The sequence below is a fragment of the Gouania willdenowi genome, chromosome 5 (genome assembly GCF_900634775.1).
Source record: "Gouania willdenowi chromosome 5, fGouWil2.1, whole genome shotgun sequence".
NCBI classification, from domain to species: Eukaryota; Metazoa; Chordata; class Actinopteri; order Blenniiformes; family Gobiesocidae; genus Gouania; species Gouania willdenowi.
In genome coordinates, this window is record NC_041048.1 from 7,991,533 (window position 1) to 8,243,051 (window position 251,519).

Below are 251,519 nucleotides of genomic sequence, written 5' to 3' on the forward strand. Positions count from 1 at the left end.
TAATGGATCACAAGTACTCCCATTACTGTAATTGAGTTGCTTTAATGGGTACTTGTACTTTTTTGAGTACATTTATAATCAGTCATTTTACTTGTACTTGTACTGATGATTTACACAGCCCAGCTACGTCAAGAACGTAAATATCTTCCCCGTCTGGAAGTTCTACCAACGGCTTGTTCAGATCATAGAGGTTAGTACAAAACCATGATATATTTCAACTCAAATATCAAGTTAAATGGCATCTCAGCTTTCCTTCACAACGTAACTGCTATTCACAAAGAGAGCTACGCAAGATCCGCAGCTGTCAATCACCGTTATACAGTATATAACGTAAAATTTCATTTTTCAACCTCAAATGACTTGTTTAAAACAAACTTTACAGAAAAATTAGCACTTGAACATATTGTAGGGTGATAATAACTAATGATCACAGCAGACTTTAGGTTTGGAAAAAAATTATGTGACAAGTATTTTAACTTTACAGTTTGACCCATATCCCTTATGTTATCATTGAGGAGGCGGGGTTTATGAACTATACTGCAGCCAGTCAGCAGGGGGAGTTCTAAAAATAAAAGCTTCACTCTCCAGGGAGCTCGTCCCATCCATTGTTTTTACAGTCTATGCTGCAAACCTAAGAAAAGCATATCCAAGGTGGACTGAACATGTGGAGTGGTGTGGGTCTGCTCTGACCTGCAGCTGGGATCACTGCGGCCACATGTGATATCCCAGTTTATTTATGCAAATCTGATTTTTATTTACAGCTTTGTGCTAGTTGTTTTTATGTAATTACAATTTAAAATACTTACTCTACGGGCAAAAAAAATCAATTAACACAGGTTTAAAAGAAGCTTCATTATGACAGAAATGAATGTGCTTTATTTTGCCAATTTACAACTAAAAATAACAATAAACTAGTTTAGATCTGGCTAATGTTTGTTAAACATTTGATATATAATAGAACTAAAATGAAATAGTATATGGTTACATTTTATTCAGTAGTGTATTCTACAAATTATTATAATGTAATTACATAGTAATAAGAATAAAAGCACACGTGTTAGCTATACCTGCAAGACAGTATATTAAAGACACTCTGTTTTTAATAAACCGTTAACATGATATGTTCATGTCAGAGCTAAAACAAACAAACAAAAAAAAGTGGGTTCAAGCTTTAATGGCCCCAGTATGTCTCTATTGTTCACTATTGATCTATTGTTCTCTTCTCTTCAAGTGTGTGTGTGTTTTTTTCTTCTTCAGAGAACATCAATTTCCTCTCACAGTGGAAAAAACCACAAGCATGTTGTTTAGGTTAATAGAAATCGGTAACATGTTCGCCTTGAGATGTATTGGAGTGTTTCTGCTGTGGTAAGGATAGCTGGGTAAAAGAAGATAATAGCTGAAGTTGGTTAAGTAACAGGGGGTATCCATGGAGCCAAAACTGTGTTTAATAATGTCTGTTTAAAATGGAAACATCTGTGTATATTGTGACATATGTACAATATAATGGGAACAAAAGGAAGTCGCTGCAAAAGCAAAACCTATGTCGTGTTTTTGAATGAAACCAGAGGCAACTGTTGGAACCTATAACTCAGACAGTATTGGGGGGGGGTTCAGTCACACAGACATTATTAGGTTTGGGTTATGTAATGAGATTTTATAATTCACCACTCTAAGATTTTCCCTTGTGAGAACTTTGGACTTCGCAATTTATTCAAGAATACTTTCTGCCGCAACCTTAATACACTTCTGGGAGTTTATTTCATTAAAAAGTGCGTAGTATCAGTGTAAATAATCTGATAAACAGCATAGTAGTAGTAGTAGTATAGCGTAGTAGTGAAAACAACTGAGTGTTTACAGAAATGTTGCACATATTAAAGGGAAATGAAAAATCCAGATGCAGTGCTTATCTGTGTTTGCCCAACTTAATCTTTCATTACATTTGTCCCTGCAGACGTCATACAGGCAAAAGCCGTTCGTTTCATTTAATTCATTTATTGGCAGCAGTAACCTTTTAAGCACCCTAATTTTATGCAGGTAAATATACGCAATAATACCTAAATTAGCAGGAGATTGTGTTATTTTGCTCAGGGCTTGAATAAATTGCTTGGATTCACACCTGAATTTCTAATTTTCTAAGCGGCTCCAAGCATGGGTCTTTTTCTCTTTTCTTAGAAAAGGGACTGAATTTAAATGTACTTCATGTAACTATCATTTGTAAGCAGTAAACACTTTTATTTATTTATTTTTTTAAATAACAAAACACTCTCTTTAGAACTAAAGACAACAATAAAAAAAATAAAATAAATCAGAGCTCACTAAAGTCAACTATCTTACATAAAATAAATTGTTCTTAATAAATCTAATAAAAACTCTCTGAATCAATACAATAATAATAGAAATATTTCCTCCTAGGATTTGAACCTGTAACAAACACACAACGAAGGGTTACTGGACAGATAAGTAAATTAATACAAAAAACAAATACTTTTTGAATAAGCTATGAAGACAACACCTTTTATTCATTCCAAAACCCAGTACTTATCTTTATTCTTTTAGATCATGTAAGAATAATACAATAGTAGCCTCAGAGTTTTTTTCTGTGTTTTTATTTGTCCAAATGATCAATACATCTTCATTTCACTTGCATATTTTATTACATGCTAAAACAAGATAATTCACCGTATCGCCTCATAACAGGAGCTGGCATTGTTTGTATTCTGGGATCCTCTTTGTGCCTGTATGGAATTTCACTGTCCTTATTTTGCTGCAGAATTGTAAGACTGTACATTTCTGTGTGTCTCTGTGACATTTATTGATTACACTTACTGTGTAAATAAAGCAAGTGTAAATGATGGGGGAAATTGTAGTAATTGGTTTGGTGAATAATAGAACATCCATGACAGTGAACACTTTTCAATTCATCTGCTTTTAAGTCGTAAACAAGTGGTTTCACAGGGCAAAACAAGATAGAATGTAAACAGTTTGTGTGCAATACTGTTTATAGCTCATCCATCCATCCATCCATCCATAATTCATCGATCATAAGTGACTGGCAATGTACCAATATCAGTTTGAGGTGAGAGTCCAAAATTGTTGCAATACTTTAAATAGAATAAAATCTTATTTGGTCTGTTTTTGTATGTGTTTGATTACTCCCTTATTATCCTCCGCCACAGATGTGGAAGGGGGATACAGGTTTGAGCTCCGTCTGTCTATCTGTCCGTCCGTGCGTCTGTCCGAGTTAAAGGGGACAGCTTTTCTCAAAAACTGTTTAGGCTAGGAAAACAAATTTGGTGTGTGGCTTCAGGGTATCAATACCTTGATGGAGTTCGAAAATGAGAAGTGCGCAATTATTACTTCCGGAGTTATTAACCTTGTTTTGTTTTTTTTTGTTTTGTTTTTTTTTAACTCTGTTCAAGGTATTTTGAAAGGGGACAGCTTTTCTTAGAAATTGTTTGAGATAGAATAACCAAATTTGGTGTGTGGCTTCAGGGTATCAATACCTTGATGGAGTTTGAAAATGAGAAGTGCGCAATTATTTCTTCCGGAGTTATTGCTCTTGTTTCGTTTTGTATTTATTTATTTTATTTACTCTGTTTGAGGCATCTTTAAAGGGGACAACTTTTCTCAGAAACTGTTTAAGATAGTAATTTTATGTCTGATGTGATAATATTTTATTATGTATAAATCTAAGTTAGATTAAGGACATTTAGGAAAAGGTTGTGATTTATAATGAGAACCAATCTGGCGGGGGATGTTGATGACTAAATCTTCTTGTTATTATCATTATCATTGATAATTTTATTATCAATATTCTTATCTTTTACTATGATCTTATTATTAGGGTGGTCTTTTTAGATTCTCTAGATTAGAACCTTGCATTTGGTTCCATATCTGGCCAAATTATTTGGTAATTTCTTTATTGGAATGAATTAATATTTAGCGGTTGCACAAGACACTTGAAAATTACTCCATACTATATGTGCCAAATAAAAAAGGCATATTGGAATAATTGGTGGTTTTGTTCTGCACAAACAAACTGAAAATGCATACTTATGTTCCTTAGAAAATTCAACAAACTGCTGTGGCTTTGTTGACACCTGCTGGAGGAATTTAAAATGTTTTATTGTGGCAGATCCAGAGTTTTGAAGAGACCCATCCTGCCGGTATTGACAAAATCAGTCATCTGCTTTCGTTATTAACTTGCTTGCATCACAACACTTTGGTGGAATCTCTGAATCTTAAGTTTCCATAATGTTATATATGTATAATGTATATAGGTTAAAACTGATTAGACAGTTTCCAGGAAACTTTGAGCAGCTTTGCAACCTCTAAAACATCTCAAATTTCTTACTAAATCATCTTCTTGATGCCAAAACCTAATACAGGGTTTTAATCAAGGTCATTTGAAATTATTTTTACCATGCATTGATTGACCACCCTACTCATTATCCATAATGAGGGTGCTACTTGCTGTGTTATATTAAGTTTTTGTACAAAAACAAAAAAAAAAAAAAACAGGGTTGGTTTAGTTAATCTGAGTCTTTATTGACGTACAGGGAGTCAGTTGTAAAAGGAGCAAAAGCAAAAAGAGCCCTACTTATAGGATATACTATACGCTCGTAATCATCAAATTACTTGAACTCCTGTTTATTGTTATAAAACTATAAAATAGATTACCTGCTAACACTTATGCATCTTTTCACATATAAAGTTGTGTCTACTTATCTGCAGTAGCCTCTAATAAAAAGGTGGATATCAGAAATAATCAGCAAAAACTTTAATAAAAAACTATCAAAGTCAATTTTTTGGCGACCTAACCAACTACAGTACATTGTGAATTATTTCTCTTATGTCACCATGGAAATAGAAAGGTCTGTGAGCATGCTGCCTGACTTCTACGGTCTCTGTGACTGAGATTTTCAATTTTTGCTTGAATTATCATATTTAAACTCTTTCTGCTCCACAGCTAATGGAAAAAGTCAATTGGGGAGTATTTCCCATGCGGTGGGACAGTTCCAACTTTACAGCGTGACATGTTATCCTCTCAGCAGAGCGTCCAATGAGACCGTGTCCCATCGCACTGCAGAAGCGTGCAAATTAATAACTGAACCTCTGCAGATTCAGTTTGTTATGCACTTGGGCTAACTACACAAAAGGAGAGCGGTTTGAAGAGTTGACAAATGGGAATAGAAGCTGAAGCCTTGCAGAGAAGTGAAAGGACATAAAACGCTCGTTACAGTGATGTGCACAAGTTAACTCTTTGGGAATTTTTATGTGGTTCCAGAGTGAGTGTGCCCAGTCTCGTTGAGTGGCTAAAAGTTTCTCTTGCACAGGGTAGGTCGATGAATTTTCAGTGACTCAGCTGCCACAGTCGCCCAAAGAGACCTGACACTCACCTCGCCATTGATCTCCACCTCCTTCTCCCCAGTCACTTTCCCTTGATGTGGTGTAGTGAGCCCAGCACTCCACGTGTGAGCCAGCTTGATTGTGAGAGGCTCTGCACACCATTTCACCATGTGATGGCAAAGGTAGAAAGAGCTGCTGCTGATATAAGGCTGAACTATTGCCATGTTGCCTTAATTGCTCTAAGACTGGGGTGAACAATTTATTTTAGTTCAGGGACCAAATAAGGACCAGTTTGATCTTGAGTGTATGGGGCGTCGATTGTAAAGTTGCGCATGCTAAAATAACAGCAACTTTGTGTGATTTTGTGTGAGTATTTGTGAATACTTGTGAAATTTGTGATACTTTTTTTTCTTGTGAAAATGTTTAATCTAAATGTGATATCTAAATCTAAATGTTAAATCTAAACGTCACAGGTAAAACTAAATATTTTAATATAGACAATATGCAAATTTACTGGAATCAGCTTTTATTTTGATACTTCCGGTGAATTTGCATACTAGCTAAATTTTTAGTTTCTCCCGTGACATTTAGTTTTAACATTTAGATTTAGATTTAACTTTTAAAGTTAACATTGTTGAGGACCCCCTCGAAAACGAGATGTTCCATCTCAAGGGGCATATCCTCCAATAAATAAATTTGAAATTTGAAATACATTTTATATTTAGATTTAACATGTATATTTAGATTTAACATTTAAATTTATATTTTATATTTAACATTTAGATTTGGATTTAACATTCATATTTAGATTTGATATTTAACATTTAGATTTAGATTTAAAATTGACGTTATATTTTTATGAAAAATAAATATCACAAATATTGCTGTAAATCCGGTCAGAAGTAACATAAAAAATCATACATGTTTTAAAACTTAATTTGTTGCTAAATGTTGCAAAAAGTTGCTGTTTATTTTAGCATGCGCAACTTTACAATCGGTGCTCCATGCAATTGGTCTGCAGATTTTAACATTCATTTCCTTTGTTTAATTTGGAGAAATTTTGTGGAATAATATGAAATAAATTTAGATTTTTTTCAATAATTTGTGATTTAAATGGACTTTGATCATGTGATATAACCATAGAACCCATGGAACTGTTAGCCCTGCAAATATTGCATAGTTTATTGACTTTGTGTATGCAACTGGAGGGACTGAGATATCTACATCTGAATTAGTTGGTAATTTGCTCAATGATTCATGTTTTCTCTCTCATAATGTCAAAATAAATACATGCTGTTGTTAAATGTTCAGATACAGATGTGATGTGTGTTTTACACATTTTTAGTTTTGAATATTAATATTTCAAAAGTCAGTTGTTGCTTATTGAGTTACGAACGGTAACAATGCAAAAAACATTCAGGCAAATTCAGAGCTTCTATGTGGACAAGTAAGGAACCTGAAATGGAACTGATTATCATATGGAACAATATCTCCGTCTAAGCAACAGAGGTGTGGACTCAAGTTACATGACTTGGACTTTAGTCACAAATATGATGACTTTAAACTTAGACACCCAGCTACTGTACGCGTTTTATTTCATTACTTTCAACATCCCCACATTGGACATTCACTCAATGTGCTGCTGTGTCTTTTGATGTGTCACCAGCTCCTCAAAACATAACTTTGATTGACAGGTCTGGTCCACCTTTAAACAAACTGACAGCCAATCTGGAAGCAGCTGAAAACACTAGCAGAGAAAATTATTCTAAAAGTGATATTCTATGAATTTAAAGATTACTGTATATTGTGATTAGTAACTCATTTGGAAAACTTATACCTCGTTCTACTTCCCAGTATGATTATGGTTTGTTTAGTTAACAAAGGTTCTGTGAAAGTTTTAAAATCTAAATAAGATGCTGGATTGATTTGTTTATAAAAGCGTTATATCAGGTTATAGCACTGTTATTTGACAAATATCTACTCTGTTGAAGTAATTCATTGTTTATATCAGTTGAATAAACTGTGAAATGGCACTAGCTGTGGTACATTATGTACTCATGACTTGTTAAGACTTGTAAATTAAAGCTGAGGACTTTTGACTTGACTTGGACTTCAGTGGCTTGACTCAGGATTTTAGTGACATCACTTGAGACTTACCTGAAACTTGAGAAGCCGCGACTTGTTCCCACCTCTACCATAGCAACATTAGTTTGGTACAATCATAAACATTAAATGCATTGAGCCAGTGAGACTAAAATCCACGTATTAGTCCAATGTAGCAAAAATAAATGCGGAAAAGTGCAAAGAAGAAATCCCACAGAACTAAGTGTAGTGACAGCGATGATGAGGGCAAGGCTTAGTTTATTGAAACGTTTCCATGCCACAGCTGAAAAGAAACAAAAAAAAACAAAGTACTATATGATGGATTAACAGAAGTAATGCTGCTAATAATAATATTGCACGCTCTCTTTCACACAGAAGGGATAAAGTAAATGGTTACTGAAGCAGCTGCACAAGGCTATAGCTTCCTCAAAGCTTAGTTTAGTCTGTTTGTTCTTCCTCAATGACAGATCACGCCATAAACAGCAGCTGATGGTTTAAAAAGGAATGACCTTTCTATCGCACACTGCATTGATGTTGTCACTTGAGTGTATCCCACCATACGATGATAGCAATTTAATGTAGAAGCAGGGATTGAGGAGTGGCAAAGTGGACCAAATAAGAAGTCATTCAGCCGCCTTAACAGCATTCAAGATTAAAAGAGCATTTTTAGTCCCTAGTCCATTAAAGTGACTTTTTGTCATATATGCTAAAGTTGTTACTATGCAAGGACAGCTTTACATGAAACTAGTAGTTTGTGTGAAAAAACAGACAGAATGCACCGCGACTGAGCAAAAAGAACCAATCAGAGCCAGGATGGTGTTTGATGTACTGTCTGACAGCTGTTGCTCACAGTCCCCGCCCCTTTCCCAATGCTGGAGCGCCTTCTTTTTTTTTTTTTTTTTACAGTGTATGTTCTGGAGGAGTAGAAGATGAAATGAGCAACTTTTCTGCTTGAAAGGTAATTACTGCTGCTTGATTTACATTATGTTTGATTTAGAATTGTGACATTAGAACTCGGTAGTGCACGTGTTGTTAATTTGCGCGCAGCTATGGAGCTTGTAACAAAAGTATTTGTGTGTGCATAATACAATCCGTGTGTCTGTACATTGGTTTGTGTATGTACAATTATGATTTGTAAACTAAGTTGTCTGTGCGTAATCCAATCTGTGTGTCTGTACCCTGATCTGTGTGTGTGTGTGTTTCAACCCGTGTGTAGAATTATGATTTGTAAACTAAGTTGTCTGTGTGTAATCCATTCTGTCCATCTGTATTAACATCGATATGCGTGTGTCTCCAAACCGGGACATTCTATTGGCTGTCTCTGTGCACGTGACTTTTGGAACACATTTGGCGAATAAGATCTGTAACTTTTTAACACTTGTATCTCATGCAATACCACTAGAAACTCAAACATTCCACTATGTTCACGTTTCCCATCTTTATGTTTTCCTATTTTATTAAGTGTCTTGTTTAACCCAGTGTGTCCAATCCTTAACTGTGTCAATATAGTTTCTTCCTTCCTAGCCTTTTAAACCTCCCCAACCTGTTTCTGTATTGCAAACAGGTCTCTACCTGTCTCTTGAAACTCCCAATATTCTTGCCACCTTTTTCTGATATGTTTCTTAACTAGTGTTCTCCCCTCAGCTTTGCTCAACCTATTATTTGCTAAAATGTCCTATTTCTCAAAGCTTCAATTCCAACATGAGCTGGAACCCAGACAAAACTCACATTCTGACCTGTTTTATGAATTTTATACATTAAAATGTGTATTTTAAAAATCAACTCCTGCTTGCAAGATTTTATTGATAATATAGTTGTGAGTGCTGCCCAGTCACCTGATCCTATCACTGCCTTCCTCACAATTCTAAATTGTTGTATACTGCACTGCCAGTATTATTGCTATTAACTCCACTGCATGCACTGACAGATGGTCTGTACATATTTTCTTAATGTGTACTTCCCTAGCAGGAATATACACTTCTGCTCCACAGTGACCTATATCAGGGTCTTTTGAACAATCGGTAAAAACCAATGTATTACTATTGTGTTTGTCATTTAGATATTTTAGAGATACATATCCCACTTCATGATGTTTCTTTATTCTCTTCAGTTGATTTTTCATCTCAAAATCTACCACTGGCATTGCAAATAACCAGGAAGGGATACTTGACAGTGGGACTATGCTACTAAAAATAATCTGCGTCACTCCTGCCTGTTCACCGATCACATCACCAATACACTCAAAACTATTTACATATATGTGTTCATGCTCCCAACAATCTTTTAATATATTCTTGATGGGATGCGATATTCCATGTCCCCTGATATTTATCCACTACGTTAGTAAGATTTTCAACCTCCTTAGTCTCAGTGGTTGTTCATTCATCTTGACTTGTACTGCTGCAACTGGGGAAGTTTTAAACGCTCCACTACATATTCTTAGTCCTTGACCTTGTTGTACATCTAATTTTTTAAGATGAGTTTCTGCTGCTGACATATAGGCTATACATCTATAGTCTATTGCTGCTGTCATAATAGCCTGATAGATAGTAAAAAGTCATGCTCTTGATGCTCCCCAATCTCTTCCTGAAAGACATCTCAATAGATTATTTACTTTTTTTGCATTTGTCTATCATTTTCCTCTTCCTCTTCTTCTATGTTTTTGGAGGTGGTTTGTTTGGCAAACAACATTTTCTGAATGTGTGTCTCATTAATAAGTTAAAGTTATTTAACATAGTTATATAAAGTATAACCTATAACTTAATTGACTTATAAGTTAAAAAAAAAGTGTCGTATGAAGTTGGCGATTGATTGGACTGGGTCTGTCACTTAGTACCAGCGACCACTGCTGGTTTCTAGCGGTATTGCACGAGATACAATTCTTGAAAAGTTACAGATTGTATTTGTCAAATGTGTTCCAAAAGTCACATGCACAGAGACAGCCAATAGAATATCCCGGTTTGATGACACACGCATATGGATGTTAATACATTACACGCAAACAACTTTGTTTACAAATCCTAATTCTACACACGGATAGAAACACACACACACTTATCAAGGTACAGACACACAGATTGTGTTGCGCACAATAATAGCTCCATACGCAGCAGCCTCCGTGTGGGCTGCTGTAAGTGACACTGTGTTGTTGCTGCTGCTGCTAGATTAATGTGTGCACATTGAGAGAGAGAAGTGCTGCAGGATAATGTTTTTAACAGAGCATGTTATATTACTGTGATGTTGCTGTCGGGCTAACGTTAGCTTGTTAGCTCCTCTGAGGGAGGGACTTTGGAAAGTTTGGGGGCAGGGTAAGAGGGCAACGGGGAGGGAGAGTGAGAGAGGGACTTCAGAGTTGCAGACTGCACCTTTAAGTAAGTATTTCTCAAGTGCTCTGACTTTGTAACCCACCATCAACGCCGAATAACGACAACCCGTCTCCTAAATCGTGGGAAATGTTGTATGTTTTGTATTCCTATATCTGAAAAGATTAAGAGGTTTGTTCTTATGCATTTCTGAACATCACCTTCATAGTCCATTAGGTTTGAATTGTGTTTGTTATAAATCTGAATTTTCTCTTCATTATGTTGGGGTAGATTCTTCTTGAATACAAATACTCATATGAAGCTGATATGTTTGGGTTGTTGAACTGTTGTAGTGATGGTTATCAGCCAACCAGGTTATTTTATGGAATATAACAGTTTCATTCAAAATCGACAGATCAGAATATTAAATAGGGCCATAATCAGCTCGTCACAGCATCCATGCAGCAATAACTTGCACAGAATAACAGTGAAAGGAAATACAAAGAATAATTAGTATAAAACCATTCTATTCCATGCCGAATGTTGAATCCAGCATAGGGATGTGGACCACATTCTGCAATGATCCGGAACTTTTGGCATTCTTCTGGCCCATACAGAATAGATGTGAGTCTGACATATGATGCTGCAAATGTAGGCTAGTTTTCTTGAAACATATTTGGGGCGGTTTTGGCTGAATTATGGCAGGTTAGCATCGACTAATCTGAATGTGAGCCAAAAGTGGTCCCAACTCCATATACTGTACAGTGTATCCTTTCTATTTGGTCTGTTCTTGGCTGACATCTAGCATTGTGATGGCTTGGTTGTGAACAGGTTTTGGCTCAAATGCCATCATTCTATGCCGTATGTGGGCCGGATGAACATGCCAGATATGGACCAGAAGAATTTTGTTATCTGGTGTTCAATTAGGTCGGTGGTATTAAAACTTTTCCTGTTCCGCCCACCTTTGGATGGTGTCATATTTTCACCAACCACCTCCCTCTCCTTTGAAATCTTTAAAAACTGTTTCACTATTCTTCTTCAAAACTCATGAAAATAGTATAGAATGTGCATTCGTATATTTTAGTACATAAAAAAAGTTTTTCCTGCGGTCCCTGTTATGATGTCAAACACAGTTTGAGAACCACTGAATTAGTTATTTGCTCTTGAGATGATTCTCCATGCTTTGTAAGCAAGATTTTACATATAGAGTAAAATCAGGGTGTCATCGTTGGCCGATAGTAGTACTGTTACTTGATTGAAATTGTACAAGTACAGATAAGTCGTACATAAAATACTCAAGTACAAGTAAAAAGTAGCTTAATTAGATAGTACTCAAAGTAAAAGTTACTATAGTAACTTTCACCCCCATGCTTATTTTTGGTAATAAGTCTTGCCACAGTTACTTGCATACAGTAAACATCTCATGTATGAAAAAAGGAAGAGACCAAACCTTGCACAACTGGAACTTTATTTATTTTCCATAAAGGTATCTGTAGAAAATGAAATGTTTGTCAAAATGTAGAATTATTTTAAAAATAAAATAAAACAAATAAATTCAATTGAAAATTTGAAAAAATATATCAGTCTCTGACATATAGCTAAATTTATTAACTCTAAAACTGTGAAAATGACAGGCCTTTAATGCTGTTTTGGTGCGGTTTATTTATTTATTTTTCGTAGTTTCACAATGTCCATTGGGTACTTCAAAACAAAACTAAATATAATTTACTCAGTAATGGTTGGGTGCAGAAATATAACAAATTACTTTATCATAGACAATCAAAGCGCTTTACAGAATGAAGGCATTATTCTTTCACTCCACACTTAATGGCGGTAAGCTACAATTTTGGCCACGGAAGCGAGGCTGCCATACTTTACTTCTTTTAAAACGTACTTACAAGTAAAATGACTGATTCTGAAATTAACTCAAAAAAGTAATAAAAGCAACTAAATTACAGTATCGTGAGTACTTGTAATCAGTTACTTTCACCTCTGTGTACTGTATAGCCCACTTGAAAAGAACATGGGCCAAATATGACCCATTATTTAACTTGAATATGTTACAGCCCGGGTTTAAAACTTTTCTTTTTTCTTCTGCAGTATGAGATTGGACAATTAGGACACACGCACCCACTCACCTATACACGCACGCCCACACGTTACATATTGGATTTTTCCCATTCACTGGTTGATCTTAATGAGTTTGTCACAGCACCTTAAACACTTGCGCACGTACACAGCAGCTCTCGGAAACGCGTGCGTCCACCCAGACGCGTCATATCAGAAACGTTACTGTAACACCACCTCCTCTGTTGTCAGCCTGAATAAGGATCAGGCGATTGGATGCTATATTTATGATGTATTTCACCGTCACATGAAAGTTGGCAAAGGCGCAGCGTGTTTATCCTGCACCAGCTGCTCCAAATTGTTTGACACGCTTTATAAACTCAATCATTCACCGGAACATTTGGATGATTTTTTTTCCCCCATTTTTAGATTAGGAGGAGACGGAGTGTTTTTTTTTTGCTTTTCACAGGTGGAAAATCTCCCCGACACTGAAGTCTGGAGCGGGAAAAGAAAAAAAAAGAAAACTGACGTCAAACAATCGAGAAATGCATGGTTTCAGCCGCAGCGCAGCGCACTATGACTGCTGTGTGCTGCCTTCTTCACAGCCTCTAATCTGCTGCCCACACCTTTCCCTCCAGTTCACTGGCGGTGTATCTCTCCCCTGATAAAGACGCTGCGCTGCGACGTGTTTAACATCAATCACACGCATGCGGGCAACGCGCACGGGGCGCACAGTCCAGTCCGGTCCTCTCCGTCTATCTAAGCTTTCTCGCCTCCGGGCGTGGGAAACGCGCGTCTCCATGCACGCTGGTATCCTGCAATAATATGATCCAATCTTTCATTTACTGAGTGATTCTAAGGGACGTTTGTTGTTTTTTTTTTTGTTTTTTTTGACCCGCGTTACACGCAGTCTAAAGTTGGGACTCCAGACTTTCAGAACCACTTTTCTGTAGACAGCGCTCGCAATGGGTTTTTGGAGAGAAGGCGGCAGAGGATGCACGTAAAAAAAAAAAAAAAAAAAAGCTTCCAGGATTCTCACCACCACAAACTGCATTTAGATTTTTTTTTTGTTTTTGTTTTCTTTGCAAAAGGAATCTTCAACTTAATGCAAATAGATGCACACAAGAAGATATAGGATATCTGCCTCCGACATGGCTCACATCCTCCTTTATTAAGAGGATTGTTGGAAGAGAGGAGATTCAGGTAAGTTAAAAAATGCGAGATGGATCTTTTGAGCAACAGCAACAATGTAAATGTATAATAGTATGCACCTATCAAGTAAAGCATATCAAGGGTGTTTTTTTTTAAAAAAAAAAACAAATTTTAACACTGACTTTTCCTAGTAATTGTTTGAATTGGCTTTAAAAAGCGTACAACGCCCTGGATGATGGGGAGCGCATTGATTGTTTTTACGCGCAGAGCTTTTATTGTTCGGTTCGCTGCGCTGCAGTGGAGCTCCAAGTCTCAGCAACACACACACACACACACACACACACACACACACACACACACACACACACACACACACACACACACACACACACACACACACACACACACACACACACACACACACACACACACACACAGAGAGAGAGAGAGAGAAAAGCAAAGAAAGACTCCATGTTGAAAGTGCTGGAGCTGCAGGCTTGTATGACACTGACAGACATGCATGATGAGGACAAAAAAGCAGAAAATCAATACTTGAACGTGATTTCAGGTTTTTGTTCTTAAAGACATCAGTAAAATAAAAGATGAGGAGAAAGAGAGCAGCTCGTTATCATGCCCACCCCCATCCCCACCTCCAGCATCGTGTCTCCCCCTCTCATTCTCCAAAACAAGTTGAGTCATGCAGGGAGGGGAGCACCCTGGTTGGGTGCTACTGTTTGGTGTGTGTGCATGTGTGTGTTTCATCGATTGTCACACACTGCTGTGCAGATGTGTAACCCAGTGGCAGCAGAAGAGAGATCTGAGACAGTGTTAATTTTGCTGTTGTGAGACAAACACTATGTGCTGTGCTGTGTGCACCCCAGAGGAAACTTTAAAAGGTTCCTTAGTCATGCACGGCTGTAGTGTAGGGCTTGTTGTGCGCTTGACAGGACTGTAGTGTATATAATATTATATTGTTATAGGAGCATAGAGCAGGATTTGAGAAAAAAATAAACATTCATTTTAAGTCTTTTAATGCTAATGAGTGATGAGGCGTTCAAAATCAAAAAGAATGAGCCCACACACATTTCCACATATTGCTTTGAACAGACTGTGTGATGCAATTCCCCACGTAGTTCTGTGGACGTGACGTCAAATGATGCTGATGCGCGTTCTCGACGGCTTGGAGAGGCAAGAAGAAGAAGAAGAAGAAGAAGAAGGCGGCGTTTTGGTGATTGAAAACTGAACTTTTTAAAAACTAACTTCAGAGTGGAAGTTATTGAAAACGCTTCACCCTCCGTCTCCGTGTAAACAGGGAAACCAACACTTTCTGTGTCACGGGCATGCGCACTGCTTCAGAGCCTCAGAGGCTAGCTTTAATCAGACCTACAAAGTTAGACTTGACCTGGCTCGTAGCTGTCAGACAACGGCCTGAACCCAAATAAAGCTGATCCCTCTTTAAGCCTGATGTAAACAGTGGTCGTTATGAAAACATTGCTGTGAGAATGCGGAATTTTTTGGAAACAAACACGGAAACGGAAGCAAAACTTTGTCGTGTAAACAGGGGCGGACCGAACTTATATTGTTTGCTTCTACAGAGGTCTTGCAGTTAGAGTGCGGATCGAGCCGTATTTTTTTGTCCAAGTTCAACTCAAACCCGACAGAGCAAAACCGAACCGGGCCGGCATTTATTCAGATATTCATATCCGAGCCCGACCCAAAACTGACAGTTAAAACCTTTTTCAATCCTAATGCAAATGACATATGTCTGTTCGTTTGCGCTGATGCGCATGGCGTAACAAGCGAATGTAATAGTGCAATAATAATAATAATAATAATAATGCATTTTAACTGGAACAGTGCCTTTTAGGTCACCCAAGGCCACTTTATAAAGCATTGTATAAAAACCACAATAAAAGTTAAGCTAAAACAATATAGAAACCTAAATAAAAGTTAAGCTATTGGTAGTGCGCGCAAGAGACCCACTGGATCTATTTACATAATCCACGTATCAAAACTAAGGATTTTTCATGGTGACTTAAGTTGTTTCTTCCCCCGTGGAAGATGTTAAAATCAAATCCTACAGAATGAGTAACTGTGTCTCATCCTGCTCATCTTTAGGAAGGTAAACTTACTGTCCCATTTTCCAAGGTATTTACACAAGTTCTTTTTTTTTTTTGGAGAAACGCCGTCTTATCTTCATCATCTCTGTTCTTAGTGGTTTCCGGGTTTGTTCCTGTTGTCGGCACTAATCTTGCGAGAACTGCCACCCAGGCCACTGCATGTGGCAGTTCTCGCGAGGCTAATGACAGCGTTCAGTTTAGAGAGGCAGAGTAATGTTTTTATTTATTTATCTTTTTATTATTATTACATTAAAATACAGGGTATTTATGGGCGAATACTAATATGGGAGGATGGCAGGAAAGAGGGTAAAATACAGCCAAAATGGGAGAATTGACGGATATGTGTCAGCTGCTTTGCCGTGAAGAGTTGACGCGCGCTCCCGTGACGGCTTGTCTGAGCTCTCCAGTTATCGTAATGGCTGTCGTGTCACTAGAGTCTTATTTATTCATCCTGACCTATGCTCCTTTAATTGGCACAAACACACAAAAACCCCTCAATGTTTCAGCAAAGCTTCATAATAGACGCTCGTTGAAAGTATGGTTTTAAAAAATGGCTTTTATTTGTAGGTTGCTCCCCCAGGTACATTTGTGTGGGACTGGTAATTAGCTGTGTGCTTCCTTACTCCCAAAGCTTTTATACACGTGGGGAGGTGCAGATATGATTACAGCTGACCATACAAACCCATTATGTGCATTACTCCTGAACTTGCAGCCAAGGATGGGGAAATGGTCTTAATATCAGTGGCTAATTATTTCCAGAGTGTGACTCAGCAAAAGGAAGATTTTAATTTGCTCCTAGCTATGGCTCCATGTTGGGTCTCATGTTGGATTACTCCTGTTGGCGTGTGTGTGTGTGTGTTGCTGCAGTGAATGACTGCTTACCTGCTGGTTTTAACGAGAGAGCTTCCTCGAACAACCCTGGAGGAAGATTGGGAGGAATATTGGGTTGAGATTGTAGCTGGTAAAGTTGTGAGGATTATTCAAACTGAGTCAGATTTAGCTTTTCTTTCTGAGCAAGTGCTGACTGCAGTAGATTACTGCTTTGCCTGCTGCTAAGATCTCTTTAATATTTGATGGGCTGCAGTGTTTGACAGCTACACCTGACTGAGTTTTAGTCATAGTTTTTTGACTAAAATGTCATCAGGTGTCTAGTTTTAGTCAACTAAATGAAATTAAGATTTTAGTCGACTAAGGCTATGTTCACACTGCCGGTCAATTCCGATTTTTTATTTTTTTTTGTTGCCCATATCTGATTTTTTCATGTCTATGTGAACAGTACAATTGCAAATTTTTCAAATCTGACCCAGGCCGCATCCATATGTGGATATAAATCTAATACTTTTCCTGATATTTTGCAATGCAACTGCTCACTGAACGGCCAGGTCGCATTCTATCTAAAATGCGATAGCGTCGTAATTCTGTATCCCAGACGGAGCGGCAGGTAGGGGGGAATCCCCTGTGGAGGATGTTAGAATAAAAGTAGACAATGGAAGAAGAGTGTGTTCTTAAAATTAATACATATTTATCATATTATACATAGAAGACACATTTAATGTGTAAATATTAACAAGCACACAAAAAAAAATCAGATTTTTCAAAAATATCCAAATTGAGCATTAAAACCTCGTGTGAACGTTGCCTAATATGTAGCATAATAATTTATGCATTTTTTAATGATCAAATTACCATTGATCAAAGTGATATTTGATGGTATTAATGTTTGTAAATACACACAGAGATTGATGTGATCAATTATTAAGAACACATGAGCTGTCTTACATCAGCAAACACAATCAGCTTACTTCCTATTGGATCAATTACTGGCTTGTCCCACCTTTCACACAACAAATGTAGTTTGGATTCAATACCTTTCAACAAAGAAACTGAGTGTATCAATATGGGCCACATTTTTATTAGGAGCACATTTGGGGAAAATATGTCAGGCCCTGATACTTTTTAACATATTCTTTTCAGGAAAAAATGTATCCTCTGAAATTTCAAGTGTGTATTGCTTAATAAAGCAGAAAAATTTTAGCTTTCTAGTTCTGCTAGTTTTTGTTGTTGTAATGCAGGTTCGATTGATGATTTTCGACACTTTTCATTTTCACTCCGTTATCATCAACCGTATCCATGGAAACCCGAGAAGAACTTTTTGATGACATTTTTGAAAAAAGCAATTAAGGACATTTGGTATTACGACTGGAACCATTGAGTTGTACCTCACTAAGTGATGGCTATGACTTAAGAAAAAATCGGTTCGGCAATATGTCCCCGCACGATTATCGTATCAATCCAAAACATTTCCAAATCAATTTTTTAATCATGTTTCTTTATGAAAAAATGTAATCATGCAAACATATGCATAGCATGTAAACACCTGGGCACTAGGTGTCAGTAAAACACATAAGCCGTTGTTAAACAACCTCATTCCTCAATAAATTTTAGCTCAGAAGTTGATTGCACTTTATTAACATACCGTGCACTTTTATAGATGTATACTTTTCTGTAAAAAAAAAAGAGAGAAAATTAAGGAACCTAACAGAATCCGAATCTGTTGTGGAAGTTAAAGTTAAACTTTTGTAATTTGACACTTTAAAGGTCTCATGTCATGCTTTTTTTCACCCATCTCCATTTGTTCTAAAAACTCGCCTGTTTTCCAGAGTTTTAGCCTCTGAAAAGTCACTTTCTGAGCAACTCTACACAAACAGGCTGATTTGCGGCCTACTTCTGCATATTCATGAGTGGGCGTGTCTATAGACGGGACACTAACTTCCTCCTCCCCGCACAGTGACGTAGGGCCAGAGGGCGGCCCGCCCTCCTCCCACCCACTCTGTACCTGAGCTCATGCTGCTGTATAAACACGAGACAGCGCGTGGGGGTGGGGCGTTCGCCGGTACATACATAGGTAGACTGTAGAAATACATACATAGCACTGCGCGAAGGACGCTGACATACTCACCTTCGTGGGCGTGTGTCTGTTTACATGTCAATCATGGCAGAGAGCTTCCTGGAGGCGTGGCTTCTCCAGCTCAGTGCCGCGTCAAATTCGTCATCAAAGTGGGAACGGGTCATCAAATTGGAGCGAGGTGTTTGGTCTCACCCTGCAGTAAGAAAGGAGCAAATCACCCTCTAACTAACGATTGAGGGAATCAATGAAATAAACATTCTGGGCTTGTGTATGACGCACAAATAGCACTTTTATGATATTTAAAGCACAGAAAAGTCGATTTTGCTTAACATTGGCCCTTTAAACTACCTCACTTCTCAATAAATTTTAGCTTCGAAGTTGATTGCACTTTATTTTCATAAAACATACTGGGCACTTTTACCTTTCTGTGGTAACGGCGTGGAAATACCATCATCATTCATCACCATGTGAAATAAAAATGAGGAAGATTCCAGGACTGCTGCTATGCTGGTCATACGGCACAGCTAACATGGAACATTTTGCCCAAATATTTTGATATAGTTTTCATTCAAATGCATTTTTCTTCATTATTCATAGTGTTATTGTTGCTTGATAAAATGTAGTTTTTCTGTTAGTTAACAAAATGAACAGTGATGGGCTGGGGTCTAAGTGATAAAAAAAGATATGTAGCATTGTTTCATGCTCTGCTTTATAGTGCTTTAGTGCCCACCAGCAAACTGCAGATTAGCCTAGCTGTTTAAAAGCAATACAAATAGGTCTTGACATTTAATAATGCTGACATTAGGGCCTATATCGATAAACGATACACATTATTTCGAAGGAAAACAGAAAGAATCAGAGCGATAGAGGGACAGCCATCGTGGCCACTCCCAGGTATTCTCTGCTTCTACTGTAGCTGCGACACAGATCCCTGCAGAAATGCACAAACCTGTGCATTCCTTCCCAAAAACAACCTATTGGTCAAATTCCCATGAGATTTCCCTCCTTCCATTTGCCTTTTTTTGTTGAAACACTTGAGCTTGGATTGCTAGGGATATGTTCCAGCTTCACTTTCCTTCCAGCAGACGCCATCTGCTCACTGAGGAGCTTTCCCCAAACAGTTCCATGATAAAGGCAGGGGAAATGTAAAACATGGCCACACTACAAACACAGGATTTATATATATAAAAAATAAATACCAGGTAGCCAAAAGTGAAAATGAAAAAGTGAACGTTTACCATGAATCCTTGAGAATTTGATGCCCTTATGATATATTTTGAGAACATAATACAGAATATTCAGGAGATAAAACCATTAAAAAAAAACAGAAAAGAAAATACAGTAACAGTTTTGTCTCAAATTATACAAATTGGATTCAAACATGCTTTTCAAATTTTGAGTAATTCATTTTCTAATAGGAGACTTTTGTTGGCTAGTGTCAGTTCTGTTACTTGGATTCAGACATATGATTAAGTCTTGCACTCTGCTTCACACTTACTATCCATACACAAAAACAATGACAAAAAGATGCAGAAGAATATTGTGTACTTCCGCACTCATCACACACACTCATTCCTCACAGGAAGGCATTGTGTGAAATGAAGTGTGAAATGAGTGCACTTATCATCCGCGCAGTCCGTTACGCACATTATCTTACACCAGGGTTCGAGAGCATCTCCGATTTTTAAGTGTCAATTTTTTACGGTGTTAAATTTACCTTTTCCCCGAGTCTATCGATGCCCCCTGCAATGTTTGAGTCTATTAGTTCACATGATGCATGCTGAGATGTCAGCAATGGGTGAAATTGTTTCTCATTCATGCTTTTAGACAGTGGTGGTTCTGACACCAATTACTCCCTGGGCGGGCAACCTCAATACTTTCACAATAGAACTGAGCCAAAATGAAATGCAATTATTTATTACAAGTAATGTAACGTAAGCTTTGTAAACTGTGCATAGCTTAGTAGACTGTTATACACATTTAACATTTTCAACTGTTAACATTCAAGAAAACCATATACAAAACAATAGTATTTTACAAAGTAGTGCAATTTAAAGCTTCTGAATTCTGTATGGCTTAGTGTACTGTCATAAAAGGTTAAATAAAACATAATAATACAAATTATTATGGGAATAAAAAGTATTCTTATAAGGGTAAGATTAAAAAAAAAAAAAATTACAAAAACTAAAAGGTGTTTTGTACACAACTACACAATATAACTACAAATCAACCCAAAAACACACCCGAAATTGGGTTACACTTTTTTTTAGTGCTTTGTTGAAACTAAAAACATACTTGTCTTGCCTTGCTATGGGCACAGTCACATTGGCTGTACATCTTATACAGCTTTTTTTTTTTGTTACCATCTGCACCTGAAATGCATCAAATGGTAGAAAGACACCTCTGACCCCTTGCAAACTATCCTGGTGGAAATTTTCCATAAGGCTGCAGAATTTATTGGTGTTAATTGAAAAGCCACTTTTAAGCTGTTGTTGTCATTTGTTGTCTATTTACTATTTATTTATTTATTTTTTTTGGGTGGGGGGTAGGGATGGGGGGGTTGTTTTTTAAAAAGCAAAAAAAAAAAAAAAAAAAAAGGAAAAACATCAGTTCATTTCAAATATAAGATAACAACAATAAACAGTATTAACAGGGGATCCATGCACTTTCAGTAATGGCTGTTCTCATTGCAGCTTTACAATTTGTGTTTTCCTTTTGAATGCTTAAAGCTTTTTTTTTTATATATATATTCAAACAATGTGGTTTCCACGCTGGTTTTGCATCATTAATAATGCAAGTGGATGTATTTGGAATTAGCCATTTGAAAATCTCACAAAATAAAGTAAAGCCCCTGATATTTGCCGTTGAACCTACATATTCAGATCACACAGCTTGTCTACCACTGTGCTCACCTGGGAATAAGAAAAGCCTCAAACCAATGTATATGCAGACAGCACCTGTGTGAAATGCAATAACGGGAAGCAGCTAAAAATATTCTGTTCTCAGCAGGAAATTATAGCTGTCATATATAAGGGAGCTGCAGAGGTTTGTGTTTTTGGTATACACTGAGGGCAGAGATGAGAACTGTTGACTGTTATTTTTAATCATGATCACCTGTGATTTCTCCTCTTATTATTCTCAGGTATTGAGCAACATGTGCTGATTTCAGTGATTCTCCTGTATTGCATCAGCCTGTTGAACATTTGGAACATATAATAGTCATTAACCCTCTCATATCCTTGGGGTCAATTTGACCCCACTCAATGTTTATCATTCAAAAACCAATATGAGACATTAGAACAGGAAACATTGAGTTGTACCTCAGTACAACTAGTGATAGCTATGACTAAAAGTGTAGGAAAAAATGATTTCGGCAATATATCACAATATTTCACCACATGATTATCGTATCGATCCAAAAAAAAGTCAAAATAGAAATTTTAAATCATGTTTTTTAATTGCGCTAACATGTGCATATTAATATTCTCAGAACTTTCCCACACCATAGGCATGGATGTGTATGTGTGTGTATTCATACTGTACTTTTATGGGCTTTAATGTTGTTAATACATTTGAGAAGATCTGGATGAAAACTATTCATGATAAATTATTTCTAAGTTTGGCCTGATGGTGGCGCTAGAGAACAGGTCAAAGTTTCATTATCAAGGGGTTATTTTTGTATTTAACAAATAACCAAAGTGCCTGACACTAAAATTTGGTCAGCAGTTTTCTGAAAATCATTTTCTGGAGGCAGATATCCTTGGGGTCAGATTTTGATCTATAAAAAATATTGTAAAAAATGTACACAGTAACACTTAAGGGGATCATTCTTACCACTTCTTAAGGGTTGGGGAGGTGACGATGAGAAAAATCCACTAGTATTCATTACACCGGTCGTAGTGAAAATGACAAGTGTATCATTGTGTGGAATTCAATTACTCTACGTCTGGAAAACAGCAGCCCGTAGAGTGTTGAAATGAGTCTTTCTTTCACTGTCTACCCAAACAGTTCATGGCTGCACATTTTTCTCTGTCTGTTATCTGACCAAGAGTGACAGGCAGCTTCACGTAATGGTTTATTTATTTAAACTGCTTGCTTTATTGTTATTATTTATCATACATCATATAGGAGGGCCAAATAATCACACAAATAGCATGATTATCATACACCTCACCATGCTGTCGATGATTATGCTGCACACAAGATGGACCCTGTTTGTGCTCCACTGAACTTATACTGTAACCATCTCTAACATTACATATGACACTCATTTAAATTAAGTGTTGACATGGTTTTTTCCCCCATTGTGAATAAATACCATCATTTCTTATTTAAAATGTATGTTTTGTTACCTTCCAGCTTGGTTTTAAGCCCGACTTTTGTAATCATATAGGCAATTAACTCATTCACTGCCAGCCATTTTCAGAGCAGCCAACCCCATACTGCCAGGCATTTTAGATGATTTTCACTGATTTTTTTAAGACCCACAGAATATGTTGTACTATGACAAACTGAAAGATTACTCTCTACTTTCATCAGAAAAAATAATTTTGTTTCTAGCTTGTTTTGTTCTTCCGTAATCAGCAGTTGAATAGAGTGAATTTAGTGACACCTCAACATTAGTTTCCTACTATAAAACAACAGACCAGGCTTTTGATGGCAAAATTATTATTATTATTTTGCTATCTATGTCAGAATTGAATGGATTTCTTACTGTATTTTGGCATTCCTCCAAGTCTCTCCCCCCGTCAGTCTCCCAACACGCAACTTCCTCATCCTCCCGGACATGTGTCACCGCTTGCCTCATTTTTTGATCTTTTTCCCTCACCATCGCGACACTCTTAACAGTCCACTTAGTTTCACACATTCTGTGGTTGAGTGTGAGCTAGTGGGAACTTAAGCATCAACTCTGTAGCGCCATTTTCTGTCTTGCAAACTCCTTTCCTCTCCCTCTGAGCTTTGCCCATCACAGGTGATTGCTCATACAAAGGAGCGCTGCTGCCACCTACATGTCACTAGTTGGTCATTACATCATTGTATAAACTCGATATTCACAGGAGAGCTTCGTCACACTGTCTTCTAGTAGCAACCCCAGCCGAAAAAACATTTTGGCAGTCAACGTTACTAAACCAAAATACGTCGTTAGACGTCTTTGGCAGTCAATGAGTTAATTCTCATTATTGCACTATGATGTTGTTATAAATTACAAAAATATAGTGTTATATTCGTGGCACAATCCTATGTGGGCAAAACAAATTATGTATGCTAGATCAGATTCTGTAGCATAGAGCGAAAGAATAATGCAATGCAAAGGGCTTTGAGTGTCGAAAGGCGCTATACAAAATCAGTTATTATTATTATTATTATTATTAGTCATCAGCTCACACTCAATACTGCAGATCTAAACAACTATCTCACAATTATCTAACCAATCAAAACACTGGAAAAACAAAAAATGGCACCGGTAATATTCAGTCGGCCTTGATTTCTTTTTGGCTTTATTATTAAAGCAACACCGTGTAACTTTTGGCCATTAGGGGCGCTAGACCTGTAACTTTCATGTCAAGCGCCCCTAGTGGCCAGAGGCACCACAGCACTGTCGCAAAAATCAACAGTCAGTCAGTCGGGCCAGCCTTTCTTGTCTTTTGATTGTGTATGCAGACAGTAATTGACCTGTTGGTTGGAATGGATGAATTGAACTTTGTTGGACTTTGCTGCTCTGCAAAAGCTGTGAACACCACCTGCTTTCAGCTATAAATATACTCTATAGACGCTCCTGCTTTCTTTATATTAAAGCAACGAGGGATGATACCTTTCAAAACAAGCTTCTGAGTGACAATTCCAACCTTTTACATCTTTTTTTTTATAGAAAATTATCTTCAAATTATTGATCTTAAAGGCCTACCCTGTGCATTCATCTGACAAAAATGAGCAGCTTTAATTAAAAACTGTTCAGCACTGTGAGCTTTTAACATTATGAGATCTTCCATTGCTCGACCTCTGATTGGAGGCTTCTTTGTCAATCAAATTTTGTTCCAGTGTTCTGATTGGTTCATAGTTGTAAAGATGTGCAGTCATGGAAAAAAACAAAAACAACGCTTGTGTTCGAAATGTCATACTCCGTACTATACTACAAACTCAATGAGTATATGTTGTCTACTATATACCATAAGTATGATTAAGATTATGACCAATGATGACTGTTCCTACTGAAGTATATTTCATTTTAAGCAAGAAAGTGACCAAGTAGAATATCAACATGTGGTCATTTGATCTATAAAACTCATGTATACACATTTCATTTTGACATTTTGCAGAGACCCGTCATTGTGCTACTGAGAAAACTTCCAGTTAACTTCAAAACAAAAGCCCTATTCACAAAAGTGTAAAAAAACTAATGGAAGACAAGAACATATGCTTTTGTTTTCAAAAGGGAATTTTTGACTTTTAGCTTGAAGCTGGTCTCAGGACCATTTTACATTTTGCTCTCAGAGGTGTCCAGAAAAAAAAGTAGTAGGTTTAAAAAAAAAAAGAAGTAGAAAGCTAAAACTTGTGGTGAGTTGACGCTACTGCTGCGCGCCGATGACGCGCAACACTTATGGGGCTTTTGGTACATTATATCCGATTGATTGTGGCTTTTCTTCTGTTCATTTTGTAGCACTTTTCTGAGCATGATGTATTTTCTCACCTAGTTTTTATTTGCATGATGCATTTAGTTGAAATCTGGATGACATAGAATTGAGCTAATAGAAAAACCTGACTTTTACAGATATTCACGTATTATTACAGATATTCTTTCAGTGCTAAAGAGGTAAGGAATCCTTTATAAACATGTTTAAAGCTTTAAATCTTTGAGCATATTGTCATCAAAGTGTTCTGAGTGGACAGTGAAGCTATTCTACTTCTCGTGGTTCTGTAAAATTACATTTATAAATCCATGAGCGTGACGCTGGACTTCAGCCAATCAGAGATCTTTCTATGAACACTTGTGCGGGGCCGTGTTGCTCCGGACAGTAACTAGAGTGATACGTGCATTCATGTTAAAGTCTCTAAAAAACCAGAAAATCTCCAATAACACAAGATAAAGTCCATACATTTGTCACTGGTCTATATTGTGAAAAAAGTTTCTATGAGCGTTTCGAAAATATACCGGTATGGGAGAGAGGATTATACGAACAGCAGCTTTAAGAGTAGAAGGCGGCCAGAAAGACAGTAGTATGTGATTTTTGCCCACCGCTCACGCTTCTGGAAATCCCTGCGCTCTCACTGCATCATGGGGCGGTTGAGTATGACTAGTATGCGCTCTGTGCATACTTCAAAATTGTCCCGATACAGAACACATCTGGGTATTTCTTGTGTATTCAATCTTTTCAAACTACATACAACTGAGCGCACTACGTACTAGTTTTGACGTCAAACTGAGTAGGAGTAGTATGTTAGTATGCAATTTCGAACACAGCCAAGAACTTGCGAGCAGGCAGTAACCAACGAGCTTTTGGACTTGAGAGATTCCAAAATGGAAGCATTTATGTTGGCAGTCTTTGAGTGTTCAAACCTACTTGTTCTCATGACATTTTAAACTGCTTGCACAGATTTTTGTAATTGTGGCAACAACAAATAAAATGCAATGCAAACACACTCATGCTGCCTATTTATGTTTGACAAAAACCAGTGAAAATGGGCGGTACTTTGCACTTTTAGCTTGAAGCAGGTCCCAGATGACGACCAGCATCATTAATTTGTAATTTGTCATCTTGCATTAACCCCATGTTTTTCAATTTATTCTCCAAACTGTGTAATCCTCCTATTAAACTGTGGAAAAGTATGTGAACACACCAAAAAGGGACAATAATGGCTTAGATATTGAACTCTTTATATTTGATAAAAACCTGTGAAAAGGGGTAAGTAATAAACCAGCACATGCACTGGCTCGACCCTTTGCACTGACACTGATGCATGATCACTGCTGCACTAATCAACAACCCTCCAGGGATTCATTGTTCTGTTTTAGGCCAGGGTAACCTCCTAAATATCTGCCTACAGTCCCTTATATCCTTCTGTTAATAACAGGCACACTACAGTAATTTGGAGCAAAATACAGTATTTGAGAGACAGATGCTGCTGAAATATTAGCCAAAACGCAACAAGCCCTGTGAACTATAAGTCTCTGCAGTGAAAGATTTATGAGGAGCACTAAAGCCATATATGTCACTGGTCTTAAACACCTACACTATGTACGGCCCTGTTTCCCGGACACAACACATAACACTACATTGCTCGGTGATCGTGCAATTACTTGTTTTGGCATCCACGCCTTGTTGAAGAAAACACAATTATCTGCAATTGCCGTTTGCGTTGTTCCCTCAGATATTGTGTCTTTTTAGACCACACTTAACAGAGCAAAATGCAGTGTTTACTCACTTGAGTAGTGCATCCAGGGATTCCTTAATGTATTCACGGATGGATTTCATCGGAAGCTTGAAAATGTATGATGCTAGAAATTATTCATCCTCTCCAGTAAGTGGAAAAAATTCCAGTAAAACAAAGCATGAGTTTGGACACACGGATGCAGTGATACTCAAATTATGCCCATTATGCATGTGTCCATTATATGTACAGACTCCCACAAAAATGCTTTGCAAGAGTTAGGGAAAGCTTTGCTAAAAAAAAAAAAAAAATGTTTCTCACAGTAATATTTGGTAGATGAGTAAAATAAGTGAAACCTACAGCACAGATGAAACACTACTTCAATATCTGAAGCAGGTTATGGCATAAATTGAGTTCACGTGAGCTTATAAAATCAGAATGTTGGACTAGTTATATCACGGTAAAATTTAGGTAGTTTTTATAGCACATAAAAATGTGTTGTGTAAATAGAATTTGTTCTAACCCCCAGTTTCCACTGGATGCGGCTCCGCTGCGTTACGTCACCACCGTGTCACCGGAGCTGATAGGTTTCCACTTTAGTCTATGTGTTAATTTCCACCGGGTTCGCTGCGGTGCGTGTCTGCTCCTTCCCAGATGCGGTAGTCCGGTGCCCTCCGCCAGATATACGCAGGGCTTGTATTTCTGGCGGACACCGGAGCACGACGCATCAATCAGCACAGAGCAAATGAAGCTAAACAGGAAATTAAGCACGTACTCTGCAATAAAATATCGGGTTACTTTTCAAAATAAAACACTTCAGATTATATTTCAAGTAAATGCATCACCAAAACCTCATAATGTGTAAAAACAAATTCACATCCACTATATTGTTTCCTCTCATACTGCAAACTGCAGAAACTTTGATTTAGTTCATGTTTTACTGGTGCAGTTTTATCTCTTCTTTGTTGGCTGTTACTAAAAATTGTGACAATGACAAAACAGATTGGGATGAAATTTTCAGGAAATGTTGATAATGGGACAAGGAACAGGTGATTCAGTTTTGGTGATGATCTGGATTACCAAAAATGAGAAAATACCAAAAGTTGAATGTAGGAGCTGTGAACGAGCCTGCTCCTTTAAGTTCGGTGGCTTATGGGTAATGTGTAGTGGCTTATGGGTGATGTAGTAGTGGTAGGGAAGTGCATTGTGTGTATGTCCTGCCCGGTACTCGTGCTGTACTTGGCAGAGGCCTGCGCTCTCCGAGTGCTCTAGTTTTAGAAATAGAATCTACTGGTCCAACTTATCCAGTATCGGAGGTGTGGGACCTCAAGGGAGGATCAGTGGCCTTTCTTTAGTGTTTGACGTCAGTGCATCATATCAGAAATAGCTACTGTATGTGGAATGGTGACAGTAATTAGATAATTATTTATCTGGTAAATAGAATTATATACGTTTTTATTAATTACACGACGAGATGTGCCATATGTTTGATCAAGCTTCATAAACAATGATTAACATTCACTCAAAACAATACATCTGGGTATCTAATGTAATTGTGATTTCCATATCAAATAAAGGGAACCTAATCTAATGAGTTTCTCAGAAATTAGTTTTTAGGAAGCTGTTCTGCTTTTCTGTAATTTTCCTACTTATCTAAGGGTGCTTTCACAATGGGCGGAGTATAGATGCTATTTTTATCACCTGGGTTTGGCTCTGTTTGGCTCTCGACTTTGATTGGAAACAGCAGAAAGAATCGCTCTAGAATTTGCCTGTTTGATCCGCTCTAGACTTTCTTTGAGTGTTCACACCGCCAACTCGAGGTGGACTATGTGAGCAAACAAATCCTAGAGTGATTAAAATGCTCTAGGATTTGTTTGCTCAGATAGAAATCGAGAGCGATTAGATACGCTGTGAACGCAACCGTGCTCCGCGTGGCCTAAAAAGAGGAAGTATCTGAGATGATGTGGAGTGCATGGCATTGTGAGTCAGGAGAACCAGCAATGGCACAAAACAGGGCATTGAAGCAACCAAAAGCATGGTAACTTGTTGCTGCTCCATTGTTGAATGTTTTGAAAGAACAAATGGAGAAGGAAGAAGTTTCTGCGCACTCTTAAGCGCTTGCTTTGATTCATAGACGAGAGACTCTTCTTCAGGTTTGGTTTTTTTTACAGAGAGATCTCTACTCCAGAGGCTTTTTGTAGCAGATCAGAAGTTGCACTCTGAACCAAACCAAGGTTATCAGCTGTCCTCCACCTATTCGGATCGAGTCCGGGACTAAACCGGTGTGAAAGCACCCTATGTATTCTTTTTTAGGAGTCGGGGACACAGTTTTTCTGAAGTTATTCCTTTGCATATACAGTATTTGCAGATCTTTAGTACCCAAAAGGCTAATAACCTTTTCCTTCTGATTAAAAAAAACAACTCAATTACAAAAGTCATTTTATGACTATATCAGAGATGAAACCTATAATTAGTGCCTCAACATTTATTTACTGTCCTCATTAGTTCCTAATTAGATTATTAGTCAAAGACAAATAGTTCATATAGCATGATTGTTTTTTCCAACCTTTAAAACTATTAAATTCATCCCAAAACGTGAACTGAAAAACTATGAGCTCACACTGGCTTTTACCAGTTTGTAACTAGGAGTGTGACGATATCTCGATATATAGCGATATTTTTCCGCACGATCGATTATCGATATGCTCCCGCTAAGTATCGATTTGCTTTTTTTTCTCCAAAACCTTTTCTGCTTTTTCACTAAAATGTGCAGGTACATCTTCACAGAAATTTAGTTTCTGTTTGTTGAAGGAACCAATATATTGTTTACTGGAATGTTGCACTATAATGGTGTCACTGGTAAGAAACACCCTATTTTTTTATTTACAGAAAGCACTATTGGAGATACTTATTCATTTATGTTGGTATGTTGACACTTATTTACAGAAATGTTGCACTAAAATAGTGTCACTGTTCATAGGACACTTTTTCAATGTATTGTCTTTCAGAGATGTAAAATAAAAATTGTATTTTTTCATTTAATCTTTTTTTTCTTGTTATGTCATAGATTATCGCAGATTGATTTCTGACTAATGTATCAATAATCGCAGTATTGTCATATCATGTGATAATTGTTATCGTGAGCTTTGTATCGCATATTTGTAAATGTTAAAAGCCAACACTATCTTTTGTTTTGGTAAATTGCATGATTAATAGTCACAACCTGAGAGCAGCGAGTGCCTTTACAAAGCCATGAAGCATTACGTAACGCTTCACTTGATGTGAGTGTGCATTGTCGTCAAGACAAAATGAAGGTTGTCACCGAACATTTGGCTGATCTCATCAGTGTGGACATGTTGCAGCTTGGCAGATGTGTTCATTTACAATGTGTCTCCTCAGTGTGACTAGAACTTCTCACTCAGTGCACAAGAGCACAGAAATATCACAGTGATGTGTAGGATATGATGGTTGTAGACGTCGGCAGAGCCATGAGAATTAAAGATTAAAGTACTTATATTCTGGCCATTCCTGGTTTTTTTTAGTTTAGGAAAGGATTCATCCATTAAAGCAGTGGTTCTCAAACGTTTTTGGCCCAAGTGCCCCCTTTGTCTTGTTTCTGAATCCAAGTACCCTCTTTTTCCAACTACAACATTTTGCTTGGAAAACTATTTAAAAAACAACTAGCTAAACGATGGAATGAACAAGTGATAACACACATTTGAAAGAATCTCATTTTGTAAATAAGTGGAAAGAAACAGTATTTAGTGCAGTGGTTTTAAACTTTTTTTGGATCGTGACCCCATTTTGATTTCAAGAATTTCTGGCGACCCCAAAGACATTTTTTTTCTTTTTTTAAATGTGAAAATCTATTTTAATTTTTCTAAAATTTCAGCCGACCCCACATGGGGTATCAACCCCAAGGTTGAAAAACACTGATTTAGTGGCATCTGAATAGATTTATTTCTATAGTTTTTATAATATCCGGTCATCTCATGCCTGGGGTGGGACCAAGACTGACCCTTTATTTGTACATTTTTCACTCTCAAGTACCCCCTGTAGTGCCATCACGTACCCTTAAAGGTACACTTACCCCCATTTGAGAAACACTGCAGTAGAGAATAATCCCCCCAGCATTCAGGGTTGGAGGGACCCAGTGCACACGAGGATGTCAGCATGAAAATGTCGCCCCAAATGTTTCAATCTGAGTCATAAATCCAGCTTACTTTTCAGTTCTGCTTGAATTTGCTCATTCACCACACAACTGGTGACTTTCTCACTGAGTGAAATTCAGCTCAGGTGGTTACTGCTGCACCTTCAATTTAAGTCTTGCAGTTGCACGAATGTGCCATCGTGCTGACTCACTTTCCTATTTAGACAGATGAATGAGAATAATTTTTAAAGGCAGTGGATGCAGGTTTCGTTTCTGTCGGCAATTAGCGACGATATTTCCATTCAGACGTCACTTATCAACACAGGTGGTAAAGGGGCTTTCATTACTGGCTCAGATATCGATGATACAAATGAATGCACCTGCTTGTTACCGTGGGACAGCTGTGTTTCTCACAGTCACACTCCACTGACTACAAGTAAGGCGGTTGATTCAGAAAATAGCTTGCCACGACAGCATATGAAAGAGGCTTTAAATCGTCTATATGACTAATCTATGGTTTATGGGCACCTAAATTATGCCCGCATTCTAGAGTGTCTTACAGTAATTAATTTAAATGTGCAATGGCGGAACAAACTGTCAATGATATTCCTATTACAAAGCAAGCTAGGACGATAGATCGACAGTGAAACATTTAATTTTCCGTCTACAGTAGAGACAGAAATCTGTCTGATGAAATACAACAATCTTAAAACAAAAGACAGATTCAGTAATAAGGTTATAAAGGTTAATGTACACCAGATGTTGATTACTTTAATACTTATTTGTCTTGCTTTTTATACAAATAAGCTATAATATATAAATATATGTGTATATGAAGCATGTGCTTATTTAATATACTTACAGTTTATATACAAGTCAACATGTTGCATATTTACTGTTAATTTCACGTTGTTTGTCTTTAAGTTGGACATTTACATTTTATTTTATTACATATTTTCTTTTAAATTCTCATGCTCACTCATGTGGCTCTCTGGTTATCACTAATGACTTATTAAAGACATTTGTTGCAGACTTTACATCGTACGACTTCCGCTGTGGGAGATGCTAAAACCTCAGTTACTAATCTAACAGAACGTGTAACTGCTCTTCTTTAGGAAGGTAAACTCTCTGTCCCATTTTCCAAGGTATTTACACGAGTTTTTTTTGTTTTTTTCCGCCGGAACGTCTTCATTCATCCATCACTCTTCTGAGTTGTCTCTGGGAATGGTACCACCGTTGTCACTAATCTCGCGAGAACTGCCACTCAGGCCACTTCAGATCTTTTAACTATTATTACATTAAAATACGGGATATTTACGGGAAAATGCTAATACGGGACAATGGCGGGAAAAAGGGGTAAAATACGGGAGTTTCCCGGCCAAAACGGGAATGGACGGGCATGCTCCAAACACCTCTTCATGTACGAGGGATTGATCCACTCTACTCTGAGTCCATATCCACTCGAGGATCAAACAACCTCATTGAAGTCTATACTTAGTCTTGTAATTCTGTTATGTCACAATAAAATAACAATTCTATACTTTTGATGCCCTTTGATAGAAAATCTGTGGTGGGACAGAATAGTTATATGTGTAGTGTATTGTTTTGTTTTTAACACACCCACACACACACACACACTGATTATTTTATCTTCATGTGTGGAGTCTGTAACAGATAAAACATCTTCAGATTTAGAACGTCCTTAAGTATGTACCCCGCTTAAGACCCTTTAAACACCCAATATATATATATATATATTTTCCCTATATATATATATATATATATATATATATATACACACACATATATATATGACTAAATGTGGGATGATATATTGTGCAAAAAGATATCACAATATTAAAATTTCACAAGATATTTTTATAAGGTTGTGGTATCACGAGAGGGGAACAGATAAAAAAAAAAATCTACACAATCTACAACACACCACATTATTATGGCTTGTTCTTATTTTTTATATTGTTATTGAGCTTAAAAGGTCATACTCAGAGTAGGTTTGAAAATATGTCCAGATTTAAAGCATAATTATTTTTTTACAACTGCAATTGTTTTAGTTTTTTTTAACTTTCCAAGAAATATTGTATGGTATCGTTCTCGAGAGCCCATTATCGTCTAACGTATCTTATTGTCAACTTAGTGTTTCGCCCAATCCTTAATACTGACCTATAATTAGTGTTGACCTTAACTATCTCAAAAAAGCAGATAAGCAAGCTTCTATAGTGAAGAATATTGATATTAAAAAAGCACAAAATTGAGAACAGTTACAAAAGAAAGGTGCATTTCAGTTCAGGGTATTGGAATCTAAATGATGACATCAATTATTAAGCTCCCTTAAATACACAGACAACTTGACTCAAAGAAATTCACAAAATGACAACAAAAACACACAAAATGGCTCCAAAAACTCACAAAAATAACAACAAATACAGTGAAAATAACTCCAAAAACCCATGAAAAATAAGGAAATACCAAATACACAGAAAATGACTCCAAAAACACACAAAATAACAACAAAAAACACACAATAACTCCAAAAACATATAAAAATACGGAAATACCAAATACACAGAAAATGACTCCAAAAACACATAAAAGTAAGGAAATACCACATAAACAGACCAAATGACTCAAGATTACAAGAAAATTCAAAGCAAAACATACTGTATATAATACATATTAACACATTTTTAACCAAATTAATGTTTGCCTTAACTACGTCAAAAAAGCAGGTAAGTTAGCTGTTTACACTAATCATTAATACAAATTTACAGTAGGGAAAAAACTATTTATGGAACTACATAAACACATATTGTATATACACATACATATGACAGTGTACTGTATAAACATTGCCAATCAATGCAGTTATTGACTACAAATTATCGACAATCCCAGTTATGTCACTAGGAATCAATGGATTTGAATGGCTCACCACTAACTTCCGGAACAAAATTCAGTCTTCCATGAGTCACGTGACGGTCAAGCATTTTGGTCTTCCGTTGTTGCAACTCTCTCTCTATACGGCTCTGCTGTTTCCTTATCAGACAGTGCAGGTTTATGGCGGTAAGTGACAAATAACAGTCTTGGTTTCCTTTCTGCCAAGTGTTTTACTTCTTAAAAAACAGGCCTGAGTATGAAGAGCTTATTTTCCAACCCCGAGCAAACAAAACGTGCAATTTCTCTGTCAACACTTTGCATTCTTGATTTCTAATGTGTTTTCTTGCTCCCAATGCTTAGCAACAAGCTTTTTGACTTCCATTCACCAGAAGGAGTCATGCATTAGATACGGGGGCTGTTCAATCAGCCACTCATGGGACAGATTGCATTGATTTAGGAAAATAAAATATGTGTTTGCGCCCAAAGCAGTGTGAATATTTAAAAGGTTGTTTGTTCTTTGCTGAGCTAATAGATAATAACAGCCACGCACACACGCACACGCACACACACACACACACACACAGACTAAAACTTATGCTGGTAAAAAGTGAAGACTTTAATGCTTGCTGATCCGTGTTCCAGTGAACATTCTGATGATGAGTCTTCTCTGTTATTTCGCCATGCTAATGCAATGCTAGCTGAGCTAAAATAAGAAAAATCCACCATTACACCTATTAGTATTTCTGTTTTAAACATTAGAGTATTGGTATCTGTATGCTTAGGCTTCCTGAAACAGAATGTAAACCCTCTATCTCCTCTGACCAACTGCTTTGCATTAGGATGCATGAAAGGCAGAATGTGATTTAGGCTCTTCAAAAATCTGATTTAAGCACATCCACCTACACATGTGCGCGTGGAGCACAAAGGCTCCATACACGGTGGTGCATCCAGAAAAATGCCGCATATTCTGGCAGAAAGTAATCCTCACATATGACACATTGATACAGCTTCAACATGCAAATGACGAATGCACACACAATTAGTGGGCGGATGCAAAGTAAATGAGTTCATGAGCTGCACAAGCAGAGTTTTTGTCTTTCCCTCGTTCCTCGGTGCTCGTTGCTATACGCGGCTGAAGGATTAATGAAAGCTCCATCACAGTTACAAAATGAACATTTTCACAATCCATTAAACATCATGCATTCCAAAGGCTGGCGTTAGGTACTGTTGACATCTGAATTCCCACAGCGATGTTTTCCTTTATGCATTCGCAGCCACTGCTGTGTGATCCTCTGTGTGTACGGTGACCCCTCTAGGCTTGTCCATCGCGTTGCTCTCATTTGTCATGTTCACGCTCAGGAACTCATTTTTTTCTGCATCAAGATGAAATCTTGCCCACAGCAGGAAATTGAGAGCGAGAGAGAGAGAGAGAGAGAGAGATTTCTTGAAGAAATTAGAAGTATAAAACGTCCCATGTCTTTTGTGGGAGGTTTGAATGAAGCCCTTTTTTTCCCCTCCTTTAATGGAAACTGAAGATTAAATGGTGGTATTGCCCAATTTCCTGAAATCTTTAGAGGTGTAATGTAATACTTTGTAAGCTTGCTGAGAGTGGAGTGTGGAGTCTGGTCTGGAAATTGTGAAGCAGGATTTTTCTATCTTAGTGGCTTAGCCGACCCAGAGTAAAGTATATGAGAAAGCTATAGAGCAGTGTTAGGCAACTTTTATCACAGCGGGGCCACAAAAATGTGTTTGTTTGATCGGAGGGCCACATTATCAACATTCATGTCAGCATTTAGAATAATGAGTGATCTGGGCATGAATACAGGAAAAAGCAAAGTTTTTATAGTTATTTTGTGTTTTTTTGTCATTCTGTGTATGTTTGTTGTTGTTTTGGTGATTGTGATTCTGTAGTCCTTCTGTGTATTTTATCTGTTTAATATATGTTTTTTGTAGTCATATTGTGTATTTGTCCTGTCATTTTGCAATTGTTTGAGTGATTTTTGTGTATTTCTATTGTTGTTTTGCTTTCTGTTAGTAATGAGTTTGCAGAAGTAATTGTGTTTTTCTTGTATTTTTGTGTACTTTTACTCTCATTTTTTGTAATTTTGGATATTTTCTGAGTAATTTTGTGTGTTTTTGTTGTAGTTTTGCATTTTTGTTAGTACTGTGGGATTTTGGAGCAATTGTTTGTGTTTTTCTTGTATTTTTGTCTACTTTTGTTGTCATTTTCTGTCATTTTATATGTCATATATTCATTTTGTGTATTACTGTTGTCGTTCATTTTTGGAGTAGTTGTGTGTGTTTTTGGAATATTTTCTGTGTTTTTCTCTTGTCATTTTGTACATTTATTTTGGGGGCCGCATAAAATTCGATTGAGGGCCGCCAGTTGTCTGCTGTAGAGGATCGGTTCACTCGATGAGTGCTGGATATTATTTCATCAGGTTTTTTTTCTTCTTTCTGATAAATAATTGAGTGAAAATTGGTGTAATTACACAGCGACTACAGTAAAGGCGACGGGGCTGTGGTGTGCTTCAATCATTGATCTCAGGACAGTGTAAGACATCGGAAAGCATTCCAGGAAGTGCCGCTCACTCTGTCCTTCCTCCTTTTTAAAAACCTCTCTCACCTTGGCTCGGTCAGCAATTTAGCTCCCCATGAACGGCTGGCGTCAGGCCGGCTTTCTTGAAGCTTTTAAAAGGCTGCTAAAGGTCCTTGTTAGACACGGCCCCTATCCCTGCACGCCTCCCACATCATTTGCCCTGCCCGTCCAAAAATCCCTCCAAGCAATTGCAACTTCCCAAGATGTCAGTTAGCATTATCTTCACCCACATACGCAGTCGATCGGCCATTGTCCAGCCAAGGGAACTGGAGCAAAACCAAGGTGCTTGCCCACAGAAGCTCAGGGAGACATTGGTCAGCCTCTCTGACCTTTGTGGTTTTTTTTCCACAATTTGTAATGTGATGGCGTGGGTGATGAGTGATGGTTAAAGTAATGCAGTGATTCACTTGTAGGTGGAAACACAGACCGACAAGCAAAGCAGAAAAAACACACAGTGATGGGCAGAATAAATAAGACACAAATGTCACCCAATCACTTTTGTCTGAAGCGAAGACAACTGGAGGGCCCATTACAGATGTGGCCCTGTTTCCCCACTTCGTCCTGTTCACTTCATCTGTAAAGGTAAAATGGCAGGCTGAAAAATTCCGCTCGACAGCACAAGCTTCCTTCAGGGAGACTAAGTGGTGTCAACCTGTCAAAGTCACACACTGTTGCTGACAAGGTGATGATGAACACCTTTCATTAAAAAGAAGAAACTCTGCTTTTCTTCTAAGGGACCTTGTTCTACTCCTAATGTCAAAAGCAGAGGACCAGAGCTTAAACTGGAAGTCTTGGGTCCCAAGTCTGGTATGGTTGTTGTTACCAAAATCTCCTTTTTTAACACTAAGGAACACTAATCCGAAGCAGTATAAACTTGTTTGGACAACAAAAAACAATGTTTAAAGTAGGGATACAACTTTTTCACTTCCGATACGATACAGATATTGCAGCCTTGGCTATTGGCCGATACCAATATCAATCCGATCCGATATCAGCATGAATAATTCATACTTTTATGACTTATTTTGTAGTGTGCAATGTTAGAAAAGGCTTGATCATGTGATGTCACTCAAACAGAGAACAATAGTCAGCAACAGTAGGTATGAGAAAAACTGACACATTTATTATTAACCAATTGGTTACATACATTTTAATCTTCAAGATAATATCTACAGTATTCTACAATTGACTAATTATAATATAATATATATCGGATATTTTAGATGCAGTCCGATAAAATCCAATATTTGTTTTCTCTCTCGTACCACCAGAGTTGTCCTTTAATTTCATTGTACATTGTGTATGATGACAATAAAAGCCTTCTATGCTATGCTATGCTATGCTATGCTATGCTATGCTATGCTATGCTATGCTATATCAATATTGGATTGGGACACCCCTAGTTTAAAGGACAAAACTATAGGATTAATCACTGGCATTTTCTGTTGAGACCAGCCCGCTACATTATCAGTGACACTACGTAGAAGCCGTTATTAAGTCAGTGATTCTCAACATGTAGCTTTTTATGTCTTAATTTTAATTATTATTCCCCAGAAAACTTTAAAAGGAGGAAACATTTGCTACCTTTTGCCATTAAGTATTCCTTTTTTCCTTTTTTCATGTTTTTTTTGTCAGTCTTTGCACATTCTATTTGACACTTTTTTCCAATTTTTGTCCTTTCTTTAATTTTTTTGACCACTTTTTATCCAAATAAGCTAACTTTTGCCCAATGAATACCACTTGTTTCCTTTTTTCCCCTACATTTTGCCTCTTTTTGTTGCACATTTTTGCCCTTTTTAGCTATTGTTCGCCACATTTTGCCCATTTTCATTATTGATTGTCACATTTTGCTCATTATAGCTACCCTTTGCCATTACTTACCACCTGATTTCTCTTTATTTTCCCATTTTTTGGCCACTCTTGACTGCTTTTGGACCATTTTAGTCACTTAACACTCTTTTCTTGCCACGTTTTTGCCACTTTTGGACAATTTTTATCCACCTGTTAAATCAGAATCAGAATCAGAATCAGAAATGTTTTATTTGCCATGTACAGTTTTGAGGACAGTACAAGGAATTTGACTTGGTGGTTGGTGCACAAAACAAGCAACAAAAAGAAATAAAAGAAATAAAAACAACACAACAAAGAACAACCCAGCAACAATAATAATAATAATAATGATAAATATAAAGGATGAGGGATAAATAAAGGATAGATAGAGAATAAAGGATAAATAGGATAAATATAAATATAAATATATATATACAGTGCAGCAGGTATCAAGCTGGTGGAGGTGGTGATCGGGTGGGAGGGGGGGGGGGGGTTCAGTGGGTGACTTGGGGTGTGTTCATGTGGATGGTGGCAGAGGGAAAGAAGCTGTTTTTGTGTCTGGAGGTTCTGGTCCTGATGGACCGAAACCTCCTACCAGAAGGGAGAGATTGAAACAGTTTATGACCGGGGTGGGAGGGGTCGGCCACAATCTTTCCTGCACGCCTCAAAATCCTGGAGGCGTACAGGTCCTGGAGGGAGGGCAGATTGCAGCCGATGACCTTCTCTGCAGAGTGGATGATACGCTGCAGTCTGGCCTTGTCCTTGGCCGTAGCTGCAGCGTACCAGATGGTGATGGAGGAGCAGAGGATGGACTGGATGATGGAGCTGTAGAAGTTCACCATCATCTTTGTTGGCAGACTGAACTTCCTCAGCTGCCGCAGAAAGTACATCCTCTAAAATGTCTGCCTCCACTCATAAAAAAAAAACATAGTGAACCGGACCGACCCACTTTGAGTCGACGGCCCACTGGGACAGTGCCCGGTATGCCAGATGGTCAGTCCACTCCTGATAGGGGGCAAGCAGGTGGAGTAATACTACAAATTTCAGTCAGGTTTTCGTTCTCATCACAGCACAGAAACTGCTCTTATCAAAGTGATCAATGACATAAGGTTGAACACTGATTCAGGAAAAGTATCTGTTCTCATTCTATTGGATCTAAGTGCTGCATTTGACACTGTAGATCATACAATTTTGTTGCACAGATTGCAAACATGGGTTGGACTAAATGGAAAAGTAATGCAATGGTTTAAGTCATACTTGGAGGAGCGAAGTTATTTTGTAAGCATTGGAAACTTTTAATCTGACAGATTACCAATGTCCTGTGGGGTTCCTCAGGGATCTGTTCTTGGACCTCTTCTGTTTAGCCTTTATATGGTTCCTTTAGGACAAATTTTACAGAACTGTAAGGTTGATTATCAGAGCTACGCAGATGACACACAACTATATCTATCACTGAACCCAGATGACCATGGTCTCATAGAGGTGTTGTGTGACTGCTTAGAAAAAGTAAACTGCTGGATGAGTGAAAACTTCCTTCAACTAAACCATGACAAGATGGAGGTGATTGTCTTTGGTAACAAGGAAAAGAGGACTGCTATCAGCAATTATTTTGAGTCTCGATCTTTAAAAGCTAAAGACTAAGTCAAAAACCTTGGTGTTCTGATTGACTCAGATCTTACATTCAGCAGTCAGATCAAATCTATCACAAAAACAGCCTTCTACCACCTAAAGAACATCTCCAGAGTGAAAGGTTTAATGACTCAGAAAGATCAGGAGAAACTGGTCCATGCTTTTATCTCCAGCAGACTGGACTATTGTAATGGTCTTCTAACAGGAATCCCGCAAAAGATCATCAAACAGCTACAGCTGGTTCAGAACGCTGCAGCTCGGGTCTTAACCAGAACAAAGAGGTCAGAGCACATTAGTCCAGTTTTAAAGTCTTTACACTGGCTCCCAGTCAGCCTCAGAATAGACTTTAAAGTTCTGCTGCTGGTGTATAATTGTGTGAATGGGTTTGGTCCAGAATACATCAGTGACATGTTAGTCAGGTATGAACCCAGCAGGTCTCTCAGATCTATGGACACAGGTCAGATAGTGGAGCCCAGAGCTCACAGCAAACATGGTGATGCTGTGTTTAGTTGTTATGCTGCAAAGAAGTGGAACAAACTGCAGCAGAGCTGAAGTCATCATCACATGTGAACATTTTTAAATCAAAGTAAAGGCACTTTTTTTCTCTACTGAGTATGATTGATTTTTGGTCATGTTGTTGATGTCATGTGTTTTAGATGTTTTTACTGATGATTTTAAATGTTTTTACTGATGATTTTAAATGTTTTTACTGATGATTTTAAATGTTCTTATTGATTTTAAGCTGTTGAATGTTTTCTGTTGCACTTTTTGATCATGTAAAGCACATTGAGTTGCCTTGTGTATGAAATGTGCTATACAAATAAATTTGGCTTGCCTTGCATTGCCTTACATTCAAAGCAACTTGGAACTCTGGATTTTCCGGGCTCCTGCTTGAAGAACTGCATTAGAAGGCCAAGAGTCACACAGACCTTTATATCTTTCTTGGTCAGCCATGTTTTGGGGATATTTTCAAGTCAAGACAAAGACTAGAATTTTTAACTAAAAAATTCTGCTTTCCAGTTCTATGGTACTCCACATTAGCCGTACTTTCATGTGGATTTCCGAGGGGGTGCAAATTGCACCTCTAGGTGGCGCAAATCTAGTCAAAATTCTTTGTAGCGCACTCATTAATTCAGATGCCTCTAAGGCAGATTCCTTAAATTTGGTCAAATACATACTGAGTACTGTATGTATTTGACCTAATTTAAAGATTCTATCCATAGACACACAAACAAGTAATACATGTTAAAATTAAATTAAAATAAACTGTATATACTGAGTCACAAACACATTGACTGTATAAACTTCATTACACATACACAGGCCAATTAAGTGTCATCAAACTCCAGGTAATTTAAATGGAGTTTCCCCATATTCCTATCTATGGTGTATTTTATATTGTTCAGTTTAACCTACATACTGGACGCTTTTTTCTTTCCACTGCTGATGCTTTTCACAGATAATGTGTATTTGTTATGTATACGTGCATTTTCTACAGCTGTTACATTCTGTTCCAGCTGCCATAAGTGTTCAATTATGTCCAAAGCAGACCAATTAGAGGTAGGATGATAACCTGACTAAATATGACTTGTGATAGTCAAACACCCATGAATACAATTATGAATGTTCGCAGGAAGACAAATAAAGAGTGAAACCTACATTTCCATTGATTCTTCTGCTAAAGAAAGGGGAGAAATATAGTGCGTCGGATCCATTAGGTTCCACTTACTGAATATAAATCATGACATTTAGAGCAATCAGATATCGCATATATCTCAGTAAACACTACTGTTTAAAGAATCCTGTATGCCATGTATTCTTCAGCCTCCAATCACCCACTAGTCGTTATGAGCCTAATAAACATAAACATCAAATGTTGACTTCACAACCTACTGCTGTCCCCATGACAACAAGGAAAAAGATGAATAAGATAATTGACATTTACTTGGTACACGTTTCATACAATGAAACTTTTTATCTGCGCTTCAGACTTTGAAATTTGTTCAGTTTCCGCTGGCTCTCATAAGTGCAGGATAAAGCTCCTTCTGCCCGTTTCAACATGGGAAAATTGGATCTGTAATCGTCATCTTGATCTAACAGGATTCCATTAAATTGATATTTATTTCATTTTCCCTGCTGTCCAGCTGGATAACAGCGGAATTGCTGATTTATTTTTTTTATTTGCCAGGGACAGTGTACACATTAACGCAGCATTTCTGCAAATGTACCCCAGTTACCCGAAAGGCTAGTTTACATCTGCAGTCCCTTTTTGACCAAGACGGTACACACTAGCATGCATACACAAACTATTATACACATGAGTATTTAGTACATTGGTCAAGTAATGGTAAAATACAACAAAAACAAATGTTTAGTTCGGCAAGACTTTTAAAACATTTGTAGTGACAGAGGAAAGTGCATATATTCAAGGCTATAATCAGTGGAAATGTACAGTATATGACATAAATTATGTTTAATGTATTCCCAATAAATAAAAAAAAACTATACATTTGTTTAAAAATATATATTTAAAGTTATTTTTTGCATGATTTTATGTCATACAATCCAATCCATGGGAAGTCGTTGATTCCGGTACAGTGCTTACATTGGTGCCAGTATGATTTCTGTGATTTACGTCTTTTATTTAGGTTTTATTTTAGCAATTTCCTCCACATTTTCTTTAATATTGCTTTATTTATTACCACGGACAACACAAGGATGATGTCGGTTCCCGTTATAGAAGGCATGCTTTACAAAGTAGTACTATATTGTTTAAAGATGGTAGAAATGAAGATGAAAATAAAGTGGGAATGTTGGTTGGAATATTTTACAAGAAGAGATAGAGATCTATAAGATCATTAAATCTGTATCAAATCTGGTAAATCTTGGTTTCCCGACAAGTGGAAACAGCTTCATTCTGTATGCGGCACAGATAGCTGTTTTTTTATTTCCCTCACGAATACATAAACCAAGCAGAGTCCCAGATCTCATTGTATTTAATAGACTTTTCAAGTTGCATTTGCTGTATGTGTTATAACAGTTGTTTATTTGGTGACCATTTTAACTGGTGAACAAACCAACATTCATCCACCAACAGGTGACATGTTTGTTAAGATAATGCTGCATCTAAATATGTTAACATGACATTATGTTTTTTTCTAAATTCAGTTAGTTTGGGAAAATCTTGAACAATCGTATATTTTTTATACGATTTGCGTAAATAACTAAACTGTGGTGAACTAAAAATCATGGGTTTGGTTGAGTGGTTAGGGTTAGGGTTACATTCACTGAAACTGAGCTGGCTTGCCTTCTATGAAACAGAAATGTGTAAATTTAGCCTTTTTTTTGTAGTTTCTAAATTGCTTCCATCTAGTTCTCTGCATGTGCCTCTGTAATGGAGAGAGTGTTGCTGGAATAAGCTTCAACGCCTCATGATAGAGGGGCCTTTTCTCTCCCAGGTCATTTTCGCGCTGAAGGAATTAGCCGATAGTCAAGTACAGTAAGTTGATTAGTGACTGATCACTGGTCATTTCTTTGGTGAAATGAGCCAGTTTGTACACTGTGAAAGCATAAATAATACAAAAAATAAAAAAAATATTGGTAGATTTGGTTTCAGCAAATATATTAAAAAAAAGGTGATTTTGCAACATCTTAAGCACAATAATCAATCTTAACTAGCAACAACATATCACCCTCAGAGCAGTGTTTCCCCCCAAGGCTTATTATACAGCTGGTTATATAAAAAAAAACATCTCATTCGCATTTAGGCATTGGCAGTGACATCTTTCTCCTCTGCCTCCATAGACTTGTTATGGTATTCATGATAACTCGTGAAAACACGGCTGTGTAAACCTCTCTTTTAATCAGACTATTTCTATATTTTTGGGGGAGATACTTTGTTTTTATTTATTATAATAACCCAATTTAAGATTCCATTGTTGTGCTGTCTTGAAAAATGTCTCCTGGCACAAAAAGACTTGGAAATGCCTACGACAGGCTCTTTGGTTTCAAAAGCAGCACTTTTTTCCCTCCCATTTGTTTTTTGAATGTCACTGGAAATTTGAGCTATTTGATTTCATGACCTAGCTTTTCTCTTCTTTAAAAGAAAACACAGAGGGATATCTTTAGCCGGTCTCTACATATTGATAACAGGATCATGTCCAGTGCACAAATTAGAAGACAAAACAACGTGTAATAGGCTCCTAGTGCACATTCGGTGAGCCACGACACATGGGATAACACAGTGAGAAAGGATCAGACTCCCAACTTTCAGATCATTTTATTCAGTCACTTAAAGATAACACGACCAAATACAAAATGCAATCTTGAGAATATTTGTTTGTTATCTGGGGGAACAAAAAAAAAACTCCTTCAAACTTCTACCTTCTGTGTATGAACCTGATATCTTGTAAAACTATACCTATGATGAATCCAAACAGAAAAATCATGCATTAGGGATGACTGGAAATGAGTCTCTTGTATTACTGAGGAGGGATTTTGATACGCTGTTCATTGCATTGCTGTTCAATAGCTGAAAAAAAAACCGACAACAACAAAAACAAACAAAAAAATCATCCTTTCTTTCTTAGAGATGTTATCTCTTATATGGATCTTGCCAGACTTTTGCAACCTAGCGGTTTTGTGCGAGTTTGTTGGTTTTGATTTTAATTTTCTTCATCAAATATTGACACTTGTGTTTGGGTTTAGGAAAAAATGCTGACGCATGTGTTTCTGTTGGTTTTTGCAGGATCATTGTGTATCTCAGTGGTGCAACACAAAGTGCTGCATGCAGAGGTGAAAGTAACGGATTACAAACTACTCATGTTACTGTAATTGAGTTTCTTTTATGGGTACTTGTAGTTTTTTGAATACATTCATAGATTAGTAATTTTACTTGAACTTAAGTACGTTTTAAAAGACAATACATTTCTTCACCCAACCGTTACTGAGTAAATTATTAGTTTTTATTTTAAAATGATTAATGGACATTGTGAAATTACATAAAATGAAAAGACTAGACAACAATCAAATGCATCACATCATAGCCGAGCAATCAGATTAAACGTAATGTAAAACAGCATTGAATGCTGGTTATTTTCTCTGCATTACAGTTCACGAATTTAGCTGTACGAAGAGCCTGAGAATTTATTTCTATATTGAATTGAATTTATTGGTGTTATTTTATTTAAAAAAATAATCCTGACAAACCTTTTATTTAAAACAGATGCCTGAACATAAATTAGGTTCCAATTGTGCAAGACTTGGTCTCTTTCTTTTTAAGTTTTTACATGAGATGTTTACTGCATGCAAGGAAACCATGGCAAGATTTATTACCAAAAATTAACGTGGGGGGTGAAAGTAACAAGTAACTTTTTTTTTGAGTACTACTTTTTGGATTGAATTGGATATAATTCAACTATTTTTTACTTGTACTTGAGTATTTTATGTAGAACTTACTTGTACTTGTACTTGAGTACAATTTCAATCACGTAACAGTAATTCTACTTGAGTAGGATACATCAGTACTCTTTACACCTCTGGCTGCATGTATCCGACTTTTTTCTTTCTCAGCCTGTGTTAAATCTGAGTTGAGTCTCTGTAGTCTAAAGCAGATTCTTCCCACCTTTGAATTAACATGTATTCCTGCTTATTGCCTTTATTTAGTAGCCTTTATTGAATATTTTTCATTAGGTCCTGCTTTATGTGTGCTTTATAGCGCAAATAGATTCCTTTCTGACTCACTTGTCCTTTGCATCATAATGTTGTTTTGCAGGAACTGTCTGCTTGCTTTAAAAAAACAAAAAAGAAAGAAGCGTAAGCTGATCTAGGCTAATCAAAGGCGTCCTAGCTTACCACCTAACCAATTGTGGAAACCTCTTCCCAGCAGCTATCAGAGAGTTCCTTTCAAAGTTCTAAAAGGCCCTTGGGCTGTGTTTCCCTTTGATCCATATGGAGCTTTTCCGCTAGGTAGAAGTGCACTACCTGCTCTTAGAAAGGCATACTTTGAGATATGGTCTTCAATAACAAAAGACTCAGAAAACTATTCCTACTCTCAGGGAAAGTTGTTGAGAAGTTTGAATTAGAGACTAAATAAAATATACTCTAATGGATGTTTATTGGAATATTTCATTTAATTATGCATGAGGGAAAAACCCTGACCTTTTGTTTGAGCTAATGATATAGCAGTGTTGCCTTAAAGTGCAGAGAAAACATAGGTTTAAGCCTATATAGCACCATTTTCTCATGTCTTCATACATGTTTTTCTCTGAGTGTTATTATTTCCCTGGACTTCATGAAAAATAAATGTTTGGTGAGATAGATAGTTAGGTTTGGCCACGTCACAGACTGGTGTACTGTAGGCTGCATAGCATCTTAAGATATGAGTCATCTGTAGGTGTGGAATCAATAGAGAATCAAAGGTCAGTTCTACATGGAGTAGAGCTGAGTTGATAAGTGTGATGTGTTGGTCTTGCAACCGACTGGCATCCTTTATAAATGGGATTTAGAACTACATTTTATTTTTAGAAACGGTCCAGTACCGCTGATACAGATCCAATGCCAAAACCAATACTTTTTAATAGTAAAGGTGATACGTCATTAAATTGCACAGTTGAATGGATTTTCATGACCTTTCAGTATTTTTGTGATTTTTTTTCTTCAGATTAACAATGAGTTGAAATATAGGACAAATCTACCTTTATTATGGTACTTAAAGAAAAACAAAAAAACTTTTGGTTCAGAAACACAAAAGCACTCAAAGACAGAGCAAATATCCAGATATTGGCAGTTATTCTGGATCAGTGATCCCAATCATGGGGTCATGATCATTCCCTCTTTAAAGGTTTCTAAGAAACATACATAGCCATTAATAACAATACAGTTGGTCTAAATGTATGGGCACTCCATTTTTTTTTTTTTTTTTTTTTTTTTAACGTGCAATTAAATTCACAATAACTCTGAAACTCAGTGGAGTAATTGAGAAATTAACCCTACATAACTTAATCAAATTTCATAAAGATCAGTCAATTATGAAACAGGATATGAGTTTTTCAAAACGTTTCCAATAATGAGAGATATGTATTTTTTTTTTTTTTAAACAGAACTCCTCCACATTTTATTGGGATCTTATATGGCATCGGATTTATATTTGGTTAACGTTTTGACAAAATCCATTAAGTACTGTTGATGTAATTCTGATCAAAAACAAACAAACACTGGTGAAAATATTACCTCTTTGATTGAAGTAATAACAATTTTTTCCTCATTACTTTGTCAGCTCTGGATGTCTTAATACACAATCCGTCACATGAATGCACTTTAAATGATAGGTCTAAAACTGAATAATGAATCATTGTTACTAATTTGTGTAAGAAATGTCTTTGGAGTCATTTATGTTATAGTCTCAAATACACGTGATATCCTTTAATATAAGGGCGTTGCCGTTTTGGAGATTTCAGTCAGTTTCAGTGTTTGTGTATCATGTGGTCGACATGTAGTCAAGACGACTCTTTGTTTTTCCCACTCCCATTGAGAGTCTATTGAAATATAGCATTTCAATTGAACATTTTAACTATGTGTTCCTTTGATGAAAGACGTTATTCCTCGGAAAACCAAGAACATTATGGTTAATTTTGACATTTCACTAATCAGGAAACAAAAAATATGACTTTGAAAATGTTAGTTAGCCTTATATTTTCCTTTATGGATTTCTATACACTTTGTTTTGTTACCACTGTATTTCACTGGATTTTTATCAATCAATCAGCTCACCATTGCTTCATTTTTGGCATGAAAACCAAACCCAATGGTGCTCTTCTGTTTCATCATCTCTATGTGTGTGTATGTGTGTGTGTGTGTGTGTGTGCATGCATATTGAATAGACAAAGACTGAACGACGGGAAATAATCATCCCCCCCGTCTAATCTCTATGTCCGTCACAAACATTTGCCCTTCTTGCATCTGTTCTATCAGACAGAGGAATTGACATAATAAAAGACACTACCTGTTGCTTTTATTTGCCATATCTCTCGTCATCTGTCGTCACGTCTTGAAATGCCAGAGCTGCATACACGCTATATATTCTTTGTTCACAGTGCAGATGTCATAACACACAAACGCAAAGCTGTGAGTGTCAATCTCTGTTCCGACGCCCCTGCTGCCACCCCGGAGCACAGTGCTCGGTGTAATTATGTGCCGTAGCCACAAGCGAACAGCTTTTAGAGCTAATCGAGGGGGATTTTTGTTGTGTAATTGGAGCCTTTTATGAACTAAAGCAGATATAATAACACTTTCCATCGCTCGTTCGAACCTGTGTGGATACTTGTCAATCCAACCTTGTGTCTCTCTTACCTTGGTTGTGTCATTTTTTCATAAGAGCCCGGCTCTCTGACCCATTGTCATGAACACAAGTTAATATCTATGGCTGAAATGGGAGATTAGTGTCCAATGGTGCATCTACATTTTTATATTGATGTTATGGCTGTCCGTCAATGTTGGCATTGCTTCAAAAAAGGTTGTACAGCACATATATACATCAGTTTTTCTACATGCAAATTGATGCATGAATAATTCAGGAACTATTGAATTATCTATGACCTATTATGTTGAATAGCCCTCCTGTGAAAAATGTGCCTTACCTTACATCTGATTGGAGCTAGAGGAAAGGCATGAGTACATGCCTGAAATTTTACAGAACAGGTTTAAAAGATGAACTGAAAAATGTGTTTCTAATGGCTTTTATGATCTTAATTCTCATCTGATCGAGTGATGGTCCAACTTGTGATCAGTTTAGAAAGTAATCATAACTAAGACGTCTTACGTTATTAAAGTGTAAGGACACCCTAAAACCAATTTTTTCTGCTGAATACATATATGATTAGGTATGAAGTAATGTAGTTTATTGATTCTAGTCCCAATCTTCACATTTTAGTCAAAATTAAATTAAATTTAGCGATTTTAATTGTAAAGTGTCAGAATGATTCCCCTCTATGGGTTGAACGCTGGTTGTTACAATTGGATTTTGTTAGTGGCTTAGATTAAATTAGATCAGTGACCTCTTTTTGGCCCCGCCCCTCTTATAAAAGATGGGAGGAGGGACTAGGTTTCCTCCTCTCACAGCTCTCAGTGAGCATTGCTTGACAGCTCCATACAGAACTATGCAGCCCTGTGGGGGCGGGGCTGCTGTGACTGGGCGTGTCTTAACTACTCCAGGAGCAATCAAGTCATTTTTTGAATTTCTCCCCATTGGCAGGTCAGCAACAACCTGGAAATGTACTTACACTTTAATATAACTCATGCATTTTTTTAGAAATGTTGCTGAAAATGAAAAAAAAGCTAAGAAACATAGCCAGACACAATTGAGCAGCGCATACTGTATGCAGCACACCACACTTGTAATTGTATTCAGATGTGAAAACTTGAGCTTGCGTTATGTTTGTTGCAATGTATATTATCAGGATTATTCAACAAAGGGTGATGAGGTGGTCTGCATTATAGTCTTGTAGCATTAGCTCACTGATATTCAAAATTATGCTAAAGCTAAGATAGGTTGACCCATACGCTGAGTTTGCGGGGTCAGGGGGAGCATTTTTCATTATAGTTTTCCGAAAGTCATTCGAAAATGTTTTTATTATAATGTACATAATATACAAACATCTTAAGTGCCATAAAACAGTATGTATTACTGTTAGTTTCATGTTACAGATGTTACTTCTAAGTCAGGTGTGTAGTATACGTTTTCAGTGAAATGATCCCAAACTTTTGCAACTTTAGGTTGGTTCTTCTTTTGTGCAATTCTTCTTCCCAATGTAAATGCTGATGCGACACTGCACCCAGCAGTTCATCTATGGTACTGCAGCAAAAATGAAGCCTGGCCTGATTTTATCATGAATTTACAACATTAAACAACGTATTGACACAAATGTTTGCAGTCAGCATTATCAATTATGTTCCAATTTTTTTTACATTATATACGTTAAACACATTGTGGTTGGCGCAAATCTCAAGACAGTCTATATATTAAATTCTATTTTTTCTTTTGTACCTGCTACCAAGAATCTCAAACTCTGCCTAAAGACTGACCATATTTTGATTTCCAAAAAAAGACGACACTTGTCTCGACCTCATACTTCTGCGCATACCGGATGCTCAAACATTCCTCCATTACCTCAATATGTAATATGTGGTCGGTATAAAACCAGGGCATTTCCATAGATGTGTTAAAAAAAAACCTTAAAAAAACCCCAAAACAAACCAGATGAAAGGACATGAAAAAGCAAAAATAAGAAAGTTATGGTGGCCTGTTGGAGACAAGCAGCATTAAATCTATCATCCTTAAATTACCTTTTAGGAGCAAAAAATGATTTGAAAATGATGGTATCATGAATATTTCAACAATGATCTAAATTGTTGGAGGAAGAATTCCTGCTTTTGAAAAGCGACTAAATGGAAATCCATGTACAATGTCACGTATCTGCCCTCAAACACACCAAAGTTGAAAAGTTGCATTTTAAAGTGCTCAGAACAGCTTCACTTGTTTTATGCTCCCCTTAACTTTTACTATTTATGCACGATTCCAAGCCTTGGAGTCAGTGTTTTGAATGTAATTACCTAACCAGACCTATCCACGTCGTTTCTGAGTCAGACTCACACAGAAAGGTTTCTTTGAAAGTGGTGCAGATAAAACAGTTGTGTTCAGGAAGGCCTTCAGAACCGAGATTTACTCCCCTGAGTTCCTGAACCTTATGCATTTTGCATTAGCTGCAGGAGATTAAATGTTTTTACACAGTCGTGGAGCTGATGCGGGCGTTGACCTTAAACTCAAATCGTTTGCCAACGTCATCAATTTTTTTTTCTTCCTAATTTCACATTTTCTGTCATGGAGATCAGTGGTTCTCAAACTTTTTTGGCTCTATAACTTTTTAATCCAAGTACGGTACCTCCTTTCTGGTGTCCTGGTGCAGCCAGAACAACCTGGAGCTCAACGCTTTAAAGACAGTGGAGATGATAGCAGACTTCAGGAAGAACCCAGCCCCCCTCACCCCCCTCACCCTGGGAGACTCTACAGTGAGCTCTGTGGAGTACTTCTGCTTCCTGGGGACCATCATCACTCAGGACCTCAAGTGGGAGCTGAACATCAGCTCCCTTATCAAAAAAGCTCAGCAGAGGATGTACTTCCTGCGGCAGCTGAAGAAGTTCAGTCTGCCAACAAAGATGATGGTGAACTTCTACAGCTCCATCATCCAGTCCATCCTCTGCTCCTCCATCACCATCTGGTACGCTGCAGCTACGGCCAAGGACAAGGCCAGACTGCAGCGTATCATCCACTCAGCAGAGAAGGTCATCGGCTGCAATCTGCCCTCCCTCCAGGACCTGTACGCCTCCAGGATTTTGAGGCGTGCAGGAAAGATTGTGGCTGACCCCTCCCACCCCGGTCATAAACTGTTTCAATCTCTCCATCAGGATCAGAACCTCCAGACACAAAAACAGCTTCTTTCCCTCTGCCACCATCCACATGAACACACCCCAAGTCACCCACTGAACCCCCCCCCCCACCACCCGATCACCACCTCCATGATGACATTATCTGCTGCACTGTATATATATATATTTATCCTTTATTTTCTATCTATCCTTTATTTATCCCTCATCCTTTATATTTATCATTATTATTATTATTGTTGCTGGGTTGTTTCTTGTTCTTTGTTTTTCTTTGTTTTTTGTTTCGTGCACCGACTACCAAGACAAATTCCTTGTACTGTCCTAAAAACTGTACTTGGCCATTAAAACATTTCTGATTCTGATTCTGATTGTCCGACTAACACGTTTCGCTCAAAATTCTGTAAAAAAACAACTATAGGGCATAATGATTGAATTAATGAGGGATAGCACACATTTTAAAGTACATTTTGTAAATAAGTCAATGAAACAGTATTTATTGCCTCCTGAATAGATTTGTTTCTATAGTTTTTAATCATTTCCGGTCATCTCCCTCCTGATGTATAGTACCAACATCATTTCTATCCTCATTTTGTGTGTTTTTGGAGTCATTGAGTGTGTTTTTGGAGTCATTTGTATTTTGTTGTTGTTTGTCTGTTATTTTTATTATTCACTATATTTTTCTCTTATTTTATGTGTTTGTTTGTCTGTGTTTTTGGTGTCGTGTGGTTGTTTTTTGTGTCGTTTTGTATGTTTCTCTGTTATTTTTGTGTATTTTGCAGTGAAATTGTGTATTTTTCTCTCATTTAGTGTAGGGCTGGGCGATTTTGCCTAAAAAGAAATAAATTCGATTTTTTTTTTAATGCACTTAAAAATCACTGCAGACATGAGATATATTGTCAAAAAAGCAACTTTATTGCTGTGATTGTCCTCAAAAGTTAAAATGCATAGAACAATCCCCAAAATAAAAAGTAAATGAGGCTCTGTCAATCAACAATTTCAAGCTTTAACCCAGGTTTAAGCAAAAGTGTAACCAAATCAGATAACTACATATTCTATAACATATAACATTATAATGAACATGCCTGTGGCATACATATAGCCTACTCAAAGGGTAAACAAATGTAAACAAAGAGGGAGGTTGCTCACATCGGAACGCAAAAAAGTCCATATATATATATATATATATTTTAAAACACGAATTTGCAAAATAAAAATCGTTTTTATCTAAAAATTTGATTAATCTATTTTTTTGCCCAGTCCTAATTTAATAATTTAGTGTGTCATAGTGTGTGTCGTTTTGTGTGTTGCTGGTGATTAGTATTTTTACCTCTTGGTGTGTGTGTTTTTTGTGTGTTTTTGTTGTCGTTTTTGTGTGTTGTTGGTATTATTTAAACTATTTTCTCTCGTTGTGTGTGTTTTTGGTGTCGTTTGGTTGTTTCTTATGTCATTTTGTATGTTTCTTTGTTATTGTTTTTGGATTTGGCAGTGATCTTGTGCATTTTTCTTTCATTTAGTATCTTTGTTGTTGTTGTTGTTGTTGTTTGTTGTTGTTGGTGCTGGTAATGGTAAGTATTTTTCTGTCTTGGTGCATGTGTTTTTTCCTGTCATTTCGTGTATTTTGTTGTTGTTTGTCTGTCCTTGTTGCATCTTGAGGTGTGGGTGGTGATGACAAAAAAGGTGGTGTAGAAAATGTGTTCGGGACAAACTGAGTTGTAAATAATAGGCAGTTTATGAATACAATCAGAGTCTTATACAGGTTAATAAAAAGAGGGACCTGTGAGAGTATGCTGGCTGGATCATTGCAAGCTCTGGTCCGAGGAAGGCAAAACATATATATCTGTCAGGGGTATGTCTTTAACATTAGCTCATCACCATATACAGTACTTACTTCTGGGCCCTAGTATGGAGAAAACCGTCTATTAATCAAATAGAAACTTGGACTGGAATACAAGTCTGTCTGGTACCGACAGACACGGTGCATATAAACGTAAAGAATTCAAGTTATACATCTGGTATCTTTTTTACAGAATCCTCTCCACACTAAAAATCTTCCACATCTGTTTCACGACGCAGATCGAGTAACAAGCTAAATAAACATTCTCTTTCCTCAAGAGAGCGACACATCCTGTTATTGTCAACTTTTACATATCCAGAGCCTTCTGATTTATTGCACAAAGATGGAATTTATAGACTCAGAGTCTGAAGATAATGTTGTTCCAACACTATTAAAACACTCCCATATTCTTGTGGAAAACCCCATGGTATTATTGATTAAATCAGGGCCTCTTGTTAATACCTACAATGTCACTCATATGCATTTTTGCTAGAGTCAGAGCTTTTTTCTAAAAGAGTATAAACCTTTTATTATCAAATGGTAAAAACTTTAATACACTTCATTCTTTTTACTATTCAGTATATTTTTGTGTGTTTTTGTTGTCGTTTTGGGAGTTGCTGGTAATATTTAGTATGACTAACATTTTTACCTAAAAATAAACATTATAAAACCCAATATTTTAATGCTTTTATATGTTAATCCCCCCCCCCCATTTGAGAAACACTGGTGTAAATATGAAAGAATTAATAGAGGATCTCATCTTGCATCCACTCAGTTTGTGTTGCACGGTGCATCGACTTGTTGCCATTAACTTGACAACTGTTCCCAACCCTTACTCACACACAAACAACCACATACCTGCAAACCATTCATTCTTGCTGATATGTCCCAGGTTTTCCCGTACCTTTTGCGGCTTCTGAGGATGCTGTTGGAATACACGTCTGTCAGGAGCACAGGTTTGATAAGACATAATTATTTAATCCTGACAGGCAGTCAGGTGTAGCTCAACAGATACAGTAAATCAATCGGTGTGTCTGAGAAGTAGCAGGCCTTTTTATCGACTGGCACCACCCCCTACCCCGCCACCCCCCACCCCCATCTGCACCAACTCTGCTTCCCTTTATATACCCTACAGCCAGACTTTTATGGGTACTTGTACTTTTTTGAGTATAATTCTAAGTACATTTGATAAAAAGCTCAGCAATTTGTTACATTTTTAGACCCAACAGTTACTATTAAATTACTTTTTTTGTTTTGTTTTAAAATGATCAACGGACATTGTGAAACTAAAAAAAATGAAATGACCAGACAACAATCAAATGCATAATATCATAGCCGACCAACCAGATTAAACGCAATGCACCGCACCAAAACAGCATTAAATGGAAGTTATTTTCTCAGTTTTAGAGTTCATAAATGTAGCCTGATCATTTTTATAAATGAAGCTTTTATTATCCTCCACCACAAAGTGAAAGGGGTATATAGGTTTGAGGTCCGTCCGAGTTAAAGGGGACAGCTTTTCTCAGAAACTGTTTAAGATAGGATAACCAAATTCAAGTGTGTGGCTTCAGGGTATCAATACCTTGATGGAGTTCGAAAATGAGAAGCGCGCAGTTATTTTTTCCGGAGTTATTGCCTTTGTTCCATTTTTTTTTTAATTTTTACGCTGTTCGAGGTATCTTCAAAGGGGGCAGCTTTTATTAGAAACAGTTTAGGATAGGATAACCAAATTTGGTGTGTGGCTTCAGGATATCAATGCATTGATGGAGTTTGAAAATGAGAAGCGCTCAATTATTTTTTCCGGAGTTATTGCCCTTTTTCTGTTTTTTTTTACTCTGTTCGAGGTATATTCAAAGGGGACAGCTTTTCTTAGAAACCGTTTAAGATAGTTAGTAATGTATAATATTGTGATGTGATAATATTTTCTTATGTATACATCTAAGTTCTTACATTTAGGACATTTAGGAAAAGGTTGTAATGACAACCAATGTGGCGGGGGATGTTAATGACTATGTCTTCTTGTTTTGAATTAAATGTATTGTTTTCAGACAATATTACCTGTAGCACCTTTATTTATGTATATATTTATCATTTACTGTATTTATCCTTTATATTTATCATTATTATCATTACTGTTTTTGGTTTGTTTTTTTGTTCTTTTGCTGTTCTTCGCACCAACTACCAAGTTAAATTCATTGTACTGTTGGTGCGCTGCCACGTCACACATACACAAACTGTAAATTGCGCAGAATAAGACAGCACAATGTCTACTGTGTTGTCCATATCAAACCAGTATAAATCAAATGCAAAACTGTCTTTTATGGTTGAAGGTAAAGAAGGGACTCATCGCCTCATTACTTGTTTTTATTAGGAAAATTCTGCAACTCAACAGCCAAGGGTTTTATTTAAACGATTGTCTTTCAGTTCTGATGAACAGGCATATAAAACAAGGCATGCTACAGAAGGTAAATTCACTCTCCATGAAGCAAAAACTAATAAGATGAAAAGTATTGTGATGTACCGGGCCATGGTGACATGGAATGCTCTTCCAGGACAAATTATTCAAGAAAATAACAAATTTGATTTATAAAACTACTGAAAGAATTTTTTTTTTAACTAAACAGCTCCCGGTGCCTATTGAATACAAATAATCAGGGTAAGTTTGTATAGTTTTATGTGATCTATAAATGTATATTTATAGTGATCAATAACTGTAAATGTATATTTCTAAATAACCAATCATCTGATTGTTTATTGGAACGAGGTCTGACTGTATGAATGTTGTTTTTGTTTTGTTTTGTAAATCGTTTTAATTATTGTTCGTGTTGCTTTGTTGTGTGAAGTGTTATACAGTATGTAATTGTGTGCTGTACTAAGGAGTCAATTGTTGTTGGTGTGGCAAATAAAAACCATTCTAGATATGATTCTGGGTTATTTTATTTTTAAAAAGAATGATAGATTTTGAAATACCTTTTATTTTATACCTTTGTGGAAAATATATTAAGTTCCAATTGTAAAAAAAAAAATGGTGTCTCATTTTTTAAGATTATACATGATATGTTTACTGTATGCAAGGGAACTGTGGCAAGATTTATGACCAAAAATAAACATGGGGGGTGAAACTAGGAACTTTTACTTTGAGTACTATTTATTTGAGCTACTTTTTACTTGAGTACAATTTCAATCATGTGACAGTACTTTTACCTGGATAAATCAGACAGCACTCCGCTTTTCAAGTTATTTGGTGGGTTTCTAGAAAATATAAAACACAATATGAAATTGTGGTGTTTATAGCTTACACTGTGCACGAAAGGTCTCCATTTGTTTCTTATCTTTAGATTTACAAGAACGCTTGACTTTGTTGCTTGCTAACTTTTACTTTGTGTACTACTTTTCACTTGTACTTGAGTGTTTTATGTACGACTTACTTGTACTTGTACTAGAGTACAATTTCATTCATGCCACAGTACTTCTAAGTTGACTAGGATATATCAGTACTCTTTACACCTCTGCCTACAGCTCGCTACACAGCAAGAGTAAATACCGTAATAATTTTGCTGTTGAAAATTACAAGCCTGAGCTTTTTTTAAACATCCTCAACATTAGGTGTGTTACGCACCATTAAAATGTACTGCTCAGAAACAACTGGAGGATGGAGATGGTTCACCTCATGCCATCTTTATACCACGTCATTAGCCAGGCTCACACAGAGCTGCATTCATTCAGTGCTTGAGGCCGAGAGAACGAAATGTTTGGATATATTCTAACCACTTAATCCTGCCCTACAAGACCCGGGGTGTCCACATGGTGATGATGAGTAGGAATTTATACTATAGGGTGGAAATGTTTCCAACACTGATGAATAGTGAATGTAGTGCAGTGGATGCTTCTCATTCACACAAATCTATAGGAGGCTTTTGTGAATAAAGGATAAGTTTCTGCAGAAGAAGAAGAGAGGGAATGCAGGATGTGTTTTTCATTAAATCCGTCACAAACAACACATAAAGGTTTTTAAGGAGCTTTTCTGACTGTGTGACTATATCATAATTATGTTGTATTTTTCCAGGGTGTGAGGTTTAGGGTTTGTTTTTAGCTTTTCAGTTCATTGATCTCACTGGTGTTATTCAGTGAGTTTTGCCGTCCATTAGCCTGCACTACAAGATATTGCAATGCATAAATAAATAAACAAATAAATAAAAAATAGGAAAGCCCTTCACTTAAAAAAATATTTAAAAATGGACGATATTGTCTGCCCACCGATATTATCGACCATTGCCATGAATTGCAATATCAATGGGAAAAAAATTATGTGCCGCTCTGTCTCAAGCATTTTGTTTTTCACTTTGTTTTTATTTGCAATTTATAACATACAAACAACATATTAATGAAAGAAAGTTCAAATTTTTAAAAAAGATAAATAAGAAAAATAAAAACAGAACACAAAACCAACAATTAAAAAAAGGGTAACAATTTCGGAAGCATTGTACATCTTAGTCATTTTCAATTGATCCAGTTAATTGTTGTTAGCGTCGCTTCTTTATAAACAATTCACTTCTGCAAGTTCTTTTCATGGGTGTGTCCTTTAAGCTTTAGTTGGTTAGTCAACTTTTCCATCATATACAGTAGATCTCAAACCAGTGCTCTTTCTTTGTACCAGTTTCTGCTTTTTTTGCTTGTTATCAATAAGATTTTAATCATATAACTGTCTTTTATTTGTACAGCATGTTCAATCTTTCCCAGGTACATTACAACACAGTTTTATGGAAAAGCATAACCCATTATTTTATTTATGGTTGTGTTCGCGATCTTCCAGAAAGGTTTGAGCTTAGCAGAGCTCCAAAGAATATGGTTACTGTCTTGGTCATCCCACTGCCTCCAACATGGACTCAAGCATGAATTTACGTTATTTAGGGTGAAACAATGCCGTCTAGTAGTGGAAAAGAATTGAGCTTGACCTTTAAATACGGGTCATTTCCTGTCAAAACCGGAAGTACCTGAATGTGCTGAAGTGACGCGGTCGTACCGACGAGGGCTGCATTTGAAATGTCATACTAACGTACTACTCATACTAAGTCTGACGTTAAAATGAGTATGTCGTGCGTTCACATTAAATATTATGGAAAGATTGAATATGCAAAAAATACCCGGATGTATACTAGATCGGGACATTTTTTAACTATGTCACTCATTTTACACGTTATTGTTCCCTGTTTTGTATCTTTAATTAGCTCATGGGCTAACCGCTAAGCTAACTCACTAGCTATTTCAATTGATCCGCTCTTCATCTACAGACCAAAGAAAAAAATGCTGGATGTAACATTTTTGTTGCACAATATTACAATGATTTTTATTCTGTACTGTAACAGTTTCACAGTAAACATCATCAAAGACAGACTGAGTGCTCAAACTGCTTAGATAATTCATTTGGACAAATACTAAGACTGAGACAGCTGTTGTTTGAAACAACATATTAAAAATGAATATGGCATTTTTTTTCCCCCATTAGTGAAGTTGATTAAGTATTCTTATTTTGCAATAAGAAAACAGATGATGTTTATTTGTGGAATGCATCCCGTGTGGGATCACTTTAAATTGGACTTAATGTGTTATTTCCATGGAGAGTCAAAGTCAAGTTATATAATGTGACATAAAAAGAGGTTGGGGGGAGGGGGTTTATGTATGTATCATTATTTGTTAATATTGGAAATTTAGTGTTGGACAATATTGGCAGAGGTATAAAGAGTACTGATATATACTACTCAAGTAGAAGTATTCTTACTTGATTGACATTGTACTCAAGTACAAATACAAGTAAGTGTACATAAAATATTCAAATAGTCAAAAATATCTCAATTAAATAGTACTCAAAGTAAAAGTTTCACCCCCTAAGTTTATTTTTGGCAATAAATCTTGCCATGATTCCCTTAATCCCTCAATAAGTAAATATCAGAAACCTAAAAAGACATCTGTATAAAATAAAAGTTTTTTTTTTTTTTTTAATAAAAGTACACCAATTAATTACATTCTAAATAAATAAAAATGATCAGGCTACATTTATGAACTCTAAAACGGAGAAAATAACCTCCATTCAATGCTGTTTTGGCGCCGTGCATTACGTTTAATCTGATTGATGTGATACATTTAATTGTTGTCTCTGGTCATTTCATTTTTTTTTGTAGTTTCACAATGTCCGTTCATCATTTTTTAAAAACAAAAACAAAAAATACTCAGTACCAGTTGAGTGTAGAAATGTTACATACAGTATTACTTTTACTTTTATTAAAATGTGCTTAAAGCTGATATCCGGACTTTCTGAGAAACGTCTCGATGTCCCGCCCTAAACCGCTCCACTTCCTCCCACTGCCTCTGCCAATCTACCAGAAGCCACGCCTCTACTTTTCTGCACGCGCATCGCGTAACATAACGAGGTCACATCAGGTGAGGAAGTTGAAGCCTATTGGCTGGGCGCACTCGACAATCATTTCTATTTGTATAGGAGTCGATAGGACGAAGGAGGGGCTTATATACATGTGTGTGTATATATATATATATATATATATACATGTATATGAATGACCACTGGCAGTAGACCACAGTAAAAGACTAGTTAGGTATTTTTTTTGCATTTCAAAACAATCATACATAAACATAGATTTCTCAGAAACTCCAAATATCAGCTTTAAGAATGCATAAAATTACGGATTTAAAAATATACTTAAAATAGTACAAGTACCCATAAAAGCAACTCAATTACAGTAACATGAGTACTTGTAATCTGTTACTTTCACCTCTAAATATTGGCATATCCGATATCTGCAAATCTAAAAAATTATTAGTATTATTATTAAGAAGTGGCTCTCATGAAGTTGATATTTCAAGAAATAAACTACATTGTTGTGTTCTCAGGGCTCACAATGAAGTAAAACTCAAACTGCCTCCTTCTGCTTTTTGCATAATATCATGTCTTGGTATTTACTTACCAGGTCTCGTCAGGTCCTACACATGTCACGGCTGTTTCCTGTAATTAAAACATTCAGATCCCCAAGCAGCAGTCGTTCCATTTTACATCTAATGGTTAACCACCACTTTATTATTACAGGAGTACAAAACTTGAATCAATTTACTTTTTGATTAAAATGTGTTTTTCTACCAGAGCCAATCAGCAGTCAGGAACTAAAACCACTCATATTGAATCAGATCAGATCAGATTATTCCATCTATCTATCTATCCATCCATCCATCCATCCATCCATCCATCCATCTATCCATCTATCTATCTATCTATCTATCTATCTATCTATCTATCTATCTATCTATCTATCTATCTATCTATCTATCTATCTATCTATCTATCTATCTATCTATCTATCTATTCATCCATCCATCCATCCATCCGAAAGAGAACCACAACATCCCATTTCTTGTTTTCTTAGAATGTTTATGAAATTGTCGGACTCAATATAATATATTATAAATAATATTTTCCTTGATAAGAAGTGGCTTCACACCACAATATAATCTAAAGATTATGTGTTTTTATGATTCAGACATCTTGAATGTATTTGCGTTTAATACTTTAATTCATACAAATGTCAAGTTTATAATTGATGTTATGTTAGGCACTCGACAGGCGTTTATTGCACATTAATATCACAGATATTTCGTAATGATACGTATAATAAGAATAGGGGGAAAAAACAGATCACTTTATGTAAAGTCATTTGACGTACTTTAAAATACTCCCCATCTTTAAACCAGTCACATAAATTTAGTAAAATGTTAAGAAAAACATACTTGTTTAGCCATATTTTTACCCAGTTACTCGTAACAGCCAGTGCTTATCTTGTTCACGTGGAAACTGTGGATTCCTATCAGTGATGTTAATCACTTTTGCAAGATAAAACTTTAGTCATGGCAAACTTTAGAAGTTTACTCTAAATTTTGTATAAAAAAGGTTAATGGTATAAATTGAAAAGCAAGAGATAAGAATATTGAAAAATAAAACAATAAAATCAGATTCATACCTCATAATTTAGCTGTTATTAGCAAAGGTAAATAGGTCATGGATTTGTGAACTCTAATAACTTTCTAAATGTATCAAAACTTACAATATCATGAATATTTTCTTTTGCTAAACTCATGTGCATGGAAATGGAAGATTTTTTTATTTCTTCATCCCATCATTTAGTTTTCCACTGCTTAGCAGCAAATTGTATAGGTCTTAATTTAGAGAGTTCTACAGTCTCATAAAAAAGATAAAAATAAAATAAAAATCTCTTTTCATCATGGCAGTTTCCATGGTTGCTATAGGCAGTAGAATGAAGATTATATTATCGTATCCTAGTGATGACAACGCAGTGTTAAGTATATGTTCGTACTTTTTGCAATTTTGTCAAAAGAAAATCGCAAATTGTTCCTTATTTACTTCATAAAACGTATAGTTTTAACTTCAAGCAGCCTGAAATGTTTGTTTTTTTTAAGTTCCACCTTACCAACAGCCTGTTAAAAGCTTTTTGTTGTTTTCAGCCACACCTTCGTCTCTTTCCATTTACTTTCCTTAGAGCTGCATTAACATTCTGGAGTGTCAATTAAAGCCCAACTGTCCATGTGTCAGAGGAGAGAAACAGCACATCTAGAAGTTTCCATTACGTGCTCTGCCATTAAGCAGCTGCTTAAAGCATCTGAAAAGACATTTGAAAAAGTAAGAAACTGATCATACTGTATATACATCAGTATAGGGTGGAAAAGGCTCAAACAACATTATCATTTGGGAGTTTCTTTATCTTTGGATTTACAGTAAAAGAGAATGTGGATATTTTACAAGCTATTTGATGCAATCTTGATTAGAGGACTTCTGTGTGTAGTGTGACCATGACAGAAACCATTGTGTGGTTTGTTATTTTGCTGTACTGGACATTATACATGTATATCCTATAGACTGTATAGTACAGACATGGATAGCTATAGGTTCAGGGGCCACATGTGCACAAAATGACTCCAAAAACACACAAAATATACCCGAGATTACTACAACAATACACAAAAATATTAAAAAAAATATCCAAATCGACAAGAAAGAGAAAAAAATATATTAAATATTAAAAAATACATTAAACATTAAAAATACTGAAAATGACTGTAAACACACAAAATGACAGAAAAATACACAAGATGACTACAACAGTACACAAAAAAATAACAAGATATACTAAATAAAATGAACATAAAAAACGACAACCTAAACACACAAACTGAGAGGGAATCAGTAACAAAATCAGTCACTAAATGTCAACCAAAATAAATGACAATATTACTATTATTATTTATATTAATATATGTATATTCTACATCTATCTAAATGTGTCCCTCAACTCAAGACAATCACATTTTTGTGGCCCCCACAAAAATAAGGGACAGCCTTAAAACCGGTAGTATCCATGCATGCAGATACATATATGGATTGCTATGAATGGCTATCAAAAAACTCTATCCAATAGGCAAACTAAACATTTGCACCATTTTTTTTTTTTAAACAACGTTTTATTTGTACTTATTTAATTTCTATTTCAGAACAAATCCAACACACAAAACTGGAGTCTGCAACACTGAACTCAACACACCCCACGTGAGCAAACAAAGCACACGCACAACCAGCGACACTTACACATGTACACAACTCTCACCAGTGTCTCTGAAGGCTCGCCATTAAAGGAGAGCGTGGGCGAGCGAGAGAGAGAGAGAGAGGTAGAGAGGGCGTGAGAGAGAGGCAACAGGTCTGGGTGCTGAAATCGTAACAACGGAGAGTTTGTTATTGGATAATTAGGTTTCTTTCAGAGCATTTCTCACTTTTACAGCTGCGTTGACTGCCTCTTGAGCTGGGTCACTCAAAGGTTGCCATTTAAAAGGAAATTAGACTTGTCACCAGCTTTCAACAACCTTATTGTGGACATAGCGGTCTGAAAGCTGAATGATGTATTATTAAGTATTGATAGAGAAGTCCTTGGTTATGGAATTAATTTAATTAACCTCCTCCTTTTGGGAGCAGTTGCGTACATCGTTGGTGATGCTAACAGAGAAACTGAAGCTCTCAAACATCCATCAAATAATAATAAAAAAGTGCAGCCAGGGAAAGGGTTTTGATGGCTGACAGAGAGACGCTGATGGGACCGACACTTAAAAAGGCCTTTCATTTATCGTATACTTCAGGGTTCTTTCCCTCAATGAGGAAAGATAATTAAATGAATATAAATCTCACATGTTTTAATCACATCTGTGTTTTGATCTCTGGGTGTATTTTATATATCATTGTCATTAAAGACTGAGTTATTTTGTCTCTAACAAGCACCTCCTGCTCTTCTGTATTCATAATAAATGCGTGGAGCATGTCCTTGATTTACCATAATTTCCTATTCACTATTACAGTAAGAAAATAATCCCAGTTTTCTTATATGTATCAGTGGAGCTTTATTGTTTTCAGTGATAATTTCAACAGTCAACATGCTGCGTTCATTATTCTGCCTATAAAACCAAACTATGGCCTCAAAGGACAAAATGTACTTAAAACCTACAATATCACATATTCAATAACACCTTTTATTACAGTGTTTAATAGTTTATTCTCAAGTGGGCTGCAAATTTTAGGCAAATGTAACAATATTGATTCCCAGTTTGCACTTCCAAGTATGAATGATTATGCAAAGTATGTAAAGCACTGACAATATCCAAGCAACAAGTGACAGATGGGTTTTCTGTTAGCTTCAGTTTATTTTTTTGTTTCAGTCCAACAAATAACATTCAAAAATAAATTTAAAAATATATACAGGCAGAAGCAAAAATACTTATATGCCCAACATACACACAAGTTACCATTTTCAATAATACACACAAACATTCAACAAGTACATTTGCATTTGAGTTGCTTTTTTTTTTTTTTTCAAATAATTCAATTTTTTTTTCAAATTATATATATATATATATATATATAATTGTACAACATTTAACAAAGAAAATAAACACATTTTTTCTGCTTCACATAACTCTAAAATATATTGTGACATTTTATTTTAGAAATCAAATAATGTGTCACCCATTTTTATTTTTTTTATCATCAGTATTTTTATTTTGATAACCCATTAGTTAATTTATTGCAAATTTAGTGAAATAATTTGAGGTAAATTGCAGGTTTTTAATAACATTTTTTAATTTCAGCAATTTGCAATTAAAATGAACTGCCATCATTCAGTATAAGTGTTGGAAAACGGGGAGCCCTGGCAAATACTGTGGAGTTTTATTACAACTGAATTGGTTGGTTCATTTAAACACAATGAGTGATGTTTTCTCTGTCATTTTCATTTGTTCCTGCTGGCCCATTTGGTTGTTCTAAAGGGCTGGATTTGAGTTTGACACATTTACAACATTAAGCCACCCAAAATAAAATACAAAAAAATAACATTAGTCATTGTACACAATAAGAAATACAACAAAATATACAAACACTAAAAATAATACAATAAAATGACAAATCCCTTCAGACTTTGAAGAATCATGATGGTAGGAAGTTCTCACTGGGTGCTTGTTATCTCACTTCCACACGTTTTTCAGAATAAAGTATTTGGAACACTTGTGGAAATTAAATGTATTTCTTTTTCATAAAAATGTATTCTTTCTTTTCGACCCGGTACCAAATGTTCCACGGACGAGTATCAATCTGTTAAAGTTGTGTTTCACTCTTCGAGCTTCTGATTTCCTGATTTAGACATTCACATAAACAAAAAAACAAAAAACAAAATTAACAATACACAGAAAATGAATGAATGCATTTTTTCACAACTTTAACATGCAGAAGATTTGGAAAGCTTAAAATCCCCGTAGACTTGTTTTTTTGCTGGCTCTCCAGACCATTTAAAATACCAACTTTTTGCCTGAAGGCTATTAGGGTGTAGCGTACTGTGGCCTTTTGAAACAAACGTGTGTTTTCTGATATAGTTTTACCTGAGGAAAGGTTGTCGCCCTGATATGAATCCTGAATCAGTGGCAATTCCTGCAGCTATATTTGACATTTTGTAGCATGGATATAATTTGTGTATTTTGTTGCTAATGTTGATTAAAATCAACCGATAGGATCATTTTTTAATTATAAATGCTTTATTGAGTTGCGTAGTGTCTCTGCTGTGAAGCTGAACAAATACAGATAAGTGACAAAAGAAACACCTTGAAAAACCTTTTTTATCAGAGTTTTTCTTATCTTGACAGCTTAATAACATAGAACTGCTGACTTTAATCTAGTTTGGTGTTTTCTTCATGCTTTGGTGACATTTCTACATAGTATAGTGTTGGGGAGTCAAACCACATATTGATCTCATGTGGGCCCGACCAGAAAATTCTATGTTTTTGTGACGGGAAAAAAGGAAATAATCCAAATTTTGGTGTCCAGTTTGCACGTTTACATGTCAGAAATAGTGAGTCATTTGCATTATTCAGAATAAATCTGTATGTATTGGGTCCAAAACTGTTTATTCTCTATATTCACGAGTTATGTTAAGTGTCTACATTATTGAAAATGACTCTGTTTGCTGACACAATTCTTTTTTGCTCCGGCTCTGATCTCCAAAAATGAATAAGTGATTTTACAAATGAATTCAGGAAAATAAGAACCTATCAACAAACTATCCTTTAATATGGACAAAACTAAAATTATGTATTTTGGAAACGGGCCAAATAATGTTGAAATTAGGGTTTCTCTTGATGGCAATGACATTAAACAAGTAAACGAAACTACATGTCTTGGCGTTATACTAGACAACCAATTTAGTTGGCAACCGTATATTCAATATGTTCAAAAAGATAGCGCTTTTGTTGTCATTTCCATCCATCCATCCATCCATCCATCCATCTTCTTCCGCTTTATCCAGGGCAGGGTCGCGGAGGCACCAGTCTCAGCAGAGATGCCCAGACCTCCCGATCCACGCACACCTCCTCCAGCCGTTCTGGGGGGACCCCGAGGCGATACCAGGCCAGCTCAGGGACATAGTCCCTCCAACGTGTCCTGGGCCTTCCACGAGGCCTCTTCCCAATAGGACATGCCTGAAACACCTCCCGAGGGAGGCGACCAGGAGGCATCCGAAAACGGATGCATTGTTATAATTTGCGCAATATAAAGAAAGTTCAATTGAATTGAGTTGAAAAAAAGATTTCTAAAAGTATAGCTGTACTCAAAAGAGAAAGACATGTTTTGAGTTATGGGGCACGCCACACACTTTACTGTTCAATGGTATGACCATATCTCACATACTGTGTAGCTGTTTGGGGAAATAACTACAAAACAAGGTTTCACTTCAAAAACTAGCAATACATTATGTTCATGATACAGGATATTTGGACCACACCGAGCCATTATTCAATAAATCAAAATTACTTTACATAAGCAGAAATTGTAGCTTTTCAAACAAGTAAAATAACATTTAAAGCACAACAAAAACTTCTCCCTAAAAATATTTAGAAACCATTTATTGAAAAAGCTGAGACTTATAACTCAATAGACAAAATCGACTTTCGGTCACTGCACACAGAGACAACAAAAAAGGCAAATTTAGTCCCAAAAAGTATTGAAATAGTACATTTTGAAGTATATCGCTAGTATATTGGGTAAGTGTACTTGGTACCTATAAGTGTACTGAGCTAAATATACTTAAACTATGCTTACTGTAAGTATACTTAGTATGATGCACTTTCTTTTCACACTTCTTTTGTACAAACAGGTCTTGTAAAAGAAGATCTTGCCCTTTTCTATTATTTCATTTGATCGGCTTAGTGTGCAGCAGTGTTTTTAATGTTTGCTTTATCTAACCAAGGCTATCTTGGCAGCGGGAGTATTGAATGCCCTTTGCTGTTATCAGCAACATCCCCAAATGGAAACCAAATCTTACATGTGAGTTGGATGGTTTTATACTTGTCATGTGCTCTGCAGCAGCTTATAAGGTGGGCCTGAAGTAAATCAGCTCTGAAAAATTACTCCGAACCCAGTATGAGATAGTTGGGTGTATCCAAGGGACTTTGTCACTTCCAATATGCTCTCAATGAATCTCAGGGTCTCAACCGACTCGCTAGGAAAACAGCGGTGTAGCTACAGCCCTATTGTGTCAGGGTGCAGGGGAATAGTTTCCTTGGATCGTCTTACAGCTTCAGGAATGAACAGGGTATAGACATAATGGCGTAATGGCTTTGTTTGTGAGTAAAATGTGCATAACACGATGATGCTCGGAAACTGAAAATCCACTTTGAATTTACGCTACGTACCTGACGAGCGTGTTTATGACACTCAAATCTGCTAGGAACCTCCCTCTATTAATCCTCACTGCAGGGAAAAGGTAAACAATCTGCTTGCAGCCCCAACATTAACACAGAAAACAAGATTTTTAAAGACTCTAAGCTCTGTTACCATAAGAGATCAGCACATATAAATTATGCATGTCCCTTTACGACTTGGTTTACAGGCAACAGTAGGAGTTCTTAGCCTCTGCAATAATGATTTCTGCAGGGGGAAGGGTATTTCTTCCTTTACCTTGAAAGCCTGTGCTTCCACTGTGACTAAGGTACATATCCTTGCTAAATTTTTAACAGGTTGCATTAATTAAATATGTTAAAAAATACAAAAAAGATGCAAACATACCAGGATTTCTTTTGTTCAACAACTGCTGCATGTTCTTTAAGCAATTAGTATAAATATAAGAAAGAAAAGAAATCTAAGCTATAACACTATTAACCACTAACTACCACCATCATCCCTTCATCAAGGCACCTGAATATCGATAATTTGAATTTTGATGCTTCATTAAGGTTGCGTTCGATGTGAAAATTATAATTTATTTTTGTGTAAATTACATGCATTTAAAGGCTACAGACATGGGCTACTGGCAGCCTGGGGGCCACATACGGCCCTTGGTCTAATTTTATGCAGCCCCCAAAGTAAACATACAAAATGACTGAAAAATACACAAAACAAAAGCAAGAATACATAAAAAAAAATACAAAGAAGTACAACATTACTGGAAAATACAGTAAAAGACAAGAAAAACTCCAAAAATACTCCAACAACACACAAAACTACCACAAAAATACACAAAATGACTCAAAAAAAATAACATACAAAATTACAGAAAACGACAACAAAGCAGCACAAGCAAGACAACAACAAACATACACAGAATGACAGAAAAAACATACATTACTATAAAAACTGTTTTTTTCCTGTGTCAATGCTCTGATTGCTGTTGATATGTTGATAATGTGGCCCTTCGATCAAACAAACACATTTTTGTGGCCCCCGCTGTGATAGAAGTTGCCCACCTCTGCTGTAGAAAATGTTTTCAAAGGAATCACACATGGTGGAGCAAACTGCAAGGGCCACCTCGTTTTCACTGCGTTCTCAACAACTTGATTCCATGTTTTACTAATGAGTCATTAGCTGAACTCTAATAACATTTACGATATTCTTTTTATTACAGTAAATCAAAGATCTCACAAATATCTATATTTGTACTTAAGATTAAGGTATTATTAGTTTGAGCAAGCTCAAAACTCATCTCTACTCACAATATATGCAACAAATACCAGGCTGGTGGTGGTGAGCCCTTAAAGCTGCTTTACACAACATTTTTTTTCTTTATCAGATAAATCCATAGTGTAAGCCTTATAAATAAATAAATGAATCGAAGATCATTTGCTCAAAAAAAAGAGAAGATTTAAAAGGTTAAAAATAAATAAATACAAGGTTAACATTGCCGCTTGAAAGTTTGTTTTTATCTCCTCTGTAAACACTTTGACAATGCATTGTGGGATGTAGAGTCCCATTAATGGAAACGTGTTTTTCACTGCATTTTACCTGTGATTTCTTTGTGCTTGAGCCCAACCGGTAACTTTGAATCTGACAGATTACCAATGTCCTGTGGGGTTCCTCAGGGCTCTGTTCTTGGACCCCTTCTGTTTAACATTTATATGCTTCCTCAAGGACAAATTTTACAGAACTGTAAGGTTTATTATCAGAGCTACACAGATGACACACAACTATATCTATCACTGAACCCAGATGACTATGGTCCCATAGAGGTGTTGTGTGACTGCTTAGAAGAAATAAACTGCTGGATGAGTGAAAACTTCCATCAACTAAACCATGACAAGATGGAGGTGTTTGTCTTTGGTAACAAGGAAAAGAGGACTGCTATTAGCGAGTATCTTGAGTCTCAATCTTTAAAAGCTAAAGACCAAGTCAAAAACCTTGGTGTTCTGATTGACACAGATCTGACATTCAGCAGTCAGATCAAATCTATCACACAAACAGCTTCTACCACCTAAAGAACATCTCCAGAGTGAAAGGTTTAATGACTCAGAAAGATCAGGAGAAACTGGTCCATGCTTTTATCTCCAGCAGACTGGACTAATGTAGCAATAGCTATAATCTCTATATGCATCACATCAGTTGCAAGCTTGTACTATGTTTGTAAATAAATATATAAGATAAAATAAAGTAAAAACACTTCTACGCGTCCGTCTCCGTGATCAAGAGGTTGAGGGTTGGATGCCAGCGCTATACTTGTCTATGTGTTGAAGTGTCCTCGGGCAAGACACTGAACTCTTGTTCTAAATGGTCGACGAGCGCCTTGCATGGCAGCTCAGTCCCATTGGTGTGTGAATGGGTGAATGAGCTGATAATGAGAAGCAATTTGAGAGCACTTTGGGGTTATAAAGCACTGTTTAAATCAGTTCCATTTCACAAATCAATTCTCTTTCCTACAATAGAATATGTATTCTTTAATTCAGCATGTACATTCATGTCACATTCCTCTATGGTTTGACCTCTGACTGCAACATGGAAACAGCCAAAACACCAAAATCTCATGGGCAGCGTTGTATTGCATTAAACCACGTATTTCACAAATATTCTACAAATTATGATTTCCTAGAAAAGCCTGACAGTCTTAGAGGTTTCATATCATTTATCAATAACAATGGCGCATTCAGCATGAATTTTTTATGTGTATAATATATCAAACATGAGACATAATGTTTGAGAAGGTCACACGATTGAGATACCAAGCATGAGCGCCTGCTAAAAGGGCTCACATTTAAAAACTGCAGCAGATGGGATCTGACACAACTCCCTAAACCCTGAGAGTCTGTGGCAACCTTTTGACTTGTGAAAAATGCATGTTCACAGTTTTTATAAGTTTAAGAATTTAGTTTAGGAGCAAATGTGTCTCTTCAGCTCGTGTAACACTTCAGTAAATGGTTAGGCATGCACAGGCATCCTCTCACCAGTGGGGGATGCGACACCCGCATTTTCATAAAAACAAAAATTCACCCGCGTCACTTTTTACAGAGAGATTCTTTGTTGAAAATGTATTAGTCCAGTTAGGTTGATTGAACGGTGATCAAGCCAATAACAGCCAGCCATTTGATGAAGCCGCCGTTTGAAGAAGGTAAACAAAAAGTTAACAACAATGAGTAAAGTGTAAGTAAAGTGACAAAAAAATTAGTAACAAGTGGCAAAAAATGGTCTGAAAGTGGCAAAAACATGGCAAGAAAGAATGAAAAGTGACTAAAATGGGCCAAAAGCAGTACTAGAGTGGCAAAAAAAAAGACAAAAAACAGAAACCAGGTTGTACGTAATAGCAAAAGGTCGCTTAAATTATCATAATGTGGCAAACAGTAGTGAAAAAGTGCAAAAAATGTAATGAAAATAGGGAACAAGTGTTACTTATTGGGCAAAAGGTAGCTTATTTGGATGAAAAGTGGCAAAAAATAATGGTTAAAGAATTGCCAAAAATTGGATAAAAGTGTTAAATATGAACTTGCAAAAATTGACAAAAATTAGAAAAAAGGGATATTTATTGACAAAAGGAAGCTAAAATCTGAAAAAAAACAGAAAGCAGAAAACATGGAACAAATGAAGTTACAAAGTGACTTAATAACAGCTTTATCATAGTGAATTATTTTAATAAACTAAATTGGGAGTTGATGGTTGCGCTACCCTTAGAACACCCTCACTTTTAGAATCGCTGCTCCACCCCTGGGCATGCATACAAAAGTTATCAAGGTCCCATACTTACAATAATCCCTGTCTCTTCTTTTACTTATCTCTTTTTTGTGAGTGTGCACTGTCTCACTTCTTTTCTTCTTTTCATCTTTCAGGAATCCACTCCAAAGCCTGTGGATCCAAGCAGGCCAGAGGGATCAAGACATTTTTCCAAGTCTTTGTGCAGGAGAATTCAAGAGATTCTAATTTTCTAAATCAACGGGAGTAAATAAACTGTAAAAAAAGGTGGGAGGGACAAAGTTTCATCTTATTATTATTCACCTTTTTATTGGTTCTAATGATCGAAGTGAAGAATCTTTAAAGGCAAAGTCTGTGTATAACAGCAGGCATCCCAACCAACGATTCCTCCACAGTCCTCAGAAGACGGAGTGAAAGAGGAGAAGAGAACAGGATCACATCCTGTGGAGGAACCCAGCTCAAGTTCTGCATTAATTGAATGTCTGGGAGAGTGAAGAGACATGAGAGGAAGCTTTTCCTGTGCCAACAGCTTCAAAAGATTTCACAATTAACCCTCTGGCCATCAGAGATATTACCTGGCTTTTGTTGTTTTTCTGACTGCTGGGTTCAGTTGTGCGCTAAGGACGTGTGTTTGGGCCGTGGCCATGTTTCAGCCCCTGGCATGGAGGCCGGATTCAACCGGCTGTCGGAGAAAAAGCTTGATTTTTCCTTCTCTGCTGTTGCTTCTGCTCAGCTCCCTGAAGGCCACGCAGGCTGCCAAACCCAAAGGGCCCGGACACACACATTTGAACTCTATCCGCATTGATGGAGATATCTCCTTGGGTGGGCTCTTCCCAGTACACGCCAGGGGCCATGAGGGCAAGGCATGTGGGGAGCTGAAGAAGGAGAAGGGCATACACAGACTGGAGGCCATGCTCTTCGCCCTTGATCGCATCAATAATGACAATAATCTGCTGCCCAATATCACGCTGGGGGCCAGGATCCTGGACACCTGTTCCAGGGACACTCACGCCTTGGAGCAGTCGCTCACCTTCGTGCAGGCACTCATCGAGAAAGACGGGACGGATGTAAAGTGTCTTGGCGGAGGTTTGCCCATCATCACCAAACCTGAGCGGGTGGTGGGGGTCATTGGAGCCTCCTCCAGCTCAGTTTCTATCATGGTGGCCAACATACTTCGCCTGTTTAAGGTATGATTGACTCATTTGTTTGTTCACTTGTTGAATACAAAGAACAGAGAAGCATCTTAGATACTGAAAACACTATCTGTGGTGCTTTTGCTTTATCAATCCTCCTGTTTCTAATAATAATTTATTTATTATGTAAAATCATAGTCTATGCCTCATAAATCAATGGATTCAACATCATTTACTCCAAAAAGAAAGAGAAAGGATGTAAATTGCAGTTGGCTTAGTTTGTTGACATTTTTGTGTATTGCAGAAGTGTTTTTCCTTCATTCTTGCCAATACTTCTTGATTCTTCTCCAGACAAGGAGGATAATGAATCTTTTGATGCCATTTTTTTTCTAGTTTGTTTCCAGTATTCCCAGTGTAATCAGAATTAAGTTTCTCCACTGTGACGTTCCAAAAAACCTTGTTTTATCTGTAAATGGAAGCGTTATATGTTGTCACTGTATATTTTATTTTATATTTCCTGTAATTTGTGTAATTGGTATTCAGGTGACTATTGAACATTCTGTCCAGGAACTGCAGATCAATTTTTATTTTTTGGCTAATTTTGGTATATTTTCAGTATTGATATTAAAGGGGACATATGCTAAATCCACTTTTTTAGCCCTTAAATGCATTTTGTTGTATATTTAGAGTTGTATGTTGTATGTTTAGAAGTACAGAAAAGTTCAAATTAGTCTCTTCAGGTGCTCCGTTGATATCTTCATATTCTGTTTTGGTCATATTTTTCAATCTGTTTCGATTTTTCGATTCTCTATTACGTTTTTTGAACAATAACGTCACAGTATTTGCAGCGGAACTGCCAAATTAGGACATCGACTCCAGGTTCAACACTTCGAGCAATCCGCCATTTTTATTTCTCGCTTTTATTTTGTAGTCCAAGCTCAAGGATGCCGAAGTTACGAGAGGATAAGTCAAAATGTTTGGTTGTTGGATGTAGTAACCCACACGCTTCATTACACCGTCTCCCAGCATCAGAACCTTTTCAAAGTGCCTGGTTGAGTTTTATTTTTTACAGAAATGTATCCACATCTGTGGGTAAGGTCATTTACTTTGTCTGATTGAGGGTTCAATTCCTTCTATCTTTGGAGACGACGAACAGAGCACTTCGGTAAGCTGTAAATAACGCTAAAAAGTGTGATGATAAGACGTCCCTGTCATTGTTTTGTTAGCATTAGCAGTTGCACCGTCTTCATATATTAGCGCTGTGTGCTTGTTTTAGATCCTTGATGATATGGCCTACGTGATTTAATTTAAGTCTAAATTTTTCATTAGTCATTTCATTTTGCCGTTTTGCCAAAAAGACTGTATTAAAATGCATTTTGTGACGTTAGCTTGGCTCTAGCGTTAGCTCGGTGCTTGGGTTAGCTCACTTGTTAGGGTTCTGCAGGTTCATCTTCATCTTCATCTCGCTCCGCTGGGTCAGACTCTGGCTCAAACATATAAGGCTGGATGGACAAGTCTTCCTTTGTTGACATTTTGTAAATAACATGTGAATAAACATTTTCAGCGCCGCTAAACAATCGTATCTCTTCTATCAAACTACAAAAATGGCCGAACAGGGTGGAGTTGAACCGAGTGTCACCTCTGCAACCTGGAGAGGGGGCGGGGTATGAAGTGTCTCATTTGCATTTAAAGAGACCGCACCAAAACGAGTTGCTCTCAGAAGCACATCAGAAAAGGGGTAGAAAAGGGGTGGAGCTATAATAATGAGGAATTCAGACCCAAGCATTGCAGTTCCGCTTTATATAGACCACAACTGTATGATTTATATGTAAAAAGGAAGGATTTAAATGCATATGTCTCCTTTAATGTACACTGTCCCTGTTGAATACATAAATTAAAAACAGAGCTATGCATTATTTTAAGGAACTCCAAATCCCACAATGCATTGCTCGAAAAATACCATCTGATTGTGTACGTTGGAGATGAAATAAACTTTTGAGCAGCAGTTTCGAGTTTTGCATTTGGAGTAAATTATGTTTGATTTGTTGATCTATGGGGCATACATTAGGATTTTATTTAATTTCAAAAAAATCATTGAGGAGAGCAGCTTTAAATACTGCTTGCCAGCCAATCAGCTTTACAGAACTATATGGGTCATCTGCTCCCACACAATGGACACTTTTATTAGAAAGACTCTTCTGGGCTATTGGTGAAGTTAGTTGCTAAGCAGGAAGCAATAGAAGATGTCACTCTCCGTGTGTTTGAAAGCGATGCTTCCTGATTTACTGGGACTGGGACAAAAATTCCGCCCTGGCATGTTCTGTCTACATCAGCCCACGACATTATCAGTGGATACCACGTAGAAGATGTTATTAAGTCAGCTCAACATGTGGCTCTTTGTCTAAATTTCAATTATTATTCCCCCAGAAAACCTTAAAGGGGGGAAACTTTATAACCCCTTTTTACCTATTTCCTTTGTTCCTTTTTCCCCCTTTTTCAAAAGGTTCTGACACTTTATTCAGATTTTACCTACTTTTTGCAAATAAATATCCCTTTTTCCTATTTTTTAGGTTCTTTTTGACACTTTTATAAAATTTTTGTCCTTGCGTGCCACTTTTCATTCAAATAAGCTAACTTTTGCCAAATAAATACCACTTGTTTCCTTTTTCCCCTACAATTTTCTTTCCCATTTTTGCCCTTTTAACACTAATATTTGCCACATTTTGCCCAATTAAGCTACCCTTTGCCATTACATACCACCTGGTTCCTCTTTATTTGCCCATTTTTTGGCCACTCTTTACTGCTTTTGGCCATTTTAGTCACTTTTCACTCTTTTCTTGCCACGTTTTTGCCACTTTTGGCCAACGGTATAGTAAGATGAAGTTGAAACCAGAAGTTGAGCAGGGATCTTTAATCTTTAAAGCCTTACACTATATACTGATGCTCATCTCTCATCTCTGCTGTAAAGCTAACCATCTATCTCTAACGCTTCCTCTCAGCGTGAGACATGAACTTGTTCCTCCACCGTGACGTTCCTGCTCTGTTGTTTCCTTAGTGACCTTCAGCTGTAATGCCACAGAAAGCAGCGGAGGTAACGCTGCTTTAAAAAGATGATGAAAAACGTTATTAATAAAATAAATGAAAAAGTCTAGATAAGAAAACACATAACAGCCTTTTTAACCCTATTTTAATTTAATTCCAGAACACAAATGTGGATTTCGTTTAGTCTGATAAAGATCATTTTCTTTCTTTCCCCCTCCATTATTTATGAATTAGTTATTCTAATCTCCTCAGTAAACACCTGGAGTCAGTGTAATGTTTTGTAAGCTCCCTGATATCACAGTGTTACAAACCACATGAGATGTATCCTCATGGTGGAGGCTCCCGGCGATACGTGTAAGCCTACTGCAGTAGATATGTAGTAAATATTGTATTTTTTATTTTTATTTGACTTATTTACAATTGTGTTTTTATGTGTGATCTTGGCTTGAAATGTTCAATATCAGCTTTTTGACGATGAACAACATTGTCTAACACTTAAAGCTGCTACCCATAATATTTTTTAATTTAGATAAATCCATAGTGTAGGGCTCATTATCAATAAATCCAAGATCATTTGCTCAAAAATAAACATGTAAAAGTTTGAAATTCCTATCGTGATTCTCCTGACACCATTTTTGTTCCAGTTTGTCCCTGATATTCTTCGTGCTATTAGAACGAGGTAAAAACTCTTCTATGCAACCATCTCCAGGACTCAACATCCCACAATGCAATGCACAAAAATGTCAACAAACGGGCTGTGTTTGAAATAAATGGCCCACTAACATACTATACAGTACAAATTTAATGAGTATATACTATCTAGTCTACTATAGACTATTAAAGTATGATAAGGATGATGACCGATGATGATCGTTCCTTCTGAAGTATACTTCCAAGTTTCCCAAGATGCATTATACTGTAAACCTAGGCAGTCATTATTATTTTTAGTTTTAGTCTCCATACTGTTGAAATAATATCACACGAAAATGAGGTCATTTTTGCCATCTAGTTTGTTGCTGTTATTCCCCGTAGTATCACCTCACTTAATGAGGCATTACATTCTGCCAGGGTTTGGAACTTTCTGATTATATGTAAGCCCCCAAAAAATGGAATTTTCAGTTCGTGAAAACACCAGAAATGCTTGTGGGAATCACTTTGGGAGAGTTTTTGAGGGCAAACACATGAAATCACACAAGAATGAAATAGAAACACTTCTATGCATCCGTTGATAGGACTCGACATCCCACAATGCAATGCCCTAAACTATATATTACAAACTCAGTGAGTATATACTGTGTAATATATACTATTAGTATGTTTAGGATTATGACCATTCCCACAGAAGTGTACTTCCAAGTTTGCCAAGAGGCATTTCGAACCGACAACGACAAAAACCTGAAGCAAACAGAGGCTGAATATCTCTGATTCTCTGCCTTTGAAAGTATTTTAAGTGAGAAAGTGACCAAGCAGAATATCAACATGTGGTCATTTAATCAATAAAACTCATGTATACACATTTTATTCCAACATTTCTGACATTCCGAAGATTCCATATTGTGCGACTGCCGAAACTTACGGTTAACCTTGTTTGATTTATAGCTTGTGGCCGGTCAAAGAACGATTTTACATTCCTCATGCACTGCATCATGGGTAAGTTGAGTATACCTAGTGTGCTCACTTGAAAAATGTCCCAATATAGTATACATTTGGGTAATTCTTGCATACTCAATCACTACATACTAGTTTTGACGTCAGGCATAGTATGGGTAGAACGTTAGTATGCCAGTTCAAACACAGCCAGGGTGTGATAGTAGATTAATTGATCCATGAGGCCTATGCTATAGATTTATAAAAAAAAAAAATAGTATTGGGTAGCAGCTTTATTTTGGATTTTCAATACCAGACGACACAATACGTACCTAGGCCCCCTTCCCCCACATTTTATGTCACATATAGATATCTCCATTTATCAATGACAAATGCACATGGGGGAATATGTACGTTTATATAATATACATACTTAATGTATGTGGTCCTCTGTTTGCAGTTTCTTAGGCAGCTCTCATTGATTAGCATCTCCTTCTGTCCAGTTCTTGATCTCACTCACATAAAAGCATGAAATCCCCCATCATTAGTCCTTTCTACACCTACTTCATCCATACTTCTAAGCTTTGCCCTGATAACCTCTTTTTCTCTGATATCGTTTCTCTTGATAGGCTGTTTGCACTCCCTTCGTCTGCCTTTTAACTCACAGACTGGAGCAACAGGCGAGGTAGAGCCTCACAGTGGGAGTTTAAAGCTGATATCCAGAGTTTCTGAGAAATCTTTGTTTTTGTAGGATTCTTTTGAAATGCAGAAAAAAAATACCTAACTCGTCTTTTACTATGGTCTACTGCCGGTGGTCATTCATTTACATCAATGTATATACTGTAAGTCCCTCCTTCGTCTTAAAGACTCCTATACAAATGAAAACGATCCGCGAGTGTGCCCAGCCAATAGGCTTCGACTTCCTGTTTTTGAGACTGTCAATCAAAGTGAATGTAGAACTGTGCACGGGAACAACGCCGCGCATCACAACAGCATATCTATAGATATAGACCTATATCAATGTAACTCAAAGTGACCTTGGTATGTTCCGTGATGCGCGTGCAGAAAAGTAGAGGCGTGGCTTCTGGTAGATTGGCAGAGGCAGGGAGAGGAAGTGGAGCTGTTCAGGGCGGGACATTTCAATTGTCTTTCAGAGATATAAAATAAAAATTGTATTTTTTCACTTAATCCTTTTCTTTCTTGTTATGTCATAGATTATCGTAGATTGATTTCTGAACAAAATATCGATAATCGCAGTATCGTCATATTGTGAGATAATTGTTATTGTGAGATTTGTATCGCGCATTGTAACGTATCGTGAGGTACCCAGAGGTTCCCACCCCTAATATGCAGTGGACTGTGACTAGCAAAAATATAAATTGGGCCTGTAACCTAAATTCAACATGAAGTCTGCAATTTTGAATTCAGCGGGCCAAATTTGGCACTTTTTCTCAATTTTTGGCCAAACGGCATCATCTTTAATTTGATCTTTTTTTTTTAAAAAGTGTGAAATTGAAGGGTATACTGACAGAAAACAGGCTGAGGTGCCCACACCAAAGACATTAATACCAATATATTTATGAATAAGGAAGCCTAACAAGGTAACTAAGACATGATAAACTCATGAGATGATTATATTTTTAGTGTGTTTTACAGCTGATTTAAGACATGAGTGAAAACTGACCCGTTATCATTAGCAATGCTAAAAGAAAGCTAACAGAAGAGGAAGGTTATGTTTTATGGAGTTATTTTTTAAAGGCTTAGCAATTGTGATGAATTGAATTTGAACTTTAGTAATTGAGAACATAATTGTAATTGGCTTTCAATGGAAAAATTATAATTGTAATTGTTGGGAATCCACCAATAAAGTGAACCAGTAAGTCTGTGGTCCCTCAGATATAGGGTCCTTAGTTATTATTCCTCCTCAGGGATCCACAGATCAACAGATCCCTGCAGGTTTGATGGAGCTGCAGATGTCTTATCAAGGCTTCCTCATAAGGATGTAACGATTCACTCAACTCCCGATACGATTCGATTCACGATACTGGGTTCACGATACGATTCTCTCGCGATTTTTTCATTTACAAAATGGGACTGTAGACAAATACTGTATTATTTTCCTTTTATTTTTCATTGTCAAAAGAATTCCTTGATAAACTATTCAAAACAATGCAATTTAACTAAAAATAAATCTTGAATTAAATAAATAAAGGAATATTACAAATGAAAATGAAGCCTATTAATTTAAATTATGGTTCTATAATAAACAATGCAAAACTGCATAATAGTTCTTTTTCTTTTAAAAGTGCAACTGAAAATGTATTTTGTGCCTTAACAATTGGACTTTTAAAAAAAAAAAAAAACCCATCATTGCACTGATTTACATCATATTTGTTTAGACCAGCAGAGGGCGCTGGTAACACAGTGGTCGGTTGGCATGCAGATATCTTGCAGTGAAGAAGAGATGCTATGCTAGCAGACAGAGCTAATAGAAAAACGTGACTTTTACAGATATTCAAGTAATATTACAGATATTCTTTCAGTGCTAAAGGGGTAATGAATCATTTATTAACATGTTTAAGAGTAGAAGGCGGCCAGAAAGAAAGTATTAGCAGACTCCGCCCGCCGCCAACACTTCCGGATAGATTCAATTGTCAGAAAATCGATATCAGCCGTGATACCTATGAATCAATTTTTAACTGCCTTACGATTAATCGTTACATCCCTACTTCCTCATATTATGCCCTGCACAGGCAAAAAGGAGCCCAATACAAGCATGCTCCAGCATGCGTCTGAGAGCTTGTGTTTGCTCCTTTGAGTGCACGCTCATGAATACCAACTGGCCATACTAATGAAGAAGAGCCCAGTGATAGACGTGTCGACACGCGTGTACGCTCAAACTGACTGCAACACTAAGCACTAATGCTCGCCTGGAATGGAACACATTAGCAATCAAACCCATTTGCAAACACACACATACACGCGCGCGCGCTCACACACCTCTTTCAGGCCAACATGAGCCGCACTGGCGCAGACAAGAGAATGCTGTGTTTCCTCAGCACTCAGCTGCATACAGTGGTCGTCCACAACAGTATGATGAATATTTTACTCCAGCCTTATGCAACCAACACACAGGCACCCAATGATGCACCTCAACAACATATAGGGAGAGTTCACTGAGGCAGGTGTGTTGTATTCTGCATTTTTGATGAAAAATGACCATTCATAATTGCAGACAAGCTACGTCGTATGATTATGTTATTCATTAGCCTAACAGATGCGCTCACAGTGTTGACACACTACTTTTACAACCTCTTATTACATTATATACATAATCCTCAAGGTCTACCCTTGAGGATTATGTAGTCAGCATTTTTTCAAGGGTTGGCGGGTGGGTATGTATTCACAATGATTAGTAAAATAAAAAACAAAACAAAACTATTCTTCTTGTTTGATCTAATTGTGGGACTAGATTTATTTTTATTTTTTTATTAATTAGTAATTGTAATTTATTACACAATCTTGATTAATCTAAATTAATCATATAGTATTTGACATGAGAAGCAACGTTTTTTGAATTTAAATGGATTTTGGTATATGACTGAATCAATGAATACGAACAATGAGCTTAAGCAATAAAAGTGTGTATTATTTTATTCACTGAGTGCTAACATAATGTGCAATATGAATCAATATTAAAAAAACATTATTATTGCATCGTTCACAAAGCACATACTTTAATTAAGCTATATTCATGCTTTTTAAGATTTTTTGTAAACTTTCTAAAACAAATGTTTTTTTTTGTGTATTATAACAAAACAAAAAAAAAAAAAAAAACTACACTTAGTCCAGAACATGAACTAAACAGAGCAACTGATGAAGCTGATGCATTTTCTTTGAAATAGTCTTTATACATAGCAGGTCATAAGTTGGGTCAGACGATGCTATCTGTAGCACCGCTTCTAGCCCCGCCCACATCCTCTACCACCGAGAGTGGTCGACTGTCCACTACAATCATTTATCACTCTTGGATTTATTCATTTTGGTTCTGAACCCTGTTATCTTGCCCAGTGTGGATTGGATACACTGCTTGCTTGGAGCATGTTGCAGCTAGCACTGTCCGAGTGTCCGCCCTAGCTGTCGGTGCTAGCCGCAACATGTTTAGCATTAAGGTGGTAACGGAGACTGCAACAGCTCCAGTGATCTACAAACTCTTTCTTGCACGATTTGCACATAACTGGGCTTTTATTCCGAAGTGTGTATAGTTCTGGACCCGGACCTCAGACAAACCTGACTCTAGTTCCGTCACTGCCAGATCTTTTCTACATAAGCATAATGTGCTGGTTTACTGAGTGGTCTAATGCGCTAGACTCAAGGATTTTTCCTTCCGCTGATGTGGGTTTGAATCCCACTTCTGATGTTTTTTTTTTCTTTTTTTTTCATTTTAACATATTTAACACGGTAAATTCCACCTTTAAAAATACATATATGAAAAAAAAAAACATTTTAGGGTATTTCCTCGGTTAGGGCTAAAGTAAAAGTGAAGGAACTATAGCTACAGGGACATGGGTCCGGCAGTGACGGAACTACCGGTATTCAGCTTACTACGCATGCGCACAGGAAGTGCCGTAACTATAGTCCGTGTTATTATATTCTAAATGAACGCCCACGTAACACAGCAACGACTTCTGCTCAGGTTCTTCTGTTTCTTATATGAGATCAGTGCATCAGTGTTATGGGTATACCAGGAACTTATGATAAGACAAAGGTTCCACTCTGTTTGGAATGCAAAAAAAAAAAAAAAAGCGATAAACTGCGTTATTTTTTTTTTTAGTGCGTTGTTTTTCTGTAATTAATGAATCATAATTAATGCGTCAATGTCCCAGCCCTAGTTTGTTCAGCTCTGCCATATTTAAATAGCACAGTTGCGATTTACTGAACCAGATTTGTATTTATTGAGCAGTAAAACAATTTTATATATAAAGTCCAACTAGATTTCTGTACTTTATTGTGATATCTTCATTTTTAATGTGTATCTTAGTAAACACTATGCGCAGAGAGAGAGCTTATCTTTAATAGCTGTTTCATGACAATAAGCTTTAGAAAAATATGTTAATTAAACTCTGCATTGATTGGAACAACATATTTAACATTTAAATCAGTGTTTATCTTTGAAAAGTAGTTTTATTCTATAACGCTCAGTGTATTTTTTTCTGCACTGTTGCATCACTGTTTTAATTAATTATTCACACTTTTTCCATTTCTCAAAACCTTTAAAACATTTTTTTGGGGGAGAAAAATGACTGCTAGAATATATAATGCTCTAAATAGAAATCAGTTAATTTTATTGCATCCACATAGGGGTTTGTTACAGTAATAGGCGACAAGCCATTTGATGTTGTTTGTTTCACTGTTAACTGTCCATCTTTATACTCCCTTAGAAAGCAAATCGGCTTCTTTTTCTGGCCTTTCAATGGTTACGTTTGGATTATTCATTTGAAAGGACAACGGCTCCTCTCTGACTGCATTATGCAAAGTGTTCCAAAAAAAATACTCAACACATCCAACATTGTAATGTGAAATGTCCTTGAACGATGGATCTTGGAAAAGTTTAATTTGCAAGTGTGTCCGTGCAATAAAGTTTCAGAATTTATACGCTTCCATTTTTGTCTACAGTCCTTTAAAAATCCAATATGCATAATTTTTTAATCTTTAACCTTAAATCAATGCACGGTATGTAAAAATGTGGCTTTGGGGTGTCAATCTGATTTTCACCTTCGTTGTTGTCGCCCCCCCCCCCCCCCGTGACACAATGGAGTGACGGCCCTCTGCCAGTATTGATTTAGCAGCTCATTTGTGAGAATGACAGCTAAATCAAGATTAACCAGTATCAGCCCATCGATGCATCTCGCTGCAGCTAAACCCACTCATTCACTGAGCCAGTGACAACATGATTGTTTACACCCAGTGCCTCAGAATGAAGCTTGAAATCCCCTTTTCTCCTGTTACATAAACACGTGTTTATTGCATCACTTACACATCTGATTATTTAATGTGTATATCTTTCTCCACTTGGCACACAATCATTCCATTAATACAATGATAAACGTTCCATTGTGTAACTCAGTGGTTCTCAAACAGAATTACTATAGAGCCTAATGATGGCATGAATGAGTGACAACACACATTTTAAATAATCTAATTTTGTAAATAAGTAGAATGAAACAGTAATTAATTATTATATATATATTATTTATTTATTTTTTTTACTGTCACCTCCTGCCTGATGTGGGACCAGGACTTGTGTATTTTCAGTTGATGTTCTAATCAAGATCATTTTGTGTATTTTGTTGTTGTTTGCCTGTTATTTTTATTATTCAATATATTTTTCTCTTTTTTTGTGTTTTATTTAACTTATTCTCTCCCAGTGTGTGTTTTCCGTGTCGTTTGGTTGTTTCTTATGTCGTTTTGTATATTTCCCTGTTATTTTTGTGTATTTCGCAGTGATCTTGTGTATTTGTCTCTCATTTAATGTGTGTTTGTTGTCATTTTGTGTGTTTGCTGGAAATAGTAAGTATTTTTCTCTCTCAGTGCATGTGTTTTTAATGTCATTTTGTTGTTGTCTGTCCTTTCTTTTTACTATTCAGTATATTTTTCTGTTATTTTGTGTGTTTTTATTGTCGTTTTGTGAGCTGCTGGTAAAATGCAGTGTGATTATCTTTTTTTTTAACTAAAAATAAACATTATAAAACCCCATATTTTTAATGCTTTCATCTGTTCATTTTCATCTCTCGCAAGTACCCCCTGTAGTGCCATCGCGTACCCCAAGGTGTATACATACCCCTTTTGAGAAACACAGGTGTAACTATAAAGCAACTGCTTTATTAATTTTGTTACATTTATTTCAACACATAAAGATGCTACAGTTGTTTTTGTGTCGGACTTTTTCATTCTCATCAGCCCCAGTTGTAAACTGTGGCCCTTTGATTCTTCAGCGCCACGCCGTGTCATTTCATTCTGCTCATGCCGTTGCTGCCTGCACAGCACAGTGTGAAGCTCTGTCTGACTCAACACATAACAGGAGCATTTTTAAAAAATTGCTTTTTTGCCTTGATTTGGTCCAACCAAAATGTGACCCCCCAAAGAATGACCTGGATTTCATAGATGTGCCACAAAGCCATTTTTCAACTGGTCTTGGAGACAGTATAGAGGAAGTCTAAATTATAGTTTTTTTTATTTTATTTTGTTCAAATGAAAGCACCAAAGGCAAAAATAAAATACATAAATTAATAAAGTATATATATACAATTCAAGCCCATTTTTGCTTATTTTTACTCTTTTTCTGCAACTACACCAAACTTGCCATATTTTAACCCATTTTCATCACTTTTTCTTACCATGTTTTTGGTCCTTTTTATGCTTTTTTGCCACATTACTTCCATTTCTGCCACTTCTCTATCAAATTCCAATGCCTTTTTATGCAGATTTTGTCCACTTTCAAGACATTTTCTGCACTTATAAACCCTTTTCCACCAATTTTCCCACATAATGTTGCATATGTTGACCCATTATTGTCACTTTTAACCTTTTTTCACCATATTTCATACTTATTTTTGACATTTAACCACATTCACAATTTGTCATTCCCAATATTTGCCAGTTTAAACTAATTGTTACTACATTACATAAATTTAGTCTGAAGTGAAGATTGTTGAGATTTCAAAACCAATTTTTCTTCATTTTTCATAGGTTTTGAAATCACATATTTGATTTGAAATTCAAGATACACGTTTATATTTGCAGGGATGGAGAAACTGTCCAAGACATCAACATTTTATACCAACAGCACAACGAATATGGCTTTGCTCTCGTCCTTCTTTTTAATGTCCTCCCAAACTCCTTTTCCCTTGTATCTCCACCCCCTAACTCAGGCATAACACTGCCCTATCTTTTTATATCTTCCCCCTTAATCAAGTTCAGCTTACCCTTAGAGAAGGATGGTTACTCTCACAGTTACGCACACAATAAAATGTATCATTTTATTTTATTGCAAGCAAAAAACATCCATAGCTGAAGTAAAAAAGTAATTCTATGATGACAGATGTGGGCAAGAGACAAAAAAGTACCTGTTGCTTAAAAAGCAAAATGTCATGTTCACACTTCCCTCTGTTCTTCTTTACGTTCAGATGCAGAAAACATGTTTCTTTTCTTTGGACTTAATTTGAGAACCAAGCAGCTACATTAGGTGCTTCCCTGATGACCACACCAAAAAAGAAGATATGCACCCCAGATAATAAGCTCTATTCATCTGCCATATAGATATATAAAGAAATCCACAAACTTTTTTTTTTTAGGTTTGGTTTAGATTAGATCAGGGTTCCCCTGAGCTTATTTTTGATGTTTCCATGCTTTAACACACCTGAATGTGAAGCGTAGCTCATTACCAGGCCTTCAGTAAATCTGGCTGGCTGATAGTAAATACATTTTACTCACACAAGTCTCTAAAGATCCTATGTTGGCAGTCTGCCTTCTTTTTGTGGTGCTCCTGTGTTATAAAAAGGTGAAACCCACTGTTTATCCTCATTATGTGGCTGTACTTTTTCCAACCTAATAGATTTGTAAGTATTATTTGCAAAGAGAAAATATTAAATTGACATTTGTGTGAGACAAAGTCTTATTTAAAGGGGTCAAGTGGTTGGTTAGTGGATGACTGAAGACTGAGGTGCGATCGATGCGTCCAACGGGCTTTATAGGAACAGAGCGATGAGCGGTGTGTGCAGATGCAGATGCCCTTTAGAGTGGGAGTGCAGTCTTGTCCCATTGCATTTTATCTGTTCAATGCACTAACAAAGCTATGGGGAGTCATTGTGTTAGCGGGAGCTGCTACATTACGCAAGGAAAGCAGTTTTGATTTGAAAAAATAATGAGTTCAATAATGTAAGTTTAAAAAAAACAACAATAAGAAATGTACAGAGACCCTAAAACTGGGGTCGCCAACCATTCTGAAACTGTGCGCTACTTCATAGGTACTGCAGTTAGAAAAGCACTTCAATGTTCATAGTTTCACTTTAATGAGAGGGTAAAATAATAAGGAAAGCTAGCACTAACTTAAAAAGATAGGAAATGTTTAAGTTTCAACATGCAACACTTTGTTTCTCCTAATTTATGCATTTCTGTCATTTTCATTACATTTCATAGAAATGTATCATCTTTCTATTTTACAAGCTTCTAACAAACAACTTTTAACTGATCGTATAACATGTAACATTTGTAAATATTTTATGAAAATCCACCTTGCGTTTTTAAAAATATATTTTACAGTATATCATACCACACACAATACAAGACACCTATACACCAAATCTAGGGCACTTAAAAACATTAAGAAAGTTATTTGGCAGCCCATTGCGCCAATAAGATAAAAAGGATAAATATGCCGTTCAATATTGTCTTCATACTTAGAGGAGGAGCCTCCACTCCATTCATTGTTTAAAACTACATTAATATTTCTATATTGATTGTATGAAGAGTTAACAGCCATTCATGGTGACTAATTTTTCTGAGGTGCAATAAAAAAGTGAAACACACAAGACGGATGCTTTGGATTAACACCCTCGTGTGAGGTGAGGGGAATTATCTTTTTTTTTTTTTCACGAGATTCCCATGCTGTTTTATACAACTCATTTCACGCAGTTGTTGGCTTTCGCTGTCGGAATTCTTTGAGCGCTTTTTTGTTCTGTATTTCTGCATGATTACAATCTCTGCTCATCATTGATAATTATCATTACACAAACCACTGACTCATCATACAAATGTAACATAACAACACCCGATGGTTGATAACATCAGTCCAGAATGGAGATTGAGACTTTCAACCATCTGTCAGTATATTTCTCTTATGGGAGCCATTGTTGTTAGTCTGTGGGTGGCTGTGTTTTACAAGCACACAAATAATAAGCACCCCGACCATACACTTAGTTACAACATTCTCCTTTTTAATGGTTGCATGTTGACGGAAACATGAAGCAATAAGAACGAAGATGACTGTAACTACTTGCAAATGGTTCATAACTCAAAGCGGGTTGTAACACCTTATCACCCACAATGATATCGACAGCTCAGTGGTGCATGTTATTGTTTGAACACGTCTTTGTTTAGAACACAATAAAAAGAAACATTTTGCATTTCCTTTGATTTTCAACGTCCTATCAACTTGCAAATGTATATTTTAGTGTTAGCGGTGCAAATAAAACCATTACGTTTGCACAAGCTATTCGTTTTATGTACCTGTAGAAAATTCAGTTGCAGACATAAATTGCTGCTGAATTCTGTTTTTGACCTCGTGGGCTGTTTTTTATGCAGCAGGCATTCAGAATCAGCCTTGGAACGTTCGTCAGGAGTTTTATACAGACTTTCATAAAGAATAACACGCATTGTCAAGAAACCAGTGTGATATAACGACAGCTGAATGGTATTGGATGAGCAAGATTTAACCTTATAATAATGAAAATAATTGTAATATTAGCTGTTATTGTTATTGTAGCACCATATGGTGCCTCTGTTTCAAGAAGAACTGCACACAGCAGCGACTTTATTCTACAGTGGCATTCTTCGATTTCTGTTTTTCTGGTCATTTTCTTTTGACCTTGGCTTTATAACAGTTTTGGCCTCTTGAGAACTGTATTTCTGTGGATGTTTTTTATCCTTTTGAAATGTTTTCTATATGTTTTTTCTCTGTAAAACTTTTAGCAGATCCGTTTCTGAAATACTAAAAGAAAGATGAGCCCCAGTCTGGCAAACTGTCTATTGTCTTTCCAAAGTGGATATAATATCATTCATATTGCCAATTCTTGTTTTAGAGGCTCATCATTGTAAACAGTATTTCGTGTGCACAAATTAGTGTTTTTTTTTAACATGTCATGTCTGAGGCTCCGTAGAGAAGAAAGAGAAAGGCGAGGAGAAGGCACTGACTGGAGAAAAACATGAGACATTATTATCAAGTCTTGGTCTTGGGTCTCACTCCCAGTGGCCTAGTCAACACTTCTTTATAAAGGTGTTAAATCTCTTCCCGTTTACTGGTAAGCTAACAGCGACTCCAAGGTCTGTAAATGCGAGTGAATATATACTGTCTAGTATATACTATTAGTAGGACTAGGAGGATTAGGATGATGAGCGTTCCTATTGAAGTATGCTTGAAAGTTTCCCAAGATGCATTTCAAACCTACAACTAAATATCTCCATTGATTTGCCACCTTTGAAAATTCTGAAAATATTTTAAGTGAGAAAGTGACCAAGTAGAATATCAACATGTGGTCATTTGATAAAACCCATAAAAATCACGGAAACACATTTCATGCAGACATTTCGGAGGTTTTCGGAGACCCGCCCGTTGTGCTACTGACAAAACTTCAAACTTCAAAACAAGAGCCCTATTTACAAAAGCGTTAAAAGAAAACTAATGGAAGACAAGAAGAGATGCTTTTATTTTGAAAAGGGAATGTTTGATTTTTAACTTGAAGCCGGTCGATTTTACATTCCGCTCGTAATGCATCATGGGGCGGTTGAGTATGACGACTATGCCCATCGTGCATAGTTAAAAAATGTCCCGATGCAGTATACATCTGGGTATTTCTCGTGTAATCAATCTTTTCATACTATTTAATGTGAACGCACTACATACTCATTTTGACATCACACACACTTAGTATGAGTAGTACGTTAGTATACTCTTGAACACAGCCAGTGTTAAAGCTAGCATCATATATTGCTGTATATTGTGAAAGTAATCATTTTTGAAAAATGTGTACGTCTGCATGCTGTCTGTGCCTTATAATTCATTATTTTAGTTAATAAGACAAAATCTTGGTGGTCACCCCCTCAAGCTCCAATCACAAGATTTAAAGAAAGGAGGGGTGAGCAGAGCCCACGGAGGAGCCTCCTCATTGGCTGCTGCCATATATGGTGAAGCTCTTGCATGGTGCTAACACGTACCCGTGACATTGACATTTATTTTCGGTAACAAAATATGAACTAGGAGATGCTTGGATGCAACTTCAGACTGTCAACCTATGCGTGTGCACGTTCAGCGCTCGTGCGTGACTTCCAGAGGAGGAGACTGGGAGGGATTATCAGAGTGAGGGGCGGGATTTAGCCATGCCCCCTCTGTCATGGTTCAAGATTCAGGTAGTGCAGCTTTAAAACTCAAATTTGAGCAGCAATTTTAACCTTTTCGAGCAAATGATCTTCAAATTATTGATCTATGATGCCTACTCAATGTCTTTATCTGATTAAAAAAAGTATCCAGCAGCTTTAAGAACAAAAAAACAATATGAATTTGATTTCAAGCTGCTGCGTCACACGTCTATGGATTCTATGGATGTTCAATATAGGAACGTGCTGATTTAGTCCATCTACTGTTTCCAGATGCTCCATGTCACACCCTTCCACAATAAAAGCGTTGACAGCCATTAGGCCAGTGTAGTTGTTGGACAAATAACTCATTGATCTTTGATGGTGTGGGCTTTTCTCTCTCTTTTTTTTTTACCCTTTTCCATTTATATGCAGGTGATTGCAATTGCTTAGTGATGAGTGCTGTAATAGACAGGCAGCCTGTGCCTACAAAACCTAATCAGGTATCTATGGGAAGTCTGAGCACTTCTTATCAAGCAGCTTGACTGAGCTGCACCGATCGATAACTGGGATGGTGTAATGTTAGACTGACCACCGAGAACAGAGAAGTCAATTCCACCCATTGCATGTTTCATCCTTGCACATTTGAAAATGGTTGAATTGGTTGGGCAGTAATCTCTCGCCATATAGTCCTCTATGTGTCTGAGTGAGGCAGTGTGTGTGTGTGTGTGTGTGTGCGTGGATGAGTGAGTAATTATTTAGACAAACAAGCTTTCAACACACCTCGGACAACAGGCAATTTGATTGACTTATAGTGATTGTCTGTCTGACATTGAAGTCGACAAATGCCAAACAGCACGGAAAGAGGCGCAAACAAACTGTCCGTTCTATAATTTGTGCACGTGCACGTGCATTTGCAGGATGAAGCCATGTACGCTGGAGTGTGTTTGTGGTCGAATTTGCTAACCTATGCATGCAGCCTCGGTGCATTTGAAAAGGTTATGGGACCAGTTGGGGATTATCAGGGAGCTCTTGTCAGGCTTTCCATAGTTTAAATCACTATGTATAGTTCTCAGGGGTTAAATGTGCGGTTGATTATAGGGGACACACACATATGCTCTCTCTGATGAAAACATTCCGGGTAAAGCCTCTGGCTGCTGTTGCTGTTGTTCCTATAAAATGTTCCCATCAACTCTCTTAAAGTGCCTCTGACATTCCAAGGTGGAAAATAACAAAGCAGTGAAATATTAGGGGTGGATAAAATGCATTTCCAGATTCAATTTGATTCTGATAATTGACAATTTTCAATTATTAATCACTATCAATTTTGGTTTTTTTTTGTTTTTTTTTATTATTGCTGATCATTGATCTTCCATTTACCATTTATTTATATTATGTATTTGTTTGTTTTGAGTGGGACAGTGTGTATTAATTTTACAGTAAATACATCGGTGCAGGGGGAAGAAGCAGATACACAACTCAATACGACACAGTAGACATAACCAGACAACACATGATAAAATACCATCATCCTATTTCAATGCTCGATTAAAATGTCTAAGCTTGTTCACTTTAACAAGATTCACTTATACATGCACGCACGCACACACACGCACACACACGCACACACACACACACACACCTGTTCATACTAGTGCGTAAAGAAAAACATATAAGAATATGCATATTTAGTGAGCTCAGTAACATAATTTAGCTGCTGAATTATTTACTTCTATTTTGAGTAACACCTCACACCTTCAGTATTGTATAGTGCTATTAACATATCTAAATTATGATGGTTGTATCACATTGTGCTGTCAAGAGAATAAAAAAAATAGTGTGATTAATTCATTATGCTTTGTGATTAATTAATCTCTTTTTAAATCTCACCTTCAAACTGTTGATAAACACCCACAACTGTATGAGGTATTTTCATTTAAATTACATTACTGTGGCAGATCGAAACATTTATGTATAACAAAGTGGCTTTATAAAGTCATTTATTGTTTTTAACAGACTTGAACCATTTAGATTTCACTGTATGTGAGACTATAAAGGGCTGCTGACAGCTTTAGTTTAGACCATCAGGGGAATATTGATGGGTACTTTAGTCAATCTACAGATAATAGAAAATACAAATATGAAATGAAACATCAGGTTTATACAGTATGAAGTGCTAAAAGTTAGCACATCAAAAACAGTGAGAACAATTGTATCATCAATGCAATTATCGAACACTAAACTTGTTGCTTTTTCTCTCCTTCAGATCATAAAAAATAAATAAAACTGACCCATCCATCACAGTGCTGTATATTAGCACATCACAAAATAACATTGTTCATCACAAAATAAAGTACTGTAATAACATCAAGTAATCACTTAGTAGTAGCAGCCCCGCCCACATCCTATATTACCGATAGTGGTATCCATTGACTGTACATTTGTCACTCATGGACATATTACTTTTGTCATCTTGTAGAGTGTGGGTTGTATGGGCCACTCGGTCTAGTGTAGCATTCGAATAGAAGAATAGAAGGACCGCTGTCTGTGCTAGCTGCTACATAGTTAGCATTGAGGTGCTAGCTGCTACATAGTTAGCATTGAGGTGGTAGAGCTCCGCTGGAAGGCTGGATGAGGCTGGATGAAGGCTGAACTACAAACTCTTTCTTGCACAACACAACACAAAGACTTCTCCTCAGCGTCTACCATTGTAGCTGGTGCATCAGTATTATGGGTATACCGGAAACGCGTGCAATAAGAAAGGTTCCGCACTAGTAGTTCCTGTAAATAATTAATTGCAATTAACGTATTAAAGTGGCAGTCCAAGTAATATAGTTAAAACAATTTGGTGGGGGGGGGTTCGATTTAAGCATTTTTAAAGTTCTGCTGCTGGTGAATAAATCTATGCATTTGGGTCCAGAATACATCAGTGAGATGTTAGTCAGGTATGAACCCAGCAGGTCTCTCAGATCTATGGACACAGGTCAGATAGTGGAGCCCAGAGCTCACAGTAAACATGGTGATGCTGCTTTTAGTTGTTATGCTGCAAAGAAGTCAGCATCGCATGTGAACATTTTTAAATCCAAGTTAAAAGCCCTCTTTTTCTCTACTGCTTATTTATTGTTGATGTATTGTTTTTTACTGACTATTTTAAATGTTTTTACTGCTGATTTTAATGTTGTTATTTTGAATCTATTAAATGGTTTCCGTTGCACTTTTTAATGATGTAAAGCACATTGAATCGCATTGTGTATGAAATGCGCTATACAAATACATTTCCCTTGCCTTGCCTTGACAAGTATATTCGTCAATAATAAAATTGTGATTAATTGATTATAATTTTTTTTCCACCACCCCTACAAAAATATTACTACAGTTATTTTGATGAATCTCTATCAAGTGCAAATATTACCTTTAGCATTTAGATGCTTTCTGTCTCTATTGTTTTGCTTCAGTCAACCTGTAGGGCTTAGTTTTGTGTTAGCATAGCACAGTCCCTGCTTGTTTTAATGTAACAGTTGGTTTAGGTTTGCCTTAATACTGTTTTTCTGGTTGAAGCCTTAGTTTAATCAATATAGTCAACTATTAGGCATATATTTAATTACCTCACAATGAGGGTGATTGCTAAATATTAATTTGGTGTTTGGTTTAATTCAAATGTTTTGACAGTGTAAGCAAAAGCTGAATGTGAGTCAGTTTTAATTTGTTGTTAAATTCCTGTATATTCACAAAGTCTACTGACTGACACACTGGCTTCTATCCTGCAGGATGCAAAACCCTCATTGAAGTTTTTACCGAGTTTGTTACTCCTCAGGAATGTTAAGTAGTCGTATGCATCTTTCTGATCAATTCCAGCCAATGTCTTGTCATGCTGCGCCAGGAGAAAGCTGAGGATGGGAATCTTGGAAGTTTCTCACAAAAAAAGGTTGTAATTCTGCAGTCTTTGCTTTCCTCAATGATCTTTTTTTTTCTTAAGCCATTGTTTGATCTTGATGTCATTGATTGAAGGTTAGAATACCGATTACTGAAAGCAGTTAAAAAAATATGCAATATATATATATATATATATTCCATCATTCATTCACTTTATATATAAGCATTCATCCATGATCTAGGTCAGTGGATTCCAGCTCACACAGGGCACAGCAGTGTGTATACTCATGGTCACGGGTTAAACAAAAGGCTAATGCCCAGAGGGACACACACATACACACACACACACACACACACGCACACACGCACGCAAGCAAGGCTGTATGCACACACATTTTATTTAGTTTTTGGTAAAAAAACAAAACAAAAAACAGCAAAAAAAAAACAAACTTTCATTAAAACTCTGGGAAGTTTTAATTTAATTTTAATTTTTATCCCATTTCAGTCAATTACATTTTACTGTACGCTGTGTATTCTTGAATTGTTGTATTTCAATTAATATCTCAGGGTTGTCTAATTTTTCTCACAGAAAATACATCAACATGCACATGAGTAAGAATGAAGTAAAAAAAAACAAAAAAAAAACACTTCTATGCATCTGCCCCACAATGCAATGCACAATATATATATATTATGCATTTTAAATATAATTAGAACTACATTTATATTTGATATAAATAGTAATTATATTATTTTTTGTGAATTAATAGACATTCCAGGTGACCCCAAGATTGAAAAACACTGAACTAAATAAACTGCTGTAGTGTCTGTACCTTAAAAAGTGGACAACATCCATCCCGTGGATCAGGCTGTCTGTCCAAGATGGATGATTGTGCAGACAGGCGGCTCAGACGTGGCAACGGCAACCTTCAAACAAGGGCAACGCTGAGATTTAAGGTCTCACTGCTCTGTGGCTTTAAAATCCTCTTTAGAGTGTGGAGTAAAGATCCAGACTTCAAGGTATTCTAAAAACATTGTCTGACCTCTGACTGTTCAGGAAACCACTTAGTATACTGGCCTTTGCTGTGAGATGCAGTTTAGAACTCAACAATACAATGAAACTTTGCAGGTCTACCTGTCTCTCAATGCCAAGGTATGGAGTGTTTACCGGTAGCTATTTAGAAGCCTTTTCTATTTATTTTAAACTGTTTTTACAAGTAGAACTTTTTATTTCTTTGTAAATTAATGTCATTCAAACTAAAATTAGGAAAATGTGTCTTTGTGAAGGATAGTTTTCTATGATTTTTGTTTATTTTTTATTTTTTTAAGAGAGGTGTTCATCATTAGCTAATACACATTATTTGGTTTGACATTGATTGTTATGTTTTCTGTAAAAAAAAAAAAAAAAAAAAACATTGTGTGACGATTAGTTTTACCCTACTGATGATGTGTTGTTGCAATTGTAATATTTATATATATATATATATGTATGAAATTTGCCATAACCATTACTACAGTACTACAGCACAGTGTAAACATCTTTTATTATTATTATTATTATTATTATTATTATTATTATTATTATTATTATTATTATTATTATTATTATTATTATTATTATTATCGATTAAGAATGATTTGCTTTAGAATGTTTTAGAATGTAAAATGTTTAAAAGCAAAAGAAACACTCTAAAAAAATTGTAAATTATGTAAAATTCGTTCGTTTGTTCCCCCACTTCTTTTTTTTATTATTGTTTATTGTTTATTTATTGTTGATTATTGTTATTATTATTTTTGAATTGAACAAGTTTAACATGAATGACTCATTCTTTTGTTTTGCTTTTTGCTTTCAGGAATATAATATAATTTAGAATGTTTTTGTGTTCTGATGACATCAAAATAATGTACTTATTCAAACTTTTTTTTTCTAATTTTTTGGACCTGTAAACCCAGGGATTGTACATTTTCTATGTACATGCCAGGCACAATAATAATAATAATAATAATAATAATAATAATAATAATAATAATAATAATAATAATGATAATATTTTTTCTGAAATGTAACACAGAAAAGGACTAAAGTAAACAAATTAAATGAAAACACCAAAGGGAATAAAATGTATTCTTTAAAAACATGAAAGAAATAAGGATTTTTCAAAGACACGCCACGCCATCCATTATCATCAGAATAATAGAAATGATTGTAATAGTTTGCTAATTTCAAACAAACACACCCTGATATTCACACACATTCATTTTCCATTTGTGTTGAGTTTGAAACGCCTGTTGTTTCAACTCATCAAGGCTACAGTCGGAGATTGTGGAGTGTGATTAAAAACGCCTTTTTTTTTAGATTGAAGAGGGTCGTTTCTAACAGAAAGAGCTTCTACACATGAGAAGAGGTTTGTTTTTTTTTCTATTTATTTGAATTAACATGCATCCATTCATCCATCCATTTGAAAGGAATTTCCCTCTGACTGTTCACAACATATCCAAAATATATTTATATTTATTTAATCCACATATCCAATAATACCAAATGTAGCAATATTAGGCTAAGATGTTCACTTCTGGAAGAAAGCATGAACATGTGTACATGTTGTACACATGTTGTTAAAATGCATGAACAAAGTTTAAAACAGATTATTCATTGATGGTCTTCCTATGGAATATTATAACAACTAAAACTAGTTTTTATGTATACCAAAAGCTTTGTGTCAGTACAGAAACCCATCATTATTCAACGAGGCATGCAGTTAGTGGTTGTTTTATTTTACCCAAAGTAAGAACGTCATTAGTACAGCACTCAGTAACATACAGAGCTATGCATGAATGGATTTCAGTAGCAAACAACATTAAACAACATATTTATAATTTTAAAAAATCCCTAAAGATATGTTATTCATTAAGAAACTTTAGTGACAAACACTAATTGTAATACTTCAGAGTATTTGTGTCAGTTGTTTGAGTTGTAGTTGTTGAAATGTCTGTTTTGTTGGTGTAATGTGATTATTATTTTCATGTTATAAATTGTATTGTCATTGTGTAATCTGTGGACCCCAGGAAGAATAGCTGATAGCGTTTGCTTAAGCTAATGGGGATCCAACAAACAAACATGTTTTTTTTTTTTTAGTATAGTGAATCAATTTTTAATGGGATCTACGCTGACAAACCAACAGTTCTCACTCAAAATCAAGAAGTCCAAGATGGCCGCCATCCCTATTGCCATTTTTGATGTTTTGTAATATCATTGGTTGTATAGAAGCATGTTCTTTGTAGTGAATGATAGGTTTTCAGGGTCAAGGAATTCAATAGTATACCTTAAAATACTGTAAACTGTGCTCAGAGCAAGATCCAAGATGGATGGATTGACATATCTGCCAGGTTAAATAGAAATTTGTGAATTGATTATCCTGGGATGGATGTGACATTGTGACATTGTTCTGTCTTTTGCTTCCGTGGTTTTATAACCACAGCCATTCTGCTTACAGTGTAAGGAATAGAAATTGCTTTATCTTTTAAAACTGTGTTAAGGGTTCCTTTATTTGATTTACATTTTATTTTTTGCTTTAAAACCTGGTGGTTGTTTGATATTGTTTTAGACATACTACACTTCCCACATATAGTAAAGGCACTGTTAAACATTTTGCATTGATGCTGACAATATTGTTAACCAAAATTAAAAAATAGAATGAGAAGTGTAATAAAAAGGTGATGAAACAGCTTAATCAGGTTTTTTATTTTTTTCACCACCTTCTTCTGAAGTGTTAATTGGCCGATTGTCTATATTTGCTTCTTCATTATTAAGTCTTAGCACTTATGTCTGCGAACACACACACACACATGCCCACACACACACACATAGGCCATACCTGTCAAGTTATGGAAATGAAAATATGGAAATTTTTCTGGCGCCCGCTACAAGCCGTCCCATCACCCCAACCAAGATCCTGTACCTCTTATATTTGAAGACAAGTGTACAGGAAATCTAAAATAACCACTTACTAAACACAATTAGGTGATTAGAATCTGGTAGTCCTACCTTTGTAGACATTAAAAAGCTGTGAACATTCCTACTAGGGCTGGGCAATATGGACCAAAACTCATATCTCAATATTTTTTTCTCAAAATGATGATATACCATATAAATCTGGATAATTTTATTTCAAATGAAGTCTGACTAGAAGGACAATTTTGGGTTAAATTTGCTGATGCAAAATGCCACACAGGCTCATTTATTAACAAACAGCTGCACAATATGTGCCACTTTGGGCTTTTTAACCTATAAGGGACAGCATGTGTGAGTGAGTTCTGTTATGGGGAAGGTCTAACTGAGCGTAACATGCTGTTCAGAGAATTTGAAGTAGCGACTCCTAAAATGATCATTTTGATACAAAATTATAATTATATTATATATATATATATATATATATATATATATATATATATATATATATATATATATTTACAGCAATATTTAAGACATTTGGGATGTTTTTTCTTGTAAAAAATACAATATCCATGGTAAATCGAAATGTTGAATTGAAATTCAAATTTTAAATCTGAATTTTAAATCTAAACATTAAATGTCAAATCTATTTATAAAAGTTAAATCTAAATGTGAAACATCAAATCTAATTCTAAATGTTAAATCTAAATGTTAAGTCTAAATGTTAAACGTCAAATCTAATTCTAAATGTTAAATCTAAATGTTAAGTCTAAATGTGAATATATACTGTATATATAAAATTACATATATATATATATATATATAAAAATTACAAAGACAAAAATATTTTTCAGTAGAATGTTTATATATAATTGTCACATAAAAAAAGAAAAAAAAAATATATATATACATTTTTTTTTTTTTTATGTGACAATTATATATAAACATTCTACTGAAAAATCTTTTTGTCTTTGTAATTTTGTTTTTGTTCATCTAAACCAAAGATGTCAGAATTGGAGCAGTGAAGACAACCAGTCATTTTCTGAGGATTTATCCATTAACCTGTGAGAAAAGCGAGCAAAATGCGAAGCTGCTCTATCAAATGACGTGGTTTGATTTGGATTGAAAAGGGCAACTAGTGGAGTGATGTCTGAAAAATGCTCAATGCTAAACATTGCATGTGTCCAGTAAATCCCCATGGGCAATTTATTTGAAGCATGTGTAGTGTGTCGATCTTATCAGTTCTGGAGGAAAAGGTAATTAACTGCTGTTCTTGTGTGTGTGTGTGTGTGTGTGTGTGTGTGTTTTCATTGGCTTGGCTGCTGGAAATGGCATAGTTCAATAAAATACATATTTTATTCACACAGGAATTCACCAGTATGTGGGCGGCCTGAGTTTGTCTGCTAAACCAAGCCTTAGAATAGAAATCTAGGCATTAACTTTGACAAAGTAATGTCCTGAGAGCATCACTCAGAACTGCTATCAAGGAATTGTTTTTACCAACTGAGGAAAATCTCTAAAAATCGAACAAATGTGTCCAGAGATGGTCTTTAAATGATTATCCACGCCTTTGTGTCTTCTTGTTTAGACTACTTTAACAGTTTATTTTCTTGTCTAAACAAAAAGGAGCTCTCGTCTTCAGTAGGTACAAAACTCTGCGGCGAGGTTACTGACTCGCACAAACAGAAGGGCTCATATTACTCCCATTCTAAAAGCCCTTCATTGGCTCCCAGTCACTTTACGTTTCAATTTGAAAATCCTGGTGCTGACCTTCAGAGCCTTGCATGGTCAGGCTCCCTCCTACATTAGAGACTTGTCGTGTCCATTTACCCCCTCTCGGAGGATGAGGTCTCTGGATCAGAACCTGCTCATAGTCCCTCGTACTCATTTCAGGACCAAAGGTGTTCCCTCCTTCCAAGCAGTGGCGGCTGGCCAATAGAGGGCGCTAGGGCGCCGCCCCACCTCTCAGTACGTTAGTTTGCGTAAGACATGGAAAATAATAAGATATAATAATGAATTAAAAATACTATGAAACAAAGTTATACTGTATCTGTATTTAGATAACCAGAATAAATATTACATAGATAATGATGATGTGTAAAGTTGTTTCGTTCATCTGTGTCTGATTGGTGACGTGTTTCCTCCTTCGGGCGCAAAAATCTTTACCGTCCACTCTCGTTCAAAGTTGTACGTGCGCAGTGACTCCTCTTCAATAAAAGTCAATGGACTGACTCTGGGCGCAGCTTACCAGCGCCGAGAGTCACTCTGCGGCTGTGCAGAGTTGAATGCTGCCGGATCATTTACACTCCCACCATGGGAGGGGCTGACGTCACAGTCGTCCGTCATAAAGTGGCTTTGACAGGGGAAACTGTGGGACGTTAGAAGAAGAAGCAAAATTGAGAAAGAGAAATGAAATAATTGTGCTTTCCCTGCCTACCTGCCAACCCAGCATGGATAAAGACAGGTAGGACCCATTTAAAGCACATTTCAGAATAGGCAAAGAAACATGAACAAACTAGGAACAAACTACGTTTGATGATTTCATTAAATAATCTCATATTGGCATTTATCTAGATCAGGGATCCTGATCATGGTACAGTGATTATTAACACTTTAAAGGCTTGGAAGAAATTCCTATCCCCATTAATAAGCATACGTTAACTCCAAATGTATGGGGCACCCCCTTTTTTTGTGATGAAATGCATAATCCAGAGCCGATTCAGATAAAAGTCAGTGGAGTAATTGAGGAACCACCGCGACATAACTGAGTAAAATTTCATGAAGCTCAGTCTATTACGAACCAAGATATGAATGCGAAATTTTGTCAACGATGACAGATAGAGATTTTTTGATTCATAAAACTGATCCAGAATCAGTATATTTGATCCGGACCCCCTTCCAAAATTGATGGAATCTTCTATGGCGTAAGATAAATCTTTTGTTAAAATGTTGTGAAAACGAAATGCTGCTAACAGTCAATCAAACAAACAAACAAACAAACAGGTGAATATACAGTATTACCTCCTTGGTGGAGGTAGAAGTCCAAATGTCATTAAACAGCTTCATTTTTGTGAAATGCTTCAGTGGACTCCAGCACCCTATTGAAGTCAGAACAATCTTTTTTTCTTTCTTTGTTGCAAAACCAGAAGAAACTTTGATGTCTGTCTTTTTTATTTGAAACAAGGTCTTCTGTACTCTAACTAATTATAGTGAATATTATGAATAATCTTGCCAATTATTTTATTGCAAGGAAATTGTCTGAAAAAATGAAACAAAAAAACAGCTTCACTGTGGCATGGCTGGATGATGCGGTGCACCCTGTACATGTGCATTATCAGCTCCAGTTCACAGCGAGGTGGCTTTTTGATCCGTGGATGTCAGCGCTTCCTATCACTGTAAAGCAGGAAGTGTTGCATGTTCAACCTCTGCTATAGGGAACGTGAGCTGGGTTCAGAAGAATTTTGGCAGGTTAGATTTACCTACCGAGGATGTGGCGTTGGAATAGAAATGGCAGTCCTTTATAATGTTCTACTCCTCTAAATCCTACATTTTAAATCACTTTTGGAAAAACGTGTATAAGTTTATTTGTCGTGGCCACCAAAAAAAAAAATGATCTAAGAGTGAAAAAAGCTATCTCAATCTCACAGCTCCCAAAGCCTGTGTGCTTTCAATCACTGCACTCCACTTTAGTTTAAAAGTCAGAACATTTTTCAGATCTTTTTCTGACACATACAACGCCCTCAGGAATCACATTTGGCTTCTTTTCAGGCTATATATATGACATTCAACCATTGAAAATGTCCAGCGTGTGAAATTAAATTTTTATGTTTGATGATAATTGAATTGTCAGGAATAAGTGTAGCATATAATTGTGTTTTTGACATTTTGCAAGGGAGAGGTTTTTTTTTTTTTCCTTTGAATTGAGCTCAGAGGTGAACATGATGAAGTTAATTAAGTACTCCTTCTTTAGGGCTTATATCTTAACTGATAAAGGATGAGAAAATCAACTTTTGAACATTATAAACCCTCTTCACTTTCTGTGGCACTATTGTCTAATTCGTTTTTGCTTTCTTTTATCACAGACATAGGCAATTGGCGGCCCGGGGGCCACATGTGGCCTTCGGTCTAATTTTGTGCGGCCCCAAAAAAAAATCCCCAAAAATTGTAATTCAAGAAGATGCAAGGAATATAAAGCCCAACATAATACCCAAAATAACTCCCAAAACACACAAATCGACAGCAAAAATCCTAAAATACACAAAATGACAGACACAACCACTTAAATAAACAAAATGACTACGAAAAGACCAACAACATCAACAACGCATTACAGAACAGCTTCAAAGACACACAAACTGTCAACAAAATTGCACAAAATGACATGAAAAGACAGAAAACAACAAAAATACAGAAAACAGCAACAGAAATACATAAAACAACAACAAAAATGCAGAAATTGACCCCAAAAAAGCACAAATTGACAACATAAATGCAGAAAATTACAGAAAAATACACATTACAACAAAAGCACAAAAAAAAGACTAAAAAACACAAAAGCACAAAAAAAATACTAAAAAACACAAAAACAAAAAAAAAGACAGAACCCTCCCACCCCTGTTGTAAATCTCAGATTGGTCATTATTCTGATTGCTGACATACAGTAAATGTTGATAATGTGGCCCTCCGATCAGATACAATCACATTTTTGTGGCCCTCGTTGTGATAGTGTTGCCCATCCCTGCTCTATCATTTTTGGAGCCATAATTACTTTCTTTATTGCTGTTAAGTAAACATATATTTGTTTTTAGTGCATTTTTAATTTATTTTTTTTTAATCATTATTTTTAACATGTAGTGAAATGAGCTTTGATCCTCTATGTGTTTTATGCTGATCGTACACACTGCCAGTATTTGTTGAACCTGAGTTTTAGACGTAAAGTGAAGTATTTCTACATCAGCATCAGGGAGACGACGTAAGGGTTACATTTATAGAGAGGATGAATCTTCAAATATCATTTCTTCTCATTTCAGCTAAGATTGAGGACTTAGCCATTGTTAATATCTCGTTAATCTGACCTTGTTTGAAAAGCTCGTCTTTTGTTCAGGTGAAATAATCTCCTCTCGCCTTTATCAGGTGCCAATGCAATTTTCCCACATCTCGTCGGCAGTGAAACCGTGCTTTGATGACGACTATAGAACGTCTTCTTTCAAAAGGAATCCACTGGTGATTCATGAATTATGCATGAGTGCCAATGGGCGCTTCCTCAAACTGAGGCTTCTGAAAATATGACAGTGACAAATAATGGTCTGATATGTCAGCGTTACTGTAAAGAAGATGAATTTCTAAAAGAATGTGGGGGTGTGTTACATGCTTAAGTGATTTCATGCTGTGCCTACACTCCCTTAGGCTCTAAGGTATTTCCCTGCTAACGTTAGCCTCAAATGTGTACAAGAACAATGGCTACGATTACATGATGTTTTTTAATTCATAATTAACTATTCCAAATGAAATTATTCTGCTTTGTGTTTACATGGAAACATGTTTATTTGCCTCTACATTTGCACTTTAGGTCTGGGGGTTGGGAAAAACATGACATATTCACATCTATCTGGGAAAAAACACACAAAAATGTTCTTTTTTTCCAATTACAATTAAAATTCCAATTGTTATTTACCCTCTGAAAGTCAATTACAATTACGTTCTCAATGACTGAAGTTCACTTGCAATTAATCACAATCACTGAGCCTGAAATAAATAATCCCATGAAACAGTTTTGACGTATGTCTTACGTCAGATTATCTAAAATTATCTGAAATATTGGTATTAACATTTTTGGTGGGGTTTCTGAGCCTTTTTTTCTGTCTCTATTCCCCTAAATTTAATTTTTTTTTTTTTAATTATTATTTTTTTTTTTTAATTGTAAAATAGATAAACCACCGGTAAACTAGATCTGAAACATATTTTATTGAAGGTAACTAACATATGTGTAAGCCATAGAACTAAAACATATTAAATCTAAATGTTAAGTCTAAATGTGAAATGTCAAATCTGATTCTAAATCCTAAATCTAATAGTTAAATCTACATCAAATGTTAAATGTTAAATCTATATGTCACAGGTGAAACTAAATATTTCGCTAATAAGAAAATTCCCCAAAAATGCCAAAACAAAAGCTCAAAATGTAACATTCAGATTTAACATTGACATTACTTTTTTTACAAGATTTTTTCTTCCCCACAAATATTGCTGTAAATCTGGTCAAAAGTAACATTAAATATACATATATGTTTTTTAAACCTGGTTTATTGCTAAATGCTGCTGTTTATTTTAGCATCAGCAACTCTACATTTGCATTTAATTACATTTTAATTGAGTTTTTGTATAGTGTGTAATTTATCTGTGTGTCCGTGAATGTCCGCAGGTTTCTGTTTCCGTCCATCCACTCTTTTCATTATATCCACGTCTTCTAAGGCTCTTATTAAATAAATATTCTCAGTTTGCTTCGGGCATCCATCTTGGATTATGCCGTCACCAATGCGTCATCGCGACAGGACGAGCATGCACAGAATGACCAGGATTAATTTAGAGCAGAATTAAACATTTACAAGAAGGAGAAATAACTCCATTTGGAATTAAAATCATAATAAACCAGCCATTTACGTCGGATTAAGATTAAATTCAGAATTGCCCTTTTCATTCGGAATTAGGTGTTTACAAGGTGATTCTTTTTTTTTTTTACTTTTTAAAGAGGATTTAACTTTTGTTCTGAATTAAAGGGGAATTACAATCTCAAGTAAACGTAGCCAATTACTTGTTGTGATTCTCTGTATTTTTTTTGAACAAGTTGTACAAATCATCACTGTAAACTCAAATTAAAGACCTTTAAATGTGATGATAATAATTGATAAATTGATGCACAATTTGATCTGGAGCAAGGTGCTGAATACAGTAGGAATAACATATTAAAAGTGGAATATAAATGATAATCCCAGCAGCTGAATTATTTGCTTATATTTGAAATCATTATATTGTATTTAAGTTGCTGTATACTAACTACATTTGTAGAGAAAGGCTGTATAAATCATATCTATCTGTTTTATTTACATGAACAGTAAATACTATTTTTCCCTTCATATATTTTCCCATGAAGTCATAATGTTTGAAATGCAAAACAAATCCAGTGGGTGGTTTTCCTGTTTGATCTGCTGTCAGTTACAGGATGACAGCGTTTGCACTGATTTAAATCCTTCATTCTAAACAGCGTGTGGTGCTGTGTTTCCTGCGGTGAAGCTTAGCTGATTACAACTACCACCACCACTTCAATACAATTATAAAGTAATCACATTTCCCCCATTCTGGGACTAATAAAGTGTAATCTTATCTCAACTCATCTGAATACAACTCACCAGTCTTGAACCTTTGGCCTATAACTAAAACTTCTTCGTTTTAGGTAATTGATGAATAAAGAAAACTATAAAATATTGCGTCTTAAAGGGGACATATCATGGTTTTAAATCCTTCCTTTTTACATATAAATCATACAGTTGTGGTCTATATAAAGCGGAACTGCACTGCTTGGGTCTGAATTCCTCATTATTATAGCTCCACAGGCCCTTTTCTGATGTGATTCAGAGAGCAACTCGTTTTGGTGCTGTCTCTTTAAATGCAAATGAGACACTCCATACCCCGCCCCCTCTTCAGGTGACGCTTGGTTCAACTCCACCCTGCTCGGCCATTTTTGTAGTTTGATAGAAGAGATACGGCTATGTACAGCGCATAAACTTTTTATTCAGAGGTTATTTACAAAATGTCAACAATGGAAGACTTGTCCATCCAGCCTTACATGTTCCAGCCAGAGTCTGACCCAGCGGAGTGAGATGAAAATGAAGATGATGAACCTGCAGAACCCTAACAAGTGAGCTAACACAAGCACCGAGCTAACGCTAGCGCCGAGCTAACGTCACGAAATGCATTTTAATACAGTCTTTTCGGAGACAAAAACGGCAAAATGAAATGACTAATGAAAACTTTAGACTTAAATTAAATCACGTAGGCCATATCATCAAGGATCTAAAACGAGCACACAGCGCTAACATATGAAGACGGTGCAACTGCTAATGCTAACAAAACAATGACAGGGACGTCTTATCATCACACTTTTTAGCGTTATTTACAGCTTACCGAAGTGCTCTGTTCGTCGTCTCCAAAGATAGAAGGAATTGAACCCTCAATCAGACAAAGTCTTTTGGCAAATCCTTCTTTATACTGGTGGAGGTTGCTGAAGCAGTCATCCTTGAAGTGCTTCGCGCACACAAAAATGACCTTATCCACAGATGTGGGTACATTTCCATGAAAAATAAAACTCAACCAGGCACTTTGAAAAGGTTCTGATGCTGGGAGACGTTGTAATGAAGCGTGTGGGTTACTACATCCAACAACCGAACATTTTGACTTATCCTCTCGTAACTTCGGCATCCTTGAGCTTGGACTACAAAATAAAAGCGAGAAATAAAAATGGCGGATTGCTCGAAGTGTTGGACCTGGAGTTGATGTACTAATTTGGCAGTTCCGCTGCAAATACTGTGATGTAATAGTTAAAAAAACGTAATAGAGAATAGAAAAATCGAAACAAATTGAAAAATCTGAGCAAAACAGAATATAAAGATATCTACGGAGCACCTGAAGAGACTAATTAGATTTTTTCTGTACTTCTAAACACTCTAAATATACAACAAAATGCATTTAAGGGCTAAAAAAGTGGATTTAGCATGATATGTCCCCTTTAATGTGCAGAAAACCTTTTTCTTTTTTCCCCCCCGTTTACATTCGGTGCGTATTCATTACATGGGGGAATGTGGTGTGGGAAACGGAGAAGCTGGAGTCATGCTTACATGAGAGACACGAAAAAGCCAACAGGGTGAAGTTAATCGTGTTTCCTTTTATCGCTGATAAGCATGATCGAAGTCAACCAGACTGTGCTAAGCTGGTAAATGCACTGTTACATCTGTAGGCGTACAATGAACGAGGCAGAGGTGAGAAAGCTGGATTTCAGAAGCTTCGAGTAGGTAATGCATAACACGAAGAACAGGGATCCAAAATGCCCATGTAGATTATCTACAAATATAGAAATGTAAAAGAAAAATACATATAAAAGTGACTTTACTGCAGCATATTTTACAGTGTTTTACTTTGAAACCAGTGGCGTACAATCCTAACCCTCGGAGCATCTTTGTGACCAAAAGTGACATTTTGGGTGTTTTAATTTGTTTGCCTCTCAATATCCCGGTTATTTTTAACACTAGTTGTATGTAATTCTGACGCTATTGTATTTTCATTTTTATTTGTTTAATTTCAAAGTTCTGTGTATTAGAAGTGTATAGAAAAGGAGGTACTATACACTGTATTAAGTATCATACTGACACTTAGTAACTTTGTGACCAATATTGCCCCATTGACTCCCATTGTATCCACATATTTTTCGTATACTGTAATCATAATATATCATAGTGCTTTTTCAATTAATACCTATTATATCAAAGCCTCTACTTTCAAAATAAACGGAAAATATGTTTTAGGTGTAATGACCCGCTACCAACCAGAGATCACTGCATAAAGTTTTAGGGAAATTTCAGTGAAAGCCTGGATTTCTTATCTTGCAAAATACACAAAGTGTACATGTGTATTTTTTTTCTTTAAAACTGTCTTTGTGCCACAAATAATAATAATGCATTAAAATCAGTTCTGCTATCAATTAATGACACAGTCACGGCTCTAATATTTTCATCAAAAATATTTCACTTTGACCATCATTTTTTAAAAGTACTGCATATTAAGTGTTTTTCCTGCTGAAACAATTAGAGGCTCTCGTGATTGAAAATCCATACATACATAAAAAGGGTTTGAAAATGACAATACATTTTATATTTATGGATAAGTCTGAAGTAGTTGAAAAGATCTGATGCGGTGGAAGTAAAAATGAAATTCATAGAGTACATTTTTATTACACTTTTATGAGACGGACCGTTTATGTACACAAGGTGTCTAAGTGTGTGTACATTTAAAGGCGTGCACAAGGGTTAACTCAAAAGTCCCAGAATGCTGTGGAATTTTATAGTATTCAGTTTTATAGTTTTTTTTATATGTATATACATATATTTTTTTGTTATTCATTCTTCTTACCATGGTTTGAAGGAGATAAAGATTTCTGTCAAAAATATTTTTTTTTTGTCTATATTCAAGGCTGATATTTTAAAAGACTATTTACAAGACTTGAATGATTTACCATGCACAGTGCTCACTAAAGATGGCTTCATTCTGTTCCTTCATTTTAAACCTGCTTCAGTGTGATGAAGGATGATGTGAGTGGAGATAAAACTGTATTATAAAATGACTAAGTAGCAACTTACCAATTTTGTACACATTGTTACCGATAACTATAGATATGATGGCATAATAAATTATTGTTAAAACAATGTTGAAATTGTTGTTAACTGATGAAGAAAAAACGTACCTTTGATTGGTTATGTAGTTCATTTTTAATTTTTTTTACATATATATATTATTTTGTAATACAAATGAAAATGTCTCATAACAAACAGACTGTCGGACTTTTTGCCTTATGCACATTAACTTGCACAACATTGTACAGCCACTGTCAGGTCTAATGGCTCAGAGGTGGATGTGTCAAATATAAATGCAAAACCCTTTGCTATTAAACGTCTCTTTTTCATTCAAACAACTTTGGTAATAATGAGAAATGAACTACTCTATTAGCAAAAGTAAAAACCTGCGGTTATGAAAAGCAGCGACAAAATCAGTATTCAGCACATTGTCTGAAAGTTCTCAAGGTCCTGGTACAACACTAGACTGCTCTATAAAGCAATGCCATTGCAAATGTTAAAATAAGCTCAACCAGTGATATAAGATTTGAGTAATACTGTATGTTACATAAAACTCACACCAGACATGAATCCATAATTAATCAAACATGGAAAATAACTATTAATGTGAACATTTCAAAGCCTAGAGCCAGCATGCAATGATAGCAGAAGAGATAAAAACTGACATTATTTTTTTTGTTTTGTTTGTTTTTTTTGTGTGTGATGAAAAGCATAAAACAAACATCTGCCATTTTTTGCAAGGCAAGGCCAATTTATTTATAAAGTGCGTTTTATAGACAAGGCAAGTCAATGTGCTTTATATGAGTTTGTAAAAAATAAAAAAATAAAGCTGTAGTCAACAATGTGTTGGTACTAAAATTGAATGAAATGTTTTGTTTTCATTGTCAATAATTCAACCCAAATGTTTGTGGGATTAATCGTGACTGTATGTTGCACCTTCAGAAAAAAGCCCGAAGCCTCCTCGGTTATGGAATTGAAGCTTTCCTTTTTGGGTGAGTCATCAGTTTCATGAAAGGAAAAGATTTTCATCTGCACAGCTTGAAATTCCCACTCTAATGCAGAAGATTTTAAACAGACAAATATGAATAATCACAAATAAAAAACCTTGAAATTACTGAGCAAAAAAAAAAAAAGAATGACACTGTTCTGCTTTTCTTTCTCCCTGTTTCTCAGTCTGCTTATTCTTGGGAGGCAGATGATTTCATGTTACACATTCTTAAAGGAACATTGCTTTCAAAACATCTAACATGGAGGAAATGGACAGGGCAGCTGGAAGTGGGGGTGCTGCAGCACCCCCTAGTGGCGAGAGTTCGAGAGGTACTTGATTAAGACGGTGGCATTTGTCTTTGTTTCCTCTCATCCCACCCGTATCTGTCCTAGCTGCTGTTTTTGTTTTGTCTGGTCTTGTGAATCTAATAGGAGCCTCTCTTTGCATCTCATTTAAAAAACTGGAATTATGGAATTGATCAGTTGGTCTCTCAATGCAATCGTTCAAATTTTATCGACAAAAAGATCAGGCAGGGGTGAGCTTGCGTGTCCAAGCGGGACGTTTGCGGCTGGATACGCACTGGACCCCTGGAATAAGTGGCGAGTTGTATGTTTGTCGATACTTGGAAGACATGAAATTTTGGTAGTAGGCATGCTGCTGATTGGAGCTGGCAGCTTTCTGACTTATCGCAAAGTTTGTATTACGTTAACTGTTTGGGAAGGCTGCCAGTGATTTCTGAAGGTTGGGGCAGGGCTCTCAACACTCAGACTCATGTGATGAATGAACTCAAAAGCAAGCAGGAGCTGCTTTTGGATCGTTTACGCGGAATTGAAACCAACTTGGAGAAGTTGAATGCCCGGCTTGCAAGTTAAGGCTACTTCATTGGATTAATGCAGAGAGAACCGGGACACAAGGCTATTGAAATTGACCGAGCCTAAATCAAAAACACATTGCTTAACTTCTTTTGGCTCCCAACGCCAGCTATCCAAAGCTGTCTCATCTATCTATCTATCTATCTATCTATCTATCTATCTATCTATCTATCTATCTATCTATCTATCTCTCTCTCTCTCTCTCTCTCTCTCTCTCTCTCTCTCTCTCTCTCTCTCTATCTATCTATCTATCTATCTATCTATCTATCTATCTATCTATCTATCACCAGGAAGTTTCTGCAGACAGACGCTCCGTCCCCACCACTGATGATGATGTCAGTGTGTTACAGACCCTTAACGTGTGCACTGAAGTGTATATGACAATATAGTAATGAATCTCAATCAATTTGTTTATTGTTAAAATGTATTTTAAATAGTGCTATAGGCTCATAGGTTTTTTTTTTGTCAAAAAATAAATAAATACATTTCACAACACCTCCTGTTCAAAATGACTTCTAGCAGTCCTGGAAATGGATGCCTCTGCTAAAAAGACGGGTAAAAACAAAAAGACACATTTCCTCGATCAAAATAAATGTTTCCTTAACTGGAACCTTGCGTTGTATCTGTCAAAAATGATTAAGACTCGCCATCAGTCCACGAAAAATGACATTACAATGGGAAACATTGCAACAAAAAGGAAAATTCACACTTGACATTGTGACTGCAATACTTTACTTTGCAAATATTACCACCAAGGTGTTGCTGTTTGCAATATATTTGTAATATTGGACACAAAACATGAAAGAATAGTGAACAATTCTCCTGGATATTATCCAGTTTGGCCCAAGCAGGCCATAGAGGAGCAGTGTACGGTAATTGAAACAGCAAGTTGGAGAGCAACGATCGATGTCTACATTGATGGAGAGAGAGAGAGAGAGAGCTCTCTTTGTGCAAGTCATGATATTAGATTTCATACAATCTGATAACCCTTTTGCTTTTGAATGATCTTTTCCATTTCAAACACCAAGGCCTCGGATCGATAATTCAGCCCTACAGCTACTGCTATTAAAACAGTTGCAGGCCTGCAAATAAAAAATAAAAATAAAACAAAAAAACGGTGACAGATTTGATCTTCAACACACACTTTTTTAGAAACCCAGTGGGACTGCACACCATTCTTATTTACACCAAAGCACCGATTTAAGGCTTGTCACAAGTAGCCCTTATGCAAAGAAAATATATTTTTTATATATATAGACTATCAATATATTACTGACTGAAAATGAACATAAAAATATACTTAATTATATAATACAGTATATATGCAGTTATTTTATTTGAAAACCGAGAGACATCTTTAAAATCATTAAAATGTCGTAATGGTTAAAAAAAAAAATCCATGTTCCCATATAAATGTGAATATATTATCAATATATAATTTTATTATATTACAATAAATTGAAATAAAATATGACAATATATTTACTCATATATACTGTATGTATTATATATTTTTATTTTATTTTATTTTATTTTATTTCCGACATGGTTACATTCACTTTTTTTTTTTTTCTTTTTTTTTTTTTTTTTTTTTTTTTTTTTTTTGTCCATGCCGAAAAAGGAGACGAGAGAAGCAGTTTGCTTATCTAGGTCCCGTCCCCTGTTTTGTACATCAACAATTTACATGGGTTTACATGTCTCTCTGGTCAAACATTCTTAGGTTGTTCTGAACAGTCCTTTAGCAGTAAACTTCACAATGTATGTACTGTATGTATATATGTGCATAAATATATGCATACATATATTATAAAGTGTACATTACTAAATATATGTAATTATATATTCACAATACACTTCATCATATAAATATAATGTAAAAAATATATACAATAATATATTACAATATATTGAAAAACACACAAGGAATTGATGCTTTCTATATATTGAAAGATATATTGTATGAAAGTATATTTACTCATATATATGTATTATATAATTAGTAACACACTACATAGTATGTATATATATATATATATATATATATATATATATATATATAATGAAGTGTATTACTGAATATATAATTACATACATTTAGTATATGTATATGTATGCATATACTGTACATACACACATACATTGTGAAGTGTATTGCTAAATATATAGTACATACAGTATATATGAGTAAATATATTGTCATATTTTGTTTCAATTTATTGTAATATAAGAAAAATATATTCACAATATATTCACATTTTTATACCAACATGTACAGTATGTACAATATACACAATTATAAAATAAATCAGCTCTTCTTTTATTTTCATTTTTTACCATTACGACATTTTAAGGATTTTAAAGGTGTCAAAAAAAAGCATATTGGTTTTTGGATAATGTGCCTAAAGAACTGTCACTGAAATTTGATTGTAAAGAAAACAATGTGTGCCTACAGGAGATATGGGATATATCATATAACTTTATGAATTGAGTGGCAAAATGCACCGTAAACAAACAGGAAGGTACAATATACAGGGTTTTCTTCTTTTCCAATATCTTCCTAAAGCTGTGTTTTTCTTTGGTTTATGTGAAAATTATTGTAAATGCAGCTCCAAAAAACACTATTATGTGTTCTTAAGTTCTACTGCATAAAAGGCTGAAAGCATATTTACAGTAATTCCATTTCAAAGTCAAGTCTTCTTGTAAATCTAAAGCAAAGGAACAAAATAATTGGCAACAATTACAAAATGGGAGACCTTTCATGCACAGTGGGAGCTAAAAACACCCTCATGTTTTGGTTATACAGTATTTTCAAGAAATCAGCCAAAGAATGTGAAAAGCAGAGGTGTAAAAAGTACTGATGTATAGTATCCTACTCGAGTAGAAGTACTGTTACTTGATTGTAATTTGTACTCAAGTACAAGTACAAGTAAATCATACATAAAATACTCAAGTACAAGTAAAAAGTACAGTTGTGCTCATAAGTTTATATACCCTGGCAGAATTTAGTATTTTTTTGCCATTTTTCAGAGAATATGAAAGATAACACGAGCACTTTTTTTTTCACTTGACCTGTGATCTGTTTACTTGTAATCAGTGTGTGTTGAGTTATTTTCAACCCCCACATTTATTTTTTTGGTAATAAATCTTGCCACGGTTCCCTTGCATACGGTAAACATCTCATGTAGAAACTTAAAAAGGAAAAGACCAAATGTTGCTTAATTGGAACTTAGTTTATTTTCCACAAAGGCATCTGATTAAAAAAAGGTTTGTCAAAATATACAATTATTTTTTTAGACAAAATAACACCAATTAATTCAATTCAAAATGAAAAAAAAAATGCTCAGACTCTAAGTATAGCTACATGTATGAATTGTGAAACAGTGCCATGTGAATGGTGCCATAACAACATAATAGGCAGAAACCCCAAACTGAACAAAGAAAGTGGCTCAGCGTTCATCAGAAATGGCACGAATAAGAACATATGGATTATGTACAATGTCTATGAAGATGAAACAGAAATAAAAAAATAATAATCACAAAAAATTAGAATTTACTCAGTAACAGAATGTATCAACCCACGTTATGCTATTGTATCCAACGTGTTAAAAAGATGTCCAACCTGGCAGGTTTCAGGTTGGGCTGCAATCAGGACAGGCTCTGTGCTAGGGATGGCCACTGGGTTGGCGATTGACCTCCCCCCCCCAGCCCACCATGGCCCCTCCACTGATGTGAGACATCTATCAACAAAATAAAACAGAAGAAAGGAAACTTAGGTTGAATTTTAAGTGTTTTCGTTGAGGTTCAATTTGGCCGTCAAGGGAGTGAGACAAGAGAAAAATGTCGATCAATATTTTTTCACTCATCAACTAATTGTTTTAAAAGTGTGTACATGGATTTTATGAAATTTATTGGCTGGGACGTAAAATGTCCTCCTATTTCTAGAACGATCCGAGTAAATTTGAGTACATTTCTTGAAGTAGTTTGGTTATGTTTCTAGGGCTGGGTTAAAAAAAACAAAAAAAAAAATGGTTTATTCGATTTATTGAATTTTTAGATAAAAACTATTTTTATTTTGCAAATTCAAATAAGAAAAAAATCGTAAATGAGTTATCGTAGCGCGATGTGAGCAACCCCCCTCTTTGTTTACATATGTTTACCCTTTCAGTAGGCTATATGTGTGCCACAGGTATGTTTCATTTATTATTCACACTATGCTGAGATGAGGGAAGAGTTTATTATTTTTTTAATTGTAATGTTATATGTTATAAAATCTGTAGTTGTCTGATTTCTTAATCAGAAAATTCAAGCTACTGTGAAGTTGCTGTTGCACTTTTGCTTAAACCTGGGTTAAAGCTTGAAATTGTTGAATGACAGAGCCTTATTTACTTTTTATTTTGGGATTGTTCTATGCATTTTAACTCTCGAGGACAATCACAGCAATAAAGTTCATTTTTAAGTGCACTGAAAAAAAAACTCGGAGACTGAATCGAAACTCGAATTTTTCTTTCTTTCTTTTTTTTTTTTTTTTAGGCAAAATCGCCCAGCCCTACATGTTTCCTAGAATATCCAAGAGTTGGTGTTCAATGTTTTTTTTTTTACATTTTGGTGTAATACGAAATACATATTATTGAGGGTTATTAAGTATCTACTGTAAATTTACCTTTATAGATAAAGTTTGTTTGTTAAGATGAAATGAGATTTTTTAAACATTGCGTTTTTTTTCCTTTCTCCATCAACACTAAAAAAAATACTCTAAATGTCGTAATCTAGTATTATTTTAAACTGAAAATCGGGCACATTTTCAAATGTCCATTGGCAGGAGGAGGAAAGTTGTTGTTCACTCTCTTCACTCTGTAACACAGTAAACACATTTCCTTTCACTCTCAGTCCTCAGCACTTCTCTGTAAACAGATAAGCCATGACTCTCATGTTTCAGCTCATACGTGTTCTAATGCATCCAAAGGATCTTTTGTAAATGCATTTGAAAGTGCCACAATGGGCTGCACTTTTTTATTTATTTTTTTTTTCTAAATGAGCTGCAGAGTATAAATTTTTTGAGTGGAGCGATCACTGTGAGGCAGCGATGGTCGTCTCTTTTCTTCTCTCTGAAGTCTTTTTTAACTCCACAGCGGAGCGCCAATATGGACTGCTTCCAGGAGCCATCTTTCATGTGTTTGCATAGTCACACAGCCAAAATAGAGAAAGTCATGGAGACTCAGTGTGAAGCAGCTGTGTTTACAATGAACTCGGTTGCGGCAGCTTTTTAAAAACATCAAACGTTGTGATGCAGTGGAATAACTAAACATGGAGAGAATGTAAGAAAACCAGTCTGCACTCAAGTGACCTCACAGAGCTGAGAAATAGAGATGTGTCTCTTTATGTTGTAAGTTAGTGGTGAACTTTTCAATGACTATTCACCCGTCTGACAAAAAACTGTTTTTCACAAGTCTGTTTAACTCTTTTCTAGAAATATGTTGATTCCTTTGATGTTATTTTTTTTGCAGAATGCACGCTACACTAGTTTTTATAAAGGAACACCTTGAGACCATAGACAGAGTTGGAGAAAAAATAGAATTCGATAATAAATATATAAATATATATAAATTCAGTCCAAGCATTTTGTGTCCAGACCAGCCCACTACATTGTCAGTGACATCATGTAGAAGCTGTTATTGAGTCACGGATGCTCAACATGTGGCACTTTATGTCTTAATTTGAATTATTATTCCACCAGAAAACCTTAAAAGCGAGAAACTTTTTAACTTCTTTTTACCTATTTCCTTTGTCCCATTTTTGCAACTTCAGCCTCCTTTGTATCAATAAATATAACTTTTTGCTTGTTTTTATCCATTTTTGCAAATTATTTTGTGACACTTTTATCAAATTTCTGTCCTTTCTTAATTTTTTTTGGCCACTTTTCATCCAAATAAGCTAACTCTTGCCCAATAAATACCACTTGTTTCCTTTTTTCTCTACATTTTGCCTCTTTTTGTTCCACATTTTGCCCATTTAGGCAACCCTTTGCCATTATGTACCACCTGGTTGCTCAATTTTGCCCATTTTTTCCAAGAGAGTCCAGCTGCAGACCTGCTTGCTCAGCTTCTCAGCGCTGAGCTCCAGTGCCCTGAGCTCCGGAAGTGACATCAGGATATGAAGAAAAAAATATCAAATAAAAAAGTTGCGTACCAGACAGGCTCACTTCAGGTTGATTCATTCAATTTCCTGAATCAATTCGATTACGATTAATGTGGTTTTGAATAGATTAATCACAATTAGATTTCAATTCAGTATTGATTCGGAGATTGTTCTGTATCATCCATGTCTGCACTGAAAGCACTCTCACGTTAGGCAGGCGCAGTAGTCGACGTCGCTAACACCAGACCTTACGTTTTTGTGTCAGACACTTTGTTTATTTGTTAAACATCAATAACCTCTTGATAATGAAACCTCGACCTGTTCTCTAGCGCCATCATTAGGCCAAACTTTTAATATTCGAATGAAATTATCTTGTATAGTTTTCATCCAAATCTTCTCAAATTTACTGACAACATTAATGACCACACGAGTATAAACCCTATTGATTGTGGTGATGATATGACGTTTTTCTGCAGCGCCACCAGCAAGTTAAACTTTCAGGCTTAGAGTTGGGGTGCACATTCATGACTCTCAAAGAATGAACCATATTTATTGATGTTGGGACCCCCCCCCCACTCATTAATATATTTATTTACTTATTTTTTATCTCCTGTGTCCTTTTCAGACACATTCTACTCTATGTCACTTTCACTGTGAAAGAGCTGACAGGCAGACACGTTTTACACAGCTAATGTCGGCGTCTACAAATTGACCCCAAGGAAAGTAGGAGGGTTAAAACAACCATTCAGTCCCACCACCAATCTAGAATCTATACCTACAGGCCAGAAATATCTCATTATTAAACACAATATAACAAAAGAAGGAGAAAGAAGGAGGAAAAAGCAACAACTGGAAAACACAACACGCAGCATGGAAGTGGACTCATGAGAGGAAGGAACAATGGTGTCTTGGGACTGTTTTTGATTGAAAAATCCCAAAGTTTGGTCGTGAATATTAAACTTTATCAATATTTTTTGGGGGATTGTTGGCCCTTGCCTGTTTCTGAGCAGATCATTGGCACACATTCACTCTTAACACACATCAAACCACAGAATAATCTTATTAGATATAAGATAGTTGGCGTTTGCCATCCTTGGTTGGCTAGGGGGAAAATGTGGGTAAACACAGCCTGATTATCTTAAAGTGTTAAAATAAACACAGATAAACGATATGCCAAAAATGTGAACCTTACTAATGCCCCACCCCACAGCTACATGCGCACCTTTGCTCTCCCAAGACGGTAGCAACCGATCACTGAAAAAATCCTGATACAACAGTGACACTAAGGGTGCTTTCACACATACAGTACCATGTGAACAGTATGAGGAAGAGAGACAAGTAAAATAAATTAATGATGTTGAAGTAACACGGAAGGGTGTTTGTGATGTGTTTGTTTGTGTGCTGACAAAGCGGCTCTGAAAATGGATAGATAGATAGATAGATAGATAGATAGATAGATAGATAGATAGATAGATGTGTGTGTGCTGCCTGTGCCATGTCGCCATGACAACGGTACGTGACTGCTGTGTGTTGCTGCTGAGCTGTCACTACATGGATTTGCGCCATTCCTCGGACAAAGGTCTTTTCTGCCTTTTTTTTCTGGCTCCGCCATGATATAAGTTTGATAAACCGTGTGCAGCCACCCGGCTGGTCATAATCTTGTATTAGTTTGTATTGGGCTGCCATAAAACAGTACGTCTTGTCACCGGGTCGGAGGCAGGAAAGTTGGAAGTGCTGTTTTCTGGCCAGAGACAGTAGGTGTAGATGAAAGACACCCCCCCCCCCCTTAATCACCCCATAAACACTTGTATTACCCTCACAGGGACTACGAGAAGGATTTATTGAGGTGAAAAAGTTACTTACTTAGTTCTGCTTTAATCAACATAAAAAATAAAAATAAAAAATTGCTTAATAACTAAATTTATGCAAGGTGAACAACATGTTCTAAATGTGTTATCTTGTGATTCATTCTGATTAATAAAGTGGTAAATTCTATGCAATTATCAAAGTCAAGTAGTGCAACACACTCAACCTTCCCAAGTGGCTGAGTGTGGAAACCAAATGGAACCAAACCAAAGGCAAATTAATTCAGATAGGACATCACTAAAAGCCAAGTGAACAAATCATTTATACAAATAAATAAACACTGATATTTGCCTTGGATTTGAGTTTACAGTAGAAAGACGGTCAACATGAATAGTGTGTGTTGGAAGTTTGTATGTACATGTGGGAGATGCCATTTAAAATAACCAATCCAACACCTGTCAAAGCATTTGTAAAAAAAAATAAAAAAAAAACAACAACTGAATTAGTTTAACTTGACATTTTTACTAAAGATTAAAGATTTAATTTCCCTTCTCATTTATCATAAAACTTATTTTATTATTGCTAATCTCTGTGCGATTAGGTTTTACAGATATCTGCAGCTTCCCCATTCACACATCAGAGAAAAACAGACAAAAATATTCATTATGCTTGTGGATACAAAGGCTTTTCAGGACACAAAAAACGTCCCTTTTGTTAGTATCAAGTCATAATCACAGCGTTTGAATGGAAGTACATTTTTTTTTTTGCTCGAGTAACAAAATAAAAGTACCTGAGGGCTACATAGAACCAATCATAAAAAAAACATGCTTACACTAGTTTATTATTATTGCTTTTTTATTTTTTATTCTTTTTCCTTTTTTTGGCAGATTCTAAACAAAAATTAAAAAAAATCAAATACAGCCAAACGTTTTCCCTGTACTGAACTAGACAACAGGTCACATCACTTCCCTGTCAATCTGAAAATATACACAATTTATAGCAAGAGCTAATTCCCAACTTCATTTCCCAAGCCAACTAATGCAGCCACATAAAACACACAGGACATTAAAATAAAACAATTGGTGTTTACAGGCAGAAGGAGATTAAAAATGCAAACTAGACAAAAAATATACAGAGCAGAAGTAAATCACCATAATAGGCAGGATGTTAAAATTGATGCTAAAGTAAATCTCTTTGTGAAAATGCCCAAATTGCGTTGCACGTTTTCCTTTGTCCAAGGGTTTCAATTACCAGTACTCTGTTGCACAATGCCCTATGACACTTTGCATAGTGTTTCACATGCAAATAAATCAAATAAATATAAATGCATGTGGAGAGGTTATGTTTATGCAACAGATATAAATAAAAAAATAAAAAAAGACAAATTCAGCACTGAAAGAAACCAGAAAGTTTTAAAGGTGATTAAAGGAGTAGTTTTGACTCTCCAGTAGCATCCATTAAAAAAAAAAATGTTTGGTAAAAATAAACTAAAAGAGTGGCAGATGTTGTAAATCAGTGGGTAGATTATTCAGTGTTGGAGAAGAAGAGTATAAACAGTCTGTCAAAAGGTTTTTCTTCTAAAAAGAACAACATCATCTCCCGAACTGGCCCTGGTTCATCCTTTTTATGTTTCTTTCTTCTGATTCTTTCTTTTTTTTTTTTACATTCATGAAATAAATAAGTAGCTGATCCTTCTTTGATGATTTTACTCACCAGAGTAGAATCTGCATTTTATTATTATTATTATTATTTAGCCAACTACCTGACTAACATCTCATTGAAGTATGGTTTGGTTTTTGGCATGTCCATAAACAACTGCATAATCAGCATAAATGTGGCATTGAAGATTTGGTAGACAAATAATTTGTAGATTTTATACCCATGTTTACTCAGAGGTGAAAGCAACAAATTACAAGTACTCATGTTACTGTAATTTAGTTTATTTTTTAGACATTTTTGATAATATTTCTAGTCATTTTCTCTCAGTACTTCTACTTAAGTAAGTTTTAAAAGAAATATTTTTACAACCAACCATTACTGAGTAAATTATATATATTTTTGTTCTGAAATGACCAACGGACTTTGTGAAACTATAAAAAATGACCAGACAACAATTAAATGCATCACATCATAGCCGACCGACCAGATTAAACGTAATGCACCGCGCCGTGAATGGAGGTTATTTTCTTAGTTTTAAAATGTATAAATGTAGCTATACTTAGAGCCTTGGAATTATTTTATTTTGCATTGAAATCATTGCTGTTATTTTATTTATACAGATGTTTTTGTGGAAAGTAAGATTTTGTCTCTTTAATCTCTTCCTTTTCTAAGTTTATACATGAGATTTTTACTGTACATATGTAAGGGAATCGTGGCAAGATTGATTACCAAAAATAAACATGTGGGGTGAAAGTAGCTAGTAACTTTTACTTTGAATACTATTTATTGAGCTACTTTTTACTTGTACTTGAGTATTTTATGTATGTCTTACTTGTGCTTGAACTTGAACAGTTTCAATTAAGTAACAGTACTTCTACTTGAGTATATACAGTATATGTCAGTAATCTTCATACCTCTGTGTATACTAACAATTTTGGTCTTTACTTTGAGGTACTCCTAAGTGATTTTCATATTTTGTTGATGCAGTCCATGATTTTCAACTCTTCTCTGTAGCATGTATTTTTATTCATTTATTTTTTCACCATGACTGCACATGCTATCAAAGGTCAACACATGTAGTGCTGTGGATATTATATCACTGCAATACATTTGTTTCATTGCTTAGTTGTAACCATCACCAGCCCTCCCTAAAGCAGGGTAAACAAAACTTTGTTAAAGGAACGATATGAAAAAAAGAGGGCAGTGGTGAGGGGGAAAGGAACAGGGAAGAGGGAGTTAGGGTGGGACTCTGTAGCATGTATGATTCCATCCATTGCATTGTATAAAAAATTAAAATATGCTCAATAGTTTGTTTATGCTACTTGCAGCTATGGAAGGTAGGTGATAATAATATTAACATTGAGTGGATTTTGATTCCAAATTGCTGCAACTGCAAAATCATGACAGAACAACAGTGAAAGTGACTACTGCCTGCTGCCTACTTGTAATTAACCAATCATGCCCCTCTTAGGCCAAGCTTCATTGCCAGATTTGTATACGCTTCTCCATCAAGGAGCTCGTGCTAAAATTCAAGTATCCAGGAACCATTCCAGCGGCAACACAAAAGTGCTCTGCCACAACACCCCCTTGACCAAAGTGTCTCTTGCAGCTTTTTAGCGCTTGTCTGATAAAACTGTGTAACTGCGTAGTGTGAGCTAGGGCTTTTAAAAGAAAAAAAAATGAAACTCAGAAATGGTGACAGAAATTTGTGTTCAGAATGAGTGCATTCAGCAGTCGTCTCCCTATCAAACAAAAGAAGCCGTTGTGAAGTCACATTTGAACAGTCGGCATCATACAGTGTGTTAATTACGTGACATTTTCAGACACAAAGCACAATAAAGACATCTCATTAAAATACCACACCCTTCTGCTGAGGAAAATACAGATTTCACACCTCTGAGACTTCCTTTTTCAATGACTAACTGTGACCTACTGCATTTATTTCAGCTGTTGATATTCTTTTGCATATGCTCGAGGCTGCAGACAGACACGCTTCATACTTGCCAATAAAATGTTGTCTACTGCTGCTGGGAAAAAAAGCAGGAAGTGTCAATTGGTTTCTGCTTATCTACCTTAAACATGCCTCAGCCGAATGTGTGCTTTTCACCACTTATTTCTAATTGCTTTTTTTTTTTTTTTTTTATTTATTTATTTTTATATACTTTTATTTTTATTTTTTCATCTTTTCTTTCACGACTCTCGACCCCTCCCCCCTGCCAACCCACCCACCCAAAAAAAAAAAAAAAAAAAAATGGTGGATTTCTAAATCTCCATTTACAGATTTCATTCATTATTATCATTTATGAAAAACATAAAAAATACAGTCGGGGAAAATACAATAACAAACTCCAGGGATAAAAGACCAGCGGATTACCCAGCAGAGATTAATTTAAAGTGCGAGACTACTGGGGTTAGAATTAAAAAAAAATAATAATAGAAATAAATTTCAGCACCTACAGTATAAATCAATTTTGGAAAATTTCTATTTTTTACTTAGCTCTACTTAACCCTCCTATTATCCTCAAATATTACAACACATTATCAAATTTTACCCTGACTGATTTTTTATGTCAGACACTTTGTTTATTTGTTAAACACATAAATAACCCCTTAATAATAATAATTAATCTATCTTGAATAGGTTTCACCCAAATCTCCTCCAAATTTACTGACAACATATACGACCACATTGCGTGCGTAGAGTATGAACAGTATTGTTTGTGGTGATGATATTACATTTTCTGCAGCGGAAAATGTTTGCTTCTTCCCACTTATTTCAAAATGCTTTTTTAAAAATGTTTTACGCCTTCTTATTTTTTTTTTTCCCCTTGTTTTTCATCTCGTTCTCGCAATCGGAAAAAAAAGGTGGATTTCTAAATCTCCATTTACAGATTTATTATTATTATTATTATTATTATTATTATTATTATTATTATTATTATTATTATTATTATTATTATTATTCATGAAAAATACAGCCGGAGAAAATCAAATACCAAACTCCACTTTATGGGATAAAAGAGCCATTAACAGATAATGGCGTTTGCTAGCTTAGTGATAAAAAACTGAAGTCTGGGAAGGTTTTCAGTAGCCCAGGTCATGGGAAATCTGGCTTGCTTAGTACAGTAAAAGCTGGGAGGTGGACGTCCTTGATTTTATTTTGGGTGGAGTGTAAATGAGAAAGGCTTTTATATAAAAGCCTGAAAGTGAAAAAAAAAAAAAAAAAAACTCCAGACAAGTCCTTAAAAAGGATTTTAAAGCTGCTTAACATTTATGGCTGATTAGTGCTTCCTGGGGATTATTGTACTTCTGGCTCTAGGGTAGGAGTCTCTGCTGCTGGCTTTCACCAAAGCAGAGGAGCAGAACTTTGTGAGTTCAGTCAGAAATAATCTGAAGTTTTTATTTTGCTCTTAAGTGGAGATTTTGTGGAAAAAGGCTTAACTATTGTTGAATCGATGACACTAAAGGTTTGTACTGACAAATAATCAACTGTTGTTGTTCTGGTTCAACTGGTAACATGATTATGAATTCTTTATGTATTCTTAAAGGGGCCATATTGGAAAAATCCAGCAATTTGTTTATTTGTTCATTGGATTTGTGAAAGATTCTAGTATATAAGAACAGAAAAATTAAAGACGGTTAAAAAATATACAGAAAGATCACATAAAAAGGTACATCAAGACACATTTTCATTACACCAACAAATCCATTAAAAAAATACATTTTGCAAATGTACACATTTTCCAATTTTAGCTTTTCTTCACAGGTCAATGCCTGTTTAATTCTGGGTTACAATGGTAATCGGAACCGACATTGCTCAGAAAACTTTACCCCCACAAAATATGTTATCCTTATGGTTAACATTTTAGTCACCTTCAGTGTAAGAACAGGCTTGTGAGGCTTTTACTTTGAAAAACAAAATCAAGCGTTTGCAGCTTGTCCATCCAACAACAATGGTTAATTCATATCTTTGTAACTCTCTGCACTGAAACATTGATCCTGACCACTTTCACCCATGGAGCAGCCTTTTGTCTAAGACTAAATACATCCCACTGAACAAAATTATAAACGCAACACTTTTGTTTTTGCTCCTATTATTCATGAGCTGAACTCAAAGATCTAAAACATTTTCTATATATACAAAAGACCTGTTTTTCTCAAATGTTGTTCACAAATCTGTCTAAATCTGTGTTAGTGAGCACTTCTCCTATGCAGAGATAATCCATTCCACCTCACAGGTGTGGCATATCAAGATGCTGATTAGACAGCATGATTATTGCACAGTTTCCCCCATTGTTGTCCCCCCATTTTATATGTGATTGTCTTTCCATGTTTCTTTGGATGGGATTATGCTGTAATGTTTGTACAGCACTTTGTGGGTTTTTTTTTTTACCTGTGAAAAGCACTTTATGAATATAATATACTTACTTACTTACATGTGTGCCTCAGGCTGGCCACAGTAAAAGGCCACTCTAAAAATGTTCAGTTTAATCACACAGCACAATGCCACAGATGTCACAAGTTCTGAGGGAGCGTACACTTGGCATGCTGACTGCAGGAATGTCCACCAGAGCTGTTGACCGTAAACTGAATGTTCATTCCTCTAAATGGAATGGACTAAAATGGACTTGATTTTATATAGCGCTTTATCACCACACTGAAACAGTCTCAAAGCGCTTTACATATCAGCTCATTCACCCAATCACTCTCACATTCACACACCAGTGGGACAGGACTGCCATGCAAGGCGCTAGTCGACCACTGGGAGCAACTTAGGGTTCAGTGTCTTGCCCAAGGACACTTGACACATAGTCAGGTACTGGGATCGAACCCCCAACCTCTCCATCAGAAGACGACCCTCTACCACCTGAGCCGCGGTTGCTCTACCATAAGCTGTCTCCAAAAGCGTTTCAGATAATTTGGTAGTACATTCAATGGGCCTCACAACCGCAGACCACGTGTAACCACACCATCCCAGGACTTCCACATCACCTACATGATCATCTGAGACCAGCCACCTGGACAGCTGCTGCAACAATTGGTTTGCATAACCAAAGAAGTTCTACACAACGCATCAGAAACCGTCTCAGGGAAGCTTATCTGCATGCTTGTCATCATCATTGGGGTCCCGACCTGACTTGAGTGGGCGAATGCTCACATTCGATGGCATCTGGCACGTTGGAGAGGTGTTCTCTTCATGGATGAATCCAGGTTTTCACTGTTCAGGGCAGATGGCAGACAGTGTTGCTGATGTCAATGTCGTGGACGGAGTGGCCCATGGTGGTGGTGGGGTTATGGTATGGGCAGGCATATGTTATGAACAACCAACACAGATGCATTTCATTGGTGACATTTTGATTGCACAGAGATTCCATGATGAGGACCTGTGACCCATTGTTGTGCCATTCATCCGCGACCATCACCTCATGTTGCAGCATGATAATGCATGGCCACATGTTGCAAGGATCTGTACACAATTCCTGGAGGCTGAAAACATCCCAGTTCTTGAATGGCCAGCATTCTCACCGAACATGTCACCCATTGAGCATGTTTGGGATGCTCTGGGTCAGCATATACGACAGCGTGTTACAGTTCCTGCCAATATCCAGCAACTTGGTACAGCCATTGAAGAGGAGTGGACCTACATACCACAGGCCACAATCAACAACCTGATCAACTCTATGCCAAGGCGATTATGAATATCAGTTCCTGAATAACTAATACCCTGGTTATAGTTTGACATTATCTGCCTCTGATTTCCCCCACATTTCCCATGATTTCCTCTCAGTCCTGTACATCAGTGTTTCCCAACCTTTTCTGTCTCATGTACCACCCGAGCACTCTCTTCAGATTAGGAGAACCCCTTCGTCACTCCAATTTATAACCTTTCTTGTTTTATTTACATGTTGTTAATAGCTTGAAAATGTCAGTCTGTACATTTAACGCACACTAAATATAAATTTTGTGCATTACAATTATTGTATAGCAGAGAACATATTTACCTCATTTTGTAGTAATGTGCATAACATGTTAGTAACAATTAGTAGGATATTAAGACCACAATATTGTTTATTTCATTAATGCAGTTTATTGTCAACGGGTGGAAAAGCTGTTGGATGAGCCTGTACAGTGTCTGAAATAGGCTTAAAAATGACTCAGCATGTTGGAAATAGATTCATCAATGTTTTCAAGTACCCCCTACAATGTGTTCAAGTACCCCTAGGGGTACACGTACCCCTGGTTGGGAACCACTGCTGTACCTGATCGCAAAGAAGACCAAACTTCACCATGAGTCTCATGCTGGAGTTTGAATAGAAACGAGCAAAAAGCAGCAATCGGACTTTTGCTACATTTTTCTTTGGCCTTGCAGGATGTGTTAAAGAGCTGCTGCTTTCAGCCAGAAGAAAAAACATCATATAAATCATGGGAATAATTTTTTTTATTTCACTCCAGATTTATTTATTATCATCAGCCAGCAGGAACCCTGTAGATGAAAAGAGGGAAATTAGAAAGGGAAAAAGCCTCATACCTGCTTAAAATGGAATCCAAAGAGGAGGGGAGGACTGGGAAGTGTTGCTATGTCGAATCATTTAGATGTGCATTAATTAATGGGTTCTAGTTCTAGACACAAAACAAAATGTCTTGATTATGCTGTTTATTTTCTGCGAGAATGCATCTGTTGCATTAAATAACACCTCCAAAGAAAACAAAAATACATTTTCTTATGCAGATTTTGAGATAATGGAAACCGAAATGCAGGAGTTATTTATTTATTTATTTTTTATTTATTCAGTTTATTTCCGACATGGTTGCATTCACAGAAGTTTTGTTATTTCTTTTTTTTTTGTTTTGTACATTTGTGTGTAAACGTGTTTTGATACGCGAGTTTGTCACACACTTTGTCTCACTGACTGTAAGATTCATTCACATACTTTAACATGTGTACGTTAATTTGCTATGTGTGGAAATCATTCTTTAGTGTTTATTACTGTGTGGTAAGCACATTTGAATGTTTGGATTTTGGAGTTTTTACTTGAATTGCATTTGAACTTCTTCAGTCGTACATAAACTTATTAAAAACTGATTAGCTTTGGAGCTGTTTTTCAACTGACAGTACAATATTTTTAGTAGTATTATAGAATAAGTATAGTTCATATGTCCATGAGTGTAAAGAGGATTAGGAGCAAATTAATAGTGGCAGATTCATTTTTAGAAATGATTCAGTCGAAGCATTCCATTTACTAGAAGTGAAAATTGATTGCAGAGAAAAACAACTTATCAATAGGTAAAACTGAATGTTTTACACTTCAGGAAGTAGTTACTTAGCAATAATTAACAGTGAAGTGGTCGAATTAGGGCACAAAGTTATTCAAATTATACTCTTTTTCTCTTTAAAAATATTTGAAGATTTCAAGTCCGACCATTACATCTGATGTAATAAAGTGATTTGTTTTCGATGTCTCACTATGGGATATATGCATCCGCGTCATGTTCAGAAGTCCTTTCTTTTTTCTTTTCTTTTTTTTTTTTTTAAATTCAGAAGTCCTTTCTCATTTCGCCAACCTGATTGGCTGATGAATAATGTATTAATCTGCCACCGCTAGTCCCACCTACTACGTATAAGTATGGTGGGCAGAGAATACATTGGCACATTTAATACCATTGATGCTATGAGTAGGGCGAGCGCTTGGATTACCAAAATATTATTCTGTAAATACGTTTTAAAAAAACAACAGAAACCAGTTTGTAGCACAATCACTAGTAATTTACACTCACCTCATTGTCTTCCAGCAGCTGTACCATGAGTTAACTGCCTGATAATACCAACAAATAAGCCATTTTTAAGCAAAATAAGCCATTTGCTATTCAAAGAGCATTACTTTAATTCAATGTAACAGGCTTTTCCCGCCCATTTTATTTAACCTCCAATTTTCCTTACCTATGCACCACTGGCCTATTAAAACACTGATTAAAGACACAATTCTAATAAATTGTGTCATTTTTAAAATTCTGAACATACACAAAAGATGGATGAGTAGTAACTTAAATATTACCTGTTGTCTACTAAACCACAAATGACTGTAGACTCTCTTTAGTTTTCATCATCTTGTTAGAAATTAATTTCACACAGAATTTGAAATTAAAACCTAAACATAGATTTTTAAAAGAATAAAACAAAATCTAATAGAAATAAACTGCTCAGATATGACTCCCCCCTACCCCCCCCCACCCCAAAAAAAAAAAAACGAAAAAAAAAGGCAAACCAAACCTTCAAGCAAAAATTGCTGTTTTCCTTCAAACCTAAAGTCACTGGAGCTTTTCTGTGTAAGGTCAAATACTGAATGGTGACAAACAGGAAACAGCTTTTATAAAGGCTCAGTGACAATGGCACCGTCCTCATTTTTTTCTGTCAGAGATCAAGCAAACGGTTTGATCCCTGTTTTTATCCTCAGCAGCAGAATCACTGGATGTACTGTGTTATACAAGATATGCAACACATGATACATGAGTGTTGTGGGATTATACTGTAACTAAGAAAGAATTGTTTAGGAAAATCTTGTCTTGAACGCTTGACTAAAAAGTTGTGGTTTATTCATCATCCATTTCCTGTTTCAATCTTTTCTTTCAATCAAAATAAGCCAGCACTGATTCCATCCTATGCCATCATAGGATTCCAGTAGTTACAGTATGCTGTATGTTTGACGATATAAACAAGGGGTTGTGGGAGATGTACAATCTGCATTGTTGTGACACAGAAATTGAATCATTAATCATAATCAGAAATACTTTATTTATCCCAGGGGGAAATTACTTACATCACAGAGGCTCGGGAAATATTACAAATGAACAAATAAAAGAAAAAAGAAAATGTACATACAGTAATTAAGTAAAATATTGTTAATGGAATAAGGATTACAAGCCTGGTGATAAGCCACACCCACTTCCTTACTTTTTGTAATAGCCTTTATTAAACATTGAATAATTCAAAGAGATTAGGATGGGTTCCAGGCAAAGACATTACAGTAGAAAAACAAATAAAGATTTAAAATAATAATAATAATAATAATAATAATAAAACTGTCAGGTTAAAGTGATAGTTTCAATCACAGTATGGTGGTTTGATGAGTTTTCTCACCGGATCTTGTCTGTTAATTTTTTATTAGAAGTTATTGATTATTTAAAAGGGACAATGCACATTAATAGACAGACAGGCCAGGTTGCCAAAAGAAGCTAGCTTTCATCTGGTGTCCCTGGACAGATTTTAAAAGGTAACCTCGAATGTAAAAAGTATTAAAAACAGAGAGAATACAACATGACAAAAGATAATAAGAATAATTACTGCTAAAACAAAGCATTAAGCCTGGACTAAAACTCTCACAATTTCCACACAGTAAATTACAACAGGAACACAGTTCAAACAAAACAGTTAATCCATATTTAACACAAGAGAAACAAACAATGTACAAAAATCAAAATGAAACAATTCCATTCCTGTGAAGCCTTGAATGAAAAAGCAGAGTGACTAAATAAACTTTTCCTCAAAGGAACAACAAAGTCTCCTCGAACTCATCCTCTGGTTACCCCAGAATTTGACCTTTGTGGGATACTGTGCTTTAGTTAACTCAAAGATTCACTGTAGTCATGATTGTGCTTTACGTAGTCTTTTCATTATCTGGATCCGTAATCTGGCAATTTAAGAGTGTACAATGTAAAAAATAAAAGTCTGCTAATATAGTTTTAGCTCAAACAAATCCAATGAGATGGTTTTGATGACTTATTCCATGTTTTGTTTGGAAGTAAACTTTTGAGGCAAGTAAATAAAAAAACAAAAAAAAAACGGGTTAATGGAGTGGATTCCCTAGATGGCAGGATGATTGGAAATCCTTTCCTTGCTGTATTTTTGTACAGGTGTTGGCGATGCAGCACAGCTGGATCTTGATAACCCCCTTAGTTGTTTGAATGATAGGCTTCCGATGAAAGCGGCAGGAGGCAGAGCTTTATCAGACTGTGATGGATAGCTCGGGGAGGCTTTCAGTGATATATGTGTATGTAGAACCAGAACAGGACTGACTCAGACATGCTGAGCTGCCAGGAATGGTGCTTGGGTAAATTCATCCTTGATGAAGTTGGAGATGGAGCTGTTTTGTTGTTTCATGAAATTTTAACATGTTTCAGATTGGTGATAAAGCCATTTTCTTTTCTTTTTTGTTGTTGTTTTTTTTTTGTTGAAGGGAAATAACTGTCCAAGCCCTGTTGATAGTATTGAGTTGTTTTCTCCGCTCTCTAAAACAACTCTGTCAGCCCAAGCATGTCGGATCTCATTTTCCAGCAGTGTTTTCTTTTTACACATTTTTGCATCTTTAATGGGTCACTAGAAGTATCACTCTTTGGTGCAGAGAGAAAATAGCCCCGTACACACTGTACCATTGGTCCTTAATGGATGTTCTATAGGAAACCTAATGGAATAGTTTACACCATCATCACAGAGCAAGGCATCTAACAAGTTTTATCAGATACATCTATAGTGTAGGCCTCATAGGTCTATAAATAAAATAAAGATATTTTGCTCAAAAAGAAAAAGATAAAAGGTTGGAATAGCTTTTTGTCTCCACCGTAAACACTCGGTCGACTTTTCTGTGCATTGCATTGTGGGATGTGGAGTTCAGTAGACGGCTGCATTGAAGTGTTATTTGTTTACTTAAGTCTTACAGTGATTACTTGTAATAGTTCCAGCGAGATTCATTTTGTCTTATTTTTTAACAGTATGTTAAGTTAAGGTTTTGTTTACTCAAACAAGGTTGTTCAGGAAATGTTTTATCTCCCGACAAGTTTCGACTGTCAACTGCCAGACTTCTTCAGAGGAGTTCTGTTGATTGACTTTGATGATTCCTTTGAAACTTCTAAAAGTGAAGTGAAACTTCAAAGGAACCGTCAAAGGCGATCAGCACAACTCCTCTGACGAAGGCTGGCAGTTGACAGTGGAAACATGTCGGGGGATAAAACATTTCTGAAAAACCTTGTCTGAGTAGACAAAACCTGAACTTAACGTGATTTCTTGTGTTTCTTCGACAGAGAAGGACGGTGGCATCATGTTTGTTCTAGCTTGTTGCTGTCATTTCTCGTGATATCGGAATGAAGAAAAACACTTCTATGTATCCGTCTCCGCGACTCCACATCCCACAATGCAATGTGCGGAACCCTATTCAACAATGTTGATAAACTGTGGAGCTTAGGGCTGGGCGATTTTGCCTAAAAAAAAAATCTAATTTTTTTATAGAAAAATTTGGGTTTCGATTCTTTTCTCAATTTTTTTTTCATTGCACTTAAAAATGGCATCAGATATATTGTCAAAAGTACAACTTTATTGCTGTGAATGTCCTCAAGAGTTAAAATTCATAAAACAATCCCAAAATAAAAAGTAAACGAGTCTCTGTCATTCAACAATTTCAAGCTTTAACCCAAGTTTAAGCAAAAGTGCAACTTCACAGTAACTTCAATTTGCTGATTTCTTAATTTTATAACATATAACATTACAATTAAAATAATAATAAACTCTTCCCTTAGCACCTCAACATAGTGTGAATAATAAATTAAACATGCTTGTGGCACACATATAGCCTACTCAAAGGGTAAACAAAGAGGGGGGTTGCTCACATCACGCTATGGTAACCCACAAGGACAGAACGTGAAAAAGTCTGAAAAAAACTGTTAGGAAAAATTATAAATAAATAATTATAAATATATACAGTGTATATATATTTAATTTTTTTTACTCAAATTTGCAGAATAAAAATTATTTTTATCTACAAATTCGATGAATCGATTCAATCAATTTTCTTGCCCAGCCCTAGTGAAGATAGATTACTTCTCAAAAACCTCAATTCATGTATTTTTGTTGGTGCGCTCCATTAGCACATGTTTCATTTAGAATTCTGAAACAAGTTTCACATTTTTCAATAGACATTGATCATGCCAACAATAACCCTTACCCAGGAGCATCTTTAGCTCTTCTACTCTCACAGTTAAAGAGACAGTGATTTACAGCTACAGCAGAAAGTTGGGACTTCTGTTTGAGCTTGTTTTCACTGTGTTCTTTGGTTTTCCTCCCAAAATCTGAAAAAAACCCTGTGAGCTGGCACTGCTCGTGTAGCTGCTGATAACAATCCCCCCCAAACAGAGGATTAATCATTGGCCGCGGGGTTTGGTTTCTAAGCCAAGGCCTTTTCAACTGCAGTTTGAATGCGGCTTTTTTGTATTAGCTTCGTTTTATTAGTATGTGCATTAATTGAAACAGGTACGCTGCTGTTAGGCTTATGGTTTCCAAAGTGAAGCTTTCTTTATCAAGTTTCCTGTTTTGAGAGCGGTGTTACTGGCCATGAAAATAGATGTAACAATACAAATAGTATTAGTCGTTTTTTTTTTGTAAACGAGACCATGTACAATTTCAAACATTAAAGTTGCCATTTAAAGCATTGTACCACATTTAGCTTACAGCTAATTTACATCTAGAGCTGCCATAGTTTATATTAAAACCACAATACATAGGAAAAATAAAAGGCAAATTTTAATATTTTAAATATTACAAAAATCAAAAATCAAACAATGTTGAAAAAAAAAAAATCTTCTACAATCACGTCATGGTTTTTCTGCTGGGATTAGTTAAAGTTTAATCTGTAATACTGCAGGAAAACATGTAATGCTCAGTTTAGTAATATCTAGTGAGGGGTAGTGAAATGCAGTGGTTCTCAAATGAGGGTACGTGTACCCCTAGGGGGGTACTTGATAGAGAGAGTGGCGAAATTAGCAAAAAAAAGAATGACAAATATAGGGTTTTATAATGTTTATTTTTAGTTAATAATAATAATAATAATAATAATAATAATAATAATAATAATAATAATAATAATAATATCGATGATGGAAATTATCTTTATTAGAACATGAACTGAAAATCCAAAGGTCATTCTTGGTCCCATATCATGCATCAACACTAAATACTGTTTAATTCTACTTATTTATAAAATGTATCACTCATTCATCCATCGTTATGCTCTATAGTTGTTTTTTCATGTAGTATTCTGAGCAAAATACTGTAGTCGGAGCTTGAGAACCACTGGTGTAAAGGTTCAGGGAGTGGGCTTGTAATCAGAGGGTCACTGGTTCAAAACCAACCTGGGCTAACACTCTGGGATGCTGAACAAGTCTCTTAACCCTAAACTGCTCGTGTTGTACGTCGCTTTGGATAAAAGCCTCTGCTAAATGTGAAATTTGACAGAACTAGAGGATAGATGGGCTTTTTCTGGGAAAAAAGGAACAACATCTGGATGCAACATCCCTAAGAGTCACACAACTCTAGCATGGGTTCAGCTCACATTCTTTCTAAAGAGCTTTCTCTCAGTTTTGTATGGAGAGACGTTGGTTCCTGAGAGTGATTTGGATGATTAAAGCAAGGATGATGTCAGTCTCTGTTAAGGACAATGCACGACTCAGTTCAGCTTTATTGGCTTTGTCTGTTCCTCTCAATGTCAGACACCAACGATCAGATCAAAAAATCATCAATAGCGACCGAGCAGTTAATAGCAACGTGTATGTTTTATCTTCTCCGCTTTGTCATCATCTGATGGTCCTTCATGTTTTCCATCCTGTATTCTTTGCATGGTTTTAGTGTTGACAAAAAGTGAGTAAAAAGAGAGACTGCAGAATGCTGGCTTTAGTTAAAATACAAAAGGTTTATTCTAAAAAATTAAAAAATACAGCATTCTTCTTCAATCAGGCTTGTTCTTAGCTTACAGACGTCTGGACACTAAATTGTTACTTCACCTTGAGGCTACATCTTTAAACTCTAATTCTGCTCCAATTTATTTTGTAGGGGGACCTGGACATGAAAATTAATTATTATTAATATCAAATTAATTTGCCAAGAGGTGCCACTTAAGATAGAGTTTGAAGTGTCTTAAGTCACTTAATTAGTTATTAATACCTTGTCATCCAGGGTTGTGAACTCTTGTCAAGACTATCTACTCACCATAACAAACCATATTATTTTGTATCATGAATCACTGACAAATTCTGAAAGTATAATTATTTATTAATCAAACCAGTTAAAACCTACTTACACAATAAAACTAAAAGAGCGCTACGCTCACTAAGCTAAGGATACATTTATAGAGCATCCATTTTTTTCCAGAGTCTCGAGACTGGCACACCTCCAGGACACCTACACATTCAGAACTAACTGCCCTCCTGTTACTGTGCTTAGCACCCCACCGGCGGCCCAGAGCCTCTCAAAGCCCCCCAGTTCCCCCACCAAACAGCTGTATCGGAACTCCACCCTGAGTCTCGCCGTTATTAGTCTCCGGGACAACAGTCTTGGATCTGTAAACCCTGAACCAGCCATCTTTTTTCTTCTGTTCAGCCAGATTCCCATTTTGGCCTGGCCCAGGATATAGTTCATGAGAACCACCCTCCTCCACTGTGGTGCAGAGAACTTGGGGCCAAAAATGAACAGTTCTCTGGTTAAAGTCTGGCCCAAGCGCTCCATCCAGCCATTCAGAAAGAAGAAAAAAGCATGATTTCAGTGTGTGTGTGTGTGTGGGTTAGGGTTAGGGTTTAGGCCCAATTGGAATTTTGATCTCCAGCGTACCTCGGTGGCAGAGCGGGCTGGTGAGAAGAGTCTGTAGCAGCAAAGCGTGGTTCTGACTTGGTCAGGCTTTAGCTGGGTTTTCACCTCATTTCACAGTTAGTTTCAAAGCTGGTCTTCACAGTTCATTCAGAACCAGCAGGTGTCAGCTGGTTCTGGCTGGTTTCTTCACCACGGGTCGGAAACTGACTTTGCGTGGAATTCTTCAGCTTTAGCGTGCTTTGCTCTCTTTCAGGATTTAGTTGTTCAGTTCACAGGCTTTGTTCTCCTGTGGTTTCAGTGGTTTGGCTCACAAGCAGTTGGTCTTCTTCTGGAGCACGCGTGTTTTAGTGAAAATATAATAAGCAAAATACTGTGAGGTTGCATAGAAAATATAAACATACAAGAAAAATAAAGGTATACCGCGGTGGGCATCTCAGCGGCCAGCACCAAAATCCAATGATTTGAATTTTTGCCCTTCAGTTTTACCGTGGTTTAAGCGTTTCTATTGGTCGACGTGTTTTCGGGAGCCGAGCTGAGGGTTATCATGTAAGTGTGAATAGAAAAACTTTATGTTGAAGAAATTAGAGAATAACTCATAATCCAGTCATACTATAACCTTCAAAAGAAGATTAAAGCAGAGATCATATTTTTCTGGACAGTTGGACACTAAACATGATGTATTTTAGGCAAAGTTATTGATAAATATTCCTTAAAACACTTAAAGAGCAAAATGCTCTATTCTAAGGTTTCCTGGTTTCTTGTGCATAAGACAGTATTGACACTGTGGAAAAAATACATTTCAAACTTTTATAAAAACTTTTGAGTTGACTTTTTATAGCATTTCTGTTAATTCTGGAGTGAAACAGAACAAAGAAAAGGTCTCTATGTGCTTTGACAGAGCGGAGGAGGGGGAGCTCCGTCATGTGCTTGGAGCAGCAGGGGGAAAAGCAAACGGTCGTAAATACCGGTCAGCTCTTTTGCTCTTGTGAGGGAGAAAAGGGGGGAGGGAAGGCATATGGTTCTTTAAAGTTTGTGAAAGCCATTTGTTCACGGTAGCAAGAGGGGAAAAGGAGGACATGTCCTCCTACAATTCTAACCACTCCTCTCATCATCTTTACACATCTGGAATCTATATGTTAGAGCCCTTTGTTCTTGCCTTTATAAGGTATGTGAGAGGCACTAGTTTCTTTTTCATAAAAAAGTGATGTCTCAGTAATGAAGGAGGACAGAGCATTTACACAAGAAACCATAGAGAATAGTGTCCATCATATTTGTATGACTGGATCCATGCTGTGAATTTTTAACTTCAGTAGTTAAATTATTGGCAGTGCTTAATTTGAAAATCATTAGGTCCCGAAACACACGTCGGGTGTTGTTCCAGCAGTAACTAAATGGGCCAATAATATCACATGAACACAAACAACCAATTAACCTGAAAGAAGCATGGACACTTGCCCGTTACGGAGCGTATCTATCTCTCACTCTGAGTGACATGTTTCAGCACCAAGGACAGCGCAACATCACCGCTAATTTAGCCACAAAGGTCAGTAAACTTTCAGAATACAAAAACCCACAAATACAAAATATTTACAAACTTTTACACCCACAAAATAAAGCCATAACTCCTCTAATGAATCAGCAGCACAGCAGGAAATGAAAAAAACATGCGTGCTTACCTTTTATTTGTCAAAACACCCAAAAACCAGCCATGGACTCTGTCCCTGAGTCCTCCTCATGTCCCCTGGATAGTTCTCCTCCTGTGTTCTGTCTGTTGGAGGCAGGTTCTCTTGCATTAGCATCATCGCTACATGTGCTGCTACTCGCTACACTAACTGCTGTTGTGCTGCTGCTTTTTTCCCCAATTTCCACTAAAACAACCTTGGACTTATTTTTCACCTTAGGCTTAGCTTCACTTATTGTCTTTAAAAAGCTCTTTAAATCATGCCATTTTCCACTCTCTTCCAAGCTGACGGAGAAACAATTTTTGGGCAAAATCACACTTTGGTCGTAGCATGGGCGTGGCTTGACTTTGTCCTCTCTTCCTTACTCACGCTCAGTTTTTACATTAAATTTTGTGTGTACAATGTACAATTTTCTTTGATTTTCAATGTCCAAATATAATACTTCAAAATGTAATCAAAACACCTAAAAGCAAATGAGGTGCTGGAAAAAAAAAAAAATAGAAATGAGGTGCTGGATCCAATCAAATAAGTGCTGGGAGGTGCCGGATCTTGTCCTTTTTCCAAATTAAGCTTTGACTATGGATAACGTTTTCCTACTGCATCTAACCCAACGGGGCTGAAATGACACAGCAGTGATTGGATTCAAGTTTAGCGGTGAAGCCCACTTAAACAAACACAACAGGAGACAAAGTCAGTGGTAGTAAATGTAACACAAAATAAATAATAATAAAGATAATGAATTAATTCCTAATAATACACCAGCTTTGTAATGGCTATGACTCAGTGAATCATTTTGTCCCCATTGTGTTCATTGCTCTCTTGTTGTTCATTCCAAAAGCAGTACGATTCCCTTCTGTTGCATTGTCTATGAGCAATAGTTTCTTATTCAGGATTCTCAGCGTTTTGCTGCTCCTATGACTTTCACGGAAAACAAAGTGGAACTTCAATCTTCCCCGAGTGTCAACAGCAGCTGATAGCAATTAGGGAAAAAGCATGCACGCTGAAGTGCTACGTGTGACTCGAGGAGTTCACTCACTTCCCTCCCCTGCAAAATATACTGATTCATCTGTGTGTTTTGCTCACCAAATTTCTCTTCTGGATCCGAATGGAATACGGGAGCTACGTGAACGAAATGACGATGTCTGGGCCATTGCTGATACGTGGCATGCATAAAAATTTAAATACTATCCACATGAATGTTTTGCTTGCAGAGTCATGAGTCATAATAAGCTAATAAAAATAACTAAAAAAAAAATGGAACTCATATCAACACAAGTTCTTTCTGTAAAAAAGTATCTTGCCACTATTTTACTCACTGAGTTTGAACAAATCCGTATCTGTATTGCAACCAACACCCCAAGCTTCCATGTTATTTTAGTTTTTGCACTTTGAGCTTGTCTGTCCATGACACACAGCAGAAACAATGTAGTTTTCTCTCCGGCTTGCCATGTGGTGTTGATTTACCGTGCGTGTGTGAAGTAGAAGACGAGGGCGGCGTGTAGCAGCTACTAAGATCAGAACATGACAGAAGTCTTCATCCATTTACTTCTACACATTTCAGCTTTAAATACAGATACTATCTGATGTATCTATTGTGTGTTTTTTTTTTTTGGTAGGTGAAAACAATGCAACCCTTGTTTTACCTTCACACTCGCTGCTGAACTACGTTACCATGTAAAGCAACAAATACCTGTCCATTTTTAGTCTCTCATCCATGCTTTGCATCATGCTCTCAAAATGTAGAATATCACACGTGGTCTAAATATAGACAATATGTGGGATTTGTATTATTATTTTTCTTTTCAGTTTCTATAACCAGATAGTTGCTGTGTAAATAAAATGTCTTCTTATGACTAGCATTCCATTTTAAAGGGTTTTTACAAATTTGAACTAAAATCTTTAAATTGTACTTATCAGAAGATCTATGGCTCACAAAATTTGCAAATTATGCACCATATTCATTTAATTGCCATTTTAAAATGGGATTATTTTACCACTTTAGAGCCTGTGTTCGGCCATCTTGAGATCATGTGATTGATGATGTCACACGGCCCCGCCATATCTAAACATTCCATTGTTTGCTATTAAAGTGAAACATTTAGCTTGCTTTTCAGATCATTTAGCAGCTTTTTTAGTCAAAATTTCAACTTGTGCTGTTTTTGGTTGTTCTGAAATATGAGGAAAAGTTAAATATGCTTTAAATATGTGAAAAAAACAGTTAAGGAGCAAGACCTCCTCTAAGCTCCACCCTGTCCCACATGTTCCTGTCAAGACCCTGTCCAAAGCCACACCACCACAAGCTTGACACACATTGGAGATGAGAGCTGACTCAGCCATTTTAGCACATTTTGGAGTGTGCATGCAGTGAGGGGCGTGTGGGTGCGACACGACATGAAGGCATCTGATTGGTTCTTTCTATTCGGACTGAATGCCAGGGATTGGTCAGAGTTTTTACAGGAGGTCTGATTCTTGTTTTTTTTTAATGCATAATGTATTGACTACTCTCAGGATTAAAAGACCATTTATTTCACCCAGTATAAAAAAAAGGTAGTTTATTGACTGAATTATGATTACAAAAAAATAGTTTTTGTGGGTTTAAAAAAAAAGGAAGATCACCAAACCAAAAATCACTGCAAAGACAAGAAATTCAAACTAAACTTGAAGGCTAGAAATGACTATAAACTATAATATAATATACACAATATGTAAAACTGTAACACTCTTGCCTTAAAATAGTTGATTCTTTCACCACCCCTTCCATTTTCCCACCCCCTCACCTATGTGTAACACTGCCCTCTCTTTTTATATTCTCCTTTTAATAAAGTGTTTCTTACCGTTCCTTAGGGAGGGCTGGTGATGGTCACAATTATGCAAGAACAAAACATGCATTGCTGTGGTGAAAAGATTGCACTACATGTAGTGTTGACCCTCCACAGCACGTGCAGACAAGGTAATGTGCAGAGCGAAGAAATTCATCAAACACGCCAAGTTAGAAAAACATATTCATATTCAAATGTGTTGAATTGATTTGAGTGCCCGGCTATTTAGAGCTGTCTCTCTCACAAGTTGAAGTGGTAAATGATGAGGGAACAAAGTCAGGTTAACAAGATTTCTCATCAGGTTGTGAGAACACGTCCCTGTCTGCAAAAAGTCACATTTTCATCTCCGCAGCATCTGACAGATTGTTAGAGTTGACGCTGAAGTCTGGTATTTTTGGCTCTGCTCTGTATCTGCTAACTGTCTCAACAATTAAACAGCTTTGCTCGCTGCGGAGTTCTGCGTCAAAAACACGCAGAGTGTCAAAGCTGAAGAAGTCACGTGCCAGGCAGGGGGAAATAGATGTTGTTAGATTTATTTTTCCAGTAATTCGGCCCCATCATGTTGTCCAATTTCAGATGCAGAGAAATGATTAGCTTTAAAACGTAATACATGCATCACGCCGTGCATCGATTTAGGAAATCCTATCTTTAGAAGGCACACCTGGAAGTGTACATTCAATTTTATTTGACAACCTGCATCTCTGATGAAGAACCTTGATCAGTAATATATTACGGTTGGTTTGCTAAAAATTCCACGTTTGTTAACTTTTAAACATATACTTAATGCATTATTCCCTGTTTTTACATGCCTCTCACATGGGAAATCATTTCCATGTTCTGTTACTGCTGTAAAACCTCCAAGCTGTCTTTAAAAAATACGTCTCTAACTAAGCAGGAACAGTTTTTAGAACATTTAAGTACAAATGCCATGTTTGCAACACAGTCCATATGTTGTATTACTCTGGGTTAGAGCTGACAATCCATTAAAAAGAGTGAGTGAGAGTGATAAAAAAAGAGTTTATAAGGTACATTTTTACAGTGGCATCACTAACCAAAAATTGTTTTTTATTGGATGAAAGTTGATGTCTGGTTGTCTTTATTTTTAATGTTTTTTGTTTTGTTACCCTGTATTATTTTGCCAGTTCCAAAGCCTGTATGCTACAGGCTCATTAGACTCTCTAGCCTAAATACAAGAAGTTAAACATTATTGAGATGATCTCTAACCGTGTGATGGACCATCAACCCTTCTATGATGAAGATACAAGAGGAAGATTAATAAATGAGAAAATGTATGAATAGCCGTAATAACCACAATAAAAATTATAATAATTATCAGTGCCAGTCAGTAGCACACAAAGCATTTAAGTATTTGTAGCTTACTTTGTTTTTTTATAAGAACTTTAATGGCTTCCACCACATGTTGGTTGTCTCTTAATACTGCTAATAAATGTAGTCGGTCGGGCCGGTGGCTTTGGGCTGGAAGAGGGTCTTCTTCTACTTATTATTAGAGGTTGTAAATGAACCGATTGGTGCACTTGCGCCCCCTTCAAGGCTGGTGAATTATTAGTTCCATTTCTGGTATACGTGACTGTGCTATTCTCATTCATTTATGAAGTCTTGCAGCCCATGGGCACGATGGACATAAAATGCCTCTGCAATCGACCGGTAGATTGCGATCTAGGCATTGGGCCCCCCTGCTCTCATCTAATGCATATTTTCTTTGTGTTTGCTCTGTTTGAATACACATCTGGGTCACAAGCCTGCAGAGATAAATAAACCACTTCAGCTTTCATCAATATACGTTTATCATAGCATGATTGAGCTACTGTGTTGCTCTTCGTTTTGCACAGATATCAATTGGTTGAATGTTTAGTATCAAAGAGTAATCTTTGTGTGTGTGTGTGTGTGTGTGTGTGTGTGTGTGTGTGTGTGTGTGTGTGTGTGTGTGTGTGTGTGTGTGTGTGTGTGTGTGTGTGTGCGTGTGTGTGTGTGTGTGTGCGCGTGTGTGTTTGACTGTGTCTGATAATACAATGCTGCATGTGCCACAGAGGCATCTGCGGGAAAACTAGCATGGTCTGCATTAGGTTTGTCTTTCATCAAGTGTTCCCCGTGTTGATTTTGATCTGGCACAAGAAAACATGGTGACATCGTCATCAGTCATCAAAAGGCCCACTGTGTGTCATTAACAAGAAACAAACACCCTGCCTTCTGTCTGTTATGTTCACTGTGAGCCATGGTGAAGAAAAACACTGTTTGCACAGGATGCACAGTTTAGCCATTATAACATGATGCAGCTCCTGAAAAAAAGACTACTTCGTGGAAAACTATTAAAAAAAAAAACAAGAACAAATCCAGTAGTAATATTACAGTCACTCATGAATGGTTTTGTATTTTAGCTGCCCTATATACAGTAGAAGACTTTTATTGAACATGCTTGAATCGTTGCTGCCGTGGGAGAATGAGGATGGAATTAGTCACAATTAGATATTAATTTAATTTAATTTATTTATTTAGCACACATTTAAAAAAAAAAAAAAAAAAAAAAAAACAACAAAGCCCAAAGGTCTTGTATAAGAGCTCCACTCCTTTCAATAAAGCACAATTGTACTTTGATATATGAGGAAAAATAATATATAAACGTTTACAAAAAATTTTCAAGATAAATGAAAATATTGAACAAAATATGAATTGAAAATCAAAAAAAATACAAACTTAAAACATATATACAGATACATACATATATACATACACATACTGTATGTACACATGCAAATACAAACATACATATTACATGTGGATTGTAATCAGGGTGGCATAGAGTAGAGGTAGACAACTTTTATCACAGCGGGGCCCAAAAAATGTGTTGTTTGATGAAAGTTTTATCAACATCGGCATTTAGAATAATGAGCGTTAAAGCAGAACTAAGTAACTTGCGCTTAGCACTCCCCCTAAAAGTGGTTATGTCACTGTCGTAAACACTCCGCACCCCCCGTCGCCTGCCCCACCGCACAGCTACATGCGCACCTTTGCTCTCCCAAGACGGTAGCAACCGATCACTGTAAAATCCTAATACAACAGTGACACTAAGGGTGCTTTCACACATATAGTCCCATGTGACCATGTGAACAGTATGAGGAGGAGAGACAAGTAAAATCTAGAATGATGTTGGAGTAATACGGAAGGGTGTGTGGAAATGTGTGTGATGTGTTCGTTTGTGTGCTGACAAAGTGGCTCTGAAAATGGATGGATGGATGCATGGATGGATGGATGGATGGAAGGATGGATAGATAGATAGATAGATAGATAGATAGATAGATAGATAGATAGATAGATAGATAGATAGATAGATAGATAGATAGATAGATAGATAGATATTTGTGTGTGTGCTGCCTGATGGAGTGCTGGGTTGCAAGTGTGTGTGCGTGCCTATTGCCGTGATGACAGTGTGTGTGGTTGCTTTGTGTTGCTGCTGAGCTGTCACTGCATAGAGTTGCTCCATTCCACTGAGAAAGGTCTTTTCTGCCTTTTTTTTTGCTGGCTCTGCCATGATATACGTTTGATAGAAGTGAATTTGTAGACTGAGGGCCACCAGTTGCCTATATCTGACATAGAGTGAAGTGGGAGAGGGCATGAAATAATTAGGCGTAATGCTGAAGGACTTTTTTTTTAACTGCCTCTCAAAGAGTGAGTAGGAAAATATGGATATGGAAAGCAGAGCAATATGTTGAATTAATGATGTGATGTATGGGCAAATGGTAGATATACTGGAAATATATAAAACATTTTTTAAAGCTTTATCAATGTTACATGGCCAACCATGCTACATTACACATCCCATCATTAGAAATCCAAAAAAAAAACAGTAAAAAAAGATCATTTTTCTTCATGTTAAAAGAATCTCATGGTGGAACATACCCTTCTGCTACGATGATATGACTCACAGAGGCCTGTTTATGCTTTCTAAGTAACCTCTGCTCTTGTGTGACATTTTCATCTTCCATCTGTGTGAACAGCCTGCTGTATCACGACAGAACAAGTGATGCAGGGTGATATTAAAGCCGCGGTTGTGAATAGCTGGATCGTTGTTTCTCTCACTACAAAACAAATGTTAGGCCAGATATCTCTGACAGAAAATCTGCAAAGGATTACAGTCTTTAGTTTAAATAAAGAAAAAAAAAAAAAAAAAAGCATAGGGTTGTGATCATATCAAACTGCTTCATCTCCTTTTCCTCATTTACAGGCCTTTCCATGCACTACTTCTTAGCAATTCTTGTAAACACGGTCAAATGTATTTGTGTGCAGATACCTCAGGTCAGCTACGCCTCCACGGCCCCAGAGCTCAGCGATAACATCCGCTATGACTTCTTCTCCCGGGTGGTGCCCCCCGACACCTACCAGGCCCAGGCTATGGTGGACATAGTCAAGGCTATGCGCTGGAACTACGTCTCCACCGTGGCCTCCGAGGGGAACTATGGAGAGAGCGGTGTGGATGCGTTCATACAGAGGTCCCGTGAGGATGGTGAGTATTTACCGCTGTAGTCGTATAATATCACTAACTGTCTCGCTCGCAGCGCTGACGGGTTGAGACACAAAGACGTGCATCAAACGTCAATAATCAAGGTTATACATTTTGGTCAGCAAATATCAGAGTCAATTATATTTTTCAGTTACAATTACATTTTGAATTACCCATGTTCAGAGGTGGACTGGGACAAATATTCAATCCTTGCATTTTTTGTCTTATTTGACCCTTTTTTCAGATTTTAGCTCCTTTTGCCAATCAATATAATTTTTTTCATATTTTTTGTCCATTTTTGCAACACTTTTATCCAAATTATCCTTTATTTTTCTTTTTTTTTTTTGGCTACTTTTCATCCAAATAAGCTAATTTTTGCGCAATAAATACCACTTGTTTCCTTTTTCCCCTAAATGTTGTCTCTTTTTGTTCCACATTTTTGCCCTTTTTGACTATTGTTTGCTACAGTTTGCACATTTCAGCAATGTTTTGCCTTTACATACCACCTGGATCCTCTTTATTTGCCCATTTTTTGGCTACCCTTGACTGTTTTTTGGCCCATTTTAGTCACTTTTCACTCTTTTCTTGCCTTGTTTTTGTCACTTTTTGCCCATTTTCGGCCTCCTGTTACCATGTCTGCCTCCACTCGCTTGTCCAAAAAAAAGAAAAAAAATGTAGCGGACCGGTCTGGCCCACTTTGGGTCAACCGCCCACCGGGACGATGCCAGGAATGCCAACGGCCTGTCCACCCCTGCCCATGTTCAATTACAATTCAATTACAATTGCAGTGACCAGCATTTTCTCCAGTTAAAATTGAACTACAATATTTTTTTATCCGAAAGTTAGAAAGTCAATTACAATTGCGTTCTCAATTACTAAAGTTTAATTACTCAGCCTGAAATATATAACTTAATAAAAGTTATCCTTCCTCTTGTGTTAGCTTTCTGTTAGCATCTCTTTTGATAACGGGTACTAATCAGCTGTAAAATACACTAAAAACCATTATCTATCATCTAAATTGTTTCCTATGTATTGGTTACCTTGTTAGGCTTCCTAATCAATGAAAATAAAGGTCAGTAAACCCCTCAATTTCATTTATTTAAATCGTAAAATGTGAGAAAGCTTGATATGAAACATATTTTAATAATTGTTAACAACTACTTATGTGTAGAACTGTACATAAAACTGTAACATGGTTCCTTAGTTTTGAGTGAAATTATAATTTACCATTTTTATAGAATTTTCAGGTCACTTACCTAAACAAAATTACACTTTAATTACGATTACGACAGCAACTGATTTGTTTAAATTACAATAACATTTACAATTACGCCATTGTTGTAATTAATGATCAATTACGTGATTACATATATGATAAACCCCAACCCTGGCAAAAATCTTCAAAGCTCGAGCCAACCAATTTGTTCAAGGATTGCCTTTAATTAGAGCGTCTGATATGGAGGATTTAATGCTAATACACTGCTCAGCTTTTTCTCATGACCTTTGATATTTTTATAGATTTAACTGATCCACAGGCTTTTTTATGCTTTTCCGTATAGAGGGTGATAGTTCACATATCCTTTGAACAAATCCTAAGCACATTTATAAACTATAGAGCAATGCATTTGTATGTGCATTCTTTGAAACGTGCAGTCAAATACAGCATAAACGTACAGTGCTGCTTACAAACAGACTGTTGAGTTTTGTGTTTGATTTTTTTTAATTTTTCATGCATGAATAAGCTCTGTGTTGTGCTCTTTTAAGTGGCGATAGGGGTGGTGACCTAAAAATGAAGTGACGGGATTAGTCGTGATGCTTTCGGCAATGCTTGGTTGACATTTTTCACAACTGGCTAAAACATTTGTAACCTTTTGGTTTTGCTAAAGGGTGATTAAAATGCAAAGGCCACAACAAATCTACACACCTTAAATTCCCTTAGGTATAAAATATGGTAAATGTTAATGAATTATTATTAAGGAAACATCTGATCAGCTTTTATTGTAAAGTGTGGCTGTCACCAGAGGTGTAAAGAGTACTGATATAACTGCGATAGCTCAAGTAGAAGTACTTTATGTTATCACTTCTGAGGAAGACTGGCAGTTGACAGTTGAAAACATGTCAGGAGATCAAATCTCTTGAAAAAAATGATTAGATAAATCTGTATAAATGAAACCTTAATATATATTTTTCAAAAATATATATTAAATTGAAATGTTAAATATGGAATCAAAATGTTACATTTAAATATATAATATAATATTTAATATTTATAATTTCACAAATATTGCTGTACATCTGGTCAAAAGTAACGTAAAAAAAAATCACATACGTTTTTTAAATGTGGTTTGTTGCTAAATGTTGCAAAAAAGTTTCTTTTTATTTTAGAATGTGCAACTTTACAATTGGCCTCTAAGTATAGCTACATTTATGAACAAATTTATGAGGAAATATCCTCCATTCAATGCTGTTATAGAGTGGTGCGTCACGTTTATTCTGATTGGTCGGCTGTGATGTGATACATTTGATTGTTGTCTCTTCATTTTTTGTAGTTTCACAATGTCCGTTGATCATTTTAAACAAAACAAATGTAATTTACTCAGTATTGTTTGGGCGTAGAAATGTAACAGACTACTTTCCTTCTTTTAAAACGTGAGTTCTTGTAATCCATTACTTTCACCAACTGTTTAAGGACCTTTTGCCCTTTTAGTGCATGCCTCACTCATAGCTTTGTTGTTGAACTGTTTGCTATCCTTGACTTCATGGCCAAGCCTGTTGCACTCATGTTATACAATAATACTAATAATAATAATAATAGAGCTACTTTCTGTTCAGTTCTGGACATTTCAGATGCTGTACAAAGACATGTTATAGGAGAACAACCCTCAAACGCGTTTGTAATGTGTGTATTTGATCAATTGTTGGTTAATACACAAATACAGTCACTGGGAAAAAAAAAAAAAAAACACTCCTTTTCAGTTCAGATAATTCAATTAACCTAAAGGAATATGTTTTCAGATATTGTAAGAAATCCACCCAGAAAATGTAAAAATTTTGTTTTACACAATACATGTGCTGGCCTGTCCTTTCTCTCAGCCTTTATTTGACACTCTGTAGTTTGTTGCATTTGTTAGATTGGATTGAATTGGATAGCACAGACAGGCCAAGTTTTTCTTTTTAAATTCAAACATTTAAACCTTTGAGGTAAATGTTTTTTTTAGCTCGTAAAATGATGGGTTTTTTTTTCTTATATTTTTTTTTTTGCGGTATATGTGCATATTCAAAGCAATCATCAAACAGGGCAAAAGTATGAGGGGCCATTAGGGACATTATTCATAAAAAACAATCACCCACACGTATGAAAATGCTCTCTCACACACATGAAATATAATAATGCACGAACATATGTAGAATCGTTCACGCACACATATGTAGAATTGTGCGCGCACACATATGTAGAAGAAGAGAAGATGTAGACTCAGTAAACTTTGCTCTCCTCTGATAAGTCAGATGTTATGGTTCAGGGTGAGGACAGAGAGTCACATCTGTAAACATCCCTGTGAAACTGGACACATCCTTGATAGTGTTGGGGGAGGTCAATTGGTGATAGTGAATTGTTGTCGTTACAGGCTAGCATTCTTCTTCAAAGTCTCTGTTCACAGTAATCCAATAGTGTGGGATCAAACAATTGGCCGACACATCCTCTCCATTCTTTCCAAGATCGATTCTTTATAGTCTGAGAGTTCAGTGCCCTGCCCAAACCTTCAGTGATGAGTGGCAGCCTTCCCAAAACGCCTGCCAACGAAATACAGACTTTACAATAAAGCACAGATAGCAGCCAGCTCCAATTAGCAGCATCCCTGCTTCCATAATTCCAATCATGTATATATCCTCGACGTCCTCAATTGAAAATAGAGACAGACAGACGACCTTCCACGAATCCCAGGAATCTATTGAATATCCAGCTCGGAAAGTTCCAGCAGGGCACACAGGCTCACCTCGGCCTCGTCTTTTCATTGAAAAAAAAATTATACATATCATTAAATGACCAGCTGACCAATTGCATAGTTTTTGGTTTTTGGATGACTACAAAGAGAGTCTCCTACAAGCAGCAGCCAAAACAAGCAGCCAGGGCAGATAGAGAGGAGAGCGGGAGAGGAAAAACGATTCTACTTGATTCTATACATGTGGATAAGCACTTTTATATGTGACACACACACAAAAACACACAGACACACAGGGTAAAATTTAAAGACACTGACATATGGAACAAATAATTACATCAGACAATTTATCCAAAAACTATTTTAGCTCATTGTTGACTTTGAATATAACTTTTTTGCGTAAAATGCTTTGAAAATCAAACTCAAGTCCAAAAGATGAAAAAGAAAGTAATTATTCAAGCCACTATAACATTTCTATCAATAATACTTCCTTATGTATGCCAGCATAGAAGGAAACAAATACCAAGTGATTAACTGATGTTTTCTAAACTCCTTAATTAGTGGACTAACTTATAATTCTGCCAATATTTCAAGCATGAATCCTGTTGTCTTTAGTGTGTTATTACCCTGATAACTGCACAAAATATTGTGCGAGTGGAATTGATGTGACTTAAAATCCAGTATTTATACAGATTCTGGTAATTCAATGCTGCAATCCTGCCTCTGCTTTGCCACATTGTAATGTTTCGAGCTGAACGTACAAAGAAAAATTACCTGAAAGCAAGGATTATCTGAGTCAGCTCCCTCTGCTCAGAGTTGCAACAGCACAGCCTTTTCCCTCACTTTCCCTCAAGAGAGCCAGCAAACATAACAGAGTGCGATCTGGGTAAAAAGCAGATGATGAAAGGTAAATACGAATTCCAGGTGGGGTTTTTTGATCTCTGCTTTTGTAGCTGGTGAAAGTGCCTGGAGTGGAGAATTGGAGCTCTTCAGTGTTCATTTCCGAGGACAATCAGAGGTATAGCCGTGTCCTGTCTCCAGTAAACTGACCTAGGATCTGACCTTCCCTTAAAGTAAACCTACATGATACACAAGGAGAGGATGTAAGCTATGTGTGAAGAGTTTGTGCTTCACTGAAGCAACTTTGCTATCCTGCTTGTCTAAAACCCCCAGTGATTTGTGCACTGCTATATTGAAGCAAGGTCGTGTGGTGTATGAAAGCTTTCTCCGTGATGCACAAATATGCGTTCACGTCCTTCATTTTTGCAGGTTAGTTAGTCATATTTGACAATCTTGCAATGCAAGCAGCAGAACAGTGCAGAGGTGTAAAGAATACTGATATATTCTACTCAAGTATGTACTGTTACTTGATTGAAATTATACTCAAGTACAAGTACAAGTAAGTCATACATAAAATACCCAGGTATAAGTAAAAAGTAGCTCAATTAAATAGTATTCAAAGTAAAAGTTACTAGTTACTTTCACCCACCCACATTTTATTTTTTTAAATCTAGCACATTTGGAACTTAATTAGATTTCCACAAAGGCATCTGTATAAAATAAAAGGTTTGTCAAAATGTGTAATTCTTTTTAAGTAAAATAACACCAATGAATTCAATGACATTTATGAGAAATCAACCTCCATCAATGCTGTTTTGGCGCGGTGCGTTACATTTAATCTGGTTGGTCGGCTAGGATGTGATGCATTTCATTGTTGTTTTTTGTAGTTTCACAATGTACATTGATCATTTTAAAACAAAAAAAATTCCATTTTACTCAGTAGCGGTTGGGCTTAGAAATGTAATGAATTACTTAACTTATTTTAAAACATACTTAAGTACGTATCAGTAAAATAAATGATTTAGAAATATACTCAATAATGTAATTCATTACTTTCACTATGTAACAGTGAGAATTGCCTTTGAATTTATACATTTATCCATACATTCATATAATTGATTTTTTCTTGCACTCTTGACTAGTGTGTGATGTCTTCATGTGTCTTTCCTCAGGATTTCTCTATAGATTAACGCCGGTCAAGTATGGGTGAAAGAAGCCTGAGGAGTCTGATCTTGTCGGGGGATTAGCTCTGCCCGCCGGATACGTTGATTACTTTGGAGCATGGCTAAATAGATGTCATTAATCAAGTTAATGAAACACAATGTCAATATCAACCCTAACAAGATTCTGTTGCAAACCGATGGCCTTCCTGACATCCACCACCTCTTTTTGATGGGAAGGATTACAATGAAACATTTTTTTTTTTTTAATGTAAAAAACCAAGAAAACAAAGCCACACAGTGTGGCTTTTTAAGATATTCATAAAATTATAATACAAACAATAATAGATACAGCAGACATAATATTATTCTTCATAACTTTAAATGAAGCATGAGCCTAGTAGAGGAAATTAGGCTAATTATGTTTTTTCCCCACTTAATTTTATTATAGTCTCAGTGCAAAACCATTTTGTTTTTATTAGGAGTATTTGTTTGCCTTTCTGGAGATTTTAAATGTAGTAAGATAAAATACAATACTACATCTTATTTATTTATTATTTTATTTATTCATTCATCCATCTATCTATCTATCTATCTATCTATCTATCTATCTATCTATCTATCTATCTATCTATCTATCTATCTATCTATCTATATAAATGTCGAGTCTTTTTTTACTGGTTAATATTTCAAAATTGTAAAACAAACCTTTGTAAGCCACCAATTAATGAGTCAGTAATCAGCTCGACTAATGATAATTATGTATGTATGTATGTATGTATATATATATATAATAGCATGCAGCGATATGAAAGGAAATATGAAATTATAAAGAGGAAACAAGAAGCTAATGACTCGACTTCACTCAGAGCAACAAACGTGTAGTTTAATACAATTGTACATCAAATGTCAGCAGTTTCCGTGAGACCAGACTACAGCACACTCTCACCAATGCTCCCGTGTCCATCCATATGGTATTTAATTGCTGGCTCATGTGCTACGTTTAAGCCCCTTTATGTTCTTAGTCGTTATTTGGCCCCATGCTAACAACCCCTTAGTGCCTCAGATATGTCCTGTTACAATTTATTTCCACAATTACTCGTCTTTGCATGTATTGTCAAAGCAAGTGGCTGAGTAATAAACACTCATCATCACTATTTTTTTCCCCTCTTATTCATCATCATCAACTTAACAGTTATCTACTGATTTTAAGCTGAGAGAAAAGAAAAAAAAAACAGTTTTCTTAAGCAAGTACAAACTTAACTTTGATTATCTTTGACAAAGATTCTATTTATGTAACTTATATTAAGGATGATATAGTATCATACTGTATTTCTAGAAGAGAAATTATTTAGAATCATCATTAAAAACAAGCTCGAAAGAAAGTTATAGATCTAGAAAAACAAAAAAAAACTAAAATATCTGTTAATAATTTGCTGCACAGCTTCATGTTTGGATATTTTGAGTCAGGATCTTTTCAGGCCAGTGGCAGAGTAGACATATCTCTTTAATCATTTCTAATGTCTAAACCTAGGGTCACATTATCAAGATTCATGTCAGCACTTGGAAAATTAATCTGACCATTAAAGCTGCAGTATGTAGAATCTGTGAGACTGGTATGGAAACAACTACGATCCCCCTCTTCTTTCAGTTTCGATCATGACTTACTTCCTGTTTCCCTGTCGTACACCAACATCCTCGTGAACACGCACGTCTGTTATTTTGTCTGTTATCACTTTATCTCTTGGACTCTCTCTTCGTTAAGTTGGTCTTCCTTTTTTTACTTTCTCTGATTGGGAGGAGTCATGCCTGTGATCATTTGAACACACAATCCTTGCATTTAAGAAGTTTCCAACAAATTAACTAAAATATAAAATCATTAAATGCATGATTTGTGAAAACCTGCAGGTGGATATTATTCTCGCTTTAAGTGGAAAACAGGTGGAGTTGTCATTAAACCATCAAAACAGTGTTTTTCAAACAGTAACTCCTAAAAGAATGAAGCGTGTCCTTGTTTGCACCTCACTTGAATATGTATGACTAAAGTTCTCTTGTAATTTTGCCAGAAAATAAATTATTATTTATGTCAATGGGGAGGCGAATTCTTTCCAACAACTGTCAGAAACAGCTTCAAATGTGTATAATAATACAATAAAACATGAAGTCCTGAAGAAACACAAACCATCAGGGTATTTAAATGTATTTTCCTTTAAGGTTTTAACTTCTAATGAGTAGCTAGGGAAGATTTTTGTGTTTAGTTGCCTTTTCATGTTGTTTCTGCTCATCCTGATAGAAGCTGTCTCTCAAAAACAAGTTTCAGAATTAACCCAAGAAATGTCCCTCCTGCAATTCAATTTACTTTTTCTGACTTTACGGCATTTTTCACCAAACCATTGTGTTTATTCACTTGAAAACATCCTGTTTTCAAAAAAAAGGGCTTGAAATTCTTCATAACCGTCAGTTAAAAATGAGCTCATCAGCAAAGATGTATTGTGTATGAATAATGTAGGAATGGGCAGGTTGCAACACTTTTATGTGTCCGTGGTATTTTTAGTTAGTGCTGCTCTTGTATCCATGCAGTTTGATGATGGTGTGAAGAAAAATAAGACACCTTGTTCAGGAAAAAGAGGAAGTGTTAAAAGCCCTTCAACTTTTCTATGCATTGGCAGATTTATTTTGGTAATTTCACATTTTTTGTCATTAAGGAGATGAACACTGCTATTCTCATGAGTTGACGGTGACCTTTAAAAGAAAAGAGGGTGGCTGCTGTTAATTAAGAACAGATTCATCACTCCCCTCCACTTTCATATTTCAGTCTGTCCCTCTAAAATCTAATATTAGGCTTTGATTAAATCGACTGCTTTCATGTTTTTGACGTTCCCCTGCCTATAGCGCCCTTTGAGTGCTGGAGGTAGACACCAGCAGACGCTGCGACCATGGACAGGTCACTGGCCAAATTGGAGCCTTAAGTGGATTTATAATAATAATAATAATAATAATAATAATAATAATAATAATAATAATAATAATAATAATAATAATAATAATAATAATAATAATAATAGATTTTTTTTAAAAGCGCTTTTCAGGAGACTCAAATACACTTCACTGGTTAAGACCACAACAGAAAGTATAGTGATTAAAATTTGTCACCTTTTGTGTTTTTGGAGTCATTTTGTGTGTTTTCTGTTCATTTTGTAGTCTTCTATTTGTATAGGGGTCTATAGGACGAAGGCGAGACTTATATACATTGACGTATATAAATGACCACCGGCAGTAGACCATAGTAAAAGACTAGTTAGGCGTTTTTTCGCATTTCACAAGAATGATACATCATCATAGATTTCTCCGGATATGAGCTTTAAAGGGGTACTATTATGAAAAAATCACTTTATTATGGTTCTGCTACAGTGATATACATTCCTTTAGCCTCATTCAGAGGGCCGAAGTTGAAAAGGTTCTGTTTTCTCCCTCCCTTGTTATTCCACATTTTGTAAAAATGTAGTTCCAAACGTAGAAGTTTGATTTTTCTCTAAACTCCAAAAAACAGGCGAGTTTTTGAAATAAACCTCAAATACTGTGTTGTTGGGGCTCTTAGAACAAATGGAGCTGGGTGAAAAATAGCATTAACGATTGACTAGTTAACTAGAGACCTTAATCAATGATTGACCAGTTAACTAGAGACCTTAATCAATGATTGACTAGTTAACATGTCCAAGTATTTGCAGCTCTCTTGTGAACTAGTTTGCGTTTTGACATCTTTGATAAAGGGCATTAAAAACATAGGGGTTTTTGTTCACTTTTAGTTAAAAATGATAATCATCATAATGATAATGGACATGGTCTTGATTAGAACATGAAGCAAAAAGACAAGGTCCCACACCAGGTGGAAATCAGTGGCGGCTGCTGGTCTTTCATGCAGGGGAAGCTCATTTTCTGCCTACTTCAGAAAATGTATCTGTTTATTTAAATGTGAATTCTAGCAGAATTCACATTTTGTTGTCAACAACTATTTGTAGATTATCACACACGCACGCGCGCGCGCACACGCGTAGCTGCTGCGCGCTGGAGTGTGAGTGTTTGGTCAAAAGTCTCACAACACAAGCAGTAACAGTCTCCACAAACACCAAAAACAGACACTAGGTTTGTCAGAAGTTGATTCGCTATGAGAGGATCAGCAAAGTCTCCGTGTCAACACAGAGCAACGGACTGAAATATTTGAAAACCCCGCCTGTGTGCTTACAACGTCATACTCTCTGATTGGCTCATTTCGCTGTCAATCAAAATTGAATTAGCCTGAGACAGATCATCCAATCATCATCCATTATTCCAGCGTCCGGAACAGACAGATCCAGCCCACTGCTCCGTAGACCTCCTGTGAAGCCCGGCGTCCGATGGGCGGGACTAAGTGCGTCATAACCGAGCATTTATCCAATGAGCGTCTAGTTTGACTGCAGTGGATCAACCCCTAAATCCTCTCTCATTGAAGTCAATTGAAGCTGAACTTCACCACTGTTTATTAACACTGTGACGCTGCGGTAATGAATGAAGAACGTCACGCTGTCACTGTCAGTTTCCTGTTATAAGAAGCTGATTCTGAACTAAACATACATGTGTTCTGTCATATATTTAGTCAATGAAATGTACACACAACACTACATATTTGACCACTGATTTTAGGGGAAGCTGAGGTTCCCTTGTAGTCTTAAAGCATCCGCCACTGGTGGAAATTGACGAGAAATGATAAGAAACTATAGAAATAAATTAATTCAGGAGGCACAAAATAAGGTTTCTTTCCAATTATTTAAAAATATAGTGTGTTATCACTCATCCATTCCGTCATGATGCTCTATGATGGTTTTTTTTAAAGAATTCTGAGCGAAATGTTGTATGTCGGACAGAGGGGGGGTAGTTAAGCCAAAAAAGTTTGAGAACCACTAATATTGGGGATACAACTATCTTTTTTTAAATTTCCGAAACTTTCCACTCTTAAATAAAAATGTGTCTCATTTTGCATGAGTTTCCTTGAAATGATCAGTAAAAGGCAACAGTAAAAGCATCCTTATGTTAGTCAGGCACTAACTATAGCTTTCAGGAGTGTGAATGCATCAAGCTTCAGTACTTTCCTTTCAATGATAGAAAAAAAATACTGACACAAACCTACTGCCGACTGCCAGGGACAAGCAATCTCTATACACTGAATGCTCAAAAAACCTTGATGGTGGAGAGTGAATTTGAATTAAGGATAAAAAGCATGAGTGATGAACTGTGAGGGGATGTTCAGAAGGTAACAGGCTGTACAGGGAGACACAAAGAGAACTTCAATTTTCTTATTAACTTGGATGAAATCAGGGGGAAAAAGTGTGCTTTGGATTAAATTGCAGAATAGGGTGGAGATGAATATCAGGGAAATGATTGTCATTATTCACGACCATAAACATAAGCTTATATAACAATAATCCTCAATTATTGTTTTCCAAATGCCCTTGGAACATCATAAATGTTAAATAAAAAGAATTAAAACAAAAACATCTGCACTTCTGGCTTCCAACAAAAACTTTTTTTTTTACAAAATGGTAAATTGAATTAGTCAAAGTTGGGTTTATTATTCCTGAGTAATGAGGAATATTGCATTAGTGTGTGCAGTTTGTTCTTTTGTCTCATTGTGCCGTGACACCCTAAACAATTCAAACTATAGCCCTGCACAACAAAGGCCTTTGAACACAACAAAAATAGTGACGCAAAGAGGGAAAATATTGATAACATTGAGGTCTTTCTTTATTTACTTTGTGGTCTGTGGCTGTACTATACAGTAATAAGGACACATGTAGAAATAAAAAAAATAAAAAACATAGAACATCCATCCATCCATTTTCCAGCTTGCTTGCTCCTTTTCATTTGTCCGCTTATTTATGCGTGTTTATGCCCTTGTTCTTCATCATGAAAGCCAATAACTCAGGCCACACTTTTGTAGTGTGTATGAAAGTGTATGCTCAATGACAATACAAGGAATTCTGATTCTGACAAGTCACCACACATTTAGAGTTGTTGTAGTTTAGACTTGCCTGCTTATGCTACACCCAATCAGCTGGAACCTTTTATTGCCGTTGGTTAAGTCTTCACATTTGTTTTAGAATCTGTTCTGATTGGTACCACATTTTAAAAGGTAATTAAGGTAACGTTCATTCTGACGAATCCTAAAGCATTTAGAAAGCTCTAGTGTCGTTTGCTTGTCTCATTTGAGCGGTTTGAACACAAACAAAGTCTAGAGCCGATCAAACGGGAATTCTAGAGGAATTGTTTCTGCCGATCTTGGAGCATTTCCAATTTGTACACAACCGCATTTGGCGTGAATTAACAACAGGAAGTGTTGGAGATGATATCGAACCCACGGCATTATGGATGATCAGGAGAACCGGTGGTGGTGCAAAACAGGGCATTAAGACCACCAAAACCACAGCAACTTGTTGCTGCTCTATTGTTGAATGTTGTAAAAAAAAGATGTCTGTGCATTCTTAAGGTGCGTTCACACCAAACACGACTTCAGCAAATCTGGCGACTATGTTACATTTAAGATCAATGTAAATTATGCAACTCGCATGATTCTAGCAACTCAATCGAGCATCCTGGAAGTCACTCAAAGTTGAAAAATGTGAACTTTCCAAGAAACTTTGAGTGACGCTGTGTCGTGGCAGCCAATCGGCAATGAGTTTCTCTCTTTCTGCAGAGCCGGAGGCTGCAGCGAGAAGGCTGTACACTTCTTCAACTTTCTGCGGCCAAGATGACACTGGCATACTCCTTGAATAAGCCTTTTAAATTCTAAGTATATTTTGAGTGAACTCATACTTTAGTAATTCTGTACGTTGAGCATTTAAACCATAAGTACAAGCAGCGCTGTGTATGATAAGCGCTGTACGTACGGCCAGTGAAGAAGTGTACAGCCCACTCGGTGCTGCCTCCAGCTCTACAGACACATACTATTTCTCCGGTTGTCACCTCACTGGAGCGACCATAAACCACAACTATGTTCAAGCAACTCATCACGGTTGATTTAAGCGGCTATAGTCGCGTTTGGTGTGAACACACCATTAAGTAATCGTTTTGACCCCTAGATGAGAGCATCTTCTTAGTGTTTCTGTCTTTCTGCCAAGAGAATTCTCTACTCCAGTAATGCCCTCCTCAAGCGGTTAGCTCATGTAACTGCACCAGAGGCTGTTTGGAGCAGATCAGAAGTTGCGCTGTGAACGCAAACTGAGCCAAACCAAGTTAAAAGGACTGAGTCCCGGACTAAACTGGTGTGACACCCTAAAAAGGTTGCCTGTGTTTTGCAGATATCTACTAAAAACTCAATAGAGAAGTATGCTAGCTTTGAGCTTTTTAAGTATTTTTAAAGGTATCAAGACATTGGTCAGTATGCGAGCTTGGCCAGAGAATGTATTATCTAGAAGAAAAAATATAGAGTGATTTTGCTCTGCACCATTACATGGTGTTAGTTTGACTTTCCACTAAAAGGAACATAGTGTTTACAAGCTGCTTGAAACAAAGAAAAGAGGAGGATGTGATGTGAGAAGAGTGTCGATTAGATGAGGTGGGCCTTGGTTAGTGAGTGAGAAAGCAGTCATTTGATACACTTTACACATTAAGGAAGCTGCAGAGTGTCAACACTAATCTATTCTGTTGTCAGCCATCAAAATGAAAATGTGTTTCCTGTTGGCATTAAAAACAAGTGCTGCTCTTGAGTGAAACTGCTTTTAAACAGCATATACTGTATATACCCACTGATTTATCATAGTATCTATGTCAGTCAGCACATGAGTAGAACATAAAAAAAAAAAAGCTTTTGTGTATCAGTAAGTAATACCAGGTTGTGGAACAGTTTGTGTGTGGAATTAGAAACAGTTTCAACAGAAATGCATCAAATTTATCTTCTCGAAGCATAGTGTTAAAGGGCAAAAAATATATAGATAAGTGTATATATACTTATGTATGTGTATTTTTGGACAGATGAATGTATACATGAATTAACTACTTAATATAATCACTAGTATATTGATATATATATATATAAATGAATTATGTCTCCTTTTATAGTGTAAATAGGTGTATATTATAAGAAGAACAATTTATAGAAATAAAGTATAGTACTAGATATACTGTACAAGGGGCAGAATCATATATGCTTATACTTACTCCTACTCCTTTTCAAATATGTACAGGCTTATTCTCACGGCGAGAATAATGGAGTGTTCGACTACTTTGTACTTTGGATGCAAGCGAGACATTTAGTAGGCGGGGTCTGCATACTTGGTATGTTTTTCCTGAGTCTTGCCAATCACATTGCTGCCAAAAGGGACAAAAAATTCAATAATGTAAATGACTTCATTAGACTTATCAAAGAAGACAAGATCAGGTTTGATTGCTTTGATTACCCACAGGCTGTATATGGGCCTGTACCAGAGCAGTTTAAAAACAGTTCTGAACATATTGTGGATCGTACCATGCATGGACCTTATCGTCAAATCCACATGCATACCGGAGTCAATAGTAGAATGTTCAGGCAACTCCATCATGCCGTTTTTAATAAGCAGTCTCTGCCAAAGCAGGACATTCACTCATTAGATGCGGGACTGTTTCATTAAACTGGTTGCAGAGCCTACACCTGTCGGAAACACCCTCCTTCAAAATACCCACCCCCCCCATTTATTTATTTATTTTTTTCAATAAATCCTTTAAATCTTATACGTTCTCCTTTTCTTGGACATCAGCAGGCATTGTTATATTTCTGCGACCAGGCAAAGAAAGAGAGTGCTGTGTCTCGATCAATGACAGAGACTACGTGGGTCAACGATTGTAATGCCTGTGTTTACTGAGGCAAAGTATTGAAGAAAGACAGGCTGGTTGGGTGCAAACTGGAATCAATACCACAGCTATCATCATTTGCACGCTTTATTAATGGCAGCGCCCTCGGCCAGCAGAGAGAATAACACTCACTTGCATTTCGGCAACAAACGCGCCAGCGTTTAAGGAGCTCGCTTTCTATCAATCATCTCAGTGGAAGTTGCTCTCAGCAATGGTCCAGCTACTGCTATACTCACCTAACCAATAACTCCCCCCTCCCCTCTCTATAATGTAATGAACAGTATCAATTATGTTGGCGAGCTGACAGGATGCACAAACAATTGTGGATGCTTCAATGTCTAAAGGCTAACTTAACCAGCTGCACAATATGGGGTGTCGATTGGAAAGTTGTGCATGCTAAAATAAAACTGCAACTTTTTGCAACATTTAGCAACAAACCACGTTAAAATTGTGATTTTGTTTTTGTGTTACTTTTGATCAGATTTGTGATTTTTTTTTTTTCTATAAAAAAATGTAATGTCAGTGTTAAATCTTAATGTTAAATCTAAATCTAAATGTTAGATCTAAATGGTAAATGTAAATCTTAAATGTTGAATCTTAAACTAAATGTTTAATCTAAATGTTAAATGAAAATCTAAATGTTAAATCTAAATCTAAATGTTAAAATGAAATGTTAAATTAAAATATTAATGTTAAATCTAAATGTTAAAAGAAAATCTAAATGTTAAAAGAAAATCTAAATGTTAAATCTAAATCTAAATGTTAAAATGAAATGTTAAATCTAAATTTCACGTATTTTTCATAGTGGTACTTCTGGTGAATTTGCATATTAACTAAATATTTACTTTCACCCCTGACATTTAGTTTTAACATTTAACATTTAGATTTAACATCTATATTAAACAATGACATTATTTTTTTTAACAAGAAAAGCAAATTTCACAAACGTTGCTGTAAATCTTGTCAAGAGGAACATAAAAAATTCACATAGGTTTTTGAAACGTGGTTTGTTAGTAAATGTTGCAAAAAATTGCTATTTATTTTAGCATGCACAACTTTACGATTGGCGCCCCATAGGACAAAGCTCCGTTTTATTCAGCGCCTTTCCTTCACTTCCTTGATGAAACTCAATAGAATTTTCATGAATTTAAAAAAGTATATCCCTTCATTCAGCAGTGACAGCAGCATCAGTCACACTGGATGTAGATAAGAGGAAACGAGCGTACCCACCCACGGGTGCAGCCTATTCTTGTGGTAGTTGAGAAATTTCCCTTTGGTGAGACGTCATCCTGCTTAGGGAATACAGAACAAGTCTGTGCAGCATCAGAAACAAATGACACTTTTTATCGCAGTCGACTGGTTTCTACTTGTGACTGTACTAAAACTGTAAATGTAAAATAGCTGGTGAAAAAAAAATGTTGCTTTAAAGCTGGAGCATTTATTTATTTTGGTTCACTATGCTGACTTTGAATGAGCTCCCTATAGGATACTGAACAGGTTTAGACTGAATAATAATGAAAATATTTTTATTGGAAAACGTCTTTTTATTTTTATATACACAGTAATGATGCATATAATGCACTTTAATAAAATACAAAAAAGTGATCAAATGTTTCAAAGCCGAGATTGTAACATTTAATAAGCAATCAATATCCAATTTTGTAACATCAAGCAAAACGTGTGCTATGCCTGAAGCTCTTTGTAAGAGTACATTTTTTTCCACATGTTGTTATCTTACAGCCTTATTCCAAATTGCATTGAATTAATATCTTTCCTCAAAATTCTGCACACATAACCCCATAATGACAATGTGAAAAAGTGTTGGGTTTTTTTTTAGATTTTTTTCACATATATGACAATTTTATATTTTGTGTAGAATTTTGAGGAAAGCGATTGATATAATGCACTTTGGAATAAGGCTGTAACATAACAAAATGTGGAAAAAGTGAAGCGCGTGCTGTAGGTGTTTTCCTGATGCACTGTACATTCTACTGTAAATTACATGAACCACTGTAGAATGTCTATTTGCAGATGTTTTCAAAGCACTATGGTTGAGCTTTAGTTTAGTATATATATAATAAACTGTATGTAATGTATTTTAAAACAGCCCTTTTGTTTAGTGTTTGTTTATTGCATTGTATATGTTGCTAGCAAGGATGCTGCCATGTTATCATGCAGTTCTAACTTAATAGTTTGCAGATCTCCTCTGGTCAGAGTACCTGTAGTGGAAATGTATATAACAAAACACGTTTAATGTATAACCAAAACACATTAAAATAACTTTTTACAAAGATTTTATACACTGGTGCATAAACTATGGAGAGCCGCCATTTTGGTCAGGATACGACGTAGGTTCGTTGATTCCTGTGAGCTGTAGCAAGGTTAAAAAAAAAAAAATCATTCTAAAAAGTCATTTTATTGTGGGATTTTGTTTTGTTTTTTGTTTAATAAAAGTGCACATATTTTGTTTATTGGTAATACATTAAAGACATTTCCACTGCAGGTGCCCTTTAACAAAAGGTAAAAAAGACAAATTTGTCTCCTGGGTCAAAATGTAAATGCAATTTTTTAATGTATTTTTTTAAAAACAGCAATTGATCATTGGCCACACTGAGAAACAATGACATGCATCTCGGTGCATCGATTAATAATCAAATCACAGTCTCTATAATCATATTCCAATGGTGAGGTGCCCAAATGCTTCCCACCCCTAAACAATAGGATGGCCAGAGTGAATATAACAAATGTTGTGTATTTGTTTGCTTTTCATTGACTGCGTAGATTAGGCTGTTTTGTAATGGTACAGTTGGCCAGTGGCCTGTTTTCCACTGAGCTGACCTGCTGGTTTAATATTGTTGTCCTGCCTCACAAAGTTTGATCCACAGCCTAACCACGAGCAACATGTCGACTTTTACTTTTGCGCACGAACGAGCATCAGGATTCTCTGCTGTATTATAGAGAATGCAGTAAAATGAGAAATTAAATCTATTTTTCATCATTCAGCCACTCCTGCAGCGCCATAACGATATTTACAAGCCAGAGGATTCACTTTAAGCTTGTTTTTCAACCAGATTTTAGTAGACAGACTGGCCTATATACTGTATATTCACTATATACACCAAAATATCACAATTTGTTGTTTGTTTGTGAATTAGCTCAAACAGACATACTTGTATAGTGTTTATTTTCTACTTTAATGTAAAAATTATATATGCATATTCATGAGTGGGCGTGTCTATAGCCAGGACACTGACTTCCTCCTCCCCGCACATTTCTTATTTGCATTTTTTTGATAACTTTCCTTTCACAGAGAATGCAATGTATGAATCTGCATTCCTAAGAGTTAATTAAAAATATCTCTAAAAACAAAACTTACAGTGCTTTATTCATGCATTTATTCATTTTCTACAACATTATGCATACTAAATATAAATGATTACTGAAAACTAAGCTGGGAAGGTTGATTTTAAATGTGCTTTGTCCTTACGTGAGCATCAGAATCCTCCTGCAGGGGAAGCCTTAAGGCCTATTTTTTGTAAATACGGTAACATCATTATCTGACTCTACCCACATTGTTTATACCACAGGAAATAAGTGGAATTGTGTTTGTGAGGAAACGAGAAATTCTTCGCCAAGGGCAGCGGCAGATGTGCCGAAGTGCACAAAATAAATTCAGTGGGGAACAGCTATCGCCTCAAGGTTCGGATTTCTGCTTGTAACAGAACGTTCCCCCAGTTTAAGGACCTACTTAGACTGGAATAGGATGGGTGTAGAGACGCAGGATTGGCTCTGTCTGCTTTTATCATGTGTCCCAGCAAACCACTGAATGATCCCTTAGCCCACTGGTTCTCAAACTTTTGTCTCTTATTTCTGAATCCATGTACCCCCTTATGTCCGACTTCAACATTTTGCTCAGAGTTCTGTAATAAAAAAAACAACTATAGAGAACAATGATGGAATGAATGAGTGATAAGGTATTTTAAAGAATGTTGGAAATAAGTGGAAATAAACAGTATTTAGGGACTCCTGAATAGATTTACGTATTTCCGTAGTTTTTAGTATTTACGTCATCTGTGTGTTTTTGGCGTCGTTTGGTTGTTTCTTATGTCATTTTGTACGTTTCTCTGTTATTTACATATATTTTTTAGAGATCTTGTGTTTTTTTTCTCTCATTTTGTGTGTTTTTGGTGTCATTTTGCGTATTTTGTTGTTGTTTGAATCTTCTTTTTACTATTCACTATATGCTTGTCTTGTTTTGTGTTTTGTCGTTTTCATATATTGTTGATATAATTTAAATTATGCTCTCTCAGTGTGTGTGTTTTTGGTGTCATTTGGTTGTTTCTTACATCGTTTTGTATGTTTCTCTCTCTGTTATTTGCGTGTATTTTGTAACCATCTCGTGTACTTTTTTCTCATTAAGTGGGTCTTTGTCGTCGTTTTGTGTGTTACTGGTAATAGTAAGTATTTTGCTCTCTTAATGTGTGTTTTATTGTTGTCATTTTGTGTATTTTGTTGTTGTTTGTTTGTTTTTTTTATATTATTTTTTTAGTATATTTTGCTTTTATTTTGTGTGCTTTTGTTGTCGTTTTGAGTTGCTGGTATTATTTAGTATGATTATAATTTTTGACAAAAATAAACATGATAAAATCCTATATTTTTAATGCTTTCATTTGTTAATTTTCCTCTCTCTTTAGAGGTACACGTGACCCCATTTGAGAAACACTGCCTTAGCCTATGAAAAACATGATAAATGCATTGATAAAATGCAGCATCAGATATGACTGTAAAACCAACATGTCGATATGAATATAAAAATGATATGCAAAGTATTCACTCACCCATCTGCATAATTGTCTACTCCCATATTGATAAGTGTACAAAGTCCTCACACATGCAGACTGCTTCTACAAACATTTGTAAAAGCAGACAGAGAGACATCATAATTTAGTATTTAATAAGCAGCTTTTTATACCCAAACCAAGAGTTTTGGGAATTTTAAAAGAAAAGCACATTAAATGCACCGTGCAGGAAGGCAGCTGCAAAGAGGAAATAGTGTGGCTGCATGAGATTTTATAGAATAATATAATACTGCCGCTTTGATTTCTTTTCATCTCACTCCTTTGATGCGGTATTAGTTCTGTGCTGCCAAGCTCTTACCATAATTGTGATTTAAGAATATTTCCCTTTCTGCTCTCAAGGCACTAAAACCTGGGTTTTAAGGATTGTTTTCTATTTTCTTGTTGTTTCATCTTTCTTTGTCCGTATTACTCTCTCCCAGTAAGGTATAAAAGAAAGATAAGATATAAGAGAAACTGGTTTACCTGCAGGAGATCTGTGGTCACTGAGAGATGCCTTTTAACCAAAGACTTATTAGAAAGTGCGTCTCAGCCTGTGAGCAAACCCAGGTCACACCCTGGAGCCACTTTCTAAGGAAATAAACAAAGTCTGGCTGTGTGCGATTATCTTGTCTCACTTCAGTTAAAAAATCACCATTGGCCCACACAAAGGATTCTAAAAAACTGTTAATATCAGAAAACCCCGAGGATTCAAAGAGATGCTTGACTTATCATCAGGATCATTTAGATTTCCTCCCCATTTGTTACTGGCACAGTGTCTGTGAGGCCTCGATCATGATGAAGCAAAGTAGCCAAAATGCTATGCGAGTAATTAAAGTATTAATGAATGGATGCCGTCCATCCCTTATACTGCAGCAGCACATACAGTACAGTAGTAGCGCGGCTCTCATCTGTAGCCTAGCCAAATGCAAACATTAGCTCTATGGACTTGTGCATTAAACTCACTAAGTGTTCTGCAATGTACAGTTTAAATACTTTGGAACTGGTTAGTACTTGGGTGGGAGAGCACTGGTGCCACTTTTGCTCTTGTGCAGTTTTTTTCAACCTTGGGGTCGTAACCCCATGTGGGGTCGCCTGGAAATAAAATGGGGTCGCCTAATATGTCTAATAATTGATAAAAATATACTCATTAAAATGTGTTTTTTTAAAATGATTATTATTATTATTATTATTTAATTTGTATTCTTAACCCAGTGTTTTTCAACCTTGGTGTCACCTGAAATCTCTACCAATTGGTAAAAACAATAAAAAAAATTCAGAAATGCTTAAAATTATATTTTTACAATTAAAAAAAAAAAATATTATTATTTTTCAAATTAACATATCACACACAATAAATATCAAACAACTGTTTTCTATCTTTAAATTCTCTCAAATATGAATTTAGTTCAATTAAAATGCAGTATAAAAATTTGAGGTGGTGCATTTTGTCACTTTGTGTATTAATCCTGTATACTCTGTATTTATTAAACACTTTAATAAACATGATCAAAGACTAATTCTAGAAAAAAAAAATGTCTCTGGGGTTGCCGGATATTTGTGACAGGTTGGGAACCTCTGCTCTAGTGGCATCTGTCATTGTGTCCTTAGGGCTTACCACCACTGAGTGTGTAGTGAAAGAATAATACAATGTAAAGCACTTTGAGTGTCTATGAAAAGCCATATAAAATCCAATGCAGTATTATAATTATAATTATTATGACTTACTAATTATTTTAATTCTTGCAAGCATCCAGTGGTAGAGAAAGGAGCTTTAAAAGGTCATTCATGCAAACAGGAAACACCAACTATAAATGATTTCAGATAATTGATCTTCACGTAGTTGAAGGAAGGGGAATAATAATGAATGAGATAAAATAAAATAGGTTTCAGTCTTTCAAAAACAACAACAATAAAAACATCAAAGTTATCGTTATTTAAATGAATCAAACAGCACAAAAACCAAACAATTAAACTAAGTTAATTAGCTTGTGTTAAAACTAATTACTAAAAGTAAACCCTCAGGCCTCAATAAAGGTTATATTAAATGTTTTAACACTGGGTGGCCTGGCCAGCAGAGGAAAATGCTGGCTCCTGATTGGTGGATGATGTCATAGTTGTTTTTTTCCAGCCGTCAAATAAGGTTGAAAGTGTCTATTTGTACGGTTGCCGTATGGACAACCCCCGGTGCTGTTGGTATGGTTACCGAAGCATAAGTGCGTAGTGTCTTAGGGTTAGGTTTAGGTTTAGTGTTCAGTTTAGGTTTAGGTTTAGGTTTAGGTTTAGGTTTAGGTTTAGGGTTAGGTTTAGGTTTAGTGTTAAGTTTAGGTTTAGGTTTAAGCTTAGGTTTAGGTTTAGGGTTAGGTTTAGTGTTAAGTTTAGGGTTAGGTTTAGTGTTAGGTTTAGGTTTAGGGTTAGGTTTAGGCTTAGGTTAAGGGTTAGGTTTAGGGTCAGGTTTAGGTTAGGTTTAGGTGTAGGTGTAGGGTTAGGGTTAGGGTTAGGTTTAGGCTTAGGCTTAGGTTTAGCGTTAGGTTTAGTGTTAAGTTTAGGTTGAGGGTTAGGTTTAGTGTTAGGTTTAGGTTTAGGCTTAGGTTTAGGTTTAGGGTTAGGTTTAGTGTTAAGTTTAGGTTTAGTGTTAAGTTTAGGTTTAGATTATAACCCAATATTGCAACAATTTTTAGGGTTACGTTTAGATATAGGGTAAGGTTTAGTCTTAGTCACATGACCTAAACTGGCCACTGAGGAGCGCTGCGTACGGATAGAATGTCGGTATATTGATACGTTAATAGTACGGATAGCCACTGCCAATAAGGTTTCAACACAAATCATCTAGTTTTCAATTGTTTTGGGTCTTGCTCATATTTCTGATGAACTACAGTTTTATCAGTAAACCCTTTTGTCATTTTCAACGTATCACTGTGTCCGAATAAAGCTTCAGAACTAACTCAGCTTCAGGGCTCAGTGTCATTGAACTCTGACTTTGTCACAAACTCAATTAGGAAGGTATAGCCTGAAACACTGATGTTGTTAGGGTGCAGTGTGCAGCCTCAGCTCTGCCTTTGACCTGTTCTTAGTTGTCTGTAGTCGCTGGAAAAAGGTCAGGCACGGGTTAAATATTGTGATTGAAACAGTTACCTTCACTATTGTGAGATGAGGTGAACAAATAGAAGTGAAATCATTTGGCAGCAATGTGGTTTTCTATTTTTGCACTCGAGAAAGAGGGCCTGTATCACCCTAAGTGTTATTAGGATATTAGTGATGACATATCAGAACATCAACCAGGTTGTCCTGAGGGAGAACACAGTTACATGACTGTTATTTTATTCACCTAAATGCCAAATGGCTCATAAATACTTGGTAGTGATTAAATGTGGCGCCGTCTTCTACATGAGAGGAATTAGTTTGACAGAGATGATATTATTAACTCCAGCTCTAACTGTTAAACAGCACTTTTAATGTGTTTTGTCTTGTCTTGAGTTCGTCTACGGTTCACCTCAAAGTTTCTGTAATCGGAGCTTCATTTATATACATTTCTTTTCACAGTGTCACAGTGGATGAAACGTGTTTGGTGTTTGGGTTTGACATTTTATTTCATGTATATTATATAACTGTTTAACAGTTAACAGGGTGTTAACTGTGTTTTAAAAGGGTGTGTTTCAGACACATGGTAACAACTCATTCAAAGATTTCTGCCCTGATACACCCGCGGTGAGTTGACATTGTTGTTTTTATAGTTTCTAATTTTCTATTTTTCATAAATGAGATGCAACAGAGTATGGCTGATGAGCTAATGTTGGACTTGAGTTACATGACTTGGACTCGAGTCACAAATTTGATGACTTCACAAAATCACGAAAGGACTTGCAACTAGACTTAGACTTGAAAACAAATGACTCGTGACTTAACTCTGACTAGAGCCTATTGACTCGGAAAGACTTGACTTCCTACCTTTCCATGATAAAAGATTTCATAAAATGCAAATATCAATGAGCAATAACTACTTAAACTCCTGTGGGATGGCTCGGCAAACAGAACTTTGATTGACAGGTCCACTGACAGCCAATCAGGAAGCAGCTGAAAACATCAAGCTGGGCTGAGTCATGCGTGCACTAGTAGAGAAAATTATTCCAAGAGTGACATCCTTTGAATTTAAAGCTTGTACCGTGATTAATAATTAATTTGATATCACTATTATTTGACAAATGTGTACTTTGTTCATTAGTTGTTTATGTCAGTTGAATGAACTGTAAAATGGCACTAGCTGTGGTACATTATGTACTTGTAATTTAAAGTTGAGGACTTTTGACTTGACTTGGACTTGAATGGCCTTGACTCAAGACTTGACTTGGACATTTCTCTCTGCTGGCCTCCGGCAGGAAGTGCCGTAGCCTGAAGTGCAGAACTGCAAGGTTCTGCAACAGCTTCATCCCTCAGGCTATAAGTAACTGCAGTAAAACTAACAATAATCTATAACTTATTACAAGCCCAGTGCAATAATTATTAGTAATCCTGTCAGCACTTAATCACTGTTTTAAATGTGTGTTTTTATACTGTTTTATTGTGTGTTTTGATGCTTTTATTTTTAAAGCCAAATAGCAAATTTTATTCTGTATGTGCCTATGGTGTGTATGTATGAATGACAAATAAACTATATCTATATCTATATCTATATCTATATCTATATCTATATATCTATCTATGACTTGAGACTTACTTGAGAAGCGGTGACTTTTTCCCACCTCTGAAGTGTCTTATCAAGTTCTATCCTTCTCCCAGCCAAAATATACATTCAATTGTTCTCTACAAAATGTGAGTCCAGATACTAAAACATCATCATGACCTGAAAACCACACCAAAAAACAAACAAACAAAAATAAATAGATAAATCCTTTTGTGAGAAATTGTGACTTTTCAGCAGCCATTACTCCAGCTCCCTCGACAGGGATTCACAAGAGTTTAAACATTTCTAAATCTGAAATAAGAATAAAAGAAACAAAATGTGTAACAAGCAGCACACGGTGGCTGTAATTTCAGTCATTAGTTAATACAAGGCTGTTCATTTATTTAAAGCAGCATTTATATTGACAGAAAATGGCAATTGTGTGTCTTTTCTTATTAATTGCAACTCTTTTTGGTATTAATTGACTAAACTTTAAAATTAATTTCTAGTTAAGACTTTTTACTTATAGAAATACTAACAGTATTTCTCATTCAACAGGTACAACCTATTTATCTACTCAATTAAAGAAAGGGAACCTATTTTCACCCTTTTCATTTTCAGCTGTTTGAGTTTGTTTCACCTAATATTTTGAGTTCTTAACTACTTAAATAAAATTGGGTAAAATGTACCAGGCATTTTAAGTTCAATTTTACCTAATTTTTTATTCACTTTTTACATTTTTTTTATTTCAGTCACAGCTGATGATTCCTTTTTTTGACTTTAGTTTGAATGAACATTTTCTTTGGCAGACAAAAAGGAAAGTCACTCACTTGACACCCTTTTCGTTCCAGTTTCTTCCCGTTATTCCCCGCGTTATCATTTCACTCTGATCTTCTGTAAGCCCCAAAATAAACATCTGCCATTGTTTTGCAGCGACTTTCAGTTCACGAAAACACCCGAAGTGCGTTTGAAAGTCATTTGGCAGAGTTTTTTGGGAGCAAACACAAGAAATGACAGTAAGAATGAAGTAAAGACACTTCTATGCATCCGTCTAGGGGTCTCCACATCCATACAACCCAATGCGTGGAACTTTTCCAACGATATCAATGAGTGTTCACAGTGGGGATTAAAACAAACTTTCAAGCAGAAATTGCAACCTTTTAATTTGTTTTTTTCTCTGAGAAAATCCTGTTTGATTTGTAGTTTTATGAGGCCTACATCTTGTACATTTACAAGTTTTGAGCTGTGTTAAGATTCTTCATTTGCAACTATGATGCCTTTATTTATTTAGAATAAAGATATTCCTAAAAAACTGTAAAAACTTTGTCTGCGGGACTCCACATCTATACAGTCCAATGCGGGAAACTTTTCCCACAGTGTCAATAAGTTTGCAGTCGCGATTAAAACAAACTTTTAAGCTGCAATTGCAACTTTTTACATCTTTTTTGTGATGTTTGATCTATTGTTTTATAAGTCCAAAACCATGTCTTTATTTGATCAAAAACTTAACTATTGAAACTACATCTTGTACTTTTACAAGTATCAAGCTGTGTTCAGGGCCGGCTCTGGGCATAGGCAAACCAGGCGGTTCGAGGATGGCAAAAATTGAATTCTCAAAGTGAAATAAAAACTAAAATATAATAAAAATTAGATACGAATAATAAATTATAACCCATCCTTCACATTTACTTAACACGTTTACTTTTAATTAAATAACAAAAAGAACAGAAAAGCTCAATATGAAAAATCTATGTGCTGACCCGCCAAAGTCTACTCCCACCTGGAGCACCGTATTACCCTGGCCGAGTTAAGATGTTTTTGCTCTTACTCAAACTAAATACTACTTCTCTTGCAACTGTGATATCTTTATTTATATTAGAACTATTGCAAGTAAAACTTTTTAAAGTTTGTTCATCCATGTTACATTTTAGATAAATAATCATTCAGGTCATCTGCCAGCATAGTAAATTATTTTATTTGTACAATTGTTCTTTGTGTTGGTGGAACAGTACTTGCTCATAATTTCACACTTGAGGAGAAAAGTTCCTTGACTGCCAGAGTTGAAGTGATCGCTTTTGATATTGTGCATTTAAAACACTGAATGAAACAATGATTTTTTTTTTTTTTTTTGACAGGCTTGGTTCTCTATATACTGATGTGATTTGATGACAAAGCTATATTTGTCCATTTAAATCTGTTCCTACTTTTTGTTGTTGTAATAAATCCAATCTTTTGTGAAGGGAAAATAAACATTAACTTTTGGGGATATTGTAAATATTTGTGGTGAGATATACAATACATATGACTGAATGTATTTTTTTTTTCTTTTCAAAGCTCCATAGTTACAATTAGTGTCAGTTGGAGGCAGATATGGTGGCTTGGCTTTGGGGACACATAATAGTTGTCCAATTCTCACTTATCTGAAGCAATCCATTTAAGTGGATTTTCCAAAATGCCAGATAATAGAGTCGGTTTGACTCAAGTGGATAAGTGGGTCAATAGAGACAGATATGGTTGAAGTGATGAAATTCTTCACTTGAATGCAGACACGCACAGCACAGCCTGCAGCTGCCTGCCATTGGCTAAAGAATGATCTGAAGCATAAAGGCACTTACATTAGTTATCAGTGTTCCAATGCATCACTTTCATCATCAAGCAGCCCTTTTTTATATAAGAAATTCAATTTTAGATTTGTTGGTGTTTGTGCTCTGTACATTGGACAAATAGATTGTGATTTATGTTATCAAATTGCTGTTTGCCCCTTTTGTTTTTCTGAGCTCAGAACAAGAACAGTAGAATTACAACTAGTGTAGCACCATTTTTGAACTTCTCACTATCAATCCTTTTAGGTCATTGTATCACAATCCTTTCTTTTGATTAAAAACTGTCAAATTTAATAAACATATCTCATCCCACAATTTTTCCTTAATTTTGAAATTTGCTTCCATGCAAACAATTGGAGTCAATGCAAAAATGGCATTTTTTAACATCAGTGTTTCACGAATGGAACCAATAAATCATTGTTTGAAAAATGATCAACATCTCCATCTCCAATATGTGTATTTTAGGATAACTGAATTTTTGACAGCTGTTGGAAATCTTCCTTTACACACTACTGTCTTGCTTTGCTCATTGCTCTGCAGCAGCTATTATAACAGTGTGTTTTCCACACACATTTGTCTACTACTTCTGCAGAACTAAAAGTTAGCCTAGGATGTGCTGCGTAAAATAATGATCCAAATGAAGAAAGTAGCACACACATACTCAAAGTCTCATTAGTTTTGAAAATACTCAACCCCTTGTCTTCTTTTTTTGTATGCATGCGCATATGTGATCAGAAGGTTTTGCTATCTTTCCTGTGACAGTTGTTAAGTGTTTTGCTGCAAGGCAGGAGACAGCAAAACGTCTCTTTTCTGCCAAGGATGAAAGCCTTCCCATAAATAAGGGTTGTTTTTGAGAAATGACTGATTAAATACATCCCTTAAGTATGGCCCAAATAAATTAGACTAAACTCCATATAATTGTATCAGAATAGCTTTGAAGCCATTCTTTCATACACAAGCAAAGTCAAGCTTTTTTATTCTAATGAATGCAGTGAAGAAGGGAGAAAAACTGAAACATATGAACAGAGGACTTTCAGACTGTCTGTCTGTGGATCAGTGGGAATAAAGCAGTCAGTATTGGCAAATAAGCACTTTGATATAAACATTTTTGAAAAAAAAAAAAGAAACTCAAAGATGCATTTGCAGAAACTGACGATTACAAAAACCTCTGATTTATACAGTCCTATAATGTTAAAGGAAATTATTTTCAGCCACAAGTCAAAGCAGCATTGTGTTAAAATAAGCATGATTACGCATAATTATAAGCCCTGGGTTCAATTTTTAAAACTGAAATGCCACAGAGCACTATTCAAAATACAGTATACTTATATAACCTATGTCTGTAATTGTATTAATTATCTTGAAATGAAACTCATTGCACGTAGGAAGATAATTTTCATCTATTGACTACAATAACTGCTGAAAACAGATTAGGTATGAAGGAGTGTTGTTCATTGATTATTGTCCAACTCTTGACATTTCAGTAAAACTGGGTCAATTTGGCATATTTGGTGGTAAAAGCGTAAGAGTGACTGCCCTCTATGGATTGAAAGCTGGCGATTACACATAAATTTAGCTATTCGCTGAGAATGGCGGTTTGTGATGTTTTGGTGGTTTCTTGCATCACGAACCAGCTCTTTTGGCCCCACCCCTTCTATAAAAACTAGCACCTGTGGACTCTGCAAGGTTGGATTGAGATAATTGTGAATAGAGAGATATAGCTAGTTAGCATAGCATAGCTTGTTCTTTGGAGATTTTATTGGGCGAGTCTTAACTGCTCCAGGAGCTCCGCCCATAATCAAGGCATTTTTTTATTTTCCAGCCTGGATGCACGTCAGTCAAAACCTAGAGTTTAAATACTTTTTAATAAACATTTGCAGTAAAGCTACTTAGCTATGCTGTTGAGCTTTATGCTCTGTAGACCATATGAAATATCATTAACCATGTCTACATTTGTGTTTCAGGAGGCGTCTGCATCTCTCAGTCAGTAAAGATTCCCCGAGAGCCCAAGCCTGGCGAGTTCGACAAGGTCATCCGGCGACTCAGAGAAAATCCTAATGCAAGAGTGATAATCATTTTTGCTAATGAAGATGATATCAGGTAAGGCCCCATAAGACTACAAAGACTAAAAGCACTGCTGGAGCCACCAGCTCAGAATCACATGGATAAAAATACCATACTCCAGTGCTGCCAGACTCTGAGGAGCATTAAAACAAAATCAAAGGGTAGTAGTTTTGCCACGCTGACCTTATCCACTACAACATATGTTTCCTCACCTTTCACAGGCGGCTACTCCAAGCAGCGAAAAAAGCCAACCAGACAGGTCATTTCATTTGGGTGGGCTCAGACAGCTGGGGATCCAAAATCTCTCCGGTTGTGCAGCAGGAGGAGATGGCAGAGGGAGCAGTCACCATCTTGCCGAAGCGGCAGTCTATCAGAGGTAAAGAGTACTGTGTAGAACAAGAAACTTTCCTGTTGTTCCATTTTTTCTTACACTAGAATTATTGGTAACACTTTACTGGAGGTTTTATACATAAGGCTGACATTACGCTGGCATTATATATACAGTAGACCCTCGCTATATCGCGGTTCACCTTTCACGGCCTCTGTGTTTCACAGATTTGTTTTACAGTGCAATTTTGGATGTATTTTTTTACAGCGTATGAACGCGCATAGTGTTCCGCGTCCTGATTGGTTAATGCTGCGTTCACCCACCAGCGACACATCCAACTCGGTGAGTTTCACTGCCTGCTGAAGCGAGGAGCTGCGCTCCTTTTTCTCCTCTCATTAACATAAACCACCAGTGAAAAAAGCCGGTGTGATTAGCGGCTAATGTTATCCTAGCTCAGTGCTACAGAGAGAACTTTTACCTGCTACTACCACCTCCTCGCTGATTCTCCTCAACGCCAAATCCTTCCTAGTCCCGGTTATAAAGGCCGTATCATACAGCTCCAGGTGGTCACACACAGCTTCTACTCCATGGTTGAATGGGTGAACAGACCGGTGTCCGTGTTGACGTGACGTCATCGTCAACAAAGACTGAATGCGTTCAGCATCAATGTCTGATTGCTAGCAGTGTGACTCTGAAGTGCTGCATGTTTGAAAACAGGTTTATGTTTTAAAATCTACAAAGGTTTGAACTTTGAGAGTGTTTAAACAAGAGAGAAATGTTTATACCTGTCTGAGAAAAGTATATAAAGTATGTGGTGAGGGGTTTTACAGCCTTAAAACATGTATAATAATTGTAAAAAATAAAGCAGACAACTTCGCGGATTTTGCCTATTGCGGGTTATTTTTAGAACGTAACCGCGATAAACGAGGGATTACTGTATATGTATATATATATATATATATATATAAGCTCAAAAACCCACAAAATGACTCCAGAAAACATTACAGAAAGATACACCAAATGACAAAAATATAAAAATGAGTAAAAAAAAAAACAACAAACACATTTATCATGCACATGTCCCATAGAGTTAAACCAGGGAAATTGCACATGCTATTTTACTTTGCACCTGCACATATACCCTTTTATAACACTACAGAGTACAGAGTATGTACACCGCTTTGTACATCCAACTTTCAAACACATTTGGCCATAATTGACAACTCTACTTAAGTTCCCACTGTATGATTACATACTTCCGACAGGCACTGTACTAGTTTAGCAAATGACATTTAATGACTGATAATGACAGCGTAATGTCAGCGTAATGTCAGCCTTATGTATAGAATTTCAAATAAAGTGTGACTGAATCATTCTAGTGCAAGAAATGACTTCTTCCATAGATGCATGTATGTTTAAGTCATTTAATCGAATCTATAAATCTGATTACCAAACAGAGAATGTTGATGAAGTGTATTGTTGTATTGTTTCGTAGGTTTAGTGTTTTTAACCTTAACTCTGTCTGTGGTTTGCAGATTTTAACACTTGTGTTCACACTGGTCCCGACAACGTCAATGACACTGCCCCCCTCGATCTTTCTAGGTTTTGATCGTTACTTCATCAGCCGCACTCTGGAGAACAACAGAAGAAATATCTGGTTTGCAGAATTCTGGGAAAATAACTTCAACTGCAAACTCAGCCGTCACGCTGTGAAGAAAGGGTCCGGACTTAAAAAGTGCACAAGTAAGACATTCCTCTGCTGAAAAACAGCTACTCAAAGCTTTTCTCTAATAGGTTGAACACTGAACCAACTTTGAAACGTCCTTCATTTATGTAATGGGTGACACATTTATATTGGATAGGTTTGACCAAGTTGCCTGCCTATTAGACAAGAATGAGCTATTAAGTCATTATTCTTCATCCTGGTTCATCTCTATTGCAGCCATTACCTTTTTTTCCTAAGTCATCTGGGTTTTACCCACATAGCCTAGCATGTTAAGAGCTTATTTGGTCAAAAGTTTTTTTCTTTTACAGCTTTAGTTATATAGCTTGTGAAAAAAATACTCAATGTGAAAATTCATACGTTTTCTACTCATCAACTTTAAAAATTCTAAGTTAATTGTTCTACAAAATATATTTTCTGACCAAAGTATATTCATGAAATTCTCTCTGTGTGTCGGTAGTTGTAGTGAACAGCTGTTGGCATGCTGCAGAGCACCTTTACGTCTTTGAACATTAGGCTTTCTAAGAAATACATGTACTGCGCCTTGGCCAAGATGAAGGAAAAACTCTGTGAGGCCAAAAATAGATTTTCATCAGTTATTTTTCTTAGGTTTTTTTTTTTAATGGGGACAAAAAATATAGATAAAATTAAATAATGCTTGTTGGTTTTTTGTTTTTTTTTTTAAAAGAAAAATCTTTAAATAATAAATGTGTGGTTGATTAGGCTGTAGAAAGACTGACTCAAGCAATACACTCACTGTAGTTCAGATTATTAATATTTTCAGTTCAGGAGGAGACATAATAAGACTTGTGGCCTATTCATCATTTGTACTCAATTCAAAGGTAGAAAAAAAATCTAATTAAACTCCACAGTTCTGAAGATTGAAGACCGTTGAAATGATTTGATCTCAAATCTTTCACAACTGATTCAACCCGCTCGCTTCAGCCGTAGGCAACTAGGGACAAAGTCCGAGGGTCTTAATATTTTAACACAATCTGTCATGTTTCTCATATTAATTTATCTCTATGAGGCTTTAAATCCAGTCTGGTCATTTTAGAGTTCTACTTGTTGAATTAGAGTAACTGGCTCTCACAGGATAAGCATTTGCTTGGCTGAAATATTATTCTGTACCTACCTGGCTCTGCAAAGAGAGAATCCCTGACTCGGCACCCTGCTGTGTTGCTAAAATCTTTTTAATAAGTACCTCGTCCTGCCTAAAGCACTGCAGTCCCATTCTTCATCAAAACACTAAGCTCATTTTAAATGCTGCTTTTTACAAGCCATGTATAGTACGTGACTTAATTCTTCACAGTTGCACGAGCTGGATTTATTGAATCTTAAACATTGTTTTGAGTTGATTTAAATCACAGAATTTAAAGATAGTTTACCAATCAAAAAGGAATCAGTAACATCCAATACATGAGAGTAGAAAGACACTGTTACATTTTATTGTGTAATAATGGGAAACAAATGAAGTTATAAGGCAAAACCAGGGAAACAGGGCAACAGATCAAATCATCAAGAAAAGACGGAGTTGGAAAATCACAGACTCGTCATTCAGATTCCTGAGTCATCACAAAGAGGCTAACACAGTCATCACAGTAGCCTGTGTACACAGCAGCAATCATGGAACAAGTGTTAATAAAAGAAATGCCTCTGGGATTATCGCACATCTATTTTGGCTAAATAGACTTAAGTTGACCTATTTGAAGATAAACTAATCTATTAGGGTATTAGATCATTTATTAATGTATTAAATAGGAATGATAATAGGTATGATATTTAAAAGCTGATCTCAAAGTGTTGTAAGTACTGCTCACAGTATTTTGTATCTATAATACAGAATAATCACCCTAAAAATAATACTGTATATACAGATTTTTTTTATTATTATTATTTTATTTTTTATGCTTTATATTAGAGTGGCTATTTCATTTATTTATTTATTACACCATTGATTTACTCAATAATTTCAATGTTTTTTAAAATAATGTCATCAACCTCTCAACAAAGGCTGTGCTTTGGAAAGTTTTGACAGTAATAAAATCAGAACGTTACCGAAGTCTGTGAACTTCAGTCGTTGAGTGAGGTGACACCACTGATTTAAATCAATGACAACGGGAAAAATTGCCACATTTTATTGTTCATTCGAGACAACTTGCAAGATAAATGACGTGGGTTTTTTAGTATGGGCGAGAAGATAGAGTTTATGATTTGATATATGGTCGTCACCATAATCACCATGGCATTCTTTAAAAAAATAAATCCACACAGTCTGCACTATGTTTACGGTCTGCACAAACTTCCTTTGCTGATGTGGGGGCAGAATCCTGCCTCTGCTGCATCTACTTAAAAATAAGAACAATAAGAACAACGAAGGGTAGAGAGAGTCTGCATGTTGGAATCTGAAAGGAAAAATGTGTAAATGTTGGGCAACCCTTATTTTTTAGTTAAATTAAAGAAGGATTCTATTATTGTGAGTTAGATAAATCATTTTGCAAAGCATATGCATTTATCCAAGTGTGCAGATTTTTTTTTTGTACAAATATGTTTTAAGCTCTGGCACCTTGGCAAATTTGGTCGTGAGTGCAGTGATTCAACTTCTGATTGCTAAAGAAAAGCTGAAAATAATTGAGTCACAGTTTTAGTTTGTTTGCATTTAGTCCTTTAAAAGTAGTAATAAGTAAATAAGTAAACTTTGAATGATAACTAAATTAATAATGAAAAAGCTTAAAGGGGCAGTATTGTGAAAAAATCACTTTATAATGGTTTTGCTGCAGTGATATACATTCTTTAGCCTCATTCAGAGGGCCAAAGTTGAAAAAGTTCTGTTTCCTCCCTCCCTTGTTATTCCACATTTTGTAAAAAGTCAGCCCCAAACGGGCGAGTTGGATTTTTCTCACATTGTGACATCACAATGCTGAAACTCCTCCTCCTGACAATCCTGGCTCCTCCTACCCTATAAGAATGTGAGCTCCTCCCTCTCAAACTACTTCACAGCTAAAATAAACATCGCGACGGCAGGTTGACATTAGAGTCAATATCACAGTTAATATATTTACATTCAGTATATAGATAATCCAGTATATTGATAAACCAAAAAGCTGTCACAATCAGTATCACTTTTAGTAGCCGTTATATCGCCTTGTATCGCCTTTATGGGATGATCGGACATGTTTGTGACCCAGTGCTATGCAGCGGTCGAACAAAACAATGGACTATCGTCTTAAATTGACTTGCTCTTTGACCAGAAGAAGTGAGACGGACAAGAAAACGGTGTAGCAGCTCATGTGAGTGTATGTGAAACAGCTGACTCAGCTGATAGTTGAGAGTTTACTTCCCTGTGGCGCAGAGCAAGCGGTTACAGTTGGTTCCATTTTTAGTAGCCGTTACACCACCTCGTATCGCTTTTATGAGATGATCTGACGTGTTTGTGACCCGATGCAATGCAGCGGTCGGACAAAACAATGGACTATCTTCTTAAATAGACTATTTCTGTGGTCAGAACAGGTGAAGAGGAGAAAGAAGACTGTTGATGATTTATTGCTGCTGCAGCTGTTGCTGTGATAAACACACACCCTGAATTAGTGTGTGTTTATGCCCACTCATGCATATGCATGAAGCCCTAACCCTAACCCTTTTAGGAGCGCTCTGAAAATAAGGGCTAAAACTCCAGAAAACAGGCGAATTTGGAAAAATAAATCTCAAATACTATGTTGTTGGGTATCTTAGAACAAATGGAGATGGGTGAAGAATAGCATAATACTGGACCTTTAAAATATAGCTACCTAAAACCTATTATTTACAATACCACCAAGCAAATAGTGCTTTTATCTCAAAGTTTCTTTTTAAATTGCATTAGGAGTGCCTGTGTGTGATTAGTATAAATTATGCAGAGGCACAGGTGATAAACAAAGGCAGCTTTTCCTTTGTTCATGGTGAACATTCTTCACTATTTGTCTAAATCTAAGTCTAACTATAATCTTTAGTAACCCACAATGTGTTTGAGGTTGAAATGCCATGTGATGTCCCTGAGGCAGCTGTGCCAAACGCCTGTGGGACTGACTGCTGATATATCAGTGTCCTAAGAGGTTAGGCAGCTCAACGTGATCAAAGGCTACGAAGGAGGTGAGTGCGTGAGGGAAAAAAAAACTAAGACTGTCTTTTATCTGTGAATTACGGCGATGTAAAACTGATATTGATCACTGTGGAAGCAGAGGGATAGCAGGGCTCAGTGTTTGTGGAAACAGCAAGAAACAAAAGCAGTGCAGATAAAGAAAACACCTGCTTTTCTCTCCAATCATTTATCGTTCAACCGCTGATCCTGGACAGGGTTTCAGCATGCAGTGGGTCAGAGACGGGAGATGTTTGACAGCTTTTCAGTTTGTGAAATAGGGATTTTCCTTTCTTTAAACAAAACTGAAAACAACTCAAACCCGAGTGAAGAAAGTTAGCATGATTTTGCAAGTTTGGGCTACAATTCAAAATCCAGCCTCAAGTAACTTAAAGCTGCTGGAGACAATACTTTTTTCTCTCTTTTTATCAGAGAAAGACATATTGTAGGCATCAATAAATCACTTGAATCATTTCAAGACACAATATGCTAGAAAAACACTGAAAAAGATGAGTATGACAATAGCAGGTGTTGAATTATGGAACGGCCTAAAGGATGAAATAAAGCATAGCGTCGGCGCCAACATAAATCAGTTTAAAAAGCATTTTTAAGATATACATCATGAGTAAGTATAAGAAAAATGTATATAATGGTATCAAATATCTAAATTCTTAATACACATAATGAAAGGTTTTTGTTAATTTATATATTGCCGCACTAAATTTCATTGATAGAATTTGTGTCATAGCTATGAAGTAGTATAATATTAATATTATGTGCATGTCATGTACATTCATGATGTGTATGTGTGTATACAGTATGTATAAACTGTTTATATAAAACTTGTGCAGAATATATATTGAATGTATGTTGTAAAAATAGTAATACAAGATATTTGTGTGTGTGTGTGATATTATTCTAGAGAACCTTGTTTTGATTAGTTGTGATGGGGTAGGTTTGTATCAGCTTTGCTTCAACCTACATCCTTTAGAATTAAAGCCTGGCTTTCTAGTTAACGGCTGAACAACAGCATGTTTGAAACTTGCAGGCACTGCCCCATTCACCAAGCAACCATTAATACAATCCAAAACACAGGGTGCTATTGTGGAAAAAACGTCTTTGAACAGGCGTGGGGAAATGGGATCAAAGGGTGAGCCAGCGGGCTTCATTTGACTGACCACCTTTTCTAAATGAGAGAGTGTCACAGGCTCAAACTGACAGAACAAGGCTGTGCATGTGACATAGTCAGACACGCCAACAGAAGGAGGGCTGATAAGGGCCCTAGTGGTCACAACCTTATTTATAAAAAAGTTCAAGAAGTTTTCACACACTGCAGGTGTCGCTTCTAGGCTATTGGACTGAGGAACATTAAGAGCAGTATTCACCATATTAAAGAGAACCTGAGGGTTGCTCCTGTTGGATGTAACCCTAGTAACCATATCAGCAATATACATAGCCTTGGCAGATTTCTCACTTTTCTGATAGTTATGCAAACTGTCTTTTAACATTTGAAAGGAAACCTACAACTTATCCCTTTTCCACCTTCGTTCAGCTCTCCTGCACTCACCTGGACTCATTAAGCCACGGCTCAGCTCTAGGTTTTAACGCAGCCACATTGTGAACATGGATCATAGAAGTGTTTTTACTTCATTCTTACATACATTTTCTTCTTCACCAGACAAGGAGGACATTGGTTCAATTGACACTATATTTTGTTCTAGTTGCTTCCTGGTATTCTCTGGAATATCACCTCACTCCACGAGACATTCAATTTTTGGCCGGATTTGCATCTCTAATCCCCAAAATAAGCATTCGCCATTGTTCTGTTGCAACTTTTTTCTGTTGCAACTTTTAGTTCGTGAAAACACCAAAAAATGTGTTGGTAAAAGTCACCTTGGCTGAGTTTTTGGGGACAAACGCATGAAATCACAGTAAGAATGAAGTACTTTCCCGACAATGTTTATAAGACAGTAATAGTGGTAAAGATCAAAACAAACTGTCGAGCGGGAATTTGAACCTTTTACACCTTTTTGTTTCAACAAACGATCCTCGATTTATTGATCTATGGGGCCTACACTATGTCTTTATCTGACAAAAAACATTTTTATTTATTTTTTATCTCCAGCAGCTTTAAAATAACATAGAAAAGCAATGATATGACATCATAGGCCAGTCAAAACTGCAATGAATGATTGATTTGCATATATGTATATCATTCTTATCAAAATAAGACTTTTTTCTTCGAATTATCACAATAGGCTCTTATTTATATATTTGCACATTAACCTTAGTTGCACTTTAGTTTTTAATTTTCACACGTACAGTATGTATGCTGCACGATTTGTACACAATTATTCAGACTTATTTTAAGCACATAAAGGCATTTTGGGGAATGAAGTACATTGCAATATATGTTTGAGTTATCACTGAAAAGTAATATTGGTATACTTAGGTGTATCAATGTCATGTGGAAAAACGGGTAAAGGGTTAGTTTAGTGCTTGGCACTCTCAGTAAGAAGGTTCTGCATTTCATCCATCGTCCGATGGATGATGGATGGTCACCCAGGCTTGCTGTGAAAGTTCACTCTTCCTCTTAAATAAATCAAAAATATATAATTCAATGAGTTCTTTAAGAAAAACAATGTTCCCTTCAATTCAAACCTGGTATTTATTCCATGGTGATGGATTTCTGTTTTGAATCACTCAAGAATAATGTACATTTTAAAAAGCACACAGGACCCAAATGAACTACCTTGAAAAAAATTGATTCCTGTCAAACAAAAAAATGACCTTAATAAATCAAATCCAATCAAATTGAATTCGTTAACACACCGAAAATAAGAGTAAAGGTCAAGATTACACAGAGAAGTAGCAGGAGCTATTGCAGCAATGTCAGATGAATTTAACACACAGTGCAGCTGTCTGACTAAATAGCCAGTGGCACGCTAAAAAAAAGAGGTTGTCTGCCCACAAATGTCAAAAAAGATTCTTCTGTGGCATCTCATTGGAGGACACACACACATTTCACACATTTCTGAATTTGGTGCCTTAAATGTGGTAAAATGCCACACTTACATAAACTTTGGCTTGCAGAACTTCTCACAACACAAACCATGGTCTATGTTCTCTGAACCATAGTCTTTGATAATTTTTGCAGCTGAAAAACTCATCAGATAATTAGGATGCATTTTAATCCTTCTACTGTGCAGAAAGATGGTAAATGGATTTCCTATAGCACTTTTATCACCACATGAGTCATTTTAGAGCGCTCTATATAATCAACCCGACAAAACACAGAAATTCAAAGGGAGCAATTCAGAGGGTGAATTTGACCACAAGACACGTATTATTTTTCTTTATAAGCCCCCAACCCCCAAGTTTATAATATATGTGCCACATAAGGGTCTGATATTCTTGTAGATGTGGTGAATAAATAAGTGCATACAGTAGCAGGTTATTTTAAATTACATTAAACCCAAAGTTTCAAACTCACAAAGAAGTGGCCAAAAGTAAGAACTGACATCATGTTGCTGGCCAAACATGGATGAAATGAGACGTAATTATTTTCTTTTAAGATTTATTATCAGAAAATATTTCTGCAGGTAAATAAAGTCAACTGTCTCCAAGTCATTAAAACCTCTAAACAAAACCGAGCGTACAATTAGTTAAAAAAAAAAAAAACCTACATTACTGAGGCCTTGTTTATAAAACACTGGGTAGAATCAATTTTAAAAGTTTACATGCACACAAAACTCCAAAATGTGCTTCGCCAATAAAGGTTCCGATTTATCAAACCGGGCTGAGCAAACTGTGCACACTATTCCCTTAATACATCACATCCCACAGAGAAGTTTGTGCAGGTGAATTAAATTAATATCCTGATCTCAACACACCCGTGTTCTACCATGTACTCATGGCTACTGTATTTCAGTTGCATTTGCTTTCATGGGTACTTGTACTTTTTTGAGTAAATCAGTCATTTTACTTGTACTTAAATACGTATTAAAAGAGTCATTTTTTACATTTCTACACCCAACCGTTACTAAGAAAATTATTATTTTAGTTTTAAAATGACCAACGGACATTGTGAATCTACAGAAAATGAAATGACCAGACAACAAAAATAAACATAGGGGTGAAAGTAACTAGTAACTTTTACCTTGAGTACTATTTAATTGAGCTACTTTTTACTTGTACTTGAGTCTTTTATGTATGCCTTACTTGTACTTGAGTACATTTTCAATCAAGTAACTGTACTTCTACTTGAGTAGGACAAAACAGTACTCTTTACACCTCTGGTATCAGTCAATCAATAACTTTTATTTAGGGGTGAATGAGTATGCAAAAATATGGGGAGTATAAAAACATACAAGTTACAATAAAATGCACAAGAGTGCATTAAAACATTTAACAGTGCAATTTAATGCATTCAAAACACAATGTAACATAAAATAAGAGATAATTATAAATCCTGTAAAAACAATTGATTGATAAATTCATCCCACTGGTTGTCACAGAGTGAGAAAACTCCAAGAACCACCTTCTTCTCCTGGAGTTAAGAAGAGAGATGTCAATAGGGATAAAGAAGGCAAGGCAAGGCAAATGTATTTGTATAATGCATTTCATACACAAGGCAACTCAATGTGCTTTACATGATCAAAAATTGTAACAGAAAACATTCAACAGCTTAAAAACCAATGACAACATTAAAATTGGCAGCAAAAAAACATTTAACATCATCAGTAAAATCATTTGAAATCATCAACAAACATCAACAACAACATGACCAAAAATCTCCCTCTCTATCATATGCAGTAGAGAAAAAGAGAACCTTTAATGTTGATTGAAAAATGTTCACATGTGATGCTGACTTCAGTTCTGCTGGCAGTTTGTTCCACTTCTTTGCAGCATAACAACTAAAAGCAGCATCACCATGTTTACTGTCAACTCTGGGCTCCACTATCTGACCTGTGTCCATAGATCTGAGAGACCTGCTGGGTTCATACCTGACTAACATCTCACTGATGTATTCTGGACCAAACCCATTCACAGAACCAGCTGTAGATGTTTGATGCTCTTTTGGGGGATTCCTGTCAGAAGACCATTACAATAGTCCAGTCTGCTGGAGATAAAAGCATGGACTATTTTCTTCTGATCTTTCTGAATCATTAAACCTTTCACTCTGGAGATGTTCTTTAGGTGGTAGAAGCTGTTTTTGTGATGGATTTGATCTGACTGCTGAATGTCAGATCTGAGTCAATCAGAACACCAAGGTCTTTGACTTGGTCTTTAGCTTTTAAAGATCAAGACTCAAGATACTGACAGCGGTCCTCTTTTCCTTGTTACCAAAAACAATAACCTCCATCTTGTCATGGTTTAGTTGAAGAAGTGTTTGTATCTGTTGGTTTGGTCGGTGGAAGACTGAAATGAGATTATGATGGGAGAGACTCAAATTGATGATCTAATGAATGTGAGCTATCTGACAAGACAGACTTAGCCATGTTACACACGCTTTTATTGTACAGATCCTGAAGAGGTTCCTGAGTCACACCAATTATTTTGCTCCAGACTCTAACTCCTACTCAAAAGGACATTTTTGTTTTTAATATTTGGTGATTGAAACTACTGTAATAGATAAAACAAAAGGTGAGCACTGGCTCAATGAAAGAACAATAAAACATATTTAACAAGGATGTTTGTTATTGATTACAGTGCTCAAGTACACCATTTCAATAATCTCTTCATTGACTATAGTGCTGGCAGAAGAAGGAGCTGGAGAGTTTCTGAAATACAATCAGCATGTCTTTTATCTTGGTCCCATTGAGAGATAAGAAAAAATTCTGACACCAGCTTGCAAAATAATCAATGACAAAACCATGAGAGATCTCCTCACAGTTAAACAAGCTAAAAAATAACAGTATCATCTGCAAACTGTAGAACAGGGGTCACCAACCTTTCTGAAATTGTGAGCTACTTCATAGGTACTGTATAGTCAGAAGGGCAACCAGTTTGAAATGCAGTTCTTAAATACTACATTTTCATGGTTTCACTTCAATTAGAGGATAAGATATTAAGGAAGGCTAGCAGTAACTTAAAAATGTAAAAATAAAAGTCCAGCAAATGTATTGTCTTCTTTTTGAATAATGTTAAGTTTTCATTTATTCAGACAACCTTTTTTCAGGAAATTTACTTTGATATCTTGACATGTTTCAAATCTGAACTGCCAGTCTTCCTGAGAGGCGTCCGCTGATGGCTTTGATGTTTTCTTTTTGTCTTCTTTTTGAATGATATGTTGAGGTTTCATTTATTCAGACTACTGTTTTTAACATCATAGTGATGAACAGACACCTCTGAAGAGGACTGGCAGTTGACAGTCAAAACATGTCAGGAGATCAAAGTAAAATTTCTGAAAAAAAACTATTTCTCCTAATTTGTGCAAATGTTTCATTTTCATTAAATTGTATAGAAGATGCACCTTGAGTTTCTAAAACATATGTTATATATATCATATGACATAACATACCACTGACCATATGCCAGACCTGCAACATTTAAAAACATTTCTCACAATGTTTCAGTGAAAATAAACATTTAAAGATGATTCATCTAATATTAAAACTTTCTCAGGAACATTTAACTGTACTTAAATACTAACTACATTTCTAAAATCTATTTCTCTTTGTGAGTTTGAATCCTGGAAAGTAAATCACATTTTAAATGGAGCTCATTGGTGCCTAGAGTTTCTGAGGGCCCCTCACATGGTCCATAAGGGTTACCTGGTGCCCGCGAGTACCGTGTTGGTGACCACTGCTGTAGAATATTGCAATTTCCATATGTGCGACTGCAGACCTTCGTATACATGATATAGAAGAGGGGAGATAGAACACATCTTTATGCAGACCTGGTGGATGTTACAGAGAAGCCAAGCTCAATATACTCTCACTCTCTGAGTTCTAGGCATAAGGAAATCTGAAACCCAACCAGCAATACTATTACCACCAAGGCCGAACTGGTCAATAAGTTCCCTGACAAGCAGATAAGGCTGGATAGTGTTGAAGGCTGAAGAGAAATCAACAAATAGTAATCTAGCATGGGGTGCTAGAGCCTTCAAGATGACGATAAATGTAATCAAGCAGAGTTATTGTGGCATCTTGGACACCGCTCTTAGATCTGTAAACACATTGCAAAGGTTCAAGCAGATGTTCAGTCCTGTTTGATACTGTTGTTTTTTAAATCAACTTTTCAAAAGATTTCATTACAAAAGAGGTCAGAGCAATGCACCTGAATTCATTCAAAGTGTTTGGATTTGATGTTTTAGCAACAGGGACAATAATGGCTTGTTTCTACATTGCTGGGACTCTCAATAGAGAGAGATACAAGTTTTATAAGTAAAGAATATCAGTAAAGATAGAACCCAGCTGCTGTAAGCAGTTGATAAGCATATGACTGCTAATCTTATCCGGGCCAACACTTGTTTCAGTTTTACATTGTTTAAAGGAGTTGACAACAGAGCAAACACGTATTCACTAAAATCAGACAAAAAGCTTTTTAACAAAGTAGTTTTATTCCTAAAAAGTTGTTTAGCTCATTTGCCAAGACTTGATCAGAGGAAAATCCATCTAGAGATACAGTTTTGTTGACATTATTTGCCTACCCTGTCATTTCCTTGAGACTTTCCCCACACATAACCTAAGTTCTTGTTACCAGAGGTGAAAGTAATGTGTTGTGTTTTTCCGGGTGATGATGTGGAGGATGAATAAGGATCGTAGATGAAACTGGCTCGCATAATAATGCAAAGTTTATTAACACAAGCAGAATCAAAAGAACAGGGGAGAGACAAAAACCCTGTGAGAGCAGCCGGGGTCAGATTTATTCTGAAGCAAGAACAGGAGAGAAAAGCTTATATCTTTCACAAAGTTCTCAGATATCACATGATTACTTAACGACCCTTCTCTGGGACACAAAGAAAGGAAGCAACATTTGTCCATTAAGGTGGTAAGACCCTCACATGGCAATGAACAAAGGCTGGAGTTAGATAGTTTATGGCCTGAATTTACAATTTGAGGAAGAGCAGGAAATGGGGATAGGATGCCCCCCTTTGTCACAAGGCAATGTCACACGCAAACAGCAGGAACACAGAGACAAATGCTAGGATAGTAAACCCCATATGCTTATATGCATAGACTTATACTGAGCTTTTAGATGAAAAGGTATATAGCATAGAACGAATAACACTTGTAGGAGGATAAGGGTAGTTGACAATGGGTTATATGAATGAGAACATTCTGTTGGTTCTTGAATTATCTGAAGAGTGGCATTGGACAAACAATATTTGCAATCTAGATTTCTGCAAGATTTCTTTTGTGACTTTTCAAACTAGTACATAATCTTTGATCTCATTTTGAGGGGGAAACAAACAGCTGGTATTCTTCCAACATCCTGAGTGACCTTTGGGGGTGATAAAATCCCCTGGGCTCCGCAGGGGGTCGGAGCCCAGAGTTTGAAAACTTAGCAAGTAAACATTGACTGATTGTTTATTTTTGATCGTAATGTAGCAAAGAGATGATAACAGGAACGAACCTGTTCTTTGAGTCTACTGTTCCTTTGTTTGGCCAGGAAGGGGAAAGGGTCCCCCCTTGGTCCACATTTGCACTTCACAGAGGGAGACAGACCTTCTGACCCCAATGCTGAGGCTAGTACAGTATCTCAGTCAAAGTTCAACTTAGATGATTTAATTTCCTACACATGTGAAGCAGTCAATACACCTCAAATGGATTACAATTACTCAGGTTACTGTAACTGAATTTCTTTTATGGGTACTTGAAATATATTTCTAAATTATTAATTTTACTTGTACTTAAGTACATTTTAAAAGACGTAAAGTGATTTGTTACATTTCTACACCCAACCATTACTGAGTAAATTATATTTTTTTTGGTTTTAAAATGATCAATGAACATTGTGGAACATAAAAAAAATGCATCACATCATAGCTGACCAATCAGATTAAACGTAATGCACTGCGCCAAAACAGCATTGAATGGAGGTTATTTTGTGCAAGTTTATAGATGAGATGTTTACTGTATGCAAGGGAATCGTAGCAAGATTTATTACCAAAAATAAACGTGGGGGGTGAAAGTAACTGGAAACTTTTACTTCGAGTGCTATTTAGTTGAGCTACTTTTTACTTGTACTTGAGTCTTTTATGTTTGACTTCCTTGTACTTCAGTACAATTTTATCAAGTAACTCTACTTGGATAGATCTACTATTTACTACTAGGATAGATCAGTATTGTTTACACCTCTGGTATCAAATCAATCAATAACTTTATTTGTCCCCAATAGGGGTTACTGAGTTTATAATCAACCCTCCGTATCTCCAGCCTGATCTCATTTCGCACAACATGGTAAAGGAATTTACAGAACGAAGTAAAGGTGCTTTTGGGTAATAGAAGCCAGAATAAGTATGTTATTCCGTGACCACAGTGGAAACATTTACTTTTCACAGCACACAGTAGGACCCATTGAATTTTTCTTATTATTTTTTTTTTATCAGTTGTTTTACCTGTACAAAAAGAGTCCCTGCAGCTGATCTTCTGGGCTCGTATTTGAAAAGCCAAATTTAATTCCATTTGGCAGTGGCATAAATGCATAGCGCTGCGTCATTAGCTCATCCCAGGTAATTACTCCATTCACAATCTTAATTGAACACAGTTGCTTCTTTTTAAATAAGCTTCTCACCCAGAGATTCGCATACATGTCGCTTTGCGGGCTTGTGTGTTGGAAAAGAAGCGTTCTGGATTGGCAAATTGCATCTTCCGCTCCGACCCTACCTCCTCTCAGTAATTAACCGCAACAACCACCCACAGAACCACCTGGGCCAGGATTAATACACTCATATCATGGGACTATTACATCGAGCCGATAAGGGGATTATCCCTGTCTTCCAAATGGATGTCTCCATTTTTCTCTTCCTTTGTTCTTCCATTTACCGGTACGTGTGCGCAATACACACAGAATTGGAATTTACAATTTGACCCTCAGTCAAGATGGATTTAAATAAATAACTGTACACAAATATATAGTCATTATAGAGTTTTATAGTATGGATTCTGTGAAAATCCCAAATTTTAGTCCACTGAATGACTCAGAACTGACATTTAGCAGCCTTAGGAACTGGTTTCATGACTCAGAAAGACCAAGAGAAGCTGCTCCGTACTTTTATCTCCACCAGGCTGGATTATTGTAATAGTTTTCTGACAGGAATCCGCCCCCAAAAAAGCATTAGTGCAGTTACAGCTGGTTCAAACTGCTGCAGCTCGAGTCTTAACCCAAACAAAACAGGTCAGAGCACATTACTCCATTTTCTTTATAATAGTCTTTATACTGGCTCCCCTGTCAGCCTCAGAATAGACTTTAAATATAAAATAAAAACTTGAAAGAGTTTGATCCAGAAAACATCAGTAAGCTCCTAATCAGATATCAACCCAGCAGGTCGCTCAGATCTATGGACACAGATCAGATAAGTGGAGGCCAAACTTTAAACCAAACATGGTAAAGCACAGCTTTTAGTTGTTACCCAAAGAAATAAACACTGCCGCAAAACGAAAGTCAACAGCACCAAATCAACCCATGTTCAAAACTTTTTTACTCTAATGGTCATACATTTATCTGCTTTTACCAGGGGTGGACAGGGACAAAAATTCAGTCCTGGTGTTTTGCCAATAAATATCCCTTTTTCATATTTTGTGTCCATTTTTGCAAGTTTTTTTTTGACACTTCTATCCAATTTTTGTCCTTTTTTTTGGCCATTTTTCATCCAAATAAGCTACCTTTTGCCCAATAAATGCCACTTGTTTCCTTTTTCCTCTACATTTTGCCTCTTTTTGTTCCACATTTTGCCCTTTTTCAGTGTTGTTTGCCCCATTTTGCCTTTTTTCACTATTCGTTGCCACATTTTGCCCATTAAAGCTAACCTTTGCCATTACATGCCATCTGGAGGCCATTTTTTGGCCCATTTTAATCACTTTTCACTTTTTTGCAACTTTGGGACCATTTTTGGCCAACTGTTACCATGTCTACCTTTACTTGCTCGTCCAAAAAAAAAAAAAAACCTGACCAGCGCACACCGGGACGATGCCCGGTATGCCAGATGGCCAGTCCACCCTTGGCTTTTACTGATGATTTTTTCAACTAATTTTAAATGTTCTAACTGACAAATCTTACAGATTTTCTGCCTTAATGTTTTAAAATCTTGTACTGGTTGATTTTATGAAACCTGTACATTCTGTTTCCCTGTTTATAAAATGAATGAAAAATGAGAGAAATGTTTCTTTGCCTTGACCTCAAGATACTCAGCTATGGGACAAAAGAGTGAAGTCAATGGCTTCACTCATTAACCATAGACAGCATCAATGTTTTTGACCGCAGTCACTTTCCTGCAGTGTAAATGTAATTTGTGACAATTCCCACATGTCTCTGTCTTCTTTTCTCACAGATCTGGAGAGAATTGGTAAGGATTCCAACTACGAGCAGGAGGGAAAGGTCCAGTTTGTGATCGATGCAGTTTACTCCATGGCTCATGCCCTGCACAACATGCATCAGGAGCTATGCCCAGGAACCGTGGGCCTCTGCGCCAAGATGGACACCATCAATGGCACTCATCTGCTCAAGCACATTCGACGCCTCAACTTTGCAGGTCTGTGATAATACAGTATAATATGCTGAAAGAATTGTCTGGATTTAACATAAAGTTAGACTAACAAACTCAAGTACATTTTTTATGTATTGTTTATGTATGTCTAACTATGGGAGCAATGCAGACTAATATACTTGACTATATGACTATTGCACTATTTGGTGAAATCAATAGGGCCCATAGGATCATATTGATAATTGTGGTCGTGTTCTTAGAACAAGGCGTGGTTTGGTGGATTTTATGCTGCACTGCCAGTTAGTAGATACACGTCCGCTTATGTCTACATAGTTAAAGGGACAACCTCGTCTGACTTTACAACAATAATAAAAATCTTGATTGACGAAAACCAATGTACCGACCTTGTGGTCGGGACCCCAGACACTGGAGGGGGTTTCCAGATGCTTTAAAGAAACTGAAAGGATTTTTTTTTTTTTTTTTTTTTTTACCTTGTCTGCACATGCTGTCGAAGGTTAACACTACAAGAAGTGCAATCTTTTAACAGCAATGCATATTTTATTATTGCAATTAAATAAATTTATTTATTTCATTGCATAATTGTGACCGTCACCAGCCCTCCCTAGGGAAGGGTAAGAAATACTTTATTAAAGGGAGGATGTAAAAGAGAGAGGGCAGTGTTACACCAAGGTGAGGGGTTGGAGGGGGGTGAAATGATTTTTTGATTAATTCATTTTTGATTATTTTTACATTTTTTTCTGCAACTACACCAAACTTGCCATATTTTAACTTATTTTCATGATTTTTCCTTGCCATATGTTTGCTCCTTTTAATGCATTGTTGCCGAATGTTTTCTGATGCACTTTTTGATCATGTAAAGCACATTGTGTTGCCTTGTGTATGAAATACACTGTACAAATAAATTTGCCTTGCCTTGCCTTAAATTCTTCCCATTTTAGTGAGTTCTCTATCAAATTTCAACTTCTTTTCCGAACATTTTTTTCACTTTCAAGACATTTACTTTTAACCTCTTTTCACCATATTTCATGCTTTCCGTATGTTTGCCAATTTAACCACATTCACCATTTGTCACGCCCATTATTTAGCAGTTTTAACTCATTGTTCCTACTTTTTTCTGCCACTTTTAAGCCAATATTGACACTTTGAACCCTTTTTACCACCCTTTTCACAATTTTGGTCATTTTATTTCTGATTAAAACAAAGATCTACAGCTTTAAGATGGCAATATACTTTGGCGCAAATAATAATAAACTTCCTCGATAACACTGAATATTATTCAGATAGATAAATAAATGTGGTTATCACAGATTCATAGAACAATGGACCATCATTTTTCTGACTTTATGGATGGGCCCCAAAAAGCTCTCCCCTTTATTCCTCGTGTCTCTACATGACTGTTCTTCAATGTTTATGTCTGTGTTGAACGACCTTCAGCTACAATGGGGGTCCCTGGTCTCTGGAACCTTTATTTTGTGGGCTGAAAAAGTTGAGAACCCCTGCCGTAAACTCTACAGAATACAAATCTTTCTCCGTATGCACTCCATCTCTACAGTGTCGCCTACAAATGCTGTCCTCTCACTTTGGGAGTGTACCATACAGTGCACCACCATTACCAGTGTAGAGAAAACATTGTAATACAATGAGGATCCAGACCGGCTTATACTACAGCAGTTTTTTGTACCGATCAAGGAGTGCAAATGCCAAGTAGTCCTCACCTCTACAACAAGCTGGCTGGATCTGGTCACACCTTGAATAATCAAAAAATAGTTTGCGGCTTGTATTCTAGATTTAATTTCTGGACCAGCAAACTAGGACTGATACTTTGCAGGCACACAGCGCAAAGATTTCCAAGCCTCTATTAAAGGAAAAAAAAATGGGTTATGGATACATCTTGAATAATTCAAATAAATCTAATAACTCCACAGAAAAGCATGGAAAACATGCATAAGAAATACCAAAAGCAAAACGTGACCTCATGAAGTTAATTATCTTAGCAATCCCCAAGACATACCAACAATGGAAAACACTGAAAAATTCTGACTAGTTTGCAGTGCCACAATTACACAAAAGAATACTTGAGACCTCCACACATATTGGGTAAGCCTTAGTTTAAAAGGTAAGTTGCATCTCTGCACATCTGTGTGACTAACATGGAAAGGAAAGATTCCACACATACCACTAAAAAGCCACAATGAACACCTTTGTTTACGAGAGGTTTGTCAATCATTTCTTACAATCTTGCATTTCTCGGCCCCGTCCAGGGTGTGCCCCCTCCTAGCACCCATTGAGGGTGACTGTGAGCAATAGTTGTCAGACAGCCCATCAAACACCATCCTGGCTCTGATTGGTTCTTTTTGCTCGGTCGCAGTGCATTCTGGCAATCGGCCAAAGGCTGCAGGAGCAGCAGGGGGGGGACTCAATGAGTCTGTTTTTTTCACACAAACTACTAGTTTCATGTAAAGCTGTCCTTACATAGTGACAGCTTTAGCAAATATGACAAAAAGTCACTTTTATAAGAGTTCTAAACTGCAGCTTTAATTCAGGTGGTGTTTGAAAAAACCACAATTTGATATATATGAAATTCAACCCGCCATAGTGGCTTGTGGGAGTAGAGGTGTTACCCGCCACAGCTGAAAATTCACCTGCATTTGGCCGTTTGGCTGGTGATAAAATCAAGCCCTGTGTGCATATATACAATTGTGTTATCTTTTATGTGCTCAGAAAAAAATGAAAAACAGGACGCAATCCTCCTTTACTTTATATCCTGAAAATTGAAAATCATTTTTAGGAAGCCAAAGGGAGTTGACCTTTTCCTTGGAAACGTTTGTTAAATGTCAACTTCAGCTGGGACCCAAAAAAATGACTCACATTTTTCAACACTGGGGGCATAACAGAGGTATTTATGCTAAATAGTCACAATAAAAGAAAAAGCACTGAATAACTGACATGAAGGGGCTGTGCATGTGGAAAAAAACAAACAAAACACTTCTAAATCATTTGGTCTTTTGCTGTAGAAAATAGGCTTTTTTTTTTCCAATTCATAGCCAAGTTTGAAATCAAAATTATTTAACAAAGTGTGTTGTAAGGTGTCCAAAGAAGTCTGATCAAACCATTTAAGAGATGGTTGGTTTAGCACTTAACAAAAAACAAGCTTCAGAGACTTACTTTGCTTAAAATGACCAAAAAGTATTTTTATTTCTCTCTCTTGACAATAAAAAAACACATTATAAAAAGCTGCCAAACAGCATATTGTTTACCCTTTACAGTTAGTAAATACAAATGGCTGGTCCTTTTTTTTATGAAGCCAGACAAATTATTTTCATTAGTGAGTTTAGCTCACCCTGTGAGAACGGCTTCTCAGACAAAGAATGTGTTTAATATTCAGTTTGTGAAATGCTGAACTTTTAGCTAATATCCACAAATGTGAAAGTAAAATGCCCTGTGAGTCAAATGAAGGTAGTGTGAACATATAGTGTGGTGGATAATCAAGACATGAAAATTTAGAAAAAAATGACACACACCCTAAATCAGAGAAAAGACTATCATAAGGCATAAAAATAGGAAAAAAAAAATGATTTTTTTTTAATTTGAAACAAGGCTATCACAAGACCCTAAAACTAGTGGAAGTAAAATGTTCACACTTGAACTTGGGTGAAAATTCACTATGGCATGAAACATCAGGGGATAGTAAGGATTAAAAATTGAAAAACTTTTGTAAATTCCTTCGATAAAAAGTGACAAACACTTAAAATCAGGTGAAACTGGGGTGAAAAACCACTATGGCATGAAAAATTAGGAAAAAAGTGGAAAGTGAGAAACAAGACCCAACAACACCCAAATTCAGAGATAAGGCTATATATAGTAAAGCATAAAAATTTAAAAAAAACTTCATGAACTTGTTTTCAGAGATAAGGCTATCACATTCCCATAAAAACTAGTGCAAATATGATTTGCACAGTTAAACTGTGGTAAAAATGCACCATGGCATGAAAAATGAGAAAAAGTGACAAACACCAAAAGTGTTAAGGCTATAGTAAGACAAAAAAAAATTATTGGATTTTTTTTTTCTGAGATAAGGCTATCACTTGACCCTAAAAACTACTGTGAATATAATGCACATACTTAAACAGGGCTAAGAAAGCATTAAGGCATAAAAAATTACAAAAAACAAAAATCACCAAAAATCAAAAGTAAGGCTATAGCAAGGCAAATTTTTTCAAAATTTTCAAAAAAATAAATAAATTGAGTTACGACTATCATTAGATCCTAAAAACTACTGCAAATAGAATGCACATACTTAAACAGGGCTAAGAAAGCATAGAGGCACAAAAAATGACAAAAACTAAAAATCAGCCAAAATCAAAAGTAAGTCATATTTTTTCAAAAATTAAAAAAAATTAGTTCGGACCATTATTAGACACTAAAAACCACTGCAAATATAATGCACATACTTAAACAGAGCTAAGAAAGCATTAAGGCACAAAAATGACAAAAAACAAAAATAACCCAAAATCAAAAGTAAGGCTATAGCAAGGCATTATTTTTCAAAAATTTCCAAAAAAAAAAAATAAATAAATTTTGAGTTAGGACCATCATTAGACCCTAAAAACTACTGCAAATATATTGCACATACTTAAACAGGGCTAAAAAAGAATTAAGGCACAAAAAATGACAAAAACCAAAATCAGCCAAAATCAAAAGTAAGGCATATTTTTTCAAAAATCAAAAAAAAAAAAAAAAATGGAGTTAGGACCATCATTAGACCCTAAAAACTACTGTGAATTTAATGCACATACTTAAATAGGGCTAAGAAAGCATTAAGGCACAAAAAATGACAAAAAACAAAAATCACTCGAAATCAAAAGTAAGGCTATAACAAGGCATATATTTTTTCAAAAATTTCAAAGAAAAAAATTGACTTAGGACCATTAGTAGACCCTAAAAACTGCTGCAAATATAATGCACATACTTAAACAGGGCTAAAAAAGCATTAAGGCACAAAAAATGACAAAAAACAAAAATCACCCAAAATCAAAAGTAAGGCATATTTTTTTAAAAATTAAAAAAAAAAAAAAAAATGGAGTTAGGACCATCATTAGACCCAAAAAACTAAACTCAAACTGGTGTAAAAATGCAATAAAAAGAAAAAAATGTCAAAATTATTTTTTCTAAATAAACTTGTGAACACTGTTGGCTTGCCTTGTTTGGTGTTTTTTTGTAAATCATAAGCACCATAAATCAATCCTGTCAACAGTGCAGCAGAGTTTAGCTCACACTGTAAGAACTGCACTTCTAACTAACAAACATGAGTTCAATACTCAGTGTGGGAACAACTGAAGTTTTAGCTCATGTCCACAAATGTGAAAGTCAAATATCCCATAAGTCATTTGAAGGTAGTGTTAACATATAGTGTGGTGGATAAGTGATAGTAACAATGTTCAATCATCAGGAAGCATTGGAGTTTACTGCCCACAGACAAGCAGGGGTTCAATTCCTCTAAACACCAGATAAGAAAATACAAAAGATAATAGATACACCCAAAATCAACAATAAGACTATAGTAAAAGATACAAATTTAAAGACTTTAGGAATTTTTTTTTTTTTTTTTTGAGATACGGCTATCACATGACCCTAAAAACTACTGCAAATACAATGCACATACTTAAACAGGGCTGAGAAAGCAGTAAGGCACAAAAAATTACAAAAACAAAAATCACCCAAAATAAAAAGTAAGGCTACAGCAAGGCATTTTTTTCAAAAAAATTCCCCAAAAAAAAATTGAGTTAGGATCATCATTAGACCCTAAAAACTACTGCAAATATAATGCACATACTTAAACTGGGCTAAAAAAGCATTAAGGCACAAAAAAATGACAAAAAACAAAAATCACCCAAAATCAAAAGTAAGGCTATTGCAAGGCATATTTTTTCAAAAAATTCCAAAAAAAAAAAAAAAAAATTTGAGTTAGGACCATCATTATACCCTAAAAACTACTGCAAATATAATGCACATACTTAAACTGGGCTAAAAAGGCTATAAGGCACAAAAAATGACAAAAAACAAAAATCAACCAAAATAAAAAGTAAGGCTATAACAAGGCATTTTTTTCAAAAAAATTCCACAAAAAAAAATTGAGTTAGGACCATCATTAGACCCTAAAAACTACTGCAAATATAATGCACAAACTTAAACAGGGCTGAGAAAGCATTGAGGCACAAAAAATGACAAAAAACAAAAATCACCCAAAATCAAAAGTAAGGCTATAGCAAGGCATTTTTTTTCAAAAAAATTCCTTAAAAAAAAAATTGAGTTAGGACCATCATTAGACCCTAAAAACTACTGCAAATACAATGCACATACTTAAACAGGGCTAAAAAAGCATTAAGGCAAAAAAAATGACAAAAAACAAAAATCAGCCAAAATTAAAAGTAAGGCTAAAACAAGGCATATTTTTTCAAAAAATAATAAAAAATTAAAATTTTGAGTTAGGACCCTTATTAGACACTAAAAACTAAACTTAAGGGGCGGTGTTTAGCTCAGTGGGTAGAGCGCCCGCCCCATGTACAGAGGCTATAGTTCCTCACCTGCAGCGGGTCCAGGTTCGATTCCGGCCTGGGACCCTTTCCTGCGTGTCATTCCCTGCTCTCTCTGACCCCCTTTCCTGTCAAGCAACTGTCATATAAAGGCCACTAGAGCCAAAAAAAATCCTTAAAAAAAAAAAAACTAAACTTAAACTTAAACTGGTGTAAAAATGCAATAAAAAGAAAAAAATGTCAAAATTATTTTTTCTAAGTAAACTTGTGAACACTGTTGGCTTGCCTTGTTTGGTGTGTTTTTGTAAATCATAAGCACCATAAATCAATCCTGTCAATAGTGCAGCAGAGTTTAGCTCACACTGTAAGAACTGCACTTCTAACTAACAAACATGAGTTCAATACTCAGTGTGTGAACAACTAAAGTTTTAGCTCATGTCCACAAATGTGAAAGTCAAATATCCCATAAGTCATTTGAAGGTAGTGTTAACATATAGTGTGGTGGATAAGTGATAGTAACAATGTTCAATCATCAGGAAGCATTGGAGTTTACTGCCCACAGACAAGCAGGGGTTCAATTCCTCTAAACACCAGATAAGAAAATACAAAAGATAATAGATACACCCAAAATCAACAATAAGACTATAGTAAAAGATACAAATTTAAAGACTTTAGGAATTTTTTTTTTTTTTTTTTTGAGATACGGCTATCACATGACCCTAAAAACTACTGCAAATACAATGCACATACTTAAACAGGGCTGAGAAAGCAGTAAGGCACAAAAAATGACAAAAATCACCCAAAATAAAAAGTAAGGCTATAACAAGGCATTTTTTTCAAAAAAATTCCCCAAAAAAAAATTGAGTTAGGATCATCATTAGACCCTAAAAACTACTGCAAATATAATGCACATACTTAAACTGGGCTAAAAAAGCATTAAGGCACAAAAAAATGACAAAAAACAAAAATCACCCAAAATCAAAAGTAAGGCTATTGCAAGGCATATTTTTTCAAAAAATTCCAAAAAAAAAAAAAAAAAAATTTGAGTTAGGACCATCATTATACCCTAAAAACTACTGCAAATATAATGCACATACTTAAACTGGGCTAAAAAGGCTATAAGGCGCAAAAAAATGACAAAAAAACAAAACTCACCCAAAATAAAAAGTAAGGCTATAGCAAGGCATTTTTTTCAAAAAAATTCCTTAAAAAAAAAACTGAGTTAGGACCATCATTAGACCCTAAAAAGTACTGCAAATATAATGCACGTACTTAAACAGGGCTAAAAACCATTATGGCACAAAAAATGACAAAAATCAGCCAAAATTAAAAGTAAGGCTAAAACAAGGCATATTTTTTCAAAAATAAAAAAAATAAAAATTTTGAGTTAGGACCATTATTAGACACTAAAAACTAAACTTAAACTTAAACTGGTGTAAAAATGCAATAAAAAGAAAAAAATGTAAAAATTATTTTTTCTAAATAAACTTGTGAACACTGTTGGCTTGCCTTGTTTGGTGTTTTTTTGTAAATCATAAGCACCATAAATCAATCCTGTCAATAGTGCAGCAGAGTTTAGCTCACACTGTAAGAACAGCACTTCTAACTAACAAACATGAGTTCAATACTCAGTGTGGGAACAACTGAAGTTTTAGCTCATGTCCACAAATGTGAAAGTCAAATATCCCATAAGTCATTTGAAGGTAGTGTTAACATATAGTGTGGTGGATAAGTGATAGTAACAATGTTCAATCATCAGGAAGTATTGGAGTTTACTGCCCGCAGACAAGCAGGGGTTCAATTCTTCTGAACACCAGACATAAGAAAATACAAAAGATAATAAATACACCCAAAATCAACAATAAGACTATAGTAAAAGATAGAAATTTAAAGACTTTGGGAATTTTTTTTTTTTTTTTTTTTTGAGATACGGCTATCACATGACCCTAAACACTACTGCAAATACAATGCACATACTTAAACAGGGCTGAGAAAGCATTAAGGCACAAAAAATGACAAAAAACAAAAATCACTCAAAATCAAAAGTAAGGCTATAGCAAGGCATTTTTTTCAAAAAAATTCCATAAAAAAAAAAAATTGAGTTAGGACCATCATTAGACCCTAAAAACTACTGCAAATATAATGCACATACTTAAACAGGGATAAAAACCATTAAGGCACAAAAAATGACAAAAAACAAAAATCAGCCAAAATTAAAAGTAAGGCTATAGCAAGGCATATTTTTTTCAAAAATTTAAAAAAAAAAAAAAAAAAAAAAATTGCGTTAGGACCATCATTAGACCCTAAAAACTACTGCAAATATAATGCACATATTTAAACTGGACTAAAAAGGCTATAAGGCACAAAAAATGACAAAAAAACAAAACTCACCCAAAATAAAAAGTAAGGCTATAACAAGGCATTTTTTTCAAAAAAATTCTTTAAAAAAAAAATTGAGTTAGGACCATCATTAGACCCTAAAAACAACTGCAAATATAATGCACATACTTAAACTGGGCTAAAAAGGCTATAAGGCACAAAAAATGACAAAAAACAAAAATCAACCAAAATAAAAAGTAAGGCTATAACAAGGCATTTTTTTCAAAAAAATTCCACAAAAAAAAATTGAGTTAGGACCATCATTAGACCCTAAAAACTACTGCAAATATAATGCACAAACTTAAACAGGGCTGAGAAAGCATTGAGGCACAAAAAATGACAAAAAACAAAAATCACCCAAAATCAAAAGTAAGGCTATAGCAAGGCATATTTTTTTCAAAAATTTCAAAAAAAAAAAAAAAAAAAATTGAGTTAGGACCATTATTAGACCCTAAAAACTACTGCAAATATAATGCACGTACTTAAACTGGGCTAAAAAGGCTAAAAGGCACAAAAAATGACAAAAAACAAAAATCACCCAAAATAAAAAGTAAGGCTATAGCAAGGCATTTTTTTCAAAAAAATTCCCAAAATAAAAATTGAGTTAGGACCATCATTAGACCCTAAAAACTACTGCAAATATAATGCACATACTTAAACTGGACTAAAAAGGCTATAAGGCACAAAAAATGACAAAAAACAAAACTCACCCAAAATAAAAAGTAAGGCTATAGCAAGGCATTTTTTTCAAAAAAATTCCCCAAAAAAAAAATTGAGTTAGGACCATCATTAGACCCTAAAAACTACTGCAAATGTAATGCATGTACTTAAACTGGGCTAAAAAGGCTATAAGGCACAAAAAATGACATCAAACAAAAATCACCCAAAATCAAAAGTAAGGCTATAGCAAGGAATATTTTTTTCAAAAATTTCAAAAAAAAAAAAAAAAATTGAGTTAGGACCATCATTAGACCCTAAAAACTACTGCAAATATAATGCACATACTTAAACTGGACTAAAAAGGCTATAAGGCACAAACAATTACAAAAACAAAAATCACCCAAAATAAAAAGTAAGGCTATAGCAAGGCATTTTTTTCAAAAAAATTCCCAAAAAAAAAAATTGAGTTAGGACCATCATTAGACCCTAAAAACTACTGCAAATATAATGCACATACTTAAACAGGGCAAAAAGAGCAGTAAGGCACAAAAAACTACAAAAACAAAAATCACCCAAAATAAAAAGTAAGGCTATAACAAAGCATTTTTTTTCAAAAAAATTCCTTAAAAAAAAAATTGAGTTAGGACCATCATTAGACCCTAAAAACTACTGCAAATACAATGCACATACTTAAACAGGGCTAAAAAAGCATTAAGGCACAAAAAATGACAAAAAACAAAAATCAGCCAAAATTAAAAGTAAGGCTAAAACAAGGCATATTTTTTCAAAAAATAATAAAAAATTAAAATTTTGAGTTAGGACCCTTATTAGACACTAAAAACTAAACTTAAACTTAAACTGGTGTAAAAATGCAATAAAAAGAAAAAAATGTCAAAATTATTTTTTCTAAGTAAACTTGTGAACACTGTTGGCTTGCCTTGTTTGGTGTGTTTTTGTAAATCATAAGCACCATAAATCAATCCTGTCAATAGTGCAGCAGAGTTTAGCTCACACTGTAAGAACTGCACTTCTAACTAACAAACATGAGTTCAATACTCAGTGTGTGAACAACTGAAGTTTTAGCTCATGTCCACAAATGTGAAAGTCAAATATCCCATAAGTCATTTGAAGGTAGTGTTAACATATAGTGTGGTGGAAAAGTGATAGTAACAATGTTCAATCATCAGGAAGCATTGGAGTTTACTGCCCACAGACAAGCAGGGGTTCAATTCCTCTAAACACCAGACATAAGAAAATACAAAAGATAATAAATACACCCAAAATCAACAATAAGACTATAGTAAAAGATAGAAATTTAAAGACTTTGGGAATTTTTTTTTTTTTTTTTTTTTGAGATACTGCTATCACATGACCCTAAAAACTACTGCAAATACAATGCACATACTTAAACAGGGCTGAGAAAGCAGTAAGGCACAAAAAATGACATGAAACAAAAATCACCCAAAATCAAAAGTAAGGCTATAGCAAGGCATATTTTTTTCAAAAATTAAAAAAAAAAAAAAAAAAAAAAAAATTGAGTTAGGACCATCATTAGACACTCAAAACTACTGCAAATATAATGCACATACTTAAACAGGGATAAAAAAGCATTAAGGCACAAAAAATGACAAAAAACAAAAATCACTCAAAAGGCATTTTTTTCAAAAAAATTCCATAAAAAAAAAAAATTGAGTTAGGACCATCATTAGACCCTAAAAACTACTGCAAATATAATGCACATACTTAAACAGGGATAAAAACCATTAAGGCACAAAAAATGACAAAAAACACAAATCAGCCAAAATTAAAAGTAAGGCTATAACAAGGCATATTTTTTCAAAATTTAAAAAAAAAAAAAATTGAGTTAGGACCATTATTAGACACTAAAAACGACTGCAAATATAATGCACAAACTTAAACTGGGCTAAAAAGGTTATAAGGCACAAAAAATGACAAAAAACAAAAATCACCCAAAATAAAAAGTAAGGCTATAGCAAGGCATTTTTTTCAAAAAAATTCCCCCCAAAAAAATTGAGTTAGGACCATCATTAGACCCTAAAAACTACTGCAAATATAATGCACATACTTAAACTGGACTAAAAAGGCTATAAGGCACAAAAAATGACAAAAAACAAAAATCACTCAAAATCAAAAGTAAGGCTATAGCAAGGCATTTTTTTCAAAAAAATTCCATAAAAAAAAAAATCGAGTTAGGACCATCATTAGACCCTAAAAACTACTGCAAATATAATGCACATACTTAAACAGGGATAAAAACCATTAAGGCACAAAAAATGACAAAAAACAAAAATCAGCCAAAATTAAAAGTAAGGCTATAACAAGGCATATTTTTTCAAAAATTAAAAAAAAAAAAAATTGAGTTAGGACCATTATTAGACACTAAAAACTACTGCAAATATAATGCACAAACTTAAACTGGGCTAAAAAGGCTATAAGGCACAAAAAATGACAAAAAAACAAAAATCACCCAAACTAAAAAGTAAGGCTATAGCAAGGCATTTTTTTCAAAAATTTCAAAAAAAAAAAAAAAAAAAAAAATTGAGTTAGGACCATCATTAGACACTCAAAACTACTGCAAATATAATGCACATACTTAAACAGGGATAAAAAAGCATTAAGGCACAAAAAATGACAAAAAACAAAAATCACTCAAAAGGCATTTTTTTCAAAAAAATTCCATAAAAAAAAAAAATTGAGTTAGGACCATCATTAGACCCTAAAAACTACTGCAAATACAATGCACATACTTAAACAGGGCTAAAAAAGCATTAAGGCACAAAAAATGACAAAAAACAAAAATCAGCCAAAATTAAAAGTAAGGCTAAAACAAGGCATATTTTTTCAAAAAATAATAAAAAATTAAAATTTTGAGTTAGGACCCTTATTAGACACTAAAAACTAAACTTAAACTTAAACTGGTGTAAAAATGCAATAAAAAGAAAAAAATGTCAAAATTATTTTTTCTAAATAAACTTGTGAACACTGTTGGCTTGCCTTGTTTGGTGTTTTTTTGTAAATCATAAGCACCATAAATCAATCCTGTCAATAGTGCAGCAGAGTTTAGCTCACACTGTAAGAACTGCACTTCTAACTAACAAACATGAGTTCAATACTCAGTGTGTGAACAACTAAAGTTTTAGCTCATGTCCACAAATGTGAAAGTCAAATATCCCATAAGTCATTTGAAGGTAGTGTTAACATATAGTGTGGTGGAAAAGTGACAGTAACAATGTTCAATCATCAGGAAGCATTGGAGTTTACTGCCCACAGACAAGCAGGGGTTCAATTCTTCTGAACACCAGACATAAGAAAATACAAAAGATAATAAATACACCCAAAATCAACAATAAGACTATAGTAAAAGATAGAAATTTAAAGACTTTGGGAATTTTTTTTTTTTTTCTTTTTGAGATACGGCTATCACATGACCCTAAAAACTACTGCAAATACAATGCACATACTTAAACAGGGATAAAAAAGCATTAAGGCACAAAAAATGACAAAAAACAAAAATCAGCCAAAATTAAAAGTAAGGCTATAACAAGGCATATTTTTTCAAAAATTAAAAAAAAAAAAAATTGAGTTAGGACCATTATTAGACACTAAAAACTACTGCAAATATAATGCACAAACTTAAACTGGGCTAAAAAGGCTATAAGGCACAAAAAATGACAAAAAACAAAAATCACCCAAAATAAAAAGTAAGGCTATAGCAAGGCATTTTTTTCAAAAAAATTCCCCAAAAAAAAATTGAGTTAGGACCATCATTAGACCCTAAAAACTACTGCAAATATAATGCAAATACTTAAACTGGACTAAAAAGGCTATAAGGCACAAAAAATGACAAAAAACAAAACTCACCCAAAATAAAAAGTAAGGCTATAGCAAGGCATTTTTTTCAAAAAAATTCCCAAAAAAAAAATTGAGTTAGGACCATCATTAGACCCTAAAAACTACTGCAAATACAATGCACATACTTAAACAGGGCTGAGAAAGCAGTAAGGCACAAAAAACTACAAAAACAAAAATCACCCGAAATAAAAAGTAAGGCTATAACAAGGCATTTTTTTCAAAAAAATTCCCAAAAAAAAAATTGAGTTAGGACCATCATTAGACCCTAAAAACCACTGCAAATATAATGCACATACTTAAACTGGACTAAAAAGGCTATAAGGCACAAAAAATGACAAAAAACGAAACTCACCCAAAATAAAAAGTAAGGCTAAAGCAAGGCATTTTTTTCAAAAAAATTCCTTAAAAAAAAAATTGAGTTAGGACCATCATTAGACCCTAAAAACTACTGCAAATATAATGCACATACTTAAACAGGGATAAAAACCATTAAGGCACAAAAAATGACAAAAAACAAAAATCAGCCAAAATTAAAAGTAAGGCTATAACAAGGCATTTTTTTCAAAAATTAAAAAAAAAAAAAATTGAGTTAGGACCATTATTAGACACTAAAAACTACTGCAAATATAATGCACAAACTTAAACTGGGCTAAAAAGGCTATAAGGCACAAAAAATGACAAAAAACAAAAATCACCCAAAATAAAAAGTAAGGCTATAGCAAGGCATTTTTTTCAAAAATTTCAAAAAAAAAAAAAAAAAAAAAAAATTGAGTTAGGACCATCATTAGACCCTAAAAACTACTGCAAATACAATGCACATACTTAAACAGGGCTAAAAAAGCATTAAGGCACAAAAAATGACAAAAAACAAAAATCAGCCAAAATTAAAAGTAAGGCTAAAACAAGGCATATTTTTTCAAAAAATAATAAAAAATTAAAATTTTGAGTTAGGACCCTTATTAGACACTAAAAACTAAACTTAAACTTAAACTGGTGTAAAAATGCAATAAAAAGAAAAAAATGTCAAAATTATTTTTTCTAAGTAAACTTGTGAACACTGTTGGCTTGCCTTGTTTGGTGTTTTTTTGTAAATCATAAGCACCATAAATCAATCCTGTCAATAGTGCAGCAGAGTTTAGCTCACACTGTAAGAACTGCACTTCTAACTAACAAACATGAGTTCAATACTCAGTGTGGGAACAACTGAAGTTTTAGCTCATGTCCACAAATGTGAAAGTCAAATATCCCATAAGTCATTTGAAGGTAGTGTTAACATATAGTGTGGTGGAAAAGTGATAGTAACAATGTTCAATCATCAGGAAGCATTGGAGTTTACTGCCCACAGACAAGCAGGGGTTCAATTCTTCTGAACACCAGACATAAGAAAATACAAAAGATAATAAATACACCCAAAATCAACAATAAGACTATATTAAAAGATAGAAATTTAAAGACTTTGGGAATTTTTTTTTTTTTTTTTTTTGAGATACGGCTATCACATGACCCTAAAAACTACTGCAAATACAATGCACATACTTAAACAGGGATAAAAAAGCATTAAGGCACAAAAAATGACAAAAAACAAAAATCACTCAAAATCAAAAGTAAGGCTATAGCAAGGCATTTTTTTCAAAAAAATTCCCCCCAAAAAAATTGAGTTAGGACCATCATTAGACACTCAAAACTACTGCAAATATAATGCACATACTTAAACTGGGCTAAAAAAGCATTAAGGTACAAAAAATGACAAAAAACAAAAATCACTCAAAATCAAAAGTAAGGCTATAACAAGGCATTTTTTTCAAAAAAATTCCCAAAAAAAAAATTGAGTTAGGACCATCATTAGACCCTAAAAACTACTGCAAATATAATGCACATACTTAAACTGGACTAAAAAGGCTATAAGGCACAAAAAATGACAAAAAACAAAACTCACCCAAAATAAAAAGTAAGGCTATAGCAAGGCATTTTTTTTCAAAAAAATTCCCCAAAAAAAAAATTGAGTTAGGACCATCATTAGACCCTAAAAACTACTGCAAATATAATGCACATACTTAAACTGGACTAAAAAGGCTATAAGGCACAAACAATTACAAAAACAAAAATCACCCAAAATAAAAAGTAAGGCATTTTTTTCAAAAAAATTCCCAAAAAAAAAATTGAGTTAGGACCATCATTAGACCCTAAAAACTACTGCAAATACAATGCACATACTTAAACTGGGCTGAGAAAGCAGTAAGGCACAAAAAATTACAAAAACAAAAATCACCCGAAATAAAAAGTAAGGCTATAACAAGGCATTTTTTTCAAAAAAATTCCCAAAAAAAAAATTGAGTTAGGACCATCATTAGACCCTAAAAACTACTGCAAATACAATGCACATACTTAAACTGGGCTGAGAAAGCAGTAAGGCACAAAAAATTACAAAAACAAAAATCACCCGAAATAAAAAGTAAGGCTATAACAAGGCATTTTTTTCAAAAAAATTCCCAAAAAAAAAATTGAGTTAGGACCATCATTAGACCCTAAAAACTACTGCAAATATAATGCACATACTTAAACAGGGCTAAAAACCATTAAGGCACAAAAAATGACAAAAAACAAAAATCAGCCAAAATTAAAAGGAAGGCTATAACAAGGCATGATTTTTCAAAAATTAAAAAAAAAAAAAAAAAAAAAAAAAAAAAATTGAGTTAGGACCATTATTAGACACTAAAAACTACTGCAAATATAATGCACATACTTAAACAGGGCTAAAAACCATTAAGGCACAAAAAATGACAAAAAACAAAAATCAGCCAAAATTAAAAGGAAGGCTATAACAAGGCATGATTTTTCAAAAATTAAAAAAAAAAAAAAAAAAAAAAAAAAAAATTGAGTTAGGAACATTATTAGACACTAAAAACTACTGCAAATATAATGCACATACTTAAACAGGGCTAAAAACCATTAAGGCACAAAAAATGACAAAAAACAAAAATCAGCCAAAATTAAAAGTAAGGCTATAACAAGGCATATTTTTTCAAAAATTAAAAAAAAAAAAAAAATTGAGTTAGGACCATTATTAGACACTAAAAACTACTGCAAATATAATGCACATACTTAAACAGGGATAAAAAAGCATTAAGGCACAAAAAATGACAAAAAACAAAAATCACTCAAAATCAAAAGTAAGGCTATAGCAAGGCATATTTTTTCAAAAATAAAAAAAAATAAAAAAAATGGAGTTAGGACCATCATTAGACCCTAAAAACTACTGCAAATATAATGAACATACTTAAACAGGGCTAATAAAGCATTAAGGCACAAAAAAAAAACGAAACAAAAATCAGTTGCAAATGTGAAAAAAATGATGAACACCCAAAATCAGAGGTAAGGCATTAAAATGGAAAAACTTTGGAGTTTTATTTATTTCTTTTAGATAAAGCTATCACATGATCCTAAAAACTAGTTCAAATATGATGTGCAGACTTAAACTGGGGTGAATATTCACTATGGCATAAAACACCCAAAATCAGGGGTAAGGCTCTAGTAAGGCATAAAAAATGAATTGTTTTTTTTTTTTCTTTTCTCTGAGATAAGGACAAGACACTAAAAATGTAATTAACCCCAACCCTGGTTGATACAGCATCTAGAAGATCTTTTTGAGCGTCTAAACTTGGTGGATGTTTCTGTTCTTGTTCAAGTTTGTGTCATCTGCAAAAATAAAAAGCTCATATTATTTCCAAGTTTGGATCTGTGAATTTAATTGCCAATTATTTTGCTTTGAGCAACGTGGGTCTAGATGGTAAATAACCTGACTTTATAATGTTACCAACCTCCCTAACTCAAACTTTTAACTTGTGAAGAAATATGATGAACATATTCTGCAGGGTACATGGATGCTCAAGGAAAATGAAAATATTTTATTTTTTACCCTAGAACAATCTATTTCTTCTGTTATTTTGTTTGTCTTATTCATAATTTAGAGAGATATGAAAAGTGTGTCTATTAAAGGCTTGTTTAAACCCATTTATTTTAATTTCTCTGCAGCTGTTTATCCTCATCAATCAACACATTTGTGCTCACAAACAGATACCTGCTGCTTTAATAATGACTGCTCTCTTATTTAGGCATTGCTGGAAACCCAGTGCTCTTCAATGAAAATGGGGATGCCCCTGGGCGCTACGAGATCTACCAATACCAGATCAGAAACCGAACTGCTGAATACAAGATCATCGGTCACTGGACGGATCAGCTTAATCTAGATGTGAGCTATACACTCATTTATTTGTGCAAACTCTTGTATTCTCCTTCTCTGTGGCCTCTTTCAGCTCTGCTGCCATGCGTTGGATCATACACTCCTACATAAGCACTTGATACTGCTTTGTTTCCTCTTCAATGGTGTAAATATCCAGAGGCAGCTTTCAAATGATGAAGAAGGCGAGATGTGATGGAAGAGAAAATACAAGAGCTTAAAGACAGACGTATTTGTTATAATCTCTCCAGACAATATCAGTGACTTTTAAAATAGAACTGTGGGCTGTCAGAGTGATTAAGCAACGGTATTTTAACAAATCGTGTTGACTGAGACTCAGTGTGAAAGGCTCGTTTTTTCTTAAACACTGCAGCTGTGAAAGAAAAAAACACCAAATGTAAATTATGTTTACTGTGAAATCTGCTGCATCACATTTGGAAGCCAGCAGAATTAAATTAAAACGTGTTAAATGGAATTAAATGGAAATTCAATGTCATTCTTCTTGGTTTCAAAATGACAGCCATGTTAGAGCCCCATATGTAATGACCCAAAATGGAACAAGAGCCAAACTGTTGTTAAAAAAATGTAATAAAACCTAAAAAGTTACCAAAAATGTCAAGGTATTACTAAAGGCTTTATTAATAATAATAATAATAATAATAATAATAATAATAATAATAATAATAATAATAATAATAATAATAATAATAATTTATTGTCATTAATAAATATACAGTATATACTGAATAATTAAACTTTTCTCATATATATTCATTCATTCCATATATTCCCAGAGTCAACAAATATATATTTATATATTATTTGTATATTTAGGCATACACATTTGTGTATGATACTACTCTCTACATTGAAGCAATAAGCCCTTTATTCCATAAATCATTGACTAACTCTATGATATAATACAATTATTACACTAATAGGGGAAAATGTTGTGCCTGTCCCTAAAGTAATAACATTTATTTTATTATTATTATTTTACATTTTGGGCTCAGCATCTTGTTACATTATTGACCAGTTGCAACATTTTGGGTTTTATTACATTTTTTTTTTTTAATTACATTTTGGGGCCAGCACTTTTGTTACATTATTGAGCAGCTATTGCTTTTTGGGTATTTACTTTTTTAATGTAACAATTCGGGTATTGTTACATTTTGGGTAATTTTTACAGTTCGGGCTCACCCCAATGTTTACAGTTCCCTTGCATACAGTAAACATATCTTTTATAGGCTTAAAAAGAAGAGACAAAAAGGCATCTGTATAAAATGAAAGATTTTTCAAAAAGGACAAAAAATTTAGATAAAATATCAATAATGAATTCAAATTTTTTTTAAATTCTCAGGCTCTAAGTATAGCTACATTTATGGACTCTAAAACTGAGGAAGTATCCTCCATTTAATGATGTTTTGGCGCTGTGCATTACGTTTAATCTGATTGGTCGTCTGTGATGTGATGCGTTTGATTGCTGTCTGGTCATATCATTTATTTGTACTTTCACAATGTCTATTAATTTACTCAATAACAGTTGGGTGAATAAACGTAACAAATGACCTTACGTCTTTTAAAGACAAGGTTTTTCAGGAAATTTTATCTCCTAACATGTTTCGACTGTCAACTGCCAGTCTTCCTCAGAGGTGTATATTTAAACGACAAAATTAACTTGCTGGATTTAACTCAATTATAGTAACGTGAGTACTTGTAATGTGTTACTTTCACCTCTGGTTGTTACCATTGACGAGCAGGCACAGCCTGGAAGAACGAAAAAAAATTTGAAATGTAAAAATTCTGCATGTGTTTCCATTTTGATATAAGGTTGAATTGTCCTTTTCTGCTGCACTGTCAACTCATTGTCTCTGGTCTTGTTTGTCTTAATGTGTGCAGGTCCATACGATGCAGTGGCCCGGCGGCGCCCTTCAGATTCCGACCTCCATCTGCAGCCTTCCCTGTCAGCCTGGTGAACGCAAGAAGATAGTGAAGGGCATCCCATGCTGTTGGCACTGTGAGCGCTGCGATGGCTATCAGTACCAGGCAGATACCTACACGTGTAAAATGTGTCGCTTTGATTCACGGCCCAACCACAACCACACCGGATGTGTCCCGATACCCATCGTTAAACTGGAATGGAGCTCCCCGTGGGCCGTCATCCCAGTGCTTATCGCCGTGTTTGGCATCGCCGCCACGTTGTTTGTGGTGGTCACGTTCATCCGCTACAACGACACTCCCATAGTGAAAGCATCAGGCCGGGAGCTGAGCTACGTGCTGCTAACTGGCATCTTCCTCTGCTACGCCACAACTTTCCTGATGATTTCAGCCCCCGATGTGGGAATCTGCTCCCTACGCAGAATCTTCTTGGGTTTAGGGATGAGCATCAGTTACGCCGCTTTGCTCACCAAAACCAATCGTATTTACCGCATCTTTGAGCAGGGCGCCATGTCCGTGAGTGCACCCAGGTTCATTTCTCCCGCCTCCCAACTCGTGATCACGTTCACGCTGGCGTCAGTGCAGCTGTTGGGGGTGTGTATCTGGTTTGGTGTGGATCCCTCCAAGGCTTTTATTGATTATGAAGATGAGAGGACATCAAACCCAATGCTGGCTCGTGGTGTGCTGAAGTGTGACATTTCTGATCTGTCGCTCATCTGCCTGCTCGGCTACAGCATGTTGCTGATGGTCACCTGTACAGTCTATGCCATTAAAACCAGAGGCGTCCCAGAGACTTTCAATGAAGCCAAACCCATTGGCTTTACCATGTACACCACCTGCATTATTTGGCTAGCGTTCATCCCAATCTTTTTTGGCACGTCACAGTCAACAGAAAAGGTAAGCTTGTAAAGTTGTTTTTTGTTTTAGATTTTTTTTTAAAAGGTCATCTGTTGCCATTATAGAAATTGAATACAAGATATTTTGGATTTACAACCTAATGTTTTTCCACTATTTTCTTATAAATGGTAAATGGACTTGATTTATATAGCGCTTTATCCCCACACTGAAGTGGTCTCAAAGCACTTTACAATACCATGAACAACGCACAGTAGTATTGGTTTAAAAAAACAAAACAAAACATTAACTAATAATGAAGATGCAGATTATTATTAACAACTGTTAATTTCTTCTAAAATTGTGAAATAAAATAGTTTTCACTATGTTGTTTCAAAAGAAAATCACACTTATTAGGACCTCAATTTGAATTTCCTCAATTTCTTATTATATTACACAATTTTCTATAATCTCTTTGTTTTTTAAATTAATTAATTTATTATTTTATGTATTTTTTGGTGGGGTCGGGGGGGGGGGGGGGGGGGGGGGGGGGGGTAGTATTGGTTAAAAAAAAAAAACCTAAAAACTTTAACTCATAATAATTTTCTTTTAAAAACGTAAAAAATAAAATTGTTTTCATTGTGTTGTTTTAAAAGAAACACACTTATTAAGGCCTCAGTCTGAAGCTTTTATTCAGCATAGATTCATACATAATGAACTGGAATTATGAAACTAACTCCTTAAACTGTTAATCAGTTTTAATATTTATGTTAAAAGGTACAATTTACTCATATCTCACAATGATTTGATGTGAGAAGATCTAAACTGGGTGTTAAATATAACTTATACATAACACATTAATTGGTTAAATAATTAAATACTATATGAATGAATAAATAAACAAAGTGGACATTTTTTTTTAACAATTCCACATGAACATGCATCAGCTACAGTGGGGAGAACAAAAATCCCGTTTTTAACATATTAATCAATGATCCATGCGTTATCAATTTAAACACAAGCCTGCGCTCTCATTCTGAATAGTCAGTTTAGATGTAAACCACAGAGTTGGATCATCACCAGTTGGAACATCACAAAGATTCCGGTCAAGAGGAATCCATAATCAGACCTACAAAGACAACCTGGAGCTCAGTGCAAAGCCAAAGAGGTCCCTTTAACAAATGTGGTCAGTCTTTGTTCTAAGTGGTCTTTGGCTGTGGAGCAAAAGGAAACTCACTTGCTAAGAGAGAGGACGATGGTAAGGCAATAGCCTCTCATTGGCATGGCCACTATCAGCTGTGCCAGCTCCAGGTTGACGGTGCAACAAATTATTCCCCACCTCTTCCCTTTAGCATTAAACAAAACAATGCATCAAAGTGCCGTCCTGGAAAGCCGAGTGGCTTTGTTAGTGTTGTGGGATAACAGATAACAGTATGCTGCGTCGTTCAACTCTGTAAAGCCCGAATCATTAAATAATTGACAGAAAACTCCAATGTTTGGAAACTTTTATTGGTCCAGTTTCCATTTATGAGTTTTTTTTTTTTTTTTTTTTTTTTTTTTTTTTTTTTTTACCAACAAAACATAAAAACTAATCAACATGTCAACAAATTGGTCATTCCATACATACATACATTTTTCAGTGCTTTTTTCATGCAACAATGTTATATCAGTGAAGTCTATAACATATAACCTTTCACTTATTTTTCTTTATTTTGTGGACCACAAACTTTTAGTTTTGCATGGTGTCCTTGTTCAGATAAAGATGCACTCACATTAATCATGGGTAAAGTGGCCTGCACATGCTTACATCTCTGTCTGTTTCCCATGTTGGTTACCAAATTATCCAATTTAAACATTTATTTAGTTTACTTGAAAATAAAAAAAAAAATACTGTAAAATGCATGACATGCAATACAACGACAAATTACTGATTTAGAGTTTCATATACCTGCAAATATATACAAATATAATCCCTGTATAATCCCTGTACTTTTCATTCTTTGAGTATTTAGTTTCAAAACAAATAAAAAAATAGAAAAAATTTATTGTTTTTTTTTTTTGTTTGTTTTTTTTAATTTAAAACCAGAAACAGGAAAACAAAACAAAAAAAACAAATACAAAAAAATAAAAATGGTGTATTTCTGATTGGTTTTAGAATCAAAATAATTAAAATCAGTATTATTTTATATATTATATTGTTTTGTTTTCATTGACTTTTTTTAAAATCAATAGTTTGGCATTATAGGGTTAAAGATACCTAAAAATAGTTTCCTCGGTATCATACCATATGGACACATGAAGTTACAGCTGTGGTATTCCTTTGATATTCACAATGCGTGATCTTAGTGTATGCATTTCAATACGCTGATGCTGATTGTTCTTTTAATTCAACAAAGTCCTATTTACAGGGGCTCAGAAAACAATTTTCTGCCTGCTGCTCCTTACAGTAAACCACCAAACAGCGAGAAACTGCTTAAATATGTTGTAAATAGCAGAAAAAACCTGCTGTGCTCGAACTAGCACATTATTGTTTTCTGAGATGCTTGGCTGTCAGCTCTTGTTTATATACGTTATCATGCAGCCTGTAGCATAGACAGTACAGAGGAAAAAGGCTGCGTGTGCAATCCCAACATTAGTTTTATCATGCAAAGAATTCTTTATTCACACTATAAATATCTGTTAGTTTCTGCTTAAACAATTTCATTGCTCCTCTCTGAAGATAAAATAGAATTATACATTAATAGAAAGAACAAATGTAAATGGATGACTTTTTTTTCTTGATGTCCAAACTTTTATATACTTTTTACAATTATCAGTATCCTCTTTTATATTGTGTTATTCCCAGAATAATTATCTTTTGCAAGCAGAAGATGGCTCGGGATGTGCTAATTTCAGTGTTATGTTAATAAAAACAACAAAACATTGAATAAAATGGAAATACAGATTTTTTTTCACAGAGTAAGAGCAATTTTAGTGCATTTCATTTGAGTTGATTTTGGTTTTCTGTGTTGCTCAATTTTAATTTTATATTTATTTGGTTCTCCAGAAATAATTCCAAGAATGTATGAGCAGTTGATGTGAAAATGTCTTATACTTGTGCTACTTTATTCTATTGAGATCCTATTTCACCAGGTTTGAAAACTAAGTGGATGAATGTTGATTGAGTGTATTATAGCAGTTTAGTAGTTTTTCCTCTATTACCATTACTACACTGCATCAATACATGCCCTGTTGTGATAATGGTGGTGATACATTATTCAGTAGTCAATATTTAGTCACACACCTCACGGCAAACAACCCTCTGTTTTTTTTTTTTGTTTTTTTTTGTCACATAAACACAAAGCATTATGTTGTTGTTTTTATGGAGGTAGTTTTGTGTTGCTAATATTCAATCGCAAAAAAGTTGCTTCAATCAAAAAAAATATTGGACACCCAAAAAAAACCTGCATTTGAACACTTTTTTTCTTTGATTGAAGCAGTTTACAGAAAGCACTATTGGAGACACTTATTCGTTCACGTTGGTATGTTGACACTTACTTATTTAGAAAAGCTTTTAGTTAACTGGATTTTAATGTTTATTTGTCCTTTAATGTTGCTGTTCTGATGATATTAATGCACTCATGTTTTATTATTCTATTGTGTTGCACTTGTACTTTTACCACAACTCTGTACAGCACTTTGTGATTTTATCTGCAAAAAAACTACTATAAATAAACTACTTACTTACTTACTTACTTAACTTATTTACAGAAATGTTGCACTAAAATAGTGTCACTGTTCATAGGACACTTTTTCAATTTATTGTCTTTCAGAGATTTAAAATAAAAAATTTATTTTTTTCACTTTTTTTTTTTTTTTTCTCGTTATGTCATAGATTATGGTAGATTGATTTCCTACCAATATATCGATAATCGCAGTATCGTCATATTGTGAGATAATCGTTATCGTGAGCTTTGTATCGTGCATCGTATCGTGAGGTACCCCTAGTTGTGATGTGATACCGGCTAAATTATGCCATGATAATGATGAGAAGTTCACATTTTGATGATCAGGTATGATCAGGGTTTGGATATAGACAGACACTTCAATGTTGTTACTATAGTTGAGGCCAGCGATACGAGCCTATCATCAGGTGCTTTTCATCAGAGTGATGAAGGCAGGTCTGATGCTATTGGCTGATTGCAGTAAGGCTGAGATGGTAGTGGAAGGCAATATGAAAGATAAAAGCCCTAGTGACAGCCAGGCTCTGTGTAATTTGATTGAAATTACATGAAACTCCCTCTGTGGGCACAGTCAGATTCAGCAACATACCAGATGTTATGCTCAGCTTGTAGAAGAGAACAAAAACAAAGAATAAAGGTTCACACAATAGCAACTTTCATACAAAAAAAAAAAGTTTTCAAAAAGCTTTGATAATGACTTAGATCAGAAATCAGTGTTGTCATGGGGGTAACGGTGGTTGTACACTTTAAGTAGGAGTCGACAAACCAAGGCGAAGGTTAGGAGAGCCATGAGAACACCCTCCCACAGGGAGAGATGACAGCTGAGGATGAGGTGGGAGGGTTGAGATATCTAAAGGCTAGGGAAAGAAAGAAAAACGACAGGAGAGACACAGCCCATTTAACGCCTGAACCATCTATCGTACAAAAAAGTATATTTTGCATTTATCATACGCTCCTTCATTGGTCTGCCATGTGCTAGTTTAACACTCGAAATAGAGAAAGGAAGAGCGTGGCGCAAAGTGATTTTTCATTATTCAAAGTGTAGCCAGACCTTGTCTTTTCTTGAGGAGAGGCAGGGAAACCTTTTGGTCCCACGTCTTTATTTAGCCAGAATAGGACATTATTTATTAAGGAAGGGATGTTATATTACACTCTGCATCTTCAAAAGATTGCAGTCCATATCACTGTGGAAACAAAGAATATATATATATATATATACTGTATATATATATATATATATATATATATATATATATATATATATATATATATATATATATATATATAATGGACTGCCATTAAGTGTATAATAAAGCATTAATAAGAATAAGGCATTAAAAAGTACTTAATGATGACTTATTAAGAGCCAATATGTTGCTAATGCTAATAAGCAAATACTTATATATATACTGTATATTCTGTGATATTTAGGTATATGGTAGCTTTGAATTAGTAAATGTTATAAATGTAATTTTTATTATTATTATTATTATTATTATTATTATTATTATTATTATTATTATTATTATTATTAATAATAATAATAATAATAATAATAATAATAATAATAATAATAATATCATTATTCTTTATTATTTGCAGGTTTTTTTTATATATATATATATTTGGGTAATCACACAAAAACAATCCACTAAAAAAATTTGCAAAACCCTTCTATATTTGTGGTCCAAACACTAGTTTGCAAGACAAAAAAAGAGATGGCAAAGTCTAACCTCAAACCACCCCAATAACATCTTCCTGTGCTGTCGGATAAAATGTCTAACATTAAAGTCATTACTAATTATCAACTAAAAATCATGATGTATTTGTTTGATAGGTACAATTCTTATTTGCAAAAAACAAAATGCATTCATTTCAGAATGATGTTTTGTACTTTGGATGTGTGTAAAACACGTGTGTGTTTTTGAAGTTTTGGCATTATTACAACTTCATAGAATAATGCTCTTGAAGTCGGTTTAAAGTGATACAGTATAAATCTATGTTTGGGTTGGGCAGTATGGGCCTGAGATTTCCTTTTGACTCAAAGCATCCAACAATTGGAGCCCCCCAGCTGAGAAAGGGGTCAGTCTCAGGCTTGATGGATGGGTGGATGAATGAATGGATGGATGGATGGATTTATGGATGGATGAATGGATGGATGGATGGTATAGTTTACTCGTGGACCATATGGGTCTAGTTTGGTCTCAATAGAAAACATGAAAAAAAACTAAAAAAGAGTGAATCGCATTCTAAGTCGTTAATCCAAATGTAACATAGTTTTGACTTTACAGCACATTATAAAACTGATATTTGGTATTTTTAGATCATGTAACCAACATGTATCACACTGTAGAGAAATAAACTTTATTGCATTCAGTGCAGCCTGCTGAATGTGAAACATAGAAAGTCAAATAGTGGCAGATGAACTGAGCTCTCACACATTGACAAACTAAGTTCTTATTTTTAAGGAATTAAAATAAATGTCACGTCAAACACACTCTACTGTAAATGACAGGCTGTACAAACCCCTTACAGCCCGCGCTGAAATCTCCTTCATAGCAATTCACTTCTCCAGTTCCTCTACTCGATTATAAACCGTCTTATCTTCCTGCTTAAGAGCTCATCATACATTTATAGCAGCATGACAAGCAGCCAATATTTGTCATCTGGTGTCACAATAAATAAAACAAAAGCCATGAAATGTTTTCCAATTTCTTAAACAAAGACTCTGCTGTATCTGCACAGTGTCATCCCCCAGAGATTTATTCTTGTCTCTGGAATAGATGCTTACCTGGAGATGACTTCCAAATCAATGGTTGTCTGAAGAGAGCAGCTCAAGGAGAACCTTCAGAAAAAAAACAAAAACCTGCCATCGCTCGGTATATTTGAGCTAATAAATTGAATGCTGTTGTTCACTTCTCGAACTGTCAGTACACTTTAAAAAGTGGGATTTATAGTGAGATGGCAACAATTTGTTTGTGACATGTTGGTGTTTATGGTTTCCATGGCAATCCCATACTAATCAGCCCAATTCTCTACATGTACCCTATGGTTTAACAGTATCATTCAGTTCAGAAATCCTGTTATTTGATTCACTTTGATTGAGTGGAAGTATTTGATAAAGTTGTTGTCATATAGTGAATTGGACCTTGTCAGATTCCATAGATTTGACTTTTTTAGCAAACCTTCGACTTTCATCACAATATTGTATTTTTAGCTTATTTTTGAAATTTCGACATTAGTCTTGTCTTTTCAACTTTAATCTCAATGTTATATTTTCAAATTTATTCTCAAAATTTCAACTTTAATCTCAACATTTCAACTTTATTCTTGATTTGCCCAACATTATTTTCTTCATCACAATTGGTCTGCTTCTGTATATCCTGGAGAAAAAAGGAAAACAAAGAGCAGATCGTGGCCGTCTACAAAATGCCGTTTATCTGTGAATGTGTTAAATTATACTTCGAAGTTGGGTTTATTAACAAATAGATTATTTCTCTTTAAGCTCAAAAACAAAGTGTTGTAATTTATTTAAGGACTTTGAAGAGATAACGCCAGAAACTTGATCTGTTTAGAAGGAAAAACTGTCAAGTTTGGTAGAGGTGGAGCTTTCACTGCGTCTGTGGCTGTTGAGCAGCTAGATTTGATGGAGACTGTAGTCGTATTTATTTATTTATGTATTTGATCGGGACAACACACATCCATGAACAATAATATACAAGTTGTACACAAATTGTAAATGAGCCAGATTATAGCAAAACTGCAAAATTACATCTGTAGTCTTGAGGCAGGTCACACAAGTAATACAATGTTCAGTATAAAATACTACAAAACACAATATAAAAACAATACAAGTGACATTTTAGTTCAAATGAGTGCAGGACTGATTTACCTTAAGATGGTGTTTAAGTTGTTTTTTAAAAGAGCTCTTATGTCTGTGGGAAGGAACTGACCTCTTCTGATGGACAGTACAGTTTGTCCAAATGTTGTTCTTCTGTGTGGGATCTCCACATCTCCTCTGGAGGAGGCTCTGGTGTGGAGAACCCTCACCAGTTTAGGTTTAATGTAGTTTGTGTGTGGTGAATTGGTCCAAGTTAGCCTCCGTAGATTTGACTTTATCAGCAAACCTTCGACTTTTATCACCATTTTGTATTTTGAGTTTATTCTCAAAATTTCAACTTTAATCCCAGTATTTCAACTTTATTCTCGACATTTAGCGCAATAACACTTTCTCCATCAAAATCGTAATGTGCAGCCTTTATTAAAGTTATTTCAACAAATTTCCAATACCTGTATTTTCCATTCCCTACACTGAATATGAGAGAGCAAGAAAAAAGAACAGTGGCTAAACGTATGTCGGGAAATTTAGTTTAGCCTAAATGAACTTTGGTGAGTAATGAAAAGTCACTGCAGACACGTATTGAAATTATAATGTGGTTACATTTGCAACTTCTTGAATTAATCACTGCCATTTATTAGCAATGGTCTAGCTCTCTCGTTACTTCATTTTATTTCTTCTGCACTTTTAGATCCCTGTTATTTATCCCTCACACAAAGTTCAGGGTTTAATGCAGCCATACGCTAAATCTTCTTTGTTGGACCTAAATTAAGTGCTGTATTTCTCTTTTATAAGATTCTGTCAGTAATGGTTGAAACGCTTCAGAATTAAATTAATTAGGTAGGTTTTATTTTTATTTTTTTATGTGACTGAAATCCAACCTAATCCTAACCCTGAAATATAACATTACTAATCAAGGAGGTAATTAGATAGATAGTAATAATAATAATAATAATAATAATAATAATAATAATAATAATAATAATAATAATAATAATAATAATAATAATACACTATTTATAATGCACTTTTCAAAACACATGTAACAAAGTGCTTTCCAAAGGCGGCAGAAAATAAAAGATGATGGTGGTTTGCTTTCTATTAGCACTTACTATCACATTACATATTTACATATACAAATAGATTCTAACTTAGTTGTAACTGATGATTCCGTGAGGGATTGTGTACCTTTGTTGTCGTTGAAAATGTTGTCAGACTATGTTTACTTAAAAAAAAAAAAAACTGACATGCTTAACTCAATATTTCGGGGGGGGGGGGGGGGGGCAATTGTTATTAGCTAAGCTCATACCCAAGGGTGAACACAAGTGGTCCAGATGCGCTGCCAAAATATTCAATGGGAACCTGATCAGAGTGTAAAGCACACTTAACTTTTGGGATAATGATTTGTTTCAGTTTTTCAGCCACATCTGTTCATTTTGTATGTTGGAAAATACAAATAAGCAAAGTGGAAAAGCGTTTAAACTCAATTGAACCATTTCTTTATTCACACAGTAATACATTTCCTTTGTTAAAACACAATGACTGCTCTAATTTTCATACTCCATTGGATACTATAACGGTGTGTGTTTGAATCAGCATGAATGGAACAGTCAGTACCGGAGACAGCAGCGATAGGAGCCCCGAGCTTTAACTGGTAAACCTTTACTGCAGCTGAACGGGAACTACAGTACTACAGCTGTCCCTTCTTCATTCTGCCTCTGTTGCTTTATTCTTCCCCATGGCCAGAAGTTCCACATGACACTCATGTTGGCTACAAAGAGATGTTTACAGTCTGTAGGGAAATCAGAGAGGCACAAAGAATAAAAACAAACAAAACACTCAAGCAGAGGTCACACCTGGGGATCTAAATGCTTCTATATATACTTTGACGAAAAAGAAACTGTGGAGCCTTCCAGTGGGAAAAGAAGGAAAGGACTCAAATATCAATAGAAAGTATTCATTATATATGATAATACGTGAATGTGGAATTGGCTGATTATTACATTAGGCCCCCAAGAATTGACTGAATGTGGTTTGCTGTCATCCTCATTCTTCTGTCCGTTATTTTCATACATTTCTTCTTTTTCTCGCTTAAGGAACAATTACACTGTTTCTCAGCCATGCACTTGTTTTTCCACTGAGATTCACTTCATTCTGCCCCCCAGCGGAATGTTACACTGACTGTGCTGGCCTGTTTAACAGCTGAAATCAGACACATGTGGCCCCCATAGGAGTGTTTTCATTACATCAGTTCACATTTAACATGAGCATACATCTATGTTTTCCTTCTTTGTGTTTCTGCTGAATGATACTGAGGAGCGTTTGTGCTAACTCCCGGGATTTATTCGGTGTGTGGCGTAAGACTACACTGGTTGCCTTCTTACTGGGCTAAATCACCATGGTAACTTAGAAGTAACCAGGGGTGGGCTTGGACAAAAATTCATCCCTTGCATCTTCTGTCCAGACCAGTCCACTACATTATCAGCAACACCACGTAGAAGCAGTTATTAAGTTAGTAATGCTCAACATGTTGCTTTTTATGTCTTAATTTTAATTATTGTTCCCCCAGAAAACATTAAAAGTTCAAAAAGTTCTGACACTTTTTTTTTTTCTTCAGATTTTAGATTCCTTTTGCCAAAAAATACCTTCTTTTTTTTTTTTTTTTTTTTCCTATTTTTGTCAATTTTTGCAAGTTCATTTTGACACTTTTATCAATTTTTGGCAATTTTTCATCCAAATAAGCTAACTTTTACCCACCAAATACCACTTGTTTCCTTTTTCCCCTACTTTTACCCTCTGTTGTTTGATATTTTTGTCCTTTTTCACTATTGTTTGCCACATTTTGCTCATCAAAGCTACCCTTTACCAATATATACCACCTGGATTCTTTTTATTTGCCCATTGTTTTGGACAGTCTTGACTGCGTTTGGCCACTTTTTTGCCACTTTTGAGCTATTTTTGGCCACCTGTTACCACAGACTGGCCCATTTCGGGTCAACGGCCCAATGGGACGATGCCCGGTATGCCAGATGGCCATTCCACCCTTGGGCTGAATGACTAACCTGGTCTGGACCAGGTTATAAAGTGGATAAGATCTGAGCAAGTACAATCAGTTCTCCTAGAAAATGACCTGTCCATTGATAGAAGATCCTGGTTGGTGCAGATCTGACAGCTGCGTTTAGGAAAGAAAGATTATTAATGGATAAATGCACCTATTTTTATTTACAGATTATATCCTTTAGGAAAGTTGTATACATTTACATCTGATGGACTTATCTACAGTCGATGAAGCCTGTGTCAGGAACTCTCCGTATCGTGGACTTATCTAGTCATTCATTCACATATACGCTAGAGCAGAGGTTCTCAATTAAACTAACTACAGTTAAACAATGTGCTCTCATCCTAGTATGTGTGTGATACATTGAGGGGGACTATAGGAGCACATCTGTGCCTTAATAAAGTGATCAGATTCCTGCACGTTTATCATCCAATGGAATAATATCAACACTTTTATGCCTTAACGGTGTCAGCAGCTTCCCGCCTGTGTTTCTTTCATCCTGCTTTTTTGGCAGCAACAGTGTTTGTTTTCATCTTAAGTATGGATTTAAAGAATTATTCCTCAATTGAGCCATAAATGCTCTACTGAGTTCTCCAACGTTTGTGATTGGTCTGACGCTGCAATCTCCACCTCTGTCACAGGCTGAAATCACCTCGCTTAAGTGAACGTATTTATATCCTGCTTCGTAGGACAGGGGCTCTCTGACGGAGAATGTTTATTTAGGTGAAGCCCACTAACAAAGAGATATCCAGGATATAGTTATCCAGCTTGGTAGTACAGGCCCTAAAGGACATATAGGCATACATTGTTTATATCAAATATGAATATATATTTAGTCAAAAATGATTCAAACAGTAGATGCTCTCTAGCTTTTAACTGACAACCAATCAAGTTGCTGGATATTAGTTACAACTTTGCTAGTAGAAAAGAAATGGCCAATTGATCAATGACATGAATAAACAAGTATGTCCTGCTAACGTATGGAGAGTTTTATTTTACTGTGCAAGGTGTAAACTTAAGTACGAGATCCGGTTTCAACTTGAATCCATGGAATGGCAGCTGTGACAGCTCTGTCTTTGTGTGAGTTGGTGGTGCTGTCAAAACAGTGAGGCATCATTGTTGTGCTTAAAACAAGTGAAGAGCAACAGAAACTTTCTCCATTGCTATATTTACTTCCTACTTCTAATTCAAATAGCCTCTTGCATTATTTCTATAATGCCATGACTTGAATTCTATCTGAATAGATCTTTATCACGACTTGTCGTCACTCATTGTGAGTCACTTAGTCATGAAATTACAAGTTTCAACCTCCATTTGGAAAACCAACCCTAAGAGTTTTATTTCAACGTATGTCACTGTAATTTTGGAAACAACACCCAGACGAATAATGATTGTTCTTGTCTTGTTCACTCTAATAATTCAGCTGATTTCACTTTATGTTTAGTTTTTATGACTTTGTTTTTCTTTGCCTTAATTATAGCAAACCTACGAGGAACCCTAAAGATCCGACTGAGTGGTATTATTAAAGCGTGTTCAGTTGGATACGAAGCTCAGTAATAAAACTAGCCTAGCATAAAATTGGTCAAACAGAAGTGTCCATAAAAGCAGATGAGATGCTGATTTACACACAAGGTGTATTAAGAGAATTCAAAGTCTCTGTATGTCACATCTTAACAACTAATGTATCATGGAGCGCACTAATTATATTGATGTACTGCAGATGTCACCTGTTAGAACAGAAACACAGTCTGTAGTGAAGTAACTAATGACATTATTAACCGTTGGTGTGTGCTTCTTGCAGATGTACATTCAAACAACTACGCTGACCATCTCTGTGAGCCTGAGTGCCTCCGTGTCCCTCGGGTTGCTCTACATGCCAAAGGTATACGTCATCCTCTGTCACCCTGAGCAGAACGTGCCCAAGCGCACGCACAGCCTCAAGGCCGTGGTCACGGCGGCGGCCATGTCGAACAAGTTCAACCCCAAGGCCGGACTCAGACCCAACGGAGAGGCGACCAGCGAGCTGTGCGAAAGCTTGGAAACACAGTGTAAGAATACATAAGATGATCATGATTGTCTTTCAAATCAGTGTTTCTCATCTGGGGGTACGCGATGGCAATACAGGGGGTAATTGAGAGAGAAAGAGGAAAATTAACAAATGAAAGCATTAAAAAATGGGGTTTTACAATGTTTATTTTAAGTTAAAAATGAAAATCATACTAAATATTACCAGCAACTCCCAAAACAACAACAAAGACAAGCAAAATAAGAGAAAAATATACTGAATAATACAAACAACAGACAAACAACAACAAAATACACAAAATGACAACAAAAACACACACACTAAGAGAGAAAAGATACGTACTATTACCAGCAACACACAAAACGACACCAAAGACACACTAAATGAGAGAAAAATACACAAGATCACTACAAAATACACAAAAATAACAGTGAAACGTACAAAACGACATAATAAACAACCAAACGACACCAAAAACACACACTGAGAAACAATAATTTAACTGACACTAACAACACACAAAAATTATAACAAAAACACACAAAATAAGAGAAAAATATACTGAATAATAAAAAGAACAGACAGACAAACAATATCAAAATAGAAAAAAGGACATTAAAAACACACACAATTATGAAAAAATGACACATCAGGAGGGAGATGACCGGAAATACTGTTTTGTTCCGTTTGTTTACAAAACTAGAAAGTGCCCGTTGGAAATGTGAGTGTGTGTGGCCCTTTAACTGCGAATGAATTGTCGCTCCACCGTGTGCGGAGTGAGAGAGTGTATGTGACCGGAGCATATCGATTATAAGCTGTATGCCGTTTTGAATGATTGGCAAAACAAAACGTTATAGTCCATAGTCACAGGTGGACAGTAATTTTATGTAATTATTCATTAAATGAACTATTACAGTCCAAACAATTCCAATGTCGAACAGCTTTGAAGCAAGCTGTAGCTCTGTCTGTCCCTGAACAGCAGAGATATTTGAGTCACAGACAGACTCCTTGCTTTTATAAAGATATGAGATTCTTTAAAATGTGTGTTCTCACTCATTCATTCCATCATTATGCTCTATAGTTGTTATTTTTCATAGAATTTTGAGCTAAATGTTGCATTCAAAAGTAAGAGAAAAGTTTAGAACCACTGTTTTAGAGAATGAAACGACATGTGTGAACAGTACTTCCTTTGACTGCATGTTATTTAACATCGACTCTGCTGTTTATATAATGGGGACAAATGGCTGAACCCATGAAGAAATCGTTTTGATGTGTTTAAAGGTGATAGTGATAGAATGAAACCAGCATGGTCAAAACGCCGTCAGCGTATTTTCTTTTTTTTATTCATTCCATATACTCTCCTCGGGTAACCAAATTAATTCATCATCTGAAAGAAAACTGATGATGCTGACAGCTAATAACTTAGCCATTGCAGGCCTGTCAGGAGCTGTTGGAGGAATTCTTGATCCACAGCAGTGACTTTGATACCGTACTACTTGACATTCAACAGCTGCCCCCAAGCATGAAGAACCAGTCTTGTATACCTACTACTACTACTACTACTACTACTACTATTTCCTATCGTGACCATAAACCTCTGTAACTTTCAAACTATTCTGAGAAGTCACTCACGCTGCTGGAGAAACCATAATTTTTAGTCACATAAAGACGTTGTGTAGGCCAGTGGCACCACCAGCCGGAATCCTGTACCTACTGTGCGTACATTTTTTTTGAAGTTGTGGAAAAAAAGAAAAAACAACTAAAGGGTTTAAAGAGACTTTAATCCCAATGTGCATGCTGATGTGAAGGTTCTCCTAACAATGCCCGTGTCCACTGCTCGTGCTGAGCGTTTATTCAGCTGTTAAAGGCGGCCATACACTGTGCAATTTTTGGCTCATTTCTGCTGAATTTGACTCGTGCATCTATTTTTTGGGATCGGGCCAAGTTTCTGCTAAATCGTTCATCAATCAAACATGTTTGAAATCCCGATCACTCCTCGTAAGGGTATCGCACTGTTGAAGCAGTGCCACGGACTGTGCTGCCCACGTTTGTCCAGCCAGTCCCTCTCATCACCGCCTTTTCTTTTCTAAAGCTCTTTTTGCTGAGATTTGCGAGTGTCTCTCCACTTCCGGGTTATTCTTCTTCTTCTGTTTTAATGGCGACGCTTCAGAGTTCTTCTTCTTTTTCTAATTTGTACGTTGCATTTCTGGAAACCATCTGTGCGTACTATGAAATTGAAGCCTGGCGATACCACTGGTGTAGGCCACAATGATTCATAAATCAATGATAATTTGCTTGAAAAAAAGATGTAAAGGGTTGAAACTGCTCGAAAATGTGTTTTGATCTCCACTGGGATTGTCGGAAAAGTTTTGCACATTGTATTGTGGGATTAAAGACCTGTAGACGGACGCAAAAGTGTGTTTACTTCATTCTTACCATGATTCCCTGTGTTTCTTCACCAGACAAGGAGGACAGTGATTCTCTTGACACCATTTTTGTTCTAGTTTGTTCCCAGTACAGTAGTCCCTCGTTTATCGTGGGGGTTACGTTCTAAAAACAACCCGCAATAGGCGAAATCTGCGAAGTAGTCAGCTGTATTTCTTACAATTATTATACATGTTTTAAGGCTGTCAAACCCCTCACCACATACTTTATACACTTTTCTCAGAGGAATTAACATTTCTCTCTTGTTTAAACACTCTCAAAGTTCAAACCTTCGTAGATTTTAAAACATAAAACCTGTTTTCAAACATAAAGCACTTCAGAGTCACACTGCTAGCGATCAGACATTGATGCCGAACGCATTCAGAGTCTTTGTTGATGATGACGTCACGTCAACATGGACACTAGTCTGTTCACCCATTCAACCATGGAGTAGAAGCTGTGTGTGACCACCTGGAGCTGTATGATACGGCCTTTATAACCAGGACCGGACTAGGAAGGATTTGGTGTGGAGGAGAACAGCGAGGAGGTGGTAGTAGGTGTGTCGCTGGTGGGTGAACGCAGTATTAGCCAATCAGGACGTAGAACACAATGCGCGTTCATACGCTGTTAAAAAAATACATCCAAAATTGCACTGTAAAAAAAATCAGCTAAACACGAAAGGTGAACCATGATACAGCGAGGGACTACTGTATCCCCTGTGATATCAACTCACTTGGCGAGACATTCAAATTTGTCCTGATATAGATCTTCACATGTAATCACCAAAATAAATCTGCCATTGTTTTGTCACAACTTTCAGTCTGTGAAAACACCAGAAATGTGTTCAGAAGTCACACAAGAAAACACAAGAAATCAAAGTCAGAATGACATGAAAACACTTCTATGCATCCATTTATGGGAATCCACGTCAGGCAATGTCAATACAATAATGTTTACATTGGAGAAAAAAAGCAAACTTTCGAGCACCAAGTTCAACGTTTTTTGAGTAAAGCATAGTCAATTCATTGATCTATAAGGCCTACACCATGTCTTTATCTGATAAAAAAATTAATATTAAAAAAATGTCTCCAGCAGCTGTGGGTGTTGTAGGTGATATTATCTGCAGACTGGTCATCAGGTTATAACAATCATATAAACATAAACTAACTAGTAACTCAAAAAATATGAAATATAAAAATGCTAAAAGCGTATTATTGAAAAATATGTTTTCTGTTTTGCTAAATACCCCTAAGAATAACAAACCTTGCAGGAATCAAAAATGGCAAAATCCCTATAAACAAACAACAAAAGATTATGACTCATTTCTTCAGTGCCAGCTTGTGCCTCCTTCCCATCTCAATAGTAATTATGCTTGGCTCTATGTGTTAGTGTCATACTGTTACAGTTGTGGCTTTATCTGTATGACATCGCTTATCTCGGCAGGAATGGGTTTTAATCATTCCTTGTTGTCAACATAGATATATTTCCTAATTTAGGCACAAACGTACTGGTAAAACCATGCTTTTCGCATGCTTTCACATTTATATATTGAAATTGAAGTCAATGCAAAAACTAAGACAATAATTTGAATACACGCCGTACAGACAATGGTCTTGTCTCGCAAGGCTCATTAACAACGCAAACTTTTTTTTTTTCTTTCATTCTTGGTACCCACTTTTCGCGGAGGGTTAATAAAGGCTATTGTTAGAATAAGTGGCGAGGAGGCAAAGACGCAGGAATGATAGCCAGCTGCAGTTTATCCTGATGGGGTTACCGTTTACAGGGGCTGCACAGTGCATGGCTATTTGAATAAGCACCATTTGTCATTGTCAATGCTGGTGGGAATAGATAGCTTGATGAAATTGAAAAATTCCTGTTTTGGCTGACTCACACTACAGCCTAGATCTGGTGGTGATATGTCAACATTTATCTGCTCCACCTCAGCGAATCAGCTGACATGGTCTGCAGAGAGAACCGGCAGGTTGCCGACTGATTACAGCAGAAAAACAAGTTGGGTGAATAAGGCCGCATGACTTTAGCTAAAAACTAAATCCCCTTTTTTTTCAAAAAAAAACTCACTGGATTATATTATTTAAAGTATTTATTTATTTATTTTTTTTAATTAAAAAAGTGAAAACTAATTTTCTTTTGCCTTTAAAGGTGAAAAATCACATTCCTTTAGCCTCATTCAGAGGGTCAAAGTTGGAAAAGTTATGTTTCCTCCCTCCCTTATTGTTCGACATTTTATAAAAAAATCAGCTCCAAACGGGCGAGTTGGATTTTTCTCACGTCGGGACGTCAGATCGCAGAAACTCCTCCTCTTGACAATCTTGGCTCCTCCTACCCTACATAAGAATGTGAGAATGTGAGCTCCTTCCTCTCAAACTATCTCACAGATAAAACAAACACTGCAGTTTAATATTGAATAAATGTTATTGTCATAACGAAATGTGTTCTCTGAACTTAACCCCTCCCTGAGGAGCAGTGGACAGCCACGATGTAGTGCCCGGAGAGCAGTTCCACTTTTAGTAACCGTTATACCGCCTCGTATCGCCTTTCACATAATCTGATGTGTTATTGACACAATGTGACGCAGCGGTTGGACAAAACAGTGGGTTATCATCTTAAATGGATTAGTTCTGTGGTCAGAATATGTGCGGATGACAAGAAAGCAACGTAGCAGCTCAGGTGAGTGTTTGAAACAGCTGACTGACTCCACTGTTGCTGATGTGATAAACACACACCCTGAAGCAGCTCTGAGAATAACTCACAATCACAATAACCGCTTAAACAGCCATGTGTTTTACTGTAATCTGCAGTTTGTTGGCTAAAAACAGTAACAGACAATCGCTTTGGTGATCACTGATTTCCCTCGTAAGAGCGAGGCATGAAGTCTGCTTCAACAGACACGCCCACTCATGCATATACAGTGTTGTGTTCAAGACCACACTATCCGAGACCAAGACTTGCCCGAGACGAGAATGCACCGAGAACAAGACAAGACCAAGACTTTCGGGAGCCGAGACCGAGTCAAGACCAAAACCGAGACAAGCCGAGAACGAGACCAAGACCATAAACATTTTTTTTTTCAATTTAAAAAATATAAAGCTTTAACAAAGAAATTAACATTTTTAAATTAACATTTTAAAAAGAAGAGGTTGTAATGGGTGTCTATCACTTTAAATGTGTTGGAAACCAGTGTGTAAAGTACACTGACTGAGGAGTGCAAGAACACATTTACAAATAGCACAACAAATTTACAATTTTTAAAAGCTTATTTATCTCAGAAATACGGTCAAAACCTCCTGAGTTAATAAGCAAAGCGTGACTTTACAGCTTGCCTCTCAGAACCCCCCCCCCGTATGATTTCACACAACACAATTACAAATGCTGGAAACAAATATAAAAATTACTGCAACACTTTTACAAAAGGTCAAAACAAGTTAACAAATATGGAAACACTTTTACACTTACAAAGTGCCACTGCAAATCTGTTTCAGCATTTCAGCACAGTGTTTTTTCCAGATAATTATGAATATTTGTTTTTGTTTTCAAAATTGTAAATTTGTTGTGGCATTTGTAAAAGTGCTTTTGCACTTCTCAGCCACCGTAGTAAAGGGACCAGGTCCTTAGCAACGTGGAATGCCACCACATCTGTAATCCTTTTCCACGTCGCTTGGGTAGCGCTAATTACTACGGTGGCATGGAGGAGCACAGCCCAAAGACGGCCAAGGCAGTGATACATCATGCCCTGTTTACCCTCGTAAATGGAACAATCGATATTCCAATTGATAAAATCGCCCTCAATAAATAATCCAATTTTGATTTTATATCGATTTATCGTGCAGCCTTAGAGGTAGTTGTGATGTATTTTGGGCAAGGAGCAAAAAAAAGGCGTACAAACGTCAGAATTTTGTGAAATTCTATGACTCATCCTGTACCGTAATGAAATCCTTAGCAATTACGTGACAATCTGTTTCACACTCTTTTCACCACAACCTCAAAGCAACATCGAAATGATCCAACCTTCACTTATGTAACAAATGACAATAGTTCTCTTTGGCTCCAATTGAGTCTCAAGCTCCTTTTTTCTTTCCCATTCTTGTCTTTCAGCTTTCTCTACGAAGCAAACCTACATCAGCTACAGCAACCATACAATCTAAGGGACAATGGTTCTTAATACGATTCAGGATGCCCACCCAGGTGGAAAGAAAAAAAAATGCTGTGGATTTTCCCCACACAATCGGCAAAAGAAGAAAAAGAGGGGGGAGGAAAAAGCTGCTGTGCCTTTGTGTTGGTGGAGATCAGACAAGCATTTGCCCAACGATGCAGCCTATTGAGGACGGACAACAAGGCACAGGGTTGGAAAACACAAAAACCGGAGCAGATAACAGAAGAAATGTAAAATTTCACATACGGTCTGCCTCATTTAAAACATGTAAAAAAAAAAAAAGATAAGAGAAATAAGAAATAATTGCATGGCAGAGGCCCAACGACAACTAATGGAGCTTTTCCTTTAAGTGTTAACATTTCGGCTGTGCTCTATTCCAAGGCCTCTTTTAGCATCTTGAACATCAGTGACGTCAAGAAAACGTTAAGATGTTTCAAAGGTTTTGTGCCAGTTTTACAAAACTCAAAATGATCGGAAATCTTCAAGGCATCAAGAATGGAGACGACGAAGACATGGCCAAGGGTCAATTCCAGTCTAATTAGTAAAAAAAAAACTGGGAAATGATGATAATCGCCACAACAGATGTCTACCAGACACCATTTAGGTTAATTTCCACCGTCAGGAGCCCAAGTTCATAAATCATGATTTCAAAACATTATTTGCAGACTTAAAGCATGCCGGTTCAGCCCCCGTGTTGTGTTGCTAAGAAAAAAAAACAATATTTGGAATGTCTCTGTTGCAGCATTGTTTACAATTGTTTGGGCCTTTGTATGTTAAAATTGTCTTCAAATGGTGAAGGTCTAGTGAGTGATTGTTTCTCTGTGTTTAAAAGTGAGGCCATGACTTGTACTACCAGCTAACCCAAGGCTGCCACTGCCCTCTGCATAATACATGTCTGTGCTTTGAAAACAGTGGCGCGGTTCTAAGAAACGGACAGGACTCCTCACAGTATGAGCCGTCATCCATGTTGACCATCCCCATCACTGCCGCCATAACTCACGGTATCACGTGCAAAAAGTGTTCAAAGTCAAGCATCGCTGTACAGATTAATTTTTACAAAGAATTAAGATAAAGTACTGTATGTCCTCGAGAGGATCATGCAATATACCCCAGAAGGTGATATCCATAATGGAGCAGCTACTTAGAAAATCCATTATATTACTGTCGTTCTCGGGTGCTTTGATGATAAGAAGGTGGTGCCGGGAAATTTTAAGGAATTTCAACAATTGAAAATCGAATTCGAAAATTAGACATTTGTCTTTATCAAGCACCCTGAAACTTTGTGCACCCTTCGTTCTTTGGTTATTCCGTTTTAAAAACAGATCAAAATAACAAATAAAAGATGTAGTTATTTTGTTTTACTGACTTAAAACTAAAACAAAAATACAGAAAAAAAATCAAAAACCAGATAAGAAGCGTTTTTCTGATTTTTCAATATTTACGGCAATCTGTGGCGAGAGCTTCATGTTTTGATCTCGCCACACAGAGGGGACCCACAGACTCCTAGACAAAAAAGGAGCGATAAGTCATATTACTGATGAACTAGTGAATTGAAATGTCATTAATACATTAATAAATCAAAACAAAAAATGGACGTTACGTAAAACAGGCACATGATGTGTGATTAAAGAAAACGGAGGTGGTGTAATGAATCTATTGGTTTTGAGCCAGTAAAACAAAATAACCACAAAGTTTGTTTATTTTGATTTGGTTTAAAAACAGAATAACCAAAGAACGAAGGGTACACGGTTTCCCGAACTGTCTGAAGATACAAATATTTTCTCTTATGCAGTATAAAGAGCCTTTTTTATGTCACTGAGATAACAGGGTTGGGTCATTTGTTGTGAAATCAACACTGATGTCCATGCATCTCTGTATTGATTTTAACGGCCATTTGTGTTGGGAAAAATGTAATGTCAGTGCTGACCAAAATTCAGTGGTATATTAATGTATATTATGAAATAAGTTTGAACTTGTCTGCTTTATGTCTTTGCATATCTGAAAATTGGGGCAAATGTACAACAACATAAAAAAAGAACAAAAAAAAAAGTGCCTGGATATTTGATTATGTATTTGTAAAAAAAAAACAAACAAACAAAGAAATTCATGAAAACTCGTGAAATGTGTGTAAAGCATGTTAGGATTCCTTTCTTTATTTTTTACACAAAGTTTTATTTCTAATAAAAATCTTTGATGATCTAAAGTTAAATTTGTGGGTTTCACGCACCTGAGTTTTCAATACCTTCCTTGTTTAATCTACAAAAAATAAAACAAACAAACAAACAAAAAACAAGATAACATTGTAATTTCCAGCTACATAATTAATAGTACTTCTTTACAAGTTTTAATGTTGTAAACAAACACAGAAAACATCCAAAATGCAAATAAAAAAGCTACTTTTTCTGCCCTGAAGAGGAAATACAATTGTTGCCATCCTGAAAAACACAGTGCGCCAATTGCTTTAATTATATGGCTGAAAGGTCAGAGCTGGAGGATGGACATGAAATTATTTTAAATGAATGGGTTGCTTCTGCTCAAATCCAAGGCCTGTGCCTGCAACAAGACCCCTGCATCTATCATTTTCACGCCTCCGCAAAACTCCACACACAACATGCCTTGCAGATAATGGTCAATGCATGGCAAGTCTAGCAAATGAACACTCAATTGTTAGATTATATTAGCCCAATCCAATGCAAGGGACACACTTCTCTACAACATTGCATCCCTTTCTGCCTGGAAGAACACAGAACAAATATTTACAAAATCAGTCATCATATGTTTATTGTTCATTGACACACAAAGAGATAACAAGTAATGTTGTTCATCTGTGGCTGGTTTAGCGTTGTTTATTCACCCAAAAGAAAAACTGCTGACACATTTTTCATATGTCACCAAAGTTTGAATTTGGGTGTTGGGGAAAGGTTGTTTGTTCTGGGTACATTAGAACCAACAGACTCCCTAAGCTGAGCTGACTGAGAGACACAAGGAAAGGGAAGAGGTGGCAAAAGTGCTCGTCTTCAGTTCTCGAGTAAAAGTATAGATACTTGAAAAATGACTGGTAAAAGTATTGAAGTTTCTCCCTTACTTGAAAAGTAAAAAAGCACATGCTAACTAAATGTACTTAAGTAAAAAAAAAAAAAAAGGAAAAATTACAGTGTTTTTAAACCAGCAAATTCCATATATTTTATTTTGTAGAAAACTGATACATGGAAATAAATTAAATCTGTTACCCTTTATGAACACCTGGAGAATTTAGCAATCATTGTAGGTCACATTTGTGAATAAAATGTTTCAAGACACATTTTCATTACAGCAACAAATACATTTAAAAAATACATGATATAAACATTAAGATTTTTTAAATATGTGTAAAGTTGACATGTCGTTCAGGTCCCTATTCAATTTGATCCATAAGTCAAAAGCTCTAACAAAGACAGACATTTGTAAATGGTTTGTATTAGGACGGTGACTAAAACCCATATTAGCATGGGATTAGTTTTACCTAGGGACAACATGCAATTTGTAATAATTGCGGAGAATGTTTGTAATGTTACTCCCGTGCAAATCGGCCATGTCAGTAATTTGTAAAGTAAAAATTCCCCCGCAAATGACCTACTATATTTAGCTGAACTCCGAGGTCCTGTGATAATACTAATCCAATGCGAATAGGCATCTCTGTAATTTGGACAGAAATGGGCGGGATCTGATTACATGTTGTTTTGTTTCTGGTGTCTGTGTTTACATATGTGTGCATATATGAAAACAAAAGTAAACAAAACAGAATTCTTATTATTATTTAGCAAAAATGTATTTTCCAGTAGTGCGCATGCGCATATACATACTCATAATCGATCTCAGTACGAGGTAAACTCTGACCGTGACACCGGGACGCATGTTTATTTACATTTGGCGAAGAATGGAGGCTGCATTGGAGTGTTTAGAAAACCTTTTGGGTCCCGGACCAGCAAAACCTTATCAGCCCGTAACGTACAGCAACAAAAAGAGAAGGAGCAATATTAGAAGCAGCCTTCTATTTATTACAGCCGGCTAGCGCTAGCAGTAACACAGCACCGAGCTGTGGTCAAAAGCCTGCAAAGTTGTTTTAACATCAACTCTCACTGTTTCACGTTCTCAGATGTCCAGGCTTCGGTTGTCCCGTGCGAATGCGCCACAAAAGAAGCAGACGTTGGGGGGTCATTTATTTATTACATGTGGTCCCTTGGTAAAACTAAACCTGTGCTGTTTACACACAGAGCAATGACCTACAAAACAAACAATATCAGAATGATGAGTAAGGTTTAAAACTTTGGAAATATGTGAAGAAACAGAAGTTGTTCCAAAGTTCACCACCATAACTTTCCTCCGACTACGGAGAAAACAGCTGTGTTGTTCCGCGAACAAACGGCCTATTTTTGCTCCACTGCACCTCAGTCTGAAACTTGAAACAATATTTGGGATAATTTAAGATGCCGTGCACCAGTGCAGTGGCTCAGCACATCCAAGAGCAAAAAAAGTGTGGGAGGAAATAATGTTGAGTTTGATGCAATTTGTTCATATGTGTTTTTTTCAGGGAGAGATTCATAATGTTGAAAGAAAATATCCAGAGAAAATGCTGCTCCGCTCATAGTCAAAGCACACTCATCATCACCCCGTGATCACTGTGACAAAGGCAGCAGCTTTAGATTGGATTATTCATTTGGATTAAACTAAATCAATTTGCTTTTTCCCATACAGGAAGTGCACGCTAATAATATTAACCAGCCTGAATATTCATAACTTCAAAAATGAATCAATCATGGAATAAATCACATCTTTTGATTTCAATTTTTTTTTACACATTTTTCTTTAAAAAGCATTTGCACTGGCTATCCCTGAAAAGAAAAGCAATAAATAAATAAATAAATAAAATAACACTTACTGCTTTAGTGCAAGACAGCTCTGCATAAGTAATAGCATTTGATTAGACTTGTGGAAACCATTTAAAGTGGAGTTATTCTTGTGATTTTGTGAATAGTTGGACAGGCTATTAACCCGAGAACATTATCACTAAAATTAGTAAATAGATCAATAATGTCAAAGGTGTAAAGAGTATACTGATATATCATACTCAAGTAGAAGTACTGTTACTTTCTTTAAATTCATAATCTCATTACAAGTACTCAAATTACTGTAATTGAGTTGCTTTTATGGGTATTACTTGTACTTTTTTGAATATATTTCTAAATCAGTAATTTTACTTGTACATTTTAAAAGAAGAAAAGTAATTTGTTACATTTCTACACCCAACCGTTACTGAGTAAGTTATTATTTTTTGTTTTAAAATGATAAACATAGTGAAACTACAAAAAAAATGAAATAACCAGACAACAATTAAATGCATCACATCGTAGCCGACCAATCAGATTAAATGTACTGCACCGCACCAAAACAGCATTGAATGGAGGTTATTTTCTCAGTTTTAGATCAGTTCATAAATGTATCTATACTTAGAGGCTCAGAATTTTTTTTTAAATGAATTCGTTGGTGTTATTCTTTTTTTTTTTTTTTTTTTAAGTAAATGTACATTTTGACAAACCTGTTGTTTTATACAGATGCCTTTGTGGAAAAAAAATTAAGATTTTGTCTCTTTAAGTTTATACATGAGATGTTTACTGTATGCAAGGGAACCGTGGCAAGATTTATTACCAAAAATAAATGTGGGGGGTGAAAGTAACTAGTAACTTTTACTTTGAGTACTACTGTATTTAATGAGCTAATGAGCTTTTATGTATGACTTACTTGTACTTGTACTTGAGTACAATTTCAATCATGTAACAGTTCTTCTACTTAAGTAAAAAATATCAGTACTCGGGGTGAAACTCTTATCCTGAGCACACCTGAAAAATGCGTAACGTAACTATAACCTGAGGTGGCAAAGAGCACTAGAGCATATTTATCATGAATTGCGCATCAATGGTTGTTCAGCATTGAGAGGTAAAGTACGGTGGTGTTTTCTCACTTTGGGGCCATGGGACTGACTCTGCTCAGCTGTGTAGAAATGCTATTGTAATCCACACACACTCTCAATGATGGCTGATCAGAGATGGCCTACACTATCTTCTGTTGCTAGGAAACAGAGCCTCATGAATATCCTGCAGTTATTACAAAAAAATCAAAGCAGGAGCACTTCAGTGCCTGTTAAAAAAAAAAAAAAAAAGCAAAATGTTAATAGAATATATTATTGCTCATTTCAGTGGAATTCTTATAATACATTTTTCTGTGTTCTAATGAAACATGCTTTTTTATTATTATACCCTTACACCATTATAATTTATGATAAAATTACATTTTCCATTTCAGGGAGTGGAAATCATTTTTTCACATCAATGAGATACATTGATAGAAAAAAAAATAACTTAAATTTTCTCCTTTGATACAGTTTTTAACATATACTCAATCTCACATCATTGACCAGGTTTAATTATGATACTGTGTGGTCATTTTGTTCATATTTTTACACATATTTGAAACTCATTCAATGGAAACCAACAGTAAGAAGAGCTTTGAATAATTTTAAAATTAGTTTGAAATTTCTTTTTTTTTTCTATTTATATATTTTAATGAATTTAAGCAAAATGAACATTACATACAAATGTATACAAATTACAACAAAACAAACCATGGGGAGGGGAGGAGGAAAGGGGACAGCAGCACATACAGTATTTATTGCATTACAATTGTTCTTGAGTGAAAAGCTTGAGAACAACTGTACTGTACGCATAGCAATGGAACATGCTGCATCTTTTTTTGCAAGATACAGATTATACATGTAAAGATATAATGGACTGGGTCAGAATGGCATTTTCCAAATAATGTTGTTTTCTTTTTTTTTATGTGTTTGTGGTTGATTGTGCAAGAAAAAAGTATATATATATATTTGCAAAGAGTTAGATTTTTTTTAGAGAAATTACAATAGTTTCATTTGCAAAAAAGCTTTTAACACACACCACGGTTGGGGTCAATCGCGTAATTGATATACTGTAATTACAATTATGGCGTAATTATAATCGCAATTGTAATTTTAAAAATTTGTTTCTGTCGTAATCGTAATTCCCTCACTATGTAATTGTAATAGTCATGAAAAACCTATAAAAATTGTGAATTATGATTCAATGCTAAACTGGGGAACCATGTTTTACACAAACATAGTTAACAATCAATAAATATGTTTCATATCAAGCTTTCCCACATTTTATCCTTTAAAAAAAAAAAATGTATATATAAATCTAGCGGCATATGGACATGAAAAGGGGTCAGATGCCCACACCAAAAATATCAAAACATATGCCTAAATTGATTAGGAAGCCTAACAAGGTAACCAATAAATAGGAAAGAAATTAAATGATAGATATATATTTCTTTAGTGTATTTTACAGCTAATTTAGGACCCATCATCATAAGAAATGCTAACAGAAAGTTTACACAAGATGAAGGCTAACTTGTATTAGGTTATTGTGATTTATGGTATGAACTTAAGCAATTGAGAACGTAATTAGGATTTAAAAAAAATAAATGTAATTTCATTGTAATTGGAAAAAATTGCGTAATTGAATATAGGTAATTGAAAAGGTAATTGTAACTGAAAAATGTAACTGACCACAACCCTGACTCACACTTTTTTGTTCTTGAATATTGACCAAAATGTCTGTTTTTCCTTTTGATGGAGCCGATTAAAGATTCCCAGGGCTCTTTATGACAGTGGTTTGTGGTCAGTAGCTGTCTATGATCTTCAGTCAACATTCTCTTTTTTCTAATGGAGCCTGGGGAAAATTGAGGAACCTAGAAGAGTGCAATATGTAAAGAACTTCAGGTTAAAACGAGACACTGTGCTAGCATGTTTCCCTGGAGGAGAAATAAGGCGAATGTGTGGGGAGGTGGGCAGAGCCTACAGAGAAACTAGGCCATCCTAACAAGGACTAAGAATGATTGTGACAGTAGAATGCAGAGCCAAGAACACCAAAGCCAGTGCCTCCTCTATTCCCCGCCAATATTGCTTTCATTTGCTATGCACCATTTCACTCTCCTCTCCCCTCTCTGCCAACCTCAAATGCATTAGTATTTACAATACATGGTGACGATGATATATTTCCTCTTGGTTCTGTGTCTGGGAGGCTTCACCACTGTATGAATGGGACTCAATATTATTCACATAATGACAGAACAATGTTTTCACCACCCACGTACTCTGCAGCAGAGCACCATATGTCCAGGCTTACATGTTGATCTTTTAATAAATAATGTGTTTGATTAATATTTAATGTCATCATATGTTTATATTTAATCACAAAAGAACTAAAACATCAAAGCTGTTGCTTTTCTTTATGAGATAGATTCACAGTGAATACCTGACTAAAAGCAAACGACTGTTCCAAACCAGTGGGCGTGCACTGTAGCTATAACACGCCCCGCCCATTTAGCGTACTGCCCAATCGTCGGCTGTCAATCATCGTTGTTTATGACATCAAATAACTTATTTAAAGAAAACTTCATAGAAAAATGAGCACTTGAACACAATGTAGGGTAATGATAACTAATGATCAGCAGAAATTATGTGACGAGTATCTTAACTTTACAGTTTGACCCAAATCCTATTTGTTACCATTGAGGAGGCGGGGTTTATGGCCTATACTGCAGCCAGTCAGCAGGGGGAGTGCCAAACTCTATGGTCAGCAGGAAAATGAGTTATTACACTAAGTAGGTAATGTTTTCATTAGCATTTTATTGTCTGTCCGTCCGTCTGTCCATGTGGACTGTTCTTATTATTTTGTTTAAATACAGCCACAATACTTCATACCAGTGTGTCTCAAATAGGAGTATGCGATAGTATACTGGAGAGAGAGAGAGAGAGAGAGAGAGAGAGAGAGAGAGAGAGAGAGAGAGAGAGAGAGAGAGAGAGAGAGAGAGAGAGAGAGAGGGGAAAATTAACAAACGAAAACGTAAAAAATATGGGGGTTTATAATGTTTATTTTTAGTTAAAAATGATAATCATAAAAATAATCATGAAACTGATCTTGAACATGAACTGAAAAAATACAAGGGTCAGTATTGGGCCCACACCAGTTGCGAAATGACCAGAAATGATAAAAAAAATTCCATCATTTCGTTCTATGGTTGTTGTTTTTTTTATAGATTTTTAAGCAAAATGTTGTAGTCGGACAAAGGGGGTGCTTGGATTCAAAAATGAGAGAAAGTTTGAGAACCACTGCTTTATAGTAAACTCAAATACATAATAACCCTTTATGCCTTGATTTTGCCTGTAGGATTGAGTTTATTATACAAAGAGTGTAACTGTCTGTCAAAGAAGCAACAAAAGCCACCTCCATGTCACAGGTAATGTGCGCTATATTTTACAGATCACCATGTAACAAAGAATCAGGATAAATCGACTTTATCGGCACTTGACTAATGAGCACATTTGACCGATGTTGGTCAACAAAAACAACCGTTTCATACGTTTTTCGTGTGGCATTATTTCTTATAAGAAATCTCTTTATTTACTGAGATTTCAAATGCGGTCCAAAGAGTTGCGTCATAAGAAATAACAACAGATGCAACAAATGTCTCTATAGGTGTAAAGTTGTTATATATGTCTATGTTTAGTTCTGCATAATATTTTATTTTAGGTGAAAAAAACACTTTCCAGGCAGTGCTGGGAATAAAGGGCTTGATTATTGAAATAGTGAAGAAGTCATGGATGGTGGATTAGAGCAGTGATTTTCTGATGAAATGACAAAGGGGACAAAGGACACTGAAAAAGATCTACATTTATCTTTTGTCCCACAGGAGACTAGACAGCAGTGTGATGTGTGGACTACATGGAGAAGTAGGTCAAACCTAGTTGGAGATGAACTCAGTTTCTCCCGCAGTCTGTTAAAAAATCATGATTTATTGAACGTCATTGGGTCTCCTCCTTCCTCCGTACTGTCACATGGTAGATGACACTCTAGGTAAATGTGATACATGGGGTACAAAAGCCTTCTCATTTCCTAGGAATGGAAGAGTGCGAGGTCTGGAGCAGATTTACCCCACACTGAGCAACACCCCCTATTGATTAAGTTCAACAGACTTTAACCTTTAACAAGGAATAATCACCGCAATATTTGGTTCTATTTCTGCTCAGGCCCGTGGGCAACAAAAGTGGAAATTGCGAAGTACCAGGGAATATCCATTACTATAAGATTCACTTTTCAAACACACTAAAATGTGATTTCATTGAATTGATTTGGCTGCTAAACTCATTCCTGAGATAAAAAATGAAGTCCACAGACTTTTGGGCAGCACTTTTCTTAAAGTTGTATACATAAGGCTGACATTACGCTGTCATTAGCATGAAAAAGGCGTCTGAATGCTGTCATTAAGTGTTGTTTGCTAAATTATGACACCTTTTGCTAAATTATGACACCTTTTTAGCTAATTTTTTTGGGTTAGGTCAGGGGTCTACAACCTTTACTCTACAAGGAGCCATTTTGGCTCATCTCACCTGGATTAAAGTCCTCCCGGAGCCGAAAAAAATACCTTCTCAATGAAAACAATACAGTGTATTAAATTCTAAACAGTTAAAATGATATCCAATAATGTTTGATTTCATTTGATTTCATTTATATTGATCATGTAAATAAAAACTTAAAAACAGTTTAAAATAAAATAAATTGACATCAAGAAATAAAATAGTATCTTACATCTTCAAATTCTTACACATCTCAGTTTACATGAACACAATGTTATATAAAGAAGGATTTTTTTAGTTAATGTATTTGAAAGGCTACAAAAAGTGATAACACATGATCATGTGGTCAACACATGCTAATTGCTCATTTCTCGCCACACATAAAGCATATTTAACCAGTACATTGGTGGTTAAATGAATCTGTTCCAACACAATTAAAATCTCCATTTTCTTCCAGAATAGTGTTTTTGTTGGTTTTGTTATTTATACCAGGGATTTAAAACTTAAGGTTAGCCACAGGTGCAGGAAAGTTGATGTTCTGTAGATGTTGCAGGAGGTGAAGTAGGAATGTGCTGAGTCATTGCACAAAGTGATTTATTTTTAAGTTAACAAATTGTTACATCTTGATTTTATTTGTCATTAATCATTAACAGCCTCTGTAAAAAAATAACTATTTCAATAGTTTTTTCAAAGCTATAGGGAGCCATTGCAAAAGAGTCAAAGAGCCACATGAGGCTCCCGAGCCGCAGGTTGCAGATCCCTGGGTAAGGTGGAGGGATAGTGGGGTTAAGTAGGGTTAGGGTTAGGGTTATGAACCATGACACCTTATTCATGCGAATCAGAGATTCTTTAATAATCCCAGGGGGAAATTAGTTTGACAGGTGTCATGTCATAATAATGACAGCGTAATGTCAGCCTTTATGAATAACATTTCAAGTAAAGTGTTAAAGACTTTTGTGACTATAAACCTAGGCTGTATGTCAAAAGTTTAACTCAAAAGCAAGATTTAAGTCAATACAAAAAAATGAATATGTGTGAAAGAAAATGCATGTCTTTGCCAGATAGTAAATATTGGAAAAATCAGTGGTACAGTTCTTCTCCAAAGCTATTTACTTTACACTTGTGCTTTTTTATGTGATATGATTGACACTTTGTCACAGTCCACGGCGTAATTTAAGGGGATCTGGATTGTTTTATCCTACAATAAGTGTTTAGGGCAGAGATAGGTATTGTCTATCATTGTGATCAACATTTCATTAGTGTCAAAATTTAGAATAAAGATTGATCTGACAATTAATACGTTTTACATTATTTTATTTTTTAATTGTGGCGCATTTTCTTGTCTTTTTGTACATTTTTCTGTCACCGTGTATTTTAGTTGTCATTTTGTGTGTTTTTAAAATACATTTGTGTATTTTTGTTGCATTAATTTGTAATCTTGGATGTTTTTTTGGAGTCATTTGTGTATTTTTTCTCTCGTTCTGTGTATTTTTCTGGTTGATTGTGTGCCTTTTTTGTCCTTTTTGTAGATTTTATTTTGTGTATTTTTCTTTTACATGTTCTTCTTTTATTTTAGTAGTAGTCTTGTGTGTGTTTTTGTTTTTGTTTTGTTTTTTTGGTTTAATTTTGTTGTCCTTTCATGTTTTGTGCAAAAATCTGACTTTGCTGTTTTTTGAAGTCATTTTTGTTTTGGTTTGTGTTGGTGAGTTGTGTGTTTTTCTGCTATTATGTGTGTTTTTGGTGTCATTCTGTGTATTTCTCTGTACCTTGTATGTTTGGAGTAATTTTGTGCATTCATTTTTCGATGCATTATAGAGCTTCCTTTGATTATTACTATTGTGTGGGAAAAAAATACATTTAAATAAATTAATAATGTTTCTTGTGGCCCTTTTGTCTTTCCTTTCTGCCTTACATGTGTCCTGCTGCATGTGTTACACTGAAACAGAAGCTATACAAGATAACAAGATGGTACAGGCAGATGGCAACTTGTCAATGTGTAATCACAGCATATAGATATCAAATAATTCTCTATTTGTTTAGAAACCTGGTCTCTGAAAATGTTGGTGAAGAAAACAAGAAGGATTCTTTCTATTTCTTTTTTTTTTTTTTAAAGACTTGATTGGATGTTGAAATGCTCATTTGTTCAAGGTTGGCTAAAATAAATAAGTACTTACGTTACTGTAAATGAGTTGCTTTTATGGGGACTACATTTCTAAATCAGTAATTTTACTTAAAAGAAGTAAAGTAATTTGTTACATTTCTACACCCAACTATTACTAGGGGTGTGAAAAAAAATCGATTTCACAATATATCGCAATTTTTTGGGTGCCAATTTTAAATAGATTTTTTTATTTATTTACTTATTTTATATTTAATCAATATTTTTGTGTATTTGTGCAATATTTCAGTGGCGGTTACAATGCTTCCAATGTGTTGCAATGGTTAGATTTGATGCACTTGATTTTATGATGCTAGTGTGTAATGTCTGCATTATTTATGTATGCAGACATTTTATTTTTTATATAATCTGTTCAGATCAGTGTTTCAACTGACACAATAGGATATATTATAAATGTTTCTTATTTTTGTGCATTGTCAGTAACTCAGGATGATTTATCCTTAATGTTCTCACTTACAGTTGTTACCATGCCGTCATGATGTTGTCATGGTTACTGTGAGACTTCTACAGAGTAGTTTCAGTGAAAAGAAACTTGCATTTTCTTTTTTTTAGTGAAAATGTGCAAAAACACTAATAATAAATAATAAATAGGATGTTTTGAAGCAAATAGTTTTGAATTTGAATGATCAATATCTTCTGATGAACATATACAGCAACTTGATTTTTCATCTCCGTTTAATTTTGATATTAACTAGGTAGAATATCGCGATAATATCATATCGTGACCCAAGTATCGTGATATGTATGGTATTGCAACATCCTTGCCAATACACACCCCTAATTATTACTGAGTAAATTATTATTATCATTATTATTATTGCAAAGCCTTTTCTGTGAACGTACACACAATCCAATAGTCTTTTTAATTAACATACATTATATGAATCCAATACTGCCTTCATTAAACTGCTTTTGTCGTGGTTGTGCCGGATATGCTATATTCATACTCGAGCTTTAATCCAAACAAGTTAATAATTCTGTAAAATTAATGTTTCAGAGTTAATAATTTCATATAGCCCACTAAAACAATTTATTCTAGTGAATAAAATATATTTATTACTGTTTGCTAGAACATTTATGGTAAGTTAAATCTGTTCTATGTGTGTTCCAGCTTCACTTCACAGCATTAATGCACCAATAAAGGCTGTGAAATATAAAGTGTTTTTTATTCATTGAACACTGAAACCCAGTGTATATCATTCAGCTTATTGTTTCTATTTTAAATATGTGTTGTGACAGTACATCCCAAAGCAAAGGAAACAAACAGATAAGAAATTTGATTGATATTCAGAAGTGAAACAGGCTAAAGACTCCAGGAGGTGACTTGGCTAATTCTCCACTGCACTGCCTATTAACTGTTCGGAAAGGTTTCCTGCTGCTTTTGTTTTGGTCCAATCATGAGTGCTTAAAAACAACAAACTGCTTCATTACCGACTAATGATAGAAAGAATGAAAAAAGAAAAGCTGCCGGGAAAATATGCACATTTATGGTACTTTGCATCTACGGTATAAAATTAAACCTAATCATTGTTTTATCTAATTGGCAAATAATCAACAAGAATAGACATTTTCAAACTGAATTTATCATTTTAGACCCATATTTTAGGCACACTGGCCTCCAAAAGTTAGTAACTACATATACATATTACAATTTTATTTTATTTTAATGAATATTCAAGTTTTTTATGTATAAAATAAACAACAGTCAGTTGTGTAAATTGAAGCAAAAGCTTATACACAACTACCCCATCACAACAAAAGGAAACCAGGCTCTCTAAAGTCTAGATAATCACTTTTTTTTTTTTTTTTTTTTTTTTTTAATAGGAAACTAATATTACTATTGTCATAAGAGAAAGGGGGTACTTGAATCAAAAAAGTTGAGAACCGCTGCTTTAGCCCAATATTAATATAATATATTCTGTATTTTCATCTTGAACAAACACCCACTACAATAGTAGTGGCAAACTGTGACTCAACACAATGATGGGTCCGGTCGTTCCAATGGGTATTCATAAACATATTTACTTATAAACCTTGGCCATCTTGTGTTAACCATCATTAGCCAGCATTAGCCAGCATTAGCAACCAAAGCTAGCGTTTAATGACGGCTTCACGGAAGCGACCAGAATCGCCATGTAGTCATGGAACTGATTGTGTCTCAACTCCTCCTATGACTCTGAGGTGCAACATGACAGCAAGCATGTTTGATAAAATGTCAGGTTTAATAACCTTAAGCTGCTCTGAAAGGACTTTTAAAGAAAAGAATCCAACAAAACCTTAGTATTAAATATGATATTTTGATAGAGCTTGCAATTAAAATTCACCACAGGTACCCTTTAAGGGAAACTATGTGTATTTGAAGGTTAGAAAGACATTTCTTACACAAACTAGTAAAAAAGGTTTCATTATTTCCGTTCAGAGCTATCATCTAAAGTGCATTCATGTGATGGTTGTGTATGGCTTTAAGTGGCTTTAGAGCTGAAAGTGTTTTTGCCTGTGGTTCTGTTTCTGTGCGTTTGTCTGGCAAAGGCCTGTATTTTTCTCCATCATCAGAACAAATGTTTTATTCCTCTGAAATATCTAATCTCTGATTTATAAAAGGCCAGCATAATTATTACAACAATGACATATCAAGTGGAGTAAAATAAAACAAAACCCCTAAAATGATGTCTTTCAGAGACTCAAAGTGGCTTTCTTTAGAGGGGGTAATCGATTTAAAAGGACTTTCTTTATCTTTCATTCCTATCTAGCTGCAGGAGTTTAAAATAAGCGAAGCAAAATATCTCACAGAATGACAAGTGGAGAACTGGGAGAGTTAACTTTTTCATTGTAGTCTACCATAACACACCATTATAGCTCTTTACACTCCTGTCTTGAGGCGAGCACTCTCACACCTATACTCACTGAGAAAACCAATGTATACGATTAAGAGTACCAGTACTCAGTGTGTAAGTTTCTACTCAAACACAATACACACATTTTCTGCTTCCTGACTGATTGCTGTTTTTTTTTGTTCCATCAGCATTACCAGTAGATAAATGGCTGTTATGATGGAAAATGATATATTGTACAATCATAGTTGTTTTCTTCTCTTACTTGATGGCTGTCCAATGCTAGAATGAGTTAAAACAGCAATTTCAGTCTATACATTAAAAAAAAAAAAAAGGTGATCCATCACTTTCTCAAAAACGTGCAAGAAAAGCAGAATTCCGTCTCAGATTTTCACTTTGGTCTAGATTGAGTTCTAAACAGGAAACAGGTTCTTAATGCTTTTTCTTTACTGTCTTTTCTTTCAGGCAAAGGCTGTATCTTGGCTGATGTGCTCTGGTTGTATCAGATATATACCTGCTGCCCTAGGCTGGTTACAAGCCTTGTAATTACTAAAAGATGACTCACATGTTTGAAATGTTTGAAAGGGGTCACAGGTCAGCTACGAAAGGCCACTTGATTTGTTATTCAGATTTCAAACTGCCCTTTTCTCCAAGGATAGAAGCAGCGGCAGAAAACAACGTCACATGGGGATTTCAATGAGGTCTGTCCGACGGCTCGTCAGCTGCAGTAGAATTAATGGTTTTCTATATAAAAAAAACTATAATGAGGACATGCAGGTATTCCACTCATCTATGACCACGATTTTAAATCGTGCAGAATAGAATACTAGCTGTAAAAATATAACAATGAGAAGGAAAAGGCAGTTGAAATGCTTGAATAGTTTTCAACCAATATGCTCACATCTTTTATATCCAGTGTTGGTGAAGTTACATGGAAATAGTAATTAGTTAGTGATTAAATAATGCAATTACTTTGCTGATTACTTATTTTCAAAAGTGTCTAGGTACTTTAATTACTTTACTTTATATACTATTGTTACTTTTTAAAAATGTGATGCACAAAATATGAATCAGTAGACCTTTCAGCCTAATTACATTCCACGTTAAAAATTGAATCAAATGAAACGGTCTTTTTTTAAATCTTGTTTTACTAATTTTCTGTGCACATTGCGTTTAGCAAAAAATAATTTAAATGCAACTTGTTTATTGTGCAATTTTGAATCAAATAAAACAACTCTTTCTTCTATTAACTTATGTTTCTGACTTTCCCTGTGGCAGCTTGACGGCGTTTTAGCCCGGTATTTTTTTCTACGATGCGTTGGAATGATTCAGAGTCAACGGTGGAAATTAGCAACATGTCCTCGATAATATTGCCAGCGACGAGCTTCGACAGCTCAGCAGCACCAACTCCTGTCGGAGATTTAAGAGCGACAGGCTGCCTGTCGCTCTTAAATCTATTTTAACCTGTTTAGCAGGAGATGGGACCTCGGAGTTTGGCTCGGTGGAAGTGGATGATGTAGCAGCAGTGAGATCTAGGGCTTTTTATATGACTTTGACATTCCTGTGCTGGTTTTCTGGGTGCTTACTCAGACTTGAGGTGGAATTCTACAAGTTTTCTTCCCACGCAGAGTGCACAGCAGGCGCTAATGTTTTTTTTTTTTGTCTTTTACAGAGTCAAACTGAAAGTAATGTCAGTACTTTCAAGCTGTTTGGACATGCTCTGTCAAGTGCTCCATTTTCTTGTGTGTGATGTTCATCAATGATCTTGCGCCATTTACATCATTGGCTCTAGAGTACGGTGGCCGACTGGGTTATAATGCATAAAAAAAAGACTGGGCTATAATACACTATAGAAACAAGAAGCCCAACAAACAGTAGCGAGACACAGTGTCGGCATCATGGGGGGCATTCCCCCCAGTTAACCTGCTGTGCCCCCCCCCACCCCACTCTTCCCACTACGAGGGGAGCTTCTTATCAAAGATCAATCAATCAATCTTTTATTTGTATAGCGCCAAATCATAACCAATGGTATCTCAAGGCACTTTACAGTAGAGCAGTCTTAAGGACGGACTCTTCATTTTATGGATACACACATATGCATATATACGTATATACACATACATTAGTATCCCACACCCAACATGAATTCATCATGGCGGCAAGGAAAACCTTCTGTTAAGCTGCAGGAACCTTGTGTGGATCCCATTCCTATGATGAACAGCCATCCACGTTATGCTGTGTTGGGTGTGTGCAGAGGAAAGGGTGGAGACAGAGTTGTTGAGACTCTGTAACTCCACACTGAGGATCCCACGGACCTGCAAGACAAAAGCCAGAAGGAGTACAGGAGCAAACACACAAGGGAAGAAGTAGACATAGAGGGAGTGTTAGAGAGAGGAATGGGACCCTCTCCGGTCTCTCTCTAACCTAAATGACCTCTCTCTTAACGCCCTCTCCAACCTCTCTCCAACCGAGCATGCCAGACCCCCCCGGCAGTCTATGCCTATTGCATCTTAACTCTGAGCTATGAGCTGGTTCCTAACTAAAAGCTTTACCAAAGAGGAATGTTTTGAGCCTAACCTTAAAGGTAGAGAGGGTGTCTGCCCCCCGAACCGTGGTTGGTAGATGGTTCCAGAGAAGTGGGGCCTGATAACTGAAAGCTCTTCCTCCTATACTACTTCTAGAGACAAATGGAACAACGAGTAGTCCAGCATTTTGAGAGCGTAGTGTTCTGGGGGGATTGTATGGCACTACAAGCTCCTTGAGATAGACTGGTGCCTGTCCATTTAGGGCTTTAAAAGTGAGAAGAAGAATCTTGAATTCTATTCTATATTTTATGGGAAGCCAATGCAGAGAGGCTAATACAGGAGTAATGTGATCTCTTCTCCTAGTTTTAGTCAGTACACGTGCTGCAGCATTTTGAACCAGCTGAAGTGTCTTAAGCAACTTGCTCGGGCATCCTGCTAAAAGAGAATTACAATAATCCAGTCTAGAGGTAATAAAAGCTTGGACTAGCTTTTCGGCGTCGCTCTGAGACAGGATAGATCTGATTTTAGCAATGTTACAGAGATGAAAGAAGGCAGTTCTTGAAGTTTGTTTTATGTGCGAGTTGAAGGATAAATCCTGATCATACAGAACCCCAAGGTTTCTAACAGTTGTGCACGTTAGTTTTACCCTACTGATGATGTGTTGTTGCAATAGTAATGCTGCCCTATCAGATTGGCTATCGCAACTGACTGTGTCCATTCACTGACAGCGGACGGGAGTCTGATCCATAGATATAATATACTGTGGTATAATTGTTTTACATTTGTCCTATTGAACGTACCCTAGAGCTGTTTTTAGGATTGGCCAGTAGAATGTGTATATGTCTATGGCCTGCTCTGTTGATTCAAGTGATGTCACTCACATTGTTGCATTGCGACAAAGCGAGGGCGCAAGAATCTGCCGTCTGAATTCATCAAAATATCCATGTTTTGTGTATTTAGCGGCTGTTCCAATCGTTGTAAAAAGAAAAGAGATTTTATAGAGTACCGAAGATTGTCGTTCACAAATGTGAGAAATGTTAAAAGCTCACAGAACAATGCAGTAAAAAGTGGATTTTAAACCTACGTCTGTGGTCGGGAGGTGCAGAGTCTGCTGATGCCCGTGTCTATAGCGACCACTTGGTCAGAGGTATGTTAGCGAGCTAACTTTGTTTTTCTGGCTGTGTTTATATAGCATTAGGTTGTTAAATGCTCATTTACTATTATTTACCTTCTTTCTTTCACCCCTGCTGCATACTGTGCACATGAAGCTGAACACCCTAATGCTATTTCACTACATGTCATAAAGTACTATTCAGTAGTAGTATATATGTACCTGTATGTATGTGACAAACAAACCTCATATATCCTTGACTGTCAGGCTAACGTCGTCGTTAAGATGTTTTGCAAGTTTGTTTACATAATAGCCATTACTGCTGAGGAGGTTGTGGACCCACCCGCTCACAAAACGTTATATGCCTCCATACTATATGCAGATAAATAGACATGCCGCCGGTTAGTGTTAACATGACAATTATTGATCAACATGCAAAGTAGTTGATAGATTTTTTATTGTAAACGTGTATCATTGCAAACATAATTTTATACATATCTGAAGACAAAGACAAAAAACCCCACACACAATCATTTTAAAGAGTACATATCGGTACCAAGAGTCCAATCAATCACACTGTCATCGAATCACGCAAACACAATGTGCTGACAGAAGATTTAGTGAAGATTATCAGAGAATGCAACTAAGCTGGATATTAGAGACTGCATTACAGCTGTGTGTGGCTCTTCTCCTTTTCCTTACATTGATAAATGTAGAGACAAAACTGTTGTCATAAATTATTATGAATGACTCATTCATTGAAATTTTACCAAGTTTAGAGTTTTTCCCACCAGATGTGTACAAATAAAATAAGAGTACATACCTCCACCAAGCACAAGATTGAAAAATTGGGATTTTCTTTATTTCTAAACTAATCCAGAATCAGTATATTGATCCAAATCAACTCCAAAATCTTTAATTGCGTATGACAGGGGTCACCAACATGGGGCCCACGGGCACCAAGTAGCCCTCATGGACCATGTGAGGTGCCCTCAGAACCTCTGGGTTGTGTTATGTTATACTGTATATAATATAATATCAGATAATAAAAACATAATAAAAAAAAACGCAAGGTGGATTTTGGTGGTAGCTAGTAAAACAGGAAGATGACAATGTGGCCATACCAGCCTGTCATTGACCATTAGATCTCTGAAGCTAAGCAGGTCTGAGCCTGGTTAGTAGTTGGATAGGAGAACACTGAGAATTCCAGGTGCCACAGTGGGGGACAGTCGCTCCAGTGGTATCTGTCATCGTGTCCTTGGGCAAGGCACTTCACCCACATTGCCTAGTATGAATGTAGTGTGTGAGTGAGTGTTGGTGGTGGTCGGAGGGGCCGATGGTGCACTATGGCAGCCATGCATCCATCAGTCTGCCCCAGGGCAGCTGTGGCTACAATAGTCGCTTACCACCACTAAGTGTGGAGTGAAAGAATAATGCCTTAATTCTGTAAAGTGCTTTGAGTGTCTATGATAAAGCGCTATATAAAATCCAATGCATTATTATTAAAATTATTATAATTTTCTATGAAATGTAATGAAATTGAAACAATTGCATAAATTCAGATGTCCTACCTTTTTAAGTTACTGCTAGCCTTCCTTATTATCTTTATTTAATATTTTGACAATATCATTAAGTACCTACAGACAAATGAACAAATAATTAAACAACAGTGATTGGTTCATTGGTGGAGGCAATAACTTTGGGCGTTCAGCCTTCACAGGCAAATTAGTCTGTGAAAGATTTCAGTCATCCAGCTAATTTCAATTCCAGCAGCTCAATTGAGACAACTGGAATTATTGTTTTGCTTAAATATGTGAACAGATCAACTCCACTGTTTAAATTCCAGACTCCAAACTACCGGTAGTTAGTTTCAGAACTCAAGAAGCCTCTTGGATGAGAGGTGAAATGTCTTCAACTAGGCTACTAGAATAAATTAGAATCAATATAAACTCTAATCTAACAAAAACATGCTAATTGCTACTTTCTAAGTAACACCACAATGTAAATCTGATACTATGCACCTTCCCACAACAAACCATTGAAAATCAAAGGGCTCTTGTGAAGTGTCGAGATTGTAGAGACTGCAGTCTTCTGAATTTCCTTCCATTGCAGCTTGAAAAAAGGAAGTTGATCAATCAAACATGCTTTACTGATGAATTGGCAGAACAGGGACTCGTGTATGATCATAGCTTTGCAGAGTTCCATTACAAATGTTGAGTTATTGTTGTTTTCAGTATAACACAGCAGTGCTCCAATGGCTAGCGGGAGGAAGAGTGATGAGGATGAAGACGGAGAGATAAATACCAGCCAAGCATCATAAGATGGATCACCGCTCTGCTTTGGCTCATTTGTTGGTACTTAGTGTTGCTTGTGAAATATATGAATGTGAAAGCAATCACAAATTGGAGAGGTATAGGTTTGCCTCAGAAGAAAAAGAGGAAGATGAAAAACACAATGATATTATTGATTGAAGCATTGAAAGACATTTTTCTCTTTGATGCCTCTCATTCACATACTTCCAGGTACAAAGGTAGCAAATATGCAGCAAATTTGAACCAAACAGTCTTAAGATGAGCATTTCCCCCTTTTATCTTTAACCTCTGTCACAAATGGAAATATTAAAAGTGGGTTTTTGTAAAGATAAACAGCTAATGGCACTTATTCACTGCAGGGTGCCAAAGATTAATGCAGAAGAGTTGTTTTTTTTTTTTTTTTTCTTTAGTTGGAATGAAATTGAGTGAGGTATACTTCACATGTTAGACACATAAAGAAATCAGTTTAATACACAGTGTGCAATATTACTTAGAGAAAAGCACACAAGCATTGGAAAACAATGAAAACAGAAAAATTAGGTCTCCAGCCACGACAATTGAACCGAGGGGCT

General features: G+C 35.9%; 1 protein-coding gene across 3 annotated transcripts; it reads left to right on the top strand.

Annotated features, from left to right (window-relative positions):
* The first annotated feature begins 8,366 nt into the window (after window positions 1-8,366).
* Window positions 8,367-230,764, top strand: LOC114463370 (metabotropic glutamate receptor 4-like). 3 transcript variants are annotated; one of them, XM_028446900.1, is made up of 12 exons: window positions 8,367-8,410; window positions 13,291-14,024; window positions 71,931-72,980; window positions 142,796-143,012; window positions 171,872-172,007; window positions 172,193-172,347; window positions 173,902-174,042; window positions 189,634-189,834; window positions 207,368-207,504; window positions 209,392-210,327; window positions 222,684-222,930; window positions 229,446-230,764. In XM_028446900.1, exons 3-12 carry the CDS (start codon window positions 72,438-72,440, stop codon window positions 229,493-229,495), a joined length of 2,763 nt encoding a protein of 920 aa, XP_028302701.1. In that variant the 5' UTR covers window positions 8,367-8,410; window positions 13,291-14,024; window positions 71,931-72,437; the 3' UTR covers window positions 229,496-230,764. The 3 variants fall into 3 exon arrangements, with proteins under 3 accessions (XP_028302701.1, XP_028302704.1, XP_028302703.1); XM_028446903.1 differs by having other exon boundaries at window positions 171,875-172,007; XM_028446902.1 differs by lacking the exons at window positions 8,367-8,410; window positions 13,291-14,024 and adding an exon at window positions 63,330-63,369.
* Window positions 230,765-251,519: the final 20,755 nt, after the last annotated feature.

What these genes read in the sequence shown, in the direction of transcription:
- LOC114463370 (XM_028446900.1), top strand. Translation starts at nt 72,438, where the DNA reads ATGTTTCAGCCCCTGGCATGGAGGCCGGATTCAACCGGCTGTCGGAGA. An exon ending in CGGACTTAAAAAGTGCACAA is followed by an intron (nt 174,043 to 189,633) that starts GTAAGACATTCC and finishes CTTTTCTCACAG; the next exon opens with ATCTGGAGAGAATTGGTAAG. An exon ending in TCGACGCCTCAACTTTGCAG is followed by an intron (nt 189,835 to 207,367) that starts GTCTGTGATAAT and finishes TCTCTTATTTAG; the next exon opens with GCATTGCTGGAAACCCAGTG.